A 288358-nucleotide genomic window follows, 5' to 3' on the forward strand; every position below is an offset into this window, starting at 1 on the left:
AAGAAAGGACCTTTTGGGTATAAGTACTGGACCCATGACACCAGAACTTCAGTACACCTCTGGTCATGTGAAGACTGACAGAAAGAAGTACTGCTGTGCTACTCAAAGGACTGCTACTCTGCTGGATCCTTGTCTTGCTGGACTCTTGCCTTGCTGAGCTGCCCTGTTACCTGCTGTCCCTCTGCCTGGGTGAGAAGGACTGGACCTACATCACTGACATACAGAGTGACTCCAAGGGCTTGCTGACTTGCCTCCTGTTTTCTGAAGTTTCAGGGGCACACAGGACTTCCGACAATCATGCTACAGCCTGTGAACTCTGCCCACTGCGAGTCCTGCTCTGTCAAATGGTGCCAACCCATTCATGGGCCCTTGGAAGTGTTTTTTTCTGGCTGCTCCTGCAAAGAAACCACACATCGACCTCATTGCGCCGATTGGAACCAATGCATCACATTCGCCATTGACGCTTCACTACAGCACCCCAGCTGCTGCGAGGATTGGACACTGCATCGCTGTTCATGATAGTGAGCTTCTGCTGCAAGGATCTGAGCAACCGAATTGGCGACTCCATGATGCATTGTCCCCTCTGCATGGCCCAGAATTGATGCATCACCTTTATCCTCCAGATCGATGTTGACACATCGATTCACTACTTTCTTCAGCCCGGACCCAGAACTGAGGCATTAAGATTGTTGTGTCGATTAGAATTGACCCATCTCAAGGACCAAGGTACTCTTGCTCAGCGGGTCCTTCGTGGGTTTTGTAGCTGCCCTGCCTCCATCATGGCTGACCTGAACATTTGACTTTGGCCCGGGCTAGCATGACCAGATAGCCCCAGTTGATGCTTTCTGCTTTTAAGCACTACAGTTTCATGAATACTTTAAAAAGTAATATCTCAACCTCTACTGATTTGATCTTTGTCATTTTTGTCTTGTTTTGTTCTTAAAAATATACTGTATTTTTCTAACCCGGTGTGGACTGTGGTGTCTTCACTGTGTTACTGCTTGTGTGTTGCAGAAATACTTTACAAATTGCCTCTTGAAGTTAAGCCTGACTGCTCTGTGCCAAGCTTCCACAGGTTGATCACAGGATAATTTAGGATGTGTTTGTGACCTAATGTCAACACCAGGACAGTGCGCGCTCTACGGGCATCTAGAATGCAAAAACCCAACACTCGCAAGATAATGTAATTTATGCATTGTGATGATATGTTATTGTTCAACCTTTTGCATTGCAGAATTCCATCCAAAAGATTCATTTTTAAGGTGCTTATAAATACTGTACATTTGCAATGTATTGCTGCAGACATTCAGAGTGTGTTAGGGTGTGGTCCCTTTCCAGGGCCTTCTAGAGACTTTCCCTGCAACATGCCTGGGCGTGGTTCTAGGCTGGGCCAAGACTCTATAAAAGAGAGTCAGCCCAACTTCCAGTGCTCACTATTCAGAGGTCCCAGTGCAGAGCAGCAGCTTCTTCCTGAGCTCCTGTCCCGGCGGCCTATTTGGATTTTCCAGTCTTCTGCACTCATCTCTCATTGGTGATCACTGTTTCCAGGCGGTAAGACGGTGTTTGGACATTTCCCAACACCGTAATTGAGAATTTTCATATTCTTGATTTTAATTCTTAAATGAATTACAGATTACTTGTGTGCTGCCATTTTTTGACATTTGTATGGTGGTTTGCAAATAGGGAGGACGCGCAATTTATTCCATAAAGATTTGACTTAGTTATTACATTGTTGTTCATTGCGCGCTGATATTTCTTGACATTTACATGATGTTTTACCAGTTGGCAAGATGTGCAACTCGTTTCATGAGCATTTAACGTTGTTGTTCATTGCACGCGCGCTACCATTTCTTGACATTTACATGGTGGCATTCGAATCGGCGAAACGCGCGATTCACTTCTCGTGTGTAATTCATGCTGTTCATTGTGCGCTACCATTTTCTGGCATTTACATGGTGGCATTTGAATCGGCGACACGCGCGATTCTTTCCTTGAGTGTTTTTTCATGTTATTCATTGTGCGCTACCATTTCTTGGCATTTGCATGGTGGCATTTGAATCGACAAGACGCGTGATTCTTTCCCTGAGTGCTTTTCATGTTGTTCATTGTGCGCTACCATTTCTTGGCATTTGTATGGTGGCATTTGAATCGGCAAGACGCGCAATTCTTTCCTCGTGTATAAATAATGTAAATTACTGTGCGCTACTATTCTAAGACATTTTCTTGGTAGCATTTCAAGTTGACACGTTGCGTGATTTATTCTTGAATCTACGTTGTGTGATTTCATGGTGCACAATCCTTTATGGTGTGTAATACTCATATAAAAATCTGCAATGTGCGCAATTCACTTCCCAATGTTTTTTCTGAGATGAACACAACAATACCAGAGTTCTAGATGTAATGCTGTGTATTCCTGATATATATTCTTAAAAGGAGATTCATATGGTTGTTTAGAAATTGCTCAGAGTGTTTCCTGATTCTCATGCTAAAGAAAGTACTCGAATCTGAAAGTCCTATTTAACTTTTCCTGTTTCCTCCTCAGGCATTCGCTCATCTAAAGCCTAGTCAGTTTTAGGACTATTCTAGGGTTGTTCATGTTTTTCGGAAAAGACGAAGCTTAGAGTTGTAGCATAGTACTGATTTCATGAGATGTAATTTTGATGTTGTGTTTTAACCTTTTGCTTTCCTACAGGTCTCCTTCCCAGCTGTTCCCGTCCTAATCCCCTTTTCCCCACTTGGACTCTCTTAGACTCTGTGATAAATCTAATCAGAGTATTGGAGCTGTCTTGTGGTGGAAGTGTTGGGAACGTGCACAGACCCCGAGGATCTGGTGACTCTGACACCTAACCTGACTAGGACTGTGGTCCATACTTGGATAGGTTGCATACCTCTGCTAACGAGAGACCTAATTTCTAACAAGTACCACATGTGCTCAGGGCCTGTAAATAAAATACTACTAGTGGGCCTGCAGCCCAAATTGTGCCACCCACCTGAGTAGCCCTTCAAACATGTCTCAGGTCTGCCATTGCAGCCTGCGGGAAGGTGGTTCACAAAACTGAAAATGTGTTGGTGTGACTGAGGGATGGGGAATGAGGAGTAGGGGTGATGGATAAGATATGAGAAGTAGGAATGATGGAAGATGGATGAGAAGCAGGGGTGAGTGATGAGAAGAAGGAATGATGGAAGAGAAGTAGAGATGAGAAGCAGGGATGAGAAGTAGAGATGATGGATGAGAAATAAGGATGATGAATGAGAAGTAGGGATGATGATTGATGGATGAGAATTAGGGATAATGGATGAGAAGTAGGGATGATGGAAAAGAAGTAGAGATGATGGATGAGAAGTAGGGATGATGGATGAGAAGTAGGGATGATGGATGAGAAGTAGGGATGATGGATGATGGATGAGAAGTAGGGATGATGGATAAAAAGTAGGGATGATGTCTGATGCATGAGAAGCAGGGATGCTGGATGAGAAGTAGGGATGATGTATGATGGATGAGAAGCACAGATATGAATGAAAAGTAGGGATGATGGAAGAGAAGCAGGGATGATAAAAGAGAAGTAGGGATGATGGATGAGAAGCAGGAATGATGGGAGAGAAGCAGAGATGGTGGATGAGAAGTAGGGGTGATGTATGATGGATTAGAAGTAGGGATGATGTATGATGGATGAGAAGTAGGGATGATGGATGAGAAGCAGGGAATAGAAGTAGGGATGAGGAGTGAGGATTTACGATGTCCTAAAATGGATGCTGTAGGATGAAGTCTAACATCACACATTGCAGATCCATGCACTGCAACATGCTCCTGTAGAAAATATTGGAGGCACCAAGTAACAATAGAAATATATAGGAAAAAAATAGAAAATATGTTATTTTATCTTTGACTTTTTAAAATCCAATTTATACATATATTTTTAAAAATGTTATTTCTAAAATTTTAAAACAATGATTAGAAAACTTGAAGCACATCTGGAAATGCAAGGAGTGATGGCACTGGACTCTACCTGAAGGTGTAATATGTGAACCAATCGCATGTAGGCTGACCACGTAAGAAACAAACTCATGTACCCACACACCATTTTTGCCTTCACTATGTCGATGAATCTGCTTGTTGCTTTACCCCTTATTTTGAGGAACAATTATTTGAGGAGGAGAGAGTTTACAGGCAAAGTATCAACATCTTTGGCAGTCATTGCCCTATATCACTTCTCGCATTAATTGATCTTTGACATGGTTGCTGGCTGTGAGTGGGACCTTATTTTACCTACAGCCTGCTCCAAAGCTATCTCTGCTAATGTTAAAAAGTTGGCTGCACTCCATTTCATGGCCACTGGACCATTCCAGAAGGTCAGCTCTGACAATGTAGGCATCCTACATGCAAGTCAGTCTCAATATTTGCATCAGGTACTGATATGCAGCAACAGAAGAATGCAACAGTTCATTGCCATGCCACATTCACTGAATGAAAGGAAAGGGGTGGCAAGGAATTTTTATGCCTGTCCTCACTTCCCTCAAGTGTTAGGTAACATTGATTGTGTCCACATGGCAATTGAGCGATCGTACCACATAGCATACCTTTTCTGAAACAGACACCACTGACACTCCATCAAAGTGCAAGTTGTCAGTGATGCCAGTCCTGGAAGCACACATGACAGCCACAGCTTCCATCAGTCATCTATTGCACTTAGCTGCACTGCTGGTCAATTTGGTGAAATGAGGCATATATCACACTGTGTTTGCATGTGAATCTGGGGGGGTGACATCTCAAACATACTCACTTATTACAAACAAAACTAAGACACATGCAATTTTCGCCTTCTGCATATATGTATACATGATGCATTACATTTTGCAACCTCTATTTGTATTTTCAAGCAAGAAAACATTACATGAAAACATCACAACAAGCTGCCAAATAAACAGATATATGGAATCCTCACATTACTAGACAGTAGTACAAGAAATCAAATCCGGAGAGATAAATATAACAGCCCGGGGGCACCGGAGCAAAATAAGGCCCAATAGGCAAGACTATGCATTTAGGTAGTGAGTCTGGTTGAATCAGACCCTGAACCTCTGGGCCCAGCCAAACGATAGGGAAAAGGCCCCAATGGGGGTATGAGGAATGGACGTATCAACATGCAAACGTACCATAACTTGTAACCTAGAGGGGAAGGGGAGTGGAAAGTAAGAGGGGCAGAGTGTGGGATAGGAAGGGAATGAACGAGGCAGCAGCATGGCAGGATGCAGAAGGCTGTTCAACCATGGAAAGGGAAACTGGAAGGCCATTAAGGTTCTTCGATGGTAGAGCAGAAAGGGCCCTTTGGTTATCTTGAGGGTGAAGGTGCAGGCTGCAGGAGCTCTCTTGAGAGAAGGCGCGGCCGGAGAAGAGTGCACGAGGGGATATGGTGGAACCAGGTGGCAGTTAGGCTCCTAGCCAAGGTTTAGAGTCAGGGGGGACAGTATGGGGGCAGCCTGGAGTAGCAGACCTCAGGCAAATGACTCAAGAAAGGAGCCCCATGCCCTGTCAAAGACATCATTTAATTTATATGTGAATTTCTCATGCAAGGCCACTCTGTGCAGCTCCACCACCCATTCCTCATAGGTGGGGAGGGGGGTTGATGCCAGTGGCCGAAGACACATTTTCGCTGTAGCCAAGGCAGTGGCAAGACACTTGTGTGTATGGATGTCCATATCAGGGGTGTCAGCAGCGTCATGAAGAAGGGCAAGGTACTCTGAAGCGCAGTAAACTGGTGATGGAACCACTGGAGGCCCACCACCACTGCTGCCTAGTAGGAGAGCAGGTCTGGACAGCCTCACAGGATGTGCACCAGATCGCACAAGTCTCCCAGGCACCTTCAACCAATACCGTTGGGCAGTTTCTTTGGAGGCCAGTACTAATCGTGTAATATCTTGAAGTACAGGAATTTGAGTACTCCATACAGTCTGGAGACTAGCCGCCTATAGCCGCCCCAGAGACATATACAGACCGGGAACTTCATTGAGGGAATTCTAAGAACAAACCGAAGGCAGTGGAAGAGCTGATGATGTTTCCAGTAGTCTGCCTGGGTGAGGTTAAACTCCTGAATGAGCAATATGAATGGTTTAAGAGTACCTTCACCCAGGAGGTGGTCAATCTCCATACTCCCCAAGCCTTCCAGGTAGCCAAGTAGAAAGGTTTCCTGGTGATGTGAAAGGCAGCATTATGCCACACTGGGGATACACTGTGGAGGAAGGATCCACGCCAATCAACTTATGGGACATTTTCCATGCCGCTGCAGTAGACATCAAAATCGGGTTATGTTACTAGGAGGAGAATGGCTGAGGAAAGTAGCATAGGTGTGTTGGGCATGTCGAACCGATGAGGTGACACTCCATGCTGACACAGAGTGGTACCGTTCACGGGTCGCCCAAATAGGTCACCACCTTGGAGAGCTGGAAGGCTAGGTAGAAGGAATAACTATGGGAAACGCGGAGACCCCCTAACTGTTTTGTTGGCCCACAGGCTAGTGCCTTGCATCCTGGGGCATCTGCCACTCCATATGTAGGACCTAATATCTGCCTCTATTTCTAGCAGGAGTGTATGTGGTATCCGCAAAGGCAGCATATTGAAAATGTAGTTGTGTCTAGGCGCCACCATCATGTTAACAGTTTGGACCTGGCCCCATAAGGAGAGATTCTGGTGTTGCCATTTGTTAAAGTCCTGCTTGGATTGGTCTTGAAGGGATACAAGGTTGTCCTCCACCATCCAGTAGAGTCTCTTATTTATTTTGATGCCTAGGTTTTTCAGCCCCCAGGGCACCCACTGTATGCCATTAGAATGGAGGCAGTTCTGGGGTACCCAAAGGCAGGAGAAGCACCGTCACTTCAGAGAGGCCAATAGAGATGCGTGTTACTTCATCAGATTGTCGGATGGCAGAAAAGAGTTGTTCCATTGCTAGGAGGAACAGCAATGGAGAGAGGGGGCAGTTTCGGTGCATCCCTCTGTGGATTGGGAAGCGACTAGACACAATGCCCCCGGATTAGATCTCCTGGAGGGGGAAGTCAGAGAGGAATTGAATTTTAGAAATGAAATCTTCATTGAGACTGATACTGGACAAGACTCTAAAAAGATATGACCACTTCTCCTGATCAAATGCAGGTGTTAGAGAGAGTGGCCGTCATTCTTTCGAGTTGTCTCTGATGTGCCAGAGGAGGTGTGCGAGAGTAAGAAGATGGTCCCGGGAGGAATGCCCCAGGACAAAACCCATCTGTGAGGGGTGTATCAATTGCAGAATCACCCTCCCCAGATGGGTGGCTAGGATCTTGGCCAATATCTTCAGGTCTACATTAATCAGAGAGATAAGATGGTGGCAGACACACTCAAGCGGGTCCTTGCCTTCCTTGTGAATAACCATGATGGTGACCGTATTAAAAACAAAGCTTAGAGATTGTGAAGCAGCAGTATCCTTATAGCCACTGGCCAGCATGGGGGCTCTGTAGGGGGCTTGCCTATCTTGTAAAACTCTCCGGGAAACCCATCTTTCCCAGGTGATTTGCAGGTGGGGTGTGAGGCTCCTCCACTGTTATATCTCCCTCAAATAGGACCCATCCCTCAGCTGTAAGGGAATTCAAGTGAAGGGACTAGAGAAAGGCATCTATCCGTGCCACGGAGGAGGTGAACTCCGATTGATAGAGTGCAGACTAGTAGCCGGCAAATCTCTCCAACATATCTTGAGGATGCTTTAGGAGAGTTCTGGTCTCGTTCCAGAGGCCCAGGACAACAAGCTGCAATTCGCGTTAATGCAGCTGGGCTGTAAGTAGGCGACCAGCCTTCTCTCCTTGGTCGTATTTAATCATTGCTAGACCTGACAGCCTTAGGGTGGTCATCCCCCAACTTTTTGCCTGCCTCCCCTCCATTTTCTGACCCTATTTCTGCTGGTTTTAGGACTATGCGCACTTTACCACTGCTGTTCAGTGCTAAAGTGCATATGCTCTCTTCCCTAAACATGGTAAAATTGGTGCTTGCCCAATTGGCATATTTAATATACCTGTAAGCCCTTAGTAAAGTGCACTACATGTGTCCAGGGCATGTGAATTAAATGCTACTAGTGGGCCTGCAGCACTGATTGTGCCACCCACATAAGTAGCCCCTTAACCATGTCTCAGGCCTGCCATTTCAAGGCCTGTGTGTGCGGTTTCACTGCTGATTCGACTTGGCATTTAAAATACTTGCCAAGCCTTAAACTCCCCTTTTTCTACTTATAAGTTACGCCTAAGGTAGGCCCTAGGTAACCCATAGGGCAGGGTGCTATGTAGGTAAAGGCAGGACATGTACTTATGTGTTTTACATGTCCTGGTAGTGAAAAACTCACAAATTCATTTTCCACTACTGTGAGGCCTGCTCCTCTCATTGACTAACATTAGAACTGCCCTCATATACTTTTGATTGGTAGATTCTGATCTGGAAGGAGTGCCCCTGTCATGTTTAGTATGGCCAAAACGGTAATATAAAATCCTCCTTACTGGTGAAGTTGGATTTAATATTACTATTTTAGAAATGTCACTTTTAAAAAGTGGGCATTTCTCTGTACTTACTGCCATTTGTGCCTTACAGCCCTGTCTCCAATCCATGTCTGGTCTGTGCTGGTTGACAGCTTCCCTTGTGCATTCCACCCATACAGTCATAATCATAGGACACTAAGTCGCATCTGCATTCATCTGCATACTGAATGAGTCTCCCTGATCAAGAGGGGTGGAGGGGCTCTCTCTTACATTTCAAAGCCAGTGGCTTGCCCTCATAAAAAACGACTGATAACCCCACACAGGGATCATGGCAGAGAGGACTGGGCTGAAAGGGGAACTTGTGCACTTCAAAACCACTTTTTGAAGTTCCCCACTTCAAAGGCATTTTTGGATATATTAACTGAGTCTCTGACCCCACATCAAATCATACACTTCTGGATATACACCTCCACTCTGTCAGAGGAACTTCCTGGCTGCTCAAAGGACTCATCTGGACTGCTTTACTGAGAGGGACTGCTGCCCTGCTGGCCTCTGACCTTGCTAGAAGGAATCTGTCTTCCTCAAAGGTGTTCTCCAAGGGCTTGGATGGATCTTCCCTCCTGTTCTGAAGTCTCAGGGCCAACACAGACTTCACCAGCTGGCTTTTAGCTAGTTTTCTGTCTTTAGCGATGCCAAGAACGACTTCAGCGATGCCAGCACCGACACCCAGCTGCTCCCGCTCCATGGACATAGTTGCATGCAATGTCTGCGGCCTACAACGCAAGCCCTACCTTGCTGCGACGCTTCTGATCAACGGATTCATCGACCCCTTGGGGTCACAAGGAACTGACGCCTCACCACAGATGCTGCAGCAGTTCCCTCTGCGAATGGACAGAACTGATGCCTTGCTTCCCCTGCCTCACATTGCAGAACCGACGCCTCACCTCCCCAGACGCCATAAAGGACTGATGCCGTACCGGCTCCAGCGCCGCTTCAACGCCACGACTCCATGTGGTGCCTTTGTTTCTTTGTTTCCAAATGTAATGTGCCTGGGGGTCTGTGTGATTCTGTGACCGGCACCCATTAGAGCGGATTATTGGGAACAACTCTGTCCATGACGCCGTGATAGCCCCTGTTGGAGCTATTGAATTACTAAGCGCGTTAGTGGGATTTCATTTTTAAAAATTCAGAACTTTGCTTGTGTACATTGAATTTTCAGCATTTTAACCTTATTTTATTCAGATAAATATTATCTATTTCTCTAAACCTGTGTGAAGTATTTATGTGGAGTTGTCACAGTGTTACTGTATGAGTTATAGCACAAATACTTTACACCTTGCTTTCTAAGTTAAGCCTGACTGCTCAGTGCCACACTACCAGAGGCTGAGCAAAAGATAATTTGAGTTGTGTTTTGACTTACCCTGACTAGGGTGTATACCTCTGACAACTAGAGACCCCAATTACTAACACTAGCTATCAGCGGTGAGGAAAGGACTTGTGTTTGTGCAGTACCATACAATAGCTATGTGCACACTACCTACCCACAGGTAAAGGTCAATTTGATTTGTTTTCTTCTTCACCAAACCTTCCCTGCTTGACATTCATTAATCAATCCTATACATCATGTCTCTGGCTGGGTCCACAAGTAGAGCTGGGGAGTTTGACCTGGCTAAGCTGTAGGCATATCACTTAACCAGCTAAAGGGCTTTTGCGAGGGGATGGGGTACTTACCTGTGGAGTCTCCATGAAGGAGGAGTACTAAAAGGAGCTGAGGGCTTGGGCAGAATCCTGCTCTCAAGAGCATGACAAATTCGGGGAGCAAGTGGATAGTTCTCCTGTGGGGCTGCCAACAGCAGTGGGGGATGACGCCCCTGGTTTTGTGCCCCCTGCAAAACCAGGGAGCAGTGTCTCAAGTCACAGCCTGACCCCAGAGGAAAGGAGAAAGGAGAGAGAATTGAGGCTGCAGTTGGCAAGATAAAAAATGGAGGCAGAGGAGAGGAAGGCTGAGGCTGAAAGAGCCATAGCTGAGAAGAAACGTCTATTGGCTCATGAACTGAGTCTGAAAGAGCTGGAGCTCAAGGTGGCAGCATACATGCAGGACCTGCTGGAGACAAGAAGGTTTATATACCCAAGGATTTGGTGCCTAGTTATGTGATGGGAGATGACATTGACAAGTGGTTTTCTGCTTTTGAAGTTGCACTGAGGGCACATGGGGCTCGTGAAGAGCACTTGGGGGGAGGTCTATGGAAACACATGCCTACACTTGGGAGGGACACATTTCTGACATTAGAGGTTGGGGACCAGAACAAGTATGCTCCCATAAAAACCATTTGAATTGCCAATGTTTGGACTGACCCCTGAGAAGTATGGCCAAAGATTCAGGGACAGTAACAAGCTCTCCAACCAGTCCTGGGTAGACTTCATTGATTTTTCCAGTAGGGCACTGAATGGCTGGGTGAGGGGCAGCAAAGTCAGTGATTATGTTGGGTTGTGCAATTTAATCCTGAGAGAACACATGCTCAGTATTTCTTTTATAGAGTTGCCCCAGCACCTAGTTGACAGTAAGCTGACCTATCCCAGGAAGCTTGCTGAGGAGGCAAACCTCTGGGCTAGCACCAATGTGTCCAAAAATTCATGTGGAGGATACCTACAAAGGTGGTCAGAGTTCCCAACAGAAGAAAAAGGGGGGAGAAAAACTTAAAAAGAAGGAGTTCTCTAAAGGCCACCCAAAATAACTCCCAAGGGAATAGTGGTACCCAGTCGCAGTCTGAGACTAATAAAATAGGGTTCTTTGATCATAAGACAGGGAGGTTTGTACTGCAATGTGCACAGTGCTCCAAGTATGGTCACTCTAAGAACGAATCCAAATGTCCAAAGAGGGCACAGCCCCCACTGGTGGTCAGACACCTGGCTTGGCTAGTGTAGCACTCAGGGAGGAGGTAGTCCCAATTAGCTTTAGGGAACAGACAGAGGTAACACTAGTGTGCCTGGGGGGTGCAGAAATGGTGCCAAAAGCCCACATGCCTGCCAATACTTCTAATTATAAGCAGTGGGCCATCACTAATGGGCAATGGGTGGAGGCTCTGCGTGACACAGGAGCCAGCATGACTATTGTCAAGGGTCAGCTGGACTCAGCAGAGCAGGTGCTACAGAACACATTCCCCCAAGTCATAGACTTGATGACTATAGCGAGAGTCATCTACTGGTGGCTCTGGTCCCCTTTGAGTGGGGGCTCTCTGGTACTCTGAAAGTAGCTGTGAATCTCGCCATGCCTGTAGATTGTATGTTAGGCAATGACCTATAGCACACTACCTGGAGGGAGGTCGAGCTCAGGTCTCACTTGGGGATGATGGGATTGCCATGGCTGCCCGGGAGGGAAGTCAAAGGCATGTGAAGCCTAGAAGAATGGCCCAGACAGCTGCCAAGGAGAAGTGCAAGGGGCGCAGGAAACTGGTCCCAGAATTTCCCATGGTAGAGGTCGATGGGGTTCCTGAGGACGACGCCCCTGAGCCAATTGGGGAGGACATTGCCGCCCTACGGGACCTACCTGACCTTGCTGGCTGGCAAGCTGAGGGTGGGCCCACCAGGGAGGAATTTTGCAAAGCGCAGAAAGAGTGTCCCACCTTTGAGGGTTTGAGGCAACAAGCCTCAGCTCATGCAGCAGGTAAAACCTCTGGAGATCACAATATAGTGAGTCCAAAGCTCTGGGTACTGGGGCAGCACACTTCCTACTGGGTTTGGCTCATGACATACCCCTGTCAGGAAATTTAGGACAAGACAAGACCTTTTGCCAGGTGGTCCTGTCCCACCTGCCAGGCCAGTGGGAAGTCAGGGAAAAAGCGGAAGGCTTCCCTGATCCCACTCCCCATCATTGGCACTCCCTTTGAAAGGGTGGTCATCAACATCATTGGTCTATTGGACCCCAAGACAGCCATAGGCAACATGTTCCTCCTGGTCTTCGTGGACCATGCCACACGTTAACCAGAGGCTGTCCCTGTGAGGATCGTGACTGCAACTGTGGTGACCAGAACTTTGATGGGGATCTTTACCTGAGTGGGCTTCCCCAAAGAGATAGTGTCTGACAGAGACACTAACTTCATGTCTGCATACATGAAGTCCATGTGGGATGCATGTGGTGTGACATACAAATTCACCACACCCTATCACCCTCAATCCCCTGGTCTAGTTGAGAGGTTCAACAAGACCTTGAAGGGCATGATTGCAGGCCTACCTGAGCCATGAGGCGTAAGTGGGATGTCCTCTTACCATGCCTTCTCTTTGCTCACAGAGAAGTGCCCCAGAAATGGATAGGTTCAGTCCCCTTGAGCTTCTCTATGGCTACCCTGTCAAGTGGCCCTTATGCATTGTCAAGGAGGGGTGGGAGAAAGCTCCCAGGAACCCCCCCCCCAGGATGTGGTCAGCTACATGTTGGCCCTCCGCAACCAGATGCACCTCTTCAGGAAAAAGGCCAAAAGCAACCTTAAGGCCAGTCAAGAAGTAATGAAATGCTGGTATGACCAGAAGGCTACTATGGGTCATGGACCCAGTAGAGCCCAGAGCTCTCCAGGACCGCTGGACTGGACATATGAAATAAAGGAGCGTAAGGGGGAGGCCACTTACTTGGTGGACCTCCAGACCCGTGGGAGCCCTCTAAGGGTGCTCCATGTAAACAGACTGAAGCCTCACTGTGAGAGGTCTGAAGTCAGCATGCTCCTTGTGACAGATGATGGGCTGGAGGAGGAGAGTGAACCTCTCTCTAACCTCCTCTCTGCACAGCAAAGTGATGGGTCTGTGGAGGGTGTCAACCTCTCTGACCCTAGACCAGCAGGGTGACTATTACCAGTTACTGGGACAGTTCTTCTCCCTGTTTTCTCTCACCCCTGTACTCACACATCTGTGAGTCTATGATATTGAGAGACAGCCCCCCTGTAAGGAACAAAATTTACAGGTTGTCAGACTGGGTGAAGGTCAGCATCAAGGAGGAAGTTGCCAAAATGCTAGCTTTAGGGGTGATTGAAACCTCTTACAGTCCATTGACCAGCCCAATGGTGTTGGTACCTAAGGCTGCCCCACCGGGCGCCAAACCAGAACTTCGGTTCTCTGTGGACCACTGACGTCTCAACTCTTTCACAAATACTGACGCACATCCCATCCCCAGAGTGTCACGACTTACGCGCTGCTTTAACTTGGAGTCCGCAGAACGAGTGGCGAGGTTCTTGTTCCTGAATGTTCGGCCTTGGCCCAGGTAGGGGCGACTCTTTCTGGTAGCCACGGTGCTGCAGGCGATAGGAACGCCAAGGGCAGGCCTATTAAGGGGGAAAAAACCTCCAAAAAGGAAATTTCCTGGAACAGGAGCAAAAGTCAACAAGTAAATACAAGATCAAAAAAGAACAGGAAAAACACTGGAACTGACGTGAACCAGTATCTGACACAAAGGAAGAAGGAGCGAAGACACCTTCCAAACAGAAAGTGTTGCAGCGCAAGGAGGGAAAGAATCACAGCCCTTAAATACCCCAAAACAGGAAGCGACCAACAGGAAGTGCAAGGACACCATATTAGATAGGGAAAAACACATAGAAAGTAATGGACAAGGAGCCATAGAAAGTAGGGAACCAAAGCATGCTGGGAAGAGAGGGGAATAATGTGAAAAAAGGAAAAACATAAAGGGAGGCACAAATGAGGGCGACAGAAAGAAAAGGACAACAATAGCAGGTGAGTGGGGGAGGGTCAAACATGCTCGAATGTGTGCCGCGTTAGGAAGAAACGAGGCCCCATGCCCAATTTGGGGCCTCGTATGCTGCACAAGAGGCTGGGGGCGCGTCGCGTCTCTGTGCTGCATGCCGCGGCCCGAGCCGAATGTTCGGCTCACGCCGCGCGCCGTGGCGCAACACAGAGCTGATGAGCCCATTGACAGGCTAGGCGCTGCCAAATTCCACAGTACCTTTGATTTGGCATCAGGGTACTGTCAGATTGCCTTGACTGAGGGGGCAAAAGAGAGGTCAGCATTCTCAACCCCTGAGGGACATTACCAGTTCCGGGTGATGCCCTTTGACTTGAAGAATGCCTCTGCTACCTTCCAAAGGTTGGTAAACAGGGTCCTGGCTGGTAAAGAGGCGTTCTGTATCGCCTACTTCAGATGACATTGCCCCCTCCAGTGCCAGCTGGGAAGAACACCTGCTTCACCTCCAAGAGGTGTTCCAGGCCCTGCAACAGGCAGGACTGACAATCAAGAATACAAAATGCCAGATTGGGCAGGGTTCTGTGGTGTACTTGGGACACTTAGTAGGTGGTGGCAAGGTGCAGCCCCTCCAGGCCAAGATTGAAACAATCATGGCTTGTCAACCACCTAAAACCCAAACTGAACTGAGAGCCTTCCTAGGCCTCAGTGGTTGCTACAGCAGATTTGTTAAGGGATATGGCACCATTGTGGCCCCCTTAACTGAGCTGACGTCTAAAAAGCAGCCCAGGTTGGTGATCTGGACAGAGTCTTGTTAGTAATCCTTTGATTCCTTCAAGAAAGCCATGTGCACACACCTGTGCTCGTGGCCCCTGATTACTCCAAGGAATTCATAGTGCAGACAGACGCTTTAGAGCATGGCATAATAGCAGTCTTAGAACAGCAGATTCAGGAGGGCCTAGGCCAACCGGTAGCCTTCATTAACTGGAGGTTACTTTCACGGGAACAGAAGTGGAGTGCCATTGAAAGGGAAATTAAATGCTACTAGTGGGCCTGCAGCACTGATTGCATCACCCACATAAGTAGCCCCGTAACCATGTCTCAGACCTGCCATTGCAAGGCCTGTGTGTGCAGTTTCACTGACACTTCGACTTGGCATTTAAAACTACTTGCCAAGCCTTACACTCCCCGTATTTCTACATTTAAGTCACCCCTAAGGTAGGCCCTAAGTAACCCATCGGGCAGGGTGCTATCTGGGTAAAAGGCAAGGCATGCACTTATGTGTTTCACATGTCCTGGTAGTGAAAAACTCCTAAATTCGTTTTCCGCTACTGTGAGGTCTGCTCCTCTCATAGACTAGCATTAGAACTGCCCTCATATACTTAAGAGTGGTAGATTATGATCTGGAAGACATGCCCCTGTCATGTTTAGTATGGCCAAAATGGTAATATAAAATCCTGCTTACTGGTGAAGTTGGATTTAATATTACTACTTTAGAAATGCCACTTTTAGAAAGTGGGCATTTCTCTGCACTTACTGCCATCTGTGCCTTACAGCCCTGTCTCCAATCCACGTCTGGTCTGTGCTGGTTGACAGCTTCCCTTGTGCATTCCATCCATACAGTCATAAACACAGGACACTCAATCACATCTGCATCCATCTGCATAATGAATGGGTCTCCCTGGGCAGGAAAGGTGGAGGGGCTCTCACATTTCGAAGGCCCGTTGCCTGCCCTCACAAAAAGGACTGACATCCCCCCACAGGAATCCTGACAGACAGGACTGGGCTGAAAGGGAGACTTGTGCACTAAGTAACCACTCTTTGACCTTCCCCCCACTTCAAAGGCATTTCGGCCATGTAAACTGGGTCTCCGACCCCACCAAATCATACACTTCTGGATCTACACCAACACTCTGTCAGAGGAACTGCCTGGATGCCCAAAGGACTCATCTGGACTGCTTTGCTGAGAAGGACTCTGCCTTCCCCAAAAATGCCAACAAAGACTTCACCAGCTGGCTTGTAGCTAGTTTTCCGACTTCAGCAACTCCAAGAACGACAAGAACGACTTTAATGACGCAGCACTGATGCTGCAGCTGCACCCGCTCCATAGACACTGCACGTAAGGACTGGGGCCTTCGACACAAGTCCAACATTACCCCGACACCTCTGACGACACGCAGTGTGATCGCGACACTGCGAAGTCAACTCATCACGTCTTGAACGACTGGATTTATCGACCCTGTCGGGTCACAAGGACACAATGTCTCACCACCAACACTGCACCAGCTCCCTCTGCAACAGGATGGAACTGACTCCTCGCCTCCTTTGCCTCATAGTACAAAACTCACTTGACGCTTCATCTCCATGACTTCATGGAATGTCTTTGTTTCTTCATTTCCAAAGGTACTGTACCTGGGGGTCCGTGTGACTCCGTGACCGGCGCCCGTGGCGTTGGATTATTGGGAACGACTCAGTCAACGATGCTGTGGTAGCCCCAGTTGAAGCTATTGAGTTTCTAAGCGCTTTAGAGGGATTTAGGCCCTCATTATGACATTGGTGGTAAAAGCCGCTTACCGCCGTGCAGAAGACGGCCACCACACCGCCGCGGCTGCGGAATTCCGCCACAGCTACTATGACCCACAGTTCGGAATCCGCCAAAATTCAGACACCCACACAAGTCCGCCACACCAAAGGTCAGTGATAAACTGGCAAAAACAAAACCTCCACCATCACGCCAACAGAAATACGCCCACACTATCATGACACATGAATCCACGTGGCAGTCTTTGAACCGCGGTATTCCATTGGCGGTAAACACCGCCGCGCTCAAAATACACACACTCTTACAAAACACAGCCACATTGGACAATTCCAAATACACACACCTGATACACATACACACACCACTCTCACACACCCAATACACTATAAAACACACACCCACATCACCCACAAACCCTTATGACAACAAATCACGAACGAAAGCCAGAGAGAGACACCACCATCAACAACACTAGCATCCACAGGCACACAACACCATCACCCACATAACTTCCACGCACCTCACACAACACCCCACTACATATCAGCACACTTATCACCCCACACACCACCCCACACATCACCTACACCACCCCATGGCACGGCAAAGACACCCCAGCTTCTCGGAGGAGGAGCTCAGGGTCATGGTGGAGGAAATTGTCTGGGTAGAACCACAGCTATTCGGATCAAAGGTGCAGCACACCTCCATTGCAAGGAAGATGGAGCTATGGCAAAGAATAGTGTACAGCGTCAACGCAGTGGGACAGCACCCAAGAAATCGGGAGGACATCAGGAAGAGGTGGAACGACCTACAGGGGAAGGTGCGTTCCGTGGTCTCCAGACACCACCTGGTGGTTCAGCGGACTGGCGGCGGACCCCCACCTTCTCCCCCTTAACTAACAACATGGGAGGAGCAGGTCTTGGCGATTCTGCATCCTGAGGGCCTCGCAGGAGTAGGTGGAGGAATGGACTCTGGTAAGTCAAACCTTTAACTACTTCATCCCCCACCCACCTGCATGCTATCACCTACCCCCACCCTCGCCCTCACCCCTATCACTCCTACTCCTCACAAATGTCCCACTATCACAAACCACACATCCCAACACCAGGCCCTGCATGCAACACCAAAGCATGGACACCCATCACTAAAGCATGCCCACTGCACATACCCATACACCCCCCTAAACCATCATCACACAAGGTCCCACACAGGAATGCTAGCACTGGGGTACACAGTCACCTACTCATTGCACACCTTGACACATACAGATGCAATAATCATGCCTTTATACCCCTGCAGGACCCCTACCCAACGTCACCGGACAGGACGGTCCACACATGTCCACACCACCAACAGAAGAGGCCCACAGTGATGACAGCACCTCTGTTCAACTGGATCTAGATGACCAGCCTGGCCCATCGGGGACCTCGGGACAGTGGGTTCCCCACACCCAGTCACAGGCCACTACAGAGCTTCCCCCCTCTGGAAACACCAGCGGGCCCATACCGCCGTCCCCAGGACACGTCAATCAGCAGTGTGTCCACCACTACAGGGAACCCAGGCTAACCCACCACCCCTACAACAACAGGGACTTGGGGGCAGTGGTAGTGGGCACACGGTCCAGGGGACAGAGGCCCAGGAACACAGGGGAACTGGGAGGACTGCTGTGCGACAGGGGGCGGACAGGCCCAGGGAACCCACTCTCCACGAGGCCCTCTCCTCCATCATGGGAGCCTACCACCACTCCCAGGAGACGATGGCAACAGTACTGGCCAAGTTTCAGGAGACCCAGCGCCTGCAGGAGGAACAGTATATGGGCTTCAGGGAAGAACTCAGAACCATCAATTCCACCCTGGGCACCATCGTAGGGGTGCTGAAGGAAGTACTCAACAACAGGAGGGACACTGTGGCACTACAAGGGGCCCCTGACACTAGCCTGGACGATGAACTGCCCACCACCTCCGCCGGCGCTAGTGGACAGGAGGCACTGCCACAGGACCACCACACCAGCACCCCACCCCCTGCAGAGGGAGAACCACCTCGCAAACGGTCCCTGAGATCCAGGAACAAGACAGAGAACGATGCCAAGACCCCCGCCAAGAAATGAAACCACCTTGATTGTCATCCTACTGTCCCACTTTGTCACCCTGTTCATCCTTAAACTGCCCCAGCTCCACTTCCTATGCCGATTTGGGCAATGCACCTGTGAGACTAATAGACTGGACTCTGCCATGGACATTCCTCCGCCATCACCCCTCACAATTTTGCTACCCCCTCCAATTTTGAGCACTAAAATAAACACCCTTAAAGCACAAAACAATCTGGAGTCTGTCTATGATTTCGGAATACTGTATTAGCAATAACTGTGGCAAAAGCTCTTTCATTTGTAATGTCAACATACCTATGTCACACAGCTCTAGTCTATGAGGAATCAAAGCAGATGTCACACTGTGGGACCCAGATCTGTGAAATCGTAAGGGAAAGTGACAACTCAGTGACCATACACTGGGGGAAAAAGACAGACAGTAGAGAGGTAGTAGTGTATAAGTACATGTAGTAGGCAGGTTTGTATTCTTACCTGTGTTTCACTGGAAATATTGCTGGATCACTGTGTCCCTGTTGTCCATGTCTTCTTCCTCTGCTTCCTCGTCTTCACTGTCCACAGGCTCCACAGCTGCAACAACACCGCCATCTGGACCATCCTCCTGCAGAAAGGGCACCTGTCGTCGCAAAGCCAAGTTGTGAAGCATACAGCAGGCTACGATGATCTGGCACACCTTCTTTGGTGAGTAGAATAGGGATCCACCTGTCAAATGGAGGCACCTGAACCTCGCCTTCAGGAGGCCGAAGGTGCGTTCGATCACCCTCCTAGTCGCCCATGTGCCTCATTGTAGCGTTCCTCTGCCCTTGTCCTGGGATTCCTCACTGGGGTCAGTAGTCATGACAGGTTGGGGTAACCAGAGTCACCTGCAAATGGCGAGGGACAACTGTTAGACACACACTAACCTGGAGGGATATCCCCAGACCCAGACAACCATTCCCACTGACTAGCTTCCAGGTGCTCATCTAATAGCCACACATGGTGCCTCTGGAGTTGACCCATCACATAAGGGATGCTGCTATTCTGCAGGATGTAAGCGTCATGCACTGAGCCAGGGAACATGGCATTCACATGGGAGATGTACTGGTCTGCCAAACATACCATCTGTACATTCATCAAATGATAACTCTTCCGGTTTCTGTACACCTGTTCACTCCTGTGGGGGGGGGGGGGCAAAGCCACATGTGTCCCATCAATTGCACCTATGATGTTGGGGATATGTCCCAGAGCATAGAAATCACCTTTCACTGTAGGCAAATCCTAAACCTGAGGGAAAACGATGTAGCTACGCATGTGTTTCAGCAGGGCAGACAACACTCTGGACAACATGTTGGAAAATATAGGCTGGGACATCCCTGATGCTCTGGCCACTGTAGTTTGAAATGACCCACTTGCAAGGAAATGGAGCACTGACAGCACCTGCACTTGAGGGGGGATTCCTGTGGGATGGCGGATAGCTGACATCAGGTCTGGCTCCAGCTGGGTACACAGTTCCTGGATTGTGGCACGGTCAAGCCTGTATGTGATTATCACGTGTCTTTCCTCCATTGTCGACAGGTCCACCAACGATCGGTACACCGGAGGATGCCGCCATCTCCTCACATGTCCCAGCGGACGGTGCCTATGAAGGACAACAGCGAGCACAGAGTCAAACAACGCAGAGGTACGTACCCACAGCTTACACAGAACACTATTCATACTCAAAAAGTGGCCTGTATGTGTGTTGAGTCTAGGCCTAGGTATGTGTGACGCAGTTGAAAATGAAGCCATGTGGGCCCCTGAAATGGCGGCTGCCTGACCTCTAAAGTGGAACAATGGGATGTGAGGTAACTGCGCTGGCATTGTACACCGTCGCGGTAGGCGGTCGAAGACCGCGGCACAATGCTGTATTGGTTAACATTGGACCCTATGGGCCCCAGGAGCCAATGACGATGTACGCCGGCGGTGACGGTACGCACCGCTGCAGACGTGACTGCCATTTTCTATCTGTTCAATCACTCGATACCTGATCTTCGACAGGAGAGGACCTACACTGCAAGTGCTGCTGTGACCTCGGTCTGGAAGAGACAATGGCTCGAGTGTCTGGGGAAAGGGCCCCTGCGTTCACATCGGAGGAGTTGGAGAAACTCGTGGATGGGGTACTCCCCCAGTACACGCTACTCTACGGTCCTCCAGACAAATAGGTAAGTACACTGGGAGCATGATGTATGGGCCTTGCCTGTGTGGAGAGGGGTGGATGTAAGAAGGAAGGGGGGAGAGTGAGGCATGCATGAAACGACGGTGAGTGCATGTGCCACATGGCAATGGTAGGGATGGGGGCCAATCACTTTGACGGTGCAGTTGGAAATAACTTTCTCTTCTCCCTGTACAAATTATGTAGGTCGGCGCCCACCAGAAAAAACATTTTTGGCGTGCCGTCGCCAAGGACGTCCAGACCCTGGGGGTCTACCACAGACAGATCACCCACTGCCGGAAAAGATGGGAGGACATTCGCCGCTGGAGCAAGAAGACGGCGGAGGCTCAATTGGGAATGGCCTCCCAACGTGGGAGGGGTGCCCGTCGCACCATGACCCCCCTGATGGTCAGGATCCTGGCGGTGGCGTACCCGGAGTTGGATGGGCGCTTGAGGGCATCACAGCAGCCACAAGGGGGTGAGTACACTCGCATTCTGCTGACTTTGCACGCAGTGGAGGGGTCTCGGTGGGGGAGGTGGGCTGTGGGTTTCCCTAAACCAGGGCGAGTTCCGTAGGCAAAGTCCCGCCATAAGGCAGGCTGTGTGGCACCCCAGCCCACCTCTGTAGAGTGCAAAGTACACCTAGTCATGCCCCTGTGTCATCTATGTGTGCAGATGTCATCCATAGCCGTGTAGGCCATTTCCCAGGAATTGAACAGTGGAGCCCAAGAGCGCGGCGTAGTGCAGGGGGCTTCTGTGTCTGTCGTGTCCTCCAACGGTAGCGGTAATGCATGCACTCAACATGTCTTTCTTCTGTCGTCACCCCCCTTTTTGTGGTCTCCCTGTTCTTGTGTGCATTAGCATCACCAGGCGGAGGAGCAGTGGCACCGGAGCACGAGGGAGCTGCATCCCACATGGCCATGGAGGGCCACACTACGAACTCGGAGTTCACCAGTGGGACGGAGGGCGAAGGGAGCTCCACGGCGGGGACAGGAGCTGAGACCAGTGACACAGACTCGTCCTCTGATGAGAGCTCCCTTGTGGTGGCGGCAACATCTGTGCCCCCCCCAACTACAGGTACAGCCGCCACCCACCCTCCCAGCAGCCCCTCAGCCTTCGCCCCGTGGCCGCTCACCGGGGAGGGTAGGCATCACCTTTGCCCCAGGCACCTCAGGCCCTGCCCCAGTCACCCCTGCTGCCCTCAGTGAGGAGGCCATTGACCTCCTCAGGTCCCTCACTGTTGGGCAGTCTACCATTTTGAATGCCATCCAGGGTGTAGAAAGGCAGTTGCAACAAACAAATGCATTCCTGGAGGGCATTCATTCTGGTCAGGCGGCCCTTCAGCGAGCTTTTCAGACTCTGGCCTCAGCACTGATGGCAGCCATTGTCCCTGTGTCTAGCCTCCCCCCTCCAACTTCCTCCACCCCGACCCAATCCCCTATCCTCAGCCTATCCCAAGCACACCTACAGACCAACATGCACACACGTCAACACACAAGGGAAGCTCAGGCAAACATAAGCACCACACATCCCACAGGCACTAACGCAAGCATCACACACATGCAGACACACCAACATCCACTGCCTCCACTGTGTCCCCCTCCTCCTCGTCTCCCTCCTCCCTCCCTGTCTCGTCTACACTCACACCTGCATGCACTACCTCTACAGCCACTACGTCTCTCTCCAGCACACCCACCACCACACCCGGCTCACGTGCAGTCACCACCCCCACTACTATTCACACGTCCCCTGTGTCCTCTCCCAGTGTGTCTGTGACGCCCCCTCCCAAGATACACAAACACAGGCACACACCCACCCAACAGCCATCCACCTCACGACAGCCTCCAGCTCATGCACCTTCACCCAAAGTCAGCAAACAAACACCTCCTACAACCACAACCTCTTCCTCCACACCCAAACCCCCTCCAGCTACCCATCCCAGTGTGTCAAAAAAACTTTTCCTGTCCAACCTTGACCTCTTTCCCACACCTCCCCCACCCCGTCCGTCTCATAGGTCCCGAACTAGCACCTCAGCCACAACATCTCCAGGACCAGTGGTGCCTGTAGTCACCGGAATCTGGAGTGCACCAGCCACCAGGGCAGCCAGTGTGGCACGGAGCCACAGCACAGACAGCCCCCACATGTGAAGCATCAGAAGTTGGCCAGTGCCCGGCGGGAGAGGGGGAAGACTCCAGCCACCAAAGCCACTCCCAGGGGTCCCGGTGGGACTGTGGAGTCAGCTGTGACACCTTCCAAGGTGGGGAAGGGCCACAAGAAACCCGGCAAGTCTGGGAAGAGCAGCACGGCGGAGAAGACCGCCATCATCCCCGCTGCCCAGGAGGCCACCGCCAGCACCAGCCCAGCTGCCCAGGAGGCCACCGCCGGCACCAGCTCAGCTGCCCAGGAGGCCACCGCCAGCACAAGCCCAGCTGCCCAGGAGGCCACCGCCAGCACCAGCCCAGCTGACCAGGAGGCCACCGCCAGCACCAGCCCAGCTGCCCAGGAGGCCAGCACCAGCCCAGCTGCCCAGGAGGCCACCGCCAGCACAAGCCCAGCTGCCCAGGAGGCCACCGCCAGCACAAGCCCAGCTGCCCAGGAGGCCACCGCCAGCACAAGCCACGCTGGGCCATGAAGGACCGCCAGCAAAGGTCCCGCTGGGCCATGAAGGACCGCCAGCACAAGCCCCGCTGGGCCATGAAGGACCGCCGGCAAAAGCCCCGCTGGGCCATGAAGGACGCCAGAAAAAGCCCTGCTGGGCCATGAAGGACCGCCAGCAAAAGCCCTGCTGGGCCATGAAGGACCGCCAGCAAAAGCCCCGCTGGGCCGTGAAGGACCGCCAGCAAAAGCTCCGCTGGGACATGAAGGACCGCCAGCACAAGCACCGCTGGCCCATGAGCGCCAAGGGCACTGACGCTACTGAGTCCGTCACGGGCAGAATGAAGCACTCTGGGCACAAGGCCCCCTCCAGAACCAGTGGATAGATACATCCACTACATCTGTCTTTAGCAGGATGAAGCACTCTGGGCACAAGGCCCCCTCCAGAACCAGTGGAGAGATACATCCACTACCTCTGTTCTTAGCAGGATGAAGCACTCTGGGCACAAGGCCCCCTCCAGAACCAGTGGAGACTGTTATCCACTTGAGAGACTGTGGCTTTGCACTCCCCAGGATGGAACAGTGGGCAACCCACCCACTGTAGAGACTTGAGAGACTGTGGCTTTGCACTCCCCAGGATTGAACAGTGGGCAACCCACCCACTGTAGAGACTTGAGAGACTGTGGCTTTGCACTCCCCAGGATTGAACAGTGGGCAAGCCACCCACTGTAGAGACTTGAGAGACTGTGGCTTTGCACTCCCCAGGATTGAACAGTGGGCAAGCCACCCACTGTATAGACTTGAGAGACTGTGGCTTTGAACTCGCCAGGATGTAACAGTGGGCATGTGGCCCTCTCGTGGATTTGGCGTTGTGCACTTAAGTGGCTGAGGTGCCCCCCCTTTTCCTCCCCCTGAGGTGCCTGTTTAGTTACTGTCTGATGCCCCTGCAGTGTTCTCTCCGTCATGGCCTGGGATGTTGTGTGGGCCTCGCCCATACCGTGTGGGCCCAGTGTTCCACTGACTTAATTGGAGCACTACCTGGACTACTATGCTTGGTATATATTTTGTAAATGATGTATATATATATTTTTGCCTACTTGATTTTAATATATTACAATGGTTACACTCATTTTCTATTGTCTTTGCATTCTTCCGGGGGGGGTTGGGGGTGTAACTGTGATGTATTAATATGCATTAGTGTGTGTGTTGTAGTGGGTGGGGGTGTTGCGTGTGTATGTCCCTGTTTTTACCCTCCCCCTCCCCTGTGTCGTAGGTGCAGTACTCACCGTGGTCTTCGCCGCCGCCCTTCGTGCTCTTGGTAGAGGAGCAGGAAGACTATTGCAGGTAGAATTTGGAGTTCCGGGTCCATGGTGTCCTCGTTCCTCGTGGGGTGTGTAGAGGTGAGTGTTTTCCCTTCGAAATTCCTGTTTCCGCCATGTTTTTATCCGCGGTGAATCCGCCCCGGAAAAGGTGGCGGATTGGCCTGTCATAATAGTGTGGGCGGTACATTGTCTCCCACCTGTCTGTTGGCGGTGACCGCCGCGCTGTTTGTTTGTACCGCCGTGGCGGTCGGAGTGTTAAAGTGGCTGTCTTTGTTGGCGGTTTCCGCCATGGTCGTAGTTGCAAAATTTTTACCGCCGGCCTGTTGCCGGTCTTACCGCCGCTTTAACACCGACCGCCAGGGTTGTAATGACCACCTTAGTCTTTAAAAATTCATAACTTTGCTTGTGTTCATTGGATTTTCATCATTTTGACCTTATTGTATTCAGATAAATATTATCTATGTTTCTAAACCTGTGTGGTGTATTTTCGTAGTGTTTTCACTATGTTACTGTATGAGGTAATGCACAAATACTTTACACATTGTCTTCTATGTTAAGCCTGACTGCTCAGTGCCAATCTACCAGAGGGTGAGCACAGGATAATTTGGGTTGTGTTGTGACTTACCCACACTAGGATTGTGGCCCCTACTTGGACACCTCTGCCAACTAGAGACCTCAATTTCTAACAATCATCATCAGAGATGTGCCTTTTCTGGAAGCACATACAGCAGCCGCACGACACCTATTGCACTTCGGTGCATTGCTGAGTATTTTAGTAAGATGACGCAGATCTCAAACATGCTCACTTATTTAAAAAACAATAGAGACACATGCATTTTTCGACTGCAGGACATGATGCATCACATTTTGAATGAAACCACATGTTAAAGTAAATCATATGTTTTTGTTGCAGATGATGTCCAGTATGTCCTCTCTTTCCATCTCACACCTTACACATGTCCAAATGAGGGACTCAACAGAGGTACAACAGGGTCCACACATATGCATGACCCTTCGTTGGAGGCAGTTTTGGGATCCTTAAGACAAGATTCAGATGTTTTGACCAAACTGGATTGCTCGTAAGCCTGTTTGAAATTTTAATTATGCTGTAGAAATTGGAGTCATTTTTGTAATTTCACATTACTGTTTTGAAATTACTGAAAATTATATGATTCACCCTTTCATGTAATAATCAGTAATTGGGCACAATTTTTTTACAGCAGGAACAGGTGAGTCCAAGTGTGCAAGTGGTTACTAGGTGCTGCTATTCGTGTTCTGGTGCATTTCATACTATTTTCTTATAACAAAATATATCCTCCTGGCCCATTTTGGATGCTAGGCTGCATTGTGCACCTAAGAAAATAGTGCTAAATGTTGAGTTAATCTCTTCACAGAATTCCATGTAATTTCACACAATTATGCTACAGCAAGTTATGAGAGTTACACCCATGCCTAGTTGGTTGTTGTGGCCAATACTGTTGAAGCCTGTTGCGCATAGCACAACATCACCACGTATTGGGGCTAATGTATAGACAGAACTACTGATGTCTACCTAAATCCAGACACCCAGGGTGGGGCACTGGAGGAAGCTGGCCTGGTGTGTGGTGGGTACCTGAGGTACGTACACCTCTTACCAGGTCCAGGTATCCCATATTAGTGTAGTGTAAGCAGTGTCTAGAAGCCAGGCTCTCGAGATAGCTGTGACATGCAAAGATCATGCAATACCACTGTAGTCACACAGCCCTTACACACATGAAAGAAAACACCCAGAGTTACAAAAATAAAGGTACTTTATTTTAGTGACACCATACCAAAAATTACTAGAGAGACAACTATCCAATGGGAGGTAAGTAGCACACTAGATATGTGCACTAGTAATCAGTAATAGGCATAAAAGTGATAAAAAACAGTGCAAATGCAAATAGACAATAGTGACTCGAGGGAGAGCCCAAACCATATACTAAAAAAATGGAATGCTAACACAGGACCCCCACCTAGGTAAGTGGAATGTGTAGAGGGGAGCTGGGGGTACTAGGAAACCCCAAAGGTAAGTACCACAGTGCCCCCTAGCGACCAGGAAGAAAGGAGTAAATTACTGGATTTTCCCCAAACCACCCAAAAGCAAGGAAAAGAAGAAAATGCAATACCCAGACTAGACTGCAAGAAACCAGCAGTGGATTTCTGATGAGGAAGACCTGTGGAAGAAGGGAGCCAAGTCAAGAAATCACAGGAGAGTCCAGGAGGAGCAGGAGCTACTACTCACCCAGCAGGTTGCAGGAGTCGGTCTACGGTAGGACGAAGACCATCAGGAATGCAGCCCTGGAGCAGGTGAAGAGTTCCTGGAGGGTGCAGTCGACGTCCCATGCCAGATGGATGATTGCAGTCAGTAAGCGGCGTGGAAAAGTCACCAACAAGCCTTTTCAAAGGCAGAGGTCGCGGTGAAGCACAAAGTGGAACTGCTGGGGACCAGCAAGGTCCAGGAGGACTTAACCCATAGGGGGAGTCCTAGGGTGACCCTCAGCAAGGCAGAGAGTCCAAAGAAGAAGAGGCAGCCCCACAGGAGACCCACTGGATGAGGAACCAGGAGTCACAGAGGAGCCCATGCAGCAGTACTGGAGAAGGGTCCCACACTGCAGGAGAAGCAGGAAGAGGGCTGTGAGTTGCAGGAAGGGCTGGGGGCTAGTGCTAGGGCTTTACGGGGCCTGAAGATCTCTTGGATCAGATGCAAACAAGCCTTGTAGCTGCAAGAGACGCAGTGCATGGGGGTATTATCCTGTGTGGGTAGGCACGGGCTTACCTCCACCAAAGTTGGACACCTGGCGGAGAGGACCAAGAGGACTACTCCAGACTACCACTTGTGATGCAGGATCCATGCAGCTCAGGATGAGAAGAGATCAACGCAGCTGGTCGTTGTTGCAGTTGGTGCCTGCGGGTGCAGGGGAGTGACTCCTTAACTCCAAAGAAAATTCCTTCTTCCTTCTTGTGCAGACTGAAGACTTGCCGCCCTCAGAGGATGCACAGGTGGGGAAATGTTGCAGAAGCTGGAAGGAGCTGTGGACACAATGTTGCAGGCAGAGTCTTCATCATGGATGCAGATTGCCGGTTCCTGGAGGGTCCAGTCGCGGTTCCAGTGGCTAGAAATCAAAGTAGAGGTTTCAGAGGAGTCCTTCTAGAATCTTGCAAGCCGAATTTGAGGACCCACCCAAGAGAAAGACCCTAAATAGCCCTGAAAGGGAGATTGGTCACCTAGTCATGTGACCACCTATCAGGAGGGGGTTCCGACATCACCTGCCTGACCTGGCCACTCAGATGCTCCAAGAGGTCCCTGCCAACATTGGATTCAAGATGGCAGAACCCAGTGACCCCCTGGAGGAGCTCTGGGCACCCCCCCCCGGGTGGTAATGGACAGGGGAGTGGTCACTCCCCCTTTCCATTGTCCAGTTTCGTGGCAGAGCAGGGACTGGAGGTCCCTGAACTAGTGTAGACTGGTTTATGCATGGAGGGCACCAAATGTACCCTTCTAAGCATACCAGTGGCTTGAGGAGGCTACCCCTCCCAAGCCATGCAACACCTATTTCCAAAGGGAGAGGGTGTTACCCCCTCTCCCAACGGAAATCCTTTGTTCTGCCTTCCTACGGTTGAGCTGTTTAAGCAGCAGGAGGGCAGAAACCTGTCTGAGGGGTGGCAGCAGCTTGAGCTGCCTGGCAAACCCTAGAAGGCTGGTAAAAGCAATGCTGCGGGTCCTTTAAGAGCCCCCAGAGTTCATGGAATCATACTTCCAATACTGGCAGCAGTATTGGGGTATGATTCCAACATGTTTGGTACCAAACATGCCTAGGCTCGGAGTTACCATTATGTAGCTGGATATAGGTAGTGACCTATGTCCAGTACATGCATAAAATGATCTCCCCGCACCCACGAAGTCCAGGAAAATAGAATTGGAGTTTGTGGGGGCACCTCTGTTGGTGCAGGGATACCCTCACACACAGATACTTGCACCCTGCCCTCCAGGCTAGGGTGGCCTGCTGTAGGGGTGACTTACAGTGACTTGGTGCAGTGACCTGCATTGAAAATGGTGCATGCACCCTTTCATGCAGGCTGCAATGGCAGGCCTGCAGATACACTTTGTATGGGTTCCCCAAGGGTAGCATAATACATGATGCAGCCCACTGGGATCCCGTGATACCCCAATGCCCTGGGTACCATATACTAGGGACTTACAGGGGGGCACCAGTATGCCAAATGTGGGATGTAAGTAACCATATTACAAAGTTAGATGGGAGAGGGCATAATGACAGATGTCCTGGTTAGCGAGGTCCCAGTAAACACAGTTAAACACACTGACAACAGGCAGAAAATGGGTGTAACCATGCCAAGAAAGAGGGCAGTGTATAGAAGGGTAAGAACAACTAATCAACTAATTTTCACTTGAGATGCTAGTTTGATTGCTTCATTTATGTGATTGGGGAGTCTCTTGTCAATGATGGACTAATACCCTGCCAAATTATACCATCCTGAGACAATACAGTTTCACTATCAAAATGACACAATCAAACATGTCTTGCTTTATTTCAAATTAATTTAATACTTCACTTTCACAATCATTTCAACACTTCACAGTTAGAAAAATTAGGTTAAATTACGTAGTATTAATACATGTTTCTCTGTATATTATAGCACCTTAGAATAGCCTCCTACTTAGGTAAGTTAATCTTGTTAAAATCAGGGCCAGTAATACAAAAAGGTATTTCTGCAATTTTGTTTACTTTTCTCGCCAGTTAGGCAGAGCTTAAAATACGGTTACATGTAGTAAACTTATAGTCATAAACTATGTTATAGGAGATTACACCACCTGAAATGAGGGGGTGGAGACGTGTAAATCTACACCTAGGCGTAGCTTTACACTTGGAAATGGTGAATAACTAAAAGGAAAAAATGGTAAACAGCAAAAAGTAATAAAGGTCTTCGTAGATGTAGTAGTAATTTTACACACTAGTAAATATTTGTACATTTACCTTGTGGGTAGGCCCCTCAGTGCCTCTGTGCTCAGTTCTGTGAGGCCGGGAATCTGACAATGCATCCCATCATCTTCTCAAACAAGTTCTTTCTCTTTCATTGTTTCATTGTTTCTTTCTCTTCTTCCCTCTCTTCTGCCTTTCTCATACTTTCGTTTTTTTCCTTTTTCTTCTCCTTCCCTTTATTCCCTCCTTTTTCCTCGATTTATTTTTCCCCTTTTGTGCTCTTTTCTATGTTGTCCTGCTTTCTTTTTATCACCACTTCTTTCTTTCTGTACTTCTTGCTCTTTCTGCAGTGCCTTCTTTCTGTTTCTTTCTTGTTTTTCTTCCACTCGGTCTTTCATTGTCTCTTGTCTTTTTCCTGCGCTTTCTTTCTTTTCTTTATTCTTTGTCTCCTTTCTTCCTCTACGTTTCTCTCTTTACTTCTTTTGCTATTTGTTCCTTGTTTTCTCTCCACTTTTCTCTTTTTCTTTTTCATCCCCTTTCTCTCTTATCTTACTGTTTTATGGCTTTGCCATAACCTTCGTACATACTTTTCTATTTCATTAACATTTTTTCTCTCTTACCTTTCACTCCCTTCTCTCACGTTTTCTCCCTTTCATTGTCTATTTTTTTCTTTATCTAAGTGATTCCCATTGGAATATTCTCTGTTCACTATTTACTGTCCTTTTTCTTTCTCCCATTCCGTTCTTTCTATGCTTGTTTGTCTTTCTTATATACTTTCTTCCTCTCCTTCCTTCTTTATTTCTCTTTCTATCCTCATTTATTTCGTCTTTCCTCTTTCTTCTAATCTTTCTTGCCCTGTATCATTCTCCATCTACTTTCCCTCTTCCAATCTTTCTTTCTTTCCCTTTCCCCTCTCTCTCCTTTTCCCCACCTTACTATCTCTTTTCTCTTTCTCCCGATTTCTTTTTCTCTTTTTGCTCTCTTTTGCTTTCAATCTCCCTTTCTTTTGTGCACTCTTGCTCTTTATCTTTCCTTATCTGTAATTATTTCTTTCTATCTACCTTTCTTCCTTCCTCTCGTTTTTCTTTCTTCCTCTCCTCCTTTATTTATCCCTTTTTTCATTCCTTCCTCTCGGAGTGCAATGTATGTAAAAGTAACCTTCAGGTTTGCTTTTTTGAGGACAATAAATTAAGGACTGCAATGCATCTGGCCAGATAATGGAAGTGCTTTGTGCCCTAGCTTTCAAAATTAGAGCAGTGTTGTCCTGTGCATTACATGACAATGAGATACCAAGCCACAATGAGGCATTCATTTCTCATATGTGATTCGTAAGGTAGAGCAAATTGATCTGTGGGAACCCAAGAGGTAAACCTTTTGCAGTGCAGCTCTTGCACCATTGATGCTGTGTGCTCACTTCTGCAGGAATAGAGTGGAGCTTGAGTTATTTGGCCTATATATACCCTTATCAAATATTAGGCAGTAGCTTAGGGTGGATTCCAATAATCAAAAGTAGCTCCCAATATAAGAAAAGCTGTTTTATGCTGTCAGTTAGTGAACAAACCTCTGACACAGAAACCGAAAGCTCAGTCCACCAGAGGTAAGGCAGCCACAAAAGCATGGCTGAGAAAAGTACTGCTGGCTGAAATGTGTGATTTGTAAGGGGGTACCTTGACGTCTGTGCGCATATTAATGAAGCACTAATGCTTTGATACAACTACAAAAGCTGAATCTGCAGTTGGGCAACCAGTACTATAGTCTATCATGCAAATAGTACAAATGTACCCTTCAGTAATTTCCAATAGTTGTCTCTTAGCAAATTTGATTTTGTTGTGTGTGTTACTCTTTCAAATACGTATGACTATCGAGGAAGATCGTGCGATGCGAAGAAATGGTTACTCGCTTGTCATCCTGACATTTCAGAGTATAGTTTCAAATAAGTGCTACGATTTAGTCTGAGAAAAGTTTCTCTCCTCTTGTTCTTAAAGATTTCAGTTTGATAGGCCCTGCCTACATAGGCTTCAAGAAAGTGATCATCAACAGAAGATCCTCTCCCATTCTGGTGCATTAAGGCCAATAATAAAGAAAGAATGTTGAAGGAGTTGTCTGGGGCCCGCAAACGCACAGGAGAAATATTTAAGCATTTATAACATCAACTCAGATTATTATGATGTGTAATCACAGGCACTTCGACCAAAGAATATTTATATGGGTCTTTTTTTATTATATTAAGGGGAAGGGAAAATGAAAAAAATACCCTTTAGGTTTTGACTTATATTCCACGCCAATCTAGTCAGAAAGGACTCACATGAGGTATGTAATCATCCTACCCAAAGACAAAAAGTACGAAGGGTGTCTAGCTTGTGCACGTTTGCATCCAAAACCTCTAAAGACGGGAGTGAAACAGAGGTGGGCACATTACCCCCGAGCGCAGGCCAATGTTTCCTTTATGGAACAAGGCTATTCATCAGGAGAAGATACAGATGTAGTTAAAATGACTGAAGAGACTGAGGGTGATGATTCAGGCCTCAAAGATTTACAGCCGGTGGAAATCCAACACACCTAGTCAGTCCCCAAAACATTATCTCTGCTGAAAAAGCTTAGGCCTACAATGCCCTGGAGGAAAATTTTTGGAGACAGTGAGATTGTCAGACTCAAAGGTGGGTGGTGTACTGTCTGAGACATGACAATAAACATTCAATCCTCGTGATATCATTATATCTCTTTATTTTGGATGTCGACCGAACAAAGGCACCTTCATACCCCCTCGATACTCTTTCTTGCCTTTCCTGTCCTCACGCCCTACTTTTCGGTTCCTTCTCCTTTCCTGTTCCACAGACTCTCCACCACTAGGGTCCTCTTGCCCTGTTTGTAGAACATGTGCATTTGACGATATTACATCTCCCCCCACTTAAAGCACAATGTCTCAGTGATGATTTCTTTAATAAGGTACGCATGTTCTTCGTGATCAGCATAAGAGACTCCGTCAGTTCTGTCAAAACAGTAGGCACGCAAGATCCTTGACTTCTGGCTTGACTGCTGGCTTGACTCCTTGAACATCCTCTGAGACATCATTGTTCGAGATGTCTACTGTAGTAAAGTACCCTATTTTTGGTAGTTACCCCCATGTTTTGCCTGCTGTCAGTGTGTTTTTGACTGTGTTCACTGAGATCTGGCCAACCAGGACCCCAGTGACTGTACTCTCTCCCTCTAAATTTGGATGCTTAGGACTTAGCACACCACACAATTGGCTTACTGGTGCCCCAATATAAGTCCCTAGTATATGGTTCTTAGGCACCCAGAGCATTGGGGCACCAGGGGTTCCCCCGTGGGCTGCAGGATGGATTGTGCTACCCATGGGAGCCCATGCAAAATGTGTCTGCAGGCCTGTCATTGCAGCCTGTGTAAAAAGGTGCATGCACCCTTTCACTACAGGTAACTGCACCAGGTCAACATAAGTCACACCTAATGGCAGGCCCTCCTAGCTGGGAGGGCAAGGTGCAGGTACCTGAATGTGAGGGCACCGGTGCATGAGCAGAGGTGACCCCTGCAAACTGCAGCTCCATTTACTTAGACTTCGTAAGTGCGGCCAACCTTTTTACCAATGTACTGGATACAAGTCACTACCTGTGTCCAGCTACATAATGGTAACTCTGAGCCTGGGCATGTTTGGTATCAAACATGTTAGAATCATACCCCAATACTGTTGCTAGTATTAGTGGTATGATTCCATGCACCCTGGGTGCTCCTTAGAGGACCCCCAGCATTGCTCCTACCAGTCTTCTGGGGTTTTCCGTGCAGCCTGTGCTGCTGCCACCCCTCAGACACGTCTCTGCCCTCCTGCCGTTTGACCAGCTCAAGCAGAGGAAGGCAGAACAAAGGATTTCCTTTGGGAGAGGGAGGCAACACCCTCTCCCTTTGGAAATAGGTGTTACATAGCCTCCCTAAGCCAACGGTATGCTTTGAAGGGCAAATTTGGTGTCCTCCTTGCATAAACTGGTTTGCAACAGTCCAAGTACCCCCGGTCCCTGCTCTGGCGTGAAACTGGACAATGGAAAAGAGAGTGACCAGCGCTCCCCCAGGTGGCCACTTGATTTTGCCATCTTGGATCCAAGGTGTGCAGAGGCCTCTGGGAATATCTGAGTGGCCAGGTCTGACAGGTGACTTCACTGCCCCCTCGGCGATTTAGGGTCTCCCTCCCTGGTGGGTCTTCAGATTCGACATTCAAGATTCTAGCAGCACTCCTCTGCATCATTTACTTCATCTTCTGGCCACCAAGACTGCATCTGGACTCTCCAGGAACTGTCAATCTACAACTCCAGCAATGACCCTGCTCTGCCACATTGTTTCTCCGGCTCCTTCCAGCAACTGCAACATGGCTGTGCATCCTCTGAGTGTTATGAGTCTTCAGCCTGAACAAAAAGTAAGAAGGAATCTCCCTTGGAGTGAAGGAGTCACTCCCCTGCATCAGCAGGCACCAACTGCAACAATGACCGGCTGCGTGGATCCCCTCACCTCTGGAACTGCGTGGACGGTGCATCACAGGTAGTGGGCTGGAGTGGTCTCCTTGGTCCTCTCTACCAGATATCCAACTTGGGAGACTGCAAGCCCTTGCCTCTCCTTGCAAGACAGTACTTATGTGCACTGCAACTCTTGCAGCTAACAAAACTTGTTGGTTCCTCCTCCAAGGGATCTTCAGATTCATTGTAGCCCCGGCCTCCAGCACTCTTCCCAGCAAAGGACAGTCTTCTGCCTGTTGCTCCAGTGACATGGGAATCCTCTTTAGCTGTGCTGAGTAGGCCTCACTGCGACTCCTGTGCCTGCTGCCTGCGGGTCACCTGTGGGAGCTGCCTCCTCTTCTTGTGACTCTCCTAGCTTTTGAGGCTCACCTCGTACTCCCCTATTTGGGTCAAGCCCCCTGAGCATTGCTGATCCTCTTCAGCCTTGCAAAACCTTCTTCTCTGACTCTTGCATTTGCCAAGGCTTGTTGGTGATTTTCCAGCACCACTACTGACTGCATCATGACCGCCAACGTGGGGCATTGCTTGCATTACTTCTGGAACTCCTCTTCTGCTCCTGTGCTGCACTGCTGACTTTCTCCATCCACTGTCGTCCTGGTCCTGTATCCGCAGAAGGATGGGTAGTGGCTCCTGCCACAGCCAGACACTCCTACTCGATCTGGACTTGGTCCCCTTTTTTTGCTGGTCCTCTTCTGTCAGAATCCACCTTTTGTTTCTTCCAGTCTTGTCTGGGTCTTGCACAGTCCTTTTCCAAATGTCTCCGGTGTGTTTGGGGAAAAAACAGGTACTTAGCTCTTCTCTCCTGGTCGCTAGGGGGCACCCTGGTACTTACCTTGTGGGGTTCCTAGTACCTACAGCTCCCCTCTACTGATTCCACTTCCTTGGCGACTGTCTTTCACATTACACTTACTTAGTATATGGTTTGGTCTTCCCCTAATGCCTTCATTATATACTATTTGCTATTGCTTTCTATGCTAATCACTGACTTCTAATGTGTACATAATAGTGTGTTTACTCACCTCCCAGTGGAGTATTGTCTATACAGTATTTTAGTTTTCGTGTTACTATAATAAAGTACCTTCATTTTTGTAACACTGTGTGGTTCTCTCATGTATGTAAGAGCTGTGTGACTACAGTGGTATTGTATAAGCTTTGCATGTCTCCTAGATAAATCTTGGCTGCACATCCACAGCTACCTCTAGAGAACCTTGGCTTTCCAACACTGTCTACACCTCTCTTATAGGAGATACCTGGTAAAAGGTGATTACACCATAGGTGCTCATCATGCACCAGGCCAGCTTCCTACATCTCCGACTTCCATGGTTCTAGGATTATATCTCTTAAAGTGAGAAATATTCTGTGTTACTCTCTTGTCATCAGAGGCCACATTGACTATGGTGCCCTTTGTGTTAGTTACTTGCAGTGGGTGTTCATAGTATCAGCTGTCTGACTTTTTTTAGCTTGTCTGACCAATACCCAGTCTCCTTCCTGGATAGTAGACATTCTTGCCTTCCATTGAGTGTCTGCATATTTCTTCATTTTGGCTTTCTAGTTCCAGTCCAACTCTGCTAGTTCTTCATGTCCGGGGGTCTGTTGAGCATGACCAGCTGGATTTTCCCAGGTGGTGATTCTCGTGTCTACAGTTCAACCTAACATCAGAGAGGCTGGGCATTTTCTGGTAGTGTTGTGAGGTGTGGTCCAAAAGGCCTTCAGCACTTCATTCAGGGCCAACTATACATCACTCATTGTTAGTTCTGCTTTTTGTATTGTTTTCTTTAATGTTGCCATAAATCTATCGGCCATGCCATTGGCTGGAGGCCGTATGGAAGTGATCTTCCTGTGCTTAAAGTTGAGGTGTTTGTCAAATACAGCAAATTCATTTCCATTAAATGGAGGACCACTTTGGAAATTCCCCACGCTCAATCCTGGGTGTCATTTTTGCTCGGGGGTTCCAAATATGGTTATGTGAGCTTGATGATCCGTAATGAGTGTCAAGTGTTTTCCATAAAGGAAGATGTGAAAATGCTTGCAGGCCCAGACAAATGCCGGACTTTCACAGCAGACTTTAGGGGAACTGGGAGGGCTCCGGGGGTCTTATAGTGATGTGTAGAGTGGGGTGGCCACCCGCAGTCATGCTCCTCCTTCAAAGTGGTGGGGCACCCTCTTTTATTGCCAGTTGTACTGTCTGGGACACAACAATAAACATGCAACACTTGTGCTATTGTTATATCTCTTTATTTTGGATGTTAAAACAGCACATGCACTTTTATTCCCCTGCGATACTATATTTGCCCCTTCCTGCCATTAGATCCTCTCTTTCTGGTTCCTACTCCCTTCCTGTTCCCCTGGCTCTCCACCACTAGTGTCCTACTGCCCGTTTGTAGAAACTTTGCATTTGATGATATTACAGGTGGGATTGTCAGACTCAGTGGAGGAAAAATCTCACAACACTTGAAGGGAAAGACTTGGCAGTTGAGGCAGATAAGGTGAAAAAGTGATCCTTCTTCATGGAAAGAAAAAGACACCAGTGCGTACAAGATTTCAGACTCCATCTTGACCTCGGAGGGCAATCATGATCAGAGGAAAGTCAAGAAGACGGATACTTCAATCTAAAAAACAAATGTCTGGGTCTACTTGCGAGGACGAAACAAAAGCACAGGCCATCAGTGCTGAAAAATCAGGCAATGCCTCAAGGCTGTGGTTGCAGCCTTGTTACATAGGAAGGAAGCGTGGAAGCAAAGGCAGCACAGCTCAGCTCTGCTGAAAAAGCAAAGACCAGCCTGCTCTTGAGTTAAGATAAAGTAATTTATTATGTATACACAGAGACTGAACAGCCTGGGAGATCAAGCCCGAACAGTCTGAAGAAGGAAGTAATACATGATCTTTTATGCTATCAAACCACAAAGAAGTTTGTACATTTCATTGGTTCTTGACATTGACGTATGATCATTTCTTTAACATTGCAAAAGGTGTTACCGTTAATTCTTCCTAACGCACCATATATAGTAAAATAAAGCATAGACAAGGAAATTACAGAATATGTCCTACATGTCCAATATTGCGTGATAAATGTTTTCTACAGAACTGAGAATAGCATGTACACAGGATGGTATAGGAACTGTCAATCTACAACTCCAGCAATGACCCTGCTCTGCCACATTGTTTCTCCGGCTCCTTCCAGCAACTGCAACATGGCTGTGCATCCTCTGAGTGTTATGAGTCTTCAGCCTGAACAAAAAGTAAGAAGGAATCTCCCTTGGAGTGAAGGAGTCACTCCCCTGCATCAGCAGGCACCAACTGCAACAATGACCGGCTGCGTGGATCCCCTCACCTCTGGAACTGCGTGGACGGTGCATCACAGGTAGTGGGCTGGAGTGGTCTCCTTGGTCCTCTCTACCAGATATCCAACTCGGGAGACTGCAAGCCCTTGCCTCTCCTTGCAAGACAGTACCCATGTGCACTGCAACTCTTGCAGCTAACAAAACTTGTTGGTTCCTCCTCCAAGGGATCTTCACCATATATAGTAAAATAAAGCATAGACAAGGAAATTACAGAATATGTCCTACATGTCCAATATTGCGTGATAAATGTTTTCTACAGAACTGAGAATAGCATGTACACAGGATGGTATATTTCTAAAGAAAGATTGCTTCAGCTAGCGTACAATGATATTTCATGGTGGCTGTTCTTATTAGCAAGCCTTGCAACATAATGCGTTCCGAGCAACGGCAGTAACCGCCAACAGCCATGCGGAAGACAGTGTACCACCCACACTATTATGGCAGGCCTATCCGCCACCTTTTCAGGGGCGATACCAATGACATCAAAAGCACTGCAGAAACATAACACAGAAGTCAAAGGACTCACCTCAGGAGACTTAGGGAACAACAACGATGCCATGGAGCCCTAGCTGCACATATTTCTGATGCTCGTCTACCTTTTCCTGCATTATGAACACCAATGCCGGCAAAGACGACCACAGTGAGTACTGCCGCCTAGCACAAAAGGGAGGGGGGAGGAAAAGGAGAGTGACACACACACGCAACACCCACACCCCCAACACCATACACACAATCAGATGCACAAACATTACATATCCACCCGTACCCCTCAGGAATAATGCAAGGACAAAATGATTGGAAGAAAGTGAGTGTAATACATTACAATAACATGAATAATCGCATCAAAATACAAACATATATACATATTTACAAATGTAGGGACACTGCCCAGTCCTCAATGTCCATGGGCCACAGGGCCACATCACATAGGCCAAGGCCCCACCTCACTCCTGCAACAACACTGAGAGAACACTGCCGGGGCATCAGGTCGAAAATACACAGGCTCCTCAGAGGGGGCGGGGAATGGGGGGGCACCGCAGCCAGAAGATGTTACAACACCACTGGTCCTGGAGGGGGCTACATGCCCTGTGCGATGTCCTGGGGAGTGCAAGGCCACAGTCTCTCAAGTGGGTGCTTTGCCCTCTGCTTGGTCCTGGGGAGTGCAAGGCCACAATCTATCAAGTGGGTGGTTTGCCCTCTGCTTGGTCCTGGGGAGTGCAAGGCCACAGTCTATCAAGTGGGTGGTTTGCCCACTGCGTGGTCCTGGGGAGTGCAAGGCCACAGTCTCTCAAGTGGGTAGTTTGCCCACTGCATGGTCCTGGGGCGTGCAAGGCCACCGTCTCTCTAGTGGGTGGCTTCTCCACTAGTTCTGGAGGGGGCCTTGTGCCCAGTGTGCTTCATCCTGGGAAGGATGGGGTGAGTGGATGGCTTCTTCCACTGGTTCTGGAGGGGGCATTGTGCCCAGTGTGCTTCATCCTGGGAAGGATGGGGAGTGCTGCTGGCAGTGGTGCTGCTGGCAGTTCTGGCATTGGTGGGGGGAGGCTCCAGCCCATCCCTTGCAGCCTCGGACTGCTGCCCACTGGGGCTGCTGCTGCTAGCAGTGGTGCTGGTGGCGGTGCTGGCAGTGGTGGGGGGAGGCTCCAGCCCTTCCCCTGCAGCCTCGGATGGCTGCCCACTGGGCTGCTGCTGCTGGCAGTGGTGCTGGTGGCGGGAGGCTCCAGCCCTTCCCCTGCAGCCTCGGACAGCTGCCCACTGGGGCTGCTGGTGGTGGTGCTGCTGTCTGCGGTGCAGGTGGCGGTGCTGGCCGCAGGGCAGGTGGCGGTGCTGGTGGCAGTGGTGGGGGGAGGCTCCAGTGGTGGACGGCTGAACCACCATGATTGGTAGCGGGGGCTCCAAATGAGTTCCAGCACCAGGCCTCCTGTCCCGGGGATTGCCCCTTGCCCTTCCCTCCTGCAGCTTGTGGTGCCTCCTTGCCCTTACTAGATGCAGCTGGAGGTGCCTCCTTGCCCTTCCCTGTTGCAGTTGATGGTGCCTCCTTGCTCTTCCTTGATGCACCTGGTGCAGGCACCATATCAGTGTTGCTGCCTGGTGCCCGGGATCCTCTCCCACCTGCAGTAGGTATCAACGCTACTGTGGCCGTGGACTGGGTGGCTGAGGTGCTCCCCTGGGTTTTGACAATCCTGGCCCGACGAGAGAGACAGGGGAGGGCAGTGGTAGGGAAGAGGTCAACGGTGGAGAGGAAAAGCTTCTTAGGGACATTGGGGCGGAAAGAGGGTGAAGGTTTGGGAGTGGAGGAAGAGGAAGTGGTTGTGGGAGGTGTCTGTCTGATGTGTTTGGGTGCAGGTGCATGGGCTTGATACTGTTGTGAGGTGGATGGCTGTTGGGTGTCTGAGTGCTTGCATTTGTGTACTTTGGGAGGAGGGGGCACAGACACAGTGGGAGAGGACACAGGGGACGTGTGCATGGATGTGGGGGTGGTGACTGCAAGTGAGGGGCGTGTAGTGATAGGCATGATGGTGGTAGTGGAAGAGGATGTAGTGCATGCAGGTGTGAGTGTGGACGTTACTGGGAGGGAGGTGGATGAGGAGGAGGAGGGGGACACAGTGGAGGCAGTGGATGTTGGTATGTCTGCATCTGGATGGTGTTTGTGTTAGTGACTTTGGGATGATGTGTGATGCTTGTGTTTGCCTGAACCACTCCTGTGTGTTGTCCTGGGTGGATGCTGGTCTGCCTGTGTGCTTGGGATAGGTTGGGGTTGCGAGGAATGGGATTGGGCAGAAGAAGTTGGAGGGAGGAGGCTAGAAACAGGGACAACGGGTGGCATCAGGGAGGAGGCCAGAGCCTGGATTGATCTCTGTTGGACTGCCATGCCAGAGTGAATGCCCTCCAGGAATGCATTTGTTTGTTGCAAATGGGCTGCCATTGGAATGCCCAACAGAGATGGATCACAGAAGGTCAATAGCTTCCGCACTCAGGGCAGCAGGGCTAATTGGGGCAGGGCCTGAGGTGCCTGGGGCGAAGGAGATGCCCACCCTCCTGGGTGAGCGGGCATGGGAAACACACTGAGGGGCTGCTGGGAGAACGGTGCTGGTAAGGGGGGTGGCGGATGTACCTGTAGTTGGGGTGGGCACAGAGGTGTCCACCACCACCAGGGAGCTTCCATCGGAGGAGGTATCACTGTCAGAACTGTCCCCTCCATTCTCTGCCGTGGTGCTCCACTCGCCCTCTGTCCCACTGGTGCCCTCACCGTCAGTGGATTCAGCCCCCTGGGCCATGTGCGATGCAGCTCTCCCCATCACCGGTGCCTCTGCTCCACCGCCAGATGATGCTATTGCACATAAGGACAGGGTGACAAAACAAAAAGGGGGGGGAGAGACAAAAGATACCCTTGGTCAATGGCGGCAACAACACCACCATTGGCATACACAACACACACAGGGAACAGCCCTACGCACTAGGCAATGCACTAACAGTCACAATGCTAGACACCAGCCCATGGACAGGGATACCTAACGCCATTTGCAGCATACCTGAGACCCACAGACACCTGCTCAGTTGTGGATGCCTACTAGCTTGGTTGGAGAAGGTGTACATCAGACCCTGCCCAATATGGTCCCTACCCTGCAATGTGCGGCCTGGCCTAGGGGCACCCACTGGCCCACATCCCTACCCGGTTGCCACCCCACCACACGCAAGTTGTATATTGGGGTGCTGTACTCACCCCCTTGTGGCTGCTGTGATTCCCCCAAGCGCCCATCCAGCTCCGGATAGGCCACTACCAGTATGCGGGCTATCAGGGGGGGTCAGGGTTCGATGGGCACCCCTTCCTCGTTGGGACACCATCCCCAGCTGGGCCTCCACCATCTTCGGTGCCCAGCGCCTCAGGTCCTCCTAACGTTTGCGACAGTGGGTGCTCCACCGTCCATAGACCCCCAGGGTCTGCACATCCTTGGCGATGGCATGCCATATGCCCTTTTTTTGATGGGTGCTGACCTGCAGAGAAATGCGCATAGGAAAGGTATCAGTCAGACCGTCCTGCCTGTTACACTCATGGCCCACCATAGCCCTCACATCCCCTTACGCCCATTGCCCACCATACATGCAGCACACTGCCCATGGCCCTTCCACCAACCCCCCCTACACGAGGCCCTCACACACAGCACTCCATGCATTCATGCCCCATGCATCGTGCTCACAGTGTACTCACCTGTTGGTCTGGAGGCCCATACAGCATTCGGTACTGGGGTAGGACCCCACCCAGCAGTCTCTCCAACTCTGCAGCGGTGAAGGCAGGAGCCCTTTCCCCAGTGACACGAGCCTTGGTCGGTTCCAGACACAGGTCACATCCGCACTTGCAGTGTAGGTCCTCTCCTGTTAAAGGTCAGGTAGCAAGTGAGTGAACAGATAGAAAATGGCGGTCATGTCTGTGGTGGTAACACCTAAGGCCAAATGGTATCCAATGAGGAGTGCACGGCGGTTCTCGACCACCTCCCGCAAAGGCGCACAACATCAGCGGAATTACCTCATTTCCACCTGTCCGTCCATACTGGTCAGGCAGCGCCATTTCAGGGGGGGGCAGGCCATGGCACCTAACTGCGTAACAGTACACATAGGTACCATTTAGGCCTAAACAACAATATACTGTTACAGTCACAACATGCAATGCAGTGTAGTGTTTGGAAATATGGAATACTGACCAGCTGCTCACCGTTTGCCCCCTAGATTGCAACCGCTGCAAATGATTAGGAGATGGAGACATCCCCCTGTGTACAGGCCCCTGGTGGACTTGGCAACAATGGAGGACTGGCACATTATCCTCACCTATAGACTGGACAGGGCCACTATCACAGAGCTGTGAGCCCAATTGGAACCTGACCTGATATCTGCTATCTGTCAGCCCACCGGGATCCCCCCCTCTTGTGCAAGTCCTATCAGTGCTCCATTTCCTGGCAACTGGTTCATTACAAGTGGCAGTGGGCTTGGCAGCATGAATGACTCAGCCAATATTCTCAATAGTGCTGACCAGAGTGTTGTCTGCCCTGATTAAACACATGAGCAGCTACATCGTTTTCCCACAGGTGGAGGATTTGGCCACAGTGAAATCAGATTTCTATGCAATGGGACATATTCCCAAAATTATTGGGGCAATAGAGGGTACATATATTACATTTGTCTCCCCCAGAGAAATGAACAGGTTTTCAGAAATTGAAAGAGCTTTCACTCCATGAATGTGCAGATAGTGTTCCTTGCGGACCAGTACCTCTCCCATGTCAATGCAAAGTATCCTGGGTCTGTGCATAATGCCTTTATCCTGAGGAATAGCAGCATCCCATATGGCTCAACTCCAGGGGCACTGGGTGTGGCTAATATGTGAGCCCTGGTACCCACCAAGTAGGTGTTGGTGCATGGGTTGGTGTGGGTCCTAAGGATTAGTGTGTCTAACAGTTGTCCCTCGATATTTGCAGGTGACTCGGGTTACTGCAACCTCTCATGGCTACTGACCCCTATGAGGAATCCCAGGTCAAGGGCAGAGGAACGTTACAATGAGGCACATGGGCGAACAAGAAGAATAATAGAAAGGACATTCGGCCTCCTGGAGGCCAGGTTTCGTTTCCTCCATCTAACAGGTGGATCCCTGTACTACTCACCCAAGAAGGTGTGCCATATCATCGTGGCATGCTGTATGTTGCACAGCCTTGCCTTACGTCGCCAGGTGCTTTTTCTGCAGGAGGATGAGGCTAGAGATGGGCGTGTGGCAGCAGTGGACCCTGTGGGCAGTGAAGATGAGGAGCCAGAGGATGAGGATGAGGAAAACAGAAGTGCAATAATACGACAATACTTCCAATGACACACAGGTAAGACACTGTAATTTCACTTTACATTGACAGTTTTGTGTTTGACATTGTCCCTGGCAGGCTGATTTTCCCACTTCTATGGCCACTTACTGTACCCTTTGGCATCTCTATTTTCAGATATTTGTGCCCCACTATCGCTCCTGGTGTGTTGACTGCAGCCAACTACAGGTCATTCCTATGTTTACGTTACTGTACAGTTGTATTGCAGGATTTAAAGCTTGTTAAAAGAATACATAGTTCAATCATTTGACAGACTCCATACTTGTATTTATTCAAATGGTGTTTATTTAAGTGCTAATAAGTAGAGGAGGATGTGGTTGGTCATCCAGATCCAGGCGTCCAGAGCTGCTGTCATCACCGGGGGCCTCTTCTGGGGGGGACTGGATGTTGCTGGCACCTCCTCTCTAGTGACGTTGGGTGGGGGACCTGTGGGGATGTAAATGCAGTGTTATTGTTTCTGTGTGTGTCATCTTGTGCATGGGTGTGTTGCCCTCTATGGTTGTTATTGCCCTGGCAGCTTTGCCTTGTGTGAGTAGTTATTTTGTAGGCTAGGTGATTCTCTCTAGTGTGCATGCTTTAGTGATGGGTGTCCATGGAGGTCTGTGATGGGGGTTGGTGCATTGGTGTTACATGCAGGGCTTGGTATTGGGAGGGTTGGGTTAGGTTGTGATGGTGGGGTGTGTGTGGGGTGGTGGAGTGATGGGAGTGAGGGTAAGGGTGGGGGTTTGTGATGGCATGCAGGTAGGGGGGGTGATAGTAATCGAGAGCTGACTTACCAGAGTCTAGACCTCCTCCTACTCCAGCCAAGCCCTCAGGATGCATGATTGCCAAGACTTGCTCCTCCCATGTTCTTAGTTGTGGGGGAGGAGGTGAGTGTCCACCACCAGTTCTCTGTACAGCTATTTGGTGTCTTGCTGCTGTGGAACGCACCTTCTCCCATAGGTCGTTCCAACTCTGCCTGAAATCATCCCTTGTTCTGGGGTGTTGTCCCACGGCATTGACCCTGTCCACGATTCTCCACCATAGCTCCATCTTCCTAGCAATGGATGTCTGCTGCACCTGTGAACCGAATAGCTGTGTCTCTACCTGGATGATTTCCTCCACCATGACCCTTAGCTCCTCCTCTGAGAACCTGGGGTGTTGTTGTGGTGCCATGGGTGTAGTGTGAGTGGTGTGGGTGAGGGTGTGTTGGGGTGACATGTTGGGGTGTGTGATGTAAGGTGCGTGGATGGTGTATAAGTGATGGTGGTGTGTGGCTGTGGTCTTGTCTGTGGTCTTGCTATCTCTCTTGTGGCAATTGTTTGTATTCGTAAAGAGTTGTGGGTATTGTGGGTGTGTGTTTTATAGTGGTGTGGGTGTGGTGTGTGTATGTGTGTCGGGTGTGTGTTATACAAATTGTCCAATGGGGTGTTGTTTTGTTTGGTTGTGTGTATTTTGAGCGCAGCGGTATGTACCGCCAACGGTTTAGCATCACTGAATGTCCGCCATAGTGATTCGTGGGTCATAATGCTGTGGGCGTAGTTCTGTTGGCGTAACGGTGTGGGTTTTGCTACCACCAGTTTATCATTGACCTTTGGGCTGGTGGACTTGTGTGTGTGGCTGTATGGTGACGGATTGCTATGTGTGGGTCATAATATGGGTGGCGGTAATCCGCTGCAGTGGTGGTATGTTGGCGGCAGTCAGCATGGCAGTGAGCGGTACTTACCGCCAATGTCATAATGAGGGCCTTAGTTCTTACAAAATTAATCATAAATCTGGCAGGGAAAGAATCTGAACAAAAGGCAAAATCATTTATACATCCTGAGTCACTGGAGCAACAGGGAGAGCAGGAAGAGGAATAAATAAACTGTGAGGAAGACACTCAGACACACATTGAAGTCAATGCTGAAACCAAAGAAGATATATGACAGGAAATTCAAACATGATCCTCACAGGGGAAAATAGGCACCTAACCATCAACCCATCTCCTTCAGGGAACCTAGATCTCTATCACACACTAGTAAGTAAACAAGCAAGTACGTATTGTCACGACTTACGTGTTGCTTGCGCCTGGAAACCGCAGATCTAGTGGCGTGGGTCTTGAAGGTTCAGCTTTGGCCCAGAAAGGGGCGACTCTTTCTAGTAGCCACGGTGCTGTCGGCAATGGAACCGCCAAGAACAGACCGTGCCCTTTAGAAATAGTGCCAGAGGGAAAAAACCCCAAAAGGGGAAAAAACCTCCAAACAGTGGATTCCTGAAACAAGAACAAAACAGGAATCAAAAAGATACAAAAATGCTGGTAGAAACAAATTGACAAGATCCAGAACCGAAGGCTAGAATCAGGAGCGAAGACACAATCAGAGCAGATAGTGTTGCAGCGCAAGGAAGGAGAGAAAACAGAGCCCTTATATACCAAGAAACAGGAAGTGACCAACAGGAAGTAAAAAGACACCATCTTAGATAGGGAAAAAGTACATAGGATAGAATAGAACAGGAACCATAGAAAATAGGGAACAAGGAATGCTGGGAAGAAAAAAGGTAACATGGGAAGGGGGAAAGACATAAAGAAAGGACAGAAAATGCCTCAGGAAGGAAAGAAGAAAAGAAGAAGAAAAAGAAACAGGTAAGGAGAGGTCAAGGAAAAACGGGGACGCAACAAAAGGCAGAGCGAGGCCCCAAGTAAAATCTGGGGCCTCGCGCTGTGCAGAGAAGGCTCGGGGCGCGCCGCGTCCTGAGAACGCGCTGTGCGGCGCGAGCCGAATGCTCGGCTTGCGCCGCGTGGCGCGGCGCGACAGTAGGTCCCCCCCCGAAGGTCCAGGTTTGAAGGGAAACAAACGATGAAAACGAGAAATCAGAAGAGGGGCGTGAACAGAAGATGCATCCTCCCAAGAGCATTCACTAAGAGGATAACCCTTCCAGTGAATCAAATACTGAAGACGTCGGTGAAAAAGGCGAGAGTCACAAATCTCCTGAACCTCATATTCAGGGGCATCATTCACCAACACAGGAGGAGGACAAGGAAACTGACGAGAGAAAGGATCAGGGACAAAAGGTTTGAGTTGGGATACATGAAAGACCGGATGAATCTTCCAAGTATGAGGCAAGCGAAGACGAACAGTGACAGGATTGATCAACTGAAGAATACGGAAAGGCCCATAATAGCGAGGCGTGAACTTATTCAGAGAAAGGCGAGAGGGCAAGAATTTGGAAGAAAGCCAGACTTTATCTTGAGGGTGATAATCTGGAGTGGGTCCACGTTTCTTGTCAGCGATCTTCTTCATATATCTCTTGGTGTTCAATAAATTAGATCTAATGAGTTTATGGAGTTGCAGGAGACGTTTGGAAAAAGAAGTAACCGCAGGCAGAGGAGAGGTAGATTGAGGAGAAGTAGGAAAAGAGGTAGGATGATAGCCATGGGAACAGAAAAAAGGAGTGACCTTAGAGGCACTATGGACAGTATTGTTGTAGGAATATTCAGCAATAGAAAGATAAGTGTTCCAATTGCTTTGGGTGGAATTACAAAAGCAGCGAAGGTATTGTTCTAATCCTTGGTTTAAACGCTCGGTTTGCCCATTGGTCTGAGGATGGAACCCGGATGATAGTGCTATATTGATGTTTAGTGTCTTGCAAAAATGTCTCCAAAACCGAGAAATATACTGAGGCCCCCTGTCAGACACAATGGTATGTGGAAGTCCATGGAGACGGAAAATATGGTCGATAAATATCTGGCTCAATTCTTGGGATGTAGGCAACTTCTTTAGGGCAGTGAAGTGAGCCATTTTAGTGAAAGAATCAACAGTGACCATGATAACCTGGTTTCCAGCTGATGGTGGAAGCGAACACATGAAGTCAGTGGAAATAGTATGCCATGGAGTTGGTGGAACTGGCAAAGGCTGTAGTAATCCTGCAGGTCTACTACGGGGAATCTTGACTTGCGCACATATGGGACAAGCCTGAACGTATCTTTCAACATCTGATTTCCAGGTAGGCCACCAGAAAGATCGCGAAAGAAGTTCTTGTGTGGCCTTGATACCTCTATGACCTGCAATCGGTGAATCATGGCACATCTGTAATGCCTTGTCTCGAACTTTGTTAGTAGGGAGGAATAACAGATTTTGATGATAATAGTATCCTTCCTTCTTGCGTAAAAAGGTTCTTAATTTCTCTATTTCACTATTAGACAGGCTGGAGTACTCCAGTTGTACCTCCTCCAGAAAAGATTGAGCAACTCCAATGATCTTACTAGGCTCCAGTAGAAACTGAGACGGGGAAGGAGTACAATCTGGATAACGGCGAGACAGAGCATCAGCCAGAATGTTTTGAGATCCAGGAATATAGGTGATGTAAAAGTCATACTGACTGAAGAAAAAGGCCCAACGGGCCTGGCGACTATTTTGGCATACAAAATTACGTAGACATTGCAGATTACGATGATCTGTTCTCACCTCGAAAGGCTCCTTGGAACCCATCAGAAACTGTCTCCATTCGATGCAGGCTGTCTTCAGGGCTAACAACTCTCTTTCTAGCACTGAGTAGTGTTGTTCTGCTGAAGAGAGAATATGGGACAAATAGAAAACAGGATGTTCAAGACCATCATCCTCTTGTAGTTGGAGTAAGACAGCCCCAATAGCTCTTTCGGAGGCATCGGTAACTACAATAAACTGTTTGTTGGTATCTGGGTGTCTTAAGATGGGAGCTTGAGTGAATGCTTTTTTTAAATCTTGAAAAGCTGTTTCAGCCGCCTTAGTCCAGACAAACCCTTGTTTAAGATTTTCCTTCTTTAAAGTATGGGTTATATGGCTGGTCTGTTTAGCAAAGTCTTGTATGAACTGCCGGTAAAAATTTGCTAATCCTAGGAAACATTGTGTTTCTTTAATAGAAGAAGGAGAAGGCCAATCGAAAATTGCTTGTACCTTTTCTTGGTCCATAGCTATGCCTGTGGGACTTAAATGATAACCCAGATACTTGACGTCCGTCTTATCGAACTCACATTTTTCGGGCTTACAGGATAGTTGATGTGCTCAGAGTCTTTGAAGGACTTGTTTCACATGAGCAGAATGGAGTGCGGGATGTCTGGAGAAAATAAGGATGTCGTCTAAGTAAATTACGACTGTCTGGTTCAAGAGATCGGAAAATATGGAGTCCATAAATCTTTGAAATATTGCAGGGGCGTTCGTAAGACCAAAGGGCATGACTTTATACTCAAAATGACCAAACGGTGTCCTGAATGCTGTTTTCCATTCGTCTCCTTCTCTTATACGTAAAAGGTGGTAAGCTCCCCGAAGATCCAACTAGGTAAAACGTTGAGCCCCTCTGACCGCTTCTAGAATATCCTTGATGAGGGGCAAAGGATAACGATCCTTGATAGTTATTTTGTTTAGGCCTCGAAAATCTAGGCAGGGTGAAGATCTTTGGTCTTCTTTGGTACAAAAAAGAGAGGAGCCCCTGCCGGAGAAGACGATGGAACAATGAGACCACTCTGTACATTTTCCTCCAGATACTCCTTAAGAACTTCCTTTTCAGGTTCCGTGAGTGAATACATCCTCCCAAAGGGGACGACTGTTCCAGGTTCCAAAGGAATAGCACAATCGTACTCTCGATGTGGAGGTAATACAGGTCTGGATGGTTTTAAAAACACGTCTTGGAACTCTAAATAATGTTCAGGAACACCTTGGATAGTATTGATGGAATACTCCGTAGTACTCTTAATAGGTGTTAGTCTGTTTGGTGACCAATACTTATCGGAAGCAAAGCAGTTTTCTAGACAAAACTGTGAGGATAAGGATATTGTCCGGGTTACCCAGTTCACATATGGATTATGTCTTGTAAACCACGGAATTCCGAGAATAATGGTATGGTTGGGAGACGAAATGAGATCAAAGGAGAGGTGTTCTTGATGATTACCAAACTGTAAATTTAACATCAAGGTCGTAGTGTCGACTGGACCTGAGGATATCAAGGATCCATCCACGGTGTGCACTTGTTCAGGAATGTCTTTGGGTTGTGTGGGAATCTGTTGCTTAGTGGCCCAGGTCTTATCCATGTATATACCACTAGCGCCACAATCCAACAATGCCAGAGTTCTTTCTTGGCGGCCATCAGGTAGCTGTAATATGACGGATAACACGAACAAGTATGTAGTATTGTCATTGAATGAACTGATGGAAGGTATAGCCGATGATCCCGTCCCCTCCCTTCTTACAGAGGACGGGAAGTGGCGTTTCCCGAGGGTCTAGATGGACGTACAGGACAGGTACGAAGCATGTGACCAGCAGAACCACAGTATAGGCATAATCCTTTCTTCCGTCTGTCTTCCTTCTCACTAGCGGAGAGCGGCCCTCGAGTAGTATCCACTTGCATGGGTTCCCCTTCTGTGTCTCTAACAGGAGGACGAGATTCCTCAGGACGAGGTAGATACATCAGTGAAGAGTTTGGCTGAGAAGATCCTCTACTCCTTCTCTTTTCCATTCGTCGTTCTTGAAGACGATACTCGATGGAAAGTGCTTGATCCATCAAGCCACGAAGATCTTCAACTCTAGTGGAATGTACTAATTCATCCTTTATTTCTTCCTTAAGCCCTCTGCGGAACAAAGTTACCAGGGTACGCTCCACCCAAGTGGTCTCTGCCGCTAACTGACGGAAACGTGTGATATATTGAAGGACATCTTGGGAACCCTGCTGGATATCACATAAGGCTTCCTCTGCCGAGGCTTCCAATCCTGGACGACTAAACATTTGTTTGAAGCGGGTCACGAAGGCAGAATAGTCCGACAATACCGGATCGTTGGACGACACCATCGGGGTTGCCCAGGCCAAGGCAGGACCGGATAATGCACTAATAAGATATCCCACCTTTGTTCTGTCATGAGAGAATTGGGTAGGTCTGAAGGCGAAGTACACCGTTAGTGCATCCAGGAATTCACGCAATTTAGTTGGTTCACCAGAGAAGCGAGGAGTAGAGGCAGAGATAGTCGGAACATCGCCACTGCGGAGGGCCAAAGCCTGTCGCAACACCGCATTCTCGTTGCGCAATTGTTGCAATTCCTGAGCTTGTTGTTGAATGGTAGTCAAAAGAGATGGATCAGGATCTGCAGCCGCCGCCACTGTATCATCCATAGTGTCAGAGGACGTCGGAATGGTTAGGCGCTGCAATCTGTCACGACTTACGTGTTGCTTGCGCCAGGAAACCGCAGATCTAGTGGCGTGGGTCTTGAAGGTTCGGCTTTGGCCCAGAAAGGGGCGACTCTTTCTAGTAGCCACGGTGCTGTCGGCAATGGAACCGCCAAGAACAGACCGTGCCCTTTAGAAATAGTGCCAGAGGGAAAAAACCCCAAAAGGGGAAAAAACCTCCAAACAGTGGATTCCTGAAACAAGAACAAAACAGGAATCAAAAAGATACAAAAATGCTGGTAGAAACAAATTGACAAGATCCAGAACCGAAGGCTAGAATCAGGAGCGAAGACACAATCAGAGCAGATAGTGTTGCAGCGCAAGGAAGGAGAGAAAACAGAGCCCTTATATACCAAGAAACAGGAAGTGACCAACAGGAAGTAAAAAGACACCATCTTAGATAGGGAAAAAGTACATAGGATAGAATAGAACAGGAACCATAGAAAATAGGGAACAAGGAATGCTGGGAAGAAAAAAGGTAACATGGGAATGGGGAAAGACATAAAGAAAGGACAGAAAATGCCTCAGGAAGGAAAGAAGAAAAGAAGAAGAAAAAGAAACAGGTAAGGAGAGGTCAAGGAAAAACGGGGACGCAACAAAAGGCAGAGCGAGGCCCCAAGTAAAATCTGGGGCCTCGCGCTGTGCAGAGAAGGCTCGGGGCGCGCCGCGTCCTGAGAACGCGCTGTGCGGCGCGAGCCGAATGCTCGGCTTGCGCCGCGTGGCGCGGCGCGACACGTATGGGTCTAGTTAGATGGAGAACAGGAAGAAACATATTTTCTGCTGGAGACATTAAGGCTCTCATTTCGACTTTGGTGGTCTTCCAGGAAGACCACCAAAGCTGGGGGTGCCAGAAGCCTGCCAGTGCTGGTGGTCTCCCACCCACCATATCACAGGTACTGACGGATTTCCGCCACACTTTGGGCAGAAATCCAGCAGTAGTCCTGCTGGCAGGCGGAGGCGCTCCGATGATTCCACCACCGCCCGCCCCTCCAGTAGGACACTGCCCACCATATTATGGGCCATAATATTGTCTAGTGGTGTCCTGCTGGCGGGGCGCTGCCGGTGGTGGAAGCACCCCTTTCCGTTCCCTGCTGGACGACCTTCTCCCCAGAACAGGTACGGTGATCGTCCGCCAGGGAAGGGGGTGGGAGGACGCGTGGTGTTGTGTGTGCGTGTATGAGTGTGTGGTGTCTGTGTGTGTGCATGAATGTGTGGTTGTATGCGTGTCTGAATGTTGAAGCGAGTGTGTGTCTGCATGTAAGTGTATATGCGTGAGTATGCGTGCTTGAATGCGTGTATGAATGTAGTTGTGAATACGTGTATGGATGTTGTGAATGTGTGTATGGATGTTGTGAATGCGTGTATGGATGTGTGTGAGTCGATGCGTGCATGCGAGTGTCTGTTAATGGATGTATACGTGGTGCATGGGGGTGTCTGTGTGCATGTGTGCGGGGAGGGAGGATGGGGACTGGAGTGAGGGGGTTGATGTGGCTGGAGAGGGGTGGGGAGGGGGGTTTAGTGCTTGCTGGGTGGGCGGGGGAGCCATCTACTGGTCACAGGGAAGGAATTCCCTGTCACCGGCAGCCTTTCCACTATGGTTTTTGTGGTAGTGCTACTGCCGTGGAAACCATGTCAGAAGGCCGTCTCCTAATACCGCCAGTGGTCTTCTGTGGACCGCAGGATCGGAGATGATCATCTCCTGCCTGGCGGTTCTGACCACCATGGCGGTATGAGTGAAGATGTGGCGGGTTGGCCTCACTCATAACGTGGCGGTCTGCACCGCCAGCCTGTTGGTGGTGTGACCGCCACATTTACCCTGGTGGTCAAAAGACCGCAAGGGTCAAAATGACTACCTAAATCTGATACAAAGGAAAGGTCTAAACATTGCAGTAATATCTAGTATTACACAAGAGGAGAGGGAAGCATCCAGAATATGAGCATCCGCTAAGGCAGTGACTCCTGAAATGGAGAAAAAGGTAAGTCATCTTACCTAACCTATCTCCACCATAACAGTCACCACAAATGCATCACACAGAGGGTGGGAGGCACACATGGGAAAATTCAAGATCAGAGGGTAATGGACAGAACTGGAAACTGCAAAATACATCAGCCACCTAGATCTAAAGACAGTCACTCTAGCTTTGAAAGGATGCCATTCATAAAGACTGTCGAATACAAATGGGCACCTCTACACAAATGTCTTACAGCAACAAACACGGCAACAAAATTCTATCTATTCTCAAACCTGGTCAAGGAAATATGGACACCACTACCAACCAAAAACCTAGGCCTAGTTGCATTTCACCAACCAAGAGAACAAAACAAAGAGGCAGACAAGAGGGAGTACCACACTAGTGAGAATTAAATCAAGAGTGGTAGCCATGAACATTAGAACATGGGGTATACCTGTTTGAAACAAAAGAAAATGCAAAAATTTGCAACCAGGTATTCACAGCCCCAGTACAAAGGCAATGCACTGTCGAAGATTTAGTACCGCACTTTTGCTTATACAATCTCAGTTTGGATGCATGGTACTCACTTCTATTAGTACTAATGCACATTCCTATTATAAAGATCCCAAACATTTTATACTTATTACCCCAAACTCAAGTTGTGTTAATACCAAATTCTTACTCGATGAGGTCCCACCGTTGCTACAGAGAATGTTTCTTTATAACAGTAAATTTTACACTTTGGGAGGAAGCCTGTGATTTACTTGCAGCACCTAAGTGTAACCTCACCCCTAATGTTGAAACGAAAAAGCTATGTTAAAATACATCCGTTCAAAATACATCAAAAGTAAATTATAGGCATTGAGGCACCCTAAACCTGGGAGATATGGTAGGCAATTTTAGAAGTGTGACAAGGAAGACTTGGACTTGAAGTAACAAAGATCACCAATATGTAACCAGATGAATAGCTCAACTATACCTAGGGACAGTGGATTTGCAGCAGGAGAAAACCACATTTTGCACAGGTTGACTAAATTATGCAGCAAAATAAAAGGCAAATTCCGCTTACTAATGTGGCACATTTAGTGATAATATGAGTTCATGATTTTGTATTTTCCTCACGCTAACCTTGTCTGAGCAACGTTTACACCTCATTAATACCAGTTCAGCATTCAAATACACTAATAAGCAACTGAAAGATAACTAGTCAACTAACACATGGAGCCTTCCACTGGGTGGCTGCACGGGTTGCTGCAATTTTTGCCACATCTTAGCCGTTTTAACCAGAAATATTTTTTTTTAGTAAAATCTGCAGATTATGCAGCAGATGATTGATTAAATGCAGAATCCGCCAAATTGCATACTTCCAGTAGCCCTAGCTGTACCCAGGTCCATGCCTCAGGGCCCTTTTGGTGATACAAATGATCGAAACATAAAGTTTGCTGAATGGACTAACAAAATATTTTATTAACAGATAATAAAACAAAACATGTACGCTTACAGCACTCACAAGATGTTCAGCAAAATTAGATGACTTTAAAATGACACTAAGGCCCTCATTACAACCCTGGCGGTCGGTGATAAAGCGGCGGTAATACCACCAATAGGCTGGCGGACAAAAAAAATGGGATCACGACCACGGCGGAAACCGCCATCATAGACAGCCGCTTTAACACTCCGACCGCCAGGGTGTTAGAAACACTGCTGTGGTCACCGCTAACAGACAGGAGGAAGACAATGTACTGTCCACCGTATTACAAGGCACCAATCCACCAGCTTTTCCGGGGCGGTACCAACGACATCAAAAGCACGACAGAAACAGTACACTGAAGGGGAACCACTCACCTTTTGACACTCAGCGAAGAACCAGGACACCATGGAGCCCGAACTGCAGGTCCTCCCCATGCTGGTGTATTTGCTAATACAACAGGAATTTGAAAGAAGGCGGCGGCGACGACGACGGGGAGTACTGCACCTAGCACACAAGGGAGGGGGGAGGAAAAAGTGAGTGACACACATCACGCATCACGCAACACCCCCACCCCCACCCACAACACCATACACACTAACAGATCCAACAACATTACAGATACACCCTGTAACCCCCTGGAAGAACGCAAGGACAAAAGGAATTGAGTCAAATCTGTGATATTTAGAAAATGCATATAAAGTTAATGGTTGTAGACAACAGTTTATTCAAATAAGAACAATATGGACAGAGGGCCTTACACTGTCCATTGCAAATGTCCGTGGACCAGTGGCCCAAAAAATCATGGGCAAAGCCCACACTTGACTCCTGCCTCAAAACGGAGAGAACACTGCAGGGGCATCAGGTCAAAAACACACAGGAATCTCAGGGGGAAGCGAAGGGGGGCACCTCAGCCGGAAGATGGTAGTACGTCACTGCTCCTCAAGGGGGCAACATGCCCACAGCGATGTCTTGAGTCTCTCAAGTCTCTCAAGTGGGTGGCTTGCCCACTGCTTGGTCCTGGGGAGTGCAAAGCCACAGTCTCTCAAGTGGGTCGTTTGCCGACTGCTTGGTCCTGGGGAGTGCAAGGCCACAGTCTCTCAAGTGGGTGACATGTTCCACAGGTTCTGGAGGGGGCCTTGCCCCCAGTCCGCTTCATCCTGCCAAGGATGGGTTGAGTGGATGCATCTCTCCACTGGTTCTGAAGGGGGCCTTGTTCCCAGTGATGCTGCACCTGGGGTGTGACAGTTCACATTCCCTCACCTGGGTGTCTGAGGCACGAGATGTGCAGGGAACAGGTAGCATGATACACCATGGAGGCAGAGCCAGACTCCATCCTGCGGTGACTTAGACTGCAAGCTGTTGGTAGTGCCAGTGCTGGTGCCTCAAGTGGTGGGTGCAGGGTCCAGGACGTCTCCTGCAGCCTCGGACGGCTGCCCACTGGGGATAATGCTGATGTCCGATGTAGTGGCACCGGCTGGGCATGTGGCGCTGCATATGGCAGTGCAGGTGGCGGTGCCTGCGGCGGTGTCTGCAGGAAGATGCTGCCGGTGCTGCCTGTGGTGCAGGTGCTGGTAGTAGTGGAGGGAGACACCAGGCCGTCTCCAGCAGCTTTGGACAGATGCCCACTGGGGATGATGCTGCTGACTGTCGTTGTGGCAGCGGTGGTGCAGGGGGCGGTGCTTACCGTGGTACAGGTTGCTGTCCTCTCAGGACAAATGGTGGTCACCAGTCCCTCACCTGGAGGCTCCGAGCCCTGAAGTGCCTTGCCTTTGCTTTTTTTTCCCTTCCCCACCTTGGTAGATGCTGCTCGGACCTTGGCACTGTCCTCTTTTGTTTTGGATGAGGCCTTGCTGGGTGGGTGTTGCGTCTTGTCTGTGCTGCATGCCGGCCCCTTCTTAACCTTGGCAGGTGGCAGAATTGGTTGGTCTTTTGCATTGGTCGGTGGCACACTGCCAGCCCTGACGGGTGCCCCCTTCGATCCTCTCGGAATTGCAGGGACCACAGCGGATGCCGACTTCTTGGCTGAGGTGCAGGCCTGGGATCTAGACATCCTGGCCATAGTGGAAGGATGGGGGGAGGCATAGGCAAGAGGTCAACATTAGCCAGGAAAAGGTTTTCAGACACACTGGGACGGGAACATGGAGGGGGCGTGGGAGTGGAGGTAGAGGGAGTGGTTGTAGGAGGTGTATGTCTGCTGAGTTTGGGTGAAGGTGCATGAACTGGAGGCTGTTGTGAGGTGGATGGCTGTTTAGTGGGCGTGTGCCTGCGTTTGTGTACTTTGGGAGGAGGGCTCACAGACACACTGGGAGAGGACACAGGGGACGCGTCCATGGTTGTGGGGGGGGTGATTGCTCGTGAGGGGTGTGCTGTGATGGGCATTCTGGTGATGGATGCAGTGGCTAATGATTTAGTGCATGCAGGTGTGAGTGGAGATGCTACTGGGAGGGAGGTGGACGAAGAGGAGGAGGAAGTGGATGTTGGTATGTGTGCATGGGTATGGTGCTTGTGTGAGTGCCTGTGTGATGATGTGTGGTGCTTATGTTTTCCTGAGCTACTTTTGTGTGTTAATGTGTGTGCATGCTGGTCTGAAGGTGTGCTTGGGAAAGGGTGAGGTAGAGGGGATTGGGTCGGGGTAGTGGAAGTTGGAGGGGGGAGGCTGGACACAGGGACAATGGCTGCCATCAGTGCTGAGGCCAGAGCCTGAAATGCTCTCTGTTGGGCTGCCACACCAGAATGAATGCCCTCCAGGTATGCATTTGATTGTTGTAAATGCCTCTCGACACCGTGGATGGCATTCAGAATGGTTGACTGCCCAACAGTGAGGGATCTCAGGAGGTCAATAGACTCCTCACTGAGGGCAGCAGGCCTGACTGGGGCAGTTCCTGAGATGCCTGGAGCGAAGAAGATGCCCACCCTCCTGGGTGAGCGGGCACAGGAAACACGCTGAGGGGCTGCTGAGAGGGTGGTGCTGGTAGGGGGGGGTGGCGGATGTACCTGTTGTTGGGGTGGGCACAGAGGTGTCCGCCACCGCTAGGGAGCTTCTATCGGAGGAAGAGTCACTGTCACTGGTATCCCCTCCTGTCCCCGTCGTGGAGCTCCCCTCGCCCTCCGTCCTACTGGTGCCTTCACCCTCAGTGGATTCGCCCTCATGGGCCATGTGGGATGCAGCTCCCTCCATTGCCGGTGCCTCTGCTCCTCTGCCAGATGATGCTAATGCACACAAGGACAGGGTGACAAAACAAGAAGGGGGGGAGAGACAGAGGATACACTTGGTCAATGCAAGCAACACCACTAGCGTTGGCGTACACAACACACACTGAGCTGCCCTATGCACTAGGCCATGCCCACCCAGTCACTAAGGTATTCACCAGCCCATGGGGTAGAATGCCTAACAACAGCCTCTGCACACCTGACACCCACAGAAGCCTGCCCAGTAGTAGTTGGCCACTTGTACCATTGGTAGGAGTGCTTCAGAGCCTGCAAACAACGGACCTACCCTGCCATGATCGCCCTGGCCTAGGGGCACCAAGGCCCACATCTCCCACCTAGCTAGTTCCTAAAGCACGCAAAGTCAGCTTTCTGAATCTGTACTCACCCCCTTGTGGCTGCAGTGATGCCCTCAAGTGCCCATCCAACTCCGGATAGGCCACCGCCAGGATGCGGAACATCAGGGGGGCCATGGTGCGATGGGCACCCCTTCCACGTTTGGAGGCCAGCCCCAGCTGGGCCTCCGCCGTCTTCTTGGTCCAGCGGCGCAGGTCCTCCCATCTCTTGCGGCAGTGGGTGCTCCACCTGTGATAGACCCCCAGGGTCCGCATATCCTTGGCGACGGCACGCCAAATACCCTTTTTCCGGTGGGCGCGGACCTAGAGGGAAAAGACAGCGGAAAATGTAATTACTCACCCGTCCGGACTGTCATACTCATTGCCCACCAGTTCCCACCCATGCCCTGACGCACATACACTGACCACGTCTCATGCAGCATTCAGGCCAGGACGCCTTAGCACCCCCCCAACATGTGGCTTAGATCAACACCATTCCAAACAGGCATTGCCCACACATCATGCTCACAGTGTACTCACCTGTTTGTCTGGAGGACCGTAGAGTAACGTGCACTGAGGGAGGACCCCATCCACCAGTTTCTCCAACTCCTCTGCAGTGAAGGCCACTTGTACCTCCATTGTCGCTTCCAGACTCAGGTCACAGCAGCACTTGCAGTGTAGGTCCTGTCCTGTTGATGGTCAGGTGGCAAGTGAGTGAATAGCTAGAAAATGGCGGTGACGTCCGCAGCGGTGCGTACTGCCACCGCCGGCATGCATCGCCCTTGGCTCCTGGGACTGATCGACCGCCTACCGTGACGCAGCACAACGCCAGCACAGTTACCTCATTTCCCCTTGTCCCTCCTCACAGGTCAGGCAGCCGCCATTTCAGGGGTACACATGGCATGGCACCTAACTGTGTCACAGCACATACTGGCACATATACTGACTCTCGAATTCACACACTGCTTCTGTGACATTAATTCAAAAACAGTTGTGCTATCTATGTGGAAAATGACCTAATGCTCACAGTTCTCCTCCATAGGCTACAACCGCTGAGGCAGATGATGAGATGGTGGCATCCTCCGGTGTACAGACCCCTGGTGGACCTGTCGACAATGGAGGACAGACACATTATCATCACATACAGACTTGATCGTGCCACAATCCAAGAACTGTGTGCCCAAATGGAGCCAGACCTGATGTCAGCTATCCGTGTCACGGTTTTGGGCGGGTCTGATCAGGACTCTGGTTGGGACACCCCTTGAGGTCACCGAATATCCTAAAGAGGTAGTGTACTGGGGCAGAAGAGCAGCTAAAGGCATACAGGGAAAGGACAGCTATGGACAGGCACAGGAAAGTAAAAGCAGAGCAACCCTTGTGTGAACAATTAGGAAACAAATTACTAGTGGACAAACACGCTGGGGTTGTACACAGAGTAAGGCGCAGAACCTCCCACAGTGACAGGGAATCTCAATGCCTCTGTGCAGTTTGCTCTTACAGATAGTAACCCTGCCAGCCCCATAGAAAGGAGGCAGCAGAAGTGATTCTGTCTCTGGACCCTAGAGCACAAACAAGGAGAGTACTTACATACACAGGACACGCTCTTGTGGGTCCAGCTGGAAACACAGTGGCGATTCCTGAGAAAACAGCAATAGCACACTTTCACTGTTAGGCACGAAAGACAACGTATAACACTAGACAAGGATGGGGGCTGGAATTGCCTCCCGGAAACCAGGAGCCAACCCCAGTACAAAGGAGGACACTTATACATTGGTGAAGACTGATAGAACACTTACCAGACACAAAGAACCAAGAAGAAACAGAAACAGAAGGGAACAAACAAAGAGGCAGAGGCAAGAACTGGGAACAGGCTCAGGCTGAAGTAAAGGCGGGACTAGGACTTGAAAACAGGGCGCAAACTTCTGGCTGGAACAAACAGAGACAGGACTGGGAAACTGAGAGGAGGCTCTGGCTGGAACAGGCAAGGACAGGGCTGGAATACAGGGAGTAGGAAATGAGCAGTAAACAAGACTGGGAAACAGAGAGAAGGTTCAGGCTGAAACAAGGCAGGAGCAGGGCAGAGAAACAGGGAGCAGGCTCTGGAAGAAACAAACAGGTACAAGGCTAAGAGATAGGGAGCAGACTCTGGCTGGAACAATCAGGAGCAGGGCAGAGAAACAGGAAACAGGATCAAGCTGGAACAGAACAGGAACAAAACTGGAACACCATCCGACAAAGGGTCTGTAACACAAAGGAATCGAAGTCCAATGCATGACAGGGATCTTGAGGAAATGGCTGCTTATAAGCAGTTCCAAGCTGGGCTGCACAGGAGAGGTCTCAGGTGTGTGTAGTTTCAGACACTTGCAAGTCCTGGAGGAGAGGATCCGGTGAAATGGAGCAACTGGACTTCTCCCATAGAAAACAATGGGAAACAGAATCCGGGCTTTCTTGACTACCAGGCTGTGCATTATGGGATTTGCAGTCCCAGGAAGCAAATGTAGTACTACAAAAGTATACCATAGCCAAAAGAGAAACAAACCGGAGTCAGCAAGGGACTTTAGATAACTGTTCAAGGTGATTCCCAGGCTTCCGACAGTCCCTGTACAGCACCCCCTAGAGATGGGACGACCGAGTCGTAACAGTATACCCCCTCCCACCAGTCTGCTCAAGAAGAGAAGGCGATCCTTTGGCTGAAAAAAGTTGAAGAGGAAAAGCCACAGCAAGAAAATCCAACCCCAACCTTGGTGGATAAGTTTACAATCCTGCCATAGGTGAATATTCCAATGAGCAAAGCATGTATTAATACCCATATGGGCTCTGATGTCTTTCCTCTTTATTGTCCGATTGATATTGGAGGAGTGCATGGAGTTGGTTTCTGGTGAAGTGGATTCAGGAGCAAGGCGATCTGAAATGGCATTATGGGCGGTATTCTTTAGGACATTAGTTTCCTGTTCAGTACTGTCTTCTTTGGAGGAGATAATTGGCGTATTAGTAACTGTAAGGCCTGTAACTCCTTCCGACAAGCAGGATGTGTCTGTTTCTGCAGCAGTATTTGCATTGATTGTGGTCTGAGGCTTGCAAAACATAGAGACTTGGGAGACATGGGTAACTGGTGGTCTCAAGGTAAACATGAAAAAGTCAGAATTTTCTTTAGTTTTGGATGACTTCGGAGTTTCAATCACAGGATCAACAAGAGTTTTTAAGTCTTTAGAAACTGTATTAACATCTGAAAATGTAGAAGTTCCACAAACTAATTCTTTAGGGTGATCTTCAGACAAGACTGGGATTTCTTCATTGCAAGTGCTCTGTGGTGTGTTCGTGGTATCAGAAATGGTTTCTTTGCAAGGCGTTTCTACTACAGGAAGTTGATCTTCAACTCTGTTAACATTGAAAGGTTGTTCTTTGGAAAGAAATAGAACTGGAGTCTCTTCAGAAATCACTTTTACACTGTTACCTAAATTTTCAGCTTTAGCCTTTGAATTGATGATGGTTTCTTGCAATAAAACACTAAGAACAGTACTTATCATCAGATCTTCGAATACAAGATTCAAATTCAAGTCTTTAGTTTTAGTGGGACATATTATGGCCCTCATTCTGACCTTGGCGGTCGGCGGAGAGGCGGCGGTCGGACCGCGAACAGACCGGCGGTCAGAAAAATGGCATTCTGACCGCGGCGGTCACCGCCGCGATCGACCGCCACTTCCCCACTCCGACCGCCACGGCGGGCATGACCGCCGGGCTGGAGTTTGCGCACTCTGGCCCGGCGGTCGTCCCAAGACCGCCAACGGTATCATGACCCTGCCTACCGCCGCGGTTTCTGGCAGTCGGGAACCGCCATGCGAACCATGGCGGTAAGCACTATCGGGGCCAGGGAATTCCTTCCCTGGCACTGATAGGGGTCTCCCCCACCCCCCACTACCCACCCGAGTCCTCCCCCCACACCCTCCACCCCCCTGCCACCCCCCCAGAGGTGGTACGAACCCCCTCCCCACCCCCACCCCGACATGCACATACATGCACCCCGACATGCACACACCCCCAACATGCACATATACACACCCCCTACACACACATACACAACGGGGACACATACCCGCACACATACATGCAGACATGCGCACCTGCCGAACAGCACACATTACCCATAGACACAGCAGCACCCCCGCCCGCATACACGCACTCACACACCCCCTCTACACACTCACACGCACACCCCCATGCACGCCCACATCACACAACACCCCCCTCCCCCTCCCCTCACGGACGGTCAACTTACCTTGTGCGTTGGTCCTCCGGGAGGCGACGGGAGCCATGGGGAGGTGACCGCCAACAGAACACCGCCAACAGAAAACCGCCACACAGATATGTGGGTCGTAATTCTGTGGGCGGTGTTCTGCTGGCGTGGCGGTGGAGGTTGACCAGTCTCCACTTTTCCGCCGACCGCCAGTGTGGCTGCTGGCGGTTCCCCGGCGGAACGCTCCCAGCGGTCGGAATGCGCACAGCGGCATACCGCCGCGGTCGGCGGTCTTCACCGCAGCGGTAACTCGGCGGTCTCGCGAAAAGACCGCCAAGGTCAGAATGAGGGCCTATATCTTTCAGTACTTGAGCTTCGGTTTCAGATTGCTGGTTTTCAGGAGTCTTTAATTTCAGAGACACAGCAGGCAGCATTGGTGTGGCTGATTTTACATCAAAATCAGATACCGGTAGATCAGAGATCTGTTCTTCACTAACCGTTGAGCTGGAAACAGGAAACGCAGTGGCAGGAAACAGCAAGTCACAATCAGTGGTTGAGGCTGCAACTGAGTCCTGTTCTAGGAGAAGGCTCTCATTTCTTATGGCAGGCTGTTCAGTTTCAGATTGCTGGCTTTCTTCCTTGTCTGAAATCTCCACGGTTTGCTTTGACACAGAAGAGATTTTTTAACTTTCTAAGAAGTCCATTACATTCTTAGTAATTGCGGGTATTTCTTCACGGTCAGAAAAATCCATTAGTTCACTTGAAACAGGAACTGTCTCTTCATTATCTGAAAATTCTATGATATTGTTTGAAAGGGCAGGAGTATCCCCACAATCTGAAAATTCTGGTGTGTGCACCATTTGAACAGCACTATCTGCAGGTTTGTTCACGGCAAGGCAGGAACCACTGTCATCACTAGATTCAGATTCTTCAACACTGTTGCACAACTTGCCATTAATCTCCAGTAAAGTCATATCTTGGTTTCTTAAGGTGCGGCTATTGGAGTCTGCATCAGAACTCTCTTCTTCCTTTGGCTTTATTTGTTCTGATAGAGGGGCTGAGGCACTTCCTTCTGAAGACTCTGATCCATCCTTTGAATCAAGAGGTGTCAAATCTCTCAGAGATGTCAGAGATTCAGTCAACTGTACAGGAATTTTCACTGGAGAACTACAGGCTGAGAGAGAGTCTGAAGAAGAGGCTGATATATTTAGAACTGGAGCTGTCTTTTGACTGTCATTAATAGAAGGGACAATCTGCTCTATAGAAGTCTTTGGAGAGGCACACAAAGTAGCATACTGTTCTTTAAGCCAAAGCTGGTGATCATTTTCTTTTTTCAGGTTTTCAAATTGCCTTGCAGTAGTTTCCATCAGCTGCTCTGTTACTTCTTCTACCTTACAGATAAACAGAATGTCTGGCTCTGGCAACAGTGAAATATGCATTGATGAAAAGAGCCCACGTGCGCGATTTCTTGTGTATGTTACAACATCTTCATCATAGAAGTCCAATATCTGCCTTTTAATCTGCCAAAACTGCTCTTTTAGTGTGTGTAAGTCCATATTGTTATCAAACCCACTCAGAATAGAAAAGGGTTTAGCAGAGCTTTTAGGGATTGAAACTGGTGTATTATCATCCAGTTTGGGAAGAGCACAAGCCTTTTGAGTTGAACTAAGGAATCCCACAGTCTTTACTGATCCCTTTGATACAGGTTCTATCCTGCTGACTTGAAAGCACTGAGGGACTGGTAGATCCTTACACGAGTCAGCACAACACTTAGGAATTGAGACTGATGTACTGTCATCCAATTTGGGAGGAGCATAAGCCATTTGAGTTGAACTAAGGAATCCCACAGTTTTTACTGATCCCTTAGATACAGGGTCTAGCCTGCTGACTTGAAAACTCTGAGGGACTGATAGGTCTTTATAAGAGTCAGCACTGCACTTTGAATTCTGAGAAACTGGCCTAGATGGGCTGAAGCACTCAACAGAAAACAAGGGAATCCCTAGTGTGGCTTCTTGAACAGTGTCAGGGTTCTTTGTTTTGACAGAGTCCTGGCAGGGAATTTGGGATGCACTAGCATGAGGCAAGGAATTAACCAGGTTTTCTTGAGAGTAAATGTCTTGTGTAGAAGTAGCAAAACCACTTTCACTGTTAGGAACATTCTCCCCTGTTTGAGGTAATAGAACCTCCAAAAACTCATTACTTTGTAATTCTTCTACAGACAGGGATTGGGGATCATAATCACAGATATTATAATAGTTGAACATTGATGGATCAGGAAGCCACGCAATGTAGTACTGCATTTGCAATCTTTGATTTTCTTTAACAAGTCTATCCTTTAAACTAAGGCCTTTTTTAGAGGTCTTCAGAGAACGTCTAGGTTTAGAAAGGGGTGTCTTAACATGACAGGAAAGCATTTTAGGTCTGTGTGTGCCTTTGCTGCCTGGGGAGCTTGACATTTTTGGTTTGTGCATTCTGTCACGGTTTTGGGCGGGTCTGATCAGGACTCTGTTTAGGACACCCCTTGAGGTCACCGAATATCCTAAAGAGGTAGTGTACTGGGGCAGAAGAGCAGCTAAAGGCATACACGGAAAGGACAGCTCTGGACAGGCACAGGAAACAGGAAAGTAGAAGCAGAGCAACCCTTGTGTAAACAAATAGGAAACAAATTACTAGTGGACAAACACGCTGGGGTTGTACACAGAGTAAGGCACAGAACCTCCCACAGTGACAGGGAATCTCAATGCCTCTGTGCAGTTTGCTCTTACAGATAGTCACCCTGCCAGCCCCATAGAAAGGAGGCAGCAGAAGTGATTCTGTCTCTGGACCCTAGAGCACAAACAAGGATAGTACTTACATACACAGGACACGCTCTTGTGGGTCCAGCTGGAAACACAGTGGCGATTCCTGAGAAAACAGCAATAGCACACTGTCACTGTTAGGCACGAAAGACAACGTGTAACACTAGACAAGGATGGGGGCTGGAATTGCCTCCTGGAAACCAGGAGCCAACCCCAGTACAAAGGAGGACACTTATACACTGGTGAAGACTGATAGAACCCTTACCAGACACAAAGAACCAAGAAGAAACAGAAACAGAAGGGAACAAACAAAGAGGCAGAGGCAAGAACTGGGAACAGGCTCAGGCTGAAGTAAAGGCGGGACTAGGACTTGAAAACAGGGCACAAACTTCTGGCTGGGACAAACAGAGACAGGACTGGGAAATTGAGAGCAGGCTCTGGCTGGAACAGGCAAGGACAGGGCTGGAATACAGGGAATAGGAAATGAGCAGTAAACAGGACTGGGAAACAGAGAGAAGGTTCAGGCTGAAACAAGGCAGGAGCAGGGCAGAGAAACAGGGAGCAGGCTCTGGAAGAAACAAACAGGTACAGGGCTAAGAGATAGGGAGCAGACTCTGGCTGGAACAATCAGGAGCAGGGCAGAGAAACAGGAAACAGGATCAAGCTGGAACAGAACAGGAACAAAACTGGAACACCATCCGACAAAGGGTCTGTAACACAAAGGAATCGAAGTCCAATGCACAACAGGGATCTTGAGGAAATGGCTGCTTACAAGCAGTTCCAAGCTGGGCTGCACAGGAGAGGTCTCAGGTGTGTGTAGTTTCAGACACTTGCAAGTCCTGGAGGAGAGGATCCGGTGAAATGGAGCAACTGGACTTCTCCCATAGAAAACAATGGGAAACAGAATCCGGGCTTTCTTGACTACCAGGCTGTGCATTATGGGATTTGCAGTCCCAGGAAGCAAATGTAGTACTACAAAAGTATACCATAGCCAAAAGAGAAACAAACCGGAGTCAGCAAGGGACTTTAGATAACTGTTCAAGGTGATTCCCAGGCTTCCGACAGTCCCCGTACAGCGCCCCCTAGAGATGGGACGACCGAGTCGTAACAATCCGCCAGCCCACAGGAATACCCCCTCTAGTGCAGGTCCTGTCAGTGCTCCATTTCCTGGCAAGTGGTTCCTTTCAAACAACAGTGGCCATGGCATCAGGGATGTCTCAGCCAATGTTCTCCAATGTGTTGACCAGAGTGTTGTCTGCCCTGCTGAAAAACATGCACAGCTACATCATCTTCCCCCAGGTGGAGGGTTTGGCCACAGTGAAAGCTGACTTCTATGCCCTGGGACATATCCCCAACATCATTGTTGCCATTGATGATACACATGTAGCATTTGTCCCCCCGCAGAAATGAACAGGTCTACATGAATAGAAAAAGCTATCAGTCGATGAATGTGCAAATGGTGTGTTTGGCAGATCAGTACATCTCCCATGTGAATGCCAAATATCCTGGCTCAGTGCATGACGCCTATGTCTTGAGGAATAGCAGCATCCCCTATTTGATGGGGCAACTCTAGTAGCACCGGTTGTGGTTATTAGGTGAGGCCAGGGTCCCCACACAGTATTAGTTGGGGTCTGAGTATGGGGTTGTCCCTAAGGGTTAGTGTGTGTCTAACAGTTGTCCCTCGATTTTTACAGGTGACTCTGGTTACCCCAACCTCTCATGGCTACTGACCCCAGTGAGGAATCCCAGGACAAGGGCAGAGGAACGTTACAATGAGGCACATGGGCAAACAAGGAGCATTATTGAGAGGACCTTTGGTCTCCTGAAGGCCAGGTTCCCGTGCCTGCATCTGACAGGTGGATCCCTGGACTACTCACTGAAGAAGGTGTGCCAGATCATCGTGGCATGCTGAATGTTGCACAACCTGGCCTTGAGACGCCAGGTGCCTTTTCTGCTGGAGGATGACCCTGGTGAGGCTCTTGTGGCAGTGGTGGAGCCTGTGAACAGTGAGGAAGAGGAGGCAGATGAAGAAGATGTGGACAACAGAACAAACATTATACAGCAGTACTTCCAGTGACACACAGGTAAGAGACTGTAACTCAACTTCACATTTCAGTATACTTTTGGACATTGTACATGGCAGCCTCTTACCCTCTGTCTATGGCCACTGACTGTTCCCTTTGGATTCCCTTTTTTTCAGATCTGTGTACCCCATTCTGGCTCCTGCTGTATGTACTGCTGCCCACCAACTGTCTTACATTGGTATAATTCAAGGAACATAAACGTTGCAATGCTTTGAGAATGTTGTAAGAATACATCTTCCCAATCACTACACTGACTCCAGTATGGTTTATATTTCAATTGTGTTTATTTTTTGTGCTAAATAGTATGGGGGTAGGTGCAAAGGGGTGGGGTGATGGTGGAGGAAGGTCCAGGGTAGAGTCCAGACTCTTGGTATCACAGGTGCATTGTCCAGTGGGGCATAGGAAGGGGAGTAATGGCAGTTCAAGGTGGACAGGGTGACAGAGTGGGACAGAAGGGTGACAATCAGGAGAGCCCTATTTCCTGGTGGGGGTCTTGGCAATGTTCTCTCTCTTCTGCCTGAATCGCAGGGACCGTTTGCAGGGTAGTTCTCCTTCTGCAGGGGGTGAGGTGCTGGTGGCCTGTTGGTCCTGTGGCGGGGCCTAATATCCACTAGCGCCGGCGGAGGTGGAAGGCTGTTCCTGGGTTTGGCTAGTGTCAGGAGCCCTTTGTTGTGTCACTGCCTCCCTCATGGTCTTGCCCATGTCAGCCAGCACCCCTGCTATGGTGACCAGGATGGTGTAGATTTTTGTGAGGTCCTCCCTGATCCCCAGGTACTGTCCCTCCTGCAGCCGCAGGGTCACATGTAACTTGGCCAGTACCGTGCCCAGGGTCTCCTGGGAATGGTGGTATGCTCCCATGATGTTGGAGAGTGCCTCATGGAGGGTCGGTTCCCTAGGCCTGTCCTCCCCCGTCGCACAGCAGTCCTCCCAGCTTCCCTGCTGTCCTGTGCCTCTGTCCCCTGAACCGTGTGCCCATTGCCACTGACCCCAGGTCCCTGATCATCATGTGCTAGTGGGGTTGCCTTGGGTCCCTGTAGTGGTGGACACACTGCTGATTGAAGTGTCCTGGGGACAGAGGGATGGGCCCGCTGGGTGTGTGCTGTGGTAGTGTTTCCTGAGGGGGGAGGCTCTGTGGTGGGTTGGGACTGTGGCAGGAAAACTGACTGTCCAGAGGTCCCTGATGGGCCAGGTTGGTCATTGTGATCCAGGCGTGCAGAGCTGCTGTCATCACTATGGGCCTCTTCTGCGGGGGTGCTGGTTGTTGGTGGCACCTCCTCTCCGGTCACGTGGGGTAGGGGTCCTGTTGGGATGCAAATGCATTGTTATTGTATTTGTGTGTGCCATCTTGTGCAATGGGTGTGTTTCCCTGTATAATTGTGCTTTCCCTGTTGCCTTGGCCTTGTGTGAGTGCTGATTGTGTGGGCTGTGTGGGTCTCTCTACTGGGCATGCTGTGGTGATGTGTGTCCATGCAGGTCTGTGATGGGTGTCCATGCATTGTTGTTGCATGCAGGGCTTGGTATTGGGATGGGTGGGTTGTGATAGTGGGGTATATGTGAGGTAATGGAGTGATGGTACGGGTGGGGGTATGTGATGGCATGCAGGTAGGGTAGGGGATATAATGGTAAAGATTTGACTTACCAGAGTCCAGTCCTCCTGCTACTCCTGCGAGGCCCTCAGGATGCATTATTGCCAAGACTTGCTCCTCCCATGTTGTTAGTTGTCGGGGAGGAGGCGGTGGTCCACCACCAGTCCTCTGTACAGCAATCTGGTGTCTTGAAACCACGGAACACACCTTCCCCCGTAGGTCGTTCCAACTCTTCCTGATGCCATCCCTGGTTCTTGGATGCTGTCCCACGGCGTTGACCCTGTCCACGATTCTCCGCCATAGCTCCATCTTCCTAGCAATGGACGTCTGCTGCACCTGTGATCCGAATAGCTGTGGCTCTACCCCGATGATTTCCTCCACCATGACCTTAGCTCATCGTCAGAAAACCTGGGGTGTCTTTGGGGTGCCATGGATGTGGTGTGAGTGATATGTGTGAGGATGTGTGAGGTGATGTGTGGGGAGATGTGTTGGGGTGTGTACTGTGATGTGCGTGGATGGTGTATGAGTGATGGTGTTCTGTGCCTTTGATTGAGTGGGTGCTCTTTGCTTGTCTCTCTGTGCTTGGTCTCTTTTTTTTCGTTTTGAGGGGTTGTGGGTAGTGTGGGTGTGTGTTTTATAGTGGTGTGAGTGTGTGGGTGTGGTGTGTGTATGTGTGTCAGGTGTGTGTATTTTGAATTGTCCAATGTGGTGTGGTTTTGTAAGTGTGTGTGTATTCTGAGTGCGACGTTGTGTACCGCCAATGGTTTACCGTGTTTGAAAGACCGTTGCGTTGATTCGTGGGACGTGATACTGTGGGTGTATTCCTGTTGGCGTGACGGTATGGGTTTTGCTATCGCCATTTTATCATTGACCTTTTGTGTGGCGGACTTGTGTGGGTGTCTGCATTGTGGCGGTATTCTCTGTGTGCGTCATAATACCCGTGGTGGATTGCCGCCGTGGTCATGGTATCTTGCCAGCCGTTGGCACAGAGGTAAGCGGGATTTACCGCCAGGGTTGTAATGAGGGCCTAAGTCATAAAAGTGTGAAGGCATAAGGGTTGTTCCCTTCCCCTGAGGGCCTCAGTCTGCTGAGAACCTGGTTTGGAGAGACTGGGGTCTGACTGGTGGTGTATGCCCTGGAAAGTTCTGAGGCATTTCCACCGCCAGGAGCCGGAAATCCCTCTGGTTTAACGTCCCTAGACTGACCCTGCTAAATAACGAGCTTTCAATGTGGTGATTGTAAAATAAAGATACTTGTCGAGGATTGCTTGACACGTCTCGATAAGCCATAAAACACAAATAAAGAAATGGTCTTCAAAAAGAAGCTGTTCTGTTTACCTATATCCACAATGACCCCTAGGAGTCTTAAAGATGGAACCTTTTCCCGTGTTCCGAACCTGGATTAGGAAAACAGGAAGGGAGAAGAGTGTCACAGTGTCCTTTCCTCGGGATCTGCAGGTCGCTGGACAAAAGGCCCACCTCCCGGCGTCATCAACTCAGAGAGCTAATATAGCACAGAGTTATGATGAAGCCAGTCGGGGGGAAGAGAATTAGGGAAGGGAACAGCAAGGAGAGAGATCTGAAAAGTAAAGGTTAAAACAAATATGCATTTACTCATTTATCGACTCTTGACTAAATGCATCTCCAAGATGTCAAGTGGAGATCTCTTCTGAAATGAGGGAAAAGCCCCTTCTTAGAAACATGGAACAAAAGTAAAAGACGACCTCAGAATCAAGAAATGACAAGAACTTTGAACAGAATATCAATCTTGTAATATCTATGTATTTGCAACATAAACCTTTGGTCATGACTTAGAAATCTCAAAGAATTAAATAAGCTTTTTACATCTTAAGCTTTTCAAAGAACAATGAAAACTATGATTTGCTTATCTCCAGAAATATCTTCACATTCACAACCATAAATGCCAAAAGGTTTTACTCATTGAACTTGAAGCGCTTGACTTAATAATACCAGGAAGTGCTTTTACTCACGTAACTTGAATCACTTAGATTGTTATGCCAGGAACCTTTTCCTCCTGTGAATTGAAGCGCTTACATCTGCAAACTGAAGTGCCTGAATCATCATGCCAAAAGCGCTTTACATCTAAGAACTGAAGCAGCTGAATTATCATGCCAAGAGCGCTTTACATCTAAGAACTGAAGCACCTGAATTGTCGTGCCAAGAGCGCTTTACATCTAAGAAGAGAAACACCTTGAATTACTGTGCACCAAAGTGTTATATCTGTGAACCGGAATGCTTTGAATTACTGTGCCAAAAGAACGCTTTACATCTGTGAACGGAAACACATTGAATTACTGTGCACAAAAGCGCTTTATATCTGTGAACTGAAACGCTTTGAATTACTGTGCCAATAGAGTGCTTCACATCTGTGAACTGAAACACCTTGAATTACTGTGCACCAAAGCGCGTTATATCTGTGAACTGAAACGCTTTAAAGTACTGTGCCAAAAGAGCGCTTTACATCCGTGAACGGAAACGCCTTGAATTGCTGTGCACAAAAGCGCTTTACCTCTTGGAAGTAATAACTTCCTCCAAACTGGGATTCAGCAAGACCTTACCGCTACGAGTACGACCTACTGATTTTTTAAGGCACCAGGGACTTTAATTAGACAACACTCTGCCATTAAGGAACTCTGCTCTTCTCCAGAGATACCCCCACGAGGTCTGGCTGCATCGAAGTCTTCAAAATAGTGAGCAACGTGCTTAGGTGTGGCTGGGCATTTATAGGCCTGCCACACCCCAAGATGGCTGCTGCCTCTAAAACATAGGAATTGTAGTCCCTTCATAGAATAGCATTGATAAGTGCATCTTGTCCACCAATGCCCTGAACCTGCAGCTCTACGAGTTTTGCCACAGGGCAGACGACGCTGATAGTCACCTTTGGAACATGAGGGGATGACAAATGGTGTGCATAAAGCGCCGCAGTCACGCAGTGGAATTTCGGGCGAGACCTGGATCGCGACTAGCCTTATTGCTGACAGAGGGGGTCATTCCTACCCTGGCGGTCTATGACCGCCAGGGTAGGTGACGGAGGAAGCACCGCCAACAGGCTGGCGGTGCTTCCGGGGGCATTCTGACCGCGGCGGTAAAGCCGCGGTCAGAAAAGGGAAGCCGGTGGTTTCCCGCCGGCTTCCCGCTGCCCCAGGGAATCCTCCACGGCGGCGCTGCAAGCAGCGCCGCCATGGGGATTCCGGCCCCCTTCCTGCCAGCCTGGTTCTGGCGGTTTTCACCGCCAGAACCTGGCTGGCGGGAACGGGTGTCGTGGGGCCCCTGGGGGCCCCTGCAGTGCCCATGCCACTGGCATGGGCACTGCAGGGGCCCCCTATCAGGGCCCCACATAGATTTTCAGTGTCTGCGTGGCAGACACTGAAAATCGTGACGGGTGCAACTGCACCCGTCGCACCCCTTCCACTCCGCCAGCTCCATTCGGAGCCGGCATCCTCGTGGAAGGGGGTTTCCCGCTGGGCGGGCGGGCGGCCTTCTGGCGGTCGCCCGCCAGCCCAGCGGGAAACTCAGAATGACCGCCAATCTAGGAATGACCCCCAGAGTGTCTTGAGAATAGTGAAAAATAGAAGGGGGTTTCAGAAAAAAAGAAGATGGCCTCCAAACAGACTTATCTGGAAAAAAAATCTAACAAAGTGTTCATCACTCAACAAAGCCTCAGTGTCCCTGTTTTTCAACCTAAACAAATAACTTCAAGTAACGAAACGTTGGCAAACTATGGAATCTAATGGTTTTAGATGTGGATCTTGGAGATCCAGTGGAACTACTATTAAGTCCCAGAAAGCAACCAGGGAATAAAGAGCTAACCTTTTCCAGAAAAAACACTTGATCAGCGTAAACACAAATCAGACATAGGAAAAACTTTTTCCCTTCTAAATGCTCTCATTGCTGCCCATTGTTTTTTTAGAGTAGAGACCAATAAGCCAAAAACAAAACCACAGTACAGAAATCTCTAAAGGAAACAAACTTATTTCAGTGCCTAGCATAAACTCTCGATGTTCCCCGGCAATGAGACTAATGAATTCACAAAGCAACCACAGGAGAACAGCATTGGTTCTATGGTTTGCCCCTCAAGTTCCATATCCCCAATCTCAGGGCCACATTACGAGTCTGGAGGTCCATGGACTGCCAGACTCGTGGTCCGACCGCCCTATTATGACCTTGGCAGAAACGCCACAGTCTGACAGCTGGCACTGCCAGCCGACAGTCTGGCGGTGCCGGCGGTCTCAATCCACCCCTCCGGATTACGAGTCCCCTTTCCGTTAGCCTTTTCATGGCGACCCCCCCCATGCAAAGGCTGGCTGAAAGGATGCTGGGGGCCCCATGGGGACCCCTGCACTGCCCATAAATTTTGCATGGTCAGTGTAGGGGCCCCCATGGACATCCCTGTTGCGCTTCTCGCACCTGACACACCGCAACATTGTCGCTGGCTCGATTATGAGCCGGCGTCAGTGTTGTGGTGTGTTTCCCTCTGGGCTGGCGGGCGGAAACGTTGTTTCTGTCCGCCGGCCCAGAAGGAAACTCGTAATAGGTATCGCGGAAGGACGGCCTCATATGCGGTCATCCCAACGCGGGACTTTGGCGGATAAGGATTGCTGGTCCAAAAAGGAACTACCAGAAGGATGTGTCTCTTGTCCGTAATTTTCCTTAATAGGTTTAGAATTAAATTGAATGCAGAGTGATCCAGGAGGCCATAGAATTGAAATGCATCCCTCAGCGCCCCAGATAGGACTAGGGAACAAAAGTTTGGAGGAATAACATTGGCTTCTGTGGCAAAAAGGTCCAGCCAAGGCTGACCGAACCTCTACAATTTCCTGAAACAGTATCAAAGACAGATTTAGTGACACTGAAGATGGGAAGACTTGATTCAAGTGGTCAGCAGATTCATTCTCCTTTCCCAGAAGGTATAGCACTACGAGGTGAATAATGTTGACCTCTTCCCACTGAATTATGTCTTGAGCTACAGCTGTGAGAATAAGAGACCTTGGACTGCACTGACGAATAATGTGGAGGTGGGTTACCTGATTGTCTGTCTGGACACAAACTACTTTGCCCTGTATTTGATCTGAAAATGAAGAAGTATTAAACAATTCATCCCTACAATTGGAGGGCAACTGTCTTTCATCCAGAAATCACTTGTCCTGGGTGGGGAAATCTGCCCTTATTTCATCCCAGTCCAAAAGACTGCATCATTTCCAACAATTATAGGAGAGAATTTCCAGATTCCCTGGAAGAAGCCACCAAGCAAACTCATGATAAATTTGCTCAGAGATTCAAACTAACAACTCATAGGGGGTTATTACAACTTTGGAGGAGGTGTTAATCCGTCCCAAATGTGACGGATATACCACCAGCAGTATTATGAGTTCCATAGGATATAATGGACTCGTAATACGGCTGGTGGTATATCCGCCACTTTACCATCACTTTTGGGACGGATTAACACCTCCTCCAAAGTTGTAATAACCCCCATAGTTCTTTGATGCTAGAGATCAATGATACAGTTTTTTAACATGAGGCAGAAGGTGGCAGCAAGACCAAAGTACTACTTACTAGTAGTGAGGCTGCTTTTTCCCCTTCCATTCTTTGACCAATGGATGGTCGATGGGCAACAAAGCTTTCAGACAGGTCGTACATTTGTGTTTTCATGTTATCACGAAGGTAGACATGTCCTAGGTTGGTTCAAAAAGAGACACAATGAACTAGAAATCCTGCATCGGATGATGTTAGGACTCTTCCCAGTTTATCCCGGAGACCCTTTTAAAAGAGGAGGCAGAAATTAACATGTGGTCAAGATCCTGAAACATATTACTGCCTCTAGAATGTAACAAAAACAATCACTGGGGCCAGCTTATTTGCAAATAATCTTGTTGCTGATGACATCAATACAATATACCTGCAAACAGGAAATGTTGGCCTACAATGCAGAATCAGAGGACTCTTTTGGACATCAGATGCATTGATAACATGTAAATATGCATCTTTTTAATTCAGGGATGCCAGATAGACCCCCCCCCCACCAGAAGACTTGACTAAACAGCTGTCTTTTTAAAGGCCTTTCAAATCTAGAACTGTACTCCAACCGCCTGATTGCTTCTGCATTACAAAGTGGAATGAGTAACACAGCTTACCCAGCTCTGCTTTTGGTACCGGGACAATGGATCCTTTGTACAATAAGTCTTTCACTCTCTTAATAAGGTAGCTTTGAAGGTGAGGACATCACAGCATAGGTGTTTGACGGAAACATTCTGCAAGATTCTGAAAACTGAATCTTGTAAGCGTGAACCACAGTGTGTAGTACCCAGGTATCCAAAATTGTTTTGAATCATAGTGATGCCCAGTGTTTTAGGCTGCTGCCACTGGAGTTTTGCTTAGGATTCTACTTCTATACTTCTATATAGTCAGGAACTTGTTAAGGAAGGGGGCAGTGAAGATTAATTCCAAGATTTTTCTGAAAGAGTGGCTATTTGGCCTGGACCTCTCAAATGTGCTTTGAATTGGCACTCGCTCAGCCTCTGCTCTGCATTGTTGGAAATCACCATTCTCAATCGCCTCAGGTGCAGGGAAGGCCACGTTTGACCTAATATGTGCTAGAACGTCCTCTAAATCAGAGCCCTGGCTATTGTAATTGCAATTGTATTTATATAGCGCCCCCTAATGAGGCATCAAAGTGATTTGCGGCAAGTAGCACGCTACTCCAGAACCCAAGAGGAATTAGTGGTGGATTAGTATAGGGAAATATGAGTACAGTATTAGTATTATTATGAGTTCATTTGAGCAGAGGATATGTGAGTTTGTTAGTTGGATTGACTAGAGTAATGTAGGGATAGAGGAGGGAAGAATACAGAAGTGTTAATGTGTGAGTTTATAGTAACAGGATGAGGGTTGAGATGAGTAAAAGAGAAACGGAAGAGGGAAGAGTTTGTGGAAAGGGTTAGGGAGATCATAGTAGCAGGAGGGGTTTTGAATGAGTCAAAGGTGAGATAAATGATATAGTAACCGTACATATTTCTTAAAGAACTATACATATCTAGAATATACACATAATCAGATTGTAAATACTTATCAACATAGGCATGTGCAGTCCATTGCTGTTTGAATATGATGATTATGAAGTAAAGAGTCAACTCTTGAGCAGTCTTCTGAAGGCAAGATAGTTATCAGTGGATCTTATATTCAGGGTTAATGAATTCCATAGTTTGGCTGCTTGAAGGGAGAGGGATATGCCACCCTTTGTTTGTTACTTGTATGGTGGTGTTCTAAGGCGGGGTGCCAATCTTGAGCAGAGCTTTCTTTGTTGAATGTATTTGGTTATTTTGTTTTCAATGTAAAGCGTCCTGTTCCATATATTGTTTTCTAGGTGATACAAAGCAGCTTGAAGGTGGATCTTCTAGCAATAGGTAACCAGTGGAGTGCTCTCAAGACAGGGGAGATGTGGGCTTGTGGTTTTACATGTGGTAGTAGCCTGACAGCTGAGTTCTGATTATGTTGTAGTCTTTTCATAATAGATAGAGAGGATCCATGGGAGAGGCCATTGGCATAATCCAGTTTGGATAGTACAAGAAGGATGGTAGCCTGCACCTTGTGAGAAAATCCGAGGTGGGGAAAGATGTGTCGCAGAGTCTTCAAGGTGATGAAGCTTGATTGTGCTAATTTGTTCACTTGGGCATTTATTGTTAACTTGTCCTTGGTCCATGGTAACTCCAATGTTTTTAACTTCCTTGGTTAGTTGAGGAGATGGTCCTAGATCTTCAGGCCAGGCGCACAGTGGGTCATATTTTTTCCAGTCGCCACATGTGAGTATTTCTGTTTTGGAAGCATGTAGTTTGAGATGGCTCCAAGTCATCCACTGATCAACGGCTCTGAGACAACTGAATATTTGTGCGTTTTTAACGTATTTGGGGCATTCTAATTTAAGTAGTATTTGTGTGTCATCTGCATTGTTGTAGCATTGTAGCATATGAGTTGAAAATCATTGATCAATTGTGGTAATGACATTATGTAGATGTTGAAAAGCATAGGTGAGATGATTGATCCTTGGGGGCCCTGCTTTTGTGAGGTAGGGTTTGAATGAGAAGGGGAGAGAATAGATAATATTAGTTCTGTTTTGAAGGTAGGATGTAGTCCAGTCAAGAGCAGTCCCTTCTATGCCGGCTTCGTGGAGTCTTTGTGTTGGAAAATGGGTTATTGGTAAGGGCAGGTAGGTACCTACACTTAGCAATAGGCCACTAACCTCCACTTAGGTCCAGTTAGGTCTCAGTAAATTAAACCCAGCTCCACCCTTGGTAGCCTGGCAATGAGCGACAAGGCTTAACTTAGGAGACAGAGTGTAAAGCATTCAAATATCACAAAACAGTAATGAAATAAAACACAGGAAACAGTTTAAAAATCCAAAACCAATTGATAGAAATAGATTATATTTTTATCTTTAAAATGACACAAAATCAAATAAAATCGGATAAGGGAAACCGGAGATATGAATTTTTAAAGAATTATTGTTCTCTTGCTCCTAGAAACAAAAAGCGCCAATCTGGTCATATGGTCGCACCTCGACCGGGGCAAAGTCAACGTGTAAGGCCGACAGCGATGGAGCTCGGCTCGGCTACAGCCTGCGGGAGTCCTCGGTCAAAAGTTTACCTTAGGACTTAGTCGTTTTTCTGAAGATTTTCTTCAGCGGGACGAACCTGCCAGTCCAATCTGAGCTCCTGGAACTCTTCCTCGGATACGCGTCGCGGGAGCCCTCGGTGGAGATTTTTACCTTCGGACTTAGTCGTTATTTTCGAGGTGAAAATCCTTCGACCGGGGCAAACCTGAATCTTGATCCGACGTCCTTGGAGCCCTCCTCAGATACGCTGGCTGGGAGGTCCCGGTCAACTTCCTACGTTCGGACTTAGGGGGTCATTCCGACCTCAGCGGTAAAAGTCGCTTACCGCCGGCCAGAAGGCCGCCATAACACCGCCGCGGCCGCGGTAAACCGCCACGGTCATTCTGACCGGCAACTGGCAAACCGCCAAAAACCCGACATCCACAATATTCCGCCACACCAAAGGTCAGCGGGAAACTGGCGATGACCAAACCTCCACCATCACGCCAACAGAAATACGCCCATGCCATTCCGACCCACAAATCCCCGCAGCGGTCTTTCAACCGCGGTATTCCATTGGCAGTACACACCGCCGCGCTCAAAATACACACACCTTTACAAAACACAGCCACATTGGATAATTCAAAATACACACACCTGAGACACATACACACACCACTCCCACACACCCAATTAACTATAAAACACACACCCACATAACCCACAAACCCCTACGACCACAATTGCGAGTGAAGGACAGATAGAGAGAGAGCACAGCATAGAGTACACCATCACACAGAGGCAAATCACAACATCACCCACACACTTTCCACGCACAAAACACCATACACCACCACACTCACCACACTCTACAACACATACACCACCCCTCACCTCATCCACACCACCCCATGGCACCCCAAAGACACCCCAGGTTCTCTGACGCAGAACTCAGGGTCATGGTGGAGGAAATAGTACGTGTAGAGCCCCGGCTCTTCGGGGCACAGGTGCAGCACACCACCATTGCCAGGAAGATGGAGCTATGGAGCAGAATAGTGGACAGGGTCAACGCTGTGGGACAGCATCTACGCAATCGGGACGACATCAGAAAGCGGTGGAACGACCTACGGGGGAAGGTGCGTTCCATGGTATCAAGGCACAACATTGCGGTGCAGAAGACTGGTGGCGGACCCCCACCTACTCCCCCAGAATTCACAGCATGGGAGGAGGAAGTCTTGCACATCCTGCATCCTGAGGGCCTCGCAGGAGTAGGCGGAGGAATGGACTCTGGTAAGTCAAATCTTCACTACTTCATTCCCCCCACCCCACCTGCATGCCAAATCATACCCCCACCCTCACCCCCACCCCCATCACACCGACTCCTTGCTAATGGCTCGCCATCACAACCCACCCATCCCAAAACCCAGCCCTGCATGCCTCCCCAAAGCATGGACATCCACCCCCAAAGCATGCCCACTGCACACACCCATCACCCCCACAAGCCACCGTCACAAAAGCCCCCACAAGGGAATGCCAGCACTGGGGGACACGGCCACCCACCCATTACACGAAATGCCACACACAGAAGCAATAACCATACTCTTATTCCCTTGCAGGACCCGAACGCCACCACACCGCCACGGAGGGTCCAGAGATGTCCATCCCACCCCCAGAAGAGGCCCCCAGTGACAACAGCAGCTCTGTCTCCCTGGACCCTGATGACCAGCCCGGCCCATCGGGGACCTCGGGACAGTCGGTTCCCCACAGATAGCCACAGGCTACACCAGACCTAACCCCCTCTGGGAACACCAGCACAGCTCCCACCCAGCGGGCCCATGCCTCTGTCTCCATGACACGTCAATCAGCGGTGTGTCCACCACTACAGGGCACCCAGGTTGACCCACCACCTCAACAACAACAGGGACCTGGGGGCAGTGGTAGTGGGCACACCGTCCAGGGGACAGAGGCCCAGGGAAACAGGGGAACTGGGAGGGCTGCTGTGCGACAGGGGGGGGACAGGCCCAGGGAACCGACTCTCCAAGAGGCCCTCTCCTCCATCATGGGAGCATACCACCGCTCCCAGGAGACGATGGCTACGGTACTGGCCAGGTTCCAGGAGATCCAGGTCATGCAGGAGGAACAGTACATGTGGTTCAGAGAGGAACTGAGGAACATTAGTTCCGCAATGGGGACCATCGTCGTGGCCCTAACCCAGATAGTCACCACATTGCGGGACCATGTGGCACCACAAAGGGCCCCTGTCACTAGCCTGGACCAGGAACAGCCTACCACTTCCGCCGGCGCTAGTGGACAGGAGGCCCCCACACAACGACGGGCCACCAGAACCCCACCTCCTGCAGAAGAAGAACCACCCCGCAAGCGGAACCTGAGATCTCACAAGAAGACAGAGTAGGATTGCAAGACCCCCGCCAGCAAACGATACCCCCTGATGTCATCCCACTGTCCCACATTGTCACCCTGTCCAACCTTGAACTGCCCCTGCTCCATCCTTCCACAGGCATATGGACAATGCACCTGTGCGACTGAGAACTGGACTCTGCCATGGACATTACTCCACCATCACCCATCCCCGTTTTACAATCATGTTCCATAAATTTAGCACTTGAATAAAATCACTTTTTGCACTAAAAAATCTGGAGTCTGCATGTAATTTGAACAAATGTATTAGACATAACGGTGCCAAAATGTTCAGTTACATTGTGATGACAACATACCACTGTCACACAGCTGTAGTCCATGGGCAAACAAAGCAGAGGTCACGCAGTGGGGCCCACAGCTCTGAAAACGGAAGGGAAAGTCACAACTCAGTTAACAGGAACTGGGGGGGAACTCAGACAGTAGAGAGGCAGGAGACTTTAAGTAAATGAAAAATGGCGTGGTTGAATCGTACTTGTGTGCTGCTGAAAATACTGTTGAATCACTGTGTCCCTGTTGTCTGTGTCGTCCCCGCCGTCCTCCTCCTCTTCACTCTCCACAGGCTCCACAGCTGCTACAACACCACCATCTGGACCATCCTCCTGCAGGAAAGGCACCTGGCGTCGCAAAGCCAGGTTGTGAAGAATACAGCAGGCCACGATTATATGGCACACCTTCTTTGGTGAGTACATTAGGGATCCCCCTGTCATATGCAGGCACCTAAACCTGGCCTTCAGCAGGCCGAAGGTTCTTTCTATAATCCTCCTAGTTCGCCCATGGGCCTCATTGTAGCGTTCCTCTCCCTTGTCCTGGGATTCCTCACTGGGGTAAGTAGCCACGACAGGTTGGGGTAACCAGAGTCACCTATTAGCCACACACGGTGTCTCTGTAGCTGTTCCATCACATAAGGGATGTTGCTATTTCGCATGATGTACGCGCCATGCACTGACCCAGGGAACTTGGCATTTACATGGGAGATGTACTGGTCAGCCAAACAGACCACCTGGACATTCATAGAATGATAACTTTTTCTGTTCCTGTACACCTGCTCACTGCCACTGGGGGGAACCAAGGCCACATGTGTCCCATCAATGGCCCCAATGATGTTGGGGATATGTTCAAGGGCATAGAAATCACCCTTCACTGTAGCCAAATCGGCCACCTCAGGGAAAACAATGTAGCTCCGCATGTGTTTCATCAGGGCAGACAACACTCTGGACAAAACCTTAGAAAACATAGGCTGAGACATCCCTGATGATATGGCCACTGTTGTTTGGAATGATCCACTTGCCAAAAAATGGAGTACTGCCAGAACCTGCACCAGAGGGGGAATCCCTGTGGGTTGGCGAATGGGGGACATCAGGTCTGGCTCCAGCTGGGCACACAATTCCTGTATAGTGGCTCGGTCAAGTCTGTATGTCAGTATGACATGTCGTTCTTCCATTGTCGACAGGTCCACCAGCGGTCTGTACACAGGAGGATTCCTCCATCTCCTCGCAAGTCCCAGCGGACGGTGCCTAGGAAGGACAACATGGAGCACAGAGTCAAGCAACCCACAGGTACGTAACCACAGCTTGCACAGTACACGATTCGCTATGCATTGAATGGCTTGTATGAGTGGCAATGCAAGGCCTAGGCCTGTGTGATGCCGTAGAAATTCAGCCATGTGGGCCCTTGAAATGGCGGCTGTCTGACCTGTGAAGTGTGACAATGGGATGTGAGGTCAATGCGCTGGCGTGGCACACCGTGGCGGTAGGCGGTCGAAGACCGCGGCGCAAAGCAGCATTGGTTAACATTGAACCCTATGGGTCTCAGGAGCCAATGACGATGTGCGCCGGCAGTCGCTGCGACTGGGGAAAGGGCTCCTGCCTTCACATCTGAGGAATTGGATAAACTCGTTGATGGGGTCCTCCCCCAGTATGCGCTACTCTACGGTCCTTCAGACCAACAGGTAAGTACACTGGGAGCACGTAGTATGGGTTATGCCTGTGTTGAGTGGGGTGGATGTAAGATGGTGGGGAGGCGAGCGTATGAGGATAGCAATGCACGACAGATGAGAGCATGTGCCACATGGCAAGGTTGGGGAGGGGGGGCCACTCACATTGACCATGCAGAAAAGTGATGATATTTCTTTTTCCACCCTGTCCATGTCACATAGGTCAGCGCCCATCAGAAGATCGACATTTGGCGTGCCATCGCCAAGTACGTCCGGGCCCTGGGGGTCCACAACAGACGGGGCACCCACTGCCGCAAGAGGTGGGAGGACATCCGCCGTGGGAGCAGAAAGACCGCCGAGGCTCTGCTGGGGATGGCCTCCCAACGTAGGAGGGGTGCCAGTCGTCAATTGACCCCCCTGATGTCCCAGATCCTGGCGGTGGCCTACCCCGATTTGGATGGGCGCGTGAGGACATCACAGCAGACACAAGGGGGTGAGTATCAGCACATTCTGCTATATTAGCGCACAGTGGAGGCGTCTGGGTGGGGGAGGAGGGCTGTGGCTATCTCTAGGCCAGGGCGGTATCTGTAGGCTAGGCCCCTCCGTTAGACATGGCCCTGTGCCCCCGCCCCCCCCTCTGTAGGGTGCTAAGTACAGCTATCCATGGCCCGGGCTCACCTATGTGTGCATTTGTCGTCCATAGACTTGTAGGCCAAGTCACAATAATTGAGTAGTGTACCCCGAGTGCGCGGCGTAGTGCAGGGGGCTTCTGTGTCTGTCCTCTCCGCCAACGGTGCCGCCAATGCATGCACTCAACATGTCTTTCTTTCTTCTCTCCCCCCCTTATTTCTTGGTTTTCCTGCTCAGGTGTGCATTACCATCATCAGGCGGAGGAGAAGTGGCATCGGCGCACGAGGGAGCTGCATCCCACATGGGCCCGGAGGGCCCTGCAACCGACTCAGACTTAACCAGTGAGACGGAGGGTGAGGGGGGCTCCACAACGGGGACCCGTGGAGACGTCAGTGACACCGACACGTCCTCGGAAGGGAGCTCCCTTGTGGTGGCGGCAACATCCGTGCCCACCGCTACAACAGGTACAGCTGCCACCCAGCGCACCAGCTCCGCCCTCCCAGCAGCCCCTCAGCTTTCGCCCCGTGCCCGCTCGGCCAGGAAGCCGGCCATCTCCTTCACCCCTGGCACCTCAGGTCCTGCCCCAGTTACCCCTGCTGCCCTCAGTGAGGAGGTCATTGACCTCCTCCGGACGCTCATTGTTGGGCAGTCTACCCTTTTGAATGCCATCCAGGGGGTGGAAAGGGAGGTGCATCGGAGCAATGCATACCTGGAGGGCATTCATTCGGGTCAGGCTGCCCATCAGCGATCGTTCAACGCTCTGGCCTCAGCACTGACGGCAGCAATTGTCCCTGTGTCTAGCCTTTCCCCTCCAACTTCCCCAACCCAGTCCCACTCCCCTGTTCCTCTGCCTATCCCAGACACACCTACAGACCAGCCTGCACACACATCAACACCCAAGGGCAGCTCATCCAGACATAAGCACCACAGATCACACAAGCATTCACCCAAGCAACATCCACATGCAGATACAGCAACACCCACTGCCTCCACTGTGTCCCCCTCCTCCTCGTCTCCCTCCTCCCTCCCTGTGACATCTCCACTCACACCTGCATGCACACCACCATCAGCCAGTACGTCCATCACCACCACACCCACCAGAACAGTCCGCACACGTGCAGTCACCACCCCCACTACCATTTACACGTCCCCTGTGTCCTCTCCCAGTGTGTCTGTCACCCCCTCTTCCAAACCACACAAACGCAGGCAGCCACCCACCCAACAGCCATCCACCTCACGACAGCCTCCGTCACAAGCACCTGCACCCAAAGACAGCAAACTTGACTCTCCTACAACCACATCCTCTTCCTCCACTCCCATACCCACTACAACATCCCGTCCCTGTCTTTCGATATTGATTTTACTTTCCAACCTTGACCTCTTTCCAACAACTGACCCACCCCCACCATCTCGTAAGAGTCCAACCAGCACCTCAGCCACCACAAGCCCTGCACCTACTAGGACCATCGTTCAGGGCTATTGGAGTCCATCAGCTCCTAGGGCAGGAACATCGGCCAGCATCAAGGGGACAGCCAGCCCACCCCCTGGGAAAAGAAGCAAAAAAGTCAAGGGCCGGCGCCACAGGCCTGAAACGGCTGCCCCCAAGGACACCAGCCTTGCACCGTCACCTGGCCCATCCACCAAGGGAGGCAAGGGCCCCAGAGATTCTTCCAAGGAGGGCAAGGGCCCCAGAGAAACTTCCAAGGGAGGCAAGGGCCCCAGAGATTCGTCCAAGGAGGGCAAGCGCCCCAGAGAAACTTCCAAGGGAGGCAAGGGCCCCAGAGATCCGTCCAAGGAGGGCAAGGGCCCCAGAGAAACTTCCAAGGGAGGCAAGGGCCCCAGAGATTCATCCAAGGAGGGCAAGGGCCCCAGAGAAACTTCCAAGGGAGGCAAGGGCCCCAGAGATTCGTCCAAGGAGGGCAAGGGCAGCAGGGCGAAGAAGTCCGGCAGCAGGCGAGCTGCCTAGGATGGCCCCACCAGCCCCATTTGGGGTGTGACGGAGGACACCCACGGGCCCAGGAGTCCAACACAGGAGGGCCCCGCAAGCGATAGGTCGGATGGCGACTGAGCGGGAATGATTGCCCAGGTCTGGTTCCCTAGGAACACAAGACAAGCACCGCAGAACAGGGCCCGCCGTAAGAAGAACCGCTGAACAGGGCCCCGCCGTGAGAAGAACCGCTGAACAGGGCCCCGCCGTGAGAAGCACCGCTCCGCTGGGCCCCGCCGTGAGAAGGACCGCTGAACAGGGCCCCGCCGTGAGAAGAACCGCTGAACAGGGCCCTGCCGTGAGAGGCACCGCTCCGCTAGGCCCCGCCATGAGAAGGACCGCTGAACAGAGCCCCGCCGTGAGAAGGACCGCTGAACAGGGCCCGCCGTGAGAAGGACCGCTGAACAGGGCCCCGCCGCGAGAAGGACCGCTGAACAGGGCCCCGCCGGGAGAAGAACCGCTGAACAGGGCCCGCAGTGAGAAGGACCGCTGAATAGGGCCCCGCCGTGAGAAGAACCGCTGAACAGGGCCCCGCCGTGAGAGGCACCGCTCCGCTGGGCCCCGCCGTGAGAAGGACCGCTGAACAGGGCCCCGCCGTGAGAAGGACCGCTGAACAGGGCCCCGCCGTGAGAAGAACCGCTGAACAGGGCCCCGCCGTGAGAGGCACCGCTCCGCTGGGCCCCGCCGTGAGAAGGACCGCTGAACAGGGCCCCGCCGTGAGAAGGACCGCTGAACAGGGCCCCGCCGTGAGAAGGACCGCTGAACAGGGCCCCGCTGTGAGAAGGACCGCTGAACAGGGCCCCGCCGTGAGAAGAACCGCTGAACAGGGCCCCGCCGTGAGAGGCACCGCTCCGCTGGGCCCCGCCGTAAGAAGGACCGCTGAACAGGGCCCCGCCGTGAGAAGAACCGCTGAACAGGGCCCCGCCGTGAGAGGCACCGCTCCGCTGCGCCCTTCCGGTCAAGCACCGCTCCGCTGGGGCCTTCCTCTCAAGCACCGCTCCGCTGGGCCCCACCGTCTCTGCACCGCTCCGCTGGGCCCTTCCGGTCAAGCACCGCTCCGCTGGGGCCTTCCTCTCAAGCACCGCTCCGCTGGGCCCTTCCTGTCAAGCACCGCTCCGCTGGGCCCTTCCTCTCAAGCACCGCTCCGCTGGGCCCTTCCTGTCAAGCACCGCTCCGCTGGGCCCTTCCGGTCAAGCACTGCTCCGCTGGGGCCTTCCTCTCAAGCACCGCTCCGCTGGGCCCTTCCTGTCAAGCACTGCTCCGCTTGGCCCTTCCTCTCAAGCACCGCTCCGCTGGGCCCTTCCTGTCACGCACCGCTCCGCTGGGCCCTTCCTCTCAAGCACCGCTCTGCTGGGGCCTTCCTCTCAAGCACCGCTCCGCTGGGCCCTTCCTGTCAAGCACCGCTCCGCTGGGCCCTTCCTGTCAAGCACCGCTCCGCTGGGCCCCGCCGTCTCTGCACCGCTCCGCTGGGCCCTTCCTCTCAAGCACCGCTCCGCTGGGCCCCGCCGTCTCTGCACCGCTCCGCTGGGCCCTTCCGGTCAAGCACCGCTCCGCTGGGCCCTTCCTGTCAAGCACCGCTCCGCTGGGCCCTTCCGGTCAAGCACCGCTCCGCTGGGGCCTTCCTCTCAAGCACCGCTCCGCTGGGCCGTTCCTGTCAAGCACCGCTCCGCTGGGCCCTTCCTCTCAAGCACCGCTCCGCTGGGCCCTTCCTGTCACGCACCACTCCGCTGGGCCCTTCCTCTCAAGCACCGCTCCGCTGGGCCCTTCCTCTCAAGCACCGCTCCGCTGGGCCCTTCCTGTCACGCACCGCTCCGCTGGGCCCTTCCTCTCAAGCACCGCTCCGCTGGGGCCTTCCTCTCAAGCACCGCTCCGCTGGGCCCTTCCTGTCAAGCACCGTTCCGCTGGGCCCTTCCTGTCAAGCACCGCTCCGCTGGGCCCCGCCGTCTCTGCACCGCTCCGCTGGGCCCTTCCGGTCAAGCACCGCTCCGCTGGGCCCTTCCAGTCAAGCACCGCTCCGCTGGGCCCTTCCTGTCAAGCACCGCTCCGCTGGGCCCTTCCGGTCAAGCACCGCTCCGCTGGGGCCTTCCTCTCAAGCACCGCTCCGTTGGGCCCTTCCTGTCAAGCACCGCTCCGCTGGGCCCTTCCTCTCAAGCACCGCTCCGCTGGGCCCTTCCTGTCACGCACCGCTCCGCTGGGCCCTTCCTCTCAAGCACCGCTCCGCTGGGCCCTTCCTCTCAAGCACCGCTCCGCTGGGCCCTTCCTGTCAAGCACCGCTCCGCTGGGCCCTTCCTGTCAAGCACCGCTCCGCTGGGCCCTTCCTGTCAAGCACCGCTCCGCTGGGCCCTTCCTCTCAAGCACCGCTCCGCTGGGCCCTTCCTGTCACGCACCGCTCCGCTGGGCCCTTCCTCTCAAGCACCGCTCCGCTGGGCCCTTCCTCTCAAGCACCGCTCCGCTGGGCCCTTCCTGTCAAGCACCGCTCCGCTGGGCCCTTCCTGTCAAGCACCGCTCCGCTGGGCCCCGCCGTCTCAAGCACCGCTCCGCTGGGCCCTTCCTGTCAAGCACCGCTCCGCTGGGCCCTTCCTGTCAAGCACCGCTCCGCTGAGCCCCGCCGTCTCTGCACCGCTCCGCTGGGCCCTTCCGGTCAAGCACCGCTCCGCTGGGGCCTTCCTCTCAAGCACCGCTCCGCTGGGCCCTTCCGGTCAAGCACCGTTCCGCTGGGGCCTTCCTCTCAAGCACCGCTCCGCTGGGCCCTTCCTGTCAAGCACCGCTCCGCTGGGCCCTTCCTCCCAAGCACCGCTCCGCTTGGCCCTTCCTGTCACGCACCGCTCCGCTGGGCCCTTCCTGTCACGCACTGCTCCGCTGGGCCCTTCCTCTCAAGCACCGCTCCGCTGGGGCCTTCCTCTCAAGCACCGCTCCGCTGGGCCCTTCCTCTCAAGCACCGCTCCGCTGGGCCCTTCCTCTCAAGCACCGCTCCGCTGGGCCCCGCCGTCTCTGCACCGCTCCGCTGGGCCCTTCCGGTCAAGCACCGCTCCGCTGGGGCCTTCCTCTCAAGCACCGCTCCGCTGGGCCCTTCCTGTCAAGCACCGCTCCGCTGGGCCCTTCCTCTCAAGCACCGCCCCGCTGGGCCCTTCCTGTCACGCACCGATCCGCTGGGCCCTTCCTCTCAAGCACCGCTCCGCTGGGGCCTTCCTCTCAAGCACCGTTCCGCTGGGCCCTTCCTGTCAAGCACCGCTCCGCTGGGGCCTTCATCTCAAGCACCGCTCCGCTGGGGCCTTCATCTCAGGCACCGCTGGCCCATTACCAGTGGAGTCTGTAATCCACCAGATGGACTGTGGCTTTGCACTCCCCAGGATGGTACAGTGGGCAATCCACCCACTGAAAAGACTTGTGAGACTGTGGCTTTGCACTCCCCAGGATGGTACAGTGGGCAATCCACCCACTGTAGAGACTTGTGAGACTGTGGCTTTGCACTTCCCAGGATGGGACAGTGGGCATGGAGGCCCCTCGTGGATCTGGCGTCGTGGACTCATGTGGCTGAGGTGCCCCCCCTTCCCTTCCCCCTGAGGTGCCTGTGGTTTTATTATCTGATGCCCCAGCAGTGTTCTCTCCAATGGAATCGGGTTTCGTGTGTGGGCTTTGCCCATGTGTTTATGCACATTGGCCCACGGACAATGGCATGTAGCCAATATGTGCCGGACTTTTGGACTATGTTAATATTCTTCATGTTGTGATTTATTTTTTTTAATCTAATATTTCACTTAAGTTCACATATGCTTTAATATACTTCTATTTTAATGATCATTTTATTTTGTCTTTGAATTTTTCCGGGGGGTTTGGGGGTGTCGATCTGACTTGTTGCTCTGCATTGGTGTGTGGGGATTGGGGGGTGTCGCGTATGTGTGTGCCCGTAATCTTTTCTCCTCCCCCCTCACCTGTGTCGTAGTTGCAGTACTCACCGTTGTCTCCTGCGGCGGCGTTCGTGCTCCTGGTAGAGGAGCAGGTAGACAATCGCTGGTAGGATGTTTAATTCGGGTTCCATGCTGTCCAGATTCCTCGTGGAGTGTATAGAGGTGAGCGTTTTCCCGTTCGTGATCTGTTTCCGCCGTGTTTTTATCGGCGGGGCTCCCGCCCCAGAAAAGGTGGCGGATTGGTGGGTCGTGATAGGGTGGGCGGTACATTGTCTTCCGCCTGTCTGTTGGCGGTGACCGCCGCGCTGTTTGTTTGCCCCGCCGTGGCGGTCGGAGTGTTAAAGTGGCGGGCTGTGTTGGCGGTTCCCGCCAGGGTCAGAATTCCATTTTTTGGACCGCCTGCCTGTTGGCGGGTTGGCCGCCGCTTTAACACCGACCGCCAGGGTCGGAATGACCCCCTTAGTCTTTTTTTTTGGAGATTTTCTTCACCGGGAAGAACCTGCAAGTCAGGCCGGGTCGCGGTAGAGGCAAGCCGGCTAGAGTTGCCGCGGCGGGTCGGTCCCTCTATGGAGCTTTTTTCCAAAAGCTCTCCAAACTTCTTGATCTTCTTCCAGATGTACCTTTAAGGTTCTTTTGGGGTCCACAGCTCACCCCAAGGTTCCAGAAGCTCTGAGATGACAGTAGTCAGTAAGTTAGATTGTGTGTCCATGAGCAGGTCATAGATGTGGTGTTTGTATTTTTTTAGAGTGATCAAGCATTTATGAGCAGGCAGTTTAGAAAATGTGTGTTAGTGGTGATGTAGTTTTGTTCTGGAGAAGGGTGGGCAGTATATTTTGAGCTTGTAGCAGGTGTGTTGTTAGTTGCGATAACTGTGTGAGGGTTACAATAGTCCTGTTTTTCAAGATAGTGTTCCTCTTCGACGAGGCTTAGGAGGCATTTTGTTGGGTCTGTGTGTGTTGGTGGTGGACTTGGTGGCTGAGAGAGACAAGAAGTGTGTATTTTTTTGTGTAGAGTAGCCTTATTATGTAATAGAGAAGGGGGTGCAAAGTTGTTAAGAGTGGCATGTTGTTTAATTTGTTTGTGTCTGCTTAGTGTGGAAGGAGTATGGGTTAGGGGTGGTGGAGGAGCATGTGAATCATAATGTAGGGCTCTAAATTGTGTATTTAATGAGAGGTGGGTAAATGAATGTTGCTGTGTTGGGCTGCTTGTGGTAGATGTTTATGAAAAGTGAGAATGTAGGGGTAAGGATTGGTCAGGATTGGTCAGGATTTGTATTCTTTGTGTAGTCATGAAGGTTGGAGATGGTGTGACGGGAAGTATTATGAAGGTTTGTGATATTTTGATGTGCTGATGTGTGTGGTCTGTTTTGTTTTTGTGGAATAGTGAGAGGAGATATAGATGTAGTGGTTTTCTGTGAAGGATTTGTATGTGGGTTAGTGCTGGTGAGTGGTATTAGAATATGGTGTTGATGTGTTTTGGAGAAGAGTGCATGAGGTGTGTAAGAAGAGATGGATGTGGGTGAGGGGTGTTTGTGTTAGTTGTGATGACTGGAAGAGGTAAGGTGTGGTAGAGTGGAGTGTAAGGAATGTGTGGTTGTGTGTAATTGGTGAAGAGAGGGGGAGGGTGTTTGTAGATGGTGTGTTGAAAGGCTGGGTTTAGGTATTGTCATGATGAAAGGGGGTCTGCATGAAGCAAATAGAGGACAGTGCTGTTCATTTGTATGAACAGGGAATGTGTATCTGGATGGCTGAAAGTAATGTATAATGTGTTTTTGTGTTGCATGAGCAATGACAGGTTGTGTTAGTGGGAATGGACAGAGTAGTGTTTGCTGTGAGAATGAAGGTTTTACTGTTGTAGGTGTGGTGGATATGTGTATAGGTGTGGTATGTGGGGTTTTGTGTTGGTTGATGAGGCATTGCAATCTGTATGAGGTCAGTTTTTGATGCAAGAGTTGGATGTCTTTGCTGATAATGTGTTGACATGTTGATGGATGTGTCAGGAGTAAGGTCGATTCTGGTAAGTGAACAATTGGGCAGCATTGCTGGCCCTAGGCCCGACCAGTCTCGAACAGGCCCAAACAGGCAAATATCCTTGTCCTCTCTGCCCTTAGCCTCGATGCCCGGACTGAGACGCCCTGAGCCCTAAGGTTAAATAGCCCTATTGGCCAGTAGAAACCTAGTCCTAACCCTAACCAATCAGATTTGTAACCCTAAACCCCACAACCAGTAGGAGACCTAGCCCTATTCACCAATCACACACCTAATCCTGAGAACCAAGCACAACACTAACCCTAAAACCACAAACCAGGAGGAATCCCAATCCTAGTACCAATCACAACCCGACCTTAACCCCTTCCCCGCCACGGACGTAATGGTTACGTCCATGGCAGCGCCCGTGTGGCGCCATGGACGTAACCATTACGTCCTGAATGCTTCCCTCGGGAGAAGCGCTAGCGCTCCTCCCGAGGGCCGCCCCCCCACCCCCCTAGGTCAGGGCTGACAGGGGAATCCCTTCCCCTTCAACCCCGACCCCCCCCCACCCCCCCTGTGACGTCAGCGCGCGAGCGCGCGCTGACAATCACACAACCTCCCCCATCGCGCTGGAAGCAGAGCTTCCAGCGCGATCGAAAGAGAAATGCTCAGCATTTCTCTTTCGATCACGTGGGGGAGGCCCGGAGGGGCTTCAAAGGGAAGGAAATGTATTTCCTTCCCTTTGAAGTCCCTCCCAGGGTTTCAAAAGCCAGATTGCTTGCAATCCGGCTTTTGAAACCCCACTAGACACCAGGGATTTTTTTTTTTTTAGATGTAATTGACAGAAGGGAGCGACCCCTTGGGCAAGGGTCGCTCCCAGGGGGTCATTTTTTTTGAGGCCTTTTCTGCCCCCCCTGGGGGCAGATCGGCCTAATAATAGGCCGATCTGCCCCCAGGGGGGGCAGAAACCTCTATACACCAGGGATACTTTTTTTTTTTTTTGATTTGTTTTCTTTTGTGTTTTAGGTGTGGGATGCGACCCCTTAGGCAAGGGTCGCTCCCATAGGGGGGAAATTATATTTAGGCCATTTCTGCCCCCTTTGGGGGCAGATTGGCTTATTTTTATGAGGCCAATCTGCCCCCAAGGGGGGCAGAAACCACTAGACACCAGGGAGTTATTTTTGTTTGTTTGTTTTTCACGTAAGGGGAGCGACCCCTTAGGCAAGGGTCATTCCCATGGGGGGCAAATTTATTTTAGGCCATTTCTGCCCCCCATGGGGGCAGATCAGCCTATTTTTATTAGGCCGATCTGCCCCCACGGGGGGCAGAAACCACTAGGCACCAGGGATTTTTGTTGTTGTTGTGTTTTACAGATGGGGAGCGTCCCCTTAGGCAAGGGTCGCTCCCCTGGAGGGGCAAATTGTATTTAGGCCATTTCTGCCCGCTTTGGGGGCAGATCGGCCGATTTTAGGTCAATCTGCCCCCAAGGGGGGCAGAAACCACTAGGCACCAGGGATCTTTTTTTTGCGCCGTCACGCAAGGGGAGCGACCTTGTAGGCAAGGGTCGCTCCCCGGGGGGGGTGAGGGGGGCAAATTTATTTTAGGCCATTTCGGCCCCCCCTGGGGGCAGATCGGCCTATTAGTATTAGGCCGATCTGCCCACAGGGGGGGCAGAAACCTCTAGACGCCTGGGCAAATAGTTTTTTTGTGGTTTTTTTTTTGTTTGTTTGTTTTTTTAGAGATGGGGAGCGACGCATTAGGCAAGGGTCGCTCCCCTGGGGGGCAAATTGTATTTAGACCATTTCTGCCCCCTTTGGGGGCAGATTGGCCGATTGTAGGTCAATCTGCCCCCAATGGGGGCAGAAACCACTAGGCACCAGGGATCTTTTTTTTGCGCCGTCACGCAAGGGGAGCGACCTTGCAGGCAAGGGTCGCTCCCCGGGGGGGGTAAATTTATTTTAGGCCATTTCTGCCCCCCTGGGGGCAGATCGGCCTATTGGTATTAGGCCGATCTGCCCCCGGGGGGGGCAGAAACCTTTAGGCGCCAGGGCACATTTTTTTTTGTGTGTTTTTTTTTTTTGTTTGTATGTTTTTTTAGAGATGGGGAGCGACGCATTAGGCAAGGGTCGCTCCCCTGGGGGGCAAATTGTATTTAGACCATTTCTGCCCCCCTTGGAGGCAGATTGGCCGATTGTAGGTCAATCTGCCCCCAATGGGGGCAGAAACCACTAGGCACCAGGGATCTTTTTTTTGCGCCGTCACGCAAGGGGAGCGTCCTTGCAGGCAAGGGTCGCTCCCCGGGGGGGTGGGGGGGCAAATTTATTTTAGGCCATTTCTGCCCCCCTGGGGGCAGATCGGCCTATTGGTATTAGGCCGATCTGCCCCCGGGGGGGGCAGAAACCTCTAGGCGCCAGGGCAAATTGTTTTTTTTGTGGTTTTTTTTTGTTTGTTTGTTTGTTTTTGTAGAGATGGGGAGCGACCCATTAGGCAAGGGTCGCTCCCCTGGGGGGCAAATTGTATTTAGACCATTTCTGCCCCCCTTGGGGGCAGATTGGCCGATTGTAGGTCAATCTGCCCCCAAGGGGGGCAGAAACCACTAGGCACCGGGGATTTTTTTTTTGGCACCAATGTCACGCAAGGGGGGGCGACCCCATAGGCAAGGGTCGCTCCCGGAGGGGCAGGGGGGTTGGGGGGTGGGGGACAAATTTATTTTAGGCCATTTCTGCCCCCCCTGGGCCCGGCTGAGCTAGAGGCCAAAATCCACAGGTAGGCACTGTTTTCTATGAAAAAATTTGATGTGTCCACGTTGTGTTTTGGGCCATTTCCTGTCGCGGGCGCTAGGCCTACCCACACCAGTGAGGTATCATTTTTATCGGGAGACTTGGGGGAACGCTAGGTGGAAGGAAATTTGTGGCTCCTCTCAGATTCCAGAACTTTCTGTCACTGAAATGTGAGGAAAACATGTTTTTTTAGCCAAAATTTGAGGTTTGCAAAGGATTCTGGGTAACAGAGCCTGGTCAGAGCCCCACAATTCACCCCATCTTGGATTCCCCTGGGTTTCTAGTTTTCAAAAATGCGCTGGTTTGCTAGGTTTCCCCAGGTGCCGGCTGAGCTAGAGGCCAAAATCCACAGGTAGGCCCTGTTTTCTATGAAAAAATGTGATGTGTCCAGGTTGTGTTTTGGGCCATTTCCTGTCGCGGGCGCTAGGCCTACCCACACAAGTGAGGTATCATTTTTATTGGGAGACTTGGGGGAACGCTGGGTGGAAGGAAATTTGTGGCTCCTCTTAGATTCCAGAACTTTCTGTCACCGAAATGTGAGGAACATGTGTTTTATTAGCCAAATTTTGAGGTTTGCAAAGGATTCTGGGTAACAGAACCTGGTCCGAGCCCCGCAAGTCACCCCTCCTTGGATTCCCCTAGGTCTCTAGTTTTCAGAAATGGACAGGTTTGGTAGGTTTCCCTAGGTGCCGGCTGAGCTAGAGGCCAAACTCTACAGGTAGGCACTTCGCAAAAAACACCTCTGTTTTTTTCAAAAATTTAGGATGTGTCCACGTTGCGCTTTGGGGTGTTTTCTGTCGCCGGCACTAGGCCTACCCACACAAGTGAGGTATCATTTTTATCGGGAGACTTGGGGGAACGCTGGGTGGAAGGAAATTTGTAGCTCCTCTCAGATTCCAGAACTTTCTGACACAGAAATGTGAGGAACATGTGTTTTTTTAGCCAAATTTTGAGGTTTGAAAAGGATTCTGGGTAACAGAACCTGGTCCGAGCCCCGCAAGTCACCCCTCCTTGGATTCCCCTAGGTCTCTAGTTTTCAGAAATGCACAGGTTTGGTAGGTTTCCCTAGGTGCCGGCTGAGCTAGAGGCCAAAATCTACAGGTAGGCACTTCGCAAAAAACACCTCTGTTTTTTTCCAAAATTTAGGATGTGTCCACGTTGCGCTTTGGGGTGTTTCCTGTCGCCGGCGCTAGGCCTACCCACGCAAGTGAGGTATCATTTTTATCGGGAGACTTGGGGGAACGCTGGGTGGAAGGAAATTTGTAGCTCCTCTCAGATTCCAGAACTTTCTGTCACAGAAATGTGAGGAACATGTGTTTTTTTAGCCAAATTTTGAGGTTTGCAAAGGATTCTGGGTAACAGAACCTGGTCTGAGCCCCGCAAGTCACCCCTCCTTGGATTCCCCTAGGTCTCTAGTTTTCAGAAATGCACAGGTTTGGTAGGTTTCCCTAGGTGCCGGCTGAGCTAGAGGCCAAAATCTACAGGTAGGCACTTCGCAAAAAACACCTCTGTTTTTTTCCAAAATTTAGGATGTGTCCACGTTGCGCTTTGGGGTGTTTCCTGTCGCCGGCGCTAGGCCTACCCACACAAGTGAGGTATCATTTTTATCGGGAGACTTGGGGGAACGCTGGGTGGAAGGAAATTTGTAGCTCCTCTCAGATTCCAGAACTTTCTGCCACAGAAATGTGAGGAACATGTGTTTTTTTAGCCAAATTTTGAGGTTTGCAAAGGATTCTGGGTAATAGAACCTGGTCCGAGCCCCGCAAGTCACCCCTCCTTGGATTCCCCTAGGTCTCTAGTTTTCAGAAATGCACAGGTTTGGTAGGTTTCCCTAGGTGCCGGCTGAGCTAGAGGCCAAAACCTACAGGTAGGCACTTCGCAAAAAACACCTCTGTTTTTTCCCAAAATTTACGATGTGTCCACGTTGCGCTTTGGGGTGTTTCCTGTCGCCGGCACTAGGCCTACCCACACAAGTGAGGTATCATTTTTATCGGGAGACTTGGGGCAACGCTGGGTGGAAGGAAATTTGTGGCTCCTCTCAGATTCCAGAACTTTCAGACACAGAAATGTGAGGAACATGTGTTTTTTTAGCCAAATTTTGAGGTTTGCAAAGGATTCTGGGTAACAGAACCTGGTCCGAGCCCCGCAAGTCACCCCTCCTTGGATTCCCCTAGGTCTCTAGTTTTTAGAAATGCACAGGTTTGGTAGGTTTCCCTAGGTGCCGGCTGAGCTAGAGGCCAAAATCTACAGGCAGGCACTTCACAAAAAACACCTCTGTTGTCTTCCAAAAATTTGGATGTGTCCACGTTGCGCTTTGGGGCGTTTCCTGTCGCGGGCGCTAGGCCTACCCACACAAGTGAGGTATCATTTTTATCGGGAGACTTGGGGGAACATAGATTAGCAAAACAAGTGTTATTGCCCCTTGTCTTTCTCATCATTTTTTCCTTCCAAATATAGGAGAGTGTGTAAAAAAGACATCTATTTGAGAAAAGCCCTGTAATTCACATGCTAGTATGGTCACCCCGGAATTCAGAGATGTGCAAATAACCACTGCTCCTCAACACCTTATCTTGTGCCCTTTTTGGAAATACAAAGGTTTTCTTGATAGCAATTTTTTACTCTTTATATTTCAGCAAATGAATTGCTGTATACCCGTTATAGAATGAAAACGCACGTCAGGGTGCAGCTCATTTATTGGCTCTGGGTTCCTCGGGTTCTTGATGAACCTACAAGCCCTATATATCCCCGCAACCAGAGGAGTCCAGCAGACGTAACGGTATATTGCTTTCGATAATCTGACATTGCAGGGAAAAGTTACTGAGTAAAACGTGGAGAAACATTTAGGTTTTTTTCACCTAAATTTCAATATTTTTCTTTTTCAGTTGTCATTTTCTGTAGGAAACCCTTGTAGGATCTACACAAATGACCCCTTGCTGAATTCAGAATTTTGTCTAGGTTTCAGAAATGTTTAGGTTTCTGGGATCCAGCATTGGTTTCATGCCCATTTCTGTCACTGACTGGAAGGAGGCTGAAAGCACAAAAAATTGCAAAAATGGGGTATGTCCCAGAAAAATGCCAAAATTGTGTTGAAAAATTGGGTTTTCTGATTCAAGTCTGCCTGTTCCTGAAAGCTGGGAAGCTGCTGAGTTTAGCACCACAAACCCTTTGTTGATGCCATTTTCAGGGGAAAAACCACAAGCCTTCTTCTGCAGCCACTTTTTCCAATTTTTTTGAAAAAAACAAAATTTTCCCTGTATTTTGGCCAATTTCTTGGCCTCTTTCAGGGGAACCCACAAAGTCTGGGTACCTCCAGAATCCCTAGGATGTTGGAAAAAAAGGACGCAAATTTGGCTTGGTTAGCTGATGTGGACAAAAAGTTATGCGGGCCTAAGCGCGAACTGCCCCAAATAGGCAAAAAAAGGCCTGGCACAGGAGGGGGAAAAGGCCTGGCAGCGAAGTGGTTAAAAAGGTGAACCAATAGGAATCCCAATCCTAGTACCAATAACAACACCAACCCTAAAAACAAGAACCAATAGGAATCTCAAGCTAAGTACCAACCACAACACCAACCCTAAAATCATGAACCAATAGGAATCTGAACCCTAGCACCAATCACAACACCAACCCTAAAAACATGAACCAATAGGAATCTCAACCCTAGTACCAATCACAACTCCAGCGCCATAATCATGAACCAATAGGAATCTCAACCCTAGTACCAATCACAACACCAACCCTAAAAACATGCACCAGTAGGAATCTAAACCCTAGTACTAATCACATCACCAACCCTGTAAACATGAATAGGAATCTCAACCCTACTACCAATCACAACACCCACCTAAAAATCATGAACCAAGAGGAATTTCAACACTAGTACCAATCACAACACCAACCCTAATCCTTAACACCATAGAAATATTATTCCCAACAACCAATCACAACAACATGTGCATCAACCAATAGAAATGTATTTGAAGGCCAAGTTAACTGAAGCCCAAGCCCCTATGGGAAGGGAGGAGGGATCTGCTGCTCTATTCAGAATCTCCTTGGATACAGACAGGCTGAATCCATACTTCAAAGCTAGCATAGTCTACTTTCCAGGTAAGAGAGAGATTGTAAAAACACTGAAATACTGCTTGTCGCACACATGGATATATCTGGCTTTTTCAGGCAAAAACATGTGATGCAGACACTTTCTAAACACAATTTAAACCACAGAGACAGATCAAGCAGTCTCCTAAACACACTCTGCATAGCCACTGAGGTGTAGGTAGCCTTTTTACTTAAAAAAGAGGGGGGTTGCTTTATGCAGTCTTTTGCCACAAACTAGGAGGGACATGTCAAACAGTCACAGCTAAACAAACTGCAGTTTAAAAAGGCCAAGCTGTCTGAAACACAAGGAGCCTACAGTAAATAGGCATGGGTTGCAGTGTAATACACTTTTTAAAACAAATAACAAGATTTCCCAGAAAAGTCTGGGGCTCCTTATCTGGCTATAACACCCTCTCCCATTCTGGTCTTCATCAACATAAAGAACATCAGCATCTGTCTGACATCTTGCTTCTTTGGGTGCAGACTGAATGTCTCTAGCCTGCACTGCTACTGCAACCTAATTATTAATCATTTCTTGCAACTTCTCAAATAATGGAAGGTCTATAGGAGTTGTGGCAGAACATTTCCCTTATTCCACAACCAGGTCTTCCAAATCACAAACCTCATAATGTTAACTGAGTGAAACTGAAAAAGATTCATAAAAGCAAGTTGTACAGAGTGACAGGGTTTAAAGAGTGTAGATATTTTACATCTATATCAGACGAAGGACACGGAAAATGCTCTAGTTATATACATTATGTTAAAATCACTTCTGTAAATGTAAGTTTTTCCGAAAAAGTATCCAACGTTTATGATGAATTACATCTATAAAGGTCCTTGTTACCCATAAGGGCCACCTGGCACTGGGGGGTTAATAGTGTCATACTGCCAGTCCTCACAATCACACTAAGACCTAAATGGCTGAAGACTCAATTTCATACACATCACATTAACTACCAAACTCCCTCAAACTACAGAACACACATTTCAACTCATGCAACTTAATCATTGCTCTGCAGTATTCTAACCACCCAACATTGCAGGCTTCGTCACCTTCATAAGCCTGATGTCCCCTTCATCTCACAAACATGGTTCATTCCAATTCCTCGCACATCCTCGAAATCCTTCTTCCCACAGGCTACAGCATGGATTGTGTGGACCACACACATAAGAAGAGAGGAGGCCTTGCTGTTATGCATAAGGTCTCCTGGTCCTGCATTCTTGGAAAACACGTGACACTCAGGTCCATAGGGCAACTGACATACCACTTCTCACTCTCTGCAACTCAAAATGCTACCCACCAACTCTTCTTCAGGCCTCCTAGGCAGAAAAAGGACTTCATTGCTGAATTCTCAGGCCTTTCTCCCACCCACACCTATCTCTTTGGTGATTTCAACCTCCCAGACAAAACAAGCTCAAAGACAAGCAGCACCCTCCTCAACCTTATAAACACACTCAGGCGGTCATTCTGACCGCGGCGGGCGGCGGTCGCCGCCCGCCATGCGGTTACCGCCGAATGACCGCCCGCGGTCAAAAGACCACGGCGGCCATTCCAACTTTCCCGCTGGGCCGGCGGGTGACCGCCAAAAGGCCGCCCGCCGGCCCAGCGGGAAAGCCCCTGCAACGAGGAAGCCGGCTCCGAATGGAGCCGGCGGAGTTGCAGGGGTGCGACGGGTGCAGTGGCACCCGTCGCGATTTTCACTGTCTGCAAAGCAGACAGTGAAAATCTGTATGGGGCCCTGTTAGGGGGCCCCTGCACTGCCCATGCCAGTGGCATGGGCAGTGCAGGGGCCCCCAGGGGCCCCACGACACCCGTTCCCGCCATCCTGGTTCTGGCGGTGAAAACCACCAGAAACAGGCTAGCGGGAAGGGGGTAGGAATCCCCATTGCGGCGCTGCAAGCAGCGCCGCCATGGAGGATTCCCTGGGCCAGGGGAAAACCGGCGGGAAACCGCCGGTTCCCCTTTTCTGACCGCGGCTTTACCGCCGCAGTCAGAATAGCCCAGGAAGCACCGCCAGCCTGTTGGCGGTGCTTCCGCTGCCCTCCGCCCTGGCGGTCAGAGACCGCCAGGGTTGGAATGAGGGCCTTAGTGTTGTACAGCACACTGCCCAACCAAGCTACATCCTCAACCTCATCTTCCTAACAGCACCAATAATCCAGTACAAACCTCCCATTTTCCCAGCCAGGACAGACCACCTCACCATCCTCATCTCCCTGCTCTGCATCCTACCTATAACCTGAAGTCAACCTAAAGGAGAAGATCAAACTTCCAGATCAGATCCTTCAAAGATTTCTCCATCATTGTAATACTTGAACTCATTTCTCATCTTGTCAAAATCCACATCTGATGCCAACAGCTATCTAAGTTTCTTTTTTAAAACTATGCGAACATGCACATTCTGATTAAATCATGCAAGTGCCAACCAAAAACTTCAGCACCCTGGTACTCTAAGGTACAATAAGCTTTTCACTCACCGACAGGAAAGAAAAGATAAGAAAAACAGAATCCTGATGACCTTATTATACTGAAGTCCCTCCATGCAGTACGGAGACAGCTTAATACATCATCCAAAGCCAATTAAGCCACCAAAAGAAGGTAAACAATCTTCAAAACAAGTAAGCACTTCATCAACCCCCTACCTCACCCTCTTATCACACACTCTGCAGAAAATTGCAATATCATCAAGCTCTTCTTCAGTGCAAAAATACAGACAATCAGACAGCACATTAACAATAGCAAGACTGTTTCTCCTCTTATAAACTTTCTGTAATGGTCATCCTTTAAAACCCTATATCTTACAAATCTTGCTGCTATACTAAACTCCCTTGAAACCATTCTGATGGTGATGATGTCTTGCCTTCACCCATCATCCAAGCTGTCTCCATAGAAGCTCTCTCTTCCCTACTCCCCATTGCCAACAGCCACCTCCCAAAATGTGTCCCACTCCTAAGGAAACCTACAGTTAGGCCCTGATGATCTCTTCAACTACTGGTCCATCACTGATCTACCTCTTAAGAATAGGATCTGCTGCCTTATACATCAGAGACAACTCCCTCCTGACCACAAGTGAAGATGATCCTTGACTCCTGATATTGCTGGACATCTCATCTGCTTTTGACACAGTTGACCAATCCTTCTCAATGACACCTTGGTGTCTCAAATGGGATACCTTGACAATGTCTTTCACTGGTTCTCCATCTGCTTTTCCAACTGACATCAGATTTTTAACCTGGGCCCCTCCAGGTTCCCAAAAAATTCCTACTCTCTGTGGAGTCCCCAAGAGCTCTATACTATCCTCCATTACTTTCATCCTCTACATGCAGCCCCTTGATTCTTTAATCATAGATAACTGCTTCAAAATTCACCAAATATGCTGATGATACATAACTTTAGTTGAAAGTCTCCTCTGCTCCAGACATTCAGTGCCTCAATACCTGCCTGATCGTCATCCAGGCATGTCTAGTGACTACCTGAACCTCAACCCCATCCAGACAGAATTCCTATTATTTGGCAAGAAATAGTACAAACTTGGCTCATTGAAATTAACCTTGACGGCTTTGAACCCCAATGTTCACCAAATGCAAGTTACTTTGATCCTACCTGAACACCAACCTCACCCTCAGGGAACCTTTGTCAAAAAACAATGACATCCTACACACTACAGCATGTCTCACACAGGGTCTAAAGGAGTCACATCACCCCCATCCCGATGGACCTCCATTGGCTGCCCTTGCTAACCTGCACTATCTTCAAAACTAGTGACATTTACAAACCATCATGACTAATGCCTGCTTATCTTGCAGACATGCTCACCATCTCTGATGGCTATCAGCAGACCTGCAGCCTAGACACCATCAGGATTACAACACACTGAAGACTAAGAAGTGTAAAAAAAAGAAAAAAACTGTCCAGTAGGCCTTTTCCATCTATGGAATCAGGATCAAGGATCAGGAACAACATCCCTGTGTCTCTCAAGACTACCCCAATGCTGCTTCTATTAAGAAAGAAATGAGATGCATCACTTTAGAGATCTCTACAATCACAATGCAATATCAGTGTACTTCTGCACCCAAACTCAGCTACCTCTCCTATCACTCATTGACTGTATGCTTGCCTTTGACCATGTACAACGCTCTGCTGCCTTTGGGCTAGGTTTGTGCTATAAAAATACAACATATATACACACATAAGGTATAGTATGACTAAGTACATGTGAAATATATGTATTTAATTTTTTGTGAAGTAAAACGGGGATATTCAGGCATTTATAGGCGATTGGATGGTGTTGTAATATTTAGTTGTCAGGTTGGAAAGTGAACATCCCCCTTATCAAACATTTCTAATTTGAGTAGAGGGATGTTCTCCCGATTTGTTCAGAAAAAGCTAGCGATTGATCAAATATAAAGCAAGGGTTCTTCACTGTCCTAGCTGGCCAGAGTGGATATTGCCCCTAACTCCACAGGCCACAGTTGAGGAGACCAGGCACTGGCATAGCAGCCAAATATGAGAGTGTCAAACTGTCACAATTTAATTTAAAACTATTTTGTTCCAAACATGTTGTGACTGCTGACAAGCAAGGATAGAAAGAAGACTGATGTCATCATTAAAGGAAACAACAATTTCAGTGTTGTCTGCATATGATATCAAGGGGAGATCAAATGAATGAATGATGTGAGTGAAAGGCATAATATGGACATTGAACAAGGTGGGATTGTGGAGTGAGCCTTGTTACTATACATTGAGCATAAGAATATTACAATTGGATACAAAATCCTAAGAACATAAAACATTGAGGGCTTCTGTTGAATAAGAAAATTTACAAAAGAAGACAAATCCTCCACACACTTGGGTAGTGCAATGGAAAGAAATATTATTCATCCCACAGTCTTGGGTGAAGCGGCATGCAACCAGCTTCAGTAAGACCTCCATTCTCACACAGTCCTCCCCTGGAAATGTGACAAAGGTACAGAATGCTTTCCAGTAAATAGCAGACCATTCTAATCAATCTGAATTTACAACAGACATTTTTATCAACACTTTCTCAGGGCCCAAACTTAAATTGCATCCATCTCTTGAATCACAACAAACAGTAAATATCTTTCTCAATTCGGAATGCTGTCCTCCACCTCTGCAGCCATAGTCTCACTATATATGAACTAAAATAAACTAATACAAATAAATGTATGTGCTTATTCAAAATTGCCATTTCATTATTCATATCCAACAGTATCTGCCAACACACTATTTATCACCTGTCCAAACTCAGAACCAATTTCACTAGCCAATCCTCATAATGATTTACCTTGAGCCAAATGATATCTGGAAAAAATATATATTTCTTGTGAATGTATATCTTGATTTGGGCACATCTTACATGATCCTGGATATTTTAAACTTACCTCACAATGTAATCTAGTATTCGTCGCATACACACTATGAAGGCACAATTCTCAATTTTGCGTTTACCAATCAAGCCAACATCATATGCTTTCATACATTCCTTTTGTCTGATCAGACTATTTTCCAATTCTTCTCCACATTCTTGTTTTCACATCTTCCTTGACTATGTAGGGGTGGGCATAACTCATTTAATTTATTGTTGCGTTACTATGTAAAATTACAGCAAAATTATGAGATTATGAACAATTGCACAAGGGGTGTAACTCTCTATTTAATGATATTTGCGTAGGAAAAAGTGCTCCCTCAGATTCAAAATGGACCCTGGAATGCATTTTGCACTAAGAATATAGGGCTAAATGGAACAGAAAGCCACCAGCACCACCTCACACTCTGTTCCTGTGTTCTTGTGCTAGGAAGTTTTCCCCAAAATTACAAGACTGTGTAATCTTGTAATTTTAGTAATTGTGCATGACAAGAGCAATGCTAAATTACTGAAACTACTCAGATTACTCCAGCATAATAAAAATTTCGCCCAGCCTTACTAACAATCACACATCACAAAAAGTTTGATTTGCCTGGTAAGAAAACGGTTAACTGCCATACTTCAAGACCTCATCACTGCTAAATTAAATCAACTGGATCAGATAACATTAATGACATTGGCAAAAACTATCATATAATTCATACAGTAGTTAATTTGGCAACCCACTCCTACTAAAAGAAAAAGACCAAACCAACTATGTTTTTATTAATGCTTATTTAATAATAGAAGCTTAATTAAAAAATAAATTGTGAATATTCAATGCCCTGTACTCCATACTAAACTAAAAAGGATGAGAAACAAATGCATACTGATATGTCAGACACAACATTGAGGACTCGTTCAGATCATAGAAAAACAAGCCACTGAAGCCATTGAGAGATGTGCTGTAAATCGATTAAATACAATCATTGCAAAAGAACGTTACTTGCCATCTGGATTTTATTCTGATATCAGAATAGAATCTATCATGAATGAAAATTCTAATTGACGGGTGCTGCATACTGATAATGTAGACTTCTATTTATTCATACAAGTGGTCCGACCTCCAGATTATGACCTTGAAGATTGAACCACCAGTGGTTCCCGATGGGGTGACGGTGGTCAGAGTTGTGCTCAGCCACGGTGGCACTGAGTTCAGCACCGTGGTGCTAATCCTGAGTCCTCTTCCGACAGCCATTTCATGGCAGGGACCCCACCATGAAAAGGCTGGCGTAAAGCCAGTGCTGGTGACCGCAGTGGGGCCCCTGCACTGCCCACGACCTAGGTCTGATCATACAGGCTGCAGGTAGTTCCATACACCAATATGTGGGCGACAAGAATATCTACCTAAAATATTGACAACTGAGGGTGTCTTCCCTCTTTATACTTGAATTCAGGAAGTACGATGACAAGAATGTATGAACATGAGCAGATGTGACTATGTATCATAAGCTGCTACCCTTTTCCTTCTATGTTTAGTGAAATTTTCTTTCACACTAGTTGTGTTTAATTTATTTGATTATTGCTATTTTTAATGTATCTATGTGTTTCAATTTTTCACCTATTAGGTATTTTACAATTGTGTAGTTATATATTTTTCAGGTCATTGGGAGTTTTAGAGGTTTGGAAGGGTAGTGTTTTAAATGAATGGGTTAAAAAACTTTCAATTTTTATTTATTTAAAAAACATTTCTATTTTTAAATGTTTTTCATTTTCTAAGGAAAAACGTAAATGTATTTTTTATTATTTAAATATTATTTAATTTTTTGGGTTGTTTGTTTTTCTAGGGGATTTACATGGGTAGTGCCTTAAAATACAGTATGCAATCTTTTTACAATTTATTTAAACATTTAAAAATATGTTTACATTTTGAAATGCCTTATTCAAATTATATGATTTATGTTTTTTTATTGTTGGCTTTTAGAGGAGTTTGAGTTGGTAATTTTTCCCTTCCAAAAATATTTTTATATATTTAATGTTTTTATAATTGTGAGGTACTCAATACGTTTTTGTGGATTTTAACTTTTTAAAGATATTTTGCTTGTTTAATAAACAGAGTTCTAATTTAGTTACAATGATTATAAATTCTTAAACTTTCAAAATTCAATATATTTTTTAAAGAAAGCGTTTTGAAATTAATTAACTGATCATTTAAAGCTTATTTGCGAGAATGTAATTATAACGCTAATATTAATTTAAATATTGATGAGTTATTTTTTTTAAATAATTTGTCTATAAAATAGTTTTAAACCTTATTACTTTTTTTACTTTGCTTTGTTGACTTTATGATGCCAGAAATTACTATTTATTTTTTATATTTAGTTAAATACGTTATCATTTTTGTTTTTTATTTTCTGTAACATTGTTTAGTTCATTTGACCACTATCCATTCCAGACTGAAATGTCTAGTTCTTTTCTGTGCGTGTGAATAGTTCATTTGACCCCTATTCATCCCAGGGTCAAACATTTTCTACAATTGTGCTTAGTTTAGAGTGGGAATATTTAATTTTAGCCCCATCCCTTCCAAATTCTAACACTTTCCTCAATGTTGTTTAGTTTTGAGTGGCAATAGTAAATCTGACCCCCAGAGTCTAATGCTTTCCCCAGCATTGTTTAGTTGGAAATATGGTAAATCTGACCCTCCTAGAGTTAATCCCACCAAATATATGCACTTCTACAGTATTAATTTAATTGCAGGTAGAAAGGTAAATGTGATCCACCTAAATGGATGCACCTTAGCCAGCTTTAATAGGAGTGGAGTTAAAAGTGCAAATCTGACCCACCTATATAGATGTACTTTCCACAATGTTAGTGGGACATGAGTTAGAATAATGTATCTAATTCTCACAAGTATATTATTCACTGAAAAAAAGGTTAAAGGGATACTATAGTTAGGTGAAAATGTCAGTTAAAACATACAATTTTAAACAAACAAAACCACTGAAATTCATCAGCTATATTTATCTCAAATAACCATAATTTATTCTCTATAGTCACTATAACTCACAGCCCCAGGATGCACAGTCTTGTAAATAATTATGTCATTTCAGAGGTTTCAGTCATGTTATCAAAGATGTCATAGATCATGTAATGACTGATGTAATATGTTGGGTAACTAGCATTGCAAGGTGAGGCCAAAAGCTATAGTTACTTTAAGGGATGAGTTATGATTACTTGAGATAACTATAACTGGTGAATTCCACTGTTTTTGTTAGTTTAAAATGGTACGTTTTAACTGATCTTTTCACCTAACTATAACGTCCCTTTAACCTTTTTGAAAGTAAGATATCATTACCATACCTATCTATAATGTCACTTTAACCTTTGTTTTTGCATTGAATTTCTGTTTTTTTAAGGTAAAGTAATAATTTATAATCATGTGTAATGCAAACCACAAGCTGTGCATGGCCTTTGGGTGTGCGCTGCAGGGAATTGGGCTCTGGGACTCTCCTGCGGACAGCTCCTGCGTCCATCCGCCTCATGGGCAGGTAAATCGACCCCGCACATGACTTTCGATTGTAGGCAGCATGGGGTTGGGCTCTAGGCCTGGCCTATGTCTTTCTTTTTACATTTTTCAGCCCACGAAATGCAATGAAAAAAAGAACAACCTCAAGAGAGCTTTGCACTCCAGACGAAGGGCATAGCACATATTGTAAGTGTTCTTGAGGTCATTGATTGAATGACCCAGGAGACTTAGAGCCTCATTATGAGTTTGGCGGTCTGTGCACCGCCTTGGCGGCATTGGCAGTCCGACTGCGGTTGGCTTGGTGGATGGAATGACGTATTATAAGTCATGCGGGCCTATGGTGTAAAGACAGCCGCCGTCCCCCCAGCACCGTCAGGCAGCAGAAACCGGCACAGCCGCGCTGCAGCACAATCAGGCCGGCAGAGATAGTGTTTCCGCTGGGCACATTATGAGGTTGCACACCGCCTATCTGACCATGGTGGTCCAACCACCACTTCTCAGCATGCGGAAATGGGGGCTATAAAGGGAGCACTCATCTGCAGGCAGCCTTACACATCAGGTGCCGCCATGGAGCCCATCACACATGTCCTGCTGCTACTGCGGATCCTCGAAGTTGCTCAAAATCCATGCCACCATGGATGCAACCGCCTGTAAGTACACACATCTACCTGTCTCAGTACGGTCAACAATTTATTGTCCCGCCATCAGCCACATCATATGGGGGTCACAGTACGGGCAAGAAGTACACGTCTCATTGTGTCCCGTGTCGGCAACAGACACAAAGAAAGACATATTCACAGTCACAATACTCCCCCTTTGGGCAGGTCACTCACAATGTACCGCAACACTACACATGTCTGACCATTTCAGGCACAGGGAGAGTGAAGTGTACACAACATTGTGTCACACAACACCAACAACACACCAACATCACATCTACAAATACAACTCACACACTCACATCCCTTACATGCCATGGACTGTTGTCATATTCAACACAAATATGTATGGATGTTGCATGGAACACAAACACAACTCCAAGTAAACAGTCCTGCAATGGGCACACACATCAGCCACATTGCAACACAATGGAAGGGCAATGTGGAAGACAGAGAGACAAATATCACCATGCAATTAATACCTGCACAACAGGGATGGGGCCTATGAGGAGCACTCAGGGAAGAAGGCTGCACTGGGACACATATCACTTTGTACATGCCTCTTAAACAACATTTGCACAGGAACTGACCCTTCAAGTATATCTGGGACAAACAATACTAGGCCTAAATGACATGCCTATCTGAAGAATGTGGAAGCGCAAGCCAACAAAGCACATACAACTCCAACTGCATGGGACATACCTCTACATGAAGTAGCTGTAAGGTACACACAGCTAAATGGACACATGCACATTCAAATGCAAACAAAGGTAGCAAAATTTGACACACTCCATGTCCGCACAAAAAAGGACTGATGCTGCCACATTAGATGAATCCATAATCCATATCAGGGGGACAAGTCTAACACCATACATGTTCACATTGGAATACACGTGATGAAGCACCATACCAAACAGTACACAATGTCATGACACCACCATTGCATTTACACCCACATATCCATAAAGTCAACATATACCCTTGTCTTGGGGGGCACCAGCACTGCCCACAAAGTCAGATACTGCAAACAACAACAAACTGATCAGCAAGCAGACTGAAACACACACAACTGTAAGCAGACAACACGAGTCACGCCGGAACAACATAAAAGTAGAAAAGAAATTGCAGGACAAATGTATACCCAGAAAAAAAAATGTTTGGATTTGTTAAATGTAAAGTCCAAGGCCATTGGCTAGTCCATATGTTTCTGCTCAGGCACATCATTGTGCTGTGACTTGACTCCTAACTGCCAGGGAACCTCTACAGGAAGGAGCACAAAGTGGGCAGGCATCTCAGGGATCATCTTTAGAGGAGGGTCGGATTTGGGGGAGGAGTGTTTGGTCTTGGGTTTGGGAGGGTTGGACTTCTTCTTGGGAGGGGTGGGCTTCTTGTTGGGGGAGGTGTATGGGTGCTTGCAGGGGAGGAAGGTGTGACAGAGAAGGACTTGGAGGTGGAAGGGAGGGGTTGGAAGGTGGATTGGGGCATCTTGTGTTTGGGACGAGGTGGAGGAAACAGGGGAAATGTCAAGGTCAAACAGAAAAACTTTCTTTGATACACGGGGATGGTTGTCAGTAGAGTGTGGGGATTTGGAGGTCGAGGGAGTGGTTGTCTGCTGTGTTGGTATGGATGTCATGGTTGTTTGCATGTGGGAGGTTTGTTAGTGTTTGGGTTGTGTCTGTTGCATGGGTGAGTGTGTGCGTTTGTGGGTGTTAGGGGCTGGGAGGTGAAGGTGCTGGGGGATGGACTGGTAAATGTGTGTGTGTCTGTTGGGTGGTGTTTGCGGGTATGCTGGATGTGACAGATGTCTGTGTGTCTGTTTGGTTGGAGTCTGCAGGTATGATGGTTGCTTAGGATGTCTGTGTGTCTGTTAGGGTGGTGTCTGAGGCTCTGCTGGGTGTGCCACTGTCAGTTGTGGTGGTGACTGTGGGTATGCTTGGTGTTGTGTGTGGGACGTTGGGGGTGTCTGGGGAAGAGGTGACTGGTGTTGTGCCTGTGGGTGTCTGTTGTTTGCTTGTGTGCTGATGTTTTTTATGGTGCATGTGTCTCTGTGTGCTGCTTTTGTGTATTGAGGTGGGTGCGTGCGAATCGCTCTGTGTGCTTGAGGTAGGTAGGGGAATGGGGAATTTGGATTGGGAAGAGGGAGGTGGAGGGGGACAAAAGGTGGGGTTGACTGGCTGCTGCTATCAGTGTGGAGGCCAGAGCCTAAAAAGATCTCCAAAGGCCAGAAGATCTCCAAAGGCTAGAAGATCTCCAAAGGCCAGACATTTCATCATGTATGCCTTCCAGGAGCGCATTTGTTTGCTGCAGTTGGATTGAGAAAGAGATACTTCTCAGGAGGTCAATCGCCTCCTCACTGAGGGCAGCAGGGGTGCAGAGGCTGTGGTGGAGGTGCCTGTGGCAAAGGAGACACCCACCTTCTTGGGTGAGAGGGTACGGCCAACTGGGTGAGGAGCAGCAGAGAGGACGGTGATAGAAAGGGGTGCCGGACAAAGATGGTACAAGGGTATGCCCTGATGGGTCTTCCACTACTAGAGAGTGGCCACTGGAGAAAGAATCTGATGATGATGTTGATGTTGATGTTCTGGTCTCCCCGTGGCACTCCCCTCACCCTCCGGGCCACTGGGTCCTTCTGTATCCATGGTGTCTTGACCTGAGGTCCCATGGCCACGTTGCCACTCGGATGTGCCCTGTCTCACTTGCTTCCCAGTGCTGATGCTGCAAACACAAAGAGAAATAGAGTCATCACATGTCCATGATCACACTTGAACAACAGCTCTGATTAGCAAACATTACCATGATGTCAAGTAGACCCCAGCAGCAAACTCCACCTAAGTGACCCATACCTGTAACATGCCATATGCATGTATGCCATCTGAGCTGTCACCAGTTGCCCAAAGGAAAATCAGTAACTCAGATAACTAAAGTTGCATGGTTGAGGTTCTGCAGTCACAGTACCCATTGAACTAGTGGGAGACCTCATCACCCTCAAAGCTTTGCTCCATCGAGCAGACCTGTTGTCGTACAGTAGTAGGCCAAAGGCAACTGCATTCCCACAGATCCCACACAAGGTCATGCACACATATATTTGTCACATAGATAATGAACTAACAATAATGAAAGATGCTCCAAAATCCTGCCATGTTGCTGACAAAAGTATAATTGCCTGGAGACGCTGACATGGAAATCCTTATGTCACACTGGAAGCTGTTCCACAATGCACACTTCACCAAGAGATATTTGCCCCAATAGAGACATGGAGGTACTACTAATGTTGCTCAGATAGGCCAAACATATTGCACGAAAATGGACACTGTAGACATCATGTGCAATATGTCAAGGAGAGATGTCCCCAAAATCTACAACACAGTGAATCAGCAAGCCCCAGAGTAATCACCACTAGTGTCCGGCACCCGTTTACAATGACATACTTTGAGTGCATCAGTAGAAGCCATTAGTCCCTTAGATGTTGGCGAGACCCTGAGATTTGCAAGTACTTTTTGAAGGCCTTCAACATATTCCTCATTGTCTCCATTATGGTCGTGCAGACCTACATGTCTCTCTGTGGATGAATGCTTGTACCCAAACACATGTGATTTCAACATCACTCCATGATGCATGCCATCAGTCGGGTTACAAACCTTACCCATTACACATGTGCAGTGCACTTTGCTACATGAGGCCACATAAATGGCATACAAATGCACCTTGTGGCTCAAAACTCTAGGTTTACCTGTCGTGTCCCTCATTGCTACTGCAGTTGTACATGCCAAATTACATGCTATGATGCATGAGGGTATGTGTCAGCCAATAAACAATGATGACACTCTCCTGTATGTGGCACAACATGAAATGTGCCCCCATGGTAAATGTCTTATTCCACACACAGGTTGCCATGCACATACATGTGAGGAAATACAGACATCATTCCATCAACACAGGTAGACCATGCATGAAACAGCAGCTTACACCTGTTTTGCTAATGAGAAAGGGACACATGCTGACATGTAGGCACTAGGAATATTGGCAAATGTGATGGCACATAAATCATGTCAATAGACATTCCCCACTTAACTAAGGGAAAGTAGTGATTGGTAGCTGCTCCCAAAGTAGAATGTATGCTCTGTTACATGTATGATGGCCATCTTCACATTAAAGACTGTAGTGAGGCACCAGTACCCATCATACACTAAAGACAAGTAGCCTCTGGGTGGCAGATGCCAAAATACTAATTTGACCAGACACATGGCTGAGGACAGTGATCCATCACTTCCTTACCTTTAGCCTGTAACATTGAGGAGAAGTGGTCTGTTGCACAGAATTTACACCCATTACAATAACAATAAGTACTTGATTGATCACTATACACAGCCAAATGTAGTCCCTGGAGAGCAAATATTGTTTTTGGATTGTACCCAGTTGTGTCCTAGGTCCCTGGTCAAATAGGCTAAGCACATCAGTATACAACACATACCATGTCTACTGTGTTACATGTGGCTCATCCCTAATCGTCAGAGGGAGATGTCAGAACCTATCACATTCAGTTGGCAATGTGACAGGCAGGCATATGCCCTGTACTCACCCCCTTATGGCTGCTGTGCTATCCTCAAATGCTCATCAAGGTCTGGGTAGGCCACCTCCAGAATGCGGGCCATAAGGAGGGGGTCATGGTCTGACGGGCACCCCTCCCACATTGGGAGGACATCCCCAACTGGACTGCTGCGATCTTACAGGCCAGCGTCTCAGGTCCTCCCTCCTTTTCCTGTAGTGGACTTTCTGACAGCTGTGGACCCCCTTGGTCCGTACCTTCTTGGCGATGGCTCTCCATAGTTCCTTTTTTTGATGGGCGTTGACCTGCATACATGCAAAAGACAAATCAAGAGATTATGATCACAAGTTTCATCACAAATGGTTGAGTCACATACATGTCAGTAACACCAAGCTAGGACTTTTCTATTTCACTCCCCAAGTGTGACACACACAAGCCAATATGTAAAGGGACATGACTACACACATATGTATTTGCTTCTGAAGACTAACCCACTACCCTGCTCATGGCCTTCAATGACTAAGCAAGCTTACTGACATAAGGTAGCCCATTCTCAAGCAACCTGTACTGTACTGTGAGCTGCTATGAAACACTACACACCTATGTGGCTTCTGGAGGGTAAACTCCTTATGCATAAAAAAGGACCAACACATTCATACTTTGTGAGAATGACTTACTGCATGCTGTCCATACAGGAACCTGCCAGAGTACAGACTTCAACATTACACATGAGTAACATTCAAGGGGCTGCCATTCTGGCTACAGAAAGTGTTTCCTTGTGCATGTGCAGACATGTGGCCTATGAAATGCAGACTCATGCCACTTCAAGGGATGGGTTCTGTGGTATGTACCTGCACCACATAGCACTCCTTTAGACATATGTCTCCATCCTACAGAGATGGCATCCACCATACAAAGGCATGCATTGTGCAATTTCTGCTATGTGACCCAGCAACTGAGTCACATATTATGGCCTCCCAGGAATCAAAACACTGTGGAACTGTCGGTAATGCAACACGCCTATACAGGGCAAATATGACCTGTGTGAAGGTGATAACAGAGAAGTGGGAGTAAGGGACATGTCATGAGTCCGAGACACACATTGACAATGATGCTAAATGCACATATGGACTATATTAATGATTTACTTCTGTACCTATTCCTAATCTAGTTAGTGGCATGAGGCATTCAGGACAGGTTTTGCCACCAGAACATAATATTGGTTGCATGATAGGATCTGCTGGGGTACAAGGAGTGGGCACAGTGCCACAGTGACATAGCCAAAGTGACACTACCACAGCCTAGGCTAGGTCCCATACTGGAAGATACATTTGGCAGGCCCTGGTCTCTGCGGGCTGAGCAGACAGAACCTACATGACACTCTATTCCCATCACTTCCATGCATGACAGTACATCATGTAGCCATCAGCAATTTAGCATGTGGTGTGTGTGGCAACCTGAAGGGCAGAGTGCTCATTGCATGCCTGTGAGGAGGGAAAGGATGGTGAAGTACAAAGAATATTGTGCACATGAGGGACTTACCTACTACTCTGTTGAGCCACAGAGCTGTCCATACAGGGGTAAGACCTCAGACATCAGCCTCTCCAGCTCCTCTGGTGAGAAGGCACGGGTGCTATCACCTGCAGGATGTGGCATGACTGCTCCCAGAGGTTGCACACAGCAGCTTATGACATGGAGGTGTTGCTGGCAGCAGTGTCAGGAGTCAAGTGAGCGAATCTGCAGAACATGGCTGTCATGTCCACCACGTACGTGGTCGTCACTGCTGACGGGCACAGCCGTTGGCCCACGACTGCCACTGGCAACAACGTTAGCCTATGGCTGTGTCCACCGTGCTTGCAACCGCCTACCGTCATAACGACTTTTGCCGGCAGTCGGTCCCTAATGTCCAGTGGGGTAGGTCAGGCATCCATCATTTTGGCGGCCTAAAATGCTGTATTGTTCCTTTGTAACTGCGTCACACCTGCAAAAAAAGATTTTTGACTTCACAAACATCCTTATCTTGTCTTGTCATGTAGGTCCTACTACTCAAACACCATTGTGGTATGTTGCAGGGAACAGATGGCATTTAACAGTGGGGCACAGACCACCACTGACGGTCATTTTGGCTGTCAGGATTAACAGTCACATTTCGAGGGAAAAATGTGCTGCCCATTTTTGAGTTTGGTCCATATCCATGTTACGGATACATGTGTGGTAACCCATGGGGGCACATGTGACCCTTGTGTTATTTGTAGCTGTGATATGTATTGGGTGCCATGTCTATCCAGTCATAAATAATTTGTCACATGATATCATTGACATGGATCATGTATGTTGCTGTGGACACACTGACTAATGTTAAAAATCATATCTTGTCATACATAGGCACCTACGGAGAGGGAGGAATCAACAACTTCCTGCCTACCGTTCACTGCCATACCTTCGGACTATGGACTACATCATACTGCTCTACCATCTGAATAGGCAAACAATAGTGGACTTATGTCATCAGCTGGAACCAGATCTGATGCCAGCTATTAGTTATCCAACCAACATACCACCCATTATACAATTCATGTCAGTATTGCACTTTCTAGCCACAGGGTCCTTCCAAAATACAATGGTCTTATCTGCTGGTATGTCCCAATCTATGTTCAGTCTGGTGTTGAAGGATGTCCTCTCAGCAATGTTGAAGCACCATGACAGCTATATCCGGTTTCCCCGATGTGAGGATTTAGCCCATGTAAATGCTGACCTTTATAGATTTGCATGCGTCCCACATGTGGTGGGGGCAATTGATGGCACACATGTTGGCTTGGTCCCACCACAGGCCAATGAACAAGTATATCACAACCAAAAGAGTTTTCATTCAATCAACGTTCAAGTTGTCTGTTTGGTGGATCTCCATATTGCACATGCCTGTGTCCATTATCCGGGTTCAGTCCATGATTCCTTCATCATGCAGAACAGTACCATACCCCAGATGATGTCAAAACTGTACCCAGAGAGGGCCTGGCTGGTTGGTAAGTCACATCTGCCCTTTTTGTGTGTGTGCAATGTCTGGTGCTACAATCATGAAGTGAGTGACTTATTGCTGCACATATCCCATTCCTTAACAGGAGACTGCACATATCCAAGCCGTCTTTGGTTGTTGATGCCAGTGAGGAATCAAACTACGCCAGGGGAAGTCTGATTCAATGAGGCCCTGTAAGAACAAGGTGGATAGTGGAAAGTGCTTTTGGGCTCCTGAAGGCCAGATTTAGGTGTCTTGACTGGACTGGTGGATCCCTCTTCTACTCACCCTGAAAAGTGTGTCAGATCACTTTGACATGCTGCATGCTCCACAACATCGCCCTGCAGAGGAGCATCTCATACATCCTAAAGGAGGGGGAGCCTGTAGTGCCACTGGGTGAGAATTCTGAAATGCCAAGTGAGGATGACAGTGGTGAAGAAGAAGGAGCTGACTTGCGGGTATATCTCATCAACAGCTACTTCTCATGAGTGTAAGTATATCATCTGATGTAATGAATGTACAATGTACAGTAGTTCATTAGAATGAACTACAGAATGAATGTGTGGAGCTGCGTGTTTTAGCAACACATAAGGCGCTACTACTCTGCAATTTTCAGCCAAAGGCTGCCTGAAGAGTTAGCCTTTGACATATCCCCACCTTGATGATGTTGCTTTGTTTGTGTCAGTTTCATTGCAATGTAATTACATTTCCATTAGCTTGCTATGTGATTTATGTTTTGTCTTTGTACAGGTACCTTCCCCCTGACATCCTCATGTGGCTATTTCAGGGTTGTAACATTGAAAGGTATATGTTGCTGTTTGTGGACGTGGATTGTTCCAGGTAATGTAGGTCACATATGTTGGGTGTATGAGACCTGTGCCAAAGCAACTTCACAGTGTTTGGCTGGAAGGTCTGTAGTGCAAAGTGGATTTGTTTTGTGTGCTGTGTTGGTCCAACTGCATAATGTGTGCCATCATGTGGGCATGAAATATGTATTCATCGATTGCGAGCAAGTCATTCACCCTTCACATTGGCTAAACACCATTCTTGTATGACATTTATGTAGCTGTAGATGTGTTTAATCATTGCAGGCCACAGTGCCTGTGCCACAACACTGACGTATGTTTGTGTCATACCACCAGATGCATGGTCATTGGATTATGATGGGTATGTGAGCAGGGACTGTTGTACTGCCATCTGTCTGTATCTTGGACTATGTGATGTTGGATTACTTTGGTGTGGTATGTGATAAGGCTTCAGCTGCATCATCCACTTTAATGTTTGCCTATTCAACAGGACAATGTCTGACAAATCCCTCCCTTCCATGGTCTGGGGGTCTGTACTCTGGAATTTGTACATTGACTCAGTATGAGTCACACATTCTTATGTCACAAAGGTCCAGACATATGGACAGCCTACGTGCTCTACACTCGAATAAAAGGTTTGGTGTGACCAGACACTTGGATTAATGTGTTTGTGTGTAATAGTTGCACTCCTGAGCAGGACACTGTGTACCTGTAACATATCCCTCCTTTCACAAGTAAGTTATGTCTTCATCATATGGTTCACATGGTCTTACATCTCTACACAGTAAAATGTTGGAATTAAGCAAGCAGGCAATGAGTTTGTGATGGGTTAATTTATTAGAGTGCTGATGAAATAAATACAATTTTGCCAGGAAAGGCAAAAACAAATAAAGTGAAAGTGTCAGTCATGGTGAATGAAATCATTGAAGTCAATTCCATACACCTGGTAGTCCAAACTCTTGAGCACTCCTCCCATTGGAATTGGTGGGAAGTTCAAGATCAGTCAACAGAGAGAATGTGTGGCACACAAAGGAGTACCTTTATGAAGAAGGCACTTTCTGGCAGTGGTGGGTGTCTTGCCATTCGCACGTCCTGGATTCTTCACCGGACATACCCACTTGCGTGGTAGGGGAGGATCTGCTGCTAGAGAGGTGTCTGGGGCTTGTTCCTTTAGTAGGCCTCCCTTCCAGTGGCTGGCACCGATGAAGAAGGGCCTGGTATTGATGCACCAAAGGAAGGGGTTGAGTGGCATTGTGGAGCCCTGCTCAGGGTAGTGTTAATGTCCCACATCACCCCTGATAGGGAGGCCATGTTGGTATTGTGAGCCTCCTACTGATTACGCATTTCCCTGAGCAGGTTCGGTTATTACCTGGCCCATCACACCTTGGGACTCCAGATAGACCCCCAAGACATGGCTAATGATATCCTGGCCAGGAGCAGCTCCAGTGGCTTCACCTTGCTGGCCCACAACATCCCTCCCAGGCACCCAACAACCACAGCGCTGTACCCCTGCCACAGGGTGCCCTCTCCCAGTGGTTGCTGGACCCCCATTTTCCAAAGAGTTGCACTGCAACTCAGGATCCAGGACTGGTGACACAAGATGGTAGACACTGTGCTCGGGAAACAGGTTGGGGGGCGAATGATTGTCTGTAATGTTGAGGCAACTAAGCTGGGAGGTGTTGATGTGGCCACAGTGAGACTCTCAGTTGGTGTCTGACCAAGCTACCCAGATGGGCCAGAACAGTCCTCCACGTCCAGATGTCCAGGAGTGTCTTATTTACTGAGGGGTTCATCCAGGATGTTAGTGGCAGTCTCTTCTATGGCATCTGTGTGCCCAATGGCAGCTCAACCTATTGATGTGAAAGATATAATGTTACTAGTTGTATTGTGTCATCTACCTCCAACAATTTAGTGTTACATTAAGCACAGACCTTATACAAAGTTATTTTGCAATTCATCTTCTTGTGGCACGTTGCCGTGATTTTGGTTGTATTGACCTGACATTTGTGAAGCTTGCCAATTCCATCTAAGTCAAGCAGCTGCTAAAATATGCAGATGATTAGCCCTTGAGACGATGACCTGCGAATGCCATCTTGCCACCAGTGCAGGCAAAACAGTGGCTTGGAAAGATATGTCTCTGGCCATTTGGAGGCCTAGTTGATTGTTATGCAGACAGATCCAGGACTATGTTGTATATGTGACTGGAGTCATCATGTGCCTAGCACATTGTGAATGTGTCTGCTGCCAGTACCATTCTGGTGATGCATCTTAAGGCCTTTGGGATAATTGTTTTATATTAGGTAAGCTGTCCTTCCTGTCCTCAATAGTTTCAACTTGGGTTAGCCGGTCAGGGTGGAGTTAGGTGGCCAGGCACATCTTTGAGTTGAGCATGATCTGTATCTTGGTCCCTCCCAGGTGAGTTAACTTCATTTGAGAGTTAGCAGGCAAGGGTATTTGGACAAGTCACCACTGTCCTTGTGTTTGGAGTTACTGAAAACATGCCTCCTGGGAGTTGCTGTTATGTCACTCGCCATACTACACACACTTGACAAATGGTATCCTCCCAGGTGAGTAACTTCAATTGCGAGTTCACAAATAGACGGATTTGGGAAAGTGCACATTGTTTTGTCCAATGTGCTGTTGTGTATCACTTTGGTGACCGCAGACCGCCGTGGTCCGGATCACCATTGGCTGACTGCCATCAGGGTCTGCCATTGTGACTGTGTGTGTGTAATGTGGCCAGTGGTTGATCGTGGTGCTGGAGGTTGTGCCACCTTTGTCCAGGCCTCCACACCGCTAGCGGTCTGCCTTTTTTGGTTGGCAGTAAGCGGTCCTGCTTGTATGACCCGTAATATGGTCTTTTCAGGACTACCAACATGGCGGTCTGGCGGTCTGACCACTATACTGGTAATGAGGCCATTATTGTTTTTTTAAATGTTGCTGGGGGACTGCAGATCTTCCTGCAGCCCCTCCCATCATTTAAAAAAAAGCTTGGTGGTGCCATATAGAAACATCACCAAACTCAAAAATCTAGTGCAAAGAGCCCTTGCAAGGATCAATGAATTATAAATGAGTAGCTCCTGCACCTGTTTCTTATTCTTTTCTTATGTTTACATCTATGTGGGTGTTATAATATCCACCTGGAACACCTGCATTTTAAATTTTGTTTAGGGGCTTTGATTGGGGAAAGCCCCAGGGCCTCCATGGCCCCAGCCGGCTCCCCAGCCAGCGCTCTTTGTAGGTACTGGTGGGAGGCGGCATTTTTTCTTAAGTGAGAGCTCCAGTGTCCATCTGGGGCACCTATAGCTCAACTTTTGTTGAAGGGTGAGGGAGGACCCCCAGAGCCACTGCAGCCTCTGCTTGCTCACCTGACAGGAGCTGGCCATTTTTTAAAGCTTTTGGTGGATGCCTGGATGCATCCCCCTTTTTAAACAAATTAGGCCCGGGGGAAGGGCTCCCCAGGGTCGTACAAGGCTGGGGGAGGGGGAACAGATGCCCCTCCCCTTAAAAATGATAACGGCCCCAGGGGATGGGTCACCTAGGCATGTAGAGGGTCAAGGAGGTGGGATGCACACCCTCTCCCCTTTTCTGCTAATGCTGCCCTAGTGAATGGGGTCAACAGTGACCAGTGAAGTGGCAACCTCCATGTTGCACCTCCCCATCAGAACATCAATGTGGTGGCAGCTATCTTAGAACTTGGGACTCAAGGTGACCCATCTGCTGAACTCATAATTAGATCCCTAGTCCCAAGTTCTAAGATGGCTGCCACCACATTGTTGTTGATAGTGTGGCAACCAATCAGATCTCATCATGTGATCTGTTGACTCTATGGATCCTCAACAGAGTGAAATATACAATGTTTTTGAGCCTCAATTGCTCAAAAGCTCCTGAACAAATTAACACCAAATGGCAAAAAGCACCTTTTCTGGACCAAGATCTAGCTGTCTGCCAAATTTAGTGTAATTCCATTCTGCAGTTTTTGCGGCATCGTTGTTCAATTTTCCTATGGCAAAATCATTGGGGAAGCACATTGCGGGACCCACCCCCACCATTATTCAACCACCTTCTTAACGGATCTATCTATCTATCTATCTATCTATCTATCTATCTATCTATCTATCTATCTATCTATCTATCTATCTATCTATCTTCACTGAAAAAACAAAGGGGCTAACGTGGAGTAATAGGTGGAAATTTCAGTGACCATGTAACATTTTAAACTAAATTAAACACTGACGTTCCTCAGTTATAGTTATCTCTAGTAACTATAGCTTGTGCATTAAGGTAGCTATACTTACGTCCCTGCCATGTGCAGTCGTCTTGTCATGAGTGATGCAATTTTAAATGTTGCTTTGATGCTATCAATGATCTTATATAACACACCATGAGTGATGTAATATGTGAGACAATTAGCTGTGCATGGGAAGGACACGAGTTATAGTTACCTTAGTGCACAAGTCATAGTTACTAGAGATTAATTATAACTGGTGAATTTCAGTGTTTTGTTTTTCAAATGCTACATTGTCACTGAAATTTTCACCTAACTATAACATCACTTTAACCTTTGATTTTTCAGTAAATTCTAGTTTTTTTTAATATAACAAAATCATATTTTATTACCATACGTTAAGCCAACCCCTGCCACACATGGCAGACCCTTCAGAGGCAAGCAATCCAACACTGTGCCTTCTGTCATGCATGGCATGAGGTTGGCCGCAGGGCCTGACCAACCCACCACAGGCATCCAATCCCTCTCTGTAAAGCCACAGGGTGTGATGGGATCCAGCAATCCTTTTTACAAAAAATAAATATTGGGGGGGCCCTCTGCCAGAGCCTTTAAGGGCCCCAGGCCGTTTTATTCAATTAATGAGAACAGAACATGCAGCCCCCTTCCTTGAGCTTCTATGGGCTCTATAGACCCCACCGCCTTGGACTTTTTTATTTTAAGGAGGGGTGTTTGCACCGCCCCTCTCCTTGAGCCAATAGTGGCACTGGGGCCCCATTCCTAGGGGCTTATATACATTTTTAGGTGAGGGTCCATGTGGCCCCCCTCCCTGAGCCAATAGAGGCCCCAGGGACCCAATCCCTGGGGCCTTTTTTATTTTAAGGGGCGAGGGGCATACTCCTCTCTCCTTGAGCCAATAGTGGCCCCAGGGATACAGTCCCTCTGGTCTTTTTTCATTTTAAGGGGAGAGGGACATGCTTCTCCCTTTCTGAGCCAATAGTGGCCCACGGGACCCCATTCCCCGGGATCTTTCCTTTTGCAAAGGCAAGTGGGGCACGTGGCCCCCCACCCCAAACCAGTATTGGCCATGGGTACCCAATCTCCCAGGGCCAAAACATATATTTCCAGCGAATGGGAGCAAACTTGCTTTCCCTGCCCGCGCTCTTGCTGGCAAGGAAACTACTGTGTCATGGGGTGGTCTCCTCAGGACACAGTGTATGCGCCAAGCCCAGGGGTGGGGTCCCTGGGCCTTTTAAGCCTTGGGGAGGGGAGTCATTTGTCCTTCCTCTCCTTTACCTGCTTGTTGGCCTAGAGATGGGGTCCCCGGGGAACACAATTGACTTGGGAAGGAGAGCCAAGCACCCCTCCTCCCTAATTAGTATTTCAGCAGTTGGGGATGTGCTCCCCAGGGCCCATATAGTCTTGAGGAGGAGGAGCTGTGAGCCTCCTCCCCTTTTTGGGATGAGGTCCCAGGGCTGTAATCAGCCAAAGGGGGGAGGCTCTTGCCCATTTTTTTAAAATGTGGCCCCAAATAATAGGGTCCCATGGGCTTTGATGAGGCTCATGGAGGCGGGCATGTGCCCCTTCCCTTTTCTTTTTCATGGCAGGCCCTAGCCGCCATTTCATTTTTTATTTACCAAAAAAACTGCAATCCCACGGGATAGCAGCATTTTTTAAATTATTATTTTGGCCTCATGCTCTCAGGGCATAGGAGAGTAGGGTATCCCTACTGTGCCCTCTTATATTAGTTAGGACAGGGTACTAAGGGCCTCATTATGAGTTTTGCGGTGGGACTGCAGCACACCAGGCGGGCCCACAGCCACATTACTAGGGGACCACTCCCACCACCAGGATCATGAATGGGATGGTGGCGGTCAGAGTCCTGCTTTGCCAGCGCCGCGACCATGATCACAAGTCCTCTTTCTGCCAGCCTTTTTATGGTGAGGTCCCCGCCATGGAAAGGTTGGTGGAAAGCCTGTGCTGGAGGCCACAGAGTGGCCCATGGGCAGTGCAGAGGCCCTCCTGCCAGCACCCTTGGAGTGCAGACAGTGCACATTCCAAGGGTGCTGTTGTGCCATGGCATGGCCTAAGGGAGCTGAGGCCCCAAGTCCCTGAATCCTGTCATGGCTGCCTTCAGCATTTTAATCCATGTGGTAGACAGGCAATCAGAAAGCTCCTATGGGAGTGAATAGGCCCAAAGAAAAAAAATCCCTCTGGGCTAATCAGAATGCTCTATTTTTAAAAATTGGATACTTTTAGACCAAATCACAAAAGGTGCACTTTCTGGACCAAGATGTAGCTTCCTGCCCAATTTAGTGTAATTCCGTTCAGCAGTTTTTGCGATATCACGTTTTTGAAAAACGTCTATGGAAAAAGCATGGGGATTTTGCATTTTGGGACAACCCCTTTTTTTCTGCATCTGCTTGATGAATCACTCCTTGATGAAGGCACAAACTAGGTAAAAAAGAGCACTTTTTCAGAAAGTCTTGTGATGATTTGTCAAACGGCGATAACGTTTTTAGCAAAACAAAAAGGCATTTCCTGTGGAATGCTGACTTAAGTATAATTAACCAGTGGCGACTGTAGGTTGTATGTTTGTGTGTGTATATATATATATATATATATATATATGCCTTTTTAAGTTTGCTAAAAACTTTTGAATGATTGTGTGTATATATATATATATATATATATATATATATAATTATATATATATATATATATTCACTGAAAAAAACTAAGTTTACGGGGCATTATAGTTAGGAATTAGAATGAAAAAACCCACAGAAATTCACTTAAAAAACTGAAGATGACAGGGGCATTATAGTTCGGTTCACATTGTAACTGCACAAAACCTTACATATTCAGCAGTTATAGTTATGGTTATCTCAAGTAACTATAGCATGTGCCCTAAGGTAGCTATATCTAACGGTGGTGGTTGGATTAACGTAAAGTAATTAAAATGACTTAATGTTGAAAAACAGAGACATTCACTCAAAAAACCCAAAGGTTACAGGGATGTTATAGTTAGATTCACATTTTCCTCACACAAAACCATAGAAATTCAGTAGTAAGTAAGTATAACTCGTGCCGTAAGGCAACTGTAAATCCCACCTCGCCATGGACAGCTAATTACCGTACATATTACATCATTCATGACATCTCCCCGGCATCATTAAAATTATCACTTCAACAATTGCAATAAAATTATGGATGAGAAAACTGTGCATGGCGGGGTGAGAGTTACAGTTACCTTAGAGCATGCATTATGGTTGCTTGAAATAGCTCTAACTTTAACAACTGAATTTCTAAGATTTTGTGGGTGTAAATTCTGAACTTAACAATAACGTCCCTGTAACCTTTGTTTTTTTATTGAATGTATATATATATATATATATATATATATATATATATATATATATATATATATATATATATAAATTTTACAGAGTTTGCAACTGCTAAAGTGCTTTTCTTTCTTCACAAAGCCCTTTTATGTATCAGAGAATGTTTTTTTGACTCATAAAAGGGCATTTACAACCCAGTTGAAACAGCAATTTGAAGAGGACCCGAAAGGGCCGCCCCTCTCATATTGCCGCGTCAGAGAGGAATGTATGATTGCCTTCCCTGATATCTTTACCAAAGGTAAAACTTTTTTGTTAACAGTACTAGTCCCTCCAATGGACACAGTCTGTCTTAAAAAAAATCCTGTTTGGAAATGCGAATGCAAGGACCTTTGCAGACCTCCATCCCTGCATTAGCAGCCAATCACAGGGCGTCATAAACTGCCACCTGGCTAATGAATAGATGTTAGACAGCTCATTCTGCGACTCCCTCCGATTTGATATTTTGTGAGCTGACCTACCAGCCACTTAAAGTTGGTGTGTAAATTGAAACCACTTATTGGCAATATAATCTTTGCACATGAGGCAACCCTGTCGCATTTTGACAGATCTGCATATCAATATGTAAAGGTTTTTGGAGACCTATCCAGGAGGAAAAAGTTTAAAGGATGACTTCCCAAAAGTAGCATTTGCCTATTTAACTCCCAGGTTAGCACTGTTTGCAGATGGTGCTCTGTGCTTCTTGACTGTACCAGATCGATCATTGCCAGGTCTTCTGGAAAAGTTGCATTCCTACACAGACATCTTCGGCTATAAAATAAATTATAGAGGTCATGAGCCAGGACCCCAAATATAGGCCACTGGTACTAATCGAGGGATGGTTTCTAACATTATTTTGTTGCAAATTATGGATGCCAAGTTTTACAAAATACTCTGGTTTCCTCAATTCATTAACAAGAAATGCAATGAGAGTTGTTTTATTCCCTACATGGCTTAGGAATGTCCTCCACTGTCTAACAATCTGGGAAGGTGAAATGACTGAGTTCTTCCCCTCTGATTGTCCTTTCGCTGTTGTTAATAGACGTCTCATTGGACACATAAAACACAACATCAATTCTCTGATTTCCTTTCCAGAAAATTATGGACAGGACCAGTGGTTCCCAACCTGTGGTCCGCAGACCCCCAGGGGTCCGTGACCAATTTCCAGGGGATCCGAGGACCTGGGCTTGGAGAAAAGCACTTCTCCACCTGGTGCCTCAGACAAACATCCTTTGTTCATCAGTTTTAAAAACACTGCAATGTTCTGTTCCATGTATATACAGCAGCTTTTGGGCAAAAATAAAAGCATTAACATAATGCTAGTGATTAATGTACCTGTTGGAGAGAGATGGGAACTTTGTCTAGTGGCATTTTTGACTCAAAGGTAGCACAGATGGTTAATATACCTGCTGCAAAGAACGCGTATCATGCAAAGAACAGTATTTTATGTGCATAATACAGTGGGTTCCTGCTTTTGACACAGAGATTCTTTTGTTACTGTGCAGTTCATAAGTTATAATCGTAATCTAGTGCAGTAAGCTATGAACTGCCATTAAAGAGTTGCATGCCAACTGCATGGCACAAATTAGAAAGTTGTTTTTTCTAAGTCTTTCATTTTCCTTATGTATTGTATTGTATTGTATTGTAATAGTATTTATATAGCACTTACTACCCCTGACGAGGCGTCGAAGCGCTTTTTGGCGAGTAGCATGCTACTCCGAAACCCAAAAGAAATTAGTGGTGGATTAGTATAGGGAAATATGAGTACAGTTTTAGTATTAGTATGAGTTAATTTGAGTCGCGGATAGTTGAGTTTGTTTGGATTTACTGGAGTAATGGAGGGGTGGAGGAGGGAATAATCCAGAAGTGTTGATTGGGAGTTTATGGTAATAGGCTTGGGATGAGTAAATGGGGGGATGGAGGAGGGAAGAGTCTGTGGAAAGGGTAAGGGAGATCATAGTAGCAGGGTGAGATAAATGAGGGAGAATTTAGTAGGGTTGTTTGGGAGATCATGGTAGTAAAGTGAGGTTTGGGTGAGTTAGATGTGGAAAAGGAGGGAAGAGCTTAGGCAGGGTTTTTTAGGAGATGGAAGAAATAGAATGGATTTGGGATGAGTCAGAGTGGGAATGGAGGATAGATTGATAGAGACATGACATATAGGTGGTCATTCCGACCCTGGGGGTCGGAGACCGCCAGGGGTAATGTAGCGTCCGTACCACCAACAGGCTGGCGGTACGGAGGCCCTTATTACGACCGCAGCGGTAGCGCCGCGGTCGCACCGCCGGGGCCGGCGGTTTCCCGCCGTTTTAGCCCCGGCAGTGATAATCCGCCAGGGCAGCGCTGCAAGCAGCGCTGCCCTGGGGATTATGACATCCCTACCGCCAGCCTGTTTCTAGTGGTTTGCACCGCCAGGAAGAGGCTGGCGGTAAGGGGTGTCCTGGGGCCCCCTAACAGGGCCCCGGCCAGCTTTTCACTGTCTGCATAGCAGACAGTGAAAAGCGCGACGGGTGCAACTGCACCCGTCGCACGGCCGCAACACCGCCGGCTCCATTAGGAGCCGGCTCCTATGTTGCGGCCTCATCCCCGCTGGGCCGGCAGGCGCAAACTTGGTTTGCGCCCGCCGGCCCAGCGGGGATGTCGTGATGGGGGCCGCGGGAGTGCGGCCGCATTGAAGGCCGCACGGCGGTTACCGCTTGGCGGGCGGCAGTAGCCGCCCGCCAATGCCGTAATGACCCCCATAGTGATGGGTAGACAAAGTGTGATATAAAATGAGAGAAGGGATTCATAAGTATCTAATATAACAACTTATCTAGGAGTTACTCAATGACCCATGAACATGTTAAGCATAGAATAACACACATATATATATATATATATATATATATATATATATATACATATATATATACACACACATATGAATACACACACATAAATGTACATACATATACATATTTAAACCATGAGTAAATATACATTAGTTAAACAGGTTTAAAGAGTACGTGTGTAGTTTATTGTTAGGACATAGTAGCGATACATATTTTCTAAAGAACTATATATAACTAGAATATACACATAGTCATATAAAACATATTTAGCAACATAGGCATATGCAATCCATAGCTGTTTGAATATGGTGGTTATGAAGAAAAGAGGCAACTCTTGAGTAGTTTTCTGAAGACAAGATAGTTATCTGTGGCTCTTATAGTTTGGGGTAATGAATTCCATAGTTTGGCTGCTCGAACGAAGAAGGATGTACCACCTATAGCCTTTTTCTTGTATGGTGGTGTTCTAAGGGGGGGGTGCCAATCTTGAGCAGAGATTTTCTTTGTTGAATGTATTTGGTTATTTTGTCCAGTTGTGGGTGATACAAAGCAGCTTGAAAGAGCATCTTCTGGCAACAGCTAACCAGTGTAGTGCTCTCAAGGCAGGGGAGATGTGGGCTTGTGGATTTACATGTAATAGTAGCCTGGCTGCGGAGTTCTGAATACGTTGTAGTTTTCTCACAGTAATTGAGAGTGGGAAACATGTTACATCATCATTGAGTTCTTTGAAGGGGTGTAGTATTTGAAATGAGTTCTCTGTGGGAGGAGATAAGGTGTCAAGGCTAGTGATTGGAATTGTTCTCTAATTTGGTTTTGGGTCACAAAGCTTAAGCGCATTCTTGTGGGAAAACAAGTGAGGGATGGATTGTGTGCATCTTTCATTAGTCTGTTCCCAGGGCAATATCTACTTGTCCATGGGACAGGTTGTTTCATAAATCTACTTGTCCTGTAAAAAAATCCACTTGTCCCTTTGATACCATGTGGTGTGGTGACAAATTATGGCAGCAATCTCATTATATAAGTGCTCTGATAATAGCCTCTCTGATTATGCCTGTTCTCACTCTAACGTAGGATTTGGATACTAGCAATTCGCTTATTGTGGCACCTGTCAGCAGATTTACATCCTGAGGCTGGAGATAGGGGTAAGAAATAGTTCTAAGGATGGAATACCCTATTTAGACTGCACAAACCTACTAACTTGTGAGTTTTAGGGGTTTCACCAGCTCTTCTGTAATCTTCTGCCATACAGAGAAAGGTTGGAAATTTACTTCTGACAAGCGCAGGAGTAAAACTAATTCCAGGGTTGGGAAAAAGTGATTGGAGGGAAAGAGACCTTGTAAACACTCAACCCATTTCCGCATGAGCAAATCTACACATGCATATTTGCTTGTGCTAAAATGCAGTTCACAAATATTTTTTAGAAGTACGGTTTCCTGGCCTACTTCTGTGAATTAATAAAAGTCATGAACCTGTGCTAATGCAAATACACTTAAGCTATGTGTGCACTTTTGTGATTTTCCTTAAGAATTGGGCCCCTAATTGGTTATTCAAGACTTTTTATTTTTAATAAAATTATATCCCTCCATTTGTTGGCCGTCTTCACTGTGAGTGACAGACTCTACTCTTTCACAAGAAGCATATTGGCACAGAGTAGTTTTGTTCAGTGCCCTGAACTACTGTGGTAAGGTGTGCTTTTAAGACCAAACATATTTTTGCCAATGTTGTGATAAAAAAGGTTTGCTTGCATAGTGTTGGAAATGGCCCTTTTTGCAGGGTCATCCCCAATCTTTTTGCCTTCTTCCTCCAATTTTTTCCAGGTCTGTTTTTGCTGGTTTATTGTCTCTGCGCACTTTACCACTGCTAATCAGTGCTAAAGTGCAAGGGCACCCTATAGAAATTGTACTGTTGATTGGTTTATCCATTATTGGCATATTTGATTTACTGGCATGTCCCAAGTAAAGTGCACCAGAGGTGCCCAGGGCCTGTAAATCAAATGCTACTAGTGGGCCTGCAGCGCTGGTTGTGCCACCCACATTAGTAGCCCAATAACCATGGCTCAGACCTGACACTGCAGTGTCTGTGTGTGCAGTTTTAAAGCGCTGATTCAACTTGGCAAGTGTACCCAATTGCCAGGCCTAAACCTTCCCTTTTACTGCATGTCAGGCTCCCCTAAGGTAGGCCCTAGGTAGCCCCTGGGGAGGGTGCAGTTTATGTTTAAGGTAGGACATATACTAGTGTGTTTTATGTGTCCTACCATTGAAATACTGCCAAATTCGTTTTTCACTGTGCAAGGCCTATCCCTCTCATAGGTTAACATGATGGCTGCCTCTAAATATCCTTAAAGTGCAGATTCCCTTTGAGAGTATATATAAATGTGGAGTTTAGGGTCTCTGAACTCACAATTTAAAAATACATCTTTTAGTGAAGTTGTTTTTTAAATTGTCTGCTTGAAAATACCCTTTTTAGAAAGTAGGCATTTTCTTGCTCATACCATTCTGTGAGTCTGCCTGTTTGTGGATTGTCTGTCTGGGTCAGTTTGACAGTTGGGCTGTTTTGCACCTCTCTAGACAGTGACACAAAAGGGGGCGGGGTGTAGCCGCATATCCTGATGAGCCATCTGAGCTAGAGCGGAGGAAGAAGTGGTTGTTCACACCTGAAAGGACTGTGCCTGCCCTCACACAATGCAGTCTCCGGCCCCCTGGTTTGCGTCTGGGGCCTGGCCTGGACAAGGAAGGATCTTGCAAACACTGAGACTTTGCTTTGAAGTTTGTCAACTTCAAAGGCAGAACTGGGTATAAGAAGGAGACCCAAAACCCCAGAATTTTAGAATCTTTCTGGAATCAAGAGGAACCTCTGCACAGGAGAAGAGGTGAAGAGCTGAAGGAGTACTGTCCCTTTGCTGTGCTGCTTTGCTGGACTGGCCTGCAGTTGTTGCTTCTGCCTGAAAAGAGTGCAAAGGGTGAACTTTGCTGTCTGTCCTGCTTGAGAAAATTCTCCAAGGGCTTGGAGTAGAGCTTGTCTCCTGTTGGAAGTCTCAGGGACACCAAAGACTTCAGTTTCCCCGACCTGCAGCACTGGGAACTATGGGGGTCATTACAACCTCAGCGGTCTGCATGGCAGACCGCCGAGGTTGCAGGCGCCAGAATACCGCCATTGCTGACGGTATGTCTGGCTCCCTATTTTGACATTTCCGCTGGGCCAGCGGACGGTAACAGAGTTACCGTCCGCTGGCTCAGCGGAAAAGTCACATCAACATTGCCGCCGGCTCGTAATTGAGCCGGCGGCAATGCTGATGTGCAGCGGGTGCAGTAGCACCCGTCACGCATTTCACTGCCTGAAATTCGGGCAGTGAAATGTGTGACAGGGCTCTGCCTGGGGGCCCCTGCACTGCCCATGCCAAGTGCATGGGCAGTGCAGGGGCCCCCAGGGGCCCCCTGAGTCCCCTTACCGCCAGCCTCTTCCTGGCGGTGCAAACCGCCAGAAACAGGCTGGCGGTAGGGGAGTCATAATCCCCAGGGCAGCGCTGCTTGCAGCGCTGCCCTGGCGGATTATCACCGCCGGGGCTAAAATGGCGGTATACCGCCGGCCCCGGCGGTGCGACCGCGGCGCTACTGCCGCGGTCCAAATACGCCGGGAGGCACCGCCAGCCCGCCAGGGTCATAATGACCCCCTATGTGTTTTGTGCTGTGCAAGAGGAGAAACCACTGCGACGCCGCCAACGACGCCGCTGGCCTGCACCGTGACCTGCCGACACCACGCGGAGTCGCATTGCCCCGCTTCGCCGAGCCGCTGCTTGCACCGCGACCTGTGGGCCCCACACTCCGGCATCACCTGCTTACACCGCTGCCTGGGCATCCCATACGACGACGCCGCTCCTGCTGACACTGGCGCCACTGCCTGCCCCGTGGCCTGTGGACACAGCTCATGAGGTACACAAAGCACTGTCCCGTCCCGCACAGCAGCCCCGGGTCACCGACGCCAGCACCATCGACTCCTGTGTCGTCACCAGGCAATGGTCGCACACTCTAGAAGCCTTTTGTCAACTCTAAGCTCCATGGCCTCAAATCATTTCTCATACTTTGATGTTCTCTTGTAGCATTTTATCTTTCCACAAAATACACATTTTAAGCATACATGTTTCAGCATCATCACCGACATTTGCTTCAGCTTTTCGCTTATTAGTCTGTAAATCTCTCTTCACAGTAAACAGACTCCTGCACTTCCTGTGGTAAAATGCTTGGAGAACCATGTTGCTTTCCACATTTCTCACAATGCCCCAACAGTGTAATGTGATTCCTTACTTGAGCTGCCTCTAACAAAGTTTTCCATGATGAGTAGTCCTGCTGGTTTGTCAGCGTAACTCCATGTTGGACATTTGCCAATAAATGAATTATACACTGGGGACCAGAGGGATAGGATGTGCCTGTTTCAGACTTCTTCATGATGCTGCATGGTCATTTACCACCAGCACTGAAAAAAGAAATGTATTAAAAATGTGTACATTTTACATGTTGTACTTATAATTATTATCAATTTATATAATCACATTTACTGTAATTATAACTTTTAATAATAACATTCACAATAATAAAAATTATGAAAAAGTTTCCATTTACATCAAGGTATCTTTGAAGAGGAGTGGTAACTCACAAAAGGCAAAGAGTTATGACTTGCTATCACATATTTACCATCTCTAGGCATTTATACCTTGTTAATAAATCATCCCATCCCCACAAGTGGTACTGATATCATGGTTTGCTCAAGGCATAATAGGAAGTCACAGGGGCTGAGAGTCTCTGATCCAACCAATAGCTGTAAGAGCTTGTGCTGGAGTGTAGGCCCTTTCAAATATTGGGGAATAATGCACCCTCCCACCTCTTTTAGATGGTTACAAAGACCTATACATATTGGGTAAACTTGAAGTTTCTTAACTTGAAAGAATTGCAGACATAAAAATTAAGTTCATTCCTCATCTTCTTTACCTAGCTCATACCATGAGCCACAGTTATAGTGCACTGGCACCATGAGTAGTAACCTTGCAACTCCAGAAAAGTGTTTGCATTCTTAATGCACTGTCACCTGCTTTTCATTTATAAGTTCATAGCATTCACAGACCCTGTTTGAAAGGACCATTTATACTGTGTTCCTTGATTGTAGACAAGGCCACATGATCAGATTAGGACACTTCTGCCCTATTTGAGTATGACACCTTTAAATTGTGAATTTGTAGGGTTTTGACCGTGGGGCACTAGCACAAGTAGATAATAATGAGTTACCCATTTTTGACCATGGGACACTAGCAGAAGTTGATAATAATGAGTTACCCAACTTTCACTGGGAGATTGAATGTTCTACAGCTCTCCTTATGTTGCTGCATTGCTATTGCTGCTGTCTTCCCCTTGTATTTTCTGTTTTTGAGTGCCTCCTCCTTGCTTTTGCCTCATTCTCACTGCTTTCTCCTTGCTTTTGCCTTCTTTTTGTGTGCCTTCTCCTTGCTTTTCTCTCGTTTTCACTCTTTTCTCCTTGCTCTTCCCCTAGTTTTGTGTTTGCCAACTCTGGCTTTTACCTTATTTTCACTGCTTTCACCGTGTGTTTTCCAAATTTTTTTCTGTGCCCGCTCCTTGCTTTTCCCTTGTTTTCACTACTTTCTCTTTGCTTTTTTCTCCCATTTTTGTGTGCCTTCGCCTTGCTTTTTCTTTGTTTTCAATGCTTTCTCCTTGCTTTTTCTCCTGTTTTGGGTGTGCCTCTGCTTGCTTTTCCCTCTTTCTCACTGCTCTCTCCTTGTTTTTTCTGCCATTTTTTGAGTGCCTTCTCCTTGCTTTTGCCTTGTTTTCACTGCTTTTTCTTTGCTTTTTCTTCCAATTTTTTGTGTGCCTTCTCCTTGCTTTTCCCTCATTTTCACTGCTTTCCTCTTAGTTTTTCCGTTGTTTTCACTGCTTTCTCCTTGCTTTTTTCTTCATTGCTGCTCCCTCCTGCTGCACGTTATTTCCTGCCTCTCGCCTAACCCCGCCTCCTGCCTTCCAGTGCCCCACCATCCTCCCACAACCTACTTTATGGAGGCCACTGTACAACCCCAATGAGCAGGTGCTAGGCCCAGGTCTCCACAGGCTGCTGCATCACTCTTGCTCCTGTCTTCTCCTTCCTTTTTGTGCCATTTTTTGTGTGCCCTCTCCTTGCTTTTCCCTTGTTTTCACTGCTTTATCCTTTCTTTTCCCCCATTCTTTGATTACCTGCTCCTTGCTTTTTTTCCTGGCTTTCATTGGTTTCTTCTTGCCTTTTCTCCTGTGTTTTGAGTGCTTTCTCCTTGCTTTCCCCTTCTTCTCACTGCGTTCCCCTTGCTTTCCCCTATTTTCCCTCCCTGCTTTTCCCAAGTTTTCACTTCTTTGTCCCTGCTTTTCCCCATTTTGTGTGCTTTCTTCTTGCTTTTTTACCCATTTTTTGTGTACCTGCTCCTTGCTTTTTCCTCATTTTTTGTGTGCTTACTCCTTGCTTCTTCCTCATTCTCACTGCTTTCTCCTTGCATTTTCCACAGTTTTTTGTGTGCCTGCTCCTTGCTTTCCCCTTGTTTTCACTGTTTTCTCTTTGCTTCCACCCAGTTTTTTTGTGTGCCCGCTCCTTGCTTTTTCCTTATTTTTCAGTGCTTTCTCCTTGCTTTTTCCCTCATTGCTGTTCCTGCCTGACGCTCATTATTTCCTGCTGCACCCCAGCACTGCTTCCTAGTGCCCCTTCCACCTCCCAGGAACTACTTAATGGAGACCTCAGTGGGACCCTACTGGGCAGATTCTTGGCCAAGCTCTCCTAGCTTTTTCCCCATATTTTCTCTGTGTTCTCCTTGCTTTTTCCTCATTTTCACAGCTTTCTCCTTGCTGTTTCCTCTGTTTTTTGTGTACCTCTCCTTGCTTTTCCCTTGTTCTCACTGCTTTCTCTGGGACCTGCAAGCACCTGGATACTCTGTCGGGTGATTAGCTTTGCTTTTCAATTCCTAATTGACTGACATGCACCACACAGTTAAGCAATCTTGTGATTTAGACAAATTGACCAGAAGCTAAGAGAGCAGCATTTTATTTTGGAGATTACAGCACAAAATAAAAGAGTCCTGGGTAGACATAGTTTCACAAAATAAGACCTGTCAACAAATCGTATTTCCCGAATTTCAACTGAAAGGATGATATAGGCTGACAGGGCTCAGTACCAATTAGGATGAGCACGAGACCCTATGCAGGATGCAAGAAGGTGACATGACCCATCAGACAAGCATGTAAATAAGTGAAATGTTAGTGTTACTTTCTAAGGAAGAAAAGCTCGAACCTGTGGCTCTAATATGGTAACGGAGACATTTGTTTTTAGGAAATACACCACTAATCTTATGTTTCCCGGCAGGACAGAGCGGGTGTTCAGTGACTGAGGTCAGTTTGTCATATAATGTCACAGAAAGCCAGTACAGAGAACTAAGTACCAAACAAACAATAACTCGTAAATCATTGCAAATTATTGCACATAAATGGCAGTCTTAGTTCCCTGAATGTAGGCATCAGTACTCTCAGTAAAGAAACTATATGTGGGATCACAGTGGTTTCAATTGTGATAAATGTAGAAGCCACAATATTAGAGAATAGCTCTAGTGAAATGGGTTAATGTTTAGACCAAGGGTACTGAAGGGTGAAGCATGTGCTTCTTGCTGGAACTGTCCAGCTTCTGCACTCCTGCTGCAGCAGGCAGTTATAAAAAGACACATAGGGCCCCATTATGAGTTTGGCGGACGGAAAACTCTGCCCGCCAAACTCCCAACAGGGTGGCTTCCGGCTACGCGGTGACCTTCCCGCCGAAGCTAATATGGGTTTCCTACTAGTTAGGTGGGCGAAAACCTACGTTTCCCTCCTGGCCTAGCATGAAACAGGCTGCAGCATTGTCTCCGGCTCGTAATCGAGCCGGCGGCAATGCTGTCGCCTGCAGAGTGCACCAGCACCCTCGCAACATTCACTGTCTGCAAAACAGACAGTGAACATTGCGATGGTGCTGGCCAGAGGGGTCAGGCCCCCCCCCCCTGTCACCCTCCCTGTGGCCGCCTGCACCTGTTCTCCGCCAGCCTTTTCGTGGAGATGCTACCGCCATGAAACCGTTGGCGAAGAACGAGGTTGTAATCCCCAGGGCAGCACTGCTTGCAGCGCTGCCCTGTCAGGTTAGGATCTCCGCCGCCACCAGACTGGCAGGATCCAAGATCCTGGCAGAGCTGGCGGTTCTTGCAATGTGGCAGTCAGATAGCCGCAATGGCGGCGGTCCAGACCACTACCGTGAGTGTGGCAGTCTATAGGCCGCCACATTCGTAATAAGGCCCATTGAGTAGAGGGGGAGTGGCAAGAGGCAGACATGTTGGAGCTGCGAGGCAGCAGGTATCGTCCTCTCTGCACTCTGTGGTGTGTCTGTGGTGGTTCTTTTGCTTTATTCGGATTTCATACGAAGCAAAGGGAAACATTAGCAATATCATGGAGCATACATACTGTAGACATCACTATCAAGTTTGACTTTAGGTGATAATCGCACTGAATACCTGTGTTTTCTCACTTTTAGGTGTGCATTTAGATTGGTGTTAGTTGGGATTTTGAAAGAATAATTGCTGATTTCTCACTGCCCTAGATAAGGGAGAAGCATGATATTAATGAGACTACCAATAGCATTCCTATTTAGATCATTTGCTACTAAAGCGGCAAATGCTTTGCATGATGTGTGTGCATATCACTGTGCTGCAAAAAGAAAGCACGTCTTCAAATGTTTCCATGCAAAAATGTATTTCAATGTCTGCATTAAAATTCTTGCACTGTTAATGCCCACTGTTCTATATTTGTAGTATGTGAACTTGGGGGTATATTTACAATGAATTGGCATATGGCAGCGCCACAAGCCTTTTTGCTGCGCTGTCCTATGACAATTCAAAAGGGCAGGAAGGCACCGTATTTATGACATACGGTGCATTCCTGTCCTTTCAGCCAGCGCCGGTGCATAATGTGTTGGCTTGCGCCCACGCGGGCACCGTTGCACCATCAGCACACACAGAAAGAGGAAAAAACATAGAGAAATAAATAAGTTTCTCCTTTTTACGGTTCCCAGGGGAGGCTACAGTTTTGACGCATTCCCAGGTTTACAGATCCTTGTAAATTTGGGAATGCATCAAAACCCATGGGTGTTGGTGGGAAAAACCCACCACAATGCCCATGGAATGCCTTCCTAAAGCAGTGTAAGGCAAAGCAGTGACTTGCGCTGCATTGCCTTATACCATATCTACGTGGCCAAGAAAAGCCACGTGCAGTGGCTTTGTGTGGCCTTGTAGAGATGAGTCTGCACTCTGCGTCGCCGGAACATCATAAAAAGTGATGCACTAATGGCACAAGGGGCTTGTAAATAAGCCCCCAGGTTTGTAATTCATAAATGTTTTGTTCTGGTCAAATAAGCTAGGCGAAGAAATAGGTTGGCTGAACAAAGGAACCTCAGGTATCTTGAGATGAGTGTTCTTGTACTGCACTAGGTGCCTGCATCCTAACCTAATGGTTTGTTCTTTTTCCTTCAGCAGCATCTCCTTCACTAACATAGATCTATTGATAGGGTCTGTGTATCATTTTTTCAAATAGTGATTACCTAATTGTGATTATCTGCAAATCGCAATTATGTAATTGCCATTTGAATGTATGAAACTCCAGGAGTTTCATTCAGCGATTCCAATGGCTCACAAATCGACCTACCTCATTAATATTCATGAGGTAGGTCGAAATTTGCGACCCATTGTGAATGGTTATAAACACAGGGATGGTGGCCTGCTAGGCTCAGCAGACCACCATGTCTGTGATTGCTTTTAAATAAGCAATCTTTTTTTTTTTTTTAATGCAGCCCATTTTCCTTACAGGAAAATGCGATGGGTTTAAAAAATAAAAATGAAAGGTTTTCTTTTACGTTTTTAAGCGCAGGCAGTGGTCCCTAGGACCACAGCCTGCTCTTGAAAAATGTTTTTGCATGCATTCACAAAGGGGAAGTGGTCCCCTGAGGACCCCTTCCCGTTTGCAAATGGGTTACCACCTACTTGAAGTAGGTGGTAAAATGCGAATGTTTTGCGACCCCATTTGGATTTACAAAACTTTCCTGCATACTGCTGCAATTCGGTATTAGGAAGGGATGCCCTTGACACGCCCCTTCCTAATACCAAATTGGATGTAGTTGCAATTCCAATTTGTGATTTGGTAACAAGTTGCAGAATCAGAAATTGGAATTCATACATACCAAAATGCATTTTTGCGATCGCCAATGGCCCGTCGGGCCATTTGTGATAGCAAAAATGCATGATACATCTGGCCCCATAACCATTCTAGTACACAAGGTATTTCAATGAACTTTGGACTGTACAAGAGTCAAGGTTTGCCTATACTTCATATTCAGAAGCTATAAGTGGAGAAATCTGCACCAGAAGAGTACCCAGCTTCGCTGGTTTTAAGAGTGCCACATGAAAAAAACAGATGAACCTTCATGAAATATGGTACAGCCAGTTAAACTGCAGTATCATGAATAACTTTAGTAACAGAGAATGGGCTGATAAAACAAGGCTGGAATTTCTGTTTGCCATATCACTATAAATGCTGGCTGATGACCAAACTGCATCTCCAGGCTGGTGCAAGGGTGTGGTATGTCTGTGTTGATCTTCATAATTCTTTGATAAGTGTTTTGCTTTTGAGATGGCATCTCCGACTTCAGCTTGAGGGAGTGTATTTTTTCATCTACTTAAGGCACAGTGGTAACAACAGCTAGAACTCTGTAAGAAAGCGAGGATGATATCATTGGATACAGAAAATGGTGATGCACATGTTGAAGGCTGTAAGGTAGTTGTTGTGACAGAATTAACTAAGACTTACATATTGCACCCAAACTGTTTGATCCTATAGATAGCAACTTAAATAGGATTTAAGATCTAAAGTTGCTCTGTGTGCCCATCCATCTGTGGTTAATAGGCTGCAGAAGGATATACGTCAGGGCCCACAGCAGAACAAAAACGAGGACCAAAAGTTGTAAGGTCTTAATGGCATAGGTTCAATAACCCAAACGGAATCACCGGAAAGAAGGTACGTTCATTTATTAAAATAATGCCCCAGCCATCGATTCCACTTCACCGTCCGTCAATCCTCCAACCGTCCTCTCCCCGTCGCGAGCTGCGCACTCCCTCAGAGACCGCACGAGGATTCTCCCTCGGCATCTCCATGGAGACCTCCACGCGGCACGGCTCATCGCACGCGGCGCGCCTCGGCTCCAATACATCACACATCTCCCCCACTTATAATGAACAAATATTTAAACAAAGAAACATATCTTAACTACATATACATCATGAACATTGACCCAACACAACCGTATGTAATTTAAAAAACAAATAAAATAACTGCATTCCAAACGGATACACCAAAACCCTTTGGATAAATAACATTCGATTTAGACCAAAGTCATTCAGCTGTTCAGGATAAAACATAGTCTTTCAGGTGTTCAGGAGAATTCTTCCTCCAACAGCTTCTCCTTATCCCTTCACCCCTAGTACCACCACCATAAGATCTATCACTTTGTGTTCTTGACTTATGACCATTACTACTGTAATTTCCATTATATAAATCTGGTTGTACAAGCTCATTAATCCTAACAACGCGGTTCATGTTCCAAATTCTGCCATCAGAAGTTTTTATAGCGTTTTTAAATAACTTGATCAGCACCAAGGGTCTTGTGAAACTTGAATCTTTTACACACCCAGTAGGTGCCTTAATCTTCACCACATCACCTATAACAAGCTTCATTTCCGAAACTTTCTTTCTTGCATCAAATTCTTGCTTCCTCCTTTCTATAAGTCTTAATTCTCGGTCCCGCCAATCAGAATTGTCTAAATTAAAACAATTTTTCCTCCACTCCATCCATCCAGGACAGAGCTTGGTGTTAGGTAACCTCATCTTCAACAAAACAAAAGGAGATTTTCCAGTGGTAGCATGCAGTGAAAATCGATAATTTGTGATCCTCCTCAACAGCTCCGTCTTCCAATTTAAAGTGTTCACCTTTGCCAACTGAATACTTTCTTTGATAAATTTATTAAATATCTCTACTGCACCATTAGTCTCAGGATGATATATCGCTGATCTTTTGTGTTTGATCCCACATTCACTCATATATTTCTCAAAATTTGAGGAACAAAATTGCGGACCATTGTCAGATAACACTGATTTAGGAAAATCTTCTTTCCTAAAAATGTCCTCCAAAAAACATATAACACTGGAAGAGGAAACATCACATACACTTTTGACCTCCACCCACCTGGAAAACAGATCAATCAGAACGATCAGATATGGGGTGGAATGTTCTCCCGCTAATGGACCAACAATGTCTATTGCAATTTCATCCCAGGGTTTACATGGCAATTGCCTACAAATCATTGGTACGTTTCGAGTCTTCAAAATTTTATCACTATGTGAACATTGTATACAGTTTCTGACCACACGTTCCACCTCCGAATCCATCCATGGCCACCAAAAACCTTCTCTCAAATTCCCTTTTGTCTTCTCAATTCCCAGATGGCCTTCATGAGCTTGGTTTATTATTTTAGCCCTTAATACCCCAGGTGGAATCAATCTTGTGCCTCTCAGCAACATACCATCATCCACAGCTAACTCATTCTTTACCAAAAACCACACCTTGTTTAGTGATCCAAAACTCCCACTCTCCAATGCTTCGCACACTTGTCGCAATTCTACATCCTCCTTCACCGCATCTTTCCACTCATGCTCAGATATCGCTCCACATGTAATTTAACCAACATCATAGAATAATTCACAATCATTATCTCCCTGTCCATGGAATTCTAACTCCTTCTCCTTGACATCCTCTGCAACCAATCTGGATAGACAATCTGCGCTAAAATTTAACGCTCCCGGCAGATATTCTACTTTAAATCTGAACTCTTGCAAAGAAACTATCCACCTCCTAATTCTTGCAGAAATAGAATTCAAACCTTTGCTGCGAAATATCTCAACTAAAGGTTTATGATCGGACAGTACAACAAACTCTGTACCCCAGACAAAATGCTTGAATTTTCTCAGTGCCCAGTGAATGGCCAAGGACTCTTTTTCAATTACAGAGTAATTTTCCTCAGCTCCACTCAAAGCTTTAGATGCACAAGCAATTAAACATTTCTTCCCATTGTCATCTTGCATCAAAATTGCACCCAAACCCTTCGCACTGGCATCAGTGACAATAAAGGTAGGCTTGTTTGGTTTAAAAGCCATAAGACACGGAGCATTCTCCAGTTCCTCCTTAACTTTAATAAATTCTTTATCACAATTAGTGTCCCAAATAAACTCCTTCCCTTTCTTTAAAAGAAGTCTCATGTTCACTGTCTTCTCAGACAAATTCTTAATGTACCTACCATAGTACTCTACCATCCCTAAAAATGAACTCACTTCTTCCTTGGTTTTGGGTGCTACTAAATTTCTTATAGTTGAGACTAACTCAGGTTTGGGTTTAACCCCTTCCCCTGTGATTAAATGTCCAAGGTACTCGACTTCCGTTAAGCCAAACCGACATTTTTTCCTTTTAAGAGTAAACCCTGCTTGACTTAATCTCCTCAGAACAAATCTCACACGCTCCCAATGTTCACTGACCGTGTCTGCAAAAATTAAGACATCATCCTGATAACATTTCACACCCTTTACATTCCCCAAAACCTTGTGCATGATACGTTGGAATACAGAGGCTGCCGATACCAATCCAAAAGGCATCCTCTTAAATTTAAAGGCACCAAAAGGAGTGATGAATGCTGTCAATTCCTGAGAAATCTCCTCCAGTTCTACTTGATGGTATGCCGACATTAAATCTAATGTGGAGAACATTTTCGCTCCTCCAATTGTGGACACAATTTCTTCAATATTTGGAAGAGGAAATTTGTCAACTACAACTTCTCTGTTTAGGGCCCTAAGATCTATATATAATCTGATGTCACCATCTCCCTTCCTTGCTACGACTATGGGTGCCAACCATTCCGTTGCTTCCTCTTCTTCTATTATACCCAAATCCTGCAATCTCTTTAGTTCTAACTTCACCGACTCTTGTAGTGCCAACGGTATTTTCCTCACTTTGGCTACTACCGGAGTGGCACCCTTCTTCAGTCTAATTCTATGTCTGTATCCTTTTAAACAACCTAATTTCTCCACAAACCCTTCAGGAAATTCAGAGATTACTTCACCTTCCACACCCTTAACACACTGTGGCCCTCATTATGACCCTGGCGGTAGAGAACCGCCAGGGCCAACGGGGGCGGGAGCACCGCCGACAGGCCGGCGGTGCTCCCTTGGGCATTCTGACCGCGGCGCTTTGGCCGCGGTCAGAAAGGGAAAACCGGCGGTCTCCCGCCGGTTTTCCACTGCCCCTAAGAATCCTCCAAGGCGGCGCAGCTCGCTGCGCCGCCGAGGGGATTCTGACAATCCTTACCGCCATCCTGTTCCTGGCGGCTCGCCCGCCAGGAACAGGATGGCGGTAAGGATTGTCGTGGGGCCCCTGGGGGCCCCTGCAGTGCCCATGCCAATGGCATGGGCACTGCAGGGGCCCCCGTAAGAGGGCCCGCTAGTATTTCACTGTCTGCATAGCAGACAGTGAAATACGCGACGGGTGCAGTAGCACCCGTCGCACCTTCCCACTCCGCCGGCTCGATTACGAGCCGGCATCCTCGTGGGAAGGGAGTTTTTCCCTGGGCTGGCGGGCGGTCTTTTGGAGACCGCCCGCCCGCCAGCCCAGGGAAATACTCATAATACCCTCCGCGGTCTTTTGACCGCGGAGCGGTATTATGGAGGGCTGAATTTGGGCGGAGAATGAGGGCCTGTATTTGCACTTGTGGCTGTGCATTGGGATTCAATACTACCCCCAACAATCTTTGATGTGCCCAACATAAAAGATTGTCCCCCTTATTGGACACATAAACTTTACCAACTAAATGTCTCCCTTTCAATTCAAGATGACCTTCAAAGAACCCTAACATTTTTATAAGTTGACCACCATAACCACCCGGGCGTACGTCCATTTTATTTAAAACCTTAACTTTCTTTGCTAATAAGTCGAAGTTTTTCTTGGAAATTATTGTTAATTGCGAACATGAATCAAACCTCATCAACAAATCAACTCCCTCTACTTTCATCACTTCGCTTGGATGTTCTTCATTTTTTCTCCATGTTTCAACTTGGAAAACAACTTCTTGAGACACTTCTTTAATCTCCTTCATAGTGTTGCCACTACCATACCTCTTCTTCTTGTTACGACAACATCTATAGTAATGACCTTTTCTACCACAGCCATTGCACACTACATTTAAGGCAGGGCACATACTAGCATTAGCCTTGTGGCCAATTTTCCCACATCGAAAACATTCTCCTTTAAACTTAGTCTCCTCATCTTTTCTCCTCACAGTATTAAGTTCTTTGCTTTTTACTTCACATATCACCTCATCCACCTTTGAAGATTCATAAGTCATAACCTTGTTACTGCCTAGCTCTTTAACACATTTAAGCATATGTTCAGCTCCTTTTGCTACCAAAATCACTTCTTCTAAAGGTGGTTCATCCTTTAACCACAATTCTTCCCTAATTTTGTCACTACTACACCTCAGTACAAATTGATCCCTGATTCTTTCATCTACTGAAGATCCAAATTTACAAGAGGCTGCCAGTTTTCGCAAACTAGTAATGTATTCTTCCACTGATTCATCTTTCCCTTGTTCTCTTCTACCAAAATAATACCTCTCCATTATCGTACTGACTCTTGGTATATAATGTTTGTCCAATTTTTTAATGCACAACTCATATTCATTCAAATTTCTAGATTTGTCAAGACTTAACTCTGGTAGATTTTCAAGTACCTCTTGACCTTCACCTCCTAAACAGTGCATCAAAAGTGCATGTTTTCTCTCTGAGTGTTGGCCCACACAATCTAGCATAATGAACAAACATTTTCTTCCATTTAGCCCAAGAATAAGTAGGATCACCCGGACTGCTTAAGAAAAAAGGCGGGGTGTAACGTTCTGCATTGTTAAATATCAGATAATTTAAACAACTAACACAAATACATAAACTACGTTAGTGTAAGCTGAAAACAGAATCCTAACTTCTCCAACTTCCTATATAATATTCATCACACACATTTTACATTTTCTGTATACTTAAATTAATACCAAAACCCTTCCCACAAAGGTGTGCCTATCACCGTGCAATGTTTGTGACAGGCAAATTCGCTTTTAAGTCAAAGGTGTGCATATCACCGCATACAGATGCTACAGATCATTTCACAAAATTGGATCCATCATTGACAGGCAAATTCGCTTTCAAGTCAAAGGTGTGCCTATCACCGCATACAGATGCTACAGATCATTTCACAAAATTGGATCCATCACTGAAAAATGCTGTTGAACAAAAGAGCAACACATCCCCTTTAACGGTGATTCACGACTATCCCTTTAAGAGGAAACCACACCTTCTGTAAGTCTTGAAAGCATTTCCAACACTGCTGAAAAGAGACACTTCCCCTTTAACACTGTTCTCCAAAAGTGCCTTTAAGTGGAAACCACACCTCCTTGAACTCCTGAAATCCGGCTGATTTCACTTCCTTGCTTCAATTTCAAATGCACTTCCTTTGTCTGCCTCCAAGAAAATGGAACTTCGGTTTCCCTAAATACGTTCTTCCTCGATGTTGGGGCAAAATTTAATCCCATCCTCGTCGCCAGTGTAAGGTCTTAATGGCATAGGTTCAATAACCCAAACGGAATCACCGGAAAGAAGGTACGTTCATTTATTAAAATAATACCCCAGCCATCGATTCCACTTCACCGTCCGTCAATCCTCCAACCGTCCTCTCCCCGTCGCGAGCTGCGCACTCCCTCAGAGACCGCACGAGGATTCTCCCTCGGCATCTCCATGGAGACCTCCGCGCGGCGCGGCTCATCGCGCGCGGCGCGCCTCATCGCGCGCGGCGCGCCTCGGCTCCAATACATCACAAAAGTGAGACACAAACTGCGACCCCTTGTCATAAACAATGATTGCAGTTAGATCATGCAGGCAAATCACATGTTGAAGAAACAATTCACTACTCATGTAGACAGTCGGCAACCCTTTAGTGGGAACAAGAATCTACCAGGAACCATGAACATCGTAGAACCATGATCAGGAGGCTGATCTGTGATTAAATCAACTGACCCTATAAGTCAAGAAAAAGAAGATGTAGGTGAAGAGTATAACAAGCTTGCATGCTTTATCTTGTGGACTATTGGCCCTGTAACAGACATCACAGGTGGATAAATTTTTCTGTACATCCTTTCATAAATGTCCCTACTAATAGTGCTGTTGTATTAACTCCTACATCTTTTGGAAGGACCCCAAAGATACTAATTCATATAGATCATTGCCTCTTCTTAACACGGAGTATAATACCTTGGCCTTGTCCTTGCAAAGAGACAATGGGCCTGATTCTGACCCCGGCGGTCACGGACCGCCGGGGCCAGGGTCGGCGGGAGCACCGCCAACAGGCTGGCGGTGCTCCTCAGGACATTCTGACCGCGGCGGTTCAGCCGCGGTCAGAACAGGAAAACCGGCGGTCTCCCGCCGGTGTCCCGCTGTCCTGCAGAATCCTCCATGGCGGCGCAGCTTGCTGCGCCGCCATGGGGATTCTGACACCCCATACCGCCATCCTGTTCCTGGCGGGTCGCCTGCCAGGAACAGGATGGCGGTATGGGGTGTCGTGGGGCACCTGGGGGCCCCTGCAGTGCCCATGCCATTGGCATGGGCACTGCACGGGGCCCCCGTAAGAGGGCCCCACAAAGAATTTCAGTGTCTGCTGAGCAGACACTGAAATTCGCGACGGGTGCAACTGCACCCGTCGCACATCCTCCACTCCGCCGGCTCCATTCGGAGCCGGCATCCTCATGGAGGGGTGTTTCCCACTGGGCTGGCGGGCGGCCTTTTGGCGGTCGCCTGCCAGCCCAGTGGGAAACCCAGAATCACCGCAGCGGTCTTATGACCGCGGAGCGGTGTTCTGGAGGGGGGAACTCTGGCGGGTGGCCTCCGCCGCCCGTCAGAGTTAGAATGACCCCCAATCTCTTTTAATGTACACATCATTCCTCCCAGACCAATGTGGCTTTATCCCTTGCAGGGCAGCCTCAAAAAATCTTAGAGAATTGTTCTCAATGATGCATCATATAAAACCTGGAGTCCAGGCAATCTTGGTGTTTCTCAATGCCGAAAAAACGTTTGACTCACCAGAAATACCCTTACTATTTGCGGTCTTGCACCAGATGGATTTGGGGCACTATTTTATTTTATCAGTCTAATAAGATTAGTTTATATCGAACACACGGCTAGTGTCAAAGACAATGGCTACCTGACACCGATGTTTTAGGGTGTGTAGGGGCACATGTCATGGCTACCCACTCACACTGTTGGTATTTGCTCTGGCCAGTGAGCCCTTTGCCTCACTAGAGAAGCACATACATAGGGGCTAGAGAATCTCTACTCAAAGGTATCTTTTTTCACTCTATGCCAACTACATTTTATTATTTCTGAGGGATCCGGGGGTTAACCTAAACCCAGTTATCCAAAACATCATCCGTTTTGGCGACTTCGCTGGACTATGCATAAACGGTGGTAAATACAAACTATACCCCCTCACTGAGAACAGATTATGTTTCACCTGAACTCCTCCCTTAGTTGGAAAGTCGAATTGGTCCATTACCTTGGATTTCTAGAAGAACAAACTCCTTTTTATGAGGCAAATATGACCCTGGGATTACGCGACTCGAGTTGCAGGTTGAACACTAGATTGACTTCCCTCCCTTCCTTGTGGCTGGGGTGGCACTAGATAAGATAGTGAGCCCCAAATTATTATATCGTTTTATTACTATTCCCATATCACCGGGCAGGAAATTGTTTGCTAAACACAAATCCCAGCTCATTTATCTTGTCTGGGGCAACGGAATGACATGTGTGAGTTGGGAAAGACTCAACAGAGATTATGAGGGGCGCAGCTTTGCTGTCGTTGACCGGAGTGCTGTTATCTAGCTCACAGGCGCACCACGCCATATACTGGATCAGCCCAAAATGTCCCGCCCCTCATCTCTCAAATGAAAAGGACCAGCTTGCGAGAGGCCACCTGAACACTGCACTTGCGACCTTGCTACCACGTCCCACCAAATACATAGAATCTGTTTGATGAACTAACTTAGCTATATGATCACTAGTGAGGCATGTTGGTGTTCACTAATTCATAGACTGGCAATGCATGCTTTTGTAATGGCAAGCTGACACTTGTCTGTTCCATGTTCACTTTACAAATGTAACTCTCCACTTGAACCACACTATTGGTAAATGATCTTTCTGGAGATTTGTTTCACATTTCATCACCAAAGACTCCGTTATATTGCATTGTCAATTCTTTTGCTGCATGGTTGGCCAATGTGTTCTCTTTCCTTTGTAAAACGTGTCATTTTATTTTCAATATATTTAAAAAATAATAATACAAAGATTTAAAAAATAAATGAACGCTTTTTTGGTGCCTAAATGCCCAGCTAATGGTAAATCATGAGAGGAATGTATAACCTGTAATCTGATTGGTTCAGTGGGTAAATATACACACTTATTATACCAAATTAACCCATCCTTGCGAGTTCCGTTGGTTTCACTGGAGATCTGGTGTTGAATTATATCAGCAGTCAGCTGCTTTTTGTCCATTTGGAAATATCTGATTATTCTGTTGCAGTTTTAACACACATTATTCTGCATTTTTCAAGTATGGCCAGCATGGCTCCTATAGTTCAACCTTCAGATTTTGTTCCATATTATCGGCAGAGAGTGCCTGTTTTTCCATTGCATGATTTAGGTTAGTACCTCATGATTAAATCATATTCTGTAAAAAATAGATCCCAACATAGTTGTGTTGCAGAAAAAGCTCAGAGGATTTGAGAGAAGTAAAATTGCATGATTGGTATACAGCATTACCTGATGTTTGGCACCTAACAAATAATGCCAGGACTCTTCAAAAGGAACCTTAATGGCTAGAAGTGCTCTTTCTGCTCTGGTATAGTCGCTTCAACTGACTCAGTTGCCTCCAATCATATGCCACTCTATGCACGTGCCAGTGTTAGGATGTTATTGTAATAAAACGGCTCCAATTTCGACATCAAAGACATTGGGGGTGATTCTAAGTCTGGCGGGCGGCGGAGGCCGCCCGCCAGACTTCCCCCCTCCAGAATACCGCACCGCGGTCGGAAGACTGCTGCGGCTATTCTGTGTTTTACACTGGGCTGGCGGGCGACCGCCCGCCAGCCCAGTGTAAAACTACCTTCCCACGAGGACGCCGGCTCAGAATTGAGCCGGCGGAGTGGGAAGGTGCGAGGGGTGCAGTTGCACCCGTCGCGAATTTCAGTGTCTGCAAAGCAGACACTGAAATTCTTTTTGGGGCCCTCTTACGGGGGCCCCGCGACACCCCATACCGCCATCCTGTTCCTGGCGGGAGAACCGCCAGGAACAGGATGGCGGTATGGGGTGTCAGAATCCTCCATGGCGGCGCAGCTTGCTGCGCCGCCATGGAGGATTCATTTGGGCAGCGGAAAACCGGCGGGAGACAGCCGGTTTTCCACTTCTGACCGCGGCAGAACCGTCACGGTCAGAATGCCCAGCGGGGCACCGCCAGCCTGTTGGCGGTGCCCCCGTCATTTTAGCCCTGGCGGTCTTGGACCGCCAGGGTTAGAATGACCCCCATTGTTCCCCCCACAAAATAAAGTTACTGGGTGTCACAATAAATTAGTAGAAAACATTGTTTTAACAGTTCATGAGCCTTATCTGCATCTCAAGATCATATAAAAGGAATTCCTTGTTTCAATAATTTGGTGATAGGCGCTATTGCTTTCAAGAAGGAAGGTTTAAAATGGCTGTACAAATTGCCAAAAAGCGTTGATTGTCCTGTACTGCACTGGCCAATGCAAGAAAGATGTCCTTTTTTGGATTCATCTAAACATATAGGGCCTGATTTAGAGTTTGGCAGATGGGTTACTCCGTCACAAATGTAACTGATATCCCGTCCACCGTATTACAATTCCCATAGGATATATTGGGATCATAATACAGTGGACGGGATATCCACCAAACTCTTAATCAGGCCCATAGAGGGGAAATGATGAAGCCTAAGAATTCTACTGGGTATGTAATTCATTTATTTGATTTTTTCATGCCTCCAACAGGATTCCCATGGGCACTGGAGGGGCACCAGCTATTTTTATATTAATCTATTCAATTAATTTGCCTGCCTCTCATAGAGGTCCCATGGGCCCTGGAAGGACACCAGCTAATATTTAATGAACTTATTCGATTTTGCTACTATTTAATAATTTATGTGATTTTTGTCCACCCCCATAGTAATGTCTTTGTCCTTGGGGCACACCAGCTATTTTTAATTAATTTCCTTGATTTTTACCTGCCTCCAATAGAAGTCTTAGTAGCCCTCAAGGAACACCACAGTTAAGTTATGCATGGACATTTGTGATAATGATGATGACTTGTATTATATTGACCAGATTGTTCATGTCTCACTGACTGCTTTTTTTTGGTTGAATGCAAGTGCATGAGATGTCATGCATGATATTGAGATGGAGAGAAGCTTGCAAATTAGCTGACAGAGACAACAGAGTCTTCTGCAAAGTGTTTCTGCTTGGAATGTGAGCTAGGCCATACTAGAAGTAAAGAAAATGGCCCCAAAGATGGAGATTCCTTTGAAAAAACTGGCAAGTGATCAGAAGATGTCTGTTGCATGTACCAACACAGGCATCACGCCCTCGTCCTTTATCCTTTTTCTGGAACCATGCTATACCTGCTGCACCCACCTCTGTGCAGAAAGAGGTTTGAAAGCGGATCACCTGTGGATCACCAGCACCACCATGACCACCACCGAAACCACAGCCCATTTCTCTCAGCGCTGCATTGACTGCAGTCATGGATAGCAGTGAGACCAAAATTGATTTGTCCCAGCAGGAAATTGAATCTTCACAGGAAAGTCAACAACAGGAATCAGAGCCAGCAACACCTGATCTTCTGGAAGAAGGAGCACAGCAGGAAGTGAAGCTTACTTCATGGCAAGATGTTGTTGTAACTTCTACTCCACTGTCCACACCATCTTCACAATCTCTGGCAGGAAAGAAAGATCACTTCTCCATCTTCCCCTTTTCTTATGATCTTGACACTGATTGGACCATGACCAAGGCGTGCCAGGACAGACAAGGAAAAAGGAAGGTTCCTGAAAGCGTTAGAAGCCTTACAAGTGAGGAAAATGCCTCAGAACTGAGGAACACTGTCTGTTTCTATTTTTTCAACACCTCACAAACCTGCTGCAATCACCTCCCCTACTGCAATCACAGCCCACCCTAGTGAAAGGCAAACCATCTTGCTCCATCTGAACAAGTTATTCAGGATTTGGTTCAATAAAAAATCTCTCCTCTGCAGTTTGGGACTTCTTTAAACTCAGGCTAAAGAGCACATCGCAAAATGCTCAATTTGTCACAAAACAAGTTTCTTTGTGGTAAGCCAGGTGGACATTTGGGTACTGGGGAATACGCTGCCCAGTTGAAATATTAGCACACAATCATGTGGGAAAAGCACCTCAAAACACAGCTGCTGGTACAAGAGAGAAGAAGATGTTTAACTGATAGAGGGAGGTGGTGATGAGGAAGAAGAGGATGTCAGTGTCATGAGAAGGAGTCCTGTGATTACTGTTACCCACAGTAACCTCAGAATGGCACAAGAGACAGAGGGATACATTCACAGCCAACACCCCCAATAGGCCACGAGTGGAGGTATCATAAAGAAAACAGTCACAACAACCAACTGTCATGGCTGTCTTCACCAAGGATTCACCATACCACAAACCTATGATCAAATCCATTTATAAAATGGGAAGCTGGTCAAATCATTAGCGCTTGTGCTCTTCTGTTTTTCCTTCATTGGAAGGAAGGGGTTTCTGGAATTTGTGAAGATCCTCTTTCCAGATATATTTTTTCAACTGTTGCTGTGCTGTGACAGCACTGTACCATCAAGTGCTGCAGCTGTCTATTGAAGCTATGAAATAGAGTGCTGTTTGATCCACCCACCTCACAAGAGACATGTGGACCAGTTGTCAAGCAACAGGTTACATGTACATCACTGCACACTGGATCTTGTCCAAAAGAGTGAAGCAAAACCTAGCCTCTTTTCTAACACCTGGAGATGCTTTTCAAAGCAATATTCACCATGGAGATATTGCAAACAGCCAACATCTTGGACAAATTTAATACCAAAGTCTATGAATGGCTCAAACCAGAAATCACAGCACTGGATTAGTTGCCACTGACAATGACAATAAGATTGGCAAAGCAATGGCTCTAAACGCCTCCACACAAGAGGAGCCATCACACTGGAGTTCCACCTATTGCAGCTAAAATGCCTGTTTGAGCAGTCCAGGTCTATCAATGATTATGTACTGAAAAGGAGGGGAGATGCAAGTGCCAAAGCCATTATGATGGAAGTGGTCAATTAGGGGCTAGTGGAGTGTCCGATCCAAATGCTATGGTGATTTGAGATTATATCATAGGAAGTCAGTAAATGGGACAGTTCTGTGAGCCAAGTGATTCCACTGCTGCACCGGGTGCTGGAATATTTGCAAAAGGTGGAAAACAGTCCACTATGTCACTTAAGAAGCAGCTTCTTAGGGCAACAGTTGAACTCTTAGCTTGGACACAAATCAAAGACTGGAAAGAGACATTGTGACCTCCGAGGTGGACATTTGTGCCATGACCTGGATCCATGGTCCACAAATGTGCTGCCCACTTTCATTCCTTTCTCAACACTTGGATGTCTTCATTTACAAGAACTGGGTCAACAGGAAAGAGGGTGATCTAGAGTATGAATGACTGCAAATTCGAGGCCATGGCAGAAATGAAGAGCAGCCTTCAGCATCCAGATACGGCGGTCCTGTTGGCTGTCAGTGCTCCAAAAGCCTGTCAAAACTACAGCAGCAGCACCCAACTACAGCAGCAGCACCCAGCAACTTTGCTTTCAAACATCTACAATGGGTTACTTTCATATGGTAGGACTTAAATTAAGTGCATAGGTGCCGGCAACACAGACACAGCATGTGCCAACAACAATGACGCTTGAGAAGATGGTCCAAGATTATCTGCATAACCTAAAAGAGGTGTACCTAGATCAAGGACCATGGGCCTATTGGCATGGGAAGAAGACACAGTGTCCAGAACTCAGTGGGTTGACAATAAATTATACAGCAAGTCTGATAGCCAGTGTATCTTTTGGATCATGTGTTCAGTGAAGCTGGGGCATTTATCACTGTCAGAAGGGCTAATCTCTCTCCTCCAAACATGAATAGACTGACAATAATAAAATAAATTTAAAAATTGAAACGTCAAAAATTATCAGGCTCCAAACAGCATATCTGTGGATAAGGGAAATTGGTCAGACATCACAAGTGTGACAGGTGATTATCCCCCAGACAACCTCATGAGTTTGAGGATTAACTATACTATATAAATATAATAGAATCAGTAGCACAAGTGCAGATATGGCTGTAAATATCTATAATATATTAGAGTTGGTGGGCGATAGCGCTGTTTACACCGGCTATTGTAACTAAACTTAAATGGACCACTGTGCATGGCAGTCAATCAAAGAGGACACATCCTTTTTGTGCAGAAACTGACTGAGCATTGAGAGGTGACAAAGACTATTTTGACCTTAGGTTCAACCATAAACTTTGAAATGACCAGTGGTATCAGCCTGCAATGAAAGCCTCCATTTCATAAAAAAGAACAAAAATATTGCTTCCATCACTACCTTTTGCTTCATTCCCATCCTGGGCTGCCAGTGAACATTCAAAAGACTGCACTGCTTATTTGCATTGTGTACCATTTCCTCTGTGAAAGAGAGAAACATAGCTAAATGAACACAACACTTGCAACATGTAACTTGCACAAATGAATGCCAAATCATGATTATTCATGTAATGGCTGGGAGGGTCCTAACTAGGTAAACTAAACTTGATATGTAATCAACTTGATCATTTTGGATCATCAATCTACATGTCACTGCAGTTGTTCTTTTACTCGATTGCCCTTTTGGTAACTCAAGTTCATCATGACCGTCTAAGACCCCTCAGTTAAACTAAATGCTGCTAAAGCTCAATTTCTTTTCGTTTTCTTGTTAAATACTTTAATTTTTTTATTATATATAATAAATTCTGCAAGTACTGTTGAAAAGGACTAATGCCTATCTCCTTCTATAGGAGATGATAACTCAAAGATGTCTACCTCTGTGGACTGGAGAGAGGTGTGTTGACTAGGATAATGCAAGTTAGTGGCTCAAGTGGCAATCTTTAATTAAGTGGTTGTGGTCTGGGCTTATTACATGATCAGCACAGTTACATGTTTTTATTGTTTGTGTGATCAGTCGGGTCCATGGAGCTAATTGTTTGGTTGTATGGATCAATACAGTATGCTCTTAGTAAAAGGGACACCACTGGACCAGTCTATCCACCCTGGGACACATTCTGTGCCATGTTTACCTTGACTCTCCAATCTTGTCATTATATTTTTGCATTTCTCATCCCTTCTCTTCTGCAAGGAACCTCCATGATGCTTCTGCCATGGAACGTCAGCCCTGCACCATTATAAACAATGCCAGAAGACTGCGTATGCACTGTCCAGTTTGATACAGTATCATTTTTCATTAATTTTTATACTGTGCAGGTCCCCCCTATTTGCATTTTCCCAGCCTAGGTAATGATTAGCTAACTTGGGAGTCTGGGGGCTCCTAAAGTGAAAGACTGTTTCTGAATTTGGTAACGGAACTGTCATATTTCTTCCACGAAAGAAGCAATATACTCATGGACTTGGTGAATGTTTTGTTTGTCTATCTCTCATCTATCCCTAATTCCCCCTAACCATCCATTCTTGAAATCCCTAACCCTCTTTCTCCAGGTTGTGTGATCTGTTATGCTGTTAATTTCCACCATCAACAGAGCTCACACAGCTTAAAGCTACGCCATCTGTTACAGGAGGAGTTTACCAATAATTGCACGTTAGCCTGTGCCTTTCGCCCACCAGGCAAGAAACAGACATTGTAGTGCACAGAACAAATTACAACAATGGCTGGTGAAGGATAGGTATTGTGCACTTTTTTCCACAATCTACGATGTATCCTTCTCCTGAGTCCTGAGAATCGAAGGTTTCATTATGCTTACTTTGGTGAATAACTTTACCCTATACTGTTAGTTGTTTTATCCTGATGGTGTCTGCCTTGGATTTTTTTCCCACTCTGTGTTTTCTTTTAGTCTAATTGCCTATGATACAGGGTGAGAATCCTTTGTCTGGTTCACCAGCATCATTGAGAATAAGAATAGCCTTGTTTTTCCTGTGCTAATTTTCCTGCTAGCAACAGGCAACCACCAACATTAAGGCCTTTTGTAAACAGCACCCTGCCTTAAGGTAATGGGCCAATTATGGAAGGCAGCAGACTTACCTTTTTCTACTCAGGTAAGATTTTTTTTTTCTACAAATGGAAAGAAGGGATTGTTGTTTAGGCTCTGTGTTGGTAGGCAACATTAGCGGTCAATATTTACAAACGGTAGGGCAAGTGTAGTAAATATACAACTATTACGGATGAGAAGGGAATCTTCCACTGATGCTTGGACAATGGTGTAGGGCCATAGATTGGTGTATAGGTGCGGAGATAGTTGTTTACGATAGCCAAGGTTCCCCCAAACATTTGAAAACATGTAGGGCTGATAAAGATACACAAAAACAAAGAGGGAGAAGGAGATTGTGGGGCTGGGTCTGTCCTCCTTATAGCCTATATAACATTACAAAAGAGGCCCAGCTAAAAGAGCTACCACACACGGAGGTGAGCATTAGGTACAGAGCGGGAGTGTCGCTTTTAGGAAAGTGTGACTACAAGCTCACTCCCCTCCCAGAGGAGCTATGATATGAGAATCCAAATATTACTGACACCATAAACGATAGGTATCATCTTATGACACCACATTAGTAAGGTGAACTGCTCCATATCACAGAGCATGTATTATTTATGCTTTCATTAGAGGTAGTCAAACAAGGAGTGGCACCGGGGAGTCCACCTTGGTACTGAAGAGGAGCCTAGGGGTAAGGCTCTGAAACATGTAGACTAGGAAGTTAGGTACATTACATCCTCCACTTCTGCGGCCACTTTCTAATCATACCGCCTCCAAGAGATCTATTAAATCATTGGAATTACTAGGAGACAGGTATTTTTAACTCACCCAAGACCCCACCACTCCTCTTCATCCTGTGATTCACATTGACGAGACTACATCAGTGCTCCCACGTATCCTGTAGGTAGTAGCATGCCCCGCTCTGTAGCAGAACGGGAAGAAACCCAATGATGAAACATGCCACCAAGGGGTAACGCTGGTGGGTGAGGGTTTTTCTAACAGGAAAATCCTTTTTCCTATCCACCCTGTGATAGTTCTTTTAGCTAGGCCTCTTTTGTAATGTTATATGGGCCGATAAAGTGGTCATAAGGAATATAGTGCTGCAGAGCTCTGCCTTTCGCCCCTTCTGGCTCATGCTCTGTGACTGCGAAGAACCTCAGTGTATATATGTATGAGAAGCTAAAAGCTGTCTGGTGCGCCACTCATGGGCCTACTCTTATCTGATATAGCAATGTGCTAAAACTGAATGTGTCTCAGCTTCTGCTCTCCTGTTCTCCTGCTCTCCTGCCCCCCAGCATCCCTGCCCCCAGTGCCATCGCCAGCGCCAGTGGTCCTCACACCCGGTTTTCTTTAGGAAGGCCCCATCTACCCTAGCCTCCCGTCCTCCGTTGAGGCCCCTGTTGAGGCTGAGCTACCTGCTTCGGTCCTACAATCCTACAGTCCTCCAATATTGCGCCAAGTTAGGCCGCCCCCACTGAAAGGGCATAAAGACACTGTATCATAAACTGGGGGGGTCTAGCTATATGACCAGGTGGAAATCCAGCTGGCAACCATGCGTAACTTGAGCAACCTACCCCGGAGAAGACGTATGCAGCCTTTTTAGGGCACCAGCTCCCAGGGCAACATATCTGGATAAGTATTAAAAATACTTTTTGCCCCCCCCCCAGAGCCCCAGAGGGGTGGTCCCATAAAAAAAGTGAACACACAGGAGTGCCCAACAGTGTCCGGGCAGCGGAGGCGGCCACGGATCTCCGTGGTGCAGTTTGCTGCCTTAACCACAGACTCCTCTATCAAACCTCTCTGTGACCTGAAACGTATCTTGGCTGGGATAGCACCAGAGGAGGACTACATGTGCTCGTGCCCCTCTCTCCAGAGGTGTGGCGGCGTGTCTATCCGACGGAAAAGAAAAAGGGAAGAAAACTGCTTGAACCTTGACAGGAGCCAGTAGCTTGTTTGGGCAGCATTTGAAGAGGATCACACGTGCTCGTGTCCTTTGCCCCTGAATTGTGGTCAATGTTAGTAAGGAAGAATATCTAAAGGAAATGTAATAGTTGGCGAAAATGAGGTCAGGGAAGGAAAGGGCATTTCAGCCGCAATCCAAGAAAATCAAGAAACAAAGTAAGCCCATGTTTTTACCATCACCATTACCATCAATATCAAAAAGGGAAGGAAAAACAAAGACAAAGTGTCAATCCCTGGTCTACCCTATAACCCATTTTTTCAGCAGACTTCAAAAATTAGTAAGGGTCCCCCACAAGTCTGATTTCTTAAAGGCACCTCTGGATGTGATTTTTTTCTCTTCCAAATGGCTCCGGGACTCTACCTCATCCAATCTCCCCTATAAAAAGTGAATGCAGTCTGTTACATGACCAAGATGATAAAAGTAGGTTTAGGGAGGAAGGGCAGGCAGAAAAACCCACCTTTGGAAAAAATAACAACCAAATGGAATACAACCCTAAAAATAATGTTTGGGGCTCAATTAATGACTTAAAATTACTGACCCTCAGGTCATCTTCACCTTCCCCTGGTACCTCAAACTGTCCATCCTTGGAAAATCAAATACATTTTTCACATTTAGGCACTCAATTTCCATTTGAGGTAAATGTGATTATTAAAGGAGCGACTGATTCTTCCCTGCGATTTCACAGGAGTATGGTTAAGTAAGGGAAATGGATCATTTTTCAGAATCTATTCATATTTCGGACAATTTCAATAATCTGGACCCATTAAACACTAATATTTCTTGTAAAAACAGGGACCCAAGTCCCACCATGTATGTCCTTAACAAGTCTTTTAATAAAGATATGGGAATGTCCCTGCAAGAAGACAAAATTGGAGTCTCAGAGACACAAATGGATATCTCAGTCCTTAAATGCAGATCCCTAAATGTATCCTCTATATTAAATGAAAAAACAAGTGAATCTGAAGGTAGGGAGGAAAATAAAGAGAACACACCTAAAGTACGAAATACTAAAAAGCAGTTGGATCAAAATGCGGTGTGGGACATTTAAAAAAAAAAAACTTGCGGCTAACACTCGATGCTCTGTCCAATCAGTCCTCTAAAATGGATGTCCAGGTGGATATACTGAATACTATGGCCAAATCTGTAGCAGGGATCGAACAGAAACGGTCAAATTTAAACAACTTGATTAAGCGAGCTCAGAATCTTGCCGAAATATCAGTAATAGAATGCACTTGTGAGCCCATAATTGACAAGTTGGCCACTCTTCCAGAAGCTTTAAACTCACTGAAAGCAAACTTTAAAGAAAATTTAAATATGAAAAGAGAGGAGGAAATGATAGCCATAAGACTCCCCCTTCCCGTATCAGAGGGAGGCGGGGGTAAGCAAAAACTCGGGAATCAGAGCAAATTGCTGTACAACGAAGACAAAGGACAAAGAGATAGAATCCTTTGAAGAACCAAAATGTGAGCAGGAAGAAGAATGTAAGGACATTTTAGGCTCCTTTGACTATCCCAAATCCGTGGGGCTCCCACTTGTCCCAAAAGACAAAAGAAAAAGCAACGAAAAGCGAGAAATAAAAAAGGGGTGGCCTCCGGCGATAAAATCAAACCCCTCCTCTAGCCTGGGTAGAGGTGGTGGCATGCCAATGCTCAATTACCTCGTGACAAACACAACGAGTTTCTCAACGATAAATAAATTGTTCCCATTATTCAAATTAGGAGCAAAGGGCAATACTACTCATAATCAAGGGGGGCAAAACGAAAATGAACTATACTCCAATGAGGGGGATATAGAAAGTAATGACCAACAAATTATGGTAATGACAAATGATATAGGCAAATCAGAGCAGGAACCTCAAAATATAAAGCCACATCAACGAGGGACACAGGTTGTAACAAGTTCTAGTCCCATATTAAATAGGAGGACTTTTGAAGAAGAGGGTACAACAATTACGGTTGCAAATTCAGAATATGCAGAGCACAATGGGGCTCAACCTGGAGCCCTTTTGGCCCAAAATCAGGCAAAAAAATGAAGAAGGCCAAGATCCACCCTGGATGAAGGTTCCTTAAGTGGCTTAATAGCAAAGCAAAGGGCTATAAAGTTGCAACGGTCTGATAGAGAGCCACCGGTAGGGAGTCAGGTATTAGAATATTCGAGGACTGCCAAACTAGATGAATAGACGGATATTGTAGGTAGCTCCGATTTCATTTTGCCAAACGATTGTTTACAACTAATATTAGAACCTCAATATCACTCCAGGGGGCGATTTGACGTCTTAAATAGAGGGAACATACTAAAATTATTACAAGTTATTCCTGCATTAAAAGATATAAAATCTGCTGATATTGTCTCCATAGAGTTTTTACCTAGGGAAAATATAGAAGAGAGAGGCTTAAACTAATTAACCCTGGTAACCTGGAGGTCATCACAGTTGGTCAAAAGAGTTGTTAACGAAAAAGGCTCCTTCTTAAAATGGGGAATAAATTTCAGCATACCCAAACAAGAAGGCTGTCCTGATCCTTTAGAGGAACAAACCAATTCTCCTAATCAATCTAAGCCAAAAGAGTTGGATAAACCTTTCTCAGTTCTTAGATCTGCAACTGGAAGAATGGAAGATTACCCCTTAGCACGTACCATATCTAATACACGCTTATCGCAGCTAGATTTAGGCTGGATACCGGAAACAATCCATCGAGAAAAACATCAGTGACTTATGAGTAGTAGGGCGCATAATAAACTGACAATCTTGCATGAAAACCCCCTCCAAGTTTGCTCCTGGAATATAAATGGGATTAAATCAAATACCCTACAAAAAGATCTATCAAGTTTACTAAAGAAATGTCAAATTATTTTTCTCCAGGAGACATGGGCCACTGACTCTTTTTCAATTGATGGATCTATGGGATTTTTTCCCCAGCAATAAAGGAGAAAAAGTATGGACATCCAAAGGGGGGATTAGCAATTTTTATCTCAGCAGTATTATGTACTCGAATATATGAGGATAACAAAGACTTCTTGTTAGTAAAGTTAGATGGGTGGAATAAGGAACATTCCAGTCCACTCCTGCTAATTAATGTCTACATCCACCCAGGTGTACGATCCAGGAAATATATATCTTCCAAATTAATAGATACAATTTTGACTGCCCATCAAGATCTAGGGCCCCTGGAGCTCTTAGTAGCAGGGGACTTTAATCTGAAATTACTATACCCCTTTGAAAGAGATACACAAACCATTTTGCAAGATCTATTATGGGCAGTACCAGAGCAGTCCTGGGGGCAACAGAGAAAGGAAAAGCCGGGATAGTGGCACTCTCCTTAGTAAAAGATCTTAAGGCTCTTGGGCTTAGACTACTAAATGGAAGATATGCGCAAGATACTCCTCTGGCAACTACCTGCTATGCCGCTGGAACTCAAGCGACAATTGACTATACTGTGGCATCCTTATTTTTGCTTACGCTAATTACAAAATTTTACATCGTTAAATCAGATATGAGCGACCATGGCCAGCAATGCCTGGAGATAGAATGTGGCCTTCCTAACTTTAACCTTGCACTTACTACACCTAGGAATATTAATACAACCAACTATTAAAATCTTCGATGGTCTGAAAGGTTAAAAGAATCCATTGGTGAACAGTCAATAGAGATAATCGAGCAATGCAGTATGGACTTAACAGGGTATTCAATAACGATCTGGTCATCTTTCCTAGATAGATTTGCGTCTGTTCTCCTCACAGATAGATCGCAAAAGAGGTATCAAGACCAGGGTTGAGTTGCAAAAATGAACAAAGATATAAAATTTTCAGCACACATGATTAAATTAAGAAAAGACCGGAATAGAGCTTTAAGATTAAACAACAAGAATTCAAGAAATCGTTATTTTAAGGCAGATTTAAAAGGAATAAACAATATATATCGGAAAGAAATATGGCAATACAAGCATCAGGAAAACCATGGTTTGTGGGCCAAGGCCCTATTCTTGAGTAAAAAATCAAATACACAAGGTTTTTGGAAAATGGTGAATGGCCTGAATAAAGCTCCGATGACTCTGACCAGCTCCAATCTCTCGGAAGCTGTCTGGTTTGATTACCTAAGTCACCACTTCGATGAACAAAAGAGAACCAGCAAAAATTTAGAAGAGGATGCGAAAAAGTTAAGCCTAGAAAAAGCAAAATTAAAACCCCTTACGCCCCAAAAGGAAACCAAAAAAATAATATTTACAATAGCTGAAATTATGAGGTCAATAGAAAACAGCAGAACTGGGGGTGCTCCGGGCCCAAATGGAATCCAAAATGCCTTGTTTAAACTGAATCCTGCATTTTGAGGTGAAAAATTGGCTTTGACTTTCAACCATGGCATTAGGAAGTATTCCAAAATCTTGGAGGAATGCGATAATCCATCCAATATTCAAAGGAGGTAATAAGTCACAAACTGAGAGCTATCAACTAATTACCCTAACGGACGTAGAAGCTGAATATTATGCAGAGATTTTACTGGAGTATCTTCGTTGGTGGGCAACCGAAAATAGCATTATTCCTCCAATCAGACAGGTTTTATAAAGGGCCTGGGTACTGCTGCAAATATTTTAACTCCATCTATCTAAGTACAAACAAAAAAATCAACCCTTGTATCTATGTTTTGTAGATTTTAAATCAGCCTTTGACCTGGTACAGCAACCTCTCCTATGGGAGAAATTAGTCTCCTGTAGGATACCGGCGAATCTGTTAAAGGCTTTTGAACAATTGTACACAGATACACGGATAAGAGTTAAGATAGGGGATGGATCTTTCCATTCAAGGGAAATTAAAACAAAAAAGGATTGAAACAGGGCTGTGTGCTGGTACCATATCTTTTTAATCTCTTTTTATCGGACTTGACTGCGAAATTAAACAAGGTAAATGCGCACCTCCCCAAAGCTTGATGATATGACTATTTCAAACTTGCTATATGCTGATGACGTAGTACTTCTGAGTCAAACTAAAGTAGGGCTATGGCGGCTCATCGTAAAGATATTCGAATATGCAGAACAAAATGGTCTGGAAATAAATCAGAAAAAATCCAAGCTTATGGAAATTAGCAAAAAAAATTAGAGAGCAAAAAAATGGGGTGTTCTGGAACAAGTAAACACGTATGGATATCTGGGTGTGCTTTTTGACGAACGGGCTCCTTTGTTCCCCAAAAACAGGAGCTATACAGAAAAGGAAATGCTCTATTATTTGCTTTTCGTACTTTAAAGAAATTGCTTACTGGCCCAAGTTATCTGCCACTGCTTCAAGTCGTTACAGCCAAACTAATTTCAACATTAGGATACGGAAGCAAAGCCTTGTGTGGACAAGATGCTATAATCTTAAATAAAATTACTGGGAACATTTTTAGGTTCTTATTCCAGCTACCGGGATATACCTCCCAAGCACAAATCAGGCTGGAGTTTGGTTATCTAAATCAATGTATAGATAGGAAAGCCAGTTATATCAAAGTTTGGAAACACTTACAGCTAACAAAGGAAAATCAGCTTTGCCAAGCACTTTGGAAGGAGATTCGTTCAAACCCCAAGGCTAAATCTCGAGAGTATCTAGATCAGGCATTATACAGATTTGGAAGTAGGGGAATTATGGAATTTAAATCTTTCCTACCCGGCTTTTAAAAAAATCCTGAATCGAATAACAAGGAAAAGATCAGTGAACCTGGATAAGAGCTTATTGGCCTGCAGATCGCACTCCTGGATGGTAATAAACGAGTATAAACTTTTGAAATGTCAGCCCTACCTGGAAACCAGGTGGACAAAGACAGTCAAGGACCATTTCATCAAATACCAGTTTGGTATCATTCCTGGTGGTGCATACCTAGCCCCTTGGGAACGCCCTGGAACAATCCCTCAGTGCAGGCCGGGGAAGAGACGACATAATCCACTTGATTTGTATTTGTAATGGCCTACGAAATTAACGCAAATCTCTATTGAAGGCAGTATTCAACCAAAGAAGGATACAGACTTGCAGGCAAGCGGTGATTGCCTGTTTGAAACCCCCTGACGTTGTTTTAAATGCTAAATTTACCAAGTTTTTACATTTAGCAACACCATTTTTTTTTAAATAAGATCTTAATTAGTACATATGCGTTAGTTTTTATAGAATTATAAAAAAATGTAACCCTAAAAAAAAATAACAAAAATTAATCACTGTGCAGTACTCATGAAATGATTCTTAATCATAACTAAGTAAGGTATAAGACATATATGGGTAGTCTACACTGACCTCGGAAAAGGAGGTACCTATTAGGAAATTTCATAAATAAAATTATTTTTATGCATATTAGGGGTTACAGATTGATATTTAAAATTATGTATATGATGATTTAGATATATTTTGTATTAGATAGAAAGATGTGATGTATTGTTTTTGTTAACTATGCATCGAATAAATAAAACTTGACTTGAATGTGTCTCAAGTATGTCACTGTTTGAGTTGACGTATTTTATTGGAAAACCAATACAAAAGTATTTTTTTAAAACGATTAATGATGGTGGGGAGGGTGCCGCTTAACCTGATCAAGCCATTAAAGATTGAGAGGATTGTGCATGGTTGTTTGACCGTGCCATTTTTACAGGGTCATCCCCAAAATTTTGCCTTTCTCCTCCCGATTTTCCTGACCTTTTTTTGTTGGCTCTAGGACTCTGAGCACTTTATCACTGCTGATCAGTGTTAAGTGCGTGTTCTCTCCCTTCTAAATCTGGTATGATTGGCTCACAGCTATTTGTCACATTTAATTTACCTGTAAGTCCCTTGTACAGTGGTATCCTTATACCCAGGGCCTGTAAATTAAATGTACTAGTGAGCCTGCAGCGCAGCTCGTGCTACCCACAGAAGTAGCCTTTCAAACCTGTCTCAGGCCTGCTACCACAGGGCCTGCAAGCGTAGTTTACTGCCACAGGGACCTGACATCTAAATTTACTTGCCATGCCTAGAACTCCCCTTTTGCTAAGTTTAAATCACCCCTATGGTAGGCCTTAGCTAGCCCTATGGGCAGGGTGCTGTGTGAGTAAAAGGCAGGACATGTGCCTTGTGGTGTGGCCTGTCCTGGTAGTGACAAACAGACTATTTGGTTCCTCTCTACTGTGAGTGCTGCCTTTGTCATAAGATTGCATTGGAAATGCCTTAACATGTGTCTAAATTGTATTGTCTATTCTCTGAGAGGTAGTGCAGGAATGTTTGGCATGGTTGTAATGATAGTGAGAAATGCTGCTTACTGGTGTGGGTGGATTTTGTTTATTACAGAAATGCCCCTATTAGAAAGTGGTCATTTTTCTGTGCTTATGTCTCTGGTGTTTTGCAGCTTGACTTCAATCCACTTCTGGGGAAGAGTGAAAGCTGGGCTTTGTGCATACCTTTCAGACAGCCTGTACAAGGGAGGGTGTAGGTGTCACAGGGGTGCATCTGAATGGTCTTCCTCGGCTGGTAGAGGGAGAGGCGGGGCACACCTGCATTTATAAAGGCTGTGCCCTGGCCTCACACAAAGGGGCTTGTTTAACCTTCACGATGTATGGAGCCTGTAAGAAGGAAAAAGGAGACACTCCTGGAACCGGTCAGTACTGGTGGGAACTCCTTCTCCCCCTTTTGTGGAGACTGCACAAAATGAGTATAAGTACCCCCCACATTTTTAGACACTAATGGACTACTGAACTGGACAGTGGATGCTGCTGGATGGATTCACCAGGAACCGACTTGGGACTGCTGCTGTTGTGCTGACCTGTGACCTGCCAGGTCACTGAGAGGAACTGCCACTGCCTTCCTAACCCTCGACTGTTTGCTGGGACCTTGCAGCCCTGTGTCCCTTTGTTGTCTCCAGGGGCTGGGTGGCGGGCCCCCTGTTTCTCTGCATTACCCCTTCCTCGGAGTGCAGGAATGGTGCTTCACCATCTGTTTTATCCAGCACGAAGGGAAGCACTGTAGTTACTGTTTAGGAGCACCCCATTCTTCTACTACAGCGAGTAAAGAGTACTTGGTTCCCTCTCCTTTAACGTAAGTGAAGTGCGCTCTACTCCTAGTCTCTACAGCACCTGGAGAATTCTTCTCCTCTTTGTTGAAGTCAGCATGGGTGCTTGGAAGAGCACATGTCACCTAGTGTGTGGCAGCCCCCACTCCGTCTGCCTAAGGGGAAGCATGAAGCTCGGAGGTTGCCACACAACAAACGAACTGCTGGCAGTGATTCCCCAAGCGCGGACGAGGTGTGCTCTTGGAGGTGCCCCTAGGACACAAGCAGGCACCAGCTTTGGTGCTGTTGACTCTGCTGCCCAGGCTGCCCGGAGGAAAGAGGCCGGCTTGCGGTCAGACACCAGGAGGCTTTCCCATGGCCCTGGAGTGCCCCAGACACAGTGGGGATGGACACACATAAACAGTTAAAGTGTGATGGGCTGGGTGCTGGGCTCACCCACTGTCTTTACTATGTTGGTGGAGCTTTCTGTTTAATTAATGGAAAAGCCACACGAAACAGTAATGCCTGGTAGAAATTTTTTTTAAATAAAAAAATACATATGGAACAAAAAATGTACTAGCATAAATATCTAAGGCCCTCATTACGAGCCTGGCGGTCTGTGACCGCCAGGCTCGCGGTTGGCGGGAGCACCGCCGACAGCCCGGCGGTGCCCCGCAGGGCATTCTGACCGCGGCGCTTTGGCTGCGGTCAGTGCAGGAAAACCGGCGGTCTCCCGCCGGTTTTCCGCTGCCCGTTGGAATCCTCCAAGGCGGCGCAGCTTGCTGCGCTGCCGAGGGGATTCCGACCCCCCCTACCGCCATCCAGTTCCCGGCGGTCCGCCCGCCGGGAACCGGATGGCGGTAGGGGGGGTCGCGGGGCCCCTGGGGGCCCCTGCAGTGCCCATGCCACTGGCATGGGCACTGCAGGGGCCCCCGTAAGAGGGCCCCTAAATGTATTTCACTGTCTGCTGCGCAGACAGTGAAATACGCGACGGGTGCAACTGCACCCGTCGCACAGCTTCCACTCCGCCGGCTCGATTCCGAGCCGGCTTCATCGTGGAAGCCTCTTTCCCGCTGGGCTGGCGGGCGGCCTGAAGGTGGCCGCCCGCCAGCCCAGCGGGAATGTCAGAATTACCGCCGCGGTCTTTCGACCGCGGAACGGTAACCTGACGGCGGGACTTTGGCGGGCGGCCTCCGCCGCCCGCCAAGGTCAGAATGAGGGCCTAAATTCCTTCACTCACATCCCACAATTGGCCCACATCTGTTCACTAAAAACTAAAACAAGTACTAAAGTAAACTATAGGAAAACTACCTTTTCTTCAACTGTTTTTTTTCCCCACCAACTTTCATAATACACCCACCCCCGAGCCGAAAGAAACACTCCCTCTGTGGCCTCCAGCCTCCTTAAAATATCCTTCCGGGTTCTGGCAAGACCCTGCTGGGCCTCCTTCCCCTTCACCAGGTGGCAGTACCTGCTTGCACATCTTCTTACAGGATCACCAGTCAGCGATACTCGACTGCATTAGCGCTCCATCTGCAGAAAGTACAGTGGAGTGGCTATGGCAGAAGCAGCTTGATGATCCAAGGAAACAAGAAAATAACATAAATTATAGTACTCACCACAAACACATGTTTACAGTCAGACAGTAAAACAACAATGCTGGCTGCCCAGGGCCACTGGATTTTTAACATTATTCTTTGTCACAAGACCTTTGTCCTCACACATAATTCACATGATACAGTATGAGGTATATATTAATCCACAGCCACCGCCATAATCAAAAATAGATTTTCTGGTAAAATATATGAAACGTCTCAGTGAATACATTCAGCACACACGTAAAGTGTTAATAAAAATGACAGAGCTGAAAAATCTATAAATATAATATTGGCATGAAAGTACAGTATATTAAATTTGTGCTGTATGTTTGACCTGGTCCTCTCTACAGGGTCACTCCCAAACATTTTGCCTTTTTCCCTCCACTTTTTTGCTGAATTAGTTTTTGTTGGTCCTAAGACTTTGTGCACTTTACCACTGCTAGCTAGTGCTAAACTGCTTGTGCTCCCTCCTCTAAACATGATACAATTGGCATATGTAGTGTCTTGCATGATTTTGAACTGAACATTTATGGCTCCCCGAAGACTCCGTATCAGTGTGTGATATAATTGCTAAAATGCAATGTATGAGAGTTTACTTTAGACTATTGGAGTTCACAGATACACGCAGAGGAATAAAGGCGTGATTTACTGCTCCGAGTGTAGCATAGTCATTCAGAGGCTACGAGACTGTGGAGGACGCTACAACCCGTGTTGGGAATAAGTAACCCAAAGAAGAAAGTGCTTTTTTGGAGAGTTTGAAATGGTCCATGCAAACTCCTCATGCGTGCCACGTGTGCTCTTTCGTCGAAGTGCTGAGTCGATGGTTGGCCTATGTGGAGTTAAAGTGCAACTCTAGCCAATGTGAAGCTGGGAATGAAGAGAGCTTCATGTAAAAGTCTATGCATCATTGGTCAAGAAACTGTGACCAAGATCATACAAAAAGGTACTGAGCTTTGACACGAAATAAAGTTATACAACATACGGAGCATTAATGCTAAGGACGGGTTCAACCAGGTTTACAAAGCAGTTAGAGACAGCTATCAATATTTATTTATTTATTTAAATACATTCGGTCCCAAAAATTTGGACCATTTAAATTTAAAAGAAAAAAACAGTTTCACATGATTGTATAAATCCATTGGAATCGCAATAACTCATCATAATTCATAATAACAATCATTCAAGATACTATAAAAGTCTGATAATCAGCTAACGTATAAAATATTTTAATAAAATCCTTACAACTAAAATTAAAATTAGCTTATGCGGTCTCAATTTACTCCTAAAAAGGTCCAGAATTCTTGCTAAAATACAGGAAAAGATGTCACATATAGATTAGTAAAATCAGAGAAATAACAGGGTACATATCATATATTAAGAGATAAAAGAAGAAACGAAGAAATATAGATCTGATTGAGATCTCCCTCTGTGAACAAAAAAAGGCTCAGCCTAAAGCTCTTGGGGCCTCTCTACAGAATTGAGCCTACGACGGATACGCCAAGCCTCCGATAAAAATTTGGAAACTGAGGAGGCAACCAGTGTGGATGTTTCATATTTGCATATTCTGGTGGCATGGACTCTATCTGACAGTAATACATTTTTACAGAGGGGGATAATCCACTTTCCTCTGGGTTTCTTGTATGAGGGACAAAAAAACAAAATATGCTCGATTGTTTCTTTATGGAGAGGACAAGATATGCATCTATCAGTCGAAAGGACGCTGGATGACCAGTGGGCCGTATAAATATTAGTAGGCAGGGAACCATATCTAAGCTGCAGATAAAGGGCAGGAGCATGAGATGGCATAGGGAGGTTCATGAAAATCTCGGGCCAAGGTTCATGTTTAATTTAGAGAAATTCTGATGTCAGCCTACCCAGCCCGTTTTGGCGCAGTATATCTTCGTTTACTTTTTCCCAATATCTTCTTTTGACGAGATGTCTTGCATTATTGGGAATCAGTTCCGGGTGTTCCCAGTAGTGGTGAAGACCTATATTAGCCCAAGCAGATTTCATCGCCTGCAGTGGTATTGAATTCATTTCAATTTTAACACAAGGTTGTTTCCTTAGAGAGCTATATATCATAAATTTCGGTTTTTTAGCGTTGACGTCAGGCCCAAAATCCCTACAGTAAGCACAAAATTGGTTAACCAAATTTTGGATCCCCACAGGAGATTTAGCAAGCAAGATTGTATCGTCCGCATACAATAAACATGGGATTTTTTCCCCTGCCAATTTGGGCGAGTCGTTTATGCAATTCTCCAAATAACGGATACAGTTATTGATATAAAGCAAAAAAAGGGTAGGGGCCAGAACGCACCCCTGCCGGACTCCTCTGTTGATGGCCACAGGATCTGTCAGCTCACCCTCCTTGCCACATCTGATTCGGGCATAGGTATTATCGTGAAGCCGGGTGATAAGACTCAAGAGACCAGCAGGAACCCCCATGTTGGAGAGTGTTGACCATGGCATGTTCCTGGGAATCAGATCAAATGCATCTCTTAGGTCTATGAAGACCACTTACAGATTTCCCCCCCTAAGTCCACATTCTTCCACTTGATTGCCAGGAATCTTAAGACTTGGTCAATAGTGCTCACAGCAGGTCTAAACCCTGCTTGTAGATAAGATAGGGCATTAGATTCCATGATCCATTCATCAAGGTGGCACAAAAGATGTTTGGCATAGATTTTTGAAAATTATCCAGGAGACTGATCGGACGATAGTTGGCTGGAATATTAGGGCAACCTTTTTTAAAGATAGGGACTATCTCGGCCCCTTTCCATGAGAGAGGGATGGGGGCTCCAGCTGCGATTGCATTGCAGATTCGATTGAGATAAGGAGCCCATATGTCAGGTCTTGTCTTGTATAGATCGCCCGGAATCTTATCAGGACCTGGAGCCTTTCCCCAATTTAGTGAATCAATAGCAGCGCTAGTTTCAGCTAAAGTAAATGAGATCGGGGTAGCGGCTTGGAATATTGGGACATCTAGGGACCTAGGAGATACCTCGGGAGAACCTGCATATAATTGGCCAAAATGCTCAACCCAGGTTGCAGGAAGAATTGATGTGCCAGGTACAGAGGCAGAGTCTCCACAGTTTTCTGCTATTAATTTCCAAAACCTGGAGGTATCTTTTGATTTAGCGGTTTCCAAGATGGCTACCCATCTAGCCTCTTCCCAGCTTCGACGAGCCTTGATACATTCGTTCTTATAATCTTTTCTAGCTATTCTTATAGATTCAACTTGGCCTGTTTTTAAAACTTTCCGAAGAGTGAGCTGTGCTTCCCTACATAAATTGTTAAACCACCGTGCCAGGCACTTTTTCTTGGAATTGCTGGAGATCTCTTTTGTGAAGAGGTGTTTTAGGGAATCAAACAGTTTACTATGGGCTGCTAAAAGCCTATCACCATCATCATCTTCATTATAATGTAGCATGCACTCCATTTGATTGGCTAGCAGATTGTAGATTGATGAAAGATGGCCCCACAGTCTAATGTTGAGGAGTATATAATCAATCTGGCTTCTAATCCTTCCTCATTTGAAAGTGGGATGCTATCAATAAACAAATAGTACTAAAGGCAGATCAACCATGTGTAAAACAATATGAACTGAAGTATACAAAGAGTAAAAGATTTACAGAGCCCGCTAAAGCGAGTGGCTTCATCATGTCTGACGCAGGGCCCAAGAAGAAGCACACAGGTTGTGCTAAAGGAGCAGCCCATATTTGCAGCAGCCACAAGTTCGGCAGAAGGCCGTTCTGCTGATGGAGTCCATCAAGGATGACTCTGAGGCTGCCCCTTTGCAGGGCCAGGGCATGAATGGAACGGAGTCTGATTTCCAGTCCGAGAGGCCAGGGAAAATGATACCGCCAACGTCAGTGCGGTCCACACCAGTTTAAAATACTACCGCCTTTCTTAAACCATCACCACCATTCCACACTGCCAAAAAGCTAAATATTGCTGACACATGGACTGCATGGATAGAGACACTGGAAGATTTAATTGATGCACTTGAAGAGACTGATAACAGGATAACATGTCAAATATCTCAAAGATCTTGCTGGTGGTAGTGTGAAAGAAGATATAACGAAAATGCCACAGAGCTGACGATGAAGTTACACACAGTCAGATTAAGAATGCATTGAATCTCAAGTTCATGAACCTCAGAGAGTTGTCAAAACTAAACTAAAGATGAATTAGTGGAAAGACTTGACACACTCATCAAACACTGTAAGTTCAGTAATTTTACTGATGAAGAAGCCATACATCTTAGAGTGATCAGATACACCACGGATTTCACTTGGTGGTCAGCCCCCTCGGAAAACAGGCCACCCCCCCCCACAGAGGCATATTTTTTTAAATAATGGTAGGTGTCCCCTGGAGGGGCGCGATCGCCCTCGATCGCATTGCCCCCTCACCAGGAGCTAATTTTTAATAAAGAAACTGACGGGTGTCGTCCGTGGGCAGGGTGACCCCCTGTGGGGGCAATCAGTTTTTTTAGTAGTGTAGGAAGTCCCTGCGGGGCATTTTGGTCCCCAAGGCAACCATACAACTACTAAATATATATATATATATATATATATATATATATATATATATATATATAGATAGATAGATAGATAGATAGATAGATAGATATATCTATCTATGTAGATAGATATATCTATAGAGATAGATCTCTATATCTAGATCTGTATATAGATATATCTATCTATGTGGATAGATAAATCTATCTACATAGATAGATATGTATATTTATATATATATATAGATATATATATATATATATCTATATATATCTATATATAGATCACTCTTGTCAATGCATGTGTGGTTTCCCTGGCTGGCTGCAATCGGACCCCAGGAAAACCAGACCCACATATAAAAGTGATCTATAGATATATATATATATTCAAACACAACAGAAGGCGCTGCACTCCCGGAGGTTTCTCTTTGTGGTAACCATTTATTTCTTCCGAAAAGCATAAAATCAGACCCCACAACGCGTTTCGACTATCGTCTTCCTCAGGTGGTATCTCGTCTGTATTCACATGATTGGCGCAATCACAGTTTATATATGCGCGAAGCATTCTCGGACATATTCATTTTTACTGGTGCATTCTGGGATTTATAGTTCTCTGGTATGCATATATATATATATATATATATATATATATATATATATATATATATATATATATATATATATATATTTGCTATCTTGCAGTTGCAGCTTTCGTCTTCAAAGCAATGCACTTCAACTGACGCATTTCAACTGTAGCTTTTAGGCAGCAATAAAAAAGTCAAGTAAGTCTTGTGATTATGTTTCTGCTACAAAAGGATCAGACTTTTGTCTAGTGGCAGTTTTGGTGCCATGAAGAAGCACAGAAGGTTTATATGCCTACTGCAACAAGCAAATCTGTATTTTATGTAAATAGCTGAGTACATTAGTAAAGTCAGCCATTACCTGTGCTATAATACAAATTAATTGTATGGTGCGGGGGGCAGCTACGGAGAGATGAAGGGCACTTTTGCTGGGTGGTAGTGAGGGAATCTGAGGAGGAGGACATGGGAGTGGGAGCACCAATAATGATTTTTGGACTGGGTGCTAGGGGTGCTAAAGACTGTGACGATTGGTATGTGACAAGGTGTTTTGGGTGTCTTGAAAGAACGTGCTAATTGAGGGAAGAAGCGACGGTAAGGTGACCTCTTCTGTTGTACGTATCACACACACACACCAGCAATTTTGTGACTGTCTACGTAGGCTAGTGTTTTAGAGCAACCGTTTAGCCAGTAGCAGAGATGGCATTTTGTTGGATGACTGCTGCTCACGCCCTCACTCGGGTTATAGAGGACAGCTCTGACATAGGAACAGAGACTGAGACAGCAGATACTGAGACAGCATCTGAGGGATAGGACAATGGCGCAGACTCTTAGAGTGATTTTTCAGTCAGAGGAGTCTCATTCGATAACTCCTCTTCCAGTAATCTGAGGGAGGTGGTGAGGACAGTCCTGCTGTCCCTTTGCAAGCACAGTCTGTGCAACGGGAAAATAGCGGGTTAGCCTAACCCACATAGCAGGTGAATGCGGCAGCAAGCACAGAGAGAGTGCTCTCTTGGGAGCTCCCTAATTTAGTTCAGCCCCAAATTCCACCGCCCAAATCGTATTGTGGAGACATCAAAATTATATATCACAAAACAAACTGGTTTTGTAAGGAAGGCACCTGTGTTTTTGGTCCTGGGCTCGGCGCCGATATAGGGAAACATACTAAACCAAGACATTTTTGGAAACTAGACATCCGGGGGAGTCCACAGAGGTGTAACTTGTGTGGATTCCCCAATGTTTTCTTACCCAGAATACCCTGCAAAGCTGAAATGTTGAATAAAAACTCTATTTTTAGTTCCTGCGTCAGGAATGGATCGCCCCAGGGTCAACAGTTGCCTCATGTGTGGACCAACATTGACAGTTGTGTGATCTATTCCTGTCACGGGCACTAGGCCCACACACACAAGTGAGGTACCATTTTTATCGGGAGACTTGGGGTAATGCTGGGTGGAAGGAAATTTGTGGCTCCTCTCAGATTCCTGAACTTTCTATCACTGAAATGTGAGGAAAAAGTGTTTTTTTGCCAAATATTGAGGTTTGCAAAGGATTCTGGGTAACTGAATCTGAGGAGAGCCCTACAAGTCACCCCATCCTGGATTCCCCTAGGTGTCTAGTTTTAAAAAATACACAGGTTTGGTAGGGTTCCCTAGGTGCCAAAATCTACAGCTAGGCACTTTGCAAAAAACACATCAGATTTCAATGTAAAAATGATATGTGTCCATGTTGCGTTTCCTGTCGCGAGCATTAGGCCTACCCACGCAAGTGTGGTACCATTGTTATTGGGAGACTTGGGGGAACACAGAATAGCAAAACAAGTGTTATTGCCCCTTGTCTTTCTCTAAATTTTTTCCTTCCAAATGTAAGACAGTGTGTAAAAAAGACGTCTATTTGAGAAATGGCCTGTAATTCACATGCTAGTATGGGCACCCCAGAATTCAGAGATGTGCAAATAATCACTGCTTCTCAACACCTTATCTTATGCCCATTCTGGAAATACAAAGGTTTTCTTGATACTTATTTTTCACTCTTTATATTTCACCAAATGAATTGCTGTATACCCGGTATAGAATGAAAACCCATTGCAAGGTGCAGCTCATTTATTGGCTCTGGGTACCTAGGGATCTTGATGAACCTAAAAGCCCTATATGTCCCTGCAACCAGAAGAGTCCAGCAGACGTAATGGTATTACAGGAAAAAGTTACAGAGTAAAACGTGGAGACAAATGGCAGTTTTCTTCAGGTGAATTTCAATATTGTTTATTTCAGCTGTTATTTTCTGTAGGAAATCCTCGTAGTATCTACACAAATGGCCCCTTGCTGAATTCAGAATTTTGTCTACTTTGCAGAAATGATCCAGGATCCAGCATTGGATTCACACCCATTTTTGTCACTAACTGGAAGGAGGCTGAAATCACCAAAAATAGTAAAAATGAGGCTTGTCCCAGTAAAATGCCAAAATTGTGTTGAAAAATGTGGTTTTCTGATTCAAGTCTGCCTGTTCCTGAAAGCTGGGAAGAGTGTGATTTTAGCACCGCAAACTCTTTGTTGATGCCATTTTCAAGGAAATTCTTCTACGGCAGCCCTTTTTCCTTTTTTTTTTTTTTTTATGACATTTTAGCTGTATTTTGGCAAATTTATTGGTCTCCTCCAGGGGAACCCACAAACTTTAGATACCTCAGAATCCATAGGATGTTGGAAAAAAAGGAAGTAAACTTGGTGTGGATAGCTTATGTGGATAAAAAGTTATGAAGGCCTAAGCGCGAACTACTCCAAACAGCCAAAAAAGGGCTCAGCACTGGGTGGGGGGGGGGGGGAGTCCCAGCAGCTAAGAGGTTAATGTTGGAGGGGGACTGGACCTAGGGACTGCCACCCCCTAGGGCTGTCTCCTGCTATGTCCCAGGGTGCCAACCCATATTTATGCAGTAAAGTCAGCAGCAACAGAATCACATAAATCTGTTAACAATGTATTCAAGAAACGTAACCAAAACTTAAACATTCTACTTCCAGTCGGTACCCATTGTTGGCTGCACTTTGACAAAGAAAGTTCTTCAAGTGAACTACCCCAAATTGAATTGTAATTTCACATATAGATAATGGGTGCCATGTGTAGTATGTAACAACATTAACGTTTTGAACTAAAAAAACGCAGTTCACCACCGCAATGCACTTCATCTGACCTCACATACTTCAATGCTCATGATGTATTCTGTGACATCATTGATAACATTACTAATGAAAACTGAACTGACATTATTGACTTAAAAACTTCATGGCGGGGGTGCGAGTTATAGTTACATGGAATAACTTCTGAATTTCAGTGTTTTTTTAATTTCAAATATTATGTTTAAACTAACATTTTCACCTAACTATAACACCACTTTACTTTGCTTTTTTCAGTGAATTTCTATGTTCTTTTAATACAAAGTAAGATGTTGATTGCAATGTGTGGTGTGAGGTTGCGTGCAGGGTATGCTCTGCGCCAAACCCTGTAAACTCCCTATCCCCCTCAGCACATGGCCAAGGGGGTTGGACACAGAACCTGGCCTCAGTCTAAGCCCTGCAGCCAACCACTGCGGGTGTGCAGGACTGACTGTGTAATGTTACAATATAAAGGGAGTTATTTTAAGTACAGCAGACTGACTGACTTTGTCAAGGATTTGAACAACAAAATATAAAAATGAGCCTCTTGGCTTTATCAAGGTGTCATTATATCAACATATATAATGCAAAGCTTTGTACAAAAATCAACAATAATTAAAATTAAATGCATATTAATAAATTCACACATTGCAATATTTATTCAAAGTAATTATCATAATTTGTTTTAAAGAAGTCTTATTAAAAAAATCTACATGTCCTTGAGTCTTTCTTTTAATAGTTTTCAGGTCACCAAATCCAGCCACAGAATCAGCCACAAGGTGACTCCACACTACAGCTGAAGAGCGCAGAGCTCCAGCAAGGGGTCCTTTGCATCAGGCTCCATAGATGGATGTCTGGGAACGCCCATGCTCCACCCCTGGAACGCCTCCCTGACACAAAGTAACACAAGGTAGCGCTGTGTGCTGCCTTGCATTACTTTTTTTCCTGAGCCATGCAAAGCCTTGTAAACCGGGCTTTTTGTGGCTTAGTAAATTTAAAAAAACCTTTTGTGTTGGGGCTGCATCAAAATGTGATGCAACTCTGATGCAAAATGTTAGTAAATGTGGGCCCTGTTGGTTTTAATGAGCTCTGCATTCTGTAGTCTAAGTGTGCTGAGTAACTGGTATGTAAAAAGAAGGTCTTTGAATTTGCAGAGGTGTACATATCTTGTTCAGCTAGCAGGTACATTCAATTTCAATACTGATTGTAAATTACAGTATTTGGAAAGTGAAATGTTGTACGGTTGTGGGGAAGCTTTGACTGTGGGCTTTGTGGAAACAGTTTTGGGATTGGTAGCAGATGTTCCTTCCTCCTTTGCTGCCAATTTAAGACACTCCTTCATTCAAGCTAAATGTGACCTCCTGTGTATGGGTGGATAGCTGTTTCTAGGGGATCTATGTCTCCCAGGTGTTTTCGATGCACTTTCAATCTCAGCGGTTCATACTGGTACACTGCTGTTAATTTCTACCTGCTTGAGTGTCAGTTGTTCTCAGGAGTGTTATCTTGCACTCCATGTTCTAATGTGGTTTTGTTCTCTATATATATTGTGAGTCTATCCACATGACTGGGTGGATTTATGTCTGGGGTGCTGCGTCAATAGTGTTCTTGCAAATGTGGTTACATTTTCTGTTGTGACCATGTGTACTTGCATACTGTAAGGGCTGGGATGGGAACAGTAGGCTGATATTCTCCAACGACTTGATTATCATCCTTTTTCGGCTTTTTTTCTGCCACAATGTGTATCTTATGTTGTCATGGCTCCCATGCTTGTATGAGTAGCCTACAATGAGCAGCTGCATTTCACCTTAGCTCCTTTGCTGTTATATTAGAATGGGGAATGTCTTATGAAGTGGCCCTGTTTGAACCATATCCTGGCAGCGTATTCTAGGGATACTGGAATTGTTTTCACTATTGCTTAGGGGGTCGCAGTGCTTCTGCAACAGCTCCTGTGCATTGGAGTTTTACATTTCTAATTTGTTGCCAGTTGTAGACCATTTCACAGCATTGCTTATGTCTGTGGTCTCATGCCCATATGTGGTGTCAAGTTTGTCAAAGTTCTGTTTACTAATTTAATTCTAGTTATGACTGAGTCAGGGTTAATAATTTCTGGGGCTTTAATGTATTTTGGGATATTGTTGATACCCCTAACATGCTAACCTGCTACCAAACATCTTAGCTATAATGGTTTGTTAACGATTGGTACTTTTCCAGTTTTTTTAAAACTCTCTAGCATGCAATAAAGTCACATTCAGGGAATTTCTCCTATATGTGCATTTGTGGACATACAAGATGCAGAACGTTGCCACAAACTTCTGTGTGCATTATTAAAGAGCAGCAAACATTATTAATAAAAATGTGTAACTTAAATGAAATGATGAACATCTACTAAAAGGCCTAAATAGAGAAATGTGTTTAAACTCTCAAGCATGCAATAAAGTCATATCCAGGGAATTTCTCCTACATGTGCATTTGTGGACATACAAGATGCAGAACTTTGCCACAAACGTCTGTGTGCATTATCAAAGAGCAGCAAACATTATTAATAAAAATGTGTAACTTAAATGAAATAATGAACATCTACTAAAAGGCCTAAATAGAGAAATGTGTGCAAGTTTAAATTGTGACTGACATGGTGTCAGCCAACTCGAGTTCATTGTGAAATAATAAATCTCTGTCAAAATGTATTTTGAATAATTATAATTACATGTACTGACAAAACATGAATAATATTATTGTACTAAAAAAACGTACTTTTGAAATTATTAGAAATGTTTCATTTTTCATGTTTAGCATTAGTGGAAAGGCCTACGTTTTAGTATTTTTCCAGAAGCACAGTGCTTAAATGTTCTGCTGATTTTACTGAAACGCCTTGCAAACATTGTTTGTTAGACATCCTGTTAAATGTCCCGCTCGTTCTACACTTCCTTGTGATAAAAATTGCAAGTTTTAACAATGAGCCTTTGGGGGTTATTACAACTTTGGAGGAGGTGTTAATCCGTCCCAAATGTGACGGATATACCACCAGCCGTATTACGAGTTCCATAGGATATAATGGACTCGTAATACGGCTGGTGGTATATCCGTCACTTTACCGTCACTTTTGGGATGGATTAACACCTCCTCCAAAGTTGTAATAACCCCCTTAGTTTTTTAAGGGAAGCAACATTAACTAAATGTCGTGTTGGGTGCTGCTGTTTTTAATAATTAAATTGTTACACAGAAACTGCCATCCGGAGAGGAGCGTGAATGTGATTCTATTTGGAAAAGGAACAAAGAAAGATACAACTGAAATCCCGATAAAATTTTATTTGCTGCGCACTCACACACCTCACAGTCTTGTCCAATAGAAGCTTAGCTTTTAACTTTTGGGACTTTAGTTTAGTTTCTGTTTAGCTTTCGGTGCAGTCAGCTTCTGTTTAGTTCCAGTTCAGTTCTGCTATTCAGCTCTTCTGTTTAGCCACGTATGATTTTTATGGTTCGGTTATATTAGGTCTAACATTACTGAACTGTTTTCCCTTTTTGTGTTCCTGATGCTGATCTCTAAAGACCTGCTGTTTCTGTGCTCGGCTGATGAAGATTCTGCAAGTTGCTGTCTCATTTAGGAGTGGTAGAACCAATGTGCATTTATTTTTCCTTTGCAGGTTTTTCCTTTTAAAAATCCAGCCGCATTTTTTTTAGCACCACAGTTAGACGTTTTCCAAATTAATTTTTGTCTTATTTTTTGTTTTTGCATGTGACAAAGTCCAGCCCAGACATGCTTTTCAAATTTAAATTTGTTAGTTAGGAAGTATGTTCCAAAAATGTATTTAAATGTTTACTAATTGATTGTTATTGATTCAGTTGCACAACTAAATGAAGTTTACTGCTATTTTCCAAATAATTTTGTTGTTATTCTGCATAATTCTCTTGGAGTGTTTAATAGTCACTCCTCACCTCAAAGAGCTCCACTGGCTTCCCGTCGACAAAAGGGTCACCTTCAAGCTCCTCACCCACGCACACAAAGCACTCCACAACGCCGGCCCCACCTACCTCAACAACAGACTCAATTTCTACACGCCAACCCGCCAACTGCGATCCGCAAGCCTCGCCCTCGCCACAGTCCCCCGCATCCAACGAACCATCTCCGGCGGCAGATCCTTCTCGTACCTCGCCGCCAAGACCTGGAACACGCTCCCTACCTACCTCCGACAGACTCAAGACCCACTCGCCTTCAGAAGACTCCCCAAGACCTGGCTCTTCGAGCAGTAACAATCTCCCCTCTTCAGCGCCTTGGAACCCTAACAGGTAAGTAGCGCGCTTTATAAATGTCTGTGATTGATTGATTGATTGATTGAATAGTGATTGTACTTACAAGACTGAAATTCTTCAGACTTTTTGGACAGCCTCTGTTGTTGTATTAATATCATTTGGTTTTGCGCATCATTTACGTGACCCTAGCATTGTCAATTTAAGGACAATAAATGTTTAAACTTTACTAAATTGGTGTGACGATTCATGACCCATGAGGTCATGGTGTGTATAAATCACTGACTCGTTATTGTATATTTTGATTGTATTGGTTCTAATTGATTGATTTGTTGATCTCATTACTCCTGTCTGAGTCAAAAGATCCGAGTCAACCTCTGAGGGCAGTAGATGGCACTGCCCTACTACTTGTCACCTTAGCCTAATATTAGGAGGTCACACGTCCACAGATTTTAGTAGCAGATAATGGTTTGTCTCCCTAGGAAAGGATTTGGGTTGGCCAATGCTTTTTTTAACATTTTGATATTTGGAGATTTGTTTTGCCAATGCTTGTTTAAATGAGATTTGGTATGCTCCCAGTGTTTCCAGTGTTGCATCAGTTCTAAATAGGGTTTTCGCTTGCAATGCTTTGGCAAATCATAGGTGAACTGTGAAGTATGAGAAAAGTATGGAGTTTGCATTCTCCAAAGGGTGAGAGAAGAGAAGTAGTCATACTTCATGTGATGTGGCCCTTTGTGCTAAACAATTGCACACGTGGTTGTTGTTGTAATGGACCCTGCATGGTCTAAGACTCCGGAATATTGTACAAGTTTATGAGACACTTGGTTGTTGTTGTTTACATGTCTGCAGTTGGTGTAGTTGTATTCCTAGTGTGCGGGTTAAGGGAGTGCTAGTTTGAGAGGTACTAAGTGATTCCTGAGTACACAAGGAGGATCTGGTATTAGTCAAGAGTGAAATTTACAGGTCGAATTTGACTTGTGCATGAGAGAAAGCCACAGCCAGAAGTGTAACTGTTAGAGAGACAGGCCACAGTTGAAATTTCCATAGAGCTTCCGAAGTGATTGAGCCCTATCTGTTGTAAGCAGGAAAGTTGTCTTTTGTTGATTTTTTTGTGCTCGCAATATTTTGCATTTAATTTTCTGTGTGAATCGAGGTTGAAGGACGAGCCACGAGGCTTTGTCAGCTGCTATGTGACCAAGTGTGATGTCACTTGGTCTGCCCTGGTATTGGTCAGTTGGTGAAAGGACCCGTGAACGGATTGGTGGACAACTGTGAACAGCTATTGGTTGCTTCCTGTTTTGAATTTAATTTGTAGTTTAAGCCCTGTTAAAGGTAAAATGAAATTTCCCAAAGCATTAAAAAGTGTGATGCTTTCATTCCAGTTAGAATAGGAGAATTTGTCGCGCCAGAAGGTACATGTGCATACATAGTAATTGAAGAGAAAGGTCTATCAGCATGTATTTGGTTAAAACAGTGGAGCAAAATAACGGGGAAGGGAGGGAGTTTAGCTTTTCCTACTCATGGAAGTTTTAATATGAGAATTACAGAAAATCTGAGAAGGGTACTTTATGAATTAAAGCCCCCTTCGAGACCAGCACAATTCAAAGCCTTAGCTATTTGGGAGTTGGAAAAGCTGAGAAAACATTGTTAGAAACCAAATGGGACAAGAGCAATACTTTTGGAGAACAGAAACCTTACAAGGTATTGGAATATTTCCTTCAATCTCATAAGAAAAGGAGGACAGTGGCAGACGAAAGACAAAGAAAAACAATTCTGAATAACAGAGTAGAAGAAGATCACTGACTTCTGATAGTGATTCAGATGATGATGAATTTATGGCACAATTATTGAGAAATCATCGTCTTCCATATGCAGCAGAAGAGGCAAATCAAGGTGCTAATACTAGTCCAAGTGCATCTCCAGTTGTGGTAACACAGAGTCAAGTACAGGTTGCAACTAATGTTCCTACTATTACAGTAACTCACACTCTTGTGACCCAAACTGTAGCTCAGCCTGTAATATATTCTACAGTTCCTGTTGTGAGTTCCACACCGAGTATTACAGTACCGGTGGTACCAAAGATTTTCCAGAAAACAGTGATGGTTCAGGTGGAGTCTACACCTAATTTAATGACTCCTGTGCAAGTTGTTAGTCAAGGTCAGACATTGCCAAGGTATACCCCAGTAACAACATTGCAATTGAGGTCCTCAGTATTTACAGGTCAGAGTTCTGGAATGATGTACGCAAAGAATCAGAATACTTCATCAAGTCTAGAAGCATTATCAGTTCCTGTCACAATTGGTCCAGTTGTTCCATTGTACGCTAAGGGAAATACTGAGAGTAATATGCAGAATCCTTTTAATTCAAATGCAGAAACAAAGAAACTCAGTGCTATAGTGCTCAGTGCTTTATTATGTCTCTAATAAATCAAACTTTTCACAAAACAGGTCCACTTATGGACTTTACTTATTCTAGGATTTCACCAAATTTGGAGACACCAAATCCAAATCCAAATTCAGTTTTGCTGTCACCTGAAAGTATGATGGGTCCGCCATGTAATACTCCACAATGTGTGCCTAATGTGAATAATAATGTTTCTTTACAAGGCTTGACAACTCAGCAATTAACAGAGTGGTTGGAGAAAATGAGTGGAGCATCAGCAATGGAAACAATTGTTAAAGGGGAACGAACACTGAATCTGACAAGATTAAAATTAGAATTAAGTGAAATGATTTAGGGAACACTTCAATTAAATAGAATTGGCTCATATAATGAGGCTGAGTTACGTTTTATGTGTAACAATGTCACAAAGAGAGCAGGATTGGCACATCAGAAATTATCAGAGCTTGCAGGAAAATATGAAGTGGATATTGAAAAATCCAAACCATTAAAGAGGAGTTACAGATTGAAATTTGATTCAAAAGACTTTGCAAACATGAGATAAACTGGAAAGAAAAGTCGTGTTACCGACTTAATCCAAAGTATTAAAAAATGGGAGCATTAGATAAATAGGAAGGCAGATGGGTAAAGAAAAGAGAACAGAAGAAAAGAGAGTCTGCGACTTCGAAACTCTACTGATAATCAGCAGACTGACAGTTCAGTAAACATATTACCAATGAGAGAAATTCCAGGAGGAAATTATGTTCATGTCCCTTGGAGCAAGAGTGATATTTTGTCATTTACAAATGATTACCTGAGATTAAGAGAGAAACCAGTGCAATGGTATCAACAGACCGACAAATTTATGAAACTTGCACAATGCCTATGGGAGTATTTAAATACTCTCTTAGAAATAGTGGTCCCCCCTGGTTTATGGATTACATGCAAAAGGAGTGCTGACTGGCCAACAAGAGAGCCTCCTTGAGATCCAGTTACAGGTGCACCGTCTCCTGAAGTAATGAAAAGTTATTACAAAGTTATTTCATTTTTTAAAACAAGAATTTCCCCAAAAGATATTGATTGGCAGAGAATTGATAGGACAGCTCAGAAAACAAATGAGTTAACACAAGCATATTATAAAAGATTGTTGCAGGCATTCAAGCATTACAGTGGAATAGAGACAATTGAACTGAAAGACATGATTTGTTTTGTGTTCAGGTTTGAGCAGGGGTTGAGATCTGAAATTGGTAACATGCTTAAGAGTCCTTTGATTTGGTGGCAAGCAAAACCGGTTGATGAATTATTGCAGTTTGCTAAATATTGTAGTGACGAAATTGACATGAAGCAGAAAAAATAGAAAGAAAAGGCAATGCTGATGCAGATTAGAGCAGCACAATCATGTATGCAGGAAATCCCACAACAACAGGGAAGTATGCAAGGGATTCCTAGTCTGGGACATGCCAGAGGAAGAGGATGTGGTGGTGTTGGAAATGGAAACCATGTTGACTTGAATACTAATGTTAATCCAGATGATATGGAGACAATGAAGAAGATGCTACCTTGTCATGTCAGTGGGAGTGGTGCAGGAAGGTGTGCAGATGAATGAACATAGGGCCAGATGTAGAAAGCATTTTGCATGGTGCAAACTGCGAAAATCGCAGTTTGCGCAATGCAAAAGGCCGTTTGCGATGCACATTCACAATTTGCGAGTCGGTACCGACTCGCAAATTGTGAATGCGACTTGCAAATAGGAAGGGGTGTCCCCTTCCTATTTGCGACTCGCATCGTTATGCTAAATTGCTTTGTGACCGCAAATGCAGTCGCAAAGCAATTCGCAGTTACCACCAGTGTCACACTGGTGGTAACCTATTTGCAAAAGGGAAGGGGTCCCTGTGGGACCCCTTCCCCTTTGTGAATGTTGCCAATAAGGGTTTTTCAGAGCAGGCAGTGGTCCAATGGACCAATGCCTACTCTGAAAAACCGAAACCAAAAGGTTTCGTTATTTTTTTTATTTTGCACCTCATTTTCCTTTAAGGAAAACGGGCTGCAAAATAAATTTAAAAACTGCTTTATTTAAAAAGCAGTCACAGACATGGAGGTCTGCTGACTTCAGCAGGCCACCATCCATGTGAGTGCAGGGACTCGCTATGGGGTCGCAAGATGCGACCCACCTCATTAATATTAATGAGGTGGGTCTTTGTGACCCCATAGCGACTCGCAGTCTGTGTCTGAGACACCGTACTGCATCCGATTTTGCAAATCGGAAATTGCGAGTCGCACCGACTCGCAATTTCCGATTCGCAAAATTGGAAATTGCTACATCTGGCCCATAATCTTTTTCCAAATTTGAGAGGACAGATAAATCGGAATCCCAATGTAAATGTAGATGTTCTGAATATGAATAATCAAATGCAGATTCGCCAAATTAAAATTCCCCAACAGCAGGTGACACGTTTTCAGGTACCACAAAAGCAGATGCAACAGCAGATGCAAATGATGCCATAGCAGCACAAATACAAATACCTCAAGTTCAATGGTACAGCAGCAGGTAGTAGTTCCTCAGCAGAAGATGAGTCAAAGGTTAAGTCAAAACAATCAACTGATTGCACAGTTCCCATTACACAGTGAGGATTAATTGAGTGATGAAATTTCAGATGAAGAAGAATGTATGCTGGCAGCTTCATTAGAGGTGGATAAGAGTGGTCCCTATGTAAATGGAACATTTATGGGTCACAAAGTCTCATTCTTGGTTGACACAGGAGCTGCACGCTCTGCTAGCAGAACTGCAGAAGTTCCCATTGTGCCACTTTCTGGGAGAACAGTGCAGGTTGTAGGAGCAGCGAATCAACACCTAACAAATCCAATTACTGAGCTAATTCATGTTAAAATTGGTACTTTTGAAGGCATGGACAGATTTATAGTCTGTGGTTTAAGTCCAGTGCGCCTGCTGGGAAGAGATTTATTGTGCAAATTGAAATATTTGATTACTTGCACAATTGCTGAAATTGCCATTCAAACAAATAGTGATGATGAGGAATCATACATATCAGATGGCTGTAATCTAATTAATGAAGAAGTCCTATTGATTACTCATTTTCCTGCATTTACAGTACAGGACTTGCCAAATTTCTGGGATCTTTCTGGAAAAGATGTTGGTCTAATTAAAGGAGTAGAACTAGTCAAAGTCACAGTTAAACCTAATGCAGTTTTCCTGAAAACATCCCAATATCACATGGCACCAAATGCGATTGAAGGAGTTACTCCTGTAATTGCAGATTTTGTTGAGCAAGGGGTTTTGAAAGAAGTGCTGAACAGCCCATGTAGCTCACCTATTATGGGTTTGTGAAAACCTAGGTGGTCATTCTGACCTCGGCGGTAAAAGGCGCCTACCGCCGGTCAGAAATCCTCCATAATTCCGGCGCGGTCGCGGTAACCCGCCACGGTCATTCTGACCCGCAGCAGCCAAACCTCCGAAAATCCGACAGCCACAACAGACCGCCAGACCAGCGGTCGGCGGAAAAGTGGAGGTGACCAAACCTCCACCGTCACGCCAACAGAAATACGCCCATGCCATTACGACCCACGAATCCACGCGGCGGTCATTCAAACGCGGTTTTCCATTGGCGGTACACACCGCCGCGGTCAGAATACACACAAACGAACAAAACTCAGCCACATTGGCCGATTTGAATTCCACACACCTGATACACACACACACACCACTCCCACACACACAATACAATATAAAACACACACCCACATCACCCACAAACCCCTACGACAAAAAATTCCGAAAGAAGCACCGAGAGACACATCATCGAACACAGAATACCATCACACAGAGGCACACTACACCATCACCCACACAATATCCACACACAAAACAACACACACCACCACACTCAACACACTTAACTACACATACTCCACCCCACACATCATACACACCACCCCATGGCACCCCAAAGACAGCCCCGCTTCTCAGACGAAGAACTCAGGGTCATGGTGGAGGAAATCGTTCGGGTAGAGCCCCAGCTCTTCGGCACACAGGTCCAATACACCAGCATTGCCCGGAGGACGGAGCTATGGCAGAGGATTGTCGACAGGGTCAACGCTGTGGGACAGCACCCCAGAAATCGGGAAGACATCAGGAAGCGATGGAACGACCTACGGGGGAAGGTGCGTTCCATGGTATCCCGGCACAACATCGCCGTGCAGAAGACTGGCGGAGGACCCCCACCTCAACCCACACAATTTACAACATGGGAGGAGGAAGTCTTGAACATCCTGCATCCTGACGGCCTCGCAGGAGTCGGCGGAGGAATGGACACTGGTAAGTTGAAGCTTCACTACTGCTTCCCCCCCACCTGCATGCCAAATCATACCCCAACCCTCACCCCCATCCTCGAACCCCACCCTCACCCCCACCCCCATCCTCACCCCCACCCTCACCCCCACCACCATCCTCACCCCCACCACCATCCTCACCCCCACCCCCAGCACACCTATTCCCTGGCAATGTCTCACCATCACAACCCACACATCCCAAAACCTAGGCCTGCATGCGTCCACTAAGCATGGACACCCATCACCAAAGCATGCCCAATGCATATACACATCCCCCCACAAGCCACCCTCACCAAAGCCCCCACACACGAATGCCAGCACTTGGGGACACGGGAACCCACAGATACACCCATATGCCACACATTGAAACTATAACCATACCTCTATACCCCTGCAGGACCCGCCCGCCAACACACCGCCACGGAGGGCCCAGAATTCTCCACACCCCCCACCCAAGAGGCCGTCAGCGATGACAGCAGCTCTGTCGACCTGGACACCGATGACCAGCCCGGACCATCGGGGACCTCTGGACAGTCGGTTCTCCTCAGACAGCCACAGGCCACCACAGACCCAAACCCCTCTGGGAACACCAGCACAGCTCCCACCCAGCGGGCCCATGCCTCTGTCTCCAGGGCGCGTCAATCTGCGGTGTGTCTACCACTACAGGGCACCCAGGATAACCCACCACCCCAACAACAACAGGGACCTGGGGGCAGTGGTAGTGGGCACACCGGCCAGGGGGCAGAGGCCCAGGGAAACAGGGCAACTCGGAGGGCAGCTGTGCGACAGGGGGGGGGACGGGCCCAGGGAACCCACTCTCCACGAGGCCCTCATCACCATCATGGGAGCATACAACCGCTCCCAGGAGACGATGGCGACGGTACTGGCCCGGTTCCAGGAGATCCAGGTACTGCAGGAGGAACACTATCGGGGGTACAGGGAGGACATCAGAGCCCTCACCTCCACCCTGGTTACCATGGTCGGGCTGCTGCAGGACCTCATCAACACCAGGACGGACACTCAACACCAACAAAGGGCCCCTGCCACTAGCATGGACCAAGAACAGCCAACCACCTCCGCCGGCGCTAGTGGTCAGGAGGCCCCCGCACAACAGCAGCCCACCAGACCCCCACCTCCTGCAGGAGAAGAACCACCCCGCAAGAGGGCCCTGAGATCTCGCAAGAAGACAGAGTAGGATGTCAAGACCCCCGCCAGCAAAGGATACCACCTGATGTCATCCCACTGTCCCACATTGTCACCCTGTCCATCCTTGAACTGCCCATGCTCCATCTCTCCACAGGCCTCTGGACAATGCACCTGTGTGACTGTTACTCTGGACTCTGCCATGGACATTCCTTCACCATAGCCCCCACCCACTTGAAACCACCCATCCCATTTTGAGCACTTAAATAAACACCCATTTAGCACAAAACTATCTGGAGTCTGGCTGTGATTTCAAAATATTGTAATTGACATGACATTGCAAATATGTCCTTGTACACAGTGAAGTCAACAAACAGCTGCCACAAAGCTGTAGTCCATGGGGAAACGAAGCACAGGACTCGTAGTGGGGACCCCAGATCTGAAATAGGGAGGGAAAAGCCACAACTCAGTCATCATACACTGGGGCAAATAGACAGGCAGCAGAGATGCAGGAGAGTAGTTCACATTCACTAAATTATGTTTGAATTGTTACCTGTGTCCTATTGGAAGTACTGTTCAATGATTCTGTCCCTGTTGTCTGTTTCAGCCCCGTCGTCTTCCTCCTCGTCACTCTCCACAGGTTCCACAGCTGCCACTACACCACCGTCTCGACCATCCTCCTGCAGGAAAGGCACCTGGCGGCGCAAAGCCAGGTTGTGAAGCATGCAGCAGGCCACGATGATGTGACACACCTTCTTAGGTGAGTACATTAGGGATCCACCTGTCATATGCAGGCACCTAAACCTGGCCTTTAGGAGGCCAAAGGTGCGTTCGATCACCCTCCTAGTACGCCCATGGGCCTCATTGTACCGTTCCTCTGCCCTGGTCCGGGGATTCCTTACTGGGGTCAGTAGCCACGACAGGTTGGGGTACCCAGAGTCCCCCAATAGCCATACACGGTGTCTCTCTAGCTGTTCCATCACGTAAGGGATGCTGCTATTCCTCAGGATGAAGGTGTCATGCACTGACCCAGGGAACTTGGCATTTACATGCGAGATGTACTGGTCAGCCAAACACACCACCTGGATGTTCATGGAATGGTAACTTTTTCTGTTCCTGTACACCTGCTCCCTGTCTCTTGGGGGAACCAAAGCCACATGGGTCCCATCAATGGCACCAATGACGTTGGGAATATGTCCAAGGGCATAGAAATCACCCTTCACTGTAGCCAATTCGCCCACCTCAGGGAAAATGATGTAGCTCCTCACGTATTTCATCAGGGCAGACAACACTCTGGATAACACCTTCGAAAACATGGGCTGAGACATCCCAGAAGCAATTCCCACTGTTGTCTGAAATGACCCACTTGCCAGGAAATGGAGTACTGACAGGACCTGCACCAGAGGGGGAATCCCTGTGGGTTGGCGGATGGGGGACATCAGGTCGGGCTCCAGCTGGGCACACAGTTCATGTATAGTGGCACGGTCAAGCCGGTAGGTCAGGATAATGTGGCGTTCTTCCATTGTCGACAGGTCCACCAGCGGTTGGTACACGCGAGGATTCATCCGTCTCCTCGCCAAACCCAGCGGACGGTGCCTAGGAAGGACAACATGGAGCACAGAGTCAAGCAACCCACAGGTACGTACTCACAGCTTGCACAGCAAACGATTCTCTATGCAGTGAATGGCGTGTCTGAGTGGCTATGCAAGGCCTAGGCCTGTGTGACGCAGTTGAAATTGAGCCATGTGGACCCTCGAAATGGCGGCTGCCTGACCTGTGAAGTGTGACAATGGGATGTGAGGTCAATGCGCTGGCGTGGCACACCGCGGCGGTCGGCGGGCGAAGACCGCGGCGCGAAGCCGCATTGGTTAACATTGAAGCCTATGGGTTTCAGGAGCCAATGGCGAAGGGCGCCGGCGGTGGCGGTACGCCCCGCCGCTGTACGCACCGCCGCGGACGTGACCGCCATTTCCTATCTACTTATCCACTTGCGACTTGAACTTTCACAGGAGAGGACCTATACTGCAAGTGTTGCTGTGACCTCGGTCTGGAAGGGACAATGGCTGCTGCGACTGGGGAAAGGGCCCCTGCCTTCACTGGAGAGGAGTAGGAGAAACTTGTGGATGGGGTCCTCCCCCAGTATGCGCTACTCTACGGTCCTCCAGACCAACAAGTGAGTTTAATTCAATATGATTTGGGGCCACTGGCTGGCTTGGGGGCCTGGCGGGGGGCCTGACGGGGGGCCTGGCGGGGATGGGGGGCATGTTGGGCCTGGCGGAGGGCCTGGCGGGGGGCCTGGCGGGGATGGGGGGCATGTTGGGCCTGGCGGGGGGCCTGGCGGGGATGGGGGGCATGTTGGGCCTGGCGGGGGGCCTGGCGGGGGGCCTGGCGGGGATGGGGGGCATGTTGGGCCTGGCGGGGGGCCTGGCGGGGGGCCTGGCAGGGATGGTGGGCATGTTGGGCCTGGCGGGGGGCCTGGCGGGGATGGGGGGCATGTTGGGCCTGGCGGGGGGCCTGGCGGGGATGGGGGGCATGTTGGGCCTGGCGGGGGGCCTGGCGGGGATGGGGGGCATGTTGGGCCTGGCGGGGGGCCTGGCGGGGATGGGGGGCATGTTGGGCCTGGCGGAGGGCCTGGCGGGGGGCCTGGCGGGGATGGGGGGCATGTTGGGCCTGGCGGGGGGCCTGGCGGGGGGCCTGGCGGGGATGGGGGGCCTGTTGGGCCTGGCGGGGGCCTGGCGGGGGGTCTGGCGGGGGGCCTGGCGGGGATGGGGGGCATGTTGGGCCTGGCGGGGGGCCTGGCGGGGGGCCTGGCGGGGATGGTGGGCATGTTGGGCCTGGCGGGGGGCCTGGCGGGGATGGGGGGCATGTTGGGCCTGGCGGGGGGCCTGGCGGGGGGCCTGGCGGGGATGGGGGGCATGTTGGGCCTGGCGGGGGGCCTGGCGGGGATGGGGGGCGTTGGGCCACTGGCAACGATAATGCAGACAAACTTGAACGTGGTATTTCTCCCTCCCTGTACGTGTCACATAGGTCCGCGCCCATGAGAAGATTGGGATTTGGCGTGCCATCGCCAAGGAAGTCCGGACCCTGGGGGTCCACCATCGACGGGGCACCCACTGCCGCAAGAGGTGGGAGGACATCCGCCGCGGGACCAAGAAGACCGCCGAGTCTCTGCTGGGGATGGCCTCCCAACGTAGGCGGGGTGCCTGCCGTCAACTGACCCCCCTGATGTTCCGGATCCTGGCGGTGGCCTACCCTGATTTGGATGGGCGCGTGAGGGCAGCACAGCAGACACAAGGGGGTGAGTACAAGCATCATCTACTCTGTTGTCGCGCAGTGGAGGTGTCTGGGTGGGGGAGGAGGGCTGTGGGTCCCCCTAGGCCAAGGCGATATCTGTAGGCTGGGCACCCCCGTAAGCCCCTGTGTCCCCAGCCACCACCCTCAGTAGTGTGTCAGTACAGCCATCCCTGGGCCGTGTCATCCATGGGTGCAGTTGTCAACTCTAGGCGTGTAGGGCATGTTCCACGGAATGCGTAGCGGACCCCAAGTGCGCAACTTAGTGCAGGGGGCATCTGTGTCTGTCATGTCCGCTAACTGTACCGGTGATCCATGTACTCAAAATCTCTTTATTTCTCTCTCCCCCCCCCCTTTTTGTTTGTCCTTCTGTGCTTGTGTGCATCAGCATCATCAGGCGGAGGAGAAGTGGCATCGGGGCAGGAGGGAGCTGCATCTCACATGGCCCAGGAGGGCCATGCCACAGAGTCTGACTGCACCAGTGAGACGGAGGGCGAGGGGAGCTCCACGACGGGGACGACTGGACCCTGCAGCGACACGGACACGTCCTCGGAAGGGAGCTCCCTTGCGGGGGTGGCACCATCCGTGCCCCCCGCCATTACAGGTACAGCCGCCACCCAGCGCACCATCTCCGCCCTCCCAGCAGCCCCTCAGCGTTCGCCCCGTGCCCGCTCTGCCAGGAAGCCGGGCATCTCCTTCGCCCCAGGCACCTCAGGCCCTGTCCCTGTTACCCCCGCTGCCCTCAGTGAGGAGGTCATTGACCTCCTCCGAACGCTCATTGTTGGGCAGACTACCCTTTTGAATGCCATCCAGGGGGTGGAGAGGGAGGTTCATCGCAGCAATGCGTACCTGGAGGGCATTCATTCGGGTCAGGCTGCCCATCAGCGATCGTTCCAGGCTCTGGCCTCAGCACTGACGGCAGCCATTGTCCCTGTCTCCTGCCTCCCTCTACTAACTCCCTCCTCCCAGTCTCCTGTTCCTCTGCCTGTCCCACCCACACCATCAGACCAGCCTGCACACACCTCAACACCCAAGAGCAGCTCATCCAAACATAAGCACCACAGATCACGCAGACATTCACACAAGCAACATTCCGATGCAGACATGCCAACAGTCACTACCACCTCTGTGACCCCCACCTCCTCGTCTCCCTCCTCCCTCCCTGTGACGTCTACACTCACACCTTCATTCACCTCACCATCAGCCAGTGTTTCCATCACCAGCATACCCTCCACTCCAGTCCGCACACGTGCAGTCACCACCCCCACTGCCATTTACACGTCCCCTGTGTCCTCTCCCACTGTGTCTGTCACCCCCTCTTCCACACCACACAAACGCAGCCACCCACCCACCCAACAGCCATCCACCTCACGACAGCCTCCCGCTCCTGCACCTGCACCCAAAGACAGCAAACTTGTCTCGCCTACAACCACATCCTCTCCCTCCACTCCCATACCCACTGTACCTACCACTCTCCATTGTCCCAAGAAAATCTATCTCTCTACTGCTACCTTCTTTCCTGACCCTGAGCCCCCCCCTCCTTCTCGTCGGGGTAAAAAGAGCACCTCAGCCACCACCAGCCCTGCAGCCCCCTTGACAAGGGTGCAGGGGTATTGGAGCCCACCAGCCCGCAGGTCTGGATCTTCGCCCAGCAGCAAGGGGACAGCCAGCCCACCCCCTGGGAAGAGGAGCAGAAGGCGGAAGGGCCGCCGCCGGAGCCCGGATTCGATATCCCCCCAGGACACTAGCCAGCCACCGTCAACAGCCACAACTCCAAAGGGAGGAAAGGGCCACAGACTCCCGACTAAGGAGGGCAAGGGCAGCAAGGCGGAGAAGTCAGGCAGCAGGCCTGCTGCCCATGGAGGACCCGTCACAGCTGCCCAGGAGGAGCCCGCAACCCCCATAGCCGCTGCCCCGGGAGGAACCGGCACAGCTGCCCCGGGAGAGTCCACCACCCCCATAGCCGCTGCCCAGGGAGGACCCAGCCCAGCTGGCCAGGAGGGCCCCACCACCCACAGCCCAGGTGGGCATTGAAGGAGCACCATCCCCGCTGCCCAGGAGGGCACCACCAGGCAATGAGCAGTTGGCCATAGAATGGCCGCCGTCTCCAGCACCGCTCCGCTGGGGCCCGCCGTCTCAAGAACCGCTGAACTGGGCCCTTCAAGGCAAGAACCGCTGAACTGGGCCCCGCCGTCTCCAGCACCGCTCCGCTGGGGCCCGCCGTCTCAAGAACCGCTGAACTGGGCCCTTCAAGGCAAGAACCGCTGAACTGGGCCCCGCCGTCTCCAGCACCGCTCCGCTGGGGCCCGCCGTCTCAAGAACCGCTGAACTGGGCCCTTCAAGGCAAGAACCGCTGAACTGGGCCCCGCCGTCTCCAGCACCGCTCCGCTGGGGCCCGCCGTCTCAAGAACCGCTGAACTGGGCCCTTCAAGGCAAGAACCACTGAACTGGGCCCCGCCGTCTCCAGCACCGCTCCGCTGGGGCCCGCCGTCTCAAGAACCGCTGAACTGGGCCCTTCACGGCAAGAACCGCTGAACTGGGCCCTTCAAGGCAAGAACCGCTGAACTGGGCCCCGCCGTCTCCAGCACCGCTCCGCTGGGGCCCGCCGTCTCAAGAACCGCTGAACTGGGCCCTTCAAGGCAAGAACCGCTGAACTGGGCCCCGCCGTCTCCAGCACCGCTCCGCTGGGGCCCACCGTCTCAAGAACCGCTGAACTGGGCCCTTCACGGCAAGAACCGCTGAACTGGGCCCTTCAAGGCAAGAACCGCTGAACTGGGCCCGCCGTCTCCAGCACCGCTCCGCTGGGGCCTGCCGTCTCAAGAACCGCTGAACTGTGCCCTTCAAGGCAAGAACCGCTGAACAGGGCCCCGCCGTCTCCAGCACCGCTCCGCTGGGGCCCGCCGTCTCAAGAACCGCTGAACTGGGCCCTTCAAGGCAAGAACCGCTGAACTGGGCCCTTCAAGGCAAGAACCGCTGAACTGGGCCCCGCCGTCTCCAGCACCGCTCCGCTGGGGCCCGCCGTCTCAAGAACCGCTGAACTGGGCCCTTCAAGGCAAGAACCGCTGAACTGGGCCCTTCAAGGCAGGAACCGCTGGCCCTTTGGCAGACGTGGCAGGGCAGGATCTGTCTCGGGCAGGGCTGCAGGATGTCCTCTGGCCAACATGCCTCCTCCAGTGGCAGTGGAGTCTGTTATGGACTGCTTGGACTGTGGCTTTGCTCTCCCCAGGATGGCCCAGTGGGCAGGCCACCCACTGTATGGACTGTGGCTTTGCTCTCCCCAGGATGGCCCAGTGGGCAGGCCACCCACTGTATGGACTGTTTGGACTGTGGATTTGCTCTCCCCAGGATGGCCCAGTGGGCAGGCCACCCACTGTATGGACTGTATGGACTGTGGCTTTGCTCTCCCCAGGATGGCCCAGTGGGCAGGCCACCCACTGTATGGACTGTTTGGACTGTGGCTTTGCTCTCCCCAGGATGGCCCAGTGGGCAGGCCACCCACTGTATGGACTGTTTGGACTGTGGCTTTGCTCTCCCCAGGATGGCCCAGTGGGCAGGCCACCCACTGTATGGACTGTTTGGACTGTGGCTTTGCTCTCCCCAGGATGGCCCAGTGGGCAGGCCACCCACTGTATGGACTGTTTGGACTGTGGCTTTGCTCTCCCCAGGATGGCCCAGTGGGCAGGCCACCCACTGTATGGACTGTATGGACTGTGGCTTTGCTCTCCCCAGGATGGCCCAGTGGGCAGGCCACCCACTGTATGGACTGTTTGGACTGTGGCTTTGCTCTCCCCAGGATGGCCCAGTGGGCAGGCCACCCACTGTATGGACTGTTTGGACTGTGGCTTTGCTCTCCCCAGGAAGGGCCAGTGGTCATGGAGTCCCCTCGTGGATCTGGCGTCGTGTACTCAAGTGGCTGAGGTGCCCCCCCTTCCCTTCCCCCTGAGGTCCCTGTCCTTTTTTCTTTCTGATGCCCCTGCAGTGTTCTCTCCGTGGAGTTCTTGTCGTGGGACTGGGCCTTGCCCCTTTGCTCAGGACCCCTGTGGTCCACGGACAGTGGTTGGACTACATTTAGTGGCTGTATATATTTTGTACATAGTTTATTTATTTATTTTGATTACTGCTGTCCATTTTTCAATATATCTGCCCGTTTGAGATCTCTTCTTTTGGTCTTTGCATTATTTCGGAAGGGGGGGGTTTGTGGGTTGTGACAGTGATCTGTGGGAATGCATTGATGTGTGTGTTGTAGTGGGTGTGGGTGGGTGGGTGTGTGCCGGTAATCTTTGCCCTCCCCTGTGTCGTAGGTGCAGTACTCACCGATGTCTTCCGCGCCGCCGGGCGTGCTCCTGGTACAGGAGCAGGTATAGGAGTGCGGGGATGACCTGCAACTCGGGTTCCATACTGCCGGAATCTCGCATGCTGTATGTGGAGGTGAGCGTTTTCCCGTTCGTAGTCTGTTTCCGCCGTGTTTTTATCGGCGGTGCTCCCGCCCCGGAAAAGGTGGCGGATTGGTGGGTCGTGATAGGGTGGGCGGTACATTGTCTGCCGCCTGGCTGTTGGCGGGGACCGCCGCGCTGTTTGTTTGTTCCGCCGTGGCGGGCGGAGTGTTAATGCGGCGGGCTGTGTTGGCGGTTCCCGCCAGGGTCAGAATTGCATATTTTGGACCGCCGGCCTGTTGGCGGGTTGGCTGCCGCTTTATCACCGACCGCCAGGGTCAGAATGAGGGCCCTAGTTGGCAATTCCGTATAATTGAGGATTTGAGAAAATTCAATGATATAGTAGTCAAATGTTGTCCAGTGGTACCTAATCCAGCAGTGATTTTGTTCCAAATTCCATGTGACGCAGAATGGTTCACAGTAGTGGACTTGTCACAAGTATTTCTCTCAGTGCCTCTAGATGAGGATAACCAATTTATTCCTCTTCTGTTTCAAATTCTGCAATTGTAAGTATTCCTGGTGTAGCATTCCCCATCAATATTTAATTAAGTGTTGAAAAAGAATTTAGAATCATTGGAAATGCCTTTCCAATCTACATTGGTTCAGTACATTGATGATTTGATGGTTGCTTCAAAAACACGAGAAGCATGGTGGCAAGATACCATTGCCTTATTGAATAATTTGGGTGAAAATGGACCTAAAGGGCCTCATTACAAGTTAGGAGGTCCCAGGACCGCCATGCTGGTGGTGGCGGTCAGACTGCCAACAGGCTGGTGAAGAAGACTGCCAAATTATGAATTCAGCAGTATTACCTACGGAATGCAGCCAAAGCACCGCCGGCAACGCCACTGCGGTCAGACTGCCACGGACGTCTGAAAACAACTGTAGGCCAGTTGATACCATGTTTCCGCTGGACATATCACAAGGGTGCACACCACCAAGATTTCTGCTGGGGTCGTGCCACCACAGAAACCCTGGCAGAAATGAACTCTATAAAAGGAGACACTCACCTTCAGGAAGCCATACACGTCCGGAGCTGCCATGGAGCAGATGTCATCTCGCTGCTCCTGCTCGCCGAAAGGCTCTGGAATCTTCACCGATGATGACAACAGCAAATGTATGTACACACTTACCTGTTACTGTTGCATTTTGTTCATTTTTGTACACTTACATAGCATACCATCGGGAAGAGGGTGCGAGGGTGACACACATGTGACTGTACACTGACATGTAAAACTCACATAGACCCACACAGACAACCTCACATACACAGTACACGCACTACAGCCAACACACACACATCAAAAAGACACACACACGGAAACACAGCACAGGCCCAGTCTCACAAAATAACACACAACACGTCACAAAAACACCAGAACTGCACCATCAACACATTGGCAAACACTCACAATAGACACTACCCAGGGACACAACACACATACAACACAAACTACAACCAACACCGAACAAACACACACAATTACACAGTCAGACAGCTTACCAATTGACACACAGATCACACACACAGCACATCGTACCTGTCATGACATGCACAAAACACGCACACTCACACAGTCAATGCACACAAAGCCAAACAAGACAGCAACAAACACGTCAACACAAACACCACACAATATCATGACAATAACATGTCTGCCACATACACATGCCCATCACACAACACACACCCTACCCCTGGGGGACAAAAGCACTGCACACACCTACACATAATAGCCATACTATACAGAAAGAACAAGCACCACACACACACACACACAAATCCTCACATACAACCAATGTCAGCCAGGAACAACTCTAACCTAGTAAAAGAAATGCAGGACAAAGATGTTACCAGGGAACCAACAACTGGTTGGTCTGAATATATTTGAAAGCATAAATGTAACAAAAGTCAAAGGCCATAGGCCAGTCCATTGTCACAATAATGTGCACCAAAGGCACATATTTGTGCCCCAAACTTGACTCCTGACTGTCATCTAACCTCCACAGGTAGAGGCATCAAGGGGGCAGGCAGGCACCGCAGGGATTATCTGGGGGATGGTGGCAGGGGGGGTTGGTTTAGGGTTGGGAGGGGGGCTTTGGGATTTGGCTTGGGAGGGAGTGTTTAGGCTTAGGCTTGGGGGAGGGTTGGGTCTTCGTGGGAGAGGAAGAGGGAGGTGTAGACTTCTTGGTGAGGGAGGGGCATGGGAACTTGCAGGGGGTAGGTGAGGCCTTGGAGGTGAAATGGATGGACTTGGGGAAGGTTAGAGTACATTCGCGGGTTTACAAGGAAGAGGAGTAGTGGGCTGAGTGGGGGTGGAGGTGCTGGGAGATGCCATGTGGGTGTGTGGCTGTCTGTTGGGTGGTGACTGCAGGTATGGTGGATGTGCTGCATGTAGGAGTATCAGTGGTTGTAGCGTCTGTGGGTCTGGTGACTGGGGAGGATGTCTGAGGGACTGCTATGGTGCTGCATGTGGGTATTATAGGTGTAGTGGCTGGAACTGTGAATGTTGGTGTCTCCAGGTGTGTCTGGTGTGCTGTCTGTGAAGCTGGGAGTGGTGGGTGTGTCAGGGCAGGCTGTGACTGTTGCTGTGTGTGCATCTGAAGTTTATTGTGTGTATGCTGATGGTGTGTCCTGTGGTGCTTTGGTTTGTCTGAGCTACCCTTGGATGTTGAGGTGTATGCATGCATGTCTGTTTGTGTGCTTTGGCTGGATCAGGGAAAAGGGGTTTGGGATTGGGAAGAGGAAGGTGGAGGGGAATGGTAGACAAAGGATGACTGGCTGCCGTCAGAGTAGAGGCCAGACCCTGAAAGGATCTCTGTAGGCGAGCCAGTGCACTGTGAATTCCCTCTAGGAATGCATTACTCTGTTGGACGTGAGTTTTCAGTCCATGGATAGTATTCATAATGGTTAACTTACCCACAGAGATGGACCTCAGGAGGTTAATAGCCTCCTCACTGAGGGCAGCAGGGCTCACAGGGGCTGGGACAGAGGGGCCTGCTGCAAAGGAAACACTCACCCTCTTGGGTGAGTGGGCACAGACAACTGGGTGGGGAGCTACAGGGAGGGTGGTGGTTGAAAGGGGGGTGGCGGAGAGAGATGGTGCAGGGGTGGTCACAGATGGGTTTGCCAGGGGATGTCCACTGGAAGAGGATTCAGAATATGATGAGGTGGATCCGTTCTCCCCCGTGGCACTCCCCTCACCCTCCAGACCACTGGGTCCCTTGGTGTCAGTGGTATCATGACATGAGGTCCCTTGGCCAGCAGTTTCCCCACCTGGCTGTGCCCCATCTCCTTTACCTGCCGATCCTGGAAAACAGGAACAGAAGTATGTTCATCACATTCTTTTCAGACACTAACAGCACACTGTACACATTATTCACATTACATTCAGTTGTACCACACCGCCAGGTAGTAAGAGGTTAGTGCCAACATCATATCATAACAAGCTAATATCTACACCCCTACATGAAAACAATGTCACACACCAGCTAAACCACCTATCGCACACCTACTATACCATCATATCAGTGGAGCTATCACACTAACCATTCCATAACAACCTGACTTGGCAACATGATTCTGGGACCCTATCCACAGCAAAATAGTCAATCAACAACCAAGCAATCGGAAATACTGGTAACATTTATTTCCACATATCACATACACAAAATCCACACATACCTACATTATTAGCTGATGTCATGTACGAGAAAAGGAACCTTATCATATGCCAAGCACAAGACAGCATATTACGTACAAGCCAAAACCATTTCATGCCAAAGAGTCCACAACCTCCACAATTTAGAACCACAAACATGCAACCACTATATTTGTCATTTTCTAATTTTGAGTATGATAGAGTCTAAACACATGCCACCAACACAATAGTGATGTAGGAAAAGATGATACATACTTTGTTGTCCTAATCATCTCAGTCATTCTCACTTGTAAACAAAATCTTGCACACTCACAGGCCCTCATTACAACCTCGGTGGTCTTCTCAGAAGACCGCTGAGGCAGCAGGTGCCAGAATACTGCCAGTGCTGGTGGTATTTCTGGCTCCCTATTTCGACTTTTCCGCTGGAAAAGTCACATCAACATTGCTGCCGGCTCGTAATAGAACCGTCGGCAATGCTGATGTGCAGCGGGTGCAGTAGCACCCATCGCGCATTTCACTGCCCGAAACTCGGGCAGTGAAATGCGCGATGGTGCTATGCCTGGGGGCCCCTGCACTGCCCATACCAAGTGCATGGTCAGTGCAAGGGCCCCCAGGGGCACTCCAAGTCCCCGTTACCGCCAGCCTTTCCAGGCTGGCAGTCGGGGATTATGACTGCCAGGCGAAAGCCTGGCGGTGTGGTGGAGGGGGCGGCAATATGGCCGTGGCTATTGCGCCACGGTCATCATAGCTGGCGGAACACCGCCAGCCTGTTGGCGGTGTTACTGCCAGCTTACCGCCGGCTGCCAGGGTCGTAATGAGGCCCATATTGGCCTAATTAGCCCATAGCATTTACCCACAGACAACCACAGGCAGCACGACTACTCCTTAAATATAATGGACACCTGTCAAGTGCATGCAGGCCACATACAGTACAACATATCATGGTGATTGGGAAGAATAACACAATGTTTGAATGGCAACATCACTATCCATACTTCAGACATGAGTAGTCAAACATCTGTATCGGTATTTGTCAATGACATGAAACCACATCTGAGGATACCATGATAGAGACATACACCTTGAGGCTAGCCAAATGACTGACTACACATACCATTCCACCCACATGTGAGTGTGAACTACAACACCTGAACCACAATGGACAATAGGTTTTCATTCTAAAAGCAATCTAAACATTTCCAATATAACAAAAGAAAGTATGTCTATGATACATTACAATGTTTATTGATGACAGAACCTTACAATGTACACATGATTTTGGCAAAACATGTGAATAATGTAACTGTTTATAAGATGTCTTGGGCTATTTAGCATGCCCACAACACAATGATTAGGGAAATAGCTGTGTAGCTACTTACCATTCAAATAACATGCACATGGTACTAACATTCAGCTCTCTGATAACAATGTATGTGTTGAAATAGCAGTCTACCAATACCTCCATGGTTTACAACATGTAGGATGTCCACTCAGAAGAGACATTACAGGGGCCAATATACAGCCCTCACTTACTAAATGGCTTCACCTTTTAACAGCTGTGAAATGTCAGATAGACATCAAAGCCTTACATGAAACTGTCACTCATCAGAAACCTCATAAAAAGTAGGCATGACTAAAACATGGCGTACTCTATGCTGCACATAGACATGGTTCAAGGGGCATTGGAATGGACAGAAGGCAAAGACCTGAACAACTTACCATCATGATATTGGGAGTATGGATCTGTAGGTGGCAAGGAACAGCAAGCAGAATATATATTATTGCACACATATGACACAGACATGCATCATCATATGCTTTGTACAGAAGGGATAACATAGGAGAGTAATATGTCTCTATACACAATGGTATGTGCACACCTGTGTACCAACGTCGAGGTCTTTATATCTATGTGGTCCTTGGAGATCTTTGACCCTTTGCACTGACCACATTTTCACAGCTTAGATTCTATCACTTCATACACTGACCTGGCATAGGGATGAAAATGTGTTAAGTCAGTACTTACCCCCTTGTGGCTGCTGTGCTGCCCTCAAACGTCCATCCAACTTAGGATAGGCCAGCGGCAATGTGCGGGCCATTAGCGGGGTCAAGGTCCGATGGGCACCCCTTCCATCTTGGGAGAACATCCCCAAGTGGGCCTCTGCAGTCTTTCGGGCCCAACGTCTCAGGTACTCCCACTGCTTTCTACAGTGGGTGCTCTGTCGGCTGTAGACCCCCAGGGTCTCTAGTTTCTTGGTGATGGCACACCAGATCCCCTTTTTCTTGTGGGTGTTGACCTGCATGGATGACACAGACAAGAGGAGAAAGTAATGTCCACATGCACCATCCCAAAACAAGTATGGTGAAACAAACGTTTGTGCAAGTAGCCATACATACACTTCATCCACCATCCCCTTCTATGTGGAATGACCATCTGCAGACAGGCCATATGTGAAGTGGAGTCAGGCATACAACATGCATATCCAGTGCCAGATCTTGGCTAGAAACATATGACCAGACCACAAGCATGTTGTTCATGGTATAAGTATACAACTATTTCAAACACCACCTTAATTTATCATGGTATACAGTTTCTTGGGTGGGTCAGGCCTCATACATCACACACTCCCTACTATGTATCAGGGATCAAAACCATCTATGCACATGTGCACATGTCCATGTACCCACACATTTTATCCCAATCCTTCATTCCACCACATTTCATCAACATCATCATACACTTAAAATTTCATACATTGGTATTGCAGTGCACTTACCTGCTCCTCTGGTGCACCATAGAGCTGTTCATACAGGGGTAGGACCTCCTCCACAAGCTTGTCCAGCTCATCAGCCAAGAAGGCAGGGGCCCTATCACCTGCAGGACAGGCATGATTGCTCTCAGAGGCAGTACACAGCAGCTCAGGACTTGGAGGTCTTGCTGGAAGCAGTGTCTGGAGTCAAGTGAGGCATGAAGCATGAGATGGCAGTCATGTCCGCAATGTACAGGACCGTCACTGCTGGCAGACATCGCCATTGACCCAAATCCACTAAAGGTTTGCTATGTGTTCCAATGGAAATGCCCACCGTGGTTGGTACCTCCTACAGCCAGGATGACATCTGCCAGCAGAGTTAGGTCACTTCCTGATGTCCAGTACAGTAAATCAGGAAGCTGCCATTTTGAGGCTCATATATGTACATTAATGCTCTGAAAGTTGCGTCATTGACTAAGATTCATATTTGTGATAATGTGTTAACTGCTGGCTTAATGCAACCATGTAGCAATGCGCATGTTATATGTATAGGATGTGAAAATGAAGTATACTGAGTTATGTACATGAAACAGTATTGACAGCACAGTAATGACAATCTGAACACAGTATAGGTGTTCCAACTATGTTACACATGTTAAGTAAGTTGATGTCACTTTTGCACTCAGTGACGTGTTTCTCCATTCAAAGAGCATGCTAGGGTAAGGGGGATTTGATTACAGCCTTTAGGCAAATGTTGCCTAGGTATGTGTTGAGTACAACATTTTCACTGTTTCATGTGATAGAATGTAGTGCTATCAGTGACATTGGTGTGATTATACTTATGATGTATAGATTGAGTCATACACATACTTTCTAGTGTTATTCCACATAGTTACCCTGGCATGAGAAGAGCAAGACAACCTCCAGTGTACCATCCACTAGCAGACCTGCACACAATGGAGGAGCGACATGTCATCCAAATATACCGCGTGTATGGGCAGACAAACATGGATCTTAGTCGTCAGTTGGAGTCAAATCTGATGCCTGCCATTCCTAATCCAAATTGTAAAACTCCCATTGTCCTGGGGTCAGTCCATGATTCCTTCATCATGCGGAACAGCAATATCCCACAGCTAATGACACGACTATACACAGAGAGGGCCTGGCTGGTTGGTAAGTCATTTTTGTAATGTGTGTCTGTACCTTTTATCTGCTAGCATATGTGGATGTACAAGATTAATGTTTGGACTGTTGTAACCATACCTTACAGGGGACTCTGGTTACCCAAACTGTCCTTTGTTGTTGACACCAGTGAGGCGAAGTCTGCTTCAGTGAGGCCCACAGAAGGACAAGGCATGTCGGGGAGCAGACTTTTGGGCTCCTGGAGGCAAGATTTTGCAGCATTGACAAGTCTGGACGAACCCTCCTCTACTCACCGAACATGGTTTGTAAAATTGTTCTTGCCTGCTGCATGCTCCACAACCTCGCCCTGAGATGTCAGATACCATTCATAACAGAAGAGGTGGAGCCAGCAGATCCTGTGGGTAGAAATGCAGATTTGCCAAGTGAGGATGAGCATTATGAGGATGAAACTGAAGACATCAGGGCTGATGTCACCAATAAGACCTTAAACTGAATCAAGGTTTGTTATGTGATGTAATGAAAGTGATTCAGTGGGGTATTCGTGAGGTTAGAAATGCCAGATAAGCTTCTTAATATGACCCACAGATAGGTCATAAGTGGCCCCAAAGCCCATGACTCAGATATGCATGCAGATTGTTACTTGGAGCTGTATACAGGACTGGTATGTACGTAGTCTAATTTTTCACAATGCACAATTAAATTTACATATGTACATTTGATTTGGCAGTGTAATGTGCATGCATCAGTGAGATCTATACCTTATGTTAGTCAATTCCAGATTACATATTGACTGTTTGGCTTGTTCTCATTTGGCAATTTCAGACAGTGTCACAAGCAGATGGGATTTGCAGACTGACATGTGAAGTGACTGAAAGACAGGTACTGTCTGGTATGAGATGTGTGATGTTTGAGTTCTATGCGCAGACTGTCAGGGCAGTGGGATGGTAGTGCACTTTTCCAGACTTAAGACCTGTTTGGTATTGGAGATGGGACCAATGGTGCCATATGTTTGTTCAGTTGCCCCTGACAATTGTCAGAATGTGGTATCCAGACCCTCTTACATCATAATGTTTTGTGTTATATGTGGACTAACTTGTACATAGATGTCACTGTGTTTCCATTTTGCAGACCAATTTGCATGTCTCTGAAGTCTAACATGGGTGAGTGGCAAGCCTACAGATAACTGACCATGATAAGTAGGAGGTTCCATTACTGGGGACATTAGTACTGACCTCTGTCTGTTTCATGGGGTACGGTCATTTGGGAACTGTGGTATGGGTATGTGATAAGGCTTTAGCTGATGATACATTGAACCAATCTGTTTGCCTCCTGGGATACTGAAAGACTGACATGTTCCTAACCTCAGAAGTCTGTGGGTTGGTAGTGTTTGACACCTATGCTACAGCACTGAAGTTAGCAGCAGTGCTTCACTATGTGGTAATTAGCATTCTCCAAATAAAGATGTGGGAATGTACAATATAAGTGACATGTGTCATGTATATTATACATTGTCAATGCAATATGTATCCTGGTTATACAGTACAAGTGTAATGACCACGACAAATGTTTTACATTAGAGAGGAACATTTCGATACAAGCCTTCCCATACATGACAGTTGTCTATGGTTGGTAAATCACACTAACACACGATCTGTGGTTAAGTGGCATTTACTGGGGAGTGCACAGCAAAATGAGTGATAAGAAACAAAAATAACACAAACATAACAGTGAAGGGTTCAGTCATGGTGGATGAATTAATGAGGGTAGCTGCAACACCATTTGGAAACACAAGTCCAGTGTCCTTGTACCATAGGAAAATGGAGATAGGTTTCAGAACAGTCAACAGGTTGTATCTGTGCCACATAAGGGAAACCTATCAGTAGAGGTTTACTTCCTGGCAGTGGGCTTGGTCTTGGCATCTGGTCCTCCTGGATATCTGGATGGACGTCTGCTATAGAGGGTGGGGTGTATGTTTTACAAGTGTTTGGATTCGTGTAACCATACCATTCAGGGGACTCTGGCTACCCAAACCGACCAGTGAAGTACCCAACCACTCCAGGTGAAGTCTGTTTCAATGAGGCCCACGGAAAGGCATGTCATGGAGCGGACTTTTGGGCTCTTGAAGGCAAGATTTTGCAGCATTGATAAGTCCGGAGAAGCCCTCCTCTACCCACCCACCAAGGTTTATAAAATTGTTGTTGCTTGATTCATGCTCCACAAACTCGTCCTGAAACGTCTGATACCATTCATGCCAGATGAGAGGGAGCTAGCAGATCCGGTGGGTATAAATGTAGATTTGCCAAGTGAGGATGAGCATGATGAGGATGAAGGTGGAGACATCTGGGCTGATCTCATCAATCAGTACTACAACTGAATCAAGGTAAGTGAAGTGATGTAATAAAAGTGATTCAGTGTGGTATTGGTGATGTTAGGAATGCCACATAAGGTTCTTATCGTGATCCTCAGATAGGTCATAAGTGGCTGCAAAGCCAATGACTCAGATATGCATGTAGATTGTCACTTGGAGCTGTGTACAGAACTGTTGTGTACATGGTCTAATGTTTTCACAATGCACAAAGTAACATATGTACATATGATCTGGCTGTATAATGTACATGTATCAATGTGACCTATACCTTATGTTTGTCAATTCCAGAATGCAGATTTGACTGTTTGGCTCATCCTCATCTGGCAATATCAGACAATGTCACAGGCAGATGGGATTTGCAGACTGACATGTGAAGTCAACTTGAATTAAAACAGGTACTGACTGGAATGAGATTTGTGATGTGTGAGTTCTATACCCAGATTATCAGGACAGTAGAATGGTGGTGTCCTTTTCCAGACTAAAGACCTCTTTGTTATTGAGGCGGGACCAATGGTGCCATGTGTGTGTTCATTTGTCTCTGACACATGTCATAATGTGGTATTCAGACCCTCTAACATCATTATTTTTTTAGTTGTATGTGACATGTGTACATAGCTGTCAGTCTGTTTCCACTTTGCAGACCAATGTGTATGTGTCTGAAGACTAACATAGGTGAGTGGCAAGCCAAAAGATACCTGACCATGATAAGTGGGAGGTTCTATTACTGGGGACATTAGTACTGGCCTCTGTGTTTTATGGAGTATGGTCATTTGGGAAATGTGGTACGAGTATATGATAAGGCTTTACCTGATGATACATTGAACCAATCTCCTGGGATACTGAAAGACTGACATGTCCCTCACCTCAGACGTCTGTGGGTTGGTAGTGTTTGACACCTATGGTGCAACACTGAAGTTAGCAGCTGTACTTCACTATGTGGTAATTGGTATTCTCCAAATAAAGATGTTGGAATGTACAATACAAGTGATTTGTGGCATGTATATAATACATTGTCAATGCAATATGTATCCTGGTGATACAGTGCATGTGTACTGACCATGACAAATGTTTTACATTAGAGAGAAACATTTTGATACAAGTCTTTCATGCATGACAGTTGTAAATGGTTGATAAATCACACTAACCCATGTTCTGTGGTTAAGTAGTATTTATTGGGGATTGCACAGCAAAATGAGTGATAAGAAACAAAAAATACACAAACATAATAGTGAAGCGTTCAGTTATGGCGAATCAATTCATCAAGGTAGCTGCTACACCATTTGGAAACACAACTCCAGTGTCTTTGTACCATAGGGAAATGGAGATAGGTTTCAGAACAGTCAACGGGGTGTATCCGTGCCACACAAGGGGAATCAATCAGTAGAGGTTCACTTCCTGGTAGTGGGCTTGGTCTTGGCATCTGCTCCTTCTGGAAGTCTGGGTGGACGTCCACGTTTGAGGGAGAGGGGGGTTCTTCTGCTACAGAGGGTGGGGAGTCTGAGGCATTCACTTTCCCTGACAGGGCTTCCATTCCACTAGCAGCCACAGACGTATAAGGGCCTGATGTTTCATTGCTAGTGGAAGAGGCCTGATGTTAGATACAAAACCTACTCGGGTGGTATTCATGTCCCTCAGCACTCCAGCAATGGAAGCCAGAATGGCATTTTGGGCCTGCCACTACTGCATGGCTTCCTGGTGGTTGTCCCTCTGCAGCTGTCAGATTTCTCCCATCGTGGTCAGTACCTGGCCCATCATGCCTTGGGAATGTTGGTAGTCTCCCAAGACTTGGGAGATAGTGTTGTGGTCAGTTGTGTCCCTTGGAGACCCCACTCTCTTGGCCACACCATGCCTCCCACGCACCCTACACCCATGTAGCTGTGCCCCTGGGACAGTGTGCCCACTCCCACTGGTGACAGGACCATCACGACAGGAGACTCAGGTACCTGTACTGGGGGGCATACAATGGAAGACACTGTCTTTGGGGCACAGGTTTGGGGGTGAATGGTTCCCTGTGATGCAGATGCAACAGGGCTCAGAAGAGTCGATGTGGGCAGGAGAGGGTCACAGTTGTTGGCTGACCAGGTTTGCCTGATGGGCCAGCTTCATCCTCAGTGTCCAAACATCCAGGGGTGTTTCCCTCACTGGGGCCTTCATCCAGAGGGGTCAGGGTCAGTGTCTGGTTTCCTCTCCATGTTGAACATGGCAAGGTTACCTGTAGGAGAAGTGGAACATACAGTTGCTGTAAGTGATGCAACAAGTGATGTTTAACTTGGACAAATAGACATATTATTTGACATGCACATGCTGCCTTTACCTGATCGCCTGATATGACAATGACAGCTGCTTCCAAACATGGGCTAGAGCAATGTGGGGCCCAGAGATTTGCAATTGCATACTTCATGCGTCAAGCTCTTGGAGTTTGTTGGTGTTAGATGACTGCTGATACCCTCATATCTTGTCTGAGTAAAGACATGACAATATATATTTCTCTCCTAGAACGGTGTGTGGCATCATTGATTCAACTGACAGCAAGACAATGCACAATAGTGACAGAGGTGGCACACAGTGTGGGAGTTACCATTTGACCTGGGCATCTATATGGATGTACTGCAAGGACATCCAGTTTCCCATTGAGTCTTCCCCCTCAGGTGAGTATATGACATTGTTAGGAAGGTTTTCTCACAGGCCAGTTTGGTAGGGGACAGAGCAGTAGCTGTGTTCCGCTTGTCATAGTTCCGGTTATTGGCCATAGAATTTCTGTCATTGCTATGTACTGTAAGGCAGTGGTGCATTCAGGAGGGGTTACATTGATTGTTAGTTTTACATGTAAGACATTTTAAAATGTAGTACACTGTTCTGGTTTTCTTACAGGTGGAACAGTGCCTGCTGGGAGTTGTAGTTCTGTCAGTCCCTGTACTTCACATGCCATACACAAACACAGTGGCCCCGGGTGAGTTTAGTTGACATGTGGCATGCCAGAGAGGGGCATTTAGACATTTGAAAACCGGGGTAGTGGGTGGTTTAGGCACTGAGGTGAGAAAAGGTGATCAGTAAGCATGCAAGTCAAAACATTTTGGTAACATGAATGGTATTGTGACTTACCAGATTCCGCTCCCCCAGCTATTCCTGTCAGGCCATCAGGATGCAGGATGTCCAAGACCTTTTCCTCCCATGATGTGAAAGTAGGGGGAGGGGGTGCGGGTCCACCGCCAATCTTGCCGACAGCGAGCTGGTGCCTGGCGGCCATGGAACGTACCTTCCCCCTGAGGTCGTTCCACCTCTTCCTGAGGTCCACCCTTGTGCATGGGTAACAGCCTACAGAATTCACCCTGTCGACTATTCTTTGCCACAACTCCATTTTCCTGGCTACTGATGTTTGCTGGACCTGTGCTCCAAAAAGGTATGGCTCTACTCTGACAATTTTGTCCACCATGCCCCTCAACTCATAATCAGTGAAAGGTGGATGTTTTTGTGGGGCCATTATCGTGGTGGAAGAGATGGTGTTGTGTATGTTGTGCAGGTGAGGGATGAGTGCTGAGTGAAATGTGTAGGGGTGCCTTTTTTTGTTTTGCTAGTACTTTTTATCTTTTTCTAGTCTCTGGCTGTGAGTGGCATTCTGGTTGCAAAGGATTATGGGTTTTGTAGGGATGTGTTTTATAGTGCAGTGTGTAGATGTGTCAGGTGTGTGGATGTGTGTCAGATGTGGGTTATTCAAACTATCCAATGTGGTGTTTTGTTCTCACCGATGTGACTTCAGACCGCCACGGTTCGCACCGCCAATGGTTTTCCATCATGGAGGAACCGCTCTCATCATTTGTGGATCGTAATTTGATCAGAGGCTTTTTGGAGGGCTGGCAGTGCTGGTGGTTGAACCAACTTTTTCCGTCCTCCAGTGTCCTGATGGTTTTGTAAATGTGGCTGTTTTTTGGTGGGCTGGGCTGTGTAACTCTTAATACGGCGGTCGGATGACCGCCAACATGGCAGTTCTTTGGTGGCCGTATCCATGGCGGTCTTACCATCAGACGGCAAAACTCGTAATGAGGCCCAAAGGGTCTCCAGCAAAATAACAGTATTGACAGAAAGAAGTGAAGTACTTGGGACATCAAATAGAGAAAGGTGCAAGGAAAGTGTACAGAGAAAGGGTTACAGCTATATTGCAAATTAAATCCCCTGTTACTCAATGAGATATCAGAATGTTTTGGGGAATGGTGAGGTACTGACGCAAATGGATTACCAATTTTTCTGTTATTCCCAAACCTTTGAATAGATTGACTCACAAAGATATCATTGACCCAGTTCCTTTTGATGAAGATTGTATGAAATCTTTTACTGAGTTGAAAGAGTGTCTGTGCAGAGACACTTTCAACTCAGTAAACTCTGGGAATGCCTGACTACATGAAACCATGTTCACTGCTTTGTCATGAACGTGATTGCTCTGCTCTTTCTATCCTCACACAGGTACATGGTGGTGTAAATTGTCCTGTAGCATATTTTTCAGCTACATTGAATCCGGTTGCTGCCGCTTTATCAGGCTGCCTAAAGCAGGTAGCCGCGGACGGTGCACACCATACCTAAAGTGAGAGAATTGTGATGAGACCAGGACCAAAATTCAATGCCTGACAAATGCTCGGTTAACTCGCTGTAGTTGCTGATTTTGGGGTCCCCAAATGTTACCCTTAAAAGAGGGGGAGTACTTAAGCCTGCTACTTTGTTACCTGTAGACATTGCTGAATCTGAAAATGTAAATGAAGTGGAACATGACTGCCTGGATGTTACTAAACTGTGCACCAAACCCAGACTTGGTATTGAGGACACTCTATTAGAGAAAAATGATCAAATCATTTTTGTTGATGGGAGTATCTTCTGCACAAGTGGCAGTATTGGTGGCTCTTACTAGAGCATGCTGTATTTCATCACAGCTTAAAATTATGATTTTTATAGACAGCCTGTATGGATTTGGTGTTGTGCACAACTTCAGGAAGTTATAGTCCCAACAAGGTTTCATGAGCTCTTCTGACGTCCCTATAAGAAATGGGGACAAAATTAATTATTTGCTAGAATTTACAATTACCTGAGAAAGTCGCAGTTATGAAGTGTGCTGCGCATTGAAAAACAAATGATTTTATCTCTATGGGTAATGTATATTCTGATCAGATTGCTAGATTTTGTGCACTTAATTGTCTCCTTCAATGAAGAATGGAAAAATGAAACAAATACTGATGAGACAAGTCAAAGTTTTCTGTTGCCAATGCTTGACACTTGGGAAGCAATTAAAAGATTGCGAGATGAAGTTCCAGATGATGAAAAAAGGAAGTTGATGAAATTTGGGTTTCAAATGAAGGGCAGGTAGTATTACCAAACTGTCTAATGACGCAAATGGCTAGACACTATCATTGTCAAACTCACATTGGAAGAGATGCAATGATTCGAGCATTTAAGCAATCTTGGTTCAATCCAAAATTTAGACAGGTTGCCGAAGCAATTTGTCATGGATGTATTACATGCCAGAAAATGAACGTGGGAAAGAGAACTGTTGTCATTTTGAGTCACATTGGAAGATCGGGTGGTCCATTTAACAGCATGCAGATGGATTTTATCAAAATACTTGAGTGTGGAGGTTTGAGGTATGTTTTGGTGATTGTCTGCATATTTAGCCATTGGAATGAAGCCTACCCTACGCGTAGAAATTATAGCTTCACAATAGCAAAGCTGTTACTTAGAGAGTTGATCCCACAATTTGGTTTTCTGGCCTCTTTAGAATCAAATAGAGGAAGCCACTTCAATAACAAAGTGATGACAAATGCTATGTTCAGCCTTAAACATTAAGCATAAGCTGTACTGCCACTACCATTCTGAAGCTTCTGGATTAGTAGAAGAAATGAATGACACTCTGAAAGCTCGACTGGGAAAAATGTGTGCATCCACAAATATGAAATGGCTTGAGGCTTTACCTCTGGTTCTGATAAGCATGAGAAGTGCAGCTTACAGAAAACTGTGCTCTCGCCACATAAAATATTAATGGACAGAGCAATGAGATTGTCAGCTGTTCCTGCAAATGCGCCTGTAAGCATAAAAGGTGACTGGGTGCTGGATTACTGCAAGGGTCTAACTGATGTGATTCATTCTGTCTCACCAGGTGGAAGCTATAGCCATGCCACCATCTCAAGACCAGTGTCACAGTCCTCGAGCTGGTGATTAGGTGGTGATCAAGAAGCACGTATGGAAGACTTGCTTGGAACCTAGGTGGAAGGGAACTTTCCAAATCATTGTAGTTACGACTGCTGTGAAGTGTACTGGAATTCCAAACTGTATCCATGACAGCCAAATTCATAAAGTGCAATATGCTTTGGATGATGAAGATCTAATGTTCCTGAGAGCACCAGCAGAAACTTTACAGTCTCAGGAAGAGCAAGTGACAAAGACAGAGAAAGAGAGTGCAAGAGTAAAGACAGTGCAAACTGGTGAAGATCCAAATCCAGGTACACCTCTGACAGATTAACTCAAGTACAGTCCTGATATTCCGAAGTAGAAGTGGACATAGCAGGAGAGTCAAGTCTAAGGAGGACTCTCTCAGAAACAGACAATTAAGAAAAAGAGATAAAGCTAATCTTATTTTCTGAAGTAGCCAGAAGTGGAGTTGAGTTGATTCAAAGTCATGCCGATTTGACTCCTCCTGAAGTGGCTGATGGTGCCGGTGAAACAAGTCAAAATCAAAGAAAAGCTGGTCAAATTCCTGCTAAGTCAAGAAGAATTGTAAGTCCAGTTGTTTCATCACTGTCTAGAAAAACTGTGAAAGGAGATAAATGGCCTTCTTTGCATGCAACTGAAAAAGTTCCTGATGTGTTATCAAACATAAATGAGGAAGTAGAAACAACAGAAGGAACAGATGAGTGAAGAAGAGATAAGCACAAGTCAAAAATCAAGGAGAAAGAGAGTTGCAAGTCGAAGATACTCAGGTTCTGAATAGGTATACCTTGCAGCTGATGCGTGGGAACACAAATTTATGTCCTTTTGTTTTGATTGTGAGAATCCAGTTTTACATATTGGAACTTGAAGTCTTAATCGAGCTAAGTTTTGAAATCACATTGTCAACTGACCAAGAAAGACATTATACAGTAGAATTAATAGTCTGTGATCAACAGACTGTGATCTACTAAAGAGAGATTTGAAACTGATTTTGACAAAGCTGGTAAACTGATTTTTGACAAGTTCTGGAGAACCTGAAAGCTGCTGTAAATAATCACCAAAAAAACTGAAGACTATTTTTGATTTTTACCTTTTCTGCATAGTTATATCTATTTTTCTTTTCTTTCACTTTGTATTCTTTACAGGCTATGAATTCCAATCGCAATAGAAATAATGGGTGAAAGTGTGTGTGTGTTGGATTGGCAGTTATATGTACATTGATAAGTTTGTCATTGATTATAAGCATGAGTGTTTCTGATAAAGCTAAAACTAATTATACACCTTCTCCAGAGACTACTGCACTTTCTGAGTTAAGCAAGTTCTATAAGGATGAAAAATTCTTACACTTAGACAGCTCACAAATGGATCTTTCCTCTAATGTTTTCTATGGTTTGTTGTATAATTACGTTGAGACTATGGATGTGAGAGGATGTTATGTATGTACACAAATTAATTCATCAGTGCAAGAAGGGATTACGTATCATACCTTACCATTATATGGGATTAGTTGTAGTCTTTATTAGCAAGACTTTATGCATAAAATTACAAAGGATGGAAAATAAACAGAGGAGGGAAGAAATAGAAATGGAAAAGATAGGAAGCAGATACTTTTGCGATTTAAGACATTTTGAAGAAGGGCAAAAACTTAACTGTAGATATTCTAAACAAAGTAAGTCTTAAATTGTTCCATTAGTGTATGTTCTTTTGTGATTGCACACATAGCTGACAGAGGAGGGATTGTTAATGAGCAAACATTATTAATAAAAATGTGTATACAAAACGAAATGATAAACATGTATTAAAAGGTCTAAATAGAGAAATGTGTGTTAGAAGAATAAAATGTGAAAGTTTAAATTTTGGTGGACAGGGTGTCAGCCAACTCGAGTTCAATGTGAAATGATAAATATCTATGAAAATGTATATTGACTAATTAGAATTACACGTCCTGACAAAACATGAAAAATATTATTTCACTACAAAACGAATGGTTTGAAATTATTAGAAATGTTTTATTCTCCATATATTAGCAATAGTGAAAAGGCCTACGTTTTGTATTTTTTCAGAAGCACCATGCTTAAATGTTATTCTGATTTTAATGAAATGCCTTGCAAACGTTGTTTATTAGACATCCTGTTAAATGTGCACAGTGGAAAGCTACTGCTTTCTCTGTTCCGCTCGTTCTACACTTATTTGTGATAAAAGTTCCAAGTTTTAACACTGAGCCTTAGTTTTTAAAAGGAAGCAACGTTAGCTAAATGTTGTGTTGGGTGCTGCTGTTTTTAATAATGAAATTGTTACATGGAAACTGCAATCTGGAGCGTGAATCTGACCCTATCTTGGAAAAGGAATGAAAAAAGATACAAACGAAACCCAGATCAAATGTTATTGGTTGCACACTAAGACACCTCATAGACTTGTCCAATAGACGCTCAGCTAGTAACTTTTGGAACTTTAATTTAGCAAGTTTTAGGTGATGTAAGTCAGTTTATGTTTAGCTTTTGGTGCAGTCAGATTCTGTTTAGTTCCAGTTTAGTTCTGCTCAGTTCTGCTATTTAGCTCTTCTGTTTAGCCAATTATGATTTTAACCGTTCAGTTACATTAGGCCCAACATTACTGAACTGTTTCCCTCTTCATGTTCCTGATGCTGATCTCTGAAGACCTACTGTTTCCGTACTTGGCTGAGGAAGACTCTGCAAGCTGCTGTCTCATTTAGAAGAGGTATAACCAATGTGCATTAATTTTACCTTTGCAGGTTTTCCCTTTTAGAAATCCACCCGCATTTTTGTTAGTGCCGTAATTAGATGTTTTTCAAATTCATTTTTGTCTTATTTTAAATGTTTGCATGTGACAAAGCCAGTCCACACATGCTTTTCAAATTAGAATTTGGTAGCTAGGATGCCTGATCCAACAATTAATTTGAACGTTTGATTCAATTGCACAACTAAATTAACTTTGCTGCTATTTTCAAAATAATTTTGTTCGTTATTCTGCATAATTATCTTGGAGTGTTTAATGGTCATTGTACTTACAAGACTGAGATTCTTCAGACTTTTTGGACAGCCTGTGTTGTTTATGGATTGCTATCATTTGGTTTTGCTTATCATTTACGTGACCTTAGCATTGTCAATTTAAGGGTAAGACATGTTTAAACTTTACTAAATTTGTGTCAGGATTTATGAACACATAAGTCATGTGTGTATAAATTACTGACTCATTATTGTATATTTTGATTGCATTGGTTCTTGTTGATCAATTTGATGATCTCATTACTCATGTCTGAGTCAAAAGATCTGAGTCGACCTCTGAGGATAGTAGATGTAATTGCCCTATTATATGTCACCTTAGCCTAATATTAGGAGGTCACACGCCTACACATTAATTACATAAAAAACACACGTCACAGAGTACCCTACTTTGGCAAACTCATACACCTGCAAGCAAAACAAATGCTGACCTGTTTTAAAGAGGTTACTCTATGGCAAGCTAGATATGACACTGTCAGCACCAAAAGGGTGAAGATTGCTGACCCAAAGCTCTTCTCCTTATCTGTTTTTTTGTTATCTCATGAGATCGAGGAACAGCAAAAGCTGTCTTATGGTCAGACCTTACAATGATAGCCTCTTAATATGGTTGGAATCTTGTAAGCTACAAATCTTATACTTAAAAAAATATTCTATCAAGTTAAACAAATGTGATAATTACAGCTGATTGGCACTGCCAGCTCCTTATTTTTGGATGAGAAATGTAAAACATAGCGGCAGAAAAATATACAAATGCCTTAAGTAACTGATGTAAAAATGTTGATGAACGAACACAGGCCAAAGTGCACAAAAGCAACAAAGTGCATACTGTGGTACCGATGCCCTTCTCTCCCTTCCCTCTGACTGGAAACCCACCTATCGACGAAGGATAAGACTATAATTACCGATCGCATTACAAGGTGCAGCACAGAAAGAGCTAAACGCTGCTACCATTCACAGCTGACACCTCTGCGCAATCTCTTTTCACACAGAAGGTCATTAAAAGTTGGAGTTACTGAAGTGAGAATCAGACATAAAAAAACTATCATTAAGTGTGGCATTCAAGTGTTCTCTCTGAGAAAAGAATTCAGTCTCTCAGACATTTTTAGATCAATTTATTAAATGGATTTTCAGATGAAGCTGGTCTTTGAGTCCGTTTTTTATCAATTTATAAAATTGTCCTCCAAATTTCCTTTGATGTAACTTAATTTAATGTGATAATGATGTCAGTGCAGAGCATCAGATTCTCTGCAATGGGGAATGACAGACTTTCTTTACCAAGCCAAGGCTCCTTTCCAGGACTGCTTAGGTCTAATTGAAGCACCCTGATCCCACTGAGATTGAGATCACAAGCTTGCTAGTAGCATGCTGTTGCGGCCTAAAATGAATTAATGTGGAAAGGTGCATTAGCACGCTAATGAGAAGGATGAAAACTAATTTACATCAATATACAAATAAAAAAAATAGGAAACCAGTGGCCATGCTGCTTGTTTGGAAATTTCCAAAACCTTGGTTTTGTTAGCTTGTCTGTTGTTTTCAAAAACGTTAAGTGCAAGCTGTGTTAAAGGATGCCTTTTCCACATTAATGTTAACTTGAAAGAAAGCCTTAGGCAGTACTTCCAAAGTATCATCGTGTATTTACTCCTCTGTATGCCTTTCTTTGATATTATTGAGTGCTAGGATTAAATATAGTTATAATCATGCTCTATGAAATGTTAAGTTCTAAAACTAACATAATGAACCACATATGTTGAAACAAGAAATAAAGAAAACGTCTATGCCACAAACACGCTGAGAACCGGGACCAAGTCCAAGAGCCGCAGCAATCCGGGAGAACTCTGCCTACCAAACTTAGAAATGAAGGCGAACCTGGCAGTCATTTCAAAAGCATTAGAAGGAGCCATCATCGCAGTGGTTCCTGTCAGTGCTTTTTTAAAGTTTGATGCACGACTCCGTCAACATGATGGAGCTGTCTGTCAAAATTATTATTATTTTTTTGTTTTAAACTGAAAATCCCGAAGCAGGATTTTCCTTTTGAAAATGAAAAAATGCTCCCCTCGCAGAGGGGAGGAAGGAGTAGCTTTCAATGAGTTTTTCTAGAAGTGACGGCAATGAAAACTGACCTGTATATCCACCTATCTAAATTAGGTGGGTGGACAGAGAGGTCAAGTTTGGACAGCCCTTAGCCTATTGGCTGTGGAGGGGTGTAACCACAATGGAGCAATCTCTGGTGCCATTACACCAATGGTCCATATGCATTCAAATCAGGTGGGTAGAGCATTATCTTGGTGGTAAAGATACTCCCTCGCCTTTGCGTTAAAGTATCCTTATCCTCAATACATAAATGAGGCTGTTAGTTTCCTTAGCCTGATTACATCAGACTCACATTCCGCATTTTGGAAATTCGAGGTAATGACGGAAATCCGTATAAAGATGAAACTATGCAGTAAAAGTGTTATTAAAAAGTATTGAAAATTAATTAAAAGCAATTAGACGTTGTCAAACGAGCCCAGAAGTCAGAAAGGTACTGTAACAAATTATTGACAGAACACCATGCTTTTTTAGACAGGGCGCAGTGAAGGCGATAACCCTCCTTCTATTCAGTATAGTCAGATGTGTTGAAGATTTTCTTTCCTCTTCGAGTAGCATCATGTTTTGTACAAAATGAGACCTACATTTTAACAGACATAATGAATCTATTTATGTCGCTGCCATATCCTGTTCGAAACCGACACACCAAGTATCTTTATTGCATCCGTCTCTCGAAGGCTGATGAAAATAGCAGTGCGTTGCATGCAATCAAGGACTGCCCACATCTGCAAGCACCCGAAGTGCATTTTCACTTATATTGAGTGATTTAGATGGATTTCCATGGCACTGAATCATTGGCGATGACATTATGGGTTTAGAGCTCTCTGGATTTTGATTGATTTCCGTAATCTGTAGAAACTATTTCCGGACATGGATGTATTAGTATTAAGCCTGTGAAACGGTGTCTGTGTGAAAGTAGAGAAATGATTTGTGCCCTGATGGCAAACATGGTATAAGGGGAGATGAAATCTGCTAATGAATGTGGAAGGGTGGGGAAGAGAATGTTTCAACTTGTATCGAATAAGTATAACTGCTTTAGCTCTGAGAAAAAATGGCACTTAATAATGTTGCTTTGATTGGGACTTTTGAGCAGATTGTGAAAGATGGACATGAAAGCAAGTCTCAGAAATAGATCTTAAAACAGGACATTACCTGCATGATGACATATAACATGTAGGTTTAACAAGAGTATCACAGTCGAGTCAATTTTTCAAAGCAAGCATTGGCTTTGCCAATATGTGTTGCCTATGCAAGAGCTATCAGCTTTGCCAATGTGTTTTAGCCATGTTGTTCACCAGTGTGGCTGCTGCTCAGAATGGCTAAAAGCTAGTGGCATTGAGGAGAGTGGCTTGGAGTGTCATAGAGTGGAGTGGCAGAGAGTATTGTGTATTGGAGTGGCATAGTGTGGAGTCTCGTGGACTGGCATTCACTGGAGTGGCATGTAGTGGAGTTGGCTGGCATAGAGTGCGTTGGTGTAGAGCATTGCAGAGTATAGTGGCATAGAGTGCAGTGACATTGAGTGCACTGTCATGGAACTCATCAGCGTGCAATGGAGCATCATAAAGTGCAACAGCGTAGATTAGAGTGGTGCATATTAGAGTGCAGTGTGCAGAGTGAAGTGGCATAGAATGGAGTGGCATAGAGCAGAGTGTCACAGAGTTGAGTAGAGTGGCATAGAGTGGTGTAGAGTGGAGTGGCATAGAGTTCAGTGATGCAAAAGGCAGTAGTGCTGAAAAGAGTCCAGTGGTATAAAATGCAGAATAGAGTCGAGTGGTATAGAGTGGTGCTGAGTATAATAGCACAGAGTGGTGCAGAGTACACCATAGTGCCATAGGGTGTAGTGGCAGAGAGTGGAGTAGTGCAGAGTAGGGTAGTGTAGAGTTCAGTGGTGGTAAGTGCAGTGTTGCAGAGCAGAGCGCAGCGGTGTACAGTGGAGTAGAGTTGCATAGAGGCAGTAGTGTAGAGTACAGTGATGCAGAGTAGAGTGCAGTGGTGTAGAGTAGAGTAACAGAGTGCAGTTTGTGTGGAGTGCATTGGCATAAAGCACAGTGGTTAAGAATAGAGTGGTGTAGAGTGCAGTGGCATAGAGTGGAGTGGTGCAGAGTGGAGTACAGTGGCGTAGAGTGCAGTGGCATAGAGTGGATTGTTTCAGAGCAGAGTAAAGTGGCGTAGAGTAGTGTGGTGTAGGGTAGAGTGCAGTTGTGTAGAGTGGCATAGGGTGTAATGGCGTAGACTAAAGTGGTATAGTGTGCAGTGGTGCAGAGTAGATTAGTGTGGCGTACAATGCACTGGCATAGAGTGCAGGGGCATAGAGTTGAGTTTCACAGAGTAAAGTGCATTGCCATAGAGTCTATTAGCATAGAGTACAGTGGTGTAGAGTGAAGTTGTTTAGAGTAGATCGGTGTGGCCTAGAATGGAGTGGTGAGGAGTGAAGTGGCAAAGAGTGAAGTGGTCTAGAGTAGAATGATGAAGAATGCATTGGCATCAAGTTGAGTGGTACAGGGTAGAGTAGAAAGGTGTACAGAGTAGTTGCCTAGAGTGCTGTGACTTTGAGTGGAGACTGCAGTGGTGTGGAGTAGTATAAAGTGGAGCAGTGAGGAGTAGACTGCAGTGATGTGGAGTGATGCAGAGTAGAGTGGAGTGGCAGAGAGTGGAGGATTCATGGTGCAGTAACACACTGCCATTACTGACAACACATTTTCAATTGAAATAGCAATCACATTTGCACAGACATACAGCTTTTCTAATAAAAGTATACAGTACCTAGACAAAAATGTGTGTAAAAATGCATCACCTAGTTTAATGATTCGATTTGATCATAGTAAGGTATTTGTTTCCAACACAGTTTATAAATAACAAAACATGCTTCATTCTGAATTTTTATGAAATACTTAAACTTTTAATTTTGTTGTTTGCAAGAAAAAAACGATTTCCTACCCCCAATATTCGACAAGATTATCATTTAAATCCTCTCATTTTGAAGTCAGAGAAAAAAAAGGAAACAAGTGCCCTTGGAAGGCAATTCATGACATTTAACCCCAGTCTTTGAATGCACAGCAAGTGTGGCAACATAAGGGCAAGATTTAAAGGACTGGAAACAGAAAACAAGTTCATTGAAGAATACAGAAAATATGGTTTAGACAATGGGAGGGACACACTGAACCTGGAGAGCCTATAGCAAATAAAGCATGCAAATGGAATGCCAGAAAGTGTATTACAAATCACAAAACCAGAGGTAATCAACGAACGGACAGCATTCCTAGATCAACTTTCTGAAAGACCTCAAGATGTCTTTAGCAAACTAGACAGCTGTGCTGTCTGGTAGACTGTGACCTAATAATGAAAAACTCTGCTACCTGTTTGTCGCTTTTAATTATTTGTATTTCTCTGTTTTTACTTGAGTACTCTATTTGTAAAAAGATGACTTTCTTATGCTGTCCTTTTATTGGTGCATACAGATTTTTCTCACTGAAATCATTGTTCTAGCATTTATGTTTCATTTATTAATCGATCCATTGTGTTTGCCCTTGAAGGGCCAATACCACACCTGCCTGACAGCACTACACTTGCTTTGTTTACAGTTGAAAGTTCTACCTAGAACTTCTCGAGAGAACACTAAGATATAGGTGGCCATTATGACATTGGCGGTGACTGTTAACGTAGCAGTAATACTGCCAAGCAGGCTGGCAGTAATTATCGCCAAATTATGACCATGGAGGTGATAACTCCCACAGAAAGCCAATGTACCACACCAACTGTCAGGGTGTTAACACCACTAACAACAGCGGTAGCTATCAACAGCCAGGTAGAAGACAAAGTACCGCCCACCATATTAAAACCTTGCAACCCGCGATTTCCAGGGTGGTACCAATGCCATCAAAAGCCTGGTGGAAACAGAACACAGAAGACAAAAGACTCACCATCTGAGACACAGAGAAGATCAACACCGCCATGGAACCAGAATTTCAAGTCTTCCCGATGCTCTTCTATGCCATGCTCCACCTGGAACACCAACGCTGACGAATACGACAACGGTGAGAACAGCCACCTAGCACACAAGGGAGGGAGGGAGCTAAAGGAGAGTGACACACACGCACAACACACACCATTCACACACACACCATACACACAACCAGCTGGAGAGGAAAAACAATCTCACAGGACACACATCATAATAATGCAAGGACAACAGGCAGTACTGATATTGTAATTGTATGCCAACACCCACCATGTTGTCCATATTACAAAAAAATACTTGATTCACTGTTCCAAAAGGGCCAATGGCCAGTCCAAAGTACAAAAGGCCCACATGGCCACAGGGCACAGTCCAAGGCCCAACTTGTACCCTGACGTACTCCACACTATACTGTGCAGGGGCATCATGCTGAGAATGGTCAGGCACCTCAGGGGGAAGGGGATTGGGGGGCACCTCAGCTGAAGTGGGGGACTTGCCCACTGGTTCTGAAGGTGGCTCCATGCCCATTACAATTAACTGAGGAGTGCAAGGTCACAGTCTCTGAGCTGGGGGTCTTGCCCACTGGTTCTGGAGGGGGCTCCATGCCCATTACAATTAGCTGGGGTGTGCAAGGTCACAGTCACTGAGTTGGGGGACTTGCCTACTGGTTCTGGAGGGGGTTTCATGCCCATTACAATTAGCTGGGGAGTGCAAAGTCAGAGTCTCTGAGTTGGGGGACTTGTCCACTGGTTCTGGAGGGGGCTCTATGCTCATTACAATTAGCTGGGGTGTGCAAGGTCACAGTCTATGAGTTGAGGGCTTTGCCCACTGGTTCTGGAGGGGGCTCTGTGTACAACAGTCCCTGGAGGGTGGCCTACATGTCCTCAGCTGGTGGTGAGGGCTTCTGTGTCCCAGCTGGAGTTGAGGGTGTCACGTATGCTCGCATTATTCTAATGAGACTACTGCATTTGGGCGGCAGAATCACTTGCACTGTGGGGGACTGAGTCTGAACCCACTACAGGTGACACCTGTCGGCCTAATCCGGGTTTTGCTTCAGCTAACTAACAGTGCCTCATCTCCACCCAAGAACAGGGAAGATTGGGCAATGAGCGCACAACACAATTGACTACTCAGGGAAATCATGGTCACTCAGATCTCCTCCGTTTCTCTCAGTTACATTAGTCTCACATATACAAGGACAATCAGTGCCAGAATATATTTCAATAAGGCTTTATTGAAGTTACTGCATCTTAAAAGATAAAGCATGTACTGCAATAACTAGAACGACGAAGCATGAAAGGATTACAATTGTGACAAGGAGACAGAAGCATAAAAATAATGCTGCCATTTTGTCACTAGAATCATTAAAATAGCCCCTACCTAGGCTATATTAGAGCACAGCATGTTGAGCTATAACTAAAATGGCTTCACAACAAGGGCTGCTGTTATCCAACTGTAGGTGAGGGATGCTGTTTTCCAGCTGGAGTTGAAGGCTGCTGTGTTCCAGCTGGAGGTGAAGTCTACCTTCCCACTGCTGTCGGAGGGGGCCTCTTGCCTCACTTAGCTGGTGTAGTGGGATCCTTCCCTCTCTTGGGTGGTGGAGTAGGATCCTTCCCTCTCTCGGGTGGTGGAGTGAGATCCTTCCCTTTCTTGGGTGGTGAAGTGGGATCCTTTCCTTTCCTGCCTCCACGACTAGGAGGTGAGTCCACTGTCCCTGTGGACTGTTTGGCTGAGGTGCTGGGCTGGGTCATTGTGGCCCTGCTCTTACAGGCAGGACTGGGGGGCGGGGGAGGGAAGAGGTCAAGTTGGGCAAGGAAAAACCTCTTAGGGATGGTGGGCGGGATGATGGATGGGAGTGGAAGTTGAGGGAGTGCTTGTTGGATGTGTATGTCTGCTGACTTTGGGTGAAGGTGCGTGGGCAGTGTGCTGATGTGAGGTGGATGACTGTTGGGTGTCTGGCTGCGTGCGTTTGTGTCTCTTAGGCGGGGAGGCAGACAGGGTGGTAAAGGACACAGGGGATGCATGGATTGATGTTGTGGAGGTGTCTGCAAGTGAGGTGTGTGTGCTGCTCGGTGTGGTGATGGTGGTGATGGCTGTTGAAGAAGTGCATGCAGGTGTGAGTGTGGATGTGACAATGAGGTAGGAGCAGGAGGAGGAGAGGAGGAGGAGAAAGGGGAGACAGTGGAGGCAGTGGATGTTGTTGAGTGTGCAACTGTCTGTTGTTTGTGTGAGTGCTTGTGGCCTGAAGTGTGCTGCCAGTGTTTGTCTGTGCCACTCTTGTGTGATGCTTTGTATGCATGCTTGTCTGTATGTGTGCATGGGATGGGTTGGGATTGAAGAGATTGGGAGTGGGAAGTAGAAGTTGGAGGGGGGACAGTAGGAACAGGGACAATGGCTGCAAGCAGAGAGGAGGCCAGAGCCTGGAACGATCTCTGTCAGGCCGCAAATACACTGTGAATGCCCTCCAGGAATGCATTGCATTGCTGCATCTGGGATGCCAACCCCTGGATGGCATTCACAGTGGTTGACTGCCCTGCAGAGATGGATCTCGGCAGGTCAATTGCCTCCTCACTCAGGGCAGCAGGGCTCACTGGGGCAGGGCCTGAGGTGCCTGGGGCAATGGAGATGCCCACCCTCGTGGGTGAGCGGGCACGGGCAACTCGGTGAGGGGCTACTGGGAGGGCGGTGCTGGTACGGGGGTGGCGGTTGTACCTGTAGCTGGGGTGGTTCCAGAGGTGTCCGCTACCACCAGGGAGCTTCCATCGGAGGAGGTATCTGAATAAGTGTTTTCACCTCCTGTCTCTGCTGTGGTGCTCCCCTCGCCCTCTGTCCCACTGGTCCCCTCGGCGTCAGTGGACTCTGCCTCTTGGGTCCTATGGGATGCAGCTCCCTTTGTCACCGGTGCCCCTGCTCCTCTGCCAGATGATGCTTATGCACACATGGAGAGGATGACACAATAAAAAAGGGGGGGTAGAGAGAAAGGGAACACTGGGCAATTACAGTACCAACAGCACAGATAGCATACATATTACCGTCACACACAGGGATCAGGATTGAGCACCATGCATCACACTAGCATTACATTTGCTAGGTTCCACAGCAAGATGAGAGCAAAACACCGCCAACTGCACCGTTCCTGGGAGTCACTAAGCCCTGTCTGACATGGAATACAACCTAGCTAGGTTACCAGATTTAGCAATGCAACCTTTTCCCTTGAGCTGGATCACGCTGTATTCTCTGAGCTGGAATTAAGGGGCACCCACTAACTGACACCGACCACCAGATTTCCATGCCACCTACCAATCATAGTTGTAAAGCACACTGAACTCACCCACTTGTGGCTGCTGTGATGCCCTCAAGCTCCCATTTAGCTCTGGGTAGGCCACCGCCAGTATGCAGGCCATCGGGGGTCAGGTTCCGACGGGCACCCCGCCTTCGTTGGGAGGCCATCCCCATCTGGGCCTCCGTGGTCTTCAGGGCCCAGCATCTCAGGTCTCCCACCTCTTCCTACAGTGGGTACTCTGCCTGCTGTAGACCCCCGGGGCCCGCACATCCTTGGCAATGGCTTGCCACAATCCCTTCTTCTGATGGGCGCTGACCTGCAGAGGAAACACAGCCAGGAGGACACCATTAACCAGACAATCCAGCCTGTTACACATATGGCCCACAAATCCCCTTCCATCTCCATTGGCACACACATCACCCAGCGCCCACCATGTACATCACTGCCAGACATACGACCCCCCCAAATGACACAATGCTTGCACACACATCTCCAAGCAACCTTGTCACATGCCTCCTGCTCATGGTGTACTCACCTGTTGGTATGGAGGCCCATGCAGCAACCCATACTGGGGTAGGACCCCATCCACCAAGCACTCCAACTCCTCCGAAGTGAAGGCAGAGGCCCTTTCCTCCGTCACACGGGCCATGGCAGGATCCAGACACAGGTCACAGCAGCACATGCAATGTAGGTGTTGTCCTGTGGAAAGTCAGTAAACAAGTGAAGTTATAGTCAGAGAATGGCGGTCACATACGCATCGGTTTACGCTGTCACCGCCGCCGGTGATCCCCACTGGTCACTGTACTCCATAGAGCCCCATGTTATCCAATGAGGAATAGCGCGGCAGTGCAAGACCGCCTTCTGCCATGACACGCAACGCCAGTGGAGTTAGAACACTTCCACCTCTCTCTACATGCAGGACAGGCGGTCGCCATTTTATGGTGGTGGACAATATCCAGATAATTGAGAACTGCGTCATTTCTATAATTTGCACATACATTGCCATTACCAATGTCCCATCACGTTACTGCTCTATGTAAACTGAGGTGGTGGTTCCATTGTTCAAATTGTGACAGCCTACTCACTCTTGTGTCCCTTAGGTACCTACCACTGCACAGGAATTGGAGAAGGAGGCAAGACCACGTGTACAGACCCCTTGTGGACTTGGCTACACTGGAACACAGGCACATAATACTCACCTTTAGACTGGACAGGGCCACAATCACAGAGATGTGTGCTCAATTGGAGCCTGATCTGATATATCTGATATCCATCATCCCACTGGGATTCCCCCTCTTGTGCAGGTTCTATCTGTGCTCCATTTCCTGGCAAATGGCTCTCTCCAAGGTACAGTGGGCTTGGCAGCAGGAATGTCACAACCAATGTTCTCAATCGTGTTGGCAAGGGTTTTGTCCGCCCTGGTGAAACACATGTGCAGCTACATTGCTTTCCCCCAGGTGGAAGATTTGGCCACTGTGAAGGCTGAATTCTATGCAATGGGACATATACCGAACATTAGTGGGGCGATTGATGGTACACATGTTGCGTTTGTCCCCCCACCAGAATGAACAAGTGTTCAGGAATCGCTCAATGTGCAAATGGTGTGCCTGGCTGACCAGTACATCTCCAACATCACTGCCAAGTACCCTGGGTCGGTGCATGACGCCTTCATCCTGAGGATTAGCAGCATCCCAAATGTGATGTCACAACTACAGAGGCAGAGGGTCTGTCTAATTGGTGAGCCAGAGTCCCCACCCAATGTATGTCAGTGTATGCCTTCTGACGTTGACCTTAAACCATTGTGTAAGGCTAATGTTTGTCCCTCAATACTTGCAGGTGAGTCTGGCTACCCAACCATATCATGGCTTCTCACCCCTGTGAGGAATGCCAGGACAGGGGCTGAGAATCGTTATAATGATGCACATGGGTGAACCAGGAGAGTTATTGAAAGGACCTTCGGCCTCCTGAAGGCCAGGTTCAGATGTCTTCATCTGACAGGTGGATCCTTGTGCGTCTCACCCGAGAAGGTCTGCCAGATAGTAGTGACATATTGCATGTTGCACAACCTGGCCCTCAGATGACAGGTGCCTTATCTGCTGGAAGAGAAGACTGGAATTGCCCCTGTGGCAGCAGTGGACCCTGAGGACAATGAGGATGAGGAGGCAGAGGATGAGGATGTGGATAACAGTACATCAGTTATACGTCAATACTTCCAATGACACACAGGTGAGACAGTGGAACTGACTATTCCTCTGATTAATGATGTTTTCTGTGTGGCTGCAGCAGGATGGCCTTCCCTTCCTTTGCATCTCTACTTACTGTCCCCCATGGCTTCTCATTTTGCAGATGTTGGTGATGTGACAACAGTGTACTGATGTGATGACTACAGACAGATACAGGTCATAAAATGAATGCTATCACAGTGTTCAGATCATTTGCACATGATGTGACTGTTCCCCTATATGCACATTTTCATCACAAAAAAGACTTTCACTTAGGTTGTGTTCAAGGGTGTTTATTGTAGTGCAAATATTTGATGAAAAAGTGCAATGGAATGGAGATGGTTGAGGAAAGTCCAGGGTATTGTTCCAGTCTGTTAGTAGCACAGGTCCAGTGTCCAAGGGGCCATTGGAAGGGGAGCAAAGGAAGTTCAAAGTGGACAAGATGACAAGGTGGGACACAAGGTGGACATTCAGGAGGGTCTCATTTCCTGGCGGTGGTCTTGGTCTTGTCACGTGTCTCTGGCTTCTGCCTGGGTCGCAGGGAATGTTTGCGGGGTGGTTCGCCTTCTGCAGGAGGAGTGGTGCTGGTGGCCTGTGGGTCCTGTGGCAGGGCATCCTGACCACTAGCTGCAGCGGAAGTGGTGGGCTGGTCAGTCTACTGGCCAGTGGTAGAGGCCCGCTGGTGTGCTGTCCACTCCCTCATGATGTTGGCCATATCTGCCAGCCGCCCTTTTATGGAGACCATGGTGGTGTTGAGAGCCTGCAAATCCTCCCTGATGTCCTGATGGTGTACCCATTGCAGCCGCTTGTTCTCCTGCATGTTGGTAAGGATCTGGCTCATCTTGTCCTGGGATTGTTGGTAAGCCCGCAGGACATTAGAGAGTGCCTCATGGAGAGTCGGTTCCCTGCACCTGTCCTCCCCCTGGCGCACAGCGGTCTTCCCAGTGTCCCTGTTCCCCTGTGCCTCTGTCCCCTGAACTGTGTGCCCACTGACCCCAGGTCCCTGATTGTCTTGGGGTGAGGTGTGGACTGGTGTCCCTGTACAGGTGGGCACACTGCTGATTGACGTGTCCTGGGGACAGAGGTGTGGGGATGTTGGGTAAGTACTGTGGTGTTGGATACTGATGGGGGAGGCTCAGTGGTAGACTGTGAGTGGGCTGGGGTGGCGACTGACCAGTGGTCCCTAATGGGCCAGGTAGTTCATCCAGATCCTGAAGTCTAGAGTTACTCATCAGTGGGGGCATCTTCTGTTGGGGGACTGGTTAGTCGTGACACCTCCTTGCCGCTGAGATTGGCTGGGGCACCTGTGTAAGTGATGTATTATTCTTTTTGTCTGTAACATATTGTACATTCCTTGCTCCCCTCTATTGTTGCTGTTGCCCTGCCACCTTTGTTTGTGTATGGTGATGGATTGTGGGATTGGTAGTTCTTCATGCTGTGCATGCTTTGGTGATGGGTGTCCATGCAGGGCTGGGAGGGCTGTCCATGCATTGGTATAGCATGCAGGGCTTGGCATTGGGGTTAGTCAGATGTGTAGGTGCAGAGTGTGGGATGGAGTGGAGTGATGGGAGTGAGGGTGAGGGGGTGTGATGGCATGCAGGTGTGGGGGCTGATAAGTAGTATATCTTTACTCACCAGTGTCCAGTCCTCGGGCAACTCAGTGATTCTCTCAGGATGCAGTATTGCCAAGACTTGCTCCTCCCATGCTGCCAGCTGTGGGGGAGGAGGTGGGGGTCCACTGCCAGTCCTATGGATGGCGAGCTGGTGCCTTGCTGCCACGGAACATACCTTCCCCCGTAGGTCGTTCCACCTCTTCCTGATGTCGTCCCTTGTTCTTGGATGCTGTCCCACGGCGTTCACCCTGTCCACGATTCTCTGCCATAGCTTCATCTTCCTGGCAGTGGATATTTGCTGTACCTGTGCTCCAGACAGATATGGCTCTACCCTGGCTATTTCCTCGACCATATAGGAGGCTGGCCTGGCTTGTAGTGGGTACCAGAGGTGCGTACACATTGTGCCAGGTCCAGTTATCGCTTATTAGTGTAGAAGAGGTGTTTCTAGCAGCTCAGGCTGATAGAAGGTAGCTATGGCAAAGCAGCTTAGGCTGAACTAGGAGACATGTAAAGCTCCTACTATACCACTAGTGTCATATGCACAATATCATAAGAAAACACAATACACAGATATACTAAAAATAAAGGTACTTTATTTTTATGACAATATGCCAAAAGTATTTCAGTGAGTACCCTCAGTATGAGGATAAGAAATATACACAAGATATATGTACACAAACCAATATTATGCAGATAATAGCAAAAGGAAGTAATGCAAGCAATGTAAAGTTACAATAGATTGCAATAGGAGCACATAGGTATAGGGGCAACACAAACCATATACTCCAAAAGTGGAATGCGAACCAAGAATGGACCCCAAACCTGTGTGAGCTTGTAGAGGGTCGCTGGGACTGTACGAAAACAGTGAGGGTTAGAAAAATAGCCCACCCCAAGACCCTGAAAGGCAGGTGTAAAGTGCACCTACCACCCCCAGATAGCACAGAAGTTGTGATGGGGGATTCTGCAAGGAGAACAACCACCAGCAATGCAACAAAAGTGGACTCTGGACCTGAGTACCTGTAAGACAAGGGGACAAAGTCCAAGAGTCGCGACAGTGTCGAGAGTGGGCAGGAGCCCAAGAAATGCCAGCTGAGGGTGCAAGGAAGCTGCCACCTGTTGGAAGAAGCTTGGTGTTCTGCAAGAACAAAGAGGACTAGGAACTTTCCTTTTGGAGGATGGATGTCCCACGTCATGAAGAAGCTTGCAGAGGTGTTCCCATGCAGAAAGACCGCAAACAAGCCTTGCTAGCTGCAAGGGTCGCGGTTAGGGTTTTTGGATGCTGCTGTGGCCCAGGAGGGACCAGGATATCGCCACTTGGATGAGGAGACAGAGGGGGCGCCCAGCAGGTCAGGGAGCCCTCACAGAAGCAGACAGCACCCGCAGAAGTACCTGAACAGGCACTTAGAAGAAAAGTGAACCAGAGTCCACCCGAAGTCACAAAAGGGAGTCCCATGACGCCGGAGGACAACTCAGAAGGTTGTGCACTGCAGGTTAGAGTGTTGGGGACCCAGGCTTGGCTGTGCACGAAGGAAATCCTGGAAGAGTGCACAGGAGCCAGAGCAGCTGCAAATCACGCCGTACCCAGCAATGCAGTCTAGCGTGGGAAGACAAGGATTTACCTCCACCAAACTTCGACTGAAGAGTCACTGGACTGTGGGAGTCACTTGGACAGAGCTGCTGAGTTCCAGGGACCACGCTCGTCGTGCTGAGAGGGGACCCAGAGGACCGCTGATTGCAGGGGGTTTGCAGGGGGAAGATTCCGTCGACCCACGGGACATTTCTTCAGAGCTCCTGGTGCAGAGAGGAGGCAGGCTACCCCCAGAGCATGCACCACCTGGAAACAGTCGAGAAAGCCGGCAGGATGAAGCGATACAAGGTTGCTAGTAGTCGTCTTGCTACTTTGTTGCAGTTTTGCAGGCGTCCTGAGCAGTTGATCCTTTGGCAGAAGGTGAAGAGGGAGATGCAGAGGAACTCTGGTGAGCTCTTGCATTCGTTATCTGGTGACATCCCCAAAGCAGAGAGCCTAAATAGCCAGAAAAGGAGGTTTGGCTACCTAGGAAGGAGGATTGGCTACCAAGAGAGGTAAGAGCCTATCAGAAGGAGCCTCTGACCTCACCTGCTGGCACTGGCCACTCAGAGCAGTCCAGTGTGCCACAAACACCTCTGTTTCCAGATGGCAGAGGTCTGGGACACACTGGAGGAGCTCTGGGCACCTCCCCTGGGAGGTGCAGGTCAGGGGAGTGGTCACTCGCATTTCCTTTGTCCAGTTTCGCGCCAGAGCAGGGCTGGGGGATCCCTGAACCGGTGTAGACTGGCTTATGCAGAGATGGGCACCATCTGTGCCCATCAAAGCATTTCCAGAGGCTGGGGGAGGCTACTCCTCCCCAGCCTTCACAGCTATTTCCAAAGGGAGAGGGTGTTACACCCTCTCTCAGAGGAAGTCCTTTGTTCTGCCTTCCTGGGCCAGGGCTGCCTTGACCCCAGGAGGGCAGAAACCTGTCTGAGGGGTTGACAGCAGCTGCAGTGGAGACCACGGAAAGGCAGTTTGGCAGTACCCGGGTTCTGTGCTAGAGACCCGGGGGATCATGGAATAGTCCCCCCAATGCCAGAATGGCATTGGGGGGACAATTCCATGATCTTAGACATGTTACATGGCCATGTTCGGAGTTACCATTGTGACGCTGTACATAGGTAGTGACCTATGTACAGTGCACGCGTGTAATGGTGTCCCCGCACTCACAAAGTCCGGGGAATTTGCCCTGAACGATGTGGGGGCACCTTGGCTAGTGACAGGGTGCCCTCACACTAAGTAACTTTGCACCCAACCTTCACCAGGTGAAGGTTAGACGTAAAGGTGACTTATAAGTTACTTAAGTGCAGTGGTAAATGGCTGTGAAATAACGTGAACATTATTTCACTTAGGCTGCACTGGCAGGCCTGTGTAAGAATTGTCAGAGCTCCCTATGGGTGGCAAAAGAAATGCTGCAGCCCATAGGGATCTCCTGGAACCCCAATACCCTGGGTACCTCAGTACCATATACTAGGGAATTATATGGGTGTACCAGTATGCCAATGTGAATTGGTAAATTTAGTCACTAGCCTGTTAGTGACAAATATGGAAAGCAGAGAGAGCATAACCACTGAGGTTCTGGTTAGCAGAGCCTCAGTGAGACAGTTAGGCATCACACAGGGAACACATACAGGGCACATACTTATGAGCACTGGAGCCCCGCCTGGCAGGGTCCCAGTGACACATAGACTAAAACAACATATATATAGTGAAATATGGAGGTAATATGCCAGGCAAGATGGTACTTTCCTACAGACCATGACCCACAACTCCTCATCAGTGAAACGAGGGTGCCTTAGTGGGGCCATGTGTGTTGTGCAGAGGGTGTTAAGTGATGTGGTGGGGTGTGGGATTTGGGGTGCGTTACGGATGGATGGGTGTTTGTAGTGTGTGTGAGTAGTTGTCTCAGTTGGCTTTGTGTTAGTCTTGTGGTGCTTTTTTGTATTCGTAAAGGGTGGTGTGTAATGTAGGTGTGTGTTTTATAGTGCTGTTGGTGTGTGGGTGTGGTGTGTGTATGAGCGTGAGGTATGTGTTTCTGGTACTGGCCAATGTTGTGTTGTTTTGTATTTGGGTGGCCATTCTGAGCTCACCGGTGTGTACCGCCAATGGTTTACCGCCATTGAATGTCCGCCGTAGTGATTCGTGGGTCATAATGTGATGGGCGTTGTTTTGTTGCCGTAACGGTATGGGTGTTCGGACCGCCACTTTAGCGCTGACCTTTGGGCTGGCGGATTTGTGTATGTAGCAGTATTCTGCCGGTTTGGTGTGTGTGTGTCATAATATGGCGAACAGATATTCGCCACTGCGGCAGTATGTTGGCGGCCGTCACCTCGGCGGTATGCGCCATTTGCCGTCAATGTCATATTGAGGACCATAGTGTGTAGTTGTCACTGACATCTATTGCTGCCATTACTTTGTGACAAAGACTTCTTGTTCGATAGACTGCGCTGCTTTCTGGTGTTCTTTAAGAGGTCTGCATCCATGAATGCTATGGGGGTACAATGAAAGAACATGAGGCATGCTTGCTTATCCAAACTAAGAGGGTGCCCGAAAGCAGCAAGTACCAAGAACTCATGAGGGGTAAGTGCTCCAGACTCCATCTTGAATAAGTTAATAGAGTTATTGACTTACTTGTGTGAGCAATATTAATTAGTATCAAATGGATGATCTAGGAGCAGAAGCGCTACCACCGACATGTTTTCCACTCAGAACTACTAGCATATTTTAGACAAATTTCAGAGAAAGAGACATTTCACACAATTACGATGACCACTCATTATTGTACAAAGTATGCCAGTATTCTGGCGAACAGGCTTGAAAAAGGCACCCAGACAGGCTTATTAAATATATGCCTTTTCTCTTACAACAAAAGCCTTGTGTATAATAATTCACTCGTATCAGACACCGTCAGACAGTTTGAAACTCTTTACCCAGAATGTCTTTAATAGAGTCTTTTGAAGATTCCTATTGGTCAGCGGTGGGTACTTAATCATAGATGGGTCCAAAAGGTCATTCTACTGACCTCACCAACTATTCGTCCCCAAACGTTGGACGAAGCAGCTCTCTGAGGATGTTCTATTCTATCAGTTTTTGCTGATCCCATACAATTGTATGTTTCTGAACACAAGCATAAATAATCACAACTGTTGTTCAGTATTGAAATATATTTGTAACCCCCATTACGCCTCCATGGGTAATTCTAATGCAGTAATTTGGCACCCGGAATTAAAGCAATAACAGATATTTCCATGATTCAAAATTACTACAGGATTATGAGTAATGCCCTAACGGAAGGAGGAATAACGTGAGAAATTGGAGTTTTTGCACTGATTTCCACAGGCCATGCCCTAATTCTGGGCCATTTTCCAGAAACATTACTCCAGGTTTGGGCTTGTGGATTCATTCTCAGAAAGAACCACCTTATTTTGAATGTCAAATTGGTGTCTCACTTATAATACCGCTTTTAGCGAACCTCCTAGTTTCACCCAAATCGGTACTTAACCCCTTCGCTGCCAGGCCTTTTCGCCCTCAGGTGGCAAGCCTTTTTTTGGCTATTTGGGGTAGTTTGCGCTTAGGACCTCATAACGGTTTCTCCACATAAGCTACCCACACCAAATTTGCGTCCTTTTTTTTCAACACCCTAGGGAAAAGTTTTTTTTTTTTTTTTTTAAATGAGGGAAAAGGGCTGCAGAAGAAGGCTTGTGGGTCCCAGAAAGCTATACATTTCTGAAAAGTAGACAAAATTCTGAATTCAGCAAGGGGTCATTCGTGTAGATACTACAATTGTTTCCTACAGAAAATAACAGCTGAAATAAAAGAATATTGAAATTGAGGAGAAAAAAACAGCCATTTTTCTCCACGTTTTACTCTGTAACTTTTTCCTGCGATGTCAAAATTTTGAAAGCAATATACCGTTACGTCTGCTGGACTCTTCTGGTTGCGGGGATATATAGGGCTTGTAGGTTCATCAAGAACCCTAGGTACCCAGAATCAATAAATGAGCTGCACCTTGCAATGGGTTTTCATTCTATACCATGTACACAGCAATTAATTTGCTGAAATATAAAAAGTTAAAAATAGGTATCAAGAAAACCTTTGTATTTACAATATGGACACAAGATAAGGTGTTGAGAAGCAGTGGTTATTTGCACATCTCTGTATTCCGGAGTGCCCATACTACAATGTGAATTACAGGGCATTTCTCAAAGAGACGTCTTTTTTACAAACTGTCTTACATTTGGAAGGAAAAAACAGAGAGAAAGACAAGGGGCAATAACACTTGATTTACTATTCTGTGTTCCCCCAAGTCTCCTGATAAAAATGGTACCTCACTTGCGTGGTTAGGCCTACTGCTTGCGACAGGAAACACAAAATGAACACATCACATTTTTACATTGAAATCTGACATGTTTTTTGGAAAGTGCCTAGCTGTAGATTTTGGCCTCAGCCGACACCTAGGGAAACCTAGCAAACCTGTGCATTTTTTAAAACTAGACACCTAGGGGAATCCAAGATGGGGTGACTTTTGGGGCTCTAAATAGGTTCTGTTACCCAGAATCCTTTGCAAACCTAATAAATTGGCCCAAAAAACACTTTTTTCTCTCATTTCAGTGACAGAAAGTTCTGGAATCTGAGAGGAGCCACAAATTTCCTTCCACCCAGCGTTCCCCCAAGTCTCCTGATATAAATGGTACCTCACTTGTGTCGGTAGGTCTAGCGCCGGGAAAGGAAATGCCCCAAAACACAACGTGGACACATCACATTTTCACAAAGAAAACAGAGCTGTTTTTTACAAAGTGCCTAGCTGTGGATTGTGGCCTCTAGCTCAGCCGGCACCTGGGGAAACCTAGCAAACCTGTGCATTTTTGAAAACTAGACACCTAGGGGAATCCAAGATGGGGTGACTTTTGGGGCTCTAAATAGGTTCTGTTACCCAGAATCCTTTGCAAACCTAATAAATTGGCCCAAAAAACACTTTTTCCTCTCATTTCAGTGACAGAAAGTTCTGGAATCTGAGAGGAGCCACAAATTTCCTTCCAGCCAGCGTTCCCCCAAGTCTCCTGATATAAATGGTACCTCACTTGTGTGGTTAGGCCTAGTTCCCGCAAAAGGAAATGTCCCAAAACAGAACGTGGACACATCACATTTTCACAAAGAAAACCGAGCTGTTTTTTACAAAGTGCCTAACTGTGGATTTTGGCCTCTAGCTCAGCCGGCACATGGGGAAACCTAGCAAACCTGCACATTTCTGAAAACTAGACACCTAGGGGAATCCAAGATGGGGTGACTTGTTGGGCTCTGAATAGGTTCTGTTACCCAGAATCCTTTGCAAACCTCAAAATGTGGCCAAAAAAAACACTTTTTTCTCTCATTTCGGTGACAGAAAGCTCTGTAATCCGAGAGGAGCCACAAATTCCCTTGCACCCAGTGTTCCCCCAATTCTCCCAATAAAAATGATACCTCACTTGTGTGGGTGGCCCAGGTGCCTGCAACAGAAAAATGCCAAAAACTTGTAGAGATTGAGGGGATAGCACAGCGACTTGATGAGCACATATTTTTCTTTTATACATCTTTTAGGCTGATTCTGCTTTGGGGACCCACACAAATGAGGTATCATTTTACTTGGGAGACTGAGGGGAACTCTGGGTGATAGGAAATTTGTGCCGCAGCGGTGATCCTACAAAGAAAAGTGAGGAAAATATGCTTTTTTAACCAAATGTTGAGGTTTGCAGAGGAGTCTGGGTGAGAAAGTGTTGAGGGATCCAGGCAAGCCACACCTCCTTGGACTCCTAGGGGTGTCTATTTTTATAACATGTCTGGGTTTGGTAGGTTTCCCTATATGAAGGCCACACCCGGGACCAAAAACCTAGGTGCCCCCCCCAAAACACAGGTAGTTTTGCAATAGATCAATTTGATGTGTCCACCTACTTATATGTTGTTCCAAACACTAAAATTGTGAAAAGAAATACACTTTGGTTATGTTAAAATGACCCCTCACCCACCAACCAAGTTGATGGCATGCTTCATCATCAGAGTCCCACCCGAGACACCTAGTGTGTCACAGGTGTGCTGCGACTCCTGATTACAGCGGAGCAGGTTTAGTAATTTTTACCACACATACTGATTGGATTTGGCACGAGGGTGAGTGATGGTTCAGTGGATCAAATTTTATTAACAAGAGAATTCACAAAAATGAAATGCACTGTTAATAACTGAAAGGCCAAAAAACTGAACTGAGCTTTTGAGCTGTAAAGCCACGACAAGGCACCAGCCGCTTTACAGTCCATTCGCACACCTTCCATACATGACATGCACAATGCCAGCCACGGGCCCAGCACTTTACAACACTCGCATCGACAGACAGGGCCACTCAAGGGCCCATCACTTTCATACGCCCACATGCCTGCTACAGAAATCACACCAGCTGATGAGTGTGTGGACTGGCATTTGTCTGGCACTGCCAGCCAAGCGCCACCCCACGCACACCTCCAGCCAAGTGCCATCCCACACACACTGCCAGCCAAGCGCTACCCCACTCACACCGCCATCCAAGCACCACCCCACTCACTCTGCCAGCCAAGCGCCACCCCACTTAAACCGCCAGCCAAGCGCCACCCCACTCACACTGCCAGCCAAGCGCCACCCCACGCATACTGCCAACCAAGCACCACCCCACGCACACGCCAGCTAAGCACCACCTCACACACAATGCCAGCCAAGCGCCACCCCACGCACACCACCGTCACTATTTATTGTTTTTAAACAACAAAGAAACCACTAATTATAAATAAGTACAAAACTAAAAACACAAAAGCTCAAAGTGAATACATAACAGTAATGCCAACTGTGAAACTGAACATATACAAATATAACACAGCAGTTTATGCTCACGGAATTTCCCAATCGTTCTTGTGTGTGTGGTAGCTCCTGAAACAGCCCCCCACACACAGCCCAGGCTTTGAAGGACAATCCTAAAACTTACTAGTCTCCTTCCTGATACCTCTTCGAGCACAGACTCTACATCTCTTAGCAGGAAAGTTTTTTTGGGCCGTGGGAGGAATGTGCTCAGCAAAGTGACAATCTTTCAATCTAGCCACATCCTACACCACTGCTTCTCTAGAAACACTTGCCTGTTCCAGAACAACAAGGCTTGCTATGATAGACTCCTGAAATGTCACAAATGTCATCCTTGACTCTGGAGAACTATCCTTGAACACAACAAAAGCATTAAAAGTTGCCAGATGGAACAGGTGAACTGCTAATTTCTTAGAACAAACATAAGCCTTATGAGCAGCAGTGTAAGGTTCCAACCTCTGATCTACTCTATCAACACCACCCATGTGCTTATTATAGTCTAAAATGCACACAGGTTTGTGAACTTCGGCAACCTGACCCAAAACAGCCACAGGTGCAGTACTCTCATCATGGATGGTACTTAGCATGTACACATCCTTCCTGTCTACAAATTTCAGAGCTAGCAGCTCATCATTCCACAAGGCACTGCACTGTCCCTTCTCAGGTGCTCTTTGGATAGCCTTTCCGATTAAAGCGGATTGTGCCACAGGCAACAGTGTCCACTCTGAACAACTCCTTGAACAACTGAACTCCAGTGTAGAGGTTATCTACATATAAATGGTGACCTTTGTTAAACAGTCGTCTACCAAGTTCCCACACAATTTTCTCACTAACTCCAAAAGGGGGTGGACAACCAGGGGGGTCAATATTGGAATCCCTACCAGTGTAGACCTAGAAATTATAAACATATCCTGTACTACTTTCACACAGCATATACATCTTAATTCCATACCATGCCCTCTTGCTAGAATGTACTGCCTAAAAACCAAATGACCCTTGAACAGGACCAAGGACTCATCTACATATATTTCTTTGCCTGGAACATAGATCTCTGAAAACCGATCTACCAAATGATCAAGGACAGGTCTAATCTTAAAAAGACAGTCAGAATCAGGGTGATCTTGTGGCAAAGGCTAAAGCATTATCTACAAAATGCAACATCCGAAGAAGAAGCTCATACCGGTTATGACTCATGATGGCAGGAAATATAGCAGTTGCCATCAAGGGACCATTAGACCAATATGAAGACAGTGATGGCTTCCTTATCAGCCCCATCAAAAAACTTAAACCCAAGAACTTTTTCAACTCTTCCAGATTTGTGGGAATCCACTGGCTAGTTCTAGAGTGTGGCCTAAGTCTGGCAGCGTTGTCCTTCAAATACTGCTCTGCATACAAGTCAGTCTGCTCAACAATCTCTTCCAAAAACATATTGTACATAAACAACTCAAAAACGCTGGGGGGCAAAATGTTTTCCATATTAACTCGACACCCTGGGAAACCAGTAAACACAGGCAACTGTGGCTGCTCCATGTTTGGTGCAACCCAGGTGTCAGGTCTTCCAATGGGAAGCCATTCAGCCACCGACTCCTGCACCATTGGCACATCAGTGTCCTCCTCTAAAACAGACCCTTCATCAGCACTGAGAGTGGCTTCATCATCAGATGATTCCTCTCTGACAGAAAATGTACTTCCTCCTCTGGCTCAGATGCAGAGTCAGTCTCATAATCATGGTCAGAAGACGACTCAAAAAGCACACCAACAACCTGCTGAGCGGTCATTCTATGGCTAGCCATGATCCTTCCTACAAAAAGTAACTGGACAAGTGCACCACCAACAACCAGCACCGTGTAAGATAAGTAACAAACAAAGTGTAGCTTTATCACTAACAGTTATAAACTCATAAACTATACCGCTCACTTGCCTGAAAAAGTTTGACTCACCAGCAACTACTCTGCAAAGCCACAGCAATCACCAATGATATCCCACTAAAAAGAGAAAAAAAAGCAAATTAGACATAAGACAACACAATAATCATTGTGCATACATCTAAAGACAATTTCACACACAATCCTGCATTCAATACACTACCTAAAAACATGTCCTTCATGCATGGCAACAATACTCCTTTGGAGTAAATGGATTTACTTACCTAAAGTATGCAACTACGCATACCACAGGACAACCACTGCCAAAACTGCAACAAGCCACAGCAAAGGAAGCAAAAGCTTTGAACTAGAACAAAAAGAAGAAATAAACAGTTATTATCATAAACGCAAATACTTCGCCAGTTGACAAACACCCCGCCACCAACCATTTTTACATTTTCCCCTGTGTCTAGTGTTCTCTGCTTGGGGGCAGATAGGCCTAAAAAAATAGGCCAATCTGCCCCAAAGTGGGGCATAAATGCCATTGAATATATTGCCCCCTTTGGAGGGCAACCCTTGCCCAAGGGGCCACCCCCCACCACAAAACACACACATGATCCCTGGCGCAAAGTGGATTCTGCCCCCCTTGAGGGCAGATGTGCCTGAAACAAAATAGGGGGGCAGAACTGCCCAATAGTGCTTTTTGCCCCTTGGGGGTGACCCTTGCTCAAAGAGGCGGCCCCCAACACAAAAAAAAACAACAAAAAAAAAAGAATCCCTGGCATCTCCATGGTTTTTGGCCCCCCTGGGGGCAGAAGGGCCTACACAAACTAGGCCAATCTGCCCCCAAGGGGGGCAGAAATGGCCTAGATTACATTTCCCTCTTTGGGGGGGGGCAACCCTTGCCCAAAGGGCCACCCCCTACACAAAGCACACCCACACAATCCCTGGCGCTAAGTGGATTCTGCTCCCCTTGGGGGCAGAAAGGCCTAAAGAAATAGGCTGATCTGCCCCCAAGGGGCCAGAACTGCTCAATAGTAATTTTTGCCCCTTGGGGGCAACCCTTGCCCAAGGGTGCGCCCTCCAACACAAAATATAAAAATAAAAATCTGTGGCGTCTTCATGGTTTCTGCCGAGGGCAGAAGGGCCTACAAAAACTAGGCCAATCTGCCCCCAAGAGGGGCAGAAATGGCCTAAATTACATTGCTCCCATTGGAGGGCGACCCTTGCCCAATGGGCCACCCCCCACACAAAGCACACATACACGCACATGATCCCTGGCGCTAAGTGGATTCTGCCCCCCTTGGGGGCAGAAAGGCCTAACAAAATAGGCCGCTCTGCCCCCATGGGGGGCAGAACTGCCCAATAGTACTTTTTGCCCCTTGGGGGCAACCCTTGCCCAAGGGGGCACCCCCTAACACAAAAAAACAAAAGAAAACAAAATCCCTGGCGTCTTCATGGTGCCCACAAAAACTAGGCTAATCCTCCCCCAAGGGGGTAGAAATAGCCAAGATTACATTGCCCCCTTTGGGGGGCGACCTTTGCCCAATTAAATCAAGCCATGATGTAACATTATTTTGCAGAAAATGACAAGGGAGAGGTTAACCCTTCTAGCTCGTGGGATAGGCCAAAACACTCTTCAGGGGAGACTTGATTTTCCGCCCACCAACATTTGAGCATCTAGCCAAACAAACATGAGCAGATTTAGAACAGCAGCTCTCTCACCAAGGGGGATCCACCAGAACTAGGAGAGAATTGCGTAGCGCTAGGGATGAATTGGAACATGCTCAAATGAAGGATGTAGCAAAGAAACTCCTATATATAAACAAACTTATTTCAAAAAAGCCACAAGGCAGACAGGCTACTGGCCTAGAAAGTCCATCAGGTGACAACACATAACCACATAAAAGCCCCAAAATCGGAAGGCGGCCATACAGTCACTGAGGCAGCAGAAACTGGGGTTAATTGCCACTAATTCTAGAGGAGTGAAAATGTGGGTTGACATGAACTCTGCTGAAGGAAATGTTATGTTATGTGATATGTGCTTGTACGCATGCATACGTGTGCTTGCATGAGACTGTGTAAAGCACAATGATTAATTAACTCTTGCCAACCTTTCTAGTGTTTGAAATGGATCTCTAGTCAGCAGAGGTATGCACCATGGGCAAGTAGGGACCACAATCCTATTCAAGGTAAATCAGATTCACACCGTTGGTTAACCTGTGCTCACCCTCTGGTAGCTTGGTACAGAGAAGTCAGGCTTAACTTAAGAGACAATGTGTAAAGTATTTGTGCAACACTTAATTGTAGTAACACAGTACAACACCACTGGTCTTGGAGGGGGCTACATGCCCTGTGCAATGTCCTGGGGAGTGCAAGGGCACAGTCTCACAAGTGGGTGGTTTGCCCACATGCTCTGGAGGGGGCAACATGCCCTGTGCAACGTCAAGGGGAGTGCAAGGCCACAGTCTCTCTAGTGGGTGGTTTGCCCACTGCTTGGTTCTGGGGAGTGCAAGGCCAGAGTCTCTCAAGTGGGTGGTTTGCCCACATGCTCTGGAGGGGGCAATATGCCCTGTGCATGGTCCTGGGGAGTGCAAGGCCGCAGTCTCTCTAGTGGGTGGCTTCTCCACTGGTTCTGGAGGGGGCCTTGTGCCCAGTGTGCTTCATCCTGGGAAGGATGGGTGAGTGGATGGCTTTTTCTACTGGTTCTGGAATGGGCATTGTGCCCAGTGTGCTTCATCCAGGAAAGGATGGGGTGAGTGGATGGCATCTTCCACTGGTTCTGATGCAGATCTTGGGGAGTGCAAGGTCACAGTCTCTCACCTGGGTGTCAGACCCACATGCTTTGCAGGAGCCAGGACGCACAACAGTCCATGGAGGCAGGACTACACACTGTCCACCGACGGTGACGGCAACTCAGTGGTGGCAGTGCTGGTGTTGGGGCTGGCAGTGGTTGGGGGAGGCTCCAGCCCATCCCCTGCAGCCTTGGATGGCTGCCCACTGGGGCTGCTGCTGCTGGCAGTGGTGCTGGTGGCAGTGATGGCAGTGGTGGGGGGAGGCTCCAGCCCATCCCCTGCAGCCTCGGCCGGCTGCCAACTGGGGCTGCTGCTGCTGGCAGTGGTGGTGGTGCTGGTGGCAGTGCTGGCAGTGGTGGGGGGAGGCTCCAGCCCTTCCCCTGCAGCCTTGGACTGGCTGAACCACCATGGTTGGTGGTGGGGGCTCCGAATGAGTCTCAGCACCAGGCCTCCTGTCCTTCCTGCCTGCTGGTGCAGGCCCCTTGCCCTTCCTGCCAGCACCTGGGGATTGCCCCTTGCCCTTCCCTCCTGCAGCTGATAGTGTCTCCTTGCCCTTCCCTGTCACAGCTGGTGGTGCCTCCGTGTCCTTCCCTGTTGGAGCTGGTGGTGCCTCCGTTCCCTTCCCTGTTGCAGCTGGTGGTGCCTCCTTGCCCTTCCTTGATGCACCTGGTGCAGGCACCCTGTCAGTGATGTTGCCTGGTGCCGGGATCTTCTCCCACCTGCAGAAGCTGTCAACACTACTGTGGCTGTGGACTGGGTGGCTGAGGTGCTCACCTGGGTTCTGACCAACCTGGCTCAACGAGAAAGGCGGGGGAGTGGTAGGGAAGAGGTCGAGGGTGATGAGGAAACAATAGGGGGAGTGGAGGAAGAGGGAGTGGTTGTAGGTGGTGTCTGTCTGCTGTGTTTGGGTGCAGGTGCATGCTGTTGTGATGTGGATGGCTGTTGGGTGTCTGAGTGCTTGCGTTTCTGTACTTTGGGAGGAGGGGGCACAGACACAGTGGGAAAGGACACAGGGGACGCGTGCATAGATGTGGGGTTGGTGACTGCCAGTGAGGGGCGTGTAGTGATAGGCATGATGGTGGTAGTGGATGAGGATGTAGTGCATGCAGGTGTGAGTGTAAACGCTACTGGAGGGAGGTGGGTGAAGAGGAGGAGGGGGACACAGTGGAGGCAGTGGATGTTGGTATGTCTGTATCTGATGGTGTTTGTGTGAGTGCCTGTGGGATGATGTGTGGGCTTGTGTTTGCTTGAACCACTCCTGTGTGTTGTCCTGGGTGCATGCCGGTCTGCCTGTGTGTTTGGGATAGGTTGGGGTTGAGGGGAATGAGATTGGGCAGAGGAAGTTAGAGGGGGGAGTCTAGAAACAGGGACAGAGGCTGCCATCAGGGAGGAGGCCAGCGCATGGGTTGATCTTTGTTGGGCCACCATGCCAGAGTGAATGCCCTCCAGGAATGCATTTGTTTGTTGCAAATGGGATGCCAGCCCCTGGATGGCATTCACAATGGTTGACTGCCCAACAGAGATGGATTGCAGGAGGTCAATAGCCTCCTCACTCAGGGCAGCAGGGCTTACTGGGGCAGGGCCTGAGGTGCCTGAGGCGAAGGAGATGTCCACCCTCCTGGGTGAGCGGGCACGGGAAACACACTGAGGGGCTGCTGGGAGGGCGGTGCTGGTACGGGGTGGCGGCTGTATCTGTGGTTGGGGTGGGCACAGAGGTGTCCACCACCACCAGGGAGCTTCCATCGGAGGAAGTATCACTGTCAGAACTGTCCCCTCCAGTCTCCGCCATGGTGCTCCCCTCGCCCTACGTCTCACTGGTGCCCTCACGTCGGTAGATTCGCCTCCTGGGCGCTGTGGCATGCAGCTCTCCCCGTCGCCGGTGCCTCTGCTCCTCTGCCAGATGATGCTAATGCACATAAGGACAGGGTGACAAAACAAAAAGGGGGGGAGAGACAAAGGATACCCTTGGTCAATGGCGGCAAAAACACCACCGATGGCATACACGACACACACACACACACACACACACACATGGAACTGCCCTACGCACTAGGCAATGCAGTCACAATGCTAGTCACCAGCCCATGGACAGGGATACCTAACGCCAATTGCAGCATACCTGAGACCCACAGACCCCTGCCCAGTAGTGGATGCCTATTAGCTTGTTGGAAGAGGTGTACATCAGACCCTGCCCAACATTGGCCCTACCCTGCAATGTCCATCCTGGCCTAGGGGCACCCACAGGCTCACATCCTTCACCCGGATTCCACCCTACCACGTGCAAGTATTATATTGGGGCACTGTACTCACCCCCTTGTGGCTGCTGTGATGCCCCAAAGCACCCATCCAGCACCGGATAGGCCACCGCCAGTATGCGGGCCATCAGGGGGGTCAGGGTCCGACGGGCACCCCTTCCTTGATGGGAGGCCATCCTGAGCTGGGCCTCCACCATCTTCCGTACCCAGTGTCTAAGGTTCTCCCACTGTTTGCAACAGTGGGTGTTCCGCCTGCCGTAGACCCCGATGGTCCGCACGCCCTTGCCGATGGCGCGCCATAATCCCTTTTCTTGATGGGCACTGACCTGCAGAGAAATACACATAGGAAAAGGTATCAGTCAGACTGTCCTGCCAATTACACTCATGGCCCACCTTAGCCTTCACATCCCCCTTCCGCACAGACATTGCCCACCGTACATGCAGCATGCTGCCCAGGGCCCTTCCACCAACCCCCCCTACATGAGGCCCTCACACACAGCACACCATGCATTCATGCCCCATGCATCATGCTCACAGTGTACTCACCTGTTGGTCTGGAGGCCCATACAGCATTCGGTACTGGGGTAGGACCCCATCCACCAGTCTTTCCAACTCCACAATGGTGAAGGCAGGAGCCCTTTCCCTAGTGACACGAGCCATGGTCGGTTCCAGACACAGGTCACAGCAGCACTTGCGGTGTAGGTCCTCTCCTGTTGAAGGTCAGGTAGCAAGTGAGAAAACAGATAGAAAATGGCGGTTGCATCTGCAGCGGTGCGTACCGTCACCACCGGCGTACATCACCATTGGCCACCGCAACCCCTAGGGCCCAATGGCATCCAATGAGGAGTCGCATGGTGGTTCTCGACCACCTCCCGCAACAAAGAACAACGTCAGCGGAATTACCTCATTTCCACCTGTCCCTCCATACAGGACAGGTGGACGCCATTTCAGAGGGGGGCAGGCCATGGCACCTAACTGCGTCACAGTACACATAGGCACTATTTGGGCCTATCTAACAATATACTGTTACAGTCACAACATGCAATGCAGTGCAGTGTTTGGAAATATGGAATACTGACCAGCTGCTCACCGTTTTCCCCCTAGAATAGGAGATGGAGAATTCCCCCGGTGTACAGGCCCCTGGTGGACTTGGCAACAATGGAGGACAGGCATATTATCCTCACCTATAGACTGGGCAGGGCCACAATCAGGTGTTTGCCCAATTGGAACCTGACCTGATATCTGCTATCCGTCAGCCCACCGGGATCCCCCCTCTTGTGCAAGTCCTAGCAGTGCTCCATTTCCTGGCAACTGGCTCCTTCCCCTACCAAATGAAAGTGGGCTTGGCAGCAAGAATGTCTCAGCCACTGTTCTCAATAGTGCTGACCAGAGTGTTGTCTGCCCTGTTTAAACACATGCACAGCTACATCGTTTTCCCCCAGGTGGAGGATTTGGCCACAGTGAAATCAGATTTCTATGCAATGGGACATATCCCCAACATTATTGGGGCAATAGATGGTACGCACATTGCATTTATCCCCCCCCCCCACAGAGAAATGAACAGGTGTTCAGAAATTGAAAGAGCTTTCACTCCATGAATGTGCAGATAGTGTGCCTGGTGGACCAGTACCTCTCCCATGTCAACGCAAAGTATCCTGGGTCTGTGCATGATGCCTTTATCGTGAGGAATAGCAGCATCCCATATGTGATGGCTCAACTCCAGAGGCACCCGGTGTGGCTAATAGGTGAGCCCTGGTTCCCACCCAGTAGGTGTTGGTGTATGGGTATGGTGTGAGCCCCAAGGGTTAGTGTGTGTCTAACAGTTTTCCCTCAATATTTGCAGGTGACTCTGGTTACCACATCCTCTCATGGCTACTGACCCCTGTGAGGAATCCCAGGACAAGGGCAGAGGAACATTACAATCAGGCACATGGGCAAACAAGAAGAATAATAGAAGGGACATTCGGCCTCCTGAAGGCCAGGTTTTATTGCCTCCATCTAACAGGTGGATCCCTGTACTACTCACCGAAGAAGGTGTGCTAGATCATTGTGGCATGCTGTATGGTGCACAACCTTGCCTTACGTCACCAGGTGCCTTTTCTGCAGGTGGATGAGGCTGGAGATGGGCGTGTGGCATCAGTGGACCAGTGGACAGTGAATATGAGGAGGCAGAGGATGAGGACAACAGAAGTGCAATAATACAACAGTACTTCCAATGACACACAGGTAAGACACTGTAATTTCACTTTACATTGACAGTTTTGTGTTTGACGTTGTCACTGGCAGGCTGATTTTCCCACTTCTATGTCCACTTACTGTACCCTTTGGCATCTCTATTTTCAGATATCTGTTCCCCACTCTGGCTCTTGGTGTGTTGGCTGCTGCCAACTACAGGTCATACCTATGTAAACATTACTGTACAGTTGAATTGCAAAGTTTACAGCTTATTAAACAAACACGTATTTCAACAAATTGACAGACTCCATACTTGTATTTGTTCCAAGGGTGTTTATTTAGGTGCTAATAAGTGGAGGGGGTATTGCAATGGGCTGGGTTGATGATGGAGGAATGTCCAGGATAGAGTCCAGTCTATTTGTATCACAGGTGCATTGTCCAAGGGGGCATAGGAAGTGGAGCAATGGCAGTTCGAGGTGGACAGGGTGACAGAGTGTGAGAAAAGGGTGACAATCAGGGGAGTCTTATTTCCTGGCGAGGGTCTCGGCAATAGTCTCTGGCTTCAGGCTTGATCACATGGACTGTTTGAGTGGTGGTTCTCCTTCTGCAGGGGGTGGGGTGCTGGTGGCCTGTTGGTCCTGTGGTGGGCCTCCTGTCTACTAGCAGCAGCGGAGGTGGAAGGCTGTTCATCTGTTTGGCTAGTGTCAGGGGCCCGCTGCTGTGCCACTGCCTCCCTCATGGTGTTGGCCATGTCTGCCAGCACCCCTTCAATGGTGACAAGGGTGGTGTTGATGTCCTTCAAGTCTTCCCTGATCCGCAGGTATTGTCCCTCCTGCAGCCGTTGGGTCTCCTGCAACTTGTCCAGTATCTGTCCCATCATCTCCTGGGAATGGTGGTATGCTCCCAGGATGTTGGTGAGTGCCTCCTGGAATGTCGGTTCCCTGGGCCTGTTGTCCCCCTATTGTACAACAGTCCTCCCAGCTTCCCTGTTGTCCTGTGCCTCTGTCCCCTGAACCGTGTGCCCACTGCCACTGACCCCAGGTCCCTGATCGTCCTGCGTTTGTGGGGTGACCTGGGGTCCCTGTAGTGGTGGACACACTGCTGATTGACGTGTCCTGGGGTGTCAGAGGGATGGGCCTGCTGGATGGGTACTGTGCTGGTGTTTCCTGAGGGGGGAGGCTCTGTGATGGTATGGGACTGTGCCTGAGTTACTGACTGTCCAGAGATCCCTGATTGGCCAGGTTGGTCATCCAGATCCAGGTGTCCAAAGCTGTTGTCATCACTGTGGGCCTCTTCTGGGTGGGACTGGATGTTGCTGGCACCTCCTCTCCGGTGACGTTGGGTGGGGTACCTGTAGGGATGTAAATGCAGTGTTATTGTTTCTGTGTGTGTCATCTTGTGCATGGGTGTGTTGCCCTCAATGGTTGTTATTGCCCTGTCAGCTTTGCCTTGTGTGAGTAGTTATTTTGTGGGCTTGGTGATTCTGTCTAGTGTGCATGCTTTAGTGATGGGTGTCCATGCAGGTCTGTGATGGGGGTCCGTGCATTTGTTTTACATGCAGGGCTTGGTTTTAGGAGGGGTGGGTTGTGATGGTGGGGTGGGTGTGAGGTGGTGGAGTGATGGGAGTGAGAGTAAGGGTGGGGGTTTGCGATGGCATGCAGGTAGGGGGGGTGATAGTAATAGAGAGTTGACTTACCAGAGTCCAGTCCTCCTCCTACTCCTGGCAGGCCCTCAGGATGCATGATTGCCAAGACTTGCTCCTCCCATGTTGTTAGTTGTGGGGGAGGAGGTGGGGGTCCACTGCCAGTCCTCTGTACAGGTACCTGGTGTCTTGCTGCAGTGGAACGCACCTTCCCCTGTAGGTCATTTCACCTCTTCCTGATGTCATCCCTTGTCCTGGGGTGGTGTCCCACAGCGTTTACCCTGTCCACGATTCTCCGCCATAGCTCCATCTTCCTGGCAATGGATGTCTGCTGCACCTGTGATCCGAAAGGCTGTGGCTCTACCTGGATGATTTCCTCCACCATGACCCTTAGCTCCTCCTCTGAGAACCTGGGGTGTCATTGTGGTGCCATGGGTGTAGTGTCAGTGGTGTGGGTGAGGGTGTGTGGGGTGATGTGTTGGGGTGTGTGATGTAAGGTGCGTGGATGGTGCATAGGTGATGGCAATTGTTTTTAGTCATAAAGGGTTGTGGGTAATGTGGGTGTGTGTCTTATAGTGGTGTGTGTGTATGGTGTGTGTATGTGTGTCGCGGTGGTATGTACCGCCAATGGTTTAGCACCATTGAATGTCTGCCACGGTGATTCGTGGGTCATAATGCTGTGTGCGTAGTTCTGTTGGCATAACGGTGTGAGTTTTGCTACCGCCAATTTATCACTGACCTTTGGGCTGGCGGACTTGTGTGTGTGGCTGTATAGTGAAGGATTGCTTTGTGTGGGTCATAATATGGGTGCCTTTAATCCGCTGCGGTGGCGGTAGGTTGGCGGTATGTTGGACGACAGTCAGCATGACGGTAAGTGGTACTTACCACCAATGTCATAATGAGGGCCTAAATGTCAAAACAGTGTTTAGAAGTCACTAGGGGTCAAAAGGTTACTTGAGGTCACACGGGACCGGTGCAAATCCAAAGTTCAGAACAGCCGTGATGGAGGGTAGGCCGGCCACAGAACCCACACAGGTTCCACTGAAACAGTATTATTAATAGTGCAGTGTCTATGTTGAGGGCACGATGTGAAGGTTTATGCAGAAATCAGCCTTAGAACCCCATGCTGAGACACAGGACTGGAGGGGCCACCTCAGGCAAGGGTAGGACTCAGGCAGAGTCCAGTAGCACCAGGAGAGTTGCAGGTGATCTTTGATGTTCCTAAGACTGCAAGAGAACAGGGGGCAAGCCAACAAGCCCTTGGAGAATCTTAGGTTCAAGGATTTAGAGAATAGGTCCCGTCCTTCTCATTCCAGGCAAGAAGCATCAGGGAGCAGGCCAACACAGCAATTCAGTTGCAGAGTGGCAGTCTGGAAGCACAGCAGTCCTTCTTCCTGGCAGAAGGTCCTTGGTTCCAGAAGATTTCTGATTTTGTGGGGTTTCAGTACTTATACTCAAATCTGCATTTGAAGTGGGGAGACTTCAAAGTGACCTTTGAAGATCACAAGGTCTGTGCCCTTCCTTCCTTTGTCCCCAAACACTCTACAGGGGGCTTTGCAGCTCTTTATGTGGGGAGAGGCACAGCCCTATTCAGGTGTAAGTGAGGAAGTGCTAAGTTCCACTCCCCCATTAAACCAGGGAATGGGCCATTAAGGCCCATCAAGTCACACCTAATCTTCCATTGTGTGTGGCTATCTACAGTGAATGCGCAAAGCCCGGCTATCCTCCACCTCAGACGTGTATTCAGAGACAGGCATAGGCACAGAATGGTTCAATTAAGTAAATGCCAACTATCTAAAAGTGGCATTTTCAGACTTACAGTTTAAAATCCAACTTCACCATAAGACGTGATTTTAAGTTGTGAGCCCCGAGACACCTAGCTCCATATTTCTATCTTTTCCCAATTGGAAATTACACCTAAAAGATATTTTAAGGGGGGCATGGGCAGCAAAATGGCAGGTGGAATGTTTCTCTAGTGAGCTCCGATCCCCAACTGCTAAATCCTGCATAGTTGTGGCATTGCTGATGAAGTGAATGCCCTCAAGATCCAAATCCTTCTTTCCAAATATAACCAGGTATCTGATGTGCTCAAAAACTGAGAGAAATCAGCACTTGGAAGACAGAGAGAATTGGGCCCACTAAGGCCTATGCGGGGAGGTGAAGCCGTGACTACAGCTATGAGCGAAATGCCATACTGACTCCAAGAGAGAGACGCTATGGTGTGGTGAGCTGACTGAGACTGACAGTCCGATCCTGAGCGGGGAGTCCTGAGGTGAAGCAGCTTTGTCCAGCACACGCTGTCTATGGGAGAGCAGCGCGATGTGCGTCACACATGGGAAACACTGAGGGGGAGTGCCCGCCAGGGGGGACATGGCTGTTTGCGGCTGGTGCAGACCCGTCGTGGAGTAGTGATCATGGCTGACACCACCTGCAGTAATCAGCCCTTCAGACCTCACAGAGAAAGGAGGTCAGCCGCAACGTGATGCTTGACTCGCATGCTGCATCGGGAGCAGCAGACTGGTCCTGTGATTCAGGGAGGGAGCGGGGGACGCGGTCGACGGCTCAGGTAACTGATCAGTATAGCGTGGGCTGGGAGGTGCGGTAAGCCGCCACCAGGGGCCTGCATAGGTGGACTGTCGGGGGCTGAAGAGGCATCACTTTCGGGACATTGCCACATAATAAATGGCAAAACACTCACCAGCACCTCTCCAGTTCCTAATTAATGGAGACTCGCCCAGGACTCATTAGACTTGAAAACTAAGGCCCCCAAAGCACAGAGGTGTTCTTGAGCCTTAACTCACATGGAGATTAGCACAAAAGTGGACGGCAGTCCCACATAGGTTCCCTATTGACTGCAAGTGCGGGAGAGACTGAGGCCAAAAGGGAGCTCATGAGATCAGGCCCTCACCAGCACACTGGTGGTGTGCTTGTTGCATCCCTGCACATCACCCTGGGGTGAGATATGAGGATTACCTATGTGCATGACTGTGAGAGGAACTGGTACCATACCACCAAGGAACCCTACTCCTCGAGCTATATGTGAGGAGAACTTACCAACAGAACTGGGCTAATATCGGAATACGGGGTGGGCATGCATATGGGCATATAGTGAGGAGAAGTGACAGTGAAGATCTGACTGTGAATTTTGTATTTTTCCTCACAACAGAAATGCTTGGAGTCCTGGGATTGAGCTCCACATGGACCATGGCAGTCACCTCCTCCAGAATTTGGGACACAAATTTCAGACCCGTATGTGCAGAGGTATTTGTGATTGTATGAAAAAGGCAAAACGTACATCTCCTTAACTGTAGTAATGTGAACCACAGAATGAGAATGTCCCTCTAAACTGTGATTTAAACTCTCCTTCTTATTCATAGGGGGACATGATCCGTTTGCTCATCCTATCATGCCTCAGGATGACCAGTGGATAGGAATCTCCTATATACTGTGACCTGAACGAGAAAGACAATGCTCCCTGAACACCATGGGCAAGGATAAACCCCACAAACAGGTGGATGATAATGCCATCACACAATACACAAAGCTCCATCAAGCTACTCATAGGATAACTAAACCGGGCTGTGGCATTTCTGATCATTCACCAGAAAAGTCAATGAAACCCACAAGTGCTGCACTTGTGGAGGCAATACAGGGCTTGAGGCTGGTGCTAAAAGGACAGATAACTGGAGTGTCCACAGAGGTAAATTTCCTTTGGGCTGACCTATGCAAAATGACTGAGAAAGTAGGTGCAGCGGAAACCAACTTCACTGGCCTACAGAGTGACATGTGGCAGCTTCAAGAACAGATACAGCGTCTCCATGCGACCATGACTACGCTCGAAGATTGAGCAGGAGCTGCAGATGGCTGTTCAAGATGCAATAAAATACACATTTATTATGGTTTCTGGAATGGGCAGAAGGTCAATTTATGGAACGATTTCTGGAGCAATGGATGATTGAAGAACAGAAGCCAAAAGGACTAACTAACCACTTTGGGCCAGATGTATGACATTTTGTTTTGCAACTCGCAATTTGCGATCCGTTTGGGAATAGCAAATTGCGAGTCCCAAAATAAAATGTAGAACTGTGTCACACACACTGTTTGCGATTCCCAATGGGGTAGCAAAAGACCTATCTCATTAATATTCATGAGGTAGGTTGCAATTTGTGACCCCATTGGGAATGGCTGCTCTCACAGGGATGGTGGCCTGCTGGGGACAACAGAACACCATGTCTGTGACTGCTTAATAAATAAAGCTATTTTTAAATTCAACCCGTTTTCCTAAAAGGAAATCAGGATTCAGTACAAAAGAAATGAAAAGGTTTCTTTTCATGTTTTCAGAGTAGGGAGTGGTCCATGGGACCCCTGCCTGCTTTGAAAATTTTTTAGCGCCCTCATTCACAAAGGGGAAGGGGTCCCATGGACCACTCCCTACTCTGAAAAAATGAAAAGGAACCTTTTCATTTCTTTTGGCTGAATCCTGTTTTCCTTTGATGACTTTCAAACCTATTTTGCGATTCGTTAAATAGTTTACTGAATCGCAAAACATGGTTTGTGCATACCAAAATGCTTTTTCCTTGTTGCACACGGCCAGATTAATAGAAACGAGCCATTTGCTACAAGAAAAAAGCTACGTACATCTGGCCCTTTGTCATCGAGCCTGCACACAGGTCACTGACACCCATGCCCCCACCAGGAGCCCCTCCGAGACCTATATGAGCATGTCTAATGAATTATAGGGAAAGGGATGTAATACTGAGGGCGGCCAGAGAAATGACAATGCCATAGTACGAGGGGCTCATTATTGCAATTTACCCAGACTAATGGCACTATGGCGGAGCACCCAGTTAATCTACAAATGAAGGAAGAGACACATGGAGACGCCAATTCCAACACAGGGTGGAATCAGCTTCATTGGGGTGCTTGGATGACATGGTACTGGATACTGGGAACTGAGACTTGGAGGGTACCTCCTGTTACACTTTCACACTTAAATGGCACAGAGAAGTCTGTTGCACTGGGTTCATTAACTTGCCTGGGATGCCTGCTTACCTGAGGATTCTTGGCAAAGCGGGATGTTGAAATGTATCAATACACAAATACACCACTCGGTGATGAGGCAATAGTCTTGGACCACTTGATGGAAGTGCCATAGTACTGGGGGCGAGGGGAGAGCTGCATCATGTGACACCGTCACAGACATTGTCCATGGGATCAAAAACTGAATGTTTATTTCCTAGGTACTAACCAGGGGATATATGATTCCACTTTACTAGCAATAGTAATAAAGCTCACAAAGTGGTGTTAGTGGAAATAAAGATTGTGAATAGTCACATGCTGATGGTTGGGGGGGCAATCATTAGTAGGTTGCTTGAGAGGAGACTGAAACTGGCAAGTTAAAGGGTTACGATAGTGCTTGTCCTGACACACCAAGTGGGGTGGACAAGTATACAGTTACTGGTTGCTATTTCTTGGGAGAGGAAATTATTATTGAGTTGGTTAAATGGTTGAAGAGTTACATACTCTGCCCAACCCAAATGCAGGGGTTTCGGAGAGAGAAGCGGTTGTGTGGAACTACATATGACAAACATAAGTAAGATTAAAGTCTTTTCTTGGAAAGTGTGGGGCTTGGGCACATTACAAAAAAGATACAGAGTATTAATCCTGCTCAAATGACATGGTGTGAGCGTTGCTTGTTTATAGGAAATGCATCTTACAGAAGAAGGGGCAGGAAAGTTAGCAAATAAATGGAGGGGGTCAGGTATATTCTGCTAGTTATTCCTCCTACTCTCGGGGAGTCCTAGTGTGGTTTGCAGCGGGTGTTCAGTATGCAATGACATATATGGAGGCGGATGTAGAGGGCCAATACATAGTCCTGTGGGCAGATTTGATGGCGTAGACTTGACGTTTGTGAATTCATATACCCCGAATGTAGATGATGACTCCTTCTATGATGAGATCAGAGATGTGGTATCCACACCTGCTGATACTGGACTCTTTTGGATGGGTAATTTTAATTGGATAGATGATGGCGACTTAGATCGCCATCCTGCATGCCAGAATGCCAAACGAAAAATTACAGCACAGTTGTGGGGGGCTATTACACATTTGGGGCTGTGTGACATATGGACGGCGACACACCCAACTAAGCGAGAATATATATGTTCCTCTCCAACAAATGGCACCTTTAGTAGCCTTGATCGTATCCTAATGCCTAAACTCTGTGCCCCCAGGGTTATGGAGGTGACTTACTTATCACACTATTTATCAGACCATGCTCTGGCTGTGTGCACACTTGAATGGTGTTACGGTCACCAATAGCCCTGTACATGACGAGTCCAAACAGCTGTATTGTAGGACAGTGTACGTTGGGAAACTCTTGCGGAGACTTTGAAGGAATACTTCGAGGCTAATTGGATGTCCACGGAGAGCCGTGCCACAGAGTGGGAAGTGATGAAGGCATTTTTGAGAGGTAGATGTGTGGGCCTTACATGCAGTGTGTGCAGAACTCTCCAATTAGAGGTCCTCAGCAAGGAGAAGGCCCCAGTGGAAATGCAAAAATCTCAGCCCAGAATTGAACATGAGCAGGATGAGGAGGCTACTCTGAGACATCAGGTAGGGTCTGTGCAAGATAGACTTGAACACTTCACCCTGAAATCTTACCCCCAGCTGTTTCATAGAGAGGGGGACAGGTCCTGCGGCCTCCTAGCATGGATACCTAGATGCAAAGCACTGCAATCCCCTTTATATTACACCTCAAGACCCCAGCGAGGACTGATGTATATACACAACATGATACCATGAACATACTCAGGGACCACCTTGAGTTGGTGTATACCAGCTCGTGTGTCGCAGATGGGAAAAGGGTTTCAGCTTACCTGGCGGGTTTACTGCTCCAGCTGGTGGAGGAATTGGCAACACAAGAGTTAGATACTGATCTCATGCTAGAGGAGGTGAGACAGGCATTGGCAGGCCTTCCTGGTGGAAAATCTCCATATAGCAATGGCTTTTCAGCTGAATTTCATCAGGCTTACACATCCGACCTAACACAGTACCTCCTGGAGATATATTATGAGATCATGAGCTGAATTTCATCAGGCTTACACATCAAACCTAACACAGTACCTCCTGGAGATATGTCATGAGGCGAAGGAGAGGGCAGAACTACCTCCTACTCTGAGAGAGGGATATATTACCATGATACTAAAGCTGAGATCTGCTCCTTTAGACCCTTTCTCCTATGGTCCATTTAAAATGATAAACACAGACACTAAAGTACTATATAAGGTTATTGCCCTCCATCTGAGGCCAGTGATTACTCACCTGATACACTCCGATCAATGCGTGTTCATATTGGGATGGAACACGACTATTGATTTAAGGAGACTGATGCATGAAATGCATGAGGTGGACAACAGAGGGGAGGAACTGGCAGTGGTGTCAGTTGACATAGCTAAGGCTTTTAACACTGTGGACTGTCAATAGTTAATGACTGTGTTACTAGTGATGGGATTCAGACAACAGTTCAGGGCCTGGATAAGGTTGTTATACACTGAACACAAGGCTAGAGTACACCTTGGTCGATTATGCTCTACCTCATGGACTGTGGGTAGGGGGTGCGACAGGGTGTCACCTGCCCCCCTGCTATTTGCGATTGCATTAGAACAACTGGCGATACAAATCAGACAGGAAATGGCAGAATGGGGTATACAGGTCAGAGACATGATGCATTCAGTGTCACTCTACGCAGATGATACATTATTCTATTTTACGGCCTCAAGGGAATCACTGCCCCTACTTCTGCAATACATTGACCCCTTTGGAGACCTCACTGTGTTGAGGGTTAACCCACATAAATCTTTGTTGTTCCCTCTGGGGGGACTGGCGGGAAAAGAAGTCACTACATTACCACCATTACCATTAAGATGTGAGGCTGAATAGTTCAGGTACCGAGGAATAATGATTGCCTCTGCTCCACAAAAACGGAAACAATACAATATAGATAGAATAACAGAGGGTTTTCGAGTGTCAGTGCAATTCTGGACTTCCCTGACACTATCAGTGATGGGGCACGTTGCAGTAGCAAAATGGTCTTTCTGCCATGATGCCTGTTTACCCTACAACATGCCTTTGACACTCTGCCATGGGCGAGCTTCAGACATTTCCACTCACTGTTCACAACACTCATCTGGGCAGGTGGAAGAAGTAGGGTAGCCAGAGAGTACCTGCACCTAACCACAATGGAGGAAGGCCTTACTGCTCCAAACATGGAATTTTATTGTCTTGCATCTCAGCTGCAGCAGGGCGACCCAGTGGCTTTCGGGAGGGGAGAATTGGCATGAAATGTGCCACACAACACTCCCACAGCTACTACACTAGTGGATGTGATTCAAGCAATGTCCCATATCTCATTAACATGCAGCATCATTATGGGAATAGGTGGTGAGGGTAGTATTGGGGATGGCATCATTTGCACAGGAATTTACCTTTTGGGACCTACCTGCCTTTGGGCATCTGGCTGATGCTGTAAATGCAGTGACATGGAGGGAAGGCTGCTGCGAGACAATGAGGGATTTATACCCAGATGAGATGTTCATCACCTTTGAGGTGGCACAGAAAACATTTGAGGGGGTGAGGGTCATTTCTTAACACATTCTAGTATTGCAAGCACAGCCCGAGAATTATGGCCTACATATCCGAACGACCCTCCCTCTTTGCTTCTGTTTAAAGCCCTATTGGGACTGGGGGGGGAGACAAGGCACCTGGTCTCCCAGTTATACACAGCTATGCTGGTGAGAATCCTAAAATATAGTTTCCAGCCAGAGCAGCTGGGAAGAAGAACTGGGGACACCAATAGAGGACACACACTGGCAGAGGATGTGCTCACTGGTTCGCAAGGTATCTTGTAACGCGCAATTTATACTTGTGCACTTTATTTACATTGTACATACATTACCCTGACACTCCTACACATAATAGACCCTAACAGAAATGGCAATTGCCACAGTTGCCCCTAGCAAAACACCACTTTTTTGCATTTGGCATGGAATTGACCACTGGTAACAGCTTTCTGGAACACAGTGCTCCTTCACTTGACTGAACACTGCATACCACAAGAACTACCAGTATGATTACAGGGAAACTTTAAGTCATGCAAGGGTAGGAAGATAAGGCACAAATTCATTCAGTTGGTAATATTATTAGCAAAACAAAGGGTGGCCATTATATGGTTAGGTCAACTGGGTCCTAGTGTGGATGGATGGAAAAGAGATGTTTCAGAATGGATAGTGGAGGAGGAAATTTGTCTGAGGAAATATAGACAATATGACAAGGCTGTTGAAGATCTCCAAATGTGGGAGACACTAATGATGAAGTTTGAAGAGAGGGAAAGGGGGACCCTGGAGAACACGACGGACGAGAATACAAGGGATGGGAACATCAGAGCCTGCTCACCTGGACAGGAGCACATAAGGATAACACAAGTGGAGTTCGCAGGAGGTAGACTATCGCTTCATGTACTGGGATATTATGTCTATTATGGTTACGATTATGATGTCCCTCCATTTCAGTTGTACAGAGATGGCAGTGATTTTTCTTTATTTTATTTTTGTATAAGGATTTGTTGAAATGTTTCATAATTGTCTTGGTTTTAAAGAAGGCAAAAAAATAAAGAATGTTTAATAAAAATATGTTTTAAGGCAATCCCAATGGTAACCTATTGGAGAAATAGGCCTTGCAGTAGTGGAAAACAAATTCAAGAGTATTTCACTACCTGGACACGTTAAACTTAAAAGTACATGTCCAACTTTTCACTGCATTGCACCATGACCTTGGGGACAACTAGGGCCTACCTTAGGGGTGACTTGCATGGAATAAAAAGGAAGGTTTGGGCCTAGCTAGTGAGTACACTTGCAAGGCCGAAATGACAGTTTAAAACTGCACACACAGGCCCTGCAGTGGCAGACCTGAGACATGTGTGAAAGGCTACTGTAATGGGTGTTAGAATCAGTGCTGCAGGCCCACCTAGTAGCATTTAATTTACAAGCCCTGCACACACAGGGGCATATTTACAAGCCCCTATTTGTGTTGCCACATTAGATTAATTTTTTACGCTAATGTGGTTTTATGTAGGCATTTCTGACGAGACATATTTACAAAGTGGCGCAATGCTTTCATTGCGCGACTTTGTGACCCCTTCCTTGAACCACATTATGCCTGCGCCAGGCATAATGTATGCAAGGGGTTCATTCCGTCTCTGGAAGGCCCCAAAAAATGGTGCAGTGAAATTTACAAGCTTTCACTGCAACATTTTCTGCGTACTTTTTTACACCTGCTAAGAGCAGGCATTAAAACGATGCACCCATAAAGCTCAATGGGCCTCCCTGTGCTTTGCTGCACTAGCATCAACATTTTTGATGCTAGTGCAGCAAAGCACCACAATAGCATCAAACATGTTGATGCTATTGTGCTAACAACCGCCATGGTGCACCCTATTGTAAATATGGCACAACCATGGTGTCATTAGGTGCCGGTAGGTGGGCGCCAGAAAAGTGGTGCATCACTTATGATGCACCACTTTCTAGTAAATATGCCCCATACAGTGAATTTTACTAGGGACTTGCAAGTAAATATGCCAATTGTGGATAAGACAATATTACCACACTTTAAGGAGAGAGCACTAGCACTTTTTCTCATTGGTTAAGTACACAGGGTCCTAAAACCAAAAAAACCAAGGCCAGAAAATGAAGAGAAGGAAGGTAAAAAGTCTGGGGATGGCGCTGCAGAATGGTCCATTTCCAATGGTTAGCCAACGCATTATTGAAGCTAAAAAAATGAAAGATTGAGCGAGCCCTTTTGAATTTGAAGCATTCACTTAATGGCCACAAACAACCCTTTGAACTATCTCATCAACTGAAAAAGACAGTGTGTCACTCTCTCCTTCGAGGTAACGCAGAAAGGATTTTAAGCTTGTCAATGGTCTGCAGTACATAAAATGAGCTCCTACTGTAATTTTCCCTCACACCCTGTTAGGTGGGACAGCACAGACACATGCAGTGCTTAATTTGTAAACAAAAAGGTGCAGGTGCTCAAAGCCCTCCTCTTAAACATGCAGCTGCTGCAATTAAATGTACGAACACGGAATACTGAGGCAGCTTAATCCCGCTGCCATCAATCCATTTACAGCCACTCCCTGCCCGTTCAGCTCACTCTAGCAGCTTTCTGCTTTCTCTCATCGTGACACTTTTTCATTGTTCTCTTCCTCCGTCTTTCCCATATGTGTCTTTTGCTCTTAGTAAATGCTTGAGGCAGAAGACTAAGCGCCAGCCCTCGAAAACAACAAGTACAAATTAAGCACTGGACACATGGCCCAGACTGTTATAGTGTGGCAAAGAGCCACTTTAATGAAGCTGGTGACTATCACAATACATATCATGACACTGACAGTGCCCTACAAACTAAACACGAGGCATCACTGTACATCATTGTAAACCTAATATGAAACCCCTCCACCCCTAATGGCGTCTAACATCTCCTCTGTAAAAAAAACCCTCACTTTTTAAATTCCTTTCTGCCCCCAGACCCACTGGCAACAGCTGTTTAGCCAAACTTTATTAAAATTGACTGCCACTGTTTCACAGCTTCCCTAACACCTCTTCACCCTCTTCTTCCTAGGAGCTGATCCACCTGACCAGTAATAAGATTAACCAGTAATGTATCCTCACCTAAAACCCCTACAATCTACAACCTAGAAAATCCTCTTCTCCTTTGAGAGGCACCACCACCAACAACTTACCTCAATCACTCTCTAGTTCCAACCCTTCACACCACTGCTAATGTATCCCATAACTCCATAAGTGACAATTCCATGCCCATAAAGGACAGGTGTGCCATGTAGTCCCTAAAATACAGCTTGTCCTCAAAACATATTTCTGTGTGATGCATTATTTCTTTACGAAAAGTCTGCATTTCATTTTTTACTTTCTGATGTGTTCCATCAATCAGTGCTTGTTGAAAAGTGCCCATCCGCACTCACCCGGTAATGAACTCTGTCCAAAGCACCCTGTCTGCCCAAAAAGCTTTAATTTTCTTGATGTCCATTTTCATAATTTCTCACATAAGGCTGTTTCTTCAACATAGACCAAGTATGTCTCTCCCATCTGAATCACTAGCATGTCTGGAAAGCGTCTTCCTTTAGACAGCTTTGTGAGCTGCAATAATGCCCCAGAACACACATCCCGTGTACCACACTAGTGTCTGTGCATCCTCGTATTACCAAATCCTAACTGTCTGCCAAACTGCATTTACTCTTCTTGTTTTGCCACTCATTTGACAAATGAATGACGTAACTCACTATATAACTTAGATATAGGGAAAAATAGCAAGAAAGACAATTATATTACTCAGCTATTACCACCAAATTAGGGTTCACAGGCCTTTTAAAGCAGCCTGACCACCATCTCCCCATATTTCCAATCATTTAATCTGAACAGCCCCTTTCGGTAGCTCCACTGCAAAATGAATATGTCACGAATTCCAATGCCAGCAAACCTGTGTCCTTCAAAAACAATATCATCAGGTGCAAAATATAAAAACCTGTATATGGCAACCCATTTGCTCAAACCCCTCCTAACATCTTGCCATCTTCTCACAGGGTATAGCAACTCAACTGGGTGCCTCTTTATCTACACCTTTCCCATCAGTTTTGTCCTTCAATTACCACAACTGTCTACCCTCTCTCGACAACTCAAATCCTGTCTTATTAAGCCTCCTTCTAGTCTTCCCCCAGCCAAATTTGAAAACCGAAACACTCTGAAAAATAAACATGATATTACCAAAATGAAAGAGCCAGCTCATATCTCACCCACGCGCACTACTGATAGGTCTCCAATCATCCTAGCCAGTATGCTACCATAATAGAATGCCTTGCGTGCTACCCCACCCTACCTTCTCTAGCCCAACTCTGCCTACACATCTTGCCAGCAGAGGGGTCTCATCCCTACCCTAATTTACCAAATAATGTGATCCCTGCCTTGCACCAGCTCTTTATGTTCTTTTGCAGACCATATAATTCTTGGTCCCTCATAGCCCCAAAAAAACTTTTAACAAAACTAAACTACACATCATTGGCAATATCCAACAAATGATAAAACTGCAACCAAAAGCTCAGGACCTTCACCCCAATTGGTGTATGAGTTTTCCCATTTGCCCTTGGCCACCTCTTGCTCACTCCCTTCCATCTGTTCTGGTCCACCATGTGTTCCCTGAACTACAGCCCTCATGGCCATTTTATTGTGTAAGCGGCTGTTTTGCTGCAATCTAGAGCACTTGGTCTTAAATGTACAAAACTCCCTATTGCAAAAGCCTCTGTTATAGGCCCAATGTGCCCCTCTGTGTATTTTGACCCTGCTTGCCCCTCACTCTCCTCCTTGGGTAGGACACTCCTGGAAGGACTGGTAACTTAAATGCAGACCGCTAGCTGTACAGGTTGAGGGTGCAGGTACGTAGGTGCCATCCACTGCAACCAAACATCTGTGTCTGATTCTCACCACTTACTTTCTGTATCCTCCGCCAAATGATGTCTAAATTCCACATCATTTCTGATCCAAGCTAGACTCCAAGCAAGATCTGCACTTTCCTGATCTTGTTAATGTAAAGTGCCCTGGAAGTTCACAATATAGTCTAGCACAAATAAGAAACCCTGCTGTCCAGTCTCTATTGTGACTGGCATCTTCGCTCTCCTGGACACTTCCATATTCCTTCTCCTTTGAACCTTCCTTCTTTCTAATCTCTCTGTTCAGCAGTGTAAATACTTTCACATATTCACCTTTCCAGTGGTTTTCTTCTTCTGTGACAACGTCAAATAGGCTCCCAAGAATTTTGTTATACCTTTTTACACCAGCTTCTTGTTTTATTTCCTTACTCTCCTTCTTTTTCCCCAAAGCTTTACCCTCTGTTTCCCTTCTTCACTTTCAGCAACCACTTCCATTGTGGCCATGCTTTTTGTTGACAAAATATCTGCCTTTTCTCAATGCACCCTCAAACATATCTTCTTCACTCCTTTTAGAAATGGGGTCTCTAGTTGGCAGTCGGTTTGAACCCTGTCCAAGTGGGGACCCTCACTCTAGTCAGGATAAGGGAGATACCCGCTCAGACAACCCCTGCTCACACCCTTGGCATGAACTGTCAGGCTTATCTCAGAAGCAATGTGTAAAGCATTTGCACATAACACACAGTAATATACTGAAAACACTACAAAAGAACACCACACCATTTTTAGAAAAATTGCCAATATTTATCTGTGTAAAACAAGACCAAAATGAGAAAAATCCAACATACAGTGCTAAAGATATGAATTTTGTAAGGTTTAAAATGCAGTTCCTTGAAGTCGATAGCTCCACCTGGGGCTATCACGGGTCCGTGATCAACAAAACCAACAGTTCAGGCCAGCTGCCGCGTCTCAGGACAGCTACAATGCCGGGGAGACCCGCAAACAGTACCTTGGATTTGCAGGGCGTTGTGATCCTCACGGTGAGCACCAGAGAGTGGCATTGCTGGCTTTGCGGTGTCGGTTCTGGAGTCGGTGCGGGAGTATTTGGGCCCTTGAAGTCACACGCATTGCGACTCGAACTCCAAGCTGATGAAGTCAGAAGCGCTGGCATGCATGGCTTCGGGGCTGTGGTGCGAAGCGGGACGATGCGACGTGAGGTGCCCATAGGAGCAGGCAGCGGCTCGGTGACAGCATCCAGCGGCGTCAGTGAGACCAGTGCTGCAGTATGAAGTGGGCGGTGCTATGTGCGCTGTCCACAGGTCACGGTGCAGGCAGCAGCGGCATCATTGCTGGAGCGCTGTCGTCGGTAGGCCCAAGCCATCGTTGCGGGACGGGAGAGTGCTTCGTGACCCTCACGAGCGGTGTCCACAGGCCACGGTGCAGACAGGATGCCTGGTGACGACACTGGAGTCGATGATGCTGGCGTCGTTGGACCGGGGCTGCGGTGTGGAACAGGACGGTGCTTTGTGTACCTCATGAGCGGTATCCACAGGCCACGGTGCAGGCAGCAGCGCCGATATCAGCAGGAGTGGCGGCATCGGGGATGCCCTGGTTTACTGTGAGCAGGTAATGCCGGAGTGCGGGCCCTCAGGTTGCAGTGCGAACAGCGGATCGGTGAAGTCGTCCGATGACGCCGTCGGTAAGACCCGGGTTGTGGTGCGAAGCAGAACAATGGGTCTCTGTGCGGCGTTGGCAGATCACGGTGCAGGCCAGTGGCGTCGGTGGCGTCGTGGTGGTTTCTCCTCTTGAGCAGCACAAAACACACAGTTCCCAGTGCTGCAGGTTGAGGAAACAGAAGTCTTAGGTGTCCCTGAGACTTCCATCATGAGGCAAGCTCTACTCCAAGCCCTTGGAGAACTTTCTCAAGCAAGACACACAGCAAAGTTCACCCTTTGCACTCTTGTAAGGCAGAAGCAGCAACTACAGGCCAGTCCAACAAAGCAACAAAGCAAGGTCTACAGCACTCCTCCTCCAGCTCTTCAGCTCTTCTCCTTGGCGAGGTTCCTCTTGATTACAGAAATATTCTAAAAGTCTGTGGTTTTGGGTCTTCTTCTTATGCCCCTTTCTGCCTTTGAAGTTGGCAAACTTCTAAGCAAAGTATTTGTGAGTTCCTTCCTTGTCCAGGCCAGGCCCCAGACACACACCAGGGGGTCGGAGACTGCATTGTGTGAGGGCAGGCACAGTCCTTTCAGGTGTGAACGACCACTCCTACCTCCCCTCTAGCTCAGATGGCTCATCAGGATATGCAGGCTACACCCCTACCCCCTGTTGTGTCACTGTCTAGAGAGGTGCAATACAGCCCAACTGCCAAACTGACCCAGACAGACAATCCACAAGCAGGCAGAGTCACAGAATGGTTTAAGCAAGAAAATGCCTACTTTCTAAAAGTGGCATTTTCAAACAGACAATTTAAAAACCAACTTCACTAAAATATGTATTTTTAAATTGTGAGTTCAGAGACCATAACATAACAGGGAATTTCCGCTTTAAAGTTATTTAAAGGCAGCCCCCATGGTAACCTATAACAGAGATAGGCATTGCAACAGTGAAAACCGAATCTGGCAGTATTTCACTGTTAGGACATGTACAACACACCAGTAGATGTCCTACCTTACAGGTACACTGCACCCTGCCCATGGGGCTACCTAGGGCTTACCTTAGGGGTGCCTTACATGTATAAAAAGTGTGGACACTTGCCAAGTCGAATTGGCAGGTTAAAACTGCACACAAAGGCACTGTAGTGACAGGTCTGAGCCATGGTTACAGGGCTACTAATGTGGTGGCACAACCAGTGCTGCAGGCCCACTAGTAGCATTTGAGTTACAGCCCATGGGCACCTCTAGTGCACGTTATTAGGGACTTATCAGTAAATCAAATATGGCAATCATGGATGAACCAATCAACAGTGCAATTTCTACAGGGAACACTTGGACTTTAGCAGTGATTAGCAGTGGTAAAGTGTGCAGAGACAATAAACTATCAAAAACAGACCTGAAAAAATAGGAGGAAGAAGGCAAAAAGTTTGGGGATAACCCTGCAAAAAGGGCCATTTCCAACAACTCCCCAAACCCACACCAATTGAGCATGACTGTGGTAACTATTCGCCAAAATTCACAGTTAGCCTAACTTTATTCAACGTTGGTGCCTGCTTCAAAGCCATCCGTCAGTGAACCACTTTCCTCTGCTTACATCCATCTTGCTTTGGCTGTACACTCTGTGCTTCAGGCTCCTGTAAAACACCAACTATGCCACCACTATTTACATCTTTAGACTGCCTCTGTCTCAAAACTGACTCCGATTACCAATGCCATTGCTCATGCACCACAATCTTGCTTTCTCCTTTCAGCAGCTCAGCAATCTTGCTTTCCTCAATCTCCTTCTGCGCATTATAATTAACAGTGTCTATTCCTTGACCGGGCATTCCTATCACACATCAACAGCCGGACTCATGGCTCTTGCCCATCCCCCAGAACCCATACCAATACCTCAGATAAGCAGAAATCTTGGATGTTCCAGACTTCTTGAGAGAGGCCCCACTAGACTCACTCACAGTTTGTCAACCACTTTTGCTTCTAGATTGGACCCACATGACAAAACCCGGTATTCATGCAGGGATAAAGGAGTGACACAAGACTTTCCTGGAGTTCACTGCTGTGCTGTCTGTGTTCCACCATTCTCTACGTCCTTCCCAGCAATAAACCCGCACAAAAGCACCTATTCACCTCAACTGCTAATCCCCCACTATTGCTCCTTGTGTCCTTTACCCACACCCATCAGCCTGCCGTTTCTGACCCTTCCACAGAATCCTGTCTACTGCCTACTGCACCTACCCTTAAACCTACTTGCTTAGTCCCCCTCTTCTCAACCCTCTCTACAACTTCCTGCCCTCTACCCTGACCCACCTTCAAACCTCCATTGCTGCCTTCCTACACCAACCCCACTCAGCCTCCACCGACTGTAAGCCTGGTCAGCGGAGTTCTCTTAATTAACCTTGTGCTCAGACCCACTGGCTCATCCACCAGCCAAGACTCCTGTTCACTTTCCTCTAAACTGCTCATATCACTGCCTTCCACCCACCACTGCTCTCATTCCTCACATTCCTCAACTCTTGTACTACCTTGGCAGCCCATTTTACTTTCACCAAAACTATTTTTTCAGGCGAGCCATCTTTCTTAAAACATTTCTAAAAAACAATTCTCAGCTCCTTCTCTGTCACAGCACTATAGGTGCCTGCCTCACCTACCTGTTGCATCAAAGAAGTGCCCCTTGCACCAATCTGTACTGCAACCTCGTCTGTTACCGACATGTGTCATGTGCTGGCCACTCCAGCCCCCTTGTAGGGCAGGGCCGATACCACACTCTAAAGAGGACCAGTTACCACAGACAAGTCAGAAGCCTGCATCGCTCATGCCTCTTCCACAGCCTTAAAAGCCCCAGGTGGGTGAACTACTCCTCCCCATGCTGCCTTCCTCACTGCTGCTCGGACAGCTAGATGTGGTCTCTTCTCTTACATGATCCAGGCACCACTGTGCTTGGTTGCCTCCTCCCACCCCACTCCTTTCCCTACATGCTGCATCTTTGATTTGAGGTAGGAGGAGAGATTGGCAAAACTGCAACGACTGCCCCCTCTGCTGCCCTTATTATTGGTCAGGCACTCTGCAACACCCAAACTGGCTCTAGGACACTAGACACTAGTAGGTCTTCATTCAAGGCATTCCGGATCACCAACAAGGCCTCAACAACTGGTTTCACCCTTTCCTGCACCATCACAGCCTCGCCACATGCTTCTTATGTTTAATTCTAACCTCATCATACTGACACCCAACTTAAACTGTCCACCTCTGCCCAGCAACAACTTTCTAACTAAATACTACCTGAGCTAGCTAACAACTCCTGAGAATGCCCACCAGCACTTACCTTAGAAGAAAATGGTACCTCTGACCCTAAACCCTGCAACAACAAAATCTCTAAGCCTGCCTCTATTCAACCCATCTATGAACCCCTGACCATTCTGGTCCCTGGCCTACACACTTGCCCAAAATGTCCAGGGTTGAAGACCTCCGACTGTTGTCCCCCCCTATGCTAGCATTGTCCAACTGTTTGAGTTAGACGTAAGGAAGACAGACTCTGTAACCCGTAAAGGAGATAAAATGGGGGCTACAAGTATTTATTGCATACAATATAATGAGATTCCCAAAATGACTTCTGAACTTTCTTTTCAGGTAAAAAATAAACAGAGATTGCTTTGATATTACAATAAAATAAGTGTCTGTTTATACACTTCTTTCTTTAACTTGACTCTTATATTTTAAGGTCCTTAGCGCCCATCTTTCTTTCACCAAACTTCTCATTCACTGTGTTAATGTATAGCAGGTGGGTGAATTCAGTGGCCTAATGTGCATACTGTAGAAATTCACCTGCATATATGGAGTATGCATGTTCCATATTTCAGTCCCTGCTGGGCCAAATAAGCTTTCCATCAATATGATCCTGATTAAATGACTACCATTGAGTTGGCAGCTAATAGCACCTGTCACTTGCAGTGCAGCAAGCACTTTGTCAAACCCCATATGGGTATTATTTTTGAGAGCGGCATGAATGCTGTATAGTTTGCGTTGTGGATGAGGGATCTCTTTCCTGTCTAATGCTATAACATGAATATTAACCTTCTGTTTACAGGTTTTAATCTTTGTAAGAAACTGGGTTTCTGGTTGACAAGGTATGCACACTGATCAAGCAGAAACCACAATCCTAGTCAGGGTAACTCACAAACACAACCCAAATTAACCTGTGCTCACCCTCCGGTAGCTTGGCACAGAGCAGTCAGGCTCAACTTAAGAGGCAATGTGTAAAGTATTTGTGCAACACTTCAAACAGTAAAACGGTGAAGACACCACACAAAAGATTCCAAACCAGGATAGAAAAATAGAACTTAATTTAATAAATAAAATAAGACCAAAACAACAAATGTTTAATTCTTTTTAAAGAATAAACTGGAAAGAAACATTTAGAAACAAAATGTATACAGGGGTATATGGATGGAGTGTGGGACGGCTACAGTGACCCCATTGGGCCCATTGAACAAAAGTACTTTAATCCAAGTTGTCTCAACATTGAGTATGAGGGAAGCAGGCTGAAGGGCTGAGTCGGTGTCGACCCCCACAGTGGTGGTGATGCATTTATCCTTCCCAAGCAGTAGCAAAAATGCGTTGATTTTCTGCATGTAACAGTGGCCATGTGTCAAATTTTAGAAGTGGCAGTTCTGAAAGTGATGCGCTGAGGTTGATTAATGCTGAAGAGGTGATGCATTGACTCTGATTCACCCAAGGGGGCCAATGCGATGATTCCTATCCATGCAATAGGGCCGATGCCACGGTTCTGATCTGCGCTACAGCGGCGATGCATTCTTTCAGCTGAAGCAAGCACCTTAAGTCCTCTTTCAATGGTCCAGGTCCTGGGTGGCACCACTTGACAGGGTACTCTCACAGATGGCAGAGTCCAAGTGTAGATGTAGGTGGGTTGGAAGTCTTTTATGTCCCTGAGACATTAATCACGAGTCCAGTCAGCTGGCCTTTGGAGTCACTCTGGTTTCTGGGTTGGAGAGCTGCAAGTCCAGTCCTTCTGCCTCCAAGACAAGAGGGCAGCAGGTCAACACAGCTGAGCAGGAGTCCAGCAGAGTAGCAGTCCAGCAGAATTGCTTTCCTTGTAGTACAATAGCAGTCCTTCTTCCCGGCAGAGTATCCACAGACCCAGAAGTGTACTGTATTGGTGGTGTCAGAGGTCTAGTACTTATACCAAGTTTGACCTTTTAAATAAGGAGTATTCAAAGACAGGTCTTTGGAGTGCACAGATGTCCTGCCCTTCCTGCCCTGGCTCCAGACTCACTACAGAGGATTGTGCAGCCCTTTATGTGGGGGCAGGACACAGCCTATTCAGGTGTAAGTGTGATGCTGTGCCCAGCTCCTCCCTCCGATCCTGGCCCATTAGTATGTGGATGACCCAACAGTCACACCAAAGCTCACACTCTGTGTGGCTCTCTAGGGGGAATACACATAGCCCAACTGTCACTCACCCCATACATGTGATCAGAAACAGGCAGCAGGCACCAAATGCCTAAAGTAAGAAAAGGCCAACTTTTTTAAAGTGGCACTTTCAGAATTACAATTTAGAAACCGACTTTGACAAAAGTTGTGTTTTAAATTGTGATTCCAGGGACACAAAACTCAAAAAATATATCTCTTCCAGATTGTGAATTACATTTATGAGGTGTAATATGGTAATCCCAATGTTACCTATTGGAGACATAGGACTTGCTGTAGTGAAAAACTACTTTGGGAGTTTTTCACTACCCGGACATATAAAACTTAAAGGTACATGTCCTGCCTTTCAAATACTTTGCCCTCTGGGTTGTCCAGGGCGTACCTTAGGGGTGACCAATATGTATAAAAAGTGAAAGTTTGGGCCTGGCAACAGGGTTATTTTGCAACGTCGACATGGCAGTGTAAACGGTACACCCAGGCTCTGTAATGACAGACCTGGGTCACGGTTAGAGGGCTACTTAAGTGGGGGGGCAAAATCAGTGCTTCAGGCCCACAAGTAGCATTTAATTTACAGGCCTTGGGCACATGTAGTGCACTATACTAGGGATTTATAAGTAAATTAAATATGCCAATCAGGGATAAGCCAATATTACCATGTTTAAGGGAGAGAGCACAAGCACTTAAGCACTGGTTAGCAGTGATAAAGTGCACAAAGTCCTAAAGCCAGCAAAAACAAGATCAAAAAAGTGAAGGAGGTAGGCAAAAAGTTCATGTCTAACATGTCTCCCCCCAGCTGAAATTGAGGAGAGCTACCCAAACCCTTGTGAGTTCTCATCACTAAGGTGGAAGAACCTATAGAGACCATCAGCACTGATGTGGTCTGACACCAGGTGGTGCTCCACGCTCAAATCCATTCCCTGTGGGAAGATGGACCACCTCAACAGTTTGGGATTTTCACCCTTCATCTGCAAGAGCCATCTGAGGGGCCTGTGGGCTGCTTGAACCCAAAAGTGAGTCCCAAACAGGTAAGGTCTCAACTTCTTCAGTGATCAGACCCCAGCAAAAGCATCTTTTGATCACACTCTACCTCTATTCTTCTGAAATTAGCCTCCTGCTAATGAAGGCTAGGCCCTCTTCATTCAACTGTGTTGACTTCCACTATGCCATGCTCTGAAGCATCCTTCTGCACAATGAACTCCTTGGATAGTCAGGAGCCTTGAGTACAGGTGCTATACATGTACCCTCCTTGAGCATATCCAAGGCTTTCTGTCAAGCCTCTACCCAGATCAATAATCTTGGTTGCTTCTTTGAAGTCAGCTCTGCTAAAGGGGCAACAATGGTGCCATATCCCTTAACAAATCTTCTATAGTACCCTGTGAGGCCCAAGAAGACCCTCACAGCTGTCTGAGTTTTAGGGGGTTTCCAGGCCATGATAGTCTCAATTTTGGCTTAGGGGGGCTGCACCTTGCCCCTACCCTTCAGGTGACTCAATGTCACCACCCATCCCTGACCAATCTGGCACTTACTGGCCTTGATGGTCAGGCCTACCTGTTGCTTTGCCTGAAATATCTCACTGAAGTGTTGCAGATGCTCTTTCCAGCTGGAACTGTAGGTAACAATATTGTCTATGTAGGCAGCAGAAAAGGCTTCTTTTCCAGCCAGGACCCTATTCAACAACCTCTGGAAGGTGGCAGGGGCATTCTTCAAACCAAAGGGCATCACCCAAAACTGGAAGTGGCCTACTAGGGATGAGAATGCTAACCTTACTTTATCCCCATCAGTCGAAGAATTCTGCCAGTAGCCTGATGTCAAATCAAAAGTGCTGAGAAATTTGGCAGTGCCCAGCTGATCAATGAGCTCATCAGCTCGGGAGATGGGGGGCTGCACCCACTTTGGTGATGGAATTGAGTCCCCAGTAGTCCAAACAGAGCCTGAGTTGTGGTGTGGTGCCCAGTGGGACAGCCTTTGGTATCAGCAACACAGGGTAGGACCAGGTGCTACAGGAGGGCTCAATCACCCCTAACACCAGCCTCTTGGAGACCTCCTCTTTGGTACTAGCCTTCACCTTGTCTGGCAACCTGTACATTTTGTTATTTTCAGGAGGACTGTTTCCCTTGTCTATGTCATGGATGAACAGGTTTGTGAGTCCAAGGGTGAGAGAGAACAGAGAGGCAAACTGTCCCAGTAACTTGGTAAGAGTCACTCTGCTGCTCTGGGGTCAGGAGGCACAGATGTTGACACCCTCCACTGACCTATCGTGTTTCTATGAAGAGAGGAGGTCAGGAAGAGGTTCACTCTCCTCTTCCACTACCTCATCTGTCACGTGGAACAGACTCACATTGGACCTCTCAATGCAAGGTTTCAATCTGTTCACATGGAACACTCTTAATGGGTCCCTAGGGGCGAGGAGATAGACCAGGTAGGTGGACTCCCCCTTCCACTCATTTACTCCAGTGGTCCTGTAGAGCTCTGGGCTCTGCTGGCTTCATAACCCATATCATCTGGCTAGGCTGACACTTCACCAGCGTGGCCTTCCGGCCATACCAGAGCTTCAAGTCCTCTTGGTTGGCCTAAAGGTTACTTTTTGCCGTCTTCCAGAGGCAGTGCTTCTGATTTTGGAGGGCCAGCATGTAGCTGACCACATGCTTGGGGGTGGGTTCTTGGGAGCTTGCTCCCTTCCCTCCTTGACAAGGCTTAGAGGACCCTTAACAGGGTGGCCATTGAGAGGTTCAAAGGGACTAAACCCTACTCCTTTCTGTGGCACCTCCTGTAGGTGAAGAGAAGGCATGGCAAGAGGACATCCCACTTACGTCTATTGTGTTCAAGTGGACCCATAATCATGCCCTCCAAGATGTGTTGTTGAATCATTCAATAAGACAATTGGTTTGGGGGTGATAAGGCGTGGTGAACTTATAGGTTATACCACATTCATCCCACAAGGACTTAATGTATGTGATATGAGGTCAGTGCCTCTGTCAGACACTACCTTCTTTGGGAACCCGACATGGATAAAGATCCCCATCAGAGCTCTGTCCACCACAGGTGCAGTCACTGACCTCAGAGGGATTGCCTCTGGGTAGCAGGTAGTATGGTCCACCATCACCAGGACAAACCTGTTGACTAAGGCTGTCTTGGGGCACAAGGGTCCAAGGATGTTGAGGCCCAACCTTTCAAAGGAGGAACTGGTGAGGGGATCAGGGGACCTTTTTGCTTTTTCCCTATCTTCCCACTGGTCTGGCAGGACAGGTCCTTCAGAATGCATCTGAGGTATTTGTCATTCAGGCCAATAAAAGTGGGAGACAAGTTTGGCAATGGTCTTGTCTAGCTCCAAATGTCCTGCTAGGGGTATGTCATGAGCCAAACCCAGTAGGAAGACCTTGTAACACTGGGGGACCACCAGCACTTGGGCTGCCCCGTACCTGGAGCCCTTAGGCTTGCTATATAGGAGATCATCCTCCCGGTAGACTAGGTGATCCCCTGAGGTTTCACCTGCTGCAAAGGCTAAGGCTTGCCACCTGAAGCCCTCAAGAGTGAGGCACTCCTTCTGCACTTTGCAGAATTCCTCCCTGGTGCACCCACACTCAATTTGCCAGCCACCATGCTCAGGGAGGTCACCTAGGGCGGCAATGTCCTCCCCAGTTGTCTCAGGAGCCTCTTCCTCAGGGACCCTGTCAACCTCCACCGTGGGAACTTCAGGGACTGGTTTCCCAAACCCTTTGCTCCTCTCCTTTGCAGCTAAGTGGGCCATTGTTTCAGGCTCCAGACACTCTTGATTTCCTTTCTGGGCAGCCATGGGCCATGTGGTCATAATGACCCACTCAGCAATCCCAATGTTTCCAAGTGTTTCCTGAGCTCTACCTTCCTTCAGGCAGTATGCTCCAGGTCGGTGCCTAGCAAACACTCAACAGGCATAGCAGGGTGCACAACTACTTTTAAAGAACCTGAGACCCCCCTCAAATGGAACCAGAGCCACTGGTAGATGGCTCTCGTGATTGCCAGTGACTATGACTTGGTGGAAGGTGATCGGTATGATCTGCTCTGCAGTCACCAGCTGGCACTTTGTAGTGGTTCATGCTGGCTCCTGTGTCTCGCAGAGCCTCCACCTGCTGCCCATTAATGGTGACCCACCACCTATAAGTGGCGATATATTTACAGGCAAATGGGCATTTGGCACCATTACATTATTCCCCAGGGACACTAGGGTTACCTCTATCTGATACCCAAAGCTAACTGGGACTATCTCCTCCCGAGCTCTACACTTGCCAACCCAAGTGTCCGCCCACCTGTGGGGGGCTGTGCCCTCTTGGGACACTTGGAATCGCCCTGTGAGTGGCACTCCATGCATTAAGATACAAACCTCCCTGTCTGCTTATCAAAGAACCCCTTCATTTTAGAGTCAGGCTGAGACTTGTTACCACATTTCCCCTGAGAATAATTTTGGGGGCCTTTTGAGAACTCCATGTTTTTAAGTTTTTCTACCCACCTCTTTCTTTGGATGGGAACCCTGATCACCTCTGTGTGAATATTCCAGATACCATGTAGGACACCCTGGTACTAGCCCAGAGGTCCACGTCCTCAGCAAGCTTCCTGGGTCAGCCAGCTTACTGTTATCTAGGTGCTGGCACAACTCTGGAAAACAGATAATTAACATGCTCTCCCTCATGATTAAATTGTACAACCCAATATAGTCATTAATTTTGCTGCCCAAAACCCAACATTCAGTGACTTACTGGAGTAATCCACAAAATCTATCCAGGATTGGTTGGGGGGGGGCAGACCGACTACATAAGAAGAGATCTCACACACCAAACAACTTTTCCTACTTTCATTATGCTGGTCTGTTGCTTTGCCTACTATTTGAGGAGTAATTATTTGAGGAGCAGAGAGGGAGCTACAGGCAAAGAATCAATATTTTTGGCATGTTAATTGAAGCAGTCATTGCCAGATACCGCTTCTCCTCTGATGTGATCCTTGACATGGTTGCAGACTATGATCAGAAACTTTATTGATTTCCCGCCCATTCCCAGGCTACCCCTGCCTATGTCAAAATAGTAGATTCATTCAATTTCATCTCCACTGGATCTTTCCAGAGGGTCACTTTTGACAACACCGGCATCTCACAGTGAAGCTAGTCTTGAATCTTGGATCAGACTCAAAGATGCATCTACAGAACAGTGCACCAGTTTATTGCCATGCCACAGTCAGTGCTGGACAGGTAAAGAGTGACAAGTGCCTTTGACCACTTCCCTTGTGTGGTAGGTGCATTGAGTGCACCCACATGGTACTTCACCCACCTCACTATACATTTTTCACAACAGACACAGCTGGTACTCCACCATTGTGCAAGTTGTCTGTGATGCCAGGGGCTGCTTCACTAATGTGTACATACCATTTCCTGGGAGCACATACAACAGCTACATCTTATGTCAGTCACCTTTGGCACGTCACTTGGTTGCTGGGGATTTCAGTAACATGCGGCCATTAGTAAGTAACAATATCTTGCACAAAGGCTATATGTACATCTGGGGGTGGCATCTCAAACAAACCCATTAATCCCTATATCTCAGAATACACACATTACCCTCATGTCTACTGCTTACATGTAGGCATGATGTATTACATTTACAACAGAGGTCCTTTTTTAAAAATATATGCATCTTTGTCATCACCCCATTTTCTCACACTCTACAGAAATCCAACCACACCAACTCAAAAGGAGTAGAGTAAGGCACACATAATGTGCACAAACCATTATTGAACATATGCTTGGGATTCTTAAGTCACTATTAAGATATCTTTACTGTACAGGTGGTCTGATGGTGTACTCTCCAGAAGTTGTGTGCATGATTGTTGTAGCCTGTTGAGTGTTGCACAACATCACCAGCATCACTATGTAACTTGGCTTACATGTAGATCTTGACTCTGATCCATGCCTACATCCAGATACCCAGGATGGGGTATAGAATAGATGTCAGGGTATTAAAATGTAGGGTCAGCTAGTTTATTCTTTTTTTCTTAAGCTGCTACTTTGGTTGCTGCATTGCTGTGGTTGGACAGTCTGTTGGCAATGATGAATGGTCCGTATATACCATCATGACATAACTCATGCTATGGACTAGTTAAAAATAATTAGTATCTTCATTATTTATAATATTCAAACACTTTTCTTCAAGAACACTTAAGTGCAAACTATCACATAGTACACTCATTTTCTTAGACAAACATAATAAAAACTTCCCTTTCCACAGATAAATTAGGTACACAAACAAACCTTGTTATTGTTTGTGAATCTATCAATTGTTTTGGGCTTTTCTGTACATGCATGGGCCTCTCTCCTGCATGTGGAGATATCTCCTTTGCATGTGGAGGTCCCTCCTGCATGTTGAGTCAGGAGAAGGCCTCCACATTGGGGCATAGATTTCCGCCTACTGCAACAAACAGGTAGTAACATACAGGAAGAGGAATCCAGCCATTTTGTGCTATTCTGAGATATTATCTAAAAACCTCAAACCATTCACCAAACAATCATTGAATTTCATTTGCGAGGAGGTCATCAACAATACCCTTTGTTTGTGGAGTTCTGAGATCCAGCTGAGCAATTCAGCACAATACTAAATTTGAAGATACTTCTCCATGTGCTGAGATAACCTTTGTCACTGTGCCCATATAATGGCCCGGGATATCTGGGGATTGCCCTCTGAGCCACATTCTCAGCATGCCACCATGACACCACTGTATATGACTGGTAACCCTCCATGCTCAGCTGGAAGAACTTAAAGAGCAGATGGTAAGTATATTTTTATATATTTACTTAAAAGCACATGCATTTTGAGAGTAGTGTCCAGTCATTTGTTGAGATTTGTTTTAACATTTCATGCTCTGTTTAACCTGTGTTATTTGTAGGTTTAGAATGGAGTTAACATTTACAATTCCTAACATGCATGCTTTATTTTAGTTGTGGTTGGATTATATATTCGTATGTTCTTGACATATTGGAAATGGTTTATTTTCTTTTTTGTGACTACATAATTGTTAGGTAGGCCTGGTAGTTCAGGCTGGTAGTTCAGGTTGGACTATTTCTATTGGAGCAGGCAGGATCAAGACTGATTTGCATATGGCTGGTTCCAAACTGAGGTGGCATGGTAGGCAAAATATGAGGGGTTGTAATGCTACCTCATGTGTTTGCCCTTGGTTAGACTTTTTGCAAGCATTCCACCCATCACCTTTGTGTGCTTTTTATTAAATAAAAGTCAAAACAGAACTTCAAAATTTGGAATCTGTAACATTTGAATTTTTTCAAGTTAGTTTGTGGGATGCTGACATTATGCACCTTTACCTTACTTTTTAACCACCATATTTTTTACAAAAAAAAAAAAAATCACACAATTAGTAAATATTTTTTGAAACTATTTTACACAAAAATCAATAAAAAGGCCCACATTACAACCCTGACGGTCGGTGATAAAGTGGCGGTAATTACCGCCAAATTATGGCCATGGCGGAAACAGCTCAGACAGACAGCCACTATAACACACCGACCGCCAGGGCGGAATCAACAGGCACCACGGTGGTAACCACCTACAGCCAGGCAGAAGACAATGTTCCACCCACTGTATTATGAGAGGCCAATCCGCCACCTTTTCCAAGGCGGTACCAACGACATCAAAAGCCTGGCGGAAACACTGCACAGAAGTGACGTGTCTTGGGGACAGAGGCATGGGCCCGCTGTGTGGGTGCTGTGGTGGTGTTTCCTGAGGGGAGAGGCTCTGTGGTGGTGTGAGACTGTGCCTGGGTAACTGACTGTCCGGAGGTCCCTGATGGTCCAGGTTGGTCATCCAGATCCAGGCGAGCAGAGCTGCTGTCATCACTGTGTGCCTCTTCTGTGGGGGGACTGGATGTTGCTGGCACCTCTTCTCCGGAGACATTGGCTTGGGTACCTGTGGGGATGGAAAGGCAGTGTTGTTGTTTCTGTGTGTGACATATTGTGCATGGGTGGGTTTCCCTCTATGGTTGTTATTGCCCTGGCAGCTTTTCCTTGTGTGAGTTGTTATTTGGTGGGCTAGCTGATTCTCTCCAGTGTGCATGCTGTGGTGATAGGTGTCCATGCAGGTCTGTGAGGGGTGTCCAGGCATTGGTGTTGCATGCAGGTCTTGACATTTGAATGAGTGGGTTGTGATGGTGGGGTGTGTGGGAGGTGGTGGAGTGATGGGAGTGAGGGTGAGGGTCGGGCTATGTGATGGGATGCAGGCAGGGTGGTAATAGTAGTAAAGAGTTGGCTTACCAGAGTCCAGTCTTCCTGCTACTCCTGCCAGGCCCTCAGGATGCATGATTGCCAAGACTTGCTCCTCCCATGTTGTTAGTTGTGGGGGAGGAGAGGGGAATCCACCGCCAGTCCTCTGTACTGTGAGTTGGTGTCTTGCTGCAATGGAACGCACCTTCCCCCGTAGGATGTTCCACCTCTTCCTGATGTCATCCCTTGTTCTGGGGTGCTGTCCCACGGCATTGACCCGGTCCACGATCCTCCGCCATAGCTCCATCTTCCTAGCAATGGATATCTGCTGCACCTGTGATCTAAGCGATGTGTTGGGGTGTGTGATGTAAGGGTGGTGTATAGGTGATGGTGGTATGTGGCTCTGGTTGTCTCTCGCTGCTGGCAATGGTTTGTAGTCTTAAAGGGTTGTGGGTGTTGTGGGTGTGTAGGTGTGGTGTGTGTATGGGTCTCAGGTGTATGTAGTTTGAATTGTCCAATGTGGTGCTGTTTTGTTAGTGTGTGTGTATTTTGAGCGCAGCAGTATGTACCGCCAATGGTTTACCGCCATTGAATGTCCGCCGTGGTGATTTGTGCATCAATAATGTGATGGGCGTAGTTCTGTTGGCGTAATGGTGAAAGTTTTGATACCGCCAGTTTATCACTGACCTTTGGTGTGGCAGATTTGTGTGTGTGGCTGAATAGTGATATGGTTTGTGTGTGTCATAATATGGTTAGCAGATATCCGCGGCAGTATGTTGGCGGCAGTCGACATAGCCGTAAGTGGAATTTACCGCCAATGTCATAATGAGGGCCTTAATCCTTTAGAATACTTTTTTGCCTTGTAGAAAAACACTTTAATCTCAGTCAATGTTTTGAAGATGTTACAAATCATCTTTTTTCTACTTCGAGCATAGGATTAGGCAAATAAAAAACACTTTTTGCACAACCCTTTCTCCTCCTTTGAATGCCTGATTCCAAAGATTTTCGGATGAAAACTTGGAAGTTCAGAAAAGTTAGTTTATAAACAATGGATTTTGACATGTTTGGTAAAGACTACACAATGCAATATCTCTTTTAAATAAAGCTCATTTGATATGCAGTATTGAACGTACAAATTCAGACTTTCTCTCTTTTTCCACATTCCTTTTCAGCAGACTGGGCGGGCCCAGGAAAGACATGAGTATGGGAGTAGATCCTTGACTGTGAGACAGGCATGACCACTTGACACCACCAGTGAGGCAGAAGACACCACAAGTAAGGAGACTGCTCCTGTCTGGTGATGTCACCAAAAGACTATGTGCACAGACTGAAGAGCATACTGAGGGTTGGGGTATGTAGACATTTCCAGCCAGTTAGAGGCAGACCTGTAGGCTCCTCCTGGCCTTGAACAAGACCATACAGTGGTGTCTAAGGAGGATGCCCCACCACCATCTTGGCCTGTACCCACTCTCTCTTCAACTCGAGGCCCCATAGTGCAGGTGGCTCCAAACCCCAGACATGATCAGGCATCATCCTTTTCTCCCAGTACCCACCCAGAACAATACCAGCAGTTGAGGGACATTTTTTCCCCTGGCACCCTCAGACCTCCTAGCAAGCTGCTCTTTCTTTCTCCAGAGTATATGTCTGCACCTGCTCGCAGTGAGATCCTGAGGACAAATGAAGTGGGAGCTATCACATGTGGACTTAGTTGGAGAGGTGCGGATATTCAGAGAGACGGTCACTGAACAGCTCTAAAATGTATGAGGGCTCATGACCCCTTTGGTAGCAGTTCTTATGTTGCTGCTGCCACCCCAATCCACTCTAACCCACTTCCTGTTCTCCCATCTCCATGTGTTACCTCTCTGTTACCCTTTTTTGTGAGGTGCCTGGTCCTGCCACATGCAGCATTCAACGTCTACGTTGGAGGAGAAACATGACTCAGACACTCTCCAGTTTCAGGGTTTTACTTTGATATGTTTTAGGACAGTGGACTGATATTTTTACACTCTTTATGTACTTGTGTGTTTATGTGATCCCTTTTGTATACAGACTGCTTCACTTGATGTTTCTGGTGTGTTTTTATTACTTGCCCACCCCTGTCCAAATTAGCATTTCTCCACTGCATTAATACTCCATTTTGTTAATTTTTTGCCCATTTCTGAGCACAGTTCATATTTCACTCCAAATTTTAATTTTGTGACAAATATCCGTTTTGAGTTATATATGAAATAAGAAATCATCATTATTGTCTTTCTTAATTTGTACAGTGTTTGCAGATTAATGAATTGCATGTCATGCCAAAGAAATGTTTATTATATAGAAGATGCATTTTAACTCCTAATGACATTTTTACATACAAGACAATTTGAAGGTAAACAAAGACCAGAAAATAAAAAAAGCTGTCCTATGTTGTAAATGCCCCATCAAACATTCAACACAAATGAACACAGGTTCTATATTTAAAAAAGAAATATGGCCTGATTACGACCTTGGCCGATAGAATACTCCATCACAAACGTGATGGATATCACGCCTGCTGTTTACAAGTTCCATAGGATATGTTTGTGATGGAGTATCCCATCCGCCAAGGTTGTAATCATGCCCATAGTGTAATTTATTTTACAAAACTGTTTTCAGTGAGTGTGTTAGGGATGAAGCTAACACATTGTACAAAAGAAAAGGTATTTTGGATGGTTTATCCTACTACTTTGTTTACACAATACTGGTGGTACAATTATTGACAGTGTGCTTGACTTGCAGGTGGCTGGGTTGGTGGAGTTTGAGTTGGTGGTGCTGGAGGTTTCAGTGGTGCAAGTGGTTGTGGCAGAGACGTGAGGTAGGCAGATGGTGTGTCCCTCCTAGTTTGAAGTACCTTTGTAGAGTTGTATGCATGCTTTGGCCGTGAACAAAGACATTGGCATGTTTTGCTTACTGACTCTATCATCTTCATGGCCAAGAAATGGTGACTTACACTCTCTTCATTAAAACTTTGAAAATGCTCTTGGTGCACCTTTGCTATGATTTGGTAACTTTTTGCAATGTTATCCGAGGTGTTGGTCTTTATAGCAATCATCTGCTGGAGTCCTTCAAGGGAGAGACCTATCTCATGGGAAGCAGCCCTATTTGCATGAATATCCTCCCAGAAATTAGACTGCTGTTGGAAAAAATGATCATCCCAGAGAATGGCATTAGATGATGCCAACCCCTTCCTGCATGTGTGGCCTTTTAACATGGCCATCATTCTGAACAGAAAAGACAGGGGTGTCATCTCAGCAGTTGTGGCAGAGAGAAATAATGAATGGGGAATACCTGTTTCTCAGCAAAGGTGTTTTCTCCCTCAGATGAAATATAGAAAACTGGTAGACACACCTTCATAGGAGGAATGTGTAGAAAACTGTACAGAGGTACCTGTTGACGGCTGCGTGAAAGTGGGTCCTGCTTAGGCAGTACAAGCAGCCGTGGCTACTCAGCTAATGGCTGGGGACTGACAAACTTCAGAAGTGATTTTGGAGGAAGACCACTGCCCAGCCAATAGGTGAACTTTTTGGGGACGTTCTATATTGGGACAAAAATGTCCTCTTCCTCATCCAGGTCCTCCTCTTCTTTGAACTTCTCTCATTGCACCTCCTCTTCTCAAGCAGTGTTGGCTCCTGAGATAGTAGTTTTGAGGAAAACGGGATTATCTCCTTGGATTGTCTGCTATCCTCTGCTTGTAGATGGCTCAGTATCATTTTCCAGCTCGGTGTCTTCAGTACATGAAAGAAGAAGGTATAAACAGTTGAAAGTCAATTGATACAGTTTTGTGTTTACAGATCAACACAGTACTTTAATTGTTCTGCAAAATAAAATAAAAGTTAGGAAGCTGTAAAAATGAAGAGATGAATCAAATTAAGGATTGATCCATGCATGGAATTATTATATCTCGATAACATCAACTCACCAGCCCTGAACACTGATAATTGATTTCTGAATATCCCCTGTGAACGAATGAAGGATCTCAGTATTATATAGCACAGCTGTCAATCTCACAAGAGCATCCTCGCAGATATACTAGCGATGACTACATTCCCTAAAGTTGTATATCGGTTCAGGAATAATATCTGTTGATTAGGTAAGTGCAAGGCACAAGTAATCTGGTGTCTCAAAGAGTCAGGTTTTGAGATATTTTTTAATGTTTTCTCGGTTTTACTGAACTGCAGCTGGGTAAGTAACAGGTTCCAGGTGTTAGTTCTTAGCATCATAAAAGATCTGCCTCCTCGCGTTTTAGGTTTGTACAAAGGGAGTGTAACTAGGAGTCCGGGACCTATTTGTACGATGACAGCCAACGGAACCCGGCTCCACAGGAATCATATCCCGGGGGCACAGTAAAGCGTGTGATGTCGGCACGCATCGAGGAGCATGCCGGCGTGCGAATGCCTGAGAAAAAGGACGCTGGTGAATGGAGCCATGAGGGGGAGAAAGTCGGTGACTGGAGGGAGAAGGCGAGGAGAGACAGAATCGACAGGAGCAAGAATCACACAGACTGGGTCACAAGCAGCGAGGAAAGCAAGTTTGGAGACCCAAGGAACGAGCAGAAAGACAAGCTAAACCCATGGAGAAGAGACAAAGAAAGTCTGACAGAAGGAGGCAATTGGGCAAAAACACCCGAGAGGAGTGCTGAGAACCGCCACGTCCCTGGAGGGATGTGGTTGTCACAGATACGAGATCCCTTACGTGATCAATTTCAAGATTGGGCACAAGGGAAAAGGGAGAAGTGGGGTGGGGGCCTGAGGGGGACGTAGAGACACAGTGGGCACTATTCTGATTCCCCAAAACACTGACACAGAAAAGGGGTTGTGCTTAAAAGAAAAGGTGGCACTAGGGGGATTGCCAAAACATAATCCTTCAGCGCACAGGGGTTGTTTCCCTCTTGTTTTCACAAAGCATATTGTTACCCTTGCATGCCACTAAGAAATTAAGAAAACACAAATAAGAACTCCAGACAGCACTTACCTGAAACAGGCCTTTTTTTTTCTCCCCCCTATGATTCCGGGTGACGAGGAGCTTGGAGGCTTTTGGGACACTACCGTGATAAAAGACGCCACACATAAGAAAATTGAAAGAAAGAAGAGAGAGAACAGACAAACCCAATAGCATTGACCTTTTCCCAGAAGCGGCGTTATTTTTTTTCCGTTTTATTTTAAATCAAGTGTTCCTTCTACAGTGGTGTCAGAAGTGGGATAAAAAGGCCAAACCCACAGTAAAAAGAGAACAAAGGAAAAACTACCCCTACTAGAGTTTTAGGATTTTAGCCAAACTAATACAACCCCGACAGAGAAAACAGCACTGTCAACGCCAGGACAATTCAGAATATGTCAAAGAGAGGATGCCTCTCTAAAGAACACATGGGTGTCCGCTGTCTCGGAACCAACCAAACAGATGGGTCCCTACTTCCTCATCAAGAACGGATTATTGTATAGAGTTACGCACCAGAACCAGGAGGAGAAAGCTCAGCTGGTTGTTCCCATTCCCTTCTGTAGCCAAGTCCTACATCTAGCGCATGGACATGTAGGGGGATCACTATGGCAGAGATAAAACAGAGGAATACTTATTCCATCGCTTCTACTGGCCAGGGTTCTTCTCAGATATCAGGCCGTTCTGTAGCTCTTGTCCTACTTGTCAAATGGTAAACCTCCCTAATTATCCGAAAGCGCCACTGTAACCCTTACCTATAATCAAGGTCCCTTTCACTAGAGTAGGGATGGATCTGGTTGGTCTTTTGGTATCTTCCTCAAGGGGTTATCAATATATATTAGTCTTAGCGGATTATGCATCTCGGTATCCAGAACACAACCCACTCACTAGCATGACCACCACAAATGTAGCCGATGCCATGATTGGGTTTTTCTCTAGAGTAGGGTTTCCCTAAGAGATACTGATGGAGTAAGGCACTCCATTCATGTCCAGGCTCATGACCTATATATGCCAATTAGTAGGGGTTAAACAAATATGTACCTCAGTGTATCATCCCCAAACCGACGGGTTGGTGGAACGATCTAAAAGAATCTTCAAAACCCTCTTAAAGAAAACCATCACAGAGTCAGGTTGGGATTGGGATAAAAAGTTGCCCCTGGTGCTGTATGCCATCAGAACCCATGTACAAGCTTCAACGGGTCATAGCCTGTTTGAGTTAGTGTTTGGAAGACAAACAAGGACCCACCTAGACATGGTGGCAGAACAGTGGGAGGAGACAGGGGAGGAAGGACAGGACATACTTGAATAGGCACAACAGTTGCAAGAAAATCTTCATACTGTATGGGAGGAAGTGAGGATACACTTTGAGGAGGTCCAGGGGAGACAAAAAAAGGTTTATGACATATGAACATGGTTGAGGGGAATACCTGTAGGAAGAAAAGTATCATATAAAGTCCTTGAGAAGGTTACCCCAGTTACTTACTGAATCGAGATCCCTCACACATCTAAGAAACTCCAGATATATCATGTCTTCTAAAACTGTGGGACGAAGAGGATACCCTAATGGGGAAAAAGGGCCCAATCCTCCGAATAAATAAGACAAAACCCTTAGACAAACCATTACTGCCCAGGCCTACCAATAAGGAGGATATCAAAACCCAGATACGTCTGGGGTTGTCAGAACAGCAAGAGATCCAGCTCCACAGGATACTTAGGAGCCACACAGGGGTTTTCTTCAGGACCCCTGGGAGAACCAACCTGGTTCAACACAACATCCGTACTGAGGAAGGAAGGACAATACGTCTTAAGCCATATTGTATCTCAGAAGCCAGGAGACAGGTGGTGGAAACTGAAGTACAAGAAATGCTACAAGCAGGTATAATAGAACATTCCAACAGTCCCTGGTGCTCCCCCAGTAGTGCTAGGGCCAAAACCAAACAGATACATTCAGTTTTGTATAGACTTTCGTCAATTAAATGCCATATCCTTCTTTGATACCTACACAATGCCAGGAGTGGATGAGCTAATAGAATGACTAAGCCAGGCCCAATATCTCTCAACATTAGATCTTACCAAGGGTTATTGGCAAATTCCACTGAATCCAAACGACAAAGAAAAGACAGCGTTCTCTACTCCGTCAGGGTTATACCATATCCTGGTACTACTTTTTGCGTTACATGGGGAACCAACGACTTTTCAACATCTCATGGACACTATACTAAGAACACACCAAGGATATGCAGTGGCCTATCTCAATTATGCTGTCATCCATAGCTGCACATGGGAACAACATCTGGGACATCTCTCAACTGTCCTGCAAACCCTAAAAGATGCGAGGTTGACTGCTAATCCTGAGAAATGTAAACTAGCATGGCAATCGATTTACTATTTAGGTTATGCCATAGAGAAAGGCTGTGTACGACAACAAGGAGCTAAGACTGGGGCGATTCAGAACCTACCCCCTACTAAAACAAAACTTGATGTCCGTTCCTTTCTGGGGATGGTGGGATATTATAGGCATTTTATCCTCCACTATTCCACATATGTAGCTCCTCTTACCAATCTTCTGGCCAAAACCCAACTCAAAAAATAGCTGGACTAACAGAAACTCAGTATAACACTTTTGTGTGACTCAAGGAGATGCTAGTCACCCCTCCTGCCCTAAGATGCCCCAATTTTACAAAACCATTTAGATTGCAAACCAAAGCCTCTGACCAAGGCCTTGGTGCTATCCTTTCCCAAAATCTTTATGGGGCCCTGTTAGGGGGCCCCTGCACTGCCCATGCCAGTGGCATGGGCAGAGCAGGGGCCCCCAGGGGCCCCACGACACCCGTTCCCGCCATCCTGTTCCTGGCGGTAAAAACCGCCAGAAACAGGATGGCGGGAAGGGGGTTGGATTCTCCATGGCGGCGCTGCTTACAGCGCCGCCATGGAGATTCAGCCCATGCAGGGGAAATCTGGCGGAAAACCGCCGGATCCCCTTTTCTGACCGCGGCTTTACCGCCGCGGTCAGAATGGGCTGGGAAGCACTGCCAGCCTGTTGGCGGTGCTTCCGTGGTCCCCGGCCCTGGCGGTCTTGGACCGCCAGGGTCGGAATGACCCCCTTTGTGTTTCAGATCCAATATGCCCCAGGGGCCACACAGACAAATGCAGATTTTCTTTCCAGATATCCCCTCTACCTCTGGCTATATCAGCCATCTTCGAAAGGGAGTGAGTGTAACAGGGAGGCTGGGACCTATGTGGACGATGACAGCCTATGGAACCCAGGTCCACAGGAACCATACCCCGGGGGCACCGTAAAGCGTGTGACATCGGTACGCATCGAGGAGCATGCCGGTGTGCGAACGCCAGAGAAATAGGACATTGGTAAATGGAGCCGGGAGGGGGAGAAAGTCGGCGACTGTAGGGAGAAGGTGAGAAGAGACAGAATGTACAGGAGCAAGAATCACACAGACGGGGTCACGAGCAGCGAGTAGAGCGAGTTTGGAGACCGAAGGGACGAGCAGAAAGAAAAGAGAAACCCACAGAGAAGAAACGAAGAAAGCCTGACAGGAGGAGGCAACCGGCCAACAACACCCAGGAGGGACTCTGAGGCCCGCCACGTCCCTGGAGGGACGTGGCTGTCACAGATACGAGATCGCTTACGTGATCGTTTTCAGGATTGGGCACAAGGAAAAAGGGAGAAGTGGGGGGGGGATTTGAGGGGGACAGAGAGACACAGTGGGCACTATTCTGATTCTCCAAAACACCGGGACAGAATAGGGGTAGTGCGTAAAAGAAAATGTGGCACTAGGGTGATTCCCAAAACACAATTCTTCAGCGCACAGGCGTTGTTTACCTCTTGTTTTCATGGAGCATATTGGTACCCTTGAATGCCACTAAGAAAAGAAGAAAACACAAATAAGAACTCCAGACAGCACTTACCTGAAACAGGCCTTTTTTGTTCCCCATACCCCCCCATGATCCCGGGTGACAAGGAGCTTGGAGGCCATTATAACATTACTGTGATGAAAGACGCCGAACATAAGAAATTGGAGGAAAAAAAAAAAAGAACAAACAAAACCAAAAACATTGACCTATTCCCAAAAGAAACATTATTTTTGTTGGGTTCTCTTTTTAATCAAAGTTCCAGTAATAAACACCACGATCATACCCCAGATACCGCCCTCTGTTTGATCCTTCTACAGGGGGTCTTAAAAAATTGGCATCTGACTATCTCAATGTTCATAATGTCATATATCTTTTGAACCGGGCACAAATGTAATTAGGCCCTGTATTATTAAATGCTCTGAAAACAAATAACATTATCTTGAACAAAAATATTTTGTGGATCGGAAGCCAATGCAATTTGCTCAGTACAACTGTGCACTGTAAGGGCAGCTGCTGAACCTAGGTCTTTAAAGTTGGTGCTTCCAAAGGATCTCCTCATCCAACAGCTAAAGATAAAAAGGAAATGAAATCTACCAATACAAATAAAAAACATAACATTTTATAACAAAAATGAAATGAATAAGTTATTGAAAGGAGTAATGATGAGATGTAGAATTTAAGAACAGAGGCTTCCAAACTAACCTGACTGACCAATGATAGAGAGCTTAATATCTGCTGACAGAATGTTCCCTGATGTCATTGGTGTTGATGTCTGCAAGTTGAATACAAGGGTTAGGTGTATGGAAGAAGCTGACAGGAGAGGGAAACATGCATTGGTGAGTAAGCCAATTAAATCATAGAAAATTATGCTATTGAAATGGGATACATACACATTTTAAAACCAACGAAGATCCCTCTTTTGGAAGATAAGAAAAGGCCTAATAGATATCTTACAGTGCTTCCTGTACATCATCAATTGTAAGGTCAATTTTATAATACAATAGATAATTCAGTCACCAATTGCATTACATATTAATCAAGGTGCAAATAGGGATGTGTGATAAAAGACATACAGCTACTCTGTCAGTAACAAATTAAAAGGTTTGACCAAAGCCCAAAAAGCAGACATTTAACTTACCAATCTCTGCTATCCACCTCCTGGTGAAAGTCCAGGATTTAGTGCAGTGCTAAGAGCCCAGATCAATGTCGTGATAGGTGGGCCTTGAAAGGGTTAAACAATTATGAGTATATAGTAAGTTACTAATATAAATGTTGGTTAGGTTTGACTGTAAATATAAGCCATTACTGAATAAATTGTAAAATATAGGCCCTCATTATGAACACAGCAGTGTTTACCGCCGTGTTCAGGCTAGCGGTCATTTAACTGACAGCCAGCCACTCTGGGACCCCGCCGGACGCATAATGAACATTTTGCTGGGCCGGCGGGCGGAAACATTGTTTCCGCCCTCCGGCACAACAGAATGCCTGGCTGGGACTTCGCCGGCGGCTTCACATGGGGCCGCCGTCAATGCCTCTGTGCGGTGGGGGTGGTGATCTGCACAACGGGTGCAGCTGCATCCGCCGTAGGGACATTGCTGGGTGGGACATTGCCGGTGGCTCCACATGGAGCCATCAATGCCTCTGTGCGGCGGGTGCAGCTGCACCCGTCGCGCAGATCACCGCCTGTAAATCGGGCAGAGACCTGCGCAATGGGGCACTGCACAGGGGCCCCTGCACTGCCCATGCCAAGTGCACCCCTTTCGCCAGCCTTTCCCTGGCAGGGGGACCCACCAGGGAAAGGCTGGTGGCTGTAGGGATCACTATCCGAGGGGCAGCAGCGCTGCCCTGTCAGATGATGATTCCTTCCACCGCCAGGCTGCCTGTCGGAGGCAGCCTGGCGGTGGAGGCGGCCCTCCATGTGTACATTATATGGCGGTTCAGCCCGCCATGCCTGTGGTGGTCTTTTTACCAGTCGCCGGCATGGCGGGCTGAACCGCCGGGGATCATAATGACCTGCATAGTGTTAAGTTTTCGCAAACCAAGGGATAGAAATTCCTCATTGTGTGTTCATGACATTGCTAACCTAAGGACATGCCTGTGTGTGTAGTTGGGTGGATGGTTGCAAGACTTTCACTATGTGTTGTCCTGCTGCACTTGCAGTGACTTCTACACTAACTGAAGCAACCAATCCACTCCAAAGAGTGGCTGCATGAAATGAGTAAAAGTACAAGAAATAAAATCAATACATCTACATATGTCTATGGGGTGTGTTAAAGGTTGTTTTTGGGCAGTATGTATGTGATGTGTGCCTCACAATGTAGTTATGGGTTAGACTCTGCGTTCTTGGTGTGGTTTCCCCAGACTTTTTGCCTTCTGACCTCCTATTTTCGGACTTCATTTTTTCTGACTTTAAGATTCTGTGCACTCTATCAGTGTTGACCAGTGCTAAACATGAAAAAATGGATTAGCCACAATTGGCATATTTAGTTTACTTGTAGGTCCCTAGTAAACTGCACTATATGTGTTCAGGGTCTAGAAATTGAATGCTACTAGCTCTACTACTGATTGTGCTACCCACTACATTAGCCCTGTAAACATGACATAGGCCTGCCACTGCAGAGCCAGTGCGGGCATCTTTAAACTGCCATTTTGAAATGGCAATTGTACACACTTGCCAGGCCCAAACTGTCCTTTTTATTACATATACGTCACCCATAAGGGTGTTCATCCCCAGGGCAGGGTGCAGTGTATTCAAAAAGTTGGAAATGTACTTTTAGGTTTAACATGTCCCGGTAGTGAAAAACTCTTAAACTTGTTTTTCATTACTGCAAGGCCTTTCTCTCCCATAGGTTAACATTGGGATTGCCTTAAAACATCTTTTAAGTGTCATTTCCAATTGGGACAAGACAGAAATGTAGAGGTGTCTCTGGGCTCACAATTAAAATCACAACGTACGGTTAAGCCGGAATTTAAATGGTAAGCCTGAAAATGCCACTTGTAGAAAGTTTACATTTTCTTACTTTAACCATTCTGTGCCTCTGCCTGTCTCTGAATACATGCCTGGGGTAGATGACAGCTGGGCTTTGTGCATTTACTATAGACAGCCACTCACAACAGGAGCTGGAGTGTGATATCTGCATACTGATGGCCCATCACCAGGCTGATGGGTCTTCCTTGGCTAGATGGGAGGGAGGATTTAACACTTACACTGCAATAAGGCTGTGCCTCTCCTCACGCAAAGGGCTGCATACTGTCCTGCAGAGAACCCGGAGCCAGGGAAGGAAGGGCAGGGACCTTGTGATTTTCAAAGTCTCTCCCACTTCAAAGGCATATTTGGGTAAAGGTACTGGGTGGGACTTGTAACCAGACGGTGCTGGCTTTACATCTGCACAGTGCCAGAAGGCTTGCTGCACACCAGGAGGAACTGCCACTTTGCCAATTGCTTTGCTGTATTGGCCTGCTTCCTTCTACCTTCCTTTTGTGTCCCCAACATTAGTGTTCTCCAAGGGCTTGTTGGCTTGCCCCTGTTCTTTTGGAAATCTCAGGAACATAAAAGATTTCCTCTGTGTGCCGCTGCTGTCAGACTTTGCCAGTCATGAGTCTGACAGCCACACCCTGACCAGGAGCAGTAATGGAATGTTCCTTACCTTGGTGACACTAAGCACTCCCTGTTCTAGGAGGTCATGGGCACTCTGTGTGTTCCCACCTAATAGATGCTGCAACTTCACCGCATGTTGCCCGGGTCAAGAAGGTCAGTAAAAACATGCCAACCATGAATGAGAATTGCCACAGCGCCTCACAATGGGGCTCTCGAACAACGTGTTGCTGAGTAATAAGAGGCAAACCAGGAACGCAAGGCTCGTCAGCTTGGCTCCGCCCTCGGATCAGCACCACGTGGACTCCACCCAGGGGATTCCAGCATGTGGTGATGTGGGCCCCGCTCCTGAGGCCTGCTGACCAGTCTGCTGCCATCTCCCTTAGTGCCATTCCAAGGGTTTGCTGTGGCCTGTGGATCCCCTGGAGTCTGACCATCCCCACAACAGGTACGGTGGGTAACTGGGTCTCAGTAACTGGGTCTTGGGGAACAGTGAAGCTGTTCAATGCTCCTTCGTGGGCGGTTCTGCTCACAGGATAGATTTGCAGTTCGAGTGGCCCTGAATGGTTTTGGACATGCTGCAGATTGGGGGTATTGCTTGTTCGGTGTCTGGGCCATTGAACCTGCGTGACCCCTGCAGCTGACCTTTGTGTAGCAGGCGGCTGAAACTTATCAGCACTTCTGTCTCAAGGGACCTACTAGAGACATCCAAGATCCGTATCTTGAGAAAGCTGCTGTGCAAGTCCTTTATACGATTACCATAAAGGCTGTAAAAGGAGCAAAGCTAATTTTTTAAACCCACATAACTTGCAAAGTACTCATGATTTGTATTGTTTTGGTCTTATTTTAACCAGATAAATATCCTTTATTTTTCTAAACTGGTATGGAGTCTTTTTGTTGTGTCCTTCACTGTGTTACTGTAATTTAAGTGTTGTACAAATACTTTACACATTGCCTCTGAAGTTAAGCCTGACTGCTCTGGACCAAGCCACAAGAGGGTGAGCACAGGTCTGACTTATCCTGATTAGGATTGTGGTGTCTACTTGGACAGGGTACATACCTCTGCCAACTAGAGACCCAATTTATAACAGTATAGCTGTAGATCAGATATGGGTGATTGATTATAGGTCTGTTTGTAGTGAAAGAGAGACAGCGAGAGAGAGTGTGAGAAAGAGAGAGGGAGAGGGGATTTTAGAACCTTCCCTGGCACCACAGTAGTGTTGCCAGAAGGAGACAACCCATAGAGCAGGTGGGGGTGCACTATGGAGAAGACAGCTTCCTCCAAGGGGTAAGACAGAGATGGATGGCACTACCAGAAGAGTTTGTGCAAGCTGAATCCAGGAGAACTTCTTCTTCCTCGTCTCAACTTGTCATTTGTTTATAACCCCCACAATGCATACCTCTTGTCATAAGGGAGTCCATGTAGGTTTCTATAATGTTTTACCATAAAATGTATTACTTCTTGTTTATCCTACTCAATGACATTTATTTTCCTCTTTAGAAGTGCATTCTACATCCATCAGGCAGAATGTGGTGGCTGCAGAGGCGAAAGATAAAGATGAAAAATGTATATCCTATGGTGTAGGCAGTGTTTATGTTGCTGTAAGGAATGGATGTCATGTGTGCATGATATGGTTCAGTTGCGTATAATTCTCCTATTCCATTCCTTTATCAGGTCTCTCTTTCACATTTGGCAGTCTCCAACCTGTTGCAGAGGTCTCTGTCACACCTGAGTAGGTCTCCATCAAGTTTGTAGAATGTAAAATATGATCATAGTTAGTACCAGTAAATTTATGCTTACCTTTATTCAGACTCCATCCCCTAAATTAAGTTGGTGAAGTCTTGTAATTTTGCAATTTAACTCAGAAATGGTAAATAGTCAAAAGTAGTAATGTTATTATAAAGTAACAGTAAATGCACACACGCAGATTTATTCATGTGTATATTCACCTTTGTGAATAGGGCCCAAAATGTGCACATATAACTATTAATCTGTTGGTGGATGACAGTTGACAGGTGAAAGTGATGGTGGCAGAGTAGTCAGTTCAGCTCTTTTTTAGGTTTATGTATAAATGATTTAATTGCAGATGGAATAGAGTCCCATGTCTGTCTTCTATGTATTACCAAAAATAAATTATTTCCAGTTCTTTGTTTTTAAAGACTTTCTAGGTGAAGGGTCTTGGTGCTGTGGAGACAAGGAAGACCATCAGAGATGATCACTGTATCAGTATCTGTGCCAGGTAAACTAGTAGGCCATAATTTTATCGAGTGTACTCCTTACTTTAGTTAGCTGACTTTTGATGGTGGTCAGGATTAAGATGATGCCCTTAAATTATTTCACTTCTCAAACCATTTTGACTGCATGCGCAGGCCACCTCCAGAGTGGATATACTGTGCATCTTCAACTAAATAATTTACATTAGCTTATAGCTTCCGACTTTTGCCAAGCACAATGGAATGGAACACTTTAGGGGGAGTGTGAGGGAGAGGAAATGAAACTCCACGGTGATAGAATAAATATTGTCATGATGAAAAGACATTGTGACTGAATTGCGAACAATTAATTTGATGTCTCCAGGGGAGCAGATTTTCTCACAGATCCAACTTTGTATCAACAGCTCAAAGACGGTAAGAGATGTTGGAGCCTCACAGAACATAACCAATGGGATCCTTAGTCAGCAAGGGAAAGAGAGCAGAACTTGAAGCATATTTTGCTACAGAGGAGAAGGGTTGGAAGAGAGAAATCTGGACATCTTAATTGCTAAAATAGAATCTCTAGCAATGAGGAGAACCATTTGACAAAGACTGTGCGCAGCGTGGGGTTGGTAGCCACCCTGTGATGCGCATGGTTGAAAGTCATGGGCAATATGGGGTTGGCTGCCTGCGGGGGGCTTGGATGCAGGCCTGACTAATGCCAGGCCTGGTAGCCAAGCCCCGTCGCACATGGACGAAGGTCATGCATGGTGGGGGGTTGGCTTCACGTAGGGTAACAAAATATTACTTTATGTTTGCATCCTCACCAATACCGCACACATAACACACATATATATATATATAATAATAATAATAATAATAATAATAATGATTGTGAACAAGGACGGGAGATGTCTGAAATGCGTTAGGCCTGAAAAATGAAAATGCTAAAGAATTCTCTGTATGTTGCTGGCTTTGCTGCAGCCTGTTGGGAGTGCCCTTTCGTCTGAGGACAATTCTTTTTGTACATATATATATATATATATATATATATATATATATGATCAGTAAAAATAAGGTTGATAATGACAATAATAATAATAATAATAATAATGATAATACTATCAATAATAATAATAATAATAAGAAGAAGAAGAAGTATGACACCTGGCCTCCAGAGCACTTGCTTCTTAAAGGATTAACAATAGTCTTAATTAGTTCGATTTGGTTAATCTCGCTGAAAGACATCATTATCAAGACATCTGTTCATTTCTGAACAGGCATCCTGCATCCTTGATCCTTGGACCAGTGAAGAAACATTTTATCATATCTTCTCCTCAAAGAAAAAAAGAAAAGGAAGAAATCATTCCAGGGTTCTTTGGTGCTCCTGAAGATGATGGAGGAATGAGATTTTGTTGTCTATTAAAGATTTTAAAAATATGCAGAGTCTATGTAATAGGGCCAATATGGAAGCTGTGAACCAGCCCATCAAACTGACAATGGCAATAAATTTGCCTGTGTTGGTAACCTTTAAGGTCTGTTATAAACTAACTGAGCTTATTCTTCAAACAATTCAAAAAGATTTTTAAGAGGTTTAATCTAGATTGATTCACTCTGATGAATGGTAGTTTGTCCTCAAATATGTGTTTTTCGCTTTTTTGTGCTCATTGTGTGCATTGTTTTTGTTTTGTTTTACCTGGGAAGGGTTTTACTGTCAGAGCTGTTCTTTAGCTCTATGAAATACTCATTCTTCATTTAGTTCTTATGAGTGCCATTGAACAATTGTCTGGTTAATGCTTTTTCAATTTTAGAGGAAAGCTCATTCATGATCCCAGTCATGGTTTCATTGTAATTGCCGGACAGTGAGTTGGTCTCAAATTCTAAGGAGATGGTTTGTAAACCTAACCTCATTCTAGATAGAACCTTTACATTACAATTGTTATGAACCATGATCTATTGGACTTGGTAATTGAGATATGAATAAATCATTGACTGATTGATTTAGAATGTATAAAAAAGGCAACTAACCCAAAAAAGAGTAACCAGGGGGTGAACAAAATAAAGCTAGCCATCTGGAAAACCTACGAGGAAAACAGATGAGTTTTGAAAAGTTTGCAAAATTTAATGAGGGATTTTTCAGAATGAGCATACAAAGGAAGGCTATTCCAAGCTGAAGCTGTCACTATAATGAAAGCTCAGCCACTTGTGCAAAGCTTCCTGAACTTTAGAATCTTAACATGATGCAAATACCTG

Source organism: Pleurodeles waltl, chromosome 1_1 (assembly GCF_031143425.1).
Source record: "Pleurodeles waltl isolate 20211129_DDA chromosome 1_1, aPleWal1.hap1.20221129, whole genome shotgun sequence".
Lineage (NCBI taxonomy): Eukaryota > Metazoa > Chordata > Amphibia > Caudata > Salamandridae > Pleurodeles > Pleurodeles waltl.